The 258,300-nt window shown below is 44.3% G+C and overlaps 6 protein-coding genes and 2 long non-coding RNA genes across 32 annotated transcripts; 5 read left to right on the top strand and 3 right to left on the bottom strand.

Moving 5' to 3' along the window:
* Positions 1 to 4,632: 4,632 nt before the first annotated feature.
* Positions 4,633 to 18,312, bottom strand: CDNF (cerebral dopamine neurotrophic factor). Its single transcript, XM_053251384.1, has 4 exons — positions 18,053 to 18,312; positions 10,201 to 10,328; positions 9,615 to 9,756; positions 4,633 to 6,937 (listed from the first exon to the last, which is right to left on the bottom strand). The coding sequence occupies exons 1-4, from the start codon at positions 18,186 to 18,188 to the stop codon at positions 6,759 to 6,761; spliced, it is 585 nt and encodes a 194-aa protein (XP_053107359.1). The 5' UTR covers positions 18,189 to 18,312; the 3' UTR covers positions 4,633 to 6,758.
* Positions 18,313 to 18,349: 37 nt separating this feature from the next.
* On the top strand, positions 18,350 to 49,440 carry HSPA14 (heat shock protein family A (Hsp70) member 14). 2 transcript variants are annotated; one of them, XM_053251383.1, is made up of 14 exons: positions 18,350 to 18,596; positions 21,335 to 21,368; positions 21,497 to 21,579; positions 21,994 to 22,042; positions 23,048 to 23,141; positions 23,251 to 23,341; positions 24,314 to 24,418; positions 31,355 to 31,516; positions 32,570 to 32,725; positions 33,035 to 33,137; positions 41,515 to 41,730; positions 44,334 to 44,507; positions 46,587 to 46,657; positions 48,948 to 49,440. In XM_053251383.1, exons 2-14 carry the CDS (start codon positions 21,336 to 21,338, stop codon positions 49,024 to 49,026), a joined length of 1,416 nt encoding a protein of 471 aa, XP_053107358.1. In that variant the 5' UTR covers positions 18,350 to 18,596; position 21,335; the 3' UTR covers positions 49,027 to 49,440. The 2 variants fall into 2 exon arrangements, with proteins under 2 accessions (XP_053107358.1, XP_053107357.1); XM_053251382.1 differs by having other exon boundaries at positions 18,353 to 18,596; positions 21,335 to 21,415.
* A 3,285-nt stretch (positions 49,441 to 52,725) lies between these two features.
* On the bottom strand, positions 52,726 to 73,482 carry DCLRE1C (DNA cross-link repair 1C). 3 transcript variants are annotated; one of them, XM_053251378.1, is made up of 14 exons: positions 73,274 to 73,482; positions 72,062 to 72,113; positions 69,282 to 69,366; positions 68,662 to 68,721; positions 68,192 to 68,247; positions 67,202 to 67,303; positions 65,018 to 65,090; positions 63,680 to 63,820; positions 60,716 to 60,817; positions 57,887 to 58,023; positions 56,988 to 57,042; positions 55,990 to 56,078; positions 55,531 to 55,631; positions 52,726 to 53,980 (listed from the first exon to the last, which is right to left on the bottom strand). In XM_053251378.1, exons 1-14 carry the CDS (start codon positions 73,380 to 73,382, stop codon positions 52,989 to 52,991), a joined length of 2,154 nt encoding a protein of 717 aa, XP_053107353.1. In that variant the 5' UTR covers positions 73,383 to 73,482; the 3' UTR covers positions 52,726 to 52,988. The 3 variants fall into 3 exon arrangements, with proteins under 3 accessions (XP_053107353.1, XP_053107355.1, XP_053107356.1); XM_053251380.1 differs by lacking the exon at positions 67,202 to 67,303; XM_053251381.1 differs by lacking the exons at positions 72,062 to 72,113; positions 73,274 to 73,482 and adding an exon at positions 71,741 to 71,790.
* Positions 73,483 to 75,329: 1,847 nt separating this feature from the next.
* MEIG1 (meiosis/spermiogenesis associated 1) lies at positions 75,330 to 85,938 on the top strand. Of its 7 annotated transcripts, XM_053258354.1 has the most exons (5): positions 75,444 to 75,574; positions 77,017 to 77,143; positions 78,927 to 79,092; positions 79,509 to 79,558; positions 85,712 to 85,938. In XM_053258354.1, the coding sequence occupies exons 1-5, from the start codon at positions 75,559 to 75,561 to the stop codon at positions 85,740 to 85,742; spliced, it is 390 nt and encodes a 129-aa protein (XP_053114329.1). In that variant the 5' UTR covers positions 75,444 to 75,558; the 3' UTR covers positions 85,743 to 85,938. The 7 variants fall into 7 exon arrangements, with proteins under 7 accessions (XP_053114334.1, XP_053114333.1, XP_053114328.1 ...); XM_053258359.1 differs by lacking the exon at positions 79,509 to 79,558 and having other exon boundaries at positions 75,330 to 75,448; positions 77,017 to 77,081; XM_053258358.1 differs by lacking the exon at positions 79,509 to 79,558 and having other exon boundaries at positions 75,337 to 75,448; positions 77,017 to 77,103.
* A 5,629-nt stretch (positions 85,939 to 91,567) lies between these two features.
* Positions 91,568 to 96,603, top strand: LOC128325995 (uncharacterized). Its single transcript, XR_008307788.1, has 4 exons — positions 91,568 to 91,836; positions 92,905 to 93,041; positions 95,641 to 95,728; positions 95,831 to 96,603. It is a non-coding gene; the product is annotated as an uncharacterized LOC128325995 (long non-coding RNA).
* A 16,281-nt stretch (positions 96,604 to 112,884) lies between these two features.
* LOC128325683 (uncharacterized) lies at positions 112,885 to 120,374 on the top strand. Its single transcript, XR_008307559.1, has 2 exons — positions 112,885 to 112,957; positions 118,921 to 120,374. It is a non-coding gene; the product is annotated as an uncharacterized LOC128325683 (long non-coding RNA).
* Positions 120,375 to 143,350: 22,976 nt separating this feature from the next.
* On the top strand, positions 143,351 to 189,130 carry TMEM243 (transmembrane protein 243). 6 transcript variants are annotated; one of them, XM_053253805.1, is made up of 7 exons: positions 143,351 to 143,639; positions 146,711 to 147,006; positions 147,286 to 147,488; positions 149,382 to 149,719; positions 184,211 to 184,261; positions 186,553 to 186,600; positions 188,619 to 189,130. In XM_053253805.1, exons 4-7 carry the CDS (start codon positions 149,639 to 149,641, stop codon positions 188,739 to 188,741), a joined length of 303 nt encoding a protein of 100 aa, XP_053109780.1. In that variant the 5' UTR covers positions 143,351 to 143,639; positions 146,711 to 147,006; positions 147,286 to 147,488; positions 149,382 to 149,638; the 3' UTR covers positions 188,742 to 189,130. The 6 variants fall into 6 exon arrangements, with proteins under 6 accessions (XP_053109780.1, XP_053109773.1, XP_053109777.1 ...); XM_053253798.1 differs by having other exon boundaries at positions 143,354 to 143,639; positions 186,553 to 186,657; XM_053253802.1 differs by lacking the exon at positions 146,711 to 147,006 and adding an exon at positions 146,585 to 146,655 and having other exon boundaries at positions 143,354 to 143,639; positions 186,553 to 186,657.
* On the bottom strand, positions 165,362 to 255,953 carry DMTF1 (cyclin D binding myb like transcription factor 1). Of its 11 annotated transcripts, XM_053253787.1 has the most exons (20): positions 255,492 to 255,953; positions 237,001 to 237,117; positions 235,125 to 235,247; positions 229,855 to 229,949; positions 228,278 to 228,392; positions 227,042 to 227,118; positions 224,580 to 224,737; positions 222,121 to 222,153; positions 219,536 to 219,645; positions 217,802 to 218,030; positions 215,263 to 215,414; positions 207,371 to 207,586; positions 204,286 to 204,371; positions 197,704 to 197,862; positions 194,313 to 194,690; positions 191,322 to 191,466; positions 190,135 to 190,229; positions 175,669 to 175,845; positions 173,999 to 174,149; positions 165,362 to 165,685 (listed from the first exon to the last, which is right to left on the bottom strand). In XM_053253787.1, exons 1-18 carry the CDS (start codon positions 255,742 to 255,744, stop codon positions 175,813 to 175,815), a joined length of 2,574 nt encoding a protein of 857 aa, XP_053109762.1. In that variant the 5' UTR covers positions 255,745 to 255,953; the 3' UTR covers positions 165,362 to 165,685; positions 173,999 to 174,149; positions 175,669 to 175,812. The 11 variants fall into 11 exon arrangements, with proteins under 11 accessions (XP_053109762.1, XP_053109761.1, XP_053109763.1 ...); XM_053253786.1 differs by having other exon boundaries at positions 173,999 to 175,845; XM_053253788.1 differs by lacking the exon at positions 173,999 to 174,149.
* Positions 255,954 to 258,300: the final 2,347 nt, after the last annotated feature.

Raw genomic sequence — 258,300 nt, 5'->3', positions numbered from 1 at the left:
GCCTGGGTTAAGCAGCAGGCTCCATAAGCAGGCTTGCCGCCATGCAGCTCCCGTTGCTGCACGCAAGCAGCAGGAACCGTGGTGGGCTCCCTTAGCCTGGTTCCTGCTGCTTGTGAGAATAGCCTCTGTATTTCCATGTGTAGGAAAGCATGTCATATCCCAGCATGCGCGCGCGCACACACACACACACACGCACACACACACGCACACAAAATCATAATTGTTGGGACAGGCATTTTGCAAGATTTTAATAAAACCTTGTGATTCCTATATGAGAGACACTGCATAATTTTCCTGGAAGTCTCTAACACAGTTAATAACTAAACTCTTGCAACTGGGCATCCACAAAACCATTGTTAACTTCACTTTCATCTGATTGAGTTCCTATTAAGAGTTTTATTATCTTCTTGAAATCAACCAGGCAGCAAGTCTGCAGGTGTGCATGGGTTTGCTCATCTGGTTTCACTGCCTGCCTGATCACAAGCTGAAATTCCTGTATCAGTGCCCAAAAATGATGCTAACAGCTGTCTCATTTCTACATGCCTTTCTGGACTCTAACAAATGATGTTTAAATCTCCTTTTTTTGTCTCTCCTTAACCCTTCATGAAGTACGGCTTAATCATATTCTACTCTGAGCTATGGCAAGGGAATTTGTATTGTTTCATGTTCCCCATTTATCCCAACAACTGGAATTTCTAGGGGCAGCCTTTTGAAGGGTAATTTTTCTTATGAGTACTAGAGATATGTGGCAGTTTAATTATATGCTTATCTATATATTTAATTCTCTTGGGACATACGTGCCCAGGATTTGGCGGCGGAACTCTCACAATACGCTGCAAGCAGGGGCGTAGCTAGGGGAGAGGGGGCCCGTGTTCATCCCTCTCTCTGGCGGCCCCCCAGAGTGAGGGAGATAATGAAGAAAATAGGGAGGAATGGAGCTAGAGGGCCCTCAGGAGCTGGGGGCCCATGTTCTTTGAACCCTTTCGCTCAATTATAGCTACGCCGCTGGCTGCAAGAGTTCCGAAGTGAGGACTGAGGAGGAGAGGGGGAAGAAAGTGCCGGCGGTGGCTGGCTGGCCAGCGGGTGGAGGAGGGGGGAGAGAAAAGTGGCAGCGGGCGGGGGAGAGAAAGGCGGTGGTGGGCATTGGGCGGGGGGAAAGAAAGGCAGCGGCAGGCAGCAGGCAAGGGAAGAGAAAGGAAGCAGTGGGCGGGGGGAGAGAAAGGCAGCAGCGGTGGGCAGTGGGCAGGGGGAAAGAAAGGCAGCGGTGGTGGGCAGCAGGCAGGGGGAGAGAAAGAAGGTGGCGGGTAGCGGGCGGAGGAGAGAAAGGCAGCGGCAGGCAGGGGGCGGGGGAGAGAAAGGCAGCAGTGGGAAGCGGGCGGGAGGAGAGAAAGGTGGCGGGCAGCGGGTGGGGGAGAGAAAGGCAGCGGCGGGCAGTGGGCGGGGGAGAGAAAGGTGGCGGCGGGCAGCGGGCAGGGGGAGAGAAAGGCAGCAGCGGGCAGCAGGCGGGGGAGACAAAAGCCACGGCAGCAGCAGGCGGATGGGGCAAGGAAAAACAGTGGTGGTGGGGCCCTTCTTGGTTGCCCGCCGCGGCTCTGTGTGGGGGGAGGAACGGGAGGGGAGGAGGGCTGGAGAGCGCAGGCTGGAGAGGGCAAGGGAAGAGAGGAGAGACCGGGGCAGGGGGAGGGGGGGGACAGCCGGCCCCAAAGTGCCGCACAGATGCTCTGTGCGGGGTTGGCTAGTTCATTTATAAACAAGGTGAGCTTGGAGCAGGAGACAAGTACTAGTCTTTAAAGCAATATTAGCTTCCCAAAAAGCAAACAGGATGCACTTGGGGGATTGCCCCCCCAACCCCTACCAGAGGCTCCCACTTCCCAGACAGTTGCAAAACTCACTTGTTTCTCCTCTGCTAGCTTCATGCCAAGCCCAGACTTTGATTTTTAAAAAATGTATGTGTGTACATGTGTGTTGAAGGTAGCTTGTAAATATTGGGTTGCATTCTAAGAAAGTATGTCATTTCTGTTAAGCACTATTGAAATGGATGAGGCAAATTAGGTGTGACTAAATTAAATTTCATTAATTTCAATTGGAATTTCAATTCTTATTGAAACAAGTATCTAGCCATCAATGCCCACTAAGGACTCTTCCTTCATGCAACAAAAATCTAGAAAAAGGTCATAACAGTGGATGGCTTCATACAATTGCTGGTGCAGCATCCTCAAGATCTGGAAGTTGGACAGAGGATATCAGGAGAATGTCAGGTGGAGAACCTTGGGAAAGGGCTTGGGCGGATTCAGACATCACACGTGCTGTGAATGCTGTTGCGACCCAGCATTTACCATGTCATCATCAGCTTACTGCCATGTTAATGGTCATATGAAGCTGCCCAATCTGAATATACATTTGTTAGTTTATTTTTTTAAAAAAAAAACATGTTTGTTCTGCTTTTCAGTCAAGGGACTAACAAGATGGTTTCCAACAACAAAAGCTATTGTAACAACTTAGAAAAGAAAAAGAAAAGCCAAGTGAGCTTTTCTTGGGAGGGCTTCCACAATGTAGGTGCCAGAACCACAAAGTAGGTAAGAAGTGCTTACCTCTTGCACTTCTGCCTGCAAGGAAGCAAAAGGCAGGGTCTCAGATGCTGGTCTGAGTTCATGGGCATGTTCATATGGGTAGAAGCAGTCCTTCAGATATCAGACAGTTAGAGCTTTAAAGGTCAATATCAGCACTTCAAATTGTGCCTAGAAACTAATTAGCAATCAATTCAAATGGAACTGAACTGGAGTTATATGATACAGGCCAGTTAACAATCTGGCCACTGCATTTTGAATCAATCTGGTTTCAGAGGCAGACCCATGTTATATACTGCTTTTCAATAAATAATATAGAAATTTACAAGTAAAAGCATAAAACCATCACAACAATGTTAAAACAGCAATTAAAAAGAGCACCACAGTTGAAACATTAAAATGCCTAGGAGAATAATACTGTCTTTGCTGAAAGGACAGCAGTAAAGGCATCAGGCGAGCCCCTCTGGGAAGGAGTTCCAGAATGAAAAAGCTCTCTGGTCGTAATTCACCTCAGTTCAGATGGCAGAAGCATCTAGAAGAGAACTTCTGTCTTCTGAGCCTATCTCAGGTTGATGTGGGAGCAGCATTCTTTCAGGGGCATAATGTACTAAGATATGAACGATTATAACCATAAGGAGATGGGTGGTGTCTCATCTTCTTATGGGACACTACTATAAAGGTAACACACTTTTGCCAATGGGAGCTTCATACCTGAGGTTAATAGCAACTTCATTGGGGCGAACTGTGCCACAAGAGGAAAAGGTTAATTTCCCCTTCCCCAAGCAACAGTGTTCCTGACCCTCCCCCCTTCCCCCCACAGATGCTGTTTCAAGTTCTAGGGGTACTTCCAGTATCATATATGGTTTGATCCCAATTAATTTTAGCAGGACCTTTCCATATAAGGCTAGAAGGAGTACGCCCATCATTAGACAACTGTTATTGGAATTGTCTGTTGGGATGCTTCCTTAGGCTTAACTTTCATATTTATAAACAAACAGAGATTACAGGTTTCCAATAGTCTTTCCTCACCCTGTAAAAGTCTGCACCCCGAAACTTTCTAATACTCAGAGACTAGCAAAAATGCTGGCAGTACTGATGAAATTTTGTGGGCATCCACAGCCAAGTATTATTTTCTTGGCTGTGGCCTATTGTAATTAGTACACAGAAACTCTTTTTCTGTTGGTGTCCCTGGTTGCACAAAGCATATACACATCTCTCCATAGGGCCCATAAATTCACTCTGTATCCAACTTACAATGGCCCAGGATACTAGCACAGCGCAGGAGGCTGAACCGAGCCTTGTCCTCTTGACACAATCTCTCTTTATGGCTGAATTGCTCCTAACAGTAGTTAGTGTTTCACGGCTTCCTTCTTTACCACCAGTTTCACTGTAGGTGGACAATGGACTTTCTCTTCTCGTCATGTGACATGGGAAGGCATAAAGCACCTCTGGACTATTGCCAGCCACCATTGTGGCATGGCAGTCTGGGAGGCATGAGAAAAAGAAGATTAGCTCCTTATGACTGCTGCTGGGCATTGGCATCAGAAAGTGCAGTCTGTTACGGAACTGTGTTCCAAGCTACAGTATGCAAATATTTCTGTGATGATGATTAATAGGCTGTTAAGCCAAATGTGGAATCCAATAAACTGACTTGCTAACTAAACATTGTCTAAAGATAGCTTTCTTCTGTCCCACTTTTAAAAAACTGGAGCTGCTGGAATGAGAAGAGGATATGCTGGCATGTATGTGCATAGTGTTGCAGATGCCAAATCCAGATCCCCATCACTTCTGGTGCTTTTATTAAAGAAAGAGTCAGTCTGGTGTAGTTAACAGAGTGTTATAAGGAGATCTGAGTTCAGCTCCCATGCATGCCACCCTAGGTTCCTTGGATGGAGGGCAGGATACAAACATAGAGGTCAGATGTCATGTGGAACCAAGGTAACATCTTGGTTCCTTGTGTCCCTTCTTAGCCTCAGGAGCACATACTCCCCCCTCCTCTGCCCACGCAAGACTCAGTAGAATTCCAGTTCTGACTGTGGTTAGAAACAAAAATCAGCCATGACGCCTGAACCAACCAATCCTGATTTATTCTAACCAAATTCCTTTAAATAAACTGGAATATGAAGTTTGAAGTGGGTTACAGATCTCATTTTATTTCAAACACGTTAGCTAGAACAAACCAACATTTATTCAGACATTATGGCCAGTCTTAACACAGTTGGAGGTATAATACCAGATTGAATCAAATGAGGATCTGGCTCATCTGGAGTCCTCAGTAGTTTAATCCAATATATTAAATTAAACAATTGCTAGAGGGGAAAATCTTCGAAATGAATCCTCTGGATATCTGTGGCAAACACAGGCAGCGCAAAATATTTTGCTGTGTAAGGCAAAGGACAATATGATGTCCCCCCACCATCTGCAGAGGGGTGTTCAGTACTTTCCAGCCATGCTGCTGAGGCAGAGGCATGCAAACATTCTCAGACTACACCACCAAACCAAGCAGTGGCAGCAGAGGCGTTGCTAGCTTATGTTGAGTGGAAAGAAGCAGCACACCGCAGTGGGGCAAGGAGGAAAAAATGAACAGCATGCATGCCCCAGTGGAGTGAGGAAGGGCAGTGGCAGTGGGCGGCAGGGAGACCTGTAGAGTGTTGTCTGTGGTGTCAGGGCACTTGCCACCCTCTGCGCCCCTCCCTGTGTGCGTGCCTGAGGTGATCGCCTCATTCTGCCTCATGGTGAGGGTCCCCCTTGTAGCAGGTCCGTAGGTATGATGTGACTTCTGACCGCAATGTTTCATTGAAATAAGGACTGACTTGGGACCTGTTCTTATATTGTCATGAAGGAGAGTTAAAGCATTTTCAGACAACTGACTAAAAGTTCAGCATTTGAAAAACAAGATTGATCAGGATTTTAAATTCTTTTTAAAATGGTTCTATTGCATTTTCATTGTCTAGTTACTATTTTGAGAGGAAGTATATTAAAGGAGAGAGAGAAGTGAGCTAATTCACACATCATTCTTTTACATGGTAGTATCGCTGTAGGCTGAATTTAGAGAGGGGGGAGTGGAAATTATCAAATAGTGAGCTGATCTTCTTAATGCCATGCATACAGAGCACAGCTCATCATGTCCTACTGAGCTCTTATTTCAAGAAACTGGGGAGACTCTCATCACAAAATCAATTTACCTGGCCAAAAATCCATGTGGCAATTCTAGCACATAATCACCATGTTGCCATGTGGATCAAGTTTCAAGATGATTGGCTGACCTACAGAGCAAAGATGCATCGTGCAGTGAGAGAGCAGCTGGACAGAACTTCCCAACTAACTGCACCAGTGCAATGGGGAAGTGACAATTTTTGATGCCCTCCACTTCCCCATGAAGACCCCTGTACCCCCCGAAAATATGTCCCCGAGTGCTGCACAATCCTGTGGGACATATTTCCGGGTGGCACAGAGGCTTCCTGAGGAAAGGGAGGGCATCAAAAACTGTTGTTTCCCCAGTGCACCAGTGCAGTTCGTTGAGAAATTCTGTTAGGCTGCTGTCTCATTGCACTGGTGCATCCTTACTCTGTATGTCAGGCAGTGTCTGTAAAAAGTAATATCAGAAATGTTCATAAGTCACACTATTTAGGATTTGCTTAAAAGGCTGAAGCTGAGATTGTCCGCTTTAATAAGTTTCAAGTCTTTATGTTATTGAATCTGACTATATTATTAACCTACCAGCATGAACCTATGCAATTTACTTGTAAGGAAGCCTAAATGAGCTCAGCAAGGTTACTCCCAGTTATCTTATCAAACACAGTTCTGTAACACATCTGACAATATGGAGTCCTACCCTCAGAAGCCAAATTGTGTGTATATAAACATTTCATGAAATGGAATTTCTCAAAATTACTCAAATTTCATGAATATCACTTGAAATCCTTATTTTTGAGTCTGAATAATTATTTCTGTTCTTTTACGGTTTGGAAAATCTTATTGCTTTATCTGAAGGGTATCTTTCAGGCTAACACTTTTCATTTACTTAAGTACTGATTATAATTCCAAAGACTATGAACTTTGCTAGCATTCATAATAAATTCCTTAGGATTTTTCTTGCTTGTTACACCAGATCATTTCTTCATTGTTTGTGCTTAACAGATGCAACACCATGCGGTAATCAGGCATGAGCACTGGCCAGGTAACATTTCATCAAAGGTCAGCTCTAGAAGTTGTATCCATATGTTTGGGTGCGAGCTCCTTAATCAGGTTCACAAAGTCCGTTTTTTCAATGCATGCTCTGCACACTTCTCCCCAGCTATCCAGGATCTTCCTCAGCTCAGCCACTCTCATCTTGGAGAGATCTACTGATGTTAAATCAAGTTTTCTTTCTGTAAAAAGAAATCATCTGAGACATATGTTCTGTTTATTTCCTTATTTTACTCTGTGTTCACACTGTTATTCCAAAAAGCTCACACTTCCAAAAACATTGATTTCCTAATTAGCATGCTAGTCCATATTACAACAGTGGCCAGCTAGTTGCCACTGGAGTCTCATAAGGAAGACATGTTGATGATGGACAAGAGAGGCTTTTTAATGTGTTTTATTACAGCCCAGTTGGTTTTTAATTTTAATTGTGTACATCTTAATTGTTTCTATTCTACACTGTATTTTATTTACTTTGTGTTAAAATTTTATATTACTTTTATTGTTTTATTGTTGTGAGCTGCCCTGAGCAGTATTGTACTGGAGGGGCAGGATACAAGTATTTTAATAATATTAATGACAATGACGATAATAATAATAATAATAACAACAACAACAACAACAACGACAGCAACAACATTGACAATAAAATTCTGGCATCCCAGGTCCTTGGGAAGGACTCGATGTCTGGATAAAACAAACCAGTCAATAACACCTGTCTGACTGTGTAAAATAATAATAATAAACATCCACCATTGTATAACCGAAGCATGTGGCATACTGCATGGAGTATACATGGGAGTTACATTTAGCTGTTGATAGACTTATTCTCTATTAATTTGTCTGATCTATTTTAAGTCATCTAAACTAGGGACATAGAGACATAGGAAGCTGCCAAATACTGAATCAGACCATAGGTCTATGTAGCTCAGTATTGTCTACCCAGACTGGCAGCAGCTTCTCCAGGATTGCAGGCAGGAATCTCTCTCAGCCCTATCTTGGAGATAACAGAGAGGGAACATGGAACCTTCTGCTCTTCCCAGAGTGGCTCCATCCCCTAAGGCGAATATCTTACAGTGCTCACACATCAAGTCTCCCATTCATATGCAACCAAGGCAGACCCTGCTTAGTTAAGAGGACAAGTCATGCTTGCTACTACAAGACCAGCTCTCCTCTCCTAGTGGCCATGACCACATCTTGTGGCAGTGAATACCACAAGTAACCCACAACTTTACTGTATGAAGAAATGCTTCCTTTTTCCAGTCTTGATCCTACAGCAAATTAAAATTATTGGGTATTATGAGAGAGGGAGAAAGGTTCCTATATATCCACTCTTTCCACAGTGCTAATAAATTTATAGATTTCTATCATATTTTGCCCCCCAACAGTTATTTTGTTTTTTCTAAACAAAAAAGCTCCATACACTTCTGCCTATCTCTCATAAGGAAGCTGTTGCAAGTGGTTGAACATTTTAATCATCCTTTACAGTACCTCAGAGGGGTGACAAAAACTACACACAGTATTTTACAAGTAAATGCTTGATCTTATGAGAATCTTTACATTGACTTGAGCAGATTTCGATCACATCCTAAAAGTGTTTTGTCAGGGTTTTAGTTCTGAGGATGTGTCTGAGTAAATCTTGGTGCCACAAACTTGTACAACTCTATAATTTGAATTCTGCTAGAACCAGTAACAGAGAATGGAGGAGCACTTGGGCCAGATTCATATATTGCTTTTGCAGGGGATGTACACCTAGTGTTACATGTGCATTTGAACATGAAAAATGTGCACAACAATTGGGACCAACTTACATTTGTAAACACATCTACTCTATCATCAAGCATACACACTAATTAGAAAGCCAGGATTGGAGCTATGACCATATCAAGTGATACTTTCTGTGGCAAATACTGCTTAAATGTGTGGAAAGACCCCCTTTCGTAAGCTAACAACTTGGCCACTCTTTTTCTCTGACTTGGAAACTAAAAAGCCACCCCCCCCCCCAAAAAAGCGAAGAAAAAAAAAGAAAAGGGGGGGGGGAGAGACAGTTTCTATGGCCAGGCTAAATCTCTGAGATACTATATTAGTAGAGCTCACATCCTAAACCACTGAAGGCCCAGAAGTGATGACAGCACTGAGAAACTGGCCAGCAGCCATTCCATTTCCTGCATTAAAACTGCTTGCAAATATGCCAGGAGTGCCTGCCTGAGCTGATGATATAGGATGCCTTTTTCTCTTTTGGCTAATGGCTCATTCTGACACTAAACTTTAATTCTTTAATTTAATCCTTAAAAACACTAATTCTGGCAGTAGGAACTTATACCAAAGGGATGCAACCTGAGAAAGGAAAGTGAACTTCAGCCTACTTGATATGTTGTTAATCTCTTTAAGGATCCAGTAATTTAAAGAGAAGTAAAACGGCAATGCATATGGATCATCCAGCAAAAAGAAAATATATCATGGCTATTACTCCTTAAAGGCTGAAAAATTCCACTTTAAATTATAAACAACTTCATGCTTAAATATAAATAATTAAAAAGCAGCATGCATGCGCGCATACACACACACGCACACACACACACCAACTCTTCAAAAACATCAAATAAACTCTAAAAAAACTAAGTGTCTATAGAACTTCAGCTCATGGGAAATGATCCATTAACTATAAAAAAGGAACCATGGGTAGAAGTAACAAGTGGTCACAATTAACAGAGTGTGCACATTCACTGTTTTTAAATGAGTTGTAATCAGGCTGAATGAGCCAATGAGGTTTCTAGCTTATAACAGTGAACTGTGAATACCCTAGATTGCTATGCCCACCCCCATTTCCCTTGTTTATCCTGCATATGGATTTCACCATACCGTATTTGAGTTCACAGATCTGAATGTCTACTTTCTTCAGCTTCTCACAGATTTTAGGTACTGGTACATGAGCGCTCATTGGGCGGCTGACTTCACTAATTATTTTGGTAGCTGCATCGCTTGTGGCCCCGATGTAATAGCACTAAAGAAAATAGGGGGGACCATATTGTCAACACAAATTCAGTGGTTATTTAATTTGTACACCACCCCAAACTTTCATCTCTGGGCAGTTAACAATAACATAAAAGAAGTTAAAACATATAAAGAACTCTTAAAACAGTATACATCTAAAAATCAAAACAGATTAAAACTTAAAAATTTAAAAAGCTTAAAAGAGGGTTTTCAACTACTTTTTAAAAATTGTCAGAGATGGGGAGGATCGTATTTCAGAAGAGAGTGCATTCCACAGTCTCGGGGTAGCAATTGAGAAGACCCATCTCCGTGTGGCCACCAGCCAAGCTGGAGGCAACTGGTTAGGATCAGAGACATACTCCCAGCCAAAATTCTTACAGTTGAAGGCATTTTAACCCAAGTATTTGAAACATTGTTAAGGAGGACAGAAAGAAAGAGAGAAAGAAGGTCATACCAAGTGGTTTTCTTTTCCTTTTGTGTCCATGCAGCTCCTGACCAATTCATTCTCTATAGAAGCCATGGAGAAATCAGAATGTTTTTCTTTTAAAGAACTGTACAGATTTTCCAAAAAATGTTGACATACTGTAATAAGACAAAAAATTGAAAAGCTTATATATAAAATGTACAAAATGGACTAAAATTATAGGATTCATAATAGCAACATCAATATGACTATGGAGGATGGGGGATCTATTAGTGCTCTGTAAAAATAAACAGGCTAACCACACCATATAAGCTGTTTAAAAAACAGTGGAGGTCCTCCCTCCTACCCTTTTCCAGTACCTGACTCACCATCTTCTTATACATATAAGCCCCAGAAATGATCCCATCAATTAGTTCCCCATGTCTCTAGGAAGCTCACAGCTGTAAGCATCAACTTTGTAGCCTATGGAAAGAGAGGTACTCTTTCATATGGGGCACTCCTGCATTTATTATGGGGAGCCAGCTTAATGGATTGATGGCCAGTTATTTATTTATTTATTTATTTATTTATTTATTTATTGATTTATTTATTTAAAATTTCTTCTATATCACCTCCTGCAAAGACTGTAGGCAGAGAATGACAGCAATACCAATAACAATAAAAATGTGAAAAATAATAAAATTAAAATAAATAAAAGTAAAAAAAATAGTTACTCTTGGGTATCAATCACCTTTATGGGGGTCTTAGACCAGCATAAGAGTAGTAGAATAGGTGAGGTACAGGCAGGGGTACAATTAAGGATTCTTAATGGTCTTGTGGTAGCAAGCATGACTTGTCCCCTTAGCTAAGCAGGGTCTGCCCTGGTTGCATATGAATGGGAGACTAGAAGTGTGAGCACTGAAAGATATTCCCCTCAGGGGATGAAGCCGTTCTGGGAAGAGCATCTAGGTTCCAAGTTCCCTCCCTGGCTTCTCCAAGATAGGGCTGAGAGAGACTCCTGCCTTCAACCTTGGAGAAGCCACTGCCAGTCTGTGAAGACAATACTGAGCTAGATAGACCAATGGTCTGACTCAGTATATGGCAGCTTCCTATGTTCCTATGTACAATATAAAATATAAAACTACAGTTATGAAGCTAAAAAAGTATAGTGTAGTAATTAGGTGGAATTTTTTTAAATTAAAATATAAAATTTAAACTAGAACTGAGAAGTCTGCCTCCTAGTAAACAGTTGGCCAGAAGGGGTCTACATGTAAGGGTACTTAAAAATAATTAAGAGTGTTTAAAAGTGCATAAGAAAAATTAAAGTATGCAAATAAAAGGAAGTTAGAATAGCTTGTGTGAGAATTGAGGCTAAGACTGGATTTTGTAGGCTCAGCCCATGGTCTCTCTAGGAGGGAGCTGTCATGGCCCTGTGGATTCTACAAGCTGTCATCGCACAGTACTTTGCAGTATTGTGTGTGATGGTGGGGTCTTCATCCCAGAGGAGCAGTAAGGTATAGAATTTACTTGAGCGACCAAGGTACTTGAAGAGTACTGGCAGGATGAGGTTGGCGTGACTATCTCTGTAAAAGGGGCAGAAGAGGAGAACATGTGCTAGAGTTTCAACCTCCCCTGTGTCACAAGGACATTGTCTTTCCACAGGTGGAATCTTCCTGAACCTGTCTTCTAGAATAGCTGACAGGAGGGCAAGGCAACACGCCAAAGTGAAGGCCCTCCTGTGGGCTGGGATTTCCAGCAGTGACAGATAAACAGCAGGAGAAGGAAGGTGTCTCAGACTTTCTGATGCGGAGAAGTTTGGGACCCTGCCTTAGGTCTGTTTGGTATTCTATGTCCGTTATCCTTTGTTTAAGCACAGATTTGGCCTGGTCATATCCCATAGCTAGTAAAAGGGGAAGGGAGAATCCCAAGTTTGACAGTTTGGTCTGCTCTTTTCCAAGAGGATAGGAAGGAGTCCTGTAGAGTCGGGGGGGGGGATCCATGAGGAAGGAGGGCTAGTTTAACCCCGTAGGCCAGCTATGTCTAGCCTCCACCTTCATCATTCCTGTCTCTAGTCGCAGACTGGTATTTCAAACGCAATGTGGGACTTGGAGGGCAGCTCTTAAAAATTTGGATTGTACCAGTTCCAAAGGGGCAAAGCTATTAGGGGGACCCAATTGTGAGCCATGGAGTAGCTGTGCCAGTGACATGGCTTCAAATAATTTGAGCACCAAAGGCATGTAGTGGCCTCCTTTGGCCTGGAGAACACTCTTGGGTAGAATCTGGCCTCTGACCTTGACTTCTTGTGGCCACTGGAAAGAATTTAAAAGTGTTTAAAAACATATGAACTAAAATGTCTTGTACAGGTGCACAAGACATTTAGCTTTCAGTGCACTATGGAAGAGGCACTCCATTCTGTGATGCCCTGGCTCATAAATTGCCATGTAATATGGTGGTGAGGAAAGGGCTAAAAACACACTCAGATCCTTCTGCCCATAATGAATCACTTGTTAAATGTGTGAGGTGGGTCATGGTGCTTTACCTCCTAAATTTATGTGTGTTGAGCAACTGTTAAAGGCACAGAAGCATGGCCAGGGGGGAAAGAAGGTGGCTACCCTAATTGCAGTAAGCAAATGAAAAAACACAGTTTTGGTGACCTATCTTAACTTTGCTTACAGCCAGAGTAATTAGTGTTCTAGGGGTCTTCTAAGACTGGTATATAGTTCTTGCTGACACTGAGATGAAGGGATGACTGGTGAATGTATTGTGCAGAAAGAGTTAAAGGTATACAGTAGATGTGATTGGTAAAGCATTCAGTGACAGTGCCCCAGGGACAGAACAGGATTTTATTTGTGAAACTTAGTGCCCAATTGAAGCAGAGAGAGATTTTAAGATCAGCAACTTCAAAATTATATGCCTGAACATTATCTTATTTCTGATAATGTGCACATAATTGGGTTTATATTTAAAAATTGGTCTTTCATTTCTCCCTTAAAATTACATGTGAAAAAAAATAATTAGACCCTCCTCAATAATGATTCAGATATGGCCTGTGTAAAGCAATTGGAGAAGTTCCATTAGTCATGGTTCATATTAGGACACAGTTCTGGATAACTACACAGATTTGTTTTCTGCTAGAAAGTGTCAATGAAAGTGTCACCAGAGAGGTGAGTGCTTTTGTAATGGCAGCAGTAAAGCTTTGCAGGTAATTTACAAAAGCAATACAGTACACTGCAATTTATTTATTTCAATGTAGTATTGCAAAAGGTATTCAATAATACGAGTTTTCTTATTGTATAATGTTCTTCAGCATTATATCCATTTGTTCTGCTCTGAATAGAGGCCCTAGTTGGTTGGTATTGTCACTATAAGCAGTAATTCTCTCTCTCCTGTGGTGTTATGCAAAAATAACATCAACTTGCTAGGGCTGGATGTATCTGGTCTTATCTACATCAGAATCCATTGGCTTGTTGACCTCTGGTCATTCAGTCTAGTGACTAAATCTGTTTAACTACAATTGTTGAAGCTATGGATGTAGTATCTCAGCTTTCTGAATGTGTCTATTCAACTTTTAATCTCATCTTGCAAAACAGCCCCCCCACTCCATTTTTCCGTGTATCTTTATATCCATCACCTCACTGCTTTATGCATCTAACAAAGTGGGCTCTGGACCATGAAACATTGGGCCATAGTAAATTTGTTCATCTGTAAGGCACCATAGAAATCTGTGTTGGTTTTGCTACAACACACTAACAGACTTTGGGGACAGAAATTATGGTTTTTCCTCAGCTGGATTGGTCTTTTAAAATATATATAACTTTTGTTTTGCACAATCTGTCTTATGAGTCTTGTTTCTGTAATCAAAACCAGAAGCTCAATGGTTTGATAAAATCCAGGCCTATTCATGTGAAAATGAACTTTGCTGCTAGAACCACTGTGCAGCTAAACAACTCAAAATAAAATGTGTAATTCTGTGATGTCTTTATGCCACCTACTGGAGATTCTATAGTATTTCTGTCATTGTTGCTGGCACAGCAAAATGGATTACTGCATCACTGATCACTAGCCATGATTATCCATTTCACTCCATAAATATCCCACTGTTTATAGACTTCCCCTCTGTGTATCATGTCCTAATAAATGCTAGATACTAAACCTACCACACACACACACACAATCCAAAGTATTCTGCCTGAAATGTTTTTCTGCCCAGTTTACAGGAGAAGGTGTCTTTTCAGAGCACCACTTTGGAACTCTACCTCTGTGAGTTATATATACCTCACCTGGGAATTATTCACACATGGCTTCATGCTGCGGAGTAAATGTTGAGCGAAGCCACTTCGAAGTACAGGTGAAACTCGGAAAATTAGAATATCATGCAAAAGTCCATTAATTTCAGTAATGCAAATTAAAAGATGAAACTGATATATGAGACAGACGCATTACATGCAAAGCGAGATAAGTCAAGCCTTAATTTGTTATAATTGTGATGATCATGGCGTACAGCTCATGAAAACCCCAAATCCACAATCTCAGAAAATTAGAATATTACATGGAACCAAGAAGACAAGGATTGAAGAATAGAACAATATCGGACCTCTGAAAAGTATACAGTGTACTGTGCTTGATTGGCCAGCAAACTCGCCTGACCTGACCCCATAGAGAATCTATGGGGCATTGCCAAGAGAAGGATGAGAGACATGAGACCAAACAATGCAGAATTGCTGAAGGCCGCTAATGAAGCATCCTGGTCTTCCATAATACCTCATCAGTGCCACAGGCTGATAGCATCCATGCCACGCCGCATTGAGGCAGTAATTGCTGCAAAAGGGGCCCAAACCAAGTACTGAATACATAAGCATGCTTATACTTTTCAGAGGTCCAATATTGTTCTATTCTTCAATCCTTGTCTTCTTGGTTCCATGTAATATTCTAATTTTCTGAGATTGTGGATTTGGGGTTTTCATGAGCTGTACGCCATGATCATCACAATTATAACAAATTAAGGCTTGACTTATCTCGCTTTGCATGTAATGCGTCTGTCTCATATATCAGTTTCACCTTTTAATTTGCATTACTGAAATTAATGGACTTTTGCACGATATTCTAATTTTCCGAGTTTCACCTGTACACTCGTGGCATTGAGGGAAGCAGCCCCTCCCCTCTGTTCTCGATTTGCTTTTGATGCAAGTTCACGTTTTCCTTCATGTTTTCCTTCTAGCCAATGATGGGGGGGGGGGAGAGTACTGAAGAGCTACATTTGCATTTGTAAAGAGAGTGTCCTTATTATGCTAATGATTCTACATCAGTGGCTCTCTGTCAGTGCCTCTCTTGCTCCATAGCCACAGCATAGATGTGACTGAGTGGGGTTTCCAGACACATAATAGCAAAAACAACAGATATCACAAGCTGAGGTAAAGAAAAATAAAACAAATTGGGGAAAACCACAAGATTAGTCATGAACTGGGTTCATGAGCAAAAGGGGAATAGCCAATCAGGGATACAGAAAATTAGGGAACTGGGGTTTCAACCAAACAATGTACTAAAAACAATCTGTGATATGTATGGTTAGGAGTTCCAGTGAGGGAGGGGAAATGGTATAAAAGCTTAAAGACAATTGTAGTAAGGGTCCCAGTTCTCTGGAGGAAGTCAGTGTGCTCTTTTGAGGACTGATCACCTTCAGCTAGCTGGAAAAAGCAATTGTGCCATCTTTGGTATTTTCTGAGATTGTGGTGAGCACAATAAACTGTGCATATTGTTAACTGAATAGATTGCATCTATTTTTCCTGCGGGTTAAGTAGGACGGATAGCATTGGAGGACCCTGTCTATGGTTTGCTGAGACTCTGCTATGGTTGTGAGTCACAACCATAGACCATGCCGGAGAGAAAATCAGTAATCTTTTAAAATCTTAAAACTTAAGTTCTTAAATCCCTCTTTCCTCACCATACACAAAATCAGTTTGCAAGATGAGTTTGGGGAACAAGTGCAATCCTATAATCTTTGAATAGGGCACTTCGCAGAGATTTCTTGTGTTTTGTCCTGCTTTCATATTGTCCAAGACTTTCTTGCTCTGAAAGGATATGAAATATGTTTTGGGGAGTTGGGCAATATTAACAAGGGTATGGCCTTCCATGTCATTCAGCTGTGGCATGTTCTCCAACTACTACTTCCCAATTTGCTTTGGAAAGTAACATTCCTCCATTGTGCTTATCCACATACCCTCATACCCTGAAACATGGCCTGTTCTGCTGGCTTCTTTGGTGATGAATAAGGTTGACCTGAGGTGACCCAATGTTTCTTTTGGATGTACAGCACCTGTTTCTTATTCTTTTGTACATATATATTAGACATTACTGGTCTGGGGGTTGGGCATTTGGCAGTGTGTCTTGTGGAAAAACAAAGCACTGGGTTAGACATAAAACCAGAGTCTCACAAGAGAAATTCTTCTGGATGTGTAGGTGTGCAATTGAGGTAGCATAGTCCAGCGTTTATTTTGGGATGTGCAGAAACAGTTCCTTATTATTATATTCACCTATCATATATTACTGTATTGGAGGCAGTGTGTTTGTCAGTGTCCTGTGCAAAAATAAAGCATTGGGCCAGACAAAAATCTATTGTATCTTGGAAGAGTATCTTGGTTGTGTGAATGTGTGATTTGAGGCAGCCCGAAGCTTTTCTGGGGATGTACAGCACCAGTTCCTTATTCTTTTTTTCACTTATTAGAGTTTATAACCAGCTTCAGCATTGGAAGGACAATACGTAGGGAATTAGGAGGACCCAACTTCCACCAAGACTCGCACAAACCCATGGGAAAACATGTTGACACCAGAGGTGCTCTTACCCCTGGACTTCTGAGTGGAAGTCCAGGGCCTCCACAGCCCCTGGGGACCCCCAAATCCTCTTTAGTGTGTCCTGGGTGGTGTGATCGCACTGCATGGCCGGCCCACGCTGTGAGCGTGACTGTGACCTGCACTGGGCAAGCAAGCATGATCTCTGATTTAAAGACAGAGTGGGGAATGGGAAAAGAAATATGTAAGATGGGAATATGTGAAGTTGGGTATTGAAATGTTTCTGCTAAAGCATATTTGCATTGAAATGCCTGTTTTGTTTTATTTATTTATATAGCATATTTTATACCGCCCAAAACTTACGACTCTGGGTGGTTTACAACAAAATAAAAACAACATTAAAACATTAGTTAAAAACAAAAACAAGAAATTTAAAATATGACAATATAAAATTTTTTAAACAATATTCTAAAACATTAAAAACAATCAAAACAGTATCAGTTAAAAGCCTGGGTGAACAGGTGCGTCTTTAAAGACTTTTTAAAAATTGTCAGAGATGGGGAGGCTCTTATGTACTTGCATTCTTGTGAGTTCAGTTGCTGTTTGTGCCCTCAATAACCCACGTTAAAAACACTGTGTCATGGTGTGTAGGCCTGGGGATGATGCTTAACTTCCGGTGGTGGGGGCGCCAAAGGCCTTTAGATCCAGGCTCCACAATCGCCTAGGTGCACCTCTAACCACAACACGTTAAAAAAAAAAGCTCTATGTACGTAAAGGTACCTTCGAATTCTTAAAAGGTTTTTTTTAGTTTGTAAAAACTGCACACCCCCACAGCTGTTAGATTGATTGATTAGGCGCCGTCAAGTCGGTGTCGACGCTTAGCGACCACATAGCTAGATTAGTTAACTTGAGAAAATGTATAAATTGTACAGGCTGTGTAAGCCACTAAACCCCAAGCAAAACAAAGAAGGTCAAGCTGATGCAGCATTGAGGAAAACTGGCGATGATATCATGCCGGCATGCACCTAACAACACGCTGTTAATTGCGGTAATACAAGATATGCCGTTCCACGATGAGCAGCTGCAAACAGTGCAAATGCACAAGTGCATCCCTCACCTTCACAGTGAGCTTCTGTGCTCCTTGCAGGATTAAAGGCACAGACAACCCTGAGACCTAGACACAGCACAGTGAAGGATAGGGCAGCAAAGGCGCAAAGGCGCAGGTGACGACAAGGCCAAGGTCGCTCCACCATGCTTGCACAAATATCCGCAGCACGAGATGCTGCTCAGCTGACGCCACTTGCAAAAGAGACAGCCAATCAGGCTGCTCTCACAAAGCCACGCCCACTCTGCTCAGAGTTCTTTCCAGGTCGCCCCGGTTGCTGTGCTAGTTTTACGCCCCGCGAAAATTCTGTTTTGATTGGCTTGGTTCCCCCCAGCCCGCGAGTACGGAAGTAGGCGAGGAGGTGTGGCTGTTGATTGGCTGTTGCGGAGAAACGGATTGCATTGCGGTGCATTGTGGGGCGGACGGCGCCCGCTGACTAGTTCCCTCTGACCGGAAGGAGGTGATATACGCCGGGAGAAGCGTGCGAGACACGGTCTTTATGGCGGCCATAGGGATCCACCTGGGAAGCACATGCGCGTGCGCCGCCGTTTACAAGGTGCGGAAGGGACTGGCTTCACCTGTAGACCCAAAGGAGCCTGTCGGGGGTGGCTTCGGGGCTGCTCGGTGGTAACGGCCTGTAGAGTGAGGCAGTGCCCTCTAACGGGCTTAACTGAATTCATGCTGTGGAATAGCCAAAGCCCCTTTCCACTTAAAGCCTGCGTTACATGAGCAGCAGAATTAAGTGGAAATGCGTTGATAGAGCGTGGGCTGCAATTGCAGACAGTATTGCGGTCGGGTGGCTCTCTTTTTGATTGATACTCTATTTTTTTATTTTTAACTGCAAGAAGAATAGTACTAGGTTAGAACCTTTGTCTTTGATGTGCTAGTTTTCTGCTTGGAAAAGAGCCTTTTATGCAGGGGAGCATTAGTAAAATCACCACCACATGGAGTGGACCATCTTTTGTGCTACCTCATAACTCTACTGCCCCATTCTACTGCAGAATGTTTGGACCTAAACTTAGAACTGACTCTATAGTTTTAGAAGATCACTACTCACCCAACCCCATCTTCTTTTAAAATATAATTTGTATAGATGTCAGTTAAATACTAAAAACTATCAGTTCAGAGTTTTTCTTGCAAGCTAGGGTTTTCAGGCACAAACATAGCTTTAGCAAACCATATGACCCTTCTGTGGAGGGGGGAAACTGTTCTCTTAATAGTGTGACTATATTAGATACTATATTAGATAATGCTGGCCTTGGGCTGAAATAAACAAATACAGATACATACTATATTAGATATACCAGTTTAAACCTGTGAAATTGGAAAGTGGAGATTAACCCATAATTTATGTCCACTTCTTTTTTTTTTTTTTTAAGGGAAGCTAACATTACTTAGGGGAGCAAGTCTTGTTTTTCAAATCTTTGCTTTGTTTGAATATCCAGCTTCTTCATACTGCTTAGCAAAACTTGAAATTTCTTCAATTTATTAATCTTTTCTATTACTAAGCTTTTTATGTGAAGGTGGGGTGTGAACTTTGGCTTATGGTGTGGTGGGTTCTTGGACCATATGCAAAGTGTCCTAAGTTCTTTGGAAGGAGGGTGTCATAAAAATGTGATAAATATATGTTATAAAACCCATTTGGAAGAGGCTATGTTGGATTGGTGTTATTTGTATCCATTTTTCATTCATTCATTTATTCATTTATTCGATTTATGTACCACCCTTCCAAAAATGGCTCAGGGCGGTTTACACAGAGAAATAATAATAAAAAAAACTAGCTGACCTCACACAGAGCATCTGTGCAGTAGTGCACTTAGCCTTTGGGAGACTTTGCTTGGCCTTTCCTCCTGCCGCCCCAAATCCTGCTTGGCTGTGTGTGTTCTCCGCATGCGCTCACCTATTATTCCTGTTTGGCTTAGTCTTAGTCAATGCTTTTGCCCCTCACACTTCCTCGCTTGGGCCCCCCACCCCCTCCTTCCTCTCTGTGCTGCAGATAGTGGTTCTGCTTGGCCCCAGTGTGGGGCATCCCGACATGCTGGCAGCAGGACAGGCGGAAAGGAGGGCTGCCAACCACCCTCTTTGAGGTGCTCTCTGCCTCCTGGCACCTGTTCTCTGTGTTCCTCGCCTCGCTTATGCACACTCACCATTGGTCGCTGTAGAGAAGGTGCTGTCTTGTCCCGCCAGCCCTCTCACTTGGCCAAGCTCCGCCACCTCCTTCCATTGTCCAAGGTTCCAATCCTCCTCCTCTTTTGCCACCACCAGCTCCCACAGCAACCAAAGCCTCCCATCCTCCTCGCCACCACCAGCTCCCTCACTCGAGCCACTGCCTCCTGCCGCCCGCACGGCTCCACCACTCTCCCAAACTGCTTCCTCCCTTAGTCGGTCAAGCCTCTGTCGACGGCGGCAGCTCGCTCAGTCTCACACTGCCTCCTCTCACTGGCCAGCCAACCGCCTCCTTCTGGGCGTGTGGCTCCACCGGCTGTTCAAACTGCCCGCCTCCTTGCACAAGGCTGAGTCTGCTGGCTGGCCAACCACCTCCTGCCCCCCACGCAGCTCCATCTCCCAAACCACTTGCTGCCCACGTGTCTGGAACTCTCGCAAGAGGTCCACCACGTATGTTGTTTCCGATGGAATGGCACGTCTAAGAGAAATAAGTATATAGATAGATAAGATGGATCCCTGTCCTCAAGGGCTCACAATCTAAAAAAACCCCACAAGATAGACACCAGCAACAGTCACTGGAAGTACTGTGCTGGGGGTGGATAGGGCCAGTTACTCTCCCCCTGCAAAATAAAGAGAATCCCTACATTAAAAGGTGCCTCTTTGCCAAGTTAGCAGGGCTAAATTTATTTTTGCTGCATAGCTTGTTTTTTTTAAATCACTTTATCTTTTCACTTTATCAGAGAAAACGCTTTTCCTGATTTGTGTCTGATGATGTAACAGTATTTGATAAATTCAAGGCAGTATTTTTCTTATGATTTATTGGTTTGGGAATACTTAAACACTTATTTCTGTATGTTGGAGTAGAAGGATCACATTTGAAAGGTTGCCTTATTTTTCAGTGCTTAAGATCTACTTTGTGATTTCCTTGGCAAGGTGAAAAGAAGGCCTGTCTGCTTCTAATTGGGGAAATAGACTCCAGCCTCTGTAAGACAGAATGTATGATCCTGTGTTTCTTAACAAAATGTTAATGATTCTGAGGATTACAAGCTGTAATAAATAATGAACTTTCATTTCTTTACTAGTGAGTTCTCATGGTCATGATATTCAACTTTTCATCACTTCTTTTAGGATGGCCGTGCAGATGTTGTTGCCAACGATGCAGGTGACAGAGTTACTCCCGCTATTGTTGCATATTCAGAAAATGAAGAGGTATTGTAGAATTTTGAGAAAGAAAGGAGGGGGAGTGTTTGTGTTCCTCTTGTAATTATCTTAAAATTCTTTTTCTTTTAGATTGTTGGTCTGGCAGCAAAACAAAATAGAGTGAGAAATCTTTCAAACACAGTAGTGAAAGTGAAACAAATTCTTGGGAGAAGGTATGGAAACCAGGAACAGTGATTGAGTGGGTTTTTCTTACAAAACTGGGTTAATTCAAAACAAGCTGTTATTTCCAAATAAGACACTAAAGTAAACCTGAATAAAATCTTGCATCTTCAAGCGTAGTTAGTAACCAGCCATTCTTTGGACAGAACCGCTAAGCGTAATAGAAGTGTCTGGTATGCAAGTTAGATTATTATGGTGTGTATTTGGAAGGGGTAGATGATTTCATTATTAAAATAAAATTTAAAAAAACTGTTACTATGTTTAAATAAAGTTTTGAACAAATAAAGATTAAATCAGGGGCTGAAGCAGAAATGAGTTTTCATAAAATGTGACTCTCAGCAGATGAAAATGCAAATAAGCTAATCTGCAAAGTTCCTTAAGTACAACAGTGTTCCTTGTTTTGACAGCTCTGGTGATTCACAAGCTGAGAAGTACATTGCAGAAAGTAAATGTTCAGTGAGTAAGAGTCTACTTCATATTTTTCTTCTACCAACAGGATTCCTCCCCCAATATTTCTAGCATCCTCCCTTACAATATCACAGTTCACTCATTCGTACAGTTGTGCAGAAATGTATAATGCATGTGGGATGATGTCTGTGATAAAGATATGTTTTCGAGGTAAAAATGCTGTAGTCATGAGACCTGTTTTAAATATTGTACTACTTATTATTTATATACTACCTAAACACCCCTGTCTCCAACAAACAATTACAATAAAATTAAAACTTAAGTATTTTAAACTGACAGCTTTAAAACAAAATTAAAATCAAACAGATAATTACTTGTGGGATAAAAAGCTCATCAGTTATTTGTTATATATGTTTGAAGAAATATTGCTTGTGTTGGTAAATATCTGTAACTATTTGAACAAAGAAGAAAATACTATTGAAACAAATATCCCCCCCCCCAAGACTGATATGCAGTCCACAAACAAAATTTAAGACAGAACCTTTAAAATTGACACATCAATAAACCAATAGGAACATTAAAAAAACCAAAACTTCTCTTTCACCCCCGGAAGCTTGACGGAATAGAAATACTGTTGTTCCTTTCCTAAAACTGCATGATGGTAAGTCTCTTTAGGGTGGGCCACATTATAAAATGTCCTGTTTAGGTAACTTGCAGCTTTTACTTTACTGTGTCTTATTGACCTCAGGAGGTAGTCTGGACAGGGAGGAGTTCATAAAGAGGCTGTTCCCCAAGTATGATGGGGCCAGACTGTTGACAGCTGCAAAACTCTCAAGGCAATCTTTACTTTCACAAATTACATTGTTATGCTTCAGATCGATAATATAAAGTGACTTTCTTACACTACCACAACTATTGTTAAGGTAAATAGTTTGCTGGTACTCTTTGAACCAAATTATATAGAGATAGTATTGTTCTAACTAAACTTCTGTGACAAAATAAAAAATTCTTGATTTTAATTACTGGCTGAGATAGATTCATGTTTATTCTTAGCTAACTGAAAAGAATGGAAAACTTCATTATGAAATAGATGGCAAACTTATTTCCCCAGAAGACGTTGCAAAGTTGATCTTCAGTAAAATGAAAGGCAAGATACCCAAATTGTTCTTTTCTGTTTTTTTTTTTTTCCCAACTGAAAAAAGTGGCAGGTGTTTCTATACATGAATCTGTTCTTACTCATGCCTTTTTATGTGTAGAAACTGCTCAGTCTGCTTTGGGCTCGGATGTCAATGACACAGTTATTACAGTGCCATTTGACTTTGGAGAGAAACAGAAGAATGCTCTTGGGTAAGAATATAGTATTCTGATTTTTTAAAAATAAAACTTGTTTTGAAGGAATGTAAACTTTTAGAATCAGTAGGCTCAGGGTATTTGGCTTGGACCTGGAAGAGAGGAGGCGACAGGCTCCTACCACACTGCAGGTAATTCAGGGATGCTGTAGCACTTTCCTGTACTGAGTTGGGAGGCCTCTAAGGTCTTTTCCAACTCTAACATTCTATGATTCTGTTGTTTCTACCACTGTCCCAAGAGGACATTGGTGGAGAAGCCATAATAACATTTGACACACTGTGTGACGAGAAGACAGCCACCTCAGTGTTCACAGATAATTTTAAAAATGTTGTCTAATAGGCACCTTGATCTCTCAGTGGGAGGAACTCATTATCTTAGCCACTGGCCTCAGCTGCTCTTTTAAAAGCTGCTCTTAAAGGTGGATTTAACTTGTAGTTTGTTGCCCACATTCCTCTTCTCTTGCTGTAGTATTTGTTCTGCACTGTTGCACAGATCAGTTCAGAACCAATCATAAATAAGGCTCAGCCTCCCAAACCCTTTTTGGAGGCTTCGTTACCAACACAGTGGTCAGCAAGGTACAAGTATATGTGAAGTAAATGACAAATTCCCTGTAAAGGATTTGTTGAAACTTCTTGGGCTTCTGGTGAAAGTCACCCATCCATATCAATGTAAATATCTGTAGCCATTTGTTGCTACATAGTTCTTCATTACAGTGTTGATGAAGGAAGTGTGAGTTAGTGAGGGGGAGAGAGAGAGATTAAAATCAGCTGGTTGCTTAAGATATGTCTTGTGCTGGTGTAACTGATGATGGAAAAGGTAACTGTGCTAAGACAAGCAGATGGCTTACATTCTTCTCTACCAACATAAAAGAAGCACATTTTGTTTTGAACTGAGAAAAAACATTGGTGTATGAGGCAAAACTTTGGACAAACAATATACTAAACTGTAACAATCATGTTTTTATCTCAGAGAAGCTGCTGTGGCAGCTGGGCTTAATGTCCTTAGGCTAATTCATGAACCATCTGCAGCTCTGCTGGCTTATGGAATTGGGCAAGATTCACCCAGTGGAAAAAGGTAACAATGGAGGCTTGTTAATTATTGGTTGTCAGGTATTCTTAGTATTCAGTGGTGTGATATACAGTGTTGTATAGTGCTTTGCTAAGCAGGACATGTTGCTTACAACAATGTTCAGTGTAGCTTAATTTTGTACATTAAAAGTCCGGTCATGTGGTTTGGATTGAACAATAGATCGTGAAGAAGAAAAACGGAACTGCAGTTGTCATACTAGCAGTTGCTAATGTGAATGCACATCTACAGTAATAACCCATTTCTACTGGCCTTAGTGAAGCCACCCTGGAATTGGTTATTTTCCCTCAGAGGAGGGTTGTATCCACAAAGGATGCTGGGTTGTCTCGACCTCCTGCTCCTAGACAGGGCCAATCAAAGCTTCAGCTCACGACAGGAGGGAGGGGCAACCCCCTCAGACTCCAGTTCTTCTTCCTGTCTGCTCCGAGCAAGTGCCTTTTTCTGTGCTCTCTTCAGCTTTGCTGTTCCTTCAACCTCACCTATCTGGTCCTATTTCCTTGCCCTCTGCCTCCCTAGCCTTTGCACTCGGCTTAATTTCAGTGCCCGGCATTAGTAGTAGGGGTAGAAGAGGGGCATTAGGACTCATCGTTCCTCTGCCGCCGCCTCCTTGGCCTTTCTAATGGCGCTGGAGATGCAGTGCGCTGAGAGAGAGGCTTCTCCCTCTCTTTCAGAGGACTCTGTGGCGCACGCTGTGTGTCATGCCAAGTGGGCAGCAGCCTCTTCTCCCGCGCCCAAATCTCGTTCCACAAGGCTCAGAAGGCCCATAAAGCCTCCAAAGGTAAGAGGCGGGACAAGGATGGGCCGAAAGGGAACCGGTCAGCTGCCTGCCTTCCTTCGGGCGCCGGGGCCGATTTAGAGTGTCAGGCAGCTGTTCTAGTTGTTCCAGTTCTGCAGCGTGAGCCAGGGAGCCCGAGAGCTTCGTCCGGTGAGCTCCTCAGCGAGGGGGAAGGGCCCTTGGGGTGGGTGGGGTGCTCTCAACTCGGAGCTACCCACTAAGCGCGCGCGTTCGCTTTCTGCAGCGGCTGCCCCTCCATCCTCCTCAGATCCAGAGCCCGGCGAGGGGGACATTCACCCGGCTTTTGCGGCTCTATTGCGCCGCGTGGTGGCGGAGCAATTCGAGAAGCTGCCCTGGCCGCCGGTCCCCTTTCCTCTGCAGCCGACCCTTCCAGCTCCTCAGTTTCCCACCCAAAATTCCCCTGCCGCCATGCTGGGCACTTCTTCAGCAGCTTTGATCGCTGCTCCACTCGTCTCTGCTCTCCTCCCACCTGGGGCTAAGGGGCCTCCAGTTTTATCCCCCTGCTGTCCTTTGGCCCCCTCGGGTCCGATAGCCCCTCTGCCTCCTCCTTGGGAGCCAGTGTTTCCTTCCGATGTCTCTGATTCAGACCAGGAGGAGGGGGAGTTGTCCAGGGACGAGGATGCTGTTCCTGCTGTAACTCAGCAGGCACCCTGTCGCCTGTTTTCACAGGCTGACTTCCTGATTCTCCTTCACAAGGTTAAAAAGACCTTGCGACTGGGGCGGGGGGTTCCTCCTGTCACAGGGAGTTGAAGGGGATCTGGTGGTGCTCTCTTCCCTTAAGCCACCCGAGATCGCCATGCCTTGTCCTCAATTGTTCCTAGAGCTATTCCAGTCTGAATGGGACAAGCCCACAGAAGGGAAAAGTCCCTCTGCTGCAGTGAGACACATGTATAACTCTAGTAGCTCTCTCATGGAAAAGCTCAGGGTTCCTCCTGTGGATGCGGAGGTCGCTGCACTGTTGACGTGGGCCGTTCTCCCAAGGGAAGGTGAGGATGTGCTAAAGAATGGAGGATAAAAAATGCGATGCTGCCCTTTGCAGGTCCCTTGAGGCCACTGCTCTGTCCCTGAGGGCCTCCTCTGCTACGTCCCTTTTTGCTAGGGCAGCAGTCCTATGGGTCAAAGAGCTCACGCTTTTAGTGCCTCCCGAACTTACCAGTCTTAGACAGGGTCTGAACAAACTGGGGAAAACAGCCACCTTTATGGCTGATTCCTCCTTAGACGCGGCTCAGCTATCTGCTCGGGCCCTAGCTTCAAATGTTACTGTGCTACGCCATTTGTGGCTCAAAAATTGGAAAGTAGATCAAAAGTCTAGGTCCAACCTTGCCAATTCTCCATTCAAACGGGGGAACTTTTTGGTGAGATTTTGGACCCTATTTTGATAGAGACTACGGACAAGAAAAAGGCTATGCCTTCTTCATCTTCCTAGCATCGGGATCGTCGGTTTCCTTCATCTTCCTCCTCTAGCTTTAAGGGCTACAAATCCTCCTCTCGTCCTCGCCAGTACAGGCAGGACTGGTCCTCCTGGACTAAGGGTCAATCCTCCTTTCGAGATAATTCTTTCCAGAAGGTCCAGCAGCCCGGCCAGCCTTCCAAGCCCAGTTTCAAACGTAACCAAGCCCAATGATTGCACTCTGGAGCCCCATCTCCTACAGGTAGGGGGCAGGCTACAGCAGTTTGCACAGGTCAGGGCTCAGACCTGTGCAGACGCCTGGGTTCGACAGGCGGTAGCCCACAGCTACTCTTTGGGGTTCTCAGCCAGACCCCCGAATCGTTACCTTCCGTCGCCTCGTTCCCACAAAGACACCAAGCATCAACTGATGATGAGGGCCATTCGTCATCTGATATCCATACAAGCTGTCAAGCCTGTTCCTCTGGAGGAGCAAAGGCTGGGGGTCTACTCCATTTTATTCTTAGTCCCCAAAAAGAATGGGGAGTAGAGAGCAATATTGGACCTCAAGTTTGTGAACAAGTATCTCCGAAAAAGGGTGTTTCACATGGAAACTCTACGCTCGATCCTATTGGCCCTTCAGGAGGGGGATTTTCTAGCTTCAGTGGACCTCAAGGAGGCATATCTTCATGTGCCCATCCACGAGCTGGACAGATGCTTCCTAAGGTTCGCTCACCTGTCTCATCATTACCAATATTGGGCGCTCCCCTTCGGTCTTTCGACTGCGCCTCGGGTGTTTACCAAAATTATGGTGGCACTCGTGGTGCATTTGAGGACTAGGGGAGTCCATCTTTACCCTTTTCTGGACGACCTGTTGATCAGGTTGGCCTCCCTGTCCAGAGGCCAGCAGGATGTCCAGCTGACCTTCTCCGTGCTGGAGGCCCATGGGTTCATAGTGAATTGTTCCAAGGGTTCGCTTCTTCCTCAAACTGAAGTTCTTCACTTAGGAGCTCCGATCAACACGGTTCAGGGGACAGTTTGTCTAACCCAGGTATGCAGAAACTCTTTAGCGTCCCGCTGCCGCGCACTGATCTCCCGCCCCAGTTCCGATGTTCTGTCTCTGGCCCAATTGCAGGGTCAGATGGTGTCTACCCTGGGCATAGTGCTCTGGAGTTGCTTTCACTCTCGGCCACTCCAGTGGTTTCTCAAGTACCAGGATCAGGTGGTGCGCAGGTCCAGAATGTGCCTCAGCCTGTCACCTCAGGTAGTGTGGTCTCTACACTCGTGGACGTCACCTGCCACCAAGAAGGGGGTCAGGTTTCTTCCGGTGGAGTGTGTTAAAGTCACAATGGACGCCAGCCTCTTGGGCTGGGGGGGCCACTGTCAGCGTCGCATAGCTCAAGGTCGGTGGTCCGAGGCCAAGCGGGCCAATTCCATCAACTGGTTGGAGCTGCGTGCTCTCCCTCATAGAGTTTCTGCCAGAGGTTCACGGTCGCCATGTCTTGGTGCGCATGGACAGTGCTACAGCCAAGGCCCATGTCAACCGGCAGGGTGGTTCGAAATCCTGTGCCCTGATGCAAGAGGCCTCACTTCTGCTGATGTGGGCAGAGCAACATCTACTGTCCCTAGAGGCCAATCACGTAAACGGAGTGATGAACACAGTCGCGGACTGGCTAAGCCAGTCGCAGATAGACCCGGCGGAGTGGTCTCTGGATCCTCGAGCCTTCCTGCGGATCGTCTGGATGTTCGGTCGACCGGTCATGGACTTGTTTGCCGTTCCAGGCAACACCAAGTTGAGGCGATTCCTTTCCAGGTACCGCTCTCCCGGGGTGGAGGGAGTGGATGCCCTCACCTTCCCTTGGCCTCCCAGCCTGTTGTACGCATTGCCACCGTTTGCCATAATTCCGCAGACCGTTCGACGGGTCCGCCTGTTGATTGTTCTAGTGGCACTGCACTGGCCCCGCCGACCCTGGTTTTCGGACCTGGTGGAGTTGTCCAGCGAACCTCCACTTCCTCTGGGGCACGGCAGTCACCTTCTCAGCCAGGGTCCAGTTTTCCACCCGGAACCGGAATGGCTCAATCTCTTCGCGTGGAGATTGAGCGGGGCTCCTTAGCAGAGTGCAATTACTCTAGTTCGGTCCTGGATACCATTCTGGCCTCTTGTCGGCCTTCCACTGTGAGAATCTATCCATCTACCTGGAAGGCCTTCGCTCACTGGTGCAGCTTACAAGGGGTTTTGCTGCTGTCTGTGACAGTAGTCCATGTGTTGGGGTTTCTACAGAAAGGCCTGGATGAGGGGCTTTGCCCCAATACACTGCGCCGTCAGGTTTTTGCAATTTCTTCAGTTTTACAGTGGCAGGGGCCCTATTCCCTGCCTCAGCATCCCCACGTGCAAAGGTTTTTGAAAGGGGCTGCTGTCCTCAAACTGCCCACAGTCTATAGGTTCCCGACGTGGGACTTGAACCTATCAGAGTCCTTCTTCGTTTCGTTTAGGGATTGTTCATGGGGTAAGCAGGTTTCAACTTCCACTTTGTCACGCTGGATCTTCCAGTGCGTCAGGTTAGCTTACTCTACCTCAGCTTCCTCAGCCCCAGAGGAGATTACAGCCCACTCTACCAGGAGTGCGGCCTCCTCTTCTGACCTCTCCACCTTGGCTCCCTTGGTAGATATCTGTCGAACGGCTACGTGGGCCTCGCTTTCCACCTTCGTGAGGCATTACAAAATCCACGATTGGACTTCGGCAGACGCGGCCTTTGGGCAGAGAGTTTTGCAGCAGGTGGTCCCTTCTTCAGGCCGGATCTCACAGCTCCTTCCCAGTGGGTCATAGGGGCTATGGTAGGTCACAGCATCCTTTGCAGATACAACCCTCTGAGGGACAATGAATCGTTGGCACTTACCTGAAAGGTCATTTTCCTCAGAGGTATGGGTTGTATCCACACCCACCCGCTTGTTCGTCTGGTCTGTATATTCTTCTGTCCTGTTTTCCTGCACCCCGTCTGTCTCCCGTATTACTGTGGGGTGGTTTCTCTCCTAGGGTGGTTTGTCCTCCCTGAGGGCTGTTTCAGTTAGTCTGAGTGTTATATATGGAATGGAGCCTCTTGCAGAATTTACTGTTGTTGCTGTGGCACATTATCTGTTTGCTATTTCTTCTTGTTTCTTATCTTTTCTTGTTCTGGAGCACGTTTGCTCCAGAACTGGAGTCTGAGGGGGTTGCCCCTCCCTCCTGTCATGAGCCGAAGCTTTGATTGGCCCTGTCTAGGAGCTGGAGGTTGAGACAACCCAGCATCCTTTGCAGATACAACCCATACTTCTGAGGAAAATGACCTTTCAGGTAAGTGCCAACTATTCATTTCACAGCCTTGGGATTCACAGCTGTGGGCCTGGCAGAATGCAGGTGCACCTCTACTCCCTAGTTGTAGCAAACCCCCTCAGTACTGGGATCCAGAGACAACTGTGGTCTGTCAGACACTTCCCAGGTACACTATTTTGGTCAGGGAGTTATTGCAACAGACTTCTATAGTCAGGAGCTTTACACCTTGGGCAGCTTGTTCTCTGCTAGAAACATTTAGCTCAACTGCATACAACCAGAGAATAAACCATTTGAGACAAGTTGCTTCTGTCTTGAAGGCTGTTGAAATAGCGTTGATGTCGTTACAAGTTACAGAAGGAATCCCAGCTATGACTGATGTTTGCGGGTGTAGTGTCAGTTGTTAAAGCTGTAGTCTGCCAACGCCAACTCCTGTAAGTTTCTAGCTGCTGTACACACATAGAGAATTAGCCTGGGAAAATGCTTTGTCAAGTTTTCAATGTGATATAAAAGCATTTTGCTGATTAGGCATGTGCACGGACCGGTTCGGAGGCCATTCTAAAGGCCTCCAGACCGGTCCGGACACGGGGTGGTTTTGGTTCGGGTGCGGGGTTCCAAAAAGAATAGGGGGGGCTTTACTCACCCCCTCAAGAATTTTGACGTATTTATTCAAGTAAGCGGGCGGCATACCTCCCTGCCGCCCGCTTCATTCCCCCTCCTCCGGCGGCGTGCGGCTCGGCTTCCTCCTCGTGTTTCAATTGCAATCGGGCAATTGCATACACACCGCCTGTGTATGGGAAGGGAAGGGGCGCCAGGGGTCTTGGGGCTTTTCAGGGGGCGGCCGCCAGCCGAGACGGGGGGATTGAAGAGCCGGGCGGCAGGGACTGGGAGCTACCCTGCCGCCCGATTGCAATTGAAACACGAGGAGGAAGCCGAGACGCGCGCCGCCGGAGGAGGGGGAATGAAGCGGGCGGCAGGGAGGTATGCCGCCCGCTTACTTGAATAAATACGTCAAAATTCTTGAGGGGGTGAGTAAAGCCCCCGCTACTCTTTTGGAACCCCCCACCCAGTGCCGGACCGCAGCTCCACGGTTCCGTGCACACCCCTATTGCTGATGTGGAAGAATATTGAAGACAGTTGTTACTTGTGTCAGGGATCAAGTTAACAATTGCTAACAGTTCTCACACTCTTGCAAATTGAAAATTCTTTCACAGAGAACTTTGATTTTCTTAACTCAAAAATGCTAACCACATTTAATGGCAAAAATCTGAAACCTCAGACCTTAGCTAGTCTTGTATAGTTTATTTTAGCTAAAGCTGCTTTTATTGTCATGATTCTAAAAATCTGTTGTGAAGTGTTTTTTGCATTGATGAAAATGAAATTAAAGGTATATTGACTTTTGATTTGTGTATGTGGTTTTTTTGTACGTGAAAGCAATGTGTTGGTGTACAAACTTGGAGGATCATCCCTTTCTATCACAGTTATTGAAGTTAACAGCGGACTGTATCGTGTTCTTTCCACCAACACAGATGACAGCATAGGTGGTATCTGTTTCACAGAAGCCTTAGCACAACATTTAGCTTCTGAATTTCAGAGGTAAGAATTTCTCTAGGTTCTGAAATAGCACACATAGTGTTAGAACTCTTTAGTAAGGTTTGGATAGTGTTTTTCAGTGCCAGTTTCACATTATGGAAGGTTGTTAGCAATATGTAACTATGCATCTGATGTTTTGGAATAACATGATGTTGCTATTAGAGGTCAACAAACATATTTATTGACTTAAAGTTGTTGTTAGGGCAAGTTAAAAATCCCAGTGGTGTAAACCAGCCATTGACTGGTTGCCTGTCCTAAGTAAGAATTGCCTGCAGAGAACTTCAGAAATTGTACATATTAGTTTTTGCTTTCTCTCTCAGTCCCAGATGACTGACATAAGTGTGTGCAGGCAGGCTAGTCAATCATCTTGGGAGTCATGGACTTTTCTGGACTTGCAAAGTTAGAGCATGCTGTAGTGACGGTTCTTGTACAAACTTGTAATTCTTATTTGTGCACCATTACAAGTGGCATGAAAAAACTGGGGCACATTTTAGCCAAAACTAAGCACCTCTGTTGACTTCAACAGGAAAGAGTTAAGCAGATCACTATTCTGAAAGTAACTGAGATTTAAGATGCTTTGCTTTTTTGACTTTGTACTTCATGAATACATATTTAAGGAATCACTTCTCTTTCCAGTAAGCATACACTCCCAGAAAGGTTAAGGTTAGTACAGGGCTCAACAGTTGCTAGGCCCAGCTTGCAATGACTTCTGAGTCACGCAATGAAGGAGCAAGATGAGGAGGAGGAGAGAGCAACACTTACAAGTATGGCAGGAAATCACTCTTGCTCACCCAGATGGCATTGCTGGGTGCAAGCAGTGGGTCTGCCCTGCCATGGAGCAGAGGGGGAGCAGAGGGCAGTCTGACTCCTTTGGGCTGCCTCCTAGAGCCAAGAAAAAATTGTTCAGGCTTGGGTTACAATGATAGATAGATGAAAAGGAAATAGGTTCCTAACTCTATTTATTTGAATCAAATTATTAATTTATAATTAAATTATTACCATCCTTTGGATTAAGAATATTTTCTCTGCAGTTAATGAGACTTTTTAAAAACCTAGATCTTATAAATATGATGTGAGGGAAAACTCCAGGGCCATGATGAAGCTAATGAACAGTGCTGAAGTTGCAAAACATTCCTTATCAACACTGGGAAGTGCAAACTGCTTTGTTGACTCGTTGTATGATGGCTTGGATTTTGATTGCAATGTTTCCAGGTAAGCCTAGGTGTTGTGGGATCTCTGGATAGGTGATGGTTTTTGTTTGAGGAAGTATTTTAATTTCTGTGCATGCTTGTTGAAATGCATTCAGTTAAAACTAGGATAGTTTATTGAGATTTGTTGAATAACAAATCAGATCAGAGCTATCAAGGTCTTCTGCACCTACCTAGAGATAGTGCTATAGTATTGCAGGTCTCTCTTGAGCTGTAATGGTGAAATGAGGGCATACTGCCAATCTGTCCATCTAATGCTTCCCAACAAAAAAGTGAATATAAATGAACCTGTTCCTTTTTGTTTGTCTTTTAGGGCCAGATTTGAACTTATTTGCTCTGCACTTTTTAATAAATGCATAGAAGCCATTAAAAAACTCTTGCAGCAAGTTGGACTTAAAGCAGATGATATCAATAAGGTAATGAAACAAATCTGTCTTTTTATTTTGTCTGTTTCTATCATATTCTTGGCTTGCTCTTGAATAATGTTTTGGAAATAGGTTGAGCATGCTCACAAGAGTTTGCATAGCTTGCATCTTTAGTCTGAGTTGCAGATTGAAACCATATCACTAAGTAAACCTTTTTAAAAATTAGATATGATATACAAGCGTACATCTTTCTATATATATGAATAGCATAAGAATGTGTTCTGTAGTTGTAAATACAGGTGGCCCTTGTTATCCGTGGTCCCAGCACCCGCGGTTTCACATATTCATGGTCGGGCAATGTAGACCCGACTTTGTTACCTGTGGTACAGCAGTTTTACATATCTGCAGTTTTTGGCATGCAGTATTATTTGGTTGGGCTCTTTCTAACACGTGCTTGTGGATTGTGAGAGCAGTTTGGAAGAGGATTGGGGAGTACTTTGGTCTACATGTTTAGATGTTTTTGTGCTTCAAAAAGATATTTTAAAGAGCCTTTGGTGTCCTTAGGGAGGCATTGAGAGTCTTTAGGAGCCATTAATTTTGATGGCATTTATTTTTTAATTTAAAAATTCAAATCAGAAGTGTAATTTTAATCTTGGTAATTATAGTACTGTATAACTGTAGTTTAAAATTGCAATTAACATTTTAATTATCATTTGAAATTGGTTTTTAAGTACTATACAATAGCCGTTATTTAAAATTGGTTTTAAATACTGTACTGTATCCATTGAAAATCAATGTTAATTAACAGTGGGGTGGGGGTTAGGGGGGTTGGCACAATTACTGTACTGTAGATTAGTGTAAAAAAGTCCTTTCCTAGTCATAATGAACAAGCACACAGCAGAGTTCTGCTGAGGGGAGCGGGAAAAGGTCTCACAAAGTGTTTTCCCTGAGCGAGAAGGTGAAGCTGCTGGACGTGTTGGCTCATGGGGTCTGTGCAACATCTTTTTCTCACCATTATGGTATCAATGGGTCTACTGTCCGCTCCATCAAGAAAAATGAAACCTGTATCCGTGAGAGTGTGGTGTCCGGCACGTCTCAGTCTTAAGGTGGCATTCCAGCTACACGATCTCCACATGAAATGGAAAGGATGGATAGAAAAGGCCCTTGGCCTGGGGATAGAGGACCAAGCTCTGAGAAATGTGCCGCTGAGTAGACCAGTGATTCGTGAGAAAGTGATCAGAGGCATATCTAGGGAAAATAGTGCCTAGGGCAAGCACTGAAATTGTGCCCCTGTCCAAACATCTGACATCCATCTTTCAGATAACTTTACCATAATATCAGCTCAAAATTACAAGTCCAGACACTTTCAGGAGAAACGGGTTGTAAGCAACACACACATGAATACACAAATACAACCACACTTGTGGCACATATGTGTCAGTCGCCTTCCCAAGGAAACACAGCACATCCCTGTGCTGGGCATGCCTCCATAGAGCTAAGCAGTGAAAGCTCTCTTTAGCAAATGCTCTGCCACCTCAGCACACCTCACTACAGGTTGCTGCCTCCAAGAAATTCAGGGATAGGTTTTTTCTGTCCAAACAGCTTTTGCCTTAAAGTGAGATGGTTGCAATGGGAAATCCTAGGGGCCCAAAACAATCTGAAATTATCCAGCAGCTTACAGTAGGCTTGGATCCAGCAGCCTGATCAGGAAGAAAGTGAAAGTTGCAGCTAGCCACAGAACAGCAAAACAGTGTGATATTCAAATCAGGAAAATGGTGTAAGTGTGTGTGAGAGAGAATTTATAACAATAATCTACCCTGCACTACCGTCACCAATTTTCTGTCTCTGCCACACTGCAAAGGTTTAGTAAAAGATTGCCCCTGCCCCATCCCCTCAAGATCTGCCTGGCATGCAGAGGGGAAAAATATTACCAGCTAGAGGAAGCTGGCTTCCCTGCAAAGTAGCTACATGCTGAGAAAGGGGGTAGGCGCACCAAGGGCCAATGAAATAGATTAAAAAGAGACAAAGTGTTCAATATGGAGGCAGGCAACAGGCAGACTGGACAGTAAACTTTATGTCTAATTTATCAAAAGCACTAGTCAGAATCACAGCATGACTATTCAATGTGTCATTTAAAAACAATTGTGTTCAAATTAAAAAGGGAGTTGCATTGATTTTTTTAAGAAGACATTCTAAATTACAACTTTTTTTCGAAGGCAAGGAAACTTGAGCAAATCTGCTTGGGATGCACAGGCAATAAAAACCCGAGTACAACTCTACTAAGTTGAAGGAAATAATTTGTAGCACATTAACCACTTATTTCAAAAGACAAGCCATTTTTCAGTATGGTAAGACTGCACAACACAGGGATGGCAATACATTGCAAATGCAACATTTCTGGGTGTGAATTCTTACAGCATTTTTTTTTTAAAGCACTACACAAATTAAAGGCAGGCACTTTCCAAGTTTGAAATCCCACAAACCTTATAATCAGATTGCTTGACAAATATGCAGATAAAGATAGAGCTCTGTATAGAGAATTAAACAGCATGCGAATGAATATTTCCATTTTATCCCTTGCCTCGCCCCCCCCTTCAGTTTTGCCAGCTTACAAGGTATTAAACCAACATTGTCTTTTTAAGGGATGTTTTGTCCACTTTGGTGCCATTTATATCTGTTTTTTAAATGCTCGGTTCCATTGCCAACAACTTCTGACTCCCTAGATCAGGGAAAAACTAGACTTGAACAAAATTTCTTTTTTAAAAAAATTCTGTGAATTGGGGAGGGAGTGGGGAGCAGCATGGCATTGACGCCCCCCCCCCCAAGTGGCTCCTAGGGCATGTGCCCTGGCTGCTCCACCCTAGATTCGCCTATGTCTACAGGCAGTTTGTGGAAGATGGTCAAGCAGCAGGAAGATCTGAAGGCGCTGAATGTGGTTTCCAGGTGAGAGGGCTGGTTTGAACGATTCAAGCCTCCACAATGTCAAGCTGGCAGGGGGAGTAGCATAAGTGGACCACAAGTTGGCACAAAGATTTCTGGCAGAGTTCCAGCGGCTGATTGAATCCGGAGGATAAAGACCCAAGCAGGTCTTCAATGCTGATGAGAAGGCCTGTTCTGGAAGTAGATGCCATACTGCTCCTTGATCAGCAAAAAAGAAAGAACTTCTCTGGGTTTCAAGGCAGCCAAGGACCACCTCATTGCCACCTGGTATGCAGCAATGCTGCTAGGGACTGTGTGGTCAAGCCCATGCTCCTGCACAGAGTACGGAACCTTTGTGCCCTGAAAGGGAAGAATAAAAACTAGCTTCCTATCTTTTGTAGAGTCAACAGGAGAGCGTGGCTAACTGCAGTGCTTTTCTCTGACTGGGTCAACATGCTTTCTACATGAGGTGCAGAGATATCTGGCCTGCAAGAATGTGACCTTCAGAGTCCTGATGATCGATAATGTTCCTGGCCATCCTGAGATTCTACAGTTCACACACCCAAACCTGGAGATCGCCTTCCTGCCACCCAGCACCACTTCCTTGATTCAACCGATGGACCAAAGGCTGATCGTGATTTTCAAGTTGTCTTGAAAGTTGTCTACACTTGCCACACCTTCAGGAAGATGCAGGAACTTATGGAAGCTGATCCCTCTCTGTCAGTCAGTGATTGCTGAAGGAGCTATAGCATCGTAGACTGCATTGAGAACCTCATGGCATCCCTTGCAGAGATCAAATCCCACATATGAGATACAGTGTGGAAGAAGTTGTGGTCTGGAGCAGTCACCTCTTAATCTGCTGCAGCTGTCACTTCAGTAGCAGATCACTAACCTTGTATGCACTGTTGGTGGAGGAGGCTGTTGGCTAGGGTCCATCACCAGGTATATGACTCAGTATAAGGCAGCTTCCTATGTTCCTAAGACCTGGAAGACATTGAACTGTATGAGGTGGAGGAACTCCTCCAATCCCATCAGGAGGAGTTGACAGAGGAAGAATGGGAGGATATCAAGGCAGCTCCTGAGAGTGAGGAAGATATGCTCCCACCACAAAGGGGCTGAGATTTTGCAGCTGAGGACTTCCTTGGTGGACATATTCTTCAAACTTGATCCGCTGATCAAGGGGATCATCAAGGTCAAAAGGCAGCTGGAGGATGCTTTACAAACCTATAAGGACACTTATCAGGCTCTGCAGAGCAAGGGGAAGTTTGAAGCCTACTCTCTATATAAGAGGTGAAGACCCGAGAGCTTAGCGAACAGGGATAGCAAACAGGGCATTGGAATTTTGCGGGGGAGCCTAAAACTAGTCCCCTTGATCACAAGGAGCCCAGTGGAAAGAGAAGGTAAGTACTACTCCCTCCTCCATAGTCTTGAGAAAGGAAGTTTGATCAGTTAAATAGCTGATGAATAAACAACCTCTAAATACTGTAAATAGTCCACAAAACCAGTTATGAAGATAGAAAGCCAGCAGGAGAGGGGACAATTCCCAGTGTATTGCACAGAGTGTTGCATGTATGACTACTTGCTCCATGGGCAGGTCATGGGTATGTGCTTGGTGCAAGGAGCTCCTGGCTCTCATGGACCAAGTTTGTTCCCCTGAGACCAAGGTGGTGGATCAAGGGAAGCTCAGAGAAGCATGCAGACGAGATCTTCAGGGACGTGGTAGAGGCATCACACTCCAAGGCTGATAGCTCCTCTGCTATCGGGGAGAATGAAGGTCTCGGGGAAGGAGGACACCAGTCTGAGGAAGAGTGAAATGCTCTTTTAGAAGGGATCCCTTCCGTGGATGATGAGCCTATATCCTCTCATGAAGGGTATAGTCCTCTGGTGGGGGGCCTCCTTGTAGTGGGTGATTTAATCATTAGAGGTATAGAGAGATGAGTCTGTGACCCATGTATTGACGGCACGGTGACTTGCCTGCCTGGTGTGAAGGTTGCAAACTTCACATGTCATCAAGATAGTATGTTAGGCAGTGCGGGGGAGGAGCCAGTTGTTGTGCACGTTGGCACCAATGATGTGGGGAAATGTAGTTGTGAGGTCCTGGAAGCCAAATTTAGGCTGCTAGGTAGCATATTGAATTCCAGGACCCCCAAGGTAGCCCTCTCAGAAATGCTACCTGTTCCACATGAAGGTTCATTGACCGTTAGACTATGAGGGAGTGAAAGGGATTATTAAGGATGATATGAAGGTTGCAGAGAAGCTAAATGAGTTATTTGCGTCTGTCTTCACGGCAGAGGATACTGAACATATACCTGTGCCTGAACCGAGTTCAGGGACGGAGGCTAAAGTACTAAGTCAGATAGAGGTGATGAGATGATGTTCTAAACTGTCTGAAATAATTTAAAACTAGCAAATCACCAGGGCCAGATGGCATCCATCCAAGATTCCTTAAAGAACTCAAATGTGAAATTGCCTGCCTCCTTGCTAAAATATATAACTTATTCCTACAGTCAGGCTCTGTACCAGAGGTCTGGAAAGTAGCAAATGTAACACTGATTTTCAAAACTGGATCCAGGGGTGATCTGGGACATTACAGGCTGGTTAGCTTAATGTCCATTCCAGGCAAATTGATGGAAAGCATCCTCAAGGATAAAATTGTAAAGCACATAGAAGAACAGGCCCTGCTGGGGGAGAACCAGCAATGCTTCTGCAATGGTAAATTTTGCCTCAGAAGCCTTTTGGAGTTCTTTGAGAGTGTCAGTGGATATGTGGATAAAGGTGATCTGGTTGACACAGTATACCTGGACTTCCAAAAAAAGTTTGACAAAAGTTCCTCATCAAAGACACTTGAAAAAAACGTAGCAGTCGTGGGATAAGGGGACAAGTTCATGTGTGGATTGGTAATTGGTTGAAGGACAGGAAACAGAGGGTAGGTATAAATGGAGAGTTTTTTCACAATGGCAGGAAGTAAGAAATGGGGTCCCCCAGGGATCTGTACTCAGACGGGTGCTTTTTAACTTATTCATAAAGGATCTAGAAGTTGGGGTAAGCAGTGAAGTGGCCAAATTTGCAGATGACCCCAAACTATTTAGAGTAGTGAAATCCAAAACAGATTGTGAGGAGCTGCAAAAGAATTTCTCCAAACTGGATGAGTGGATGACAAAATGGCATATGTGGTTCAGTGATGGCAAGTATGCACATTGGGATGAAAACCCCCAACTTCACATATATGCTGATGGGAGCTGAGCTGTTGGTGAATGACCAGGAAGGGGATCTTGGGGTTGTGGTGGACAGCTCGTTGAAAGTGTCGGCTCAATGTGCGGCAGCTGTCGAAAAGGCCAGTTCCATGCTAGGGATCATTAGGAAGGTGATTGAAAATAAAAGTGCTAATATTATAATGCCCTTTTAATATTATATGCCCTCAACTCCTGCCTGTAGGCTTCCAGCAGCATCTGGTGGGTCACTGTGTGAATCAGGATGCTGGACTAGATGGGCCTTGGGCCTGATCCAGCAGGGCTGTTCTTATGGGAAGTGAAAGACCACCACCAGCTAGCTACACCCACCACCACAGCTGCAGAGTCGTCACCAGAAAGTGACACCTCCACTTTTCACAGATTAGAGGAGGAAGAGGATAATGACAGTGACAGTCCCGACAACAGGTATAGCTCTGCAGGTCCTGCTTCTGCTACCTGATCTGTGCTCCAAGCAAAAGACTGGACCTGGAGTTCTGCAAACACCAGCCGTGAAGTGAAGGAACTCCCCTCTGTGTGTTTACTTGAACTGGATTTAATTTTGTGCTGCCTCTGGCCAACCTACCAACGAATCAGGCCGGGGTTTGTGCTGCCAAGTGTTGGACTTCCAGTTTGGTATGGGGAAACTTGACGATTATGCATTGCTGGGATCCACTACTGGGGCACCTGGAGAGTGGCAGAGTTGAGGTGGCCAAGGTACAGTGCTGTGCTCCATCCTCATTTCTACTCCCCCCATTATTTCGGTGGTTTTTTGGTCATTTTCCAGGGCTCTCAAACCTAACCCCCAATTCCCATTGACTCAAGGTTTCATTATTCAGTTTAGTTATCTGTGGTTTTAGGCTGGAACAGAATCCCTGTGAATAACGAGGGCTACCTGTAATACATTAACACATGCTTAAGTGTAGTGAGCTGTTGGTTATGTATAACAGATTAAATCTCCAATCCCCTGGTTGTAGGGGAGCAACAGCAAGAGAGAGGGCATTCCCTCACCTTTTGCTTGTGGGCTTCTCAGGGGCATCTGGTGGGCAAAACAGGATGAAACAGTGAAACAGGATGCTGGACTGGATGGGCCTTGGGCCTGATCCAGCAGGGCTGTTCTTATGTCTTTGGTGAGTAAGAATTAATGCATCACATTGATGTGTCACAAATGAGTAAAATTTACATAACTATTTGTTTAAATATAGATTTTGCTTTAAACACTTAGTTGTACTACTTTAGTAGCATGGTGCTGAAAAGTGTTCCATAAATAAAGTTATGTGGTGGCTATTCTGCTATTCTGATGTATTTAGAGCTTCATTGTCAGGACAGAATGAAGACAGCTTGAAACCCAAGTCATTTGATATGTTAAGCAACAGTTCTTCAGTATGGAGTTCTAGGGGCTGCTCCCAGAATGGCTCTTATTCAGCCAGATCATTTTGAATTCAGAATTCTGTCAGTACAAGCGAACAACTAGTAGTATTCATGTCTGCTTTTCATTGTTGAGCTTTTCTGCTTAAGTAATACCAGTCTTTTGAACACTGTTGTGCCTATAATAAAACACCTTTTGTTTCTTGATGCTTCCAGTTAGTAGCAGCAAAGTTCAATGTGTAATATAGTCTGTAGCCCCAGAACAAGGGGGACTTATGCAAGGTTTTGGGAAAGAGTCTTATTATCTTTGTGCAATTCTCAGACGTGATTGTAAGCTGGCACCTTCATTAGAGCACTTGGAACACTGCATATCACCTTTGGATAAGCAGTACAGGAGAACCTTGATATTTGCAGGGGTTCTGTTCCAGGCTGCAGCTGTGGATATGGAAACCACGAATATCGAGTAATTGGGCCTATGGAATTGCGGGGGTTAGGTTTCTGGTCTGCAGCGGGGGTATTTGGGGGGAGGGGTGTCATACCGTGCTCTGCTGCTCCCCTTGAGTTTTTTCAGTGGGTTTTTTCTTTCTGGGGTGTGTGGGGTTTTTTTAATATAAGGACGGAAGCCATTTTGTGGCTCTGAAGAAAACGGCAGCCAGAAATGATCTCCACGGTCATTTCTGGCCACCTCGAACCCATGGATATGCAAGGTCGGCACACACACACGCTTATGCCAAGGTTGGGTGTCTTTTTCCAGACCGCGGATAATAAGGTCCACCTGTATTTCACAATGTTCTTACATAACAGAAAATATGTTTTCCACTCTATGTAAACTTTGTAAAAATAAAAGCACTATTCAATAAGTTTTAAATGTCTCTGTTTTGACATTGTCCTGTTAATGCTTTCATGCCCTCTAGGTAGTTCTCTGTGGTGGATCTGCTCGTATTCCAAAACTACAGCAGTTGATCAAAGACCTTTTCCCAACTGTTGAATTGCTGAACTCTATTCCTCCAGATGAGGTCATTCCCATTGGGGCTGCCACAGAAGCTGGGATACTTTTAGGAAGAGAGAATCTCTTTTTAGATGACGAGATGCTGTCTATTGAATGCTCTGCCAAAGATATCTTAGTCAAGGTAAGACAAAAAGTTTTTAGTACTTTTTGCTAAAGTGCAGTGACCCTTTTGCACTTTTGGGGTCATCACTGACCCTAAAGGCGCGTACACATACACATCACCTAGTATAAAAATCTCTAGGCAGTTTACAGAATTAAAACATAAAATAGAACACATTTAAAATTCATAAAAATATAAAAATTATAGACAAAAACTCGTTAAAATTTTAAAATACAATCTCAGTTGAACACCTGGGAAAACAGGTGCATCTTCAGGGTCCTCCTATAAGCAAACAGAGAAGGAGATGCTCTTATTTCAGCAGGGAGCGCCTTCCAAAGCCCTGGGGCAGTCACAGAAAAGGCCCGTTCCCAAGTTACCACCAAACGAGTTTGCGGCACCCGTAGTCGGACCTCTTCAGATGATCTTAATAGGCAACAGGGTTCACGACAGAGAAGGCACTCTCTTAAATACCCTGGACCTAAGCCGTTAAGGGCCTTATAGGTAATAACTAGTGCTTTGTCTTTCGTTCGGAAACCTATTGGCAGCCAGTGCAATTATTTTAGAATTGGTGTTATATGGTCCCTTCAAGTAAACCCAGAGACCAGTTTGGCTGCCGTATTCTGTACCAATGGTAGTTTCTGAACTACGTACAAAGGCAGCCCCACATAGAGTGCATTACAGTAGTCAAGCCTAGAGGTTACCAGCATGTGTACCACTGTTTTAAGGTCACTGATATCCAAGAATGGATGTATCTGGTGTATCAGCCAAAGCTGATAAAAAGCACTCCTGGCCACAGCCTCAACCTAAGACCAGGGAGAGTTGGGGATCCAGGAGCACTCCCAGACTACGAACCTGGTCTTTTAGGGGGAGTGTAACCCCATATTAAGAATATGCAGAGTGTTTTCCCTCTAATCTGTTGTTGTTCTTATTCTGGGTATCAATTACAATAAAGGAATCTCTTCTCTCTCTTTTTTTTTTTTGTAGTATTCAGTCCTCATCGTGTGTGTGTGGGTGTGTATTTTATTGCAGTGTTTCACTGAGAATGAATTGGGTTAACTTAGAGCAGGCTTGCTCAGCTTTGGCCCCCCAGCGGTTTTTGGACTTCAACTCCCATAATCCCCAGCCACAGTGTGGCCAGTAGCCAGCAATGATGGGAGCTGTAGGCCAACATTTACAGGAGGGTCAAAGTTGAGCAGACCTGACTTAGACCCTGATTCAAGTGAATGGAAGAGACAAAGCTCTGCGTATCCAAGGAATTGTGTGTGGGGGATGGGGGACTAAACTATCCAATGGAGTTTGCGCTTAGTTAACTGCTCTTAGTTAACACAATAGCTATTCTATGCTGATGCACAGTTAAGATAAGGTGTTAACAATTTAATATTCTTTATTCATATGCTCAGAATATATTCGGTTGAAAGAGAAAATGCTTGAGTTGAGGGTACTGTATCCTAGGAATGATGACTGACATTTAGACTAGGAGGCATGATTTTCAACTATCCTCCCCTGCTTCCCTCCCAGAATTCTGTCCCCAAGGGTCCTCCAAAACACCGGAAGCATAAGCAGTTGCAGAGGGAAGGGAGGATTGCCAAAAAGCATGCCCCTTCCTTCAAGTAATGGAAAATCCTAGTCTGTCAGTGCTGGCTTAGTCTGGATGTCAGCCAATAATCCCTTAGTTAGAACTGCATGTTTTTGACAAGGGCTCAGATTTAATGTAAAATACTTAGTGTAGTTTTTAGCTTACTTTCCTTAAGGAAGGTAAGCTTATGAGATCACTCAACATTGTATGTGTGTGTCCCTATCAACTTCACAATGCCTGGACCGATATGAACCAAATTTTGTACAATTGTAGGAACACCTCAACAGCCTATTTGGACGTCATCCACCCCAATTCAAGATGGTGGACACACAAACGTTTGAGGTGCAAGTGGGTAACTTTTGAACCACATAACCGAATTGAACCAAATTTGCTACTTCTGTAGGGACACATAGGGATGGCTCAATGGCATGATTTGTATCGATGGCATCCACCCTGATTCAATATAGTGGACTCGTGAATGGTTGAAGTACAAGTGGGCTAACTTGCGAGGATGGAAATTATCGATTAAGGTTATAGTGAAAGGAAAGTAGGCAGATTAGTTCTTACCAGAACAACTTGTTTAAAAAGCATGCTGAAATTGAGGTCTGGGTGACCCCCAACATCTAAACGTAGGATTAAATTAGTAATATGAATCATTATAGATGTTTGAACAATCTGGTCTCCTTTTGTGGTGTGGGGTGTGTGTGTGTGTGTGTGTGAACGCCCTCCCCCTGACTTCTTTTTTTTTTTTTTGCCTGTAGTTCCGATAAACAAGCTGTCTTAATAGTGTTATCTTCAGATTTGGGCTGCATTCAGACATAGTTTCTAATGAAACTTGATTTGGAAGATCAGGACTAAGTCGCATGCTCACATTTCCCCCGCATACACTTGACTTTGCCACTGTTTACCATCAAAATGAACTGGCAAACTGGCTTGAGCAAACCCCTCCCCATTCGGGATTACACACTATGGAAACTTGACATCTGAATTCAGCCTTGGAGTCATTTTTGCAAAGCCCTCTTGACTGCAAATCTCTCTTGTTTCTTAGGCAGTGGATGAGTCGGGGGCTGATAAATTCATGATGGTGTTTCCATCCGGAACTCCTTTACCAGCTCGAAGGCAGCATACTTTACAGGCCCCAGGAGGCAACTCCTCTGTCTGTCTTGAATTGTATGAAGCACTAGAAAAAAGTCCCATAAAAGAGGAAGACAAATTTGCACAGGTGAGTGATATCAGTAGGAGTGTGTTTTGTAAAAGCTGCACATCTTATTTGTATACTAAACAGGGTTTTAATACTTACCTTTTAATCATAATTCCTGTAGAATCTCCACAGTGCTCACAGGTAAATTCAGTTGCATGAGGAATTAAACTGAGTAGGCTTTTGATTTATGAAAGGACTGCTAAATTCCAAGAGCTGGTGTGGTATAGTGGCTAAGAGACTGAGTGGAAAATTGGAACTTCCCTGGCTTGAACCTCATCTCTGTCATGAGCACACTTAGGCAAGCCACACACACACACACCCCGGCACTTCTGTTTTCCAGCTGCAGTATAGAGGTAGTACTCATCTTACAGAACAGTTAAGGATTACATCAAGGTAATTCACATGAATTGCACACTCAAAAAGCACTATATAAATGTTTAGAAATACCCTTCTCGCTATAGGGAGAGGTAATGAGACATGAAGAGTTGGTGGTACCTTTTAAAGCTGATGTCAACATGATACTGCATGATTTACAAAGGTGTTTAAGGCAGAATCTACTGAGTGCAAAATGAACATAAGAGCAGCCCTGCTGAATCAGGCTCAAGGCCCATCTGGTCCGGCATCTTGTTTCACACAGTGGCCCACCAAATGGGAGAGAAAAAGAATGGACCAAATGCATATAGTGCTATATTGCTGTATACAGTAGAGACAAAAAAGTATTAATGATTATTTCTTACAAAGAGAACTTGTTATGAACAATCTGATCTATGGAAAATCTACACTTAGTGGCATGAGAGGGGTCTATATCTGAGAATGAACTGACAATCTACGGTACTCTTCCCATTGGCATGGGACAGGCCTGCACAACATAAGGCCCAGGGACCTGATCCAGCCCATGGAGACATTTTTGCTGGCTCCAGGGTGTGATGCCTGAGACAAGGTGTAAAATGCTGCCTTGCCCCAAGGCCCTGGTGGGGATCAGTCCCCTTTCAAAATTAACATTTTTAAGCTTTGAAAGTGTATGGGGGACAGGAAGGAGGAAAGGTTGCTAGCAGGTCCCTCTTCTCTCTTCATGCTGACGCAGACTTTGCAAGGAGTGTAAGGAGATGGACTGTTTGCAAAATATGCATGGGTTAGATCTTCTGTGGGTTGTCGGGATGGACAAGATGAAGCCAGCAAGGTGTACTGTTGGGGAGGTAGCATTGGATTGCAGCCTGAAAGCAACAGCAATTTAGAGAGAGGAGAGGATTTGGCATGCACTCTAGATGCCCCACTGACTCAGGATCTGAGGCCTATTTTCAGGCCATTATCCTTGGTTAAAAGTGTGGGTTCCTTGATTGGGGGGAGCTCCATGAATAACTAATAATTGCTTTCATTGATATTTTCAATAATTGATTTTAATAACTAATGCCCTGAAAATTTACCTTTGCCCCCACACACACCAAGACAAGGTTGGTTCTGGCCCACCAAGGCGTTTGAGTTGTGCACTCCTGGCATGGGGGCTGCTGACACACAGCTCCTTCCTGCATTGCCAGGGCAATGTGAGAAACTCCAGACCATCTTGGGGGGGCAGGGGGTAATATGCTGCAGCTACTCCCCCCCCCCCGCTCGCCCGCCCTTCATCAGCATAGCTGCTTGGAGCTAATGCTGGCAAGGGGAAGACTGAAACCTGGGCTCCTCCCGCATATCTTCATTGGTTGACATATCATACAGTGAGCTGCACGTGCAAGAGGCATGTGGGCTCACTACTTCTGGGTCAGCGAAGAGCTTGTTCATGCAATTTCTAAAGGGGGAGGCTACTATGTGCCTCTGATGTTGTGAGTTTGGGCTGCAGCACCGCTACTACCATGTTTCCCAATGGCGGCAGCAGCAATGATGCACAGTTTTGGAGGCACACAGCAGCCTCCATCTTCGGAAGCTGTGTGGACAAGCTCTTGGCTGAACTTTATATTTTAAATTTCATATATGACACTGCAGAACAAATTCTGTAAAGCAAAGTGATTTTAAATCTAACTTCTACGGTTTTGCCAGTGGTTTGGTTTGCTAAAAATTGATTAAATGCATACCAAAGAATGTATCAATTTTTGTTTGATTAAACAGATTGTACTCCAGGATTTAGATGTAAAGGAAGGTGGTCTGCATGACATACTAACTGTTCTCACAATGAAAAGGTACTGTTCATCGAAATACTACTATACTAGTTCTGCACAGTATCTACATACAAAACATGGATCTCAGAATGATACTTTTATATTCCAGCTTGTTGTTAATGTGCTAGGAAATAACTATTTATTGTTGTTGGGAGAATTCTCCCTTTTTAAACACTTGTTCCCCAAACATTTGAATATTCAGACACTCTAAATTGGAAAAACACTATTATTCAATCAGCTCTCGCATCAGTGTCCAGCATTCTCCTTGGGGCCTGGTTAATAAATGGTCTTGCCGTTCCAGTTACCCTTTCTGCATACGTCAGGACTTACGGCTGCAACTGTACTTAATGGTTTAGAGGTTTTTATACACTGCTTTTCAACAAAGTGCATTATTTTCTGGGCAATAGTGATGTTTTGGGGATTCCCCACAGCTGTAGCATGGCTGTGTCAGTGAAATCCCTGCAACTCCTTCCCTCAGAAAGTCACTGTTCATACATAGACAGAGAAGGATGGGTGGGAATTTAGCTGGATGGGTCCCTTCAATTTTGAAATAGAATGGTGGGTGCATCCAACATGGTGGGATAACTTCTCAAGACCTACTTCAGCCTCTGAGTTGGGAACCTTACATCTGTTTGCACATACAGTGAGGGAAATAAGTATTTGATCCCCTGCTGATTTTGTCCGTTTGCCCTCTGACACAGAAATGACCAGGCTATAATTGGAATGGTAGGTTTATTGTAGCTGTGAGAGACAGAATAACAACAAACAAACCCTCAAAAGCCCAGTGCCCAAAAGTCAGCGATGGATTTGCATTGTAGTGAGGGAAATAAGTATTCGATCCCCTATCAACCAGCAAGATTTCAGGCTCCCAGGTGTCTTTTCACTATATGCAGGTAACGAGCTTAGATGAGGAACACCCTCTGTAAGGGAGTGCTCCTAATCCCAGCTTGTTACAGTACCTGTATAAAAGACACCTGTCCATAGAAGCAAGCAATCACTCAGCTTCCAAACTCACCACCATGCCCAAGACCAAAGAGCTGTTGAAGGATGTCAGGGACAAGGTTGTAGACCTGCACAAGGCTGGACTGGGCTACAAGACTATCGCCAAGCAGCTTGGTGAGAAGGTGACTACAGTTGGTGTGATAACTCGCAAATGGAAGAAACACAAAATAACTGTCAATCTCCCTCGGTCTGGGGCTCCATGCAAGATCTCACCTCGTGGAATTGCAATGATCATGAGAATGGTGACAAAGCAGCCCAGAACTACACGGGGGGAACTTGTCAATGATCTCAAGGCAGCTGGAACCATAGTCACCAAGAAAACAATTGGTAACACACTACGCCGTGAAGGACTGAAATCTTGCAGTGCCCGCAAGGTCCCCCTGCTCAAGGCAGCACATGTACAGGCCTGTCTGCAGTTTGCCAATGCACATCTGAATGATCCAGAGGAGAACTGGGCAAAAGTGTTGTGGTCAGATGAGACCAAAATCGAGCTCTTTGGCATCAACTCAACTCGCCATGTGTGGAGGAGGAGGAATGCTGCCTATGAGCCCAAGAACACCATCCCCACCGTCAAACATAGAGGTGGACACATTATGCTTTGGGGGTGTTTTTCTGCTAAAGAGACAGGACACCTTCACCGCATTGAAGGGACGATGGACGGGACCATGTACCGTCAGATCTTGGGTGAGCACCTCCTTCCCTCAGCCAGGGCATTGAGAATGGGCCATGGATGGGTATTCCAGCATGACAGTGACCCAAAACACACAGCCAAGGCAACAAAGGAGTGGCTCAAGAAGCACATGAAGGTCCTGGAGTGGCCCAGCCAGTCTCCAGACCTTAATCCCATAGAAAATCTGTGGAGGGAGCTGAAGGTTCGGGTTGCCAAACATCAGCCTCGAAACCTTTCTGACTTGGAGAGGATCTGCAAAGAGGAGTGGGACAACATCCCTCCTGGGTTGTGTGCAAACCTGGTGGCCAACTACAAGAAACGCCTGACCTCTGTGATTGCCAACAAGGGTTTTGCCACCAAGTACTAAGACATCTTTTGTGAAGGGATCAAATACTTATTTCCCTCACTACAATGCAAATCCATCGCTGACTTTTGGGCACTGGGCTTTTGAGGGTTTGTTGTTATTCTGTCTCTCACAGCTACAATAAACCTACCATTCCAATTATAGCCTGGTCATTTCTGTGTCAGAGGGCAAACGGACAAAATCAGCAGGGGATCAAATACTTATTTCCCTCACTGTAGAATAGTGGTTATCCTTGTCTTTGAATGTTTATACTCTAACAAAATCTTTCTTTTTAGGGATGGATCCTTGCATGTTACATGTACAGATCAAGATACAGGAAAATGTGAAGTCATCACTATAGAAGTGGCATCATAGTCTTGAACTGGAAGACTTTTTGTGTGCTTTTGTTTCCCATAGCTGATACTTGGTTTTTTTTTAAGGGGGTTTTAAGTGGAAGATGCCATAACTTAGAGAATACAAAGTATTGGAACTGTGGAGTTTGCACATGTTTCTAAAAAAAAGGGAAAGGTCAGATCATCACAAGTAGTGGACAGCAGATGTGTAATCAGTAATGAGCTACAAAAAATTACAGCCATTTGTAGTTGCCCTACTTAACTCAGATTAAACTAACTATATTTGAGCTAAAGTAAAACAGGATTTGGCTGAAGAATCCTTAAGGCTGATTTTACTACATGCAAATAGTTCCAACTGGTTCATGAATAGAGGGCATTGAAGAGTATAACTTGTATATTAATGCAAATGTTAATAAAATTTAAGGTTTTGTATTGATGTACTCTGTGGTCATTTAAAAACACTCTTTTAAAGCTTTGATTATGCCAGGTAACTGGAGTTGCAGTAGGTTCCAACTTACATGTCTAGCTGACATCTAAATTTGGGAGACTACAGCAAGCAATTGACATCACAGATTCAGAAGTGGCAGCTGGCACAATGCAAAGTTGTTTGTTTGTTTGATTTCTATACAGCCCTTCCTAAAAAATGGCTCAGGGTGGTTTATACAGAGAAATAATAAATACATAAGATGAATCCCTATCCCCAAAGGGCTCACAATCTAAAAAACACAAGCTAGACACCAGCAGCAGTCACTGGAGCTACTGTGCTGGGTGTGGATAGGGCTAGTTACTCTTGCCCTACTAAATAAAGAGAATCACCATGTTAAAAGGTGCCTCTTTGCCAAGTTAGCAGGGGTAAGTTAGAATGTTAATTCATGTTCACTTTCTCACCCCTCTACTCTAAAAGTGTAATAAAAACAAATCTGTATAAACTATTACCAGTGCTGGCTTAAGTTGGTAAGCTGATTAGTGCTGCTCTTTCTTTAGTAATAAAAGCCAAGATTTTGACCTGAGGTAAGATTAAGAGTTTAAGCAAAGAAATTGGAGACAGATGGTAAATCACTGAAACTTTAAAGTACTGGTAGAAAAGGATGCGGTGAGTGGTAAGCAATTTAAGTGGTATCAACTTGGAAGTGTTAGGAAGACAAAAGAACTGATAAACAGTACGTGTAGATGCTAAAGCAGAGGTGGGTGAACTGGGCCCTCCAGCTGTTTTAACTAGAACTCCCATCACCCCCTACCACAAATTGTGGTGGGGTGATGGGAGTTGTCATTCAAAAGTAGTTGAAAGATCCAGTTTACCCACTCCTGTGCTAAAGCAATGATCCTCAAAAGGTTGGCGCTAAGACTTAACCTGTGAATTATAGAAGGCTTGTGGTTGTGACTGACTTAAGATGGTCGATAACATGAGCTACAGCATTGGGAAACAAAGGATTGTGTAGTCTAGCTGTATAGAGCATCTAAACAATGAACACTCACCTATACAGCAATTCAGTGAAAATACATAACTGAGGAGATAGTGGCTGAGCACCAGGAAAATGTGTTGGTAGTGCAGAGAGCTTTCCTGCTATCTGTGTGGGCATGGGGAGGGAGGACAGGCACAGAACACTTTCAAAAGGAAGGTCAATGAAAATGACTGCCCCAACCAGTGTTCCGTTTAATGGATTCCCAGATGGTGTGGACTGCAACTCCCAAGCAAAACCCATTGCAGCTGGGAATTCTGGGAGTTGCAGTCAACATCTGGAATTCCTGTTGGAACACTGCCCCCGACCTCAGGTGGTGCTGTATTGGGGAAGCCTTTTGCTGTATCATGGTTTCTTTAGTCAAAGCCACTTGTCCCAATTGTCAGTTGATGTGCTTCTAAGCTCACCCTCTGGCAAACTAAAGGTGGACACACCATTTCAACCACATGTGCTCCTGATGTGAGGTAAAACCTGTTTTGTGATATTGACTATAAAAAATGCCATTCTTATTCCAGGATATTTTGATTGCTTGCAGGGATGGCTAGATTGCTGTACATATGCCAGATAGCAATGCTACTGAAATTTAAACACTGAACAGCCATCACCTCTGCAGAATTGTTCATACTACCTTGCTATTTGCCTGAAATCTTCACTAAAGCAGCTCTCAGATTACAACTAAAGGCATGTTTGTCATTCCACTATATAGATACATCTTTTTGGGTCTTGTGACTCCCTTAATAGCTTTAGCCCTGGATTGCTGGCAGTTGAAACTCACTACCAGCTTTTTAGCCAACCTTTCAGTAGGTTTATGGGATCACTTGGCATTCTATTTGTTGTATCTCTCCCACACCACCCTCATCAACTTTGCAAAGCCTGGACCAGATCTGGACACCTCAACAGCAGTTTCGGATATCATTCACCCCAATTCAAGATGGTGCACACAGACATTTGAGGTGCAAGCAGGCTAACTTATGGACTGCCCAGCCAAATTAAATCAGATTGCTACAGCTGTAGGAACAAAGGGATGCCTCAGTGGCATAGTTTGTGATGTCATCCACTCCAATTCAAGATAAGTGAATATTTGAGGCATGTGGACTATAACCAATTTGAACCCAATTTGCTACAGATATAGGGACACAGGGATGGCTCAAAGGCATAGTTTAATGATGTTATCCACTCCATTTGAGGTGCAATAGGGAACTGTTCTGGACCAAATTTGGTCCATTTATAGGGACACTTCAAACACAGTTTGTGATATCATCAACCCCAATTCAAAATGACATTTGAGTGGGCTAACTTGTGAACTGCCTAACTGATCTGGACCAAATCTAGTTCAGTTGTAGGGATAGTGCAAGGAAAGTAGGCAGTTCTTACTAAAAACTTGTTTATTATAGATATAGTGGCTGACATGAGGAAAATTACTCAAAGGATTCCCAATGAAATTAAAAAGGACAAGGTAGGCAATGCATAACTTGCCATTTCAATAAAACTACTTCATAGTTTACCTGTCAACCAGTTTGTTACAAAACATTTTCACATGAACTTAATCTTTCTTAACATGCTATCATTCCTTCCATTTCCTCTCATACCTGTTTAGTGTGACCCTTTTGTCTGTGATAGTGTTAATCATCCTGAAACTTCCAAGCAGTATAAGATGCAAGTTCTCATTCTCTCTCTCTCTCTCTCTCACAAACACACACCAACATGCTAAACATGAAAACCACTCAACTAGAAAAGCCTGCATTCAATAAAGCTCTGGCTCCTCAGGATATAGTTAACCATGAGCATGTATAAGCAAATTAGCTGTAAGTCCACCCAGTCACTTTTTGCTTTCATCCACACTGCCTGTACTCTTCATATTTCATATGTGCTTTCTGTAAGGACTGTGGGCTATTGTTTGAGTCAAATATTTTAAGAATACTGAATACTGCAGAAATACTGTGCACCACTGTTCCCTCTAACAGGGATTTCCAGATGTTCACTACAACTCCCAGCATTTCCAGCTACAATGGCTTTTGGCTGGGGATTGTGGAAGTTGTCATCAACAACATCTAGGAATCCCTGTTAGAGGGAGTACTGCTGTAAACCCTTTAATATGTATAACCCCCTCCCTACCCCAAAGGTTTACTAAAACAACAAGATTTTCCCAACCACAATTTGGCAGGGAGTAGATGAACTACAAATCAAATAAATATACATATACGTGTGTGTGTGTGTGTGTGTGTGTGTGTGTTGAATGTATAAGAAGTCATATAGAAACATTCATAAAAATAATATTTATAATCCTTCATTAGAGACAAAAATAGCAAAACACCCAGTTCAACAAGATACAATTGCAATCTAAGGTTGAGAATGTAGAATCATGGCAGTAAGAGATTGACATTATATACAAAACGGAAGACACAATAAGCAAAAGTTAATAAGATGTTCCCAAGTCACTAACTGAACTTAAGTCAATAACCTGGATGCATGGTTCAAGAAGACTAGTGTCCACTAACAACAGAAGCAAAAGTTGATGTCCCAATCAGTATATCTTTTCCCCTGCTGCCAGCTTCTTGTACAAACTACACAGCTGCTCTGGTTTAGGGGTCTCCACCTCAGGGGTTGAAGAGATTTCAGAGTCGGAACTGCTCTGCGAGTCCACCTGGATTTCAGGATTGGATGTCCCAGACTGCTCTTCCAATTGGCACTTCTCATTGGTTGTATCAGCTTGCACACTGTGTGCTGGAGTACCTACTGCTGCTCCTGCTGCTTGGGCTTTGCACTCAAATTTAGGATTTGTACAAGATGCACTGCAGTCCAAAGGCTTGCAACACTGCATGTCAGTTTTGTTTCCCCCAGCAGGGAGACAAGCATAAAACACTGCTCTGTCTGTTCCCCTCTTCAAAGGGCTAAAATCAAGATTCCTGCGTTCTTGTGAAGAGATGAGCACAGTGTCGATCTGGCTGTCCCAGCCCTGACTACCTTGCTCAGATATGTGTGTTGACTGAGAAGAGTTAGGAGAGGAAATATGAGTAGAATCACTAAAATCTTCATCATCACTGTAAAGGTTTGGAGACTGAGGCTCTGCGGAATCTGTGGGGGCTGGACAGCTGTCCTGTTCAGAAGCATCTGTATCTTCCATAGGACGCTTAAAAAAAGTATCCCATATTGGCATATCTGGATTAGACTGCTGCTGATTCCTATTTTGCTTGCAAGTGGGCTCAGAGTGGATTGATCCTTCTGGATTCTGCAACACAGCAGTGGAGTCTGCACTATGGGAGATAACTTCCTCTAGAACCACCTCTTCCTCTGGTTCCTCCTCTTCCTCCTCATCTTCACCATTGGATTCCTCACACTCTATGAAGTCTACCTTCAAAGAGGTAGGCATGGAAGTTGCCTTATAGCTTGTTATTTTGTTATTGTTTTCTTGATGGACTTCAGGAAAAGATTTGTTCTCAGATGGTGTGATCTCTCTTGGAATCTTCCGTCGTATAGAAATCAATTCTGAATCAAAGAGATTATCACCACCACCACCTTTTGAGTCGAGAGAGAGAGAGAGAGCAAAATATAAGGAGAATATGACAAGCTATCTTACATGTGCATCAAAATTATATAATGCATCTTTGTCTGGACTGTACTACTTCAAACATCAAGTAGAGCAAAATCCCACCTTTGAATGCTCTCCTTGCACAAAGAAAGCAGAGCATTGGAGAATGAACTGGGTGAGCATTTAAACATACAATTCTCTAATTGAAGTCAGCTTTTAAACTTAAGAGACCTCTCACAGGACCATGAGACACATATCATCCGTTTGTCAAATCTTGGTCTGTGTCTGGACTGTACCACTTCAGACTGCAGGTGAAGGTTCACATGATGTAGTGCCCCTCCATCCAAAACGAATTCACTGTACAAAACAATTAGCACATCAGGGGGAAAGGCCAAGTTAGAATTCTCCTCCTTGATATATTACTGTTCCAGACAGAGATTTTTTTAAACTGAGGAGCATGCAATCATGCAAGAGTCCCCACTTGAAGCGGTACAGTCCACACTCAAGTTTATCACCTCAACTACTGTTTGTCAGATCTAGGCCTCAATCTGGCAGCCCAAGTGGACTTTCTTGAAAGTAATTCTCCTTGAAATCAGGATTAAGGAATTGTTTTTCAACATATTCCTAGCAGTCCCAGGTTAGTTTGGGGCAATTCCAGAATCAATTCCCTCAATGGCACTTTCTGAAGCTGATTTTAATGTGTAAGTAACAGCAGTACACCCACAGGCGGACACCAATTCAAACCAATTTTGCCTCCACTCAAGTGTGTTGCATCCAAGCTTGTGACAATAGTGTGGGAGTCTCTATGAAGTGTGTCCCAGCCCTATGAGAGGTATCATAATGTATAAGTGAGGTTATATAATTTCAATAGGATGCCCCCAGTTTATTACAGAGACAACAGTTCCAAATCACAGTACAGGAGAACCCCCTTATCTGTGGGGATTCTGTTGCGGGGGTGGGGGTGGGGGCTGGATAGTGAAACCATGGATAATGTGGCAATAGGAATTGGGGGTGGGTGGGGTTAGGTTCCTGAGGCAGTGAGGCAAAAGAGCAAAAATGGTGCAAAGTGCCAAAAATGGGATTAAAATGGACTGAAAGTGGGGGGAATGGGGGAGGTGCCCTACTGTGCATGGTGTGTCCCCAGCTGTCCAGCAATGCCCCCCAAAGTAAAAAACCACCACTTTTTTCTCAAAAAATAATTTTTAAAAAATTAAATTTCTTTTTCTCTCTGTCTCTCTCTGTCTCTCTTTTTTTTTTTTACAAAAAGGAGTCACAAAATGGCTCCTGTCCTCAAAATGGTGGGTGGTTAGGACCTCAGGGGTCATTTCCGCCCATCCCCAACTCATGGATATGCGAGTCTTAACCCTTTAAATGCCTGGTTTTTGTGTGTGTATACTTAGGTCAGGTGGCAAGTACCCAACTGCAGACAGGCAAAACTGCAGGTGCTGGGGCCACAGTTAATGAGGTTATCCTGTACTAGTTTCCTTTTGTGACCTCCATCTGGCCCCGTGAGAACAAACCAACCAACTTTTCCTACCAGTGTCTGTTATGTCCATGACTTTAGCTCTCTTCAGGGCTCCAAGTGGCATATACTGTGGCTTGTTGTTTTTGCTGTACAATCTGCATAATGGCTTTAAGCTGAAAAAAATAAGCAGTATATACTACATTTCTTCAACACTGCTGTAAACATATAGAACCCTGCTGAAAAGCCAAAGAGCAATCTCACGACACCTCATGACACCTAATTCTAAAAGTTTCAGCTGGGAACAAGGACAATTCATTTGGGCATATTATTTACACCCACCCACTAATAATTATAGTAAGATGAAAACATGCCTTGATAGAGGTTCTCCTAATAGCCGGTACCCATGATCAGGGAATATTTGGGAGGTCTAACAGATAAATAGTTTATGTAAGACCACTTTTTTTTAAAAATGCAGTTACCATTAATACATCAAAGGGGTCCAGGGGAAGAGACAAAAAGAAAGACACTTACATTCCCATAACTCTGTCTTCTGTTGCGCCCACTGGAATTACATTGGGATATACATTCACTGGACTAATATAACTTAAGAAATCCTGAATCTAGAAAAAGGGGGTGGAGGTAAGAATCAATCATTCAGCATTTAACATACTTCCTCTCATTACAATCGGCAACAGCCTTAAGACATAGCCTTTTTCATTGAGCAAATGACCACCCCCATTCCCCACGGTCTATGGAGTCACTTACACCATCACCTCATCCAGAGCTACTATTTGCACATGTAGCTTCTGTGCTCAAAGGATGATTCATTCATTTTGTAGAAGATCCCTGGCAGGCAGCAGAGCTCTATATAACATTCACATGCAACTTCCATAATCCCTTACAAGTTTGCCACGTTTTATCTGTCAGGTGGGGTAAAGTCAATAGGTTATTAGGGGACTTACTATAACTAGAGTTCTTTGGATGAAGGGCAAGTGTGATGGATGAAGTTCTCAATATCTGCACCTACAACTACAGTCCAAGAAGGCTGCATTACCCCATTCCATCCAGGACACCATCACTGCTGCCTTTTACTACAAGCATTAGCAAATGGAGGCAGCCACTCTGAGGACATTTGAAATTCACTGACATATATTGATGCTTTGCTCCATCTCTCATTTATTTCAAGCTGCAAATCTTCAGAACAGCAGCTAAGAGACTGACCTGTAGATCTCTGGTTCAAAATCTCATGTCTGCTATGGGAAGAAGCAGGATGCCTTTAGTATGCCCCCACGTGCTCAGCCTAAGTATATGGGGATAATAATACTGGCCTTACTGGCTTGCTGTATGGATTTACTGATATAATACACATAAAGAACTTTTAACACTTTATAGTGCTATTTAAATGCCAAGGATTATACTAGACTAGCCCAAAACTCCTGTGACCAGGTAGGATACAAATCAAAATAAGTACATCCACATGTCTACAGCAACAGTTCTGTATGTTATTAAATAAGTAGTCATCCACATACCTCACTGTAAGAAGAGTGAAATGAGAAGCAAGCTCTGTATGAACTCTCCCCTGTCCTAAACAGAAAATATAAAATGAATACAATTCTCTTGCTATTTACCAATATCCTAGGGTTCAAGTCACAGTTTATTTTAAGACCCCTGGTTAGAATAAACCAGGAACAGTCAGTTCAAATGTCATGACCAATCCTGGCTCATTTCTAATGACAATTAGAATTCTTCCAAGGCTTGCACACAATAGGCAGTGAGGAGTATGTGTGTGCATGCTCCTGACATTCTGAGACATTGCACGAAGCCAAGGTTTAATCTTGGCTATGTATGCCATCAGAACCAGCCCTGTGTGAATGGCAAAGACAGAGAAGCAGATCATATATAAAATTTACTGAGAGAACATTTGGCTGTTCTTTGAGAATGTGAAGTCTCCAAATGAATCTTAGTTCACCTATGGAATTCACAAGAGATGGTCACTAGCTTAAAACAGCTTTAAAAGCCTATTGGATACATTCACGGAGGATAGGTCTATCAGTACCTATTAGCCACATCCATGGTATAAGCTAGAAGGGACAGTCATCACCCTTCATGCCATATCTGTGACCTTCTAGAAGATCTGGCTGACCACACTTGAGACAGGATGCTAGTCTAATCCAGCTACGTCAGTCCTTTGTGTTCCGTACAGTACCACTTTCAAGGTGCTAAATACATGTTAAATAGCAGTAGTCCTAAAGTCTTTGCCAACTCTGGCGATGACATTTACCCAACCATACAATTCTGGTTTAAGAAATAAGCTTATTTATAAAAGATTCTAATGTTACAGTTCTAGCATGACAAAGCAAACTATGCAGAAGCTCAGAAAGGCAGTCATGAAGACAACCTTATTTTCAACTAAACATGAGCCACTCACCTCACTATTACGTTGGTTTTCCTTGTCCTTTCTCCAAACCACATTGTGGATGGCTTGACGCTAATTATGTGCAACTGCTTTCCATTCTGGGAAGTCATTCCACAGGGCAACCTCTTCCCTCGGAAAAGTTCATCATCCTAACGAACAGACAGTGTCAACTAAAACCCGAGCAGATCAAACACAAGCAGGATGCTTTCAAAAACGAAGTAATTTTAATTCTAGCTACAGTCTTGTCGACACAAGTTTGGCTTTTCATACAACTTCCTCTCTCTGCTGGAAGTTAATCCATTCAGCTCTTTGAAAACTGCCAATTTAGGGTAGTCAAAACAACAAGAGTTCCTATATTTGTCCTTAAACTTTATTTGCGTTTTTGTCACTCATATGGTTGTCACTGTGGGTCCAGAGAGTTAACATAAGAACAGCCCTGCTGGATCAGGCTCAAGGCCCATCTAGTCCAGCATCCTGTTTCGCACAGTGGCCCACCAGATGCCGCTGGAAGCCACAGGCAGGAGTTGAGGGCGTGCCCTCTCTCCTGCCATTACTCCCCTGCAACTGGTACTCAGAGGCACACCCTTGAGGCTGGAGGTGGCCCACAGCCCTCTGACTAGTAGCCATTGATAGACCTCTCCTCCATGAAGTCATCCAAACCCCTCTTAAAGCCATCCAGGTTGTTGGCCGTCACCACATCCTGTGGCAGAGAGTTCCACAAGTGGATCACGCGTTGTGTGAAAAAGTATTTCCGTTTGTTGGTCCTAGACCTCCTGGCAATCAATTTCATGGAGTGACCCCTGGTTCTAGTGTTGTGTGAGAGGGAAAAGAATCTCTCTCTCTCCACTTTCTCCACGCCATGCATGATTTTATAGACCTCTATCATGTCTCCCCGCAGTTGTCTTTTTTCTAAACTAAAAAGCCCCAGGTGTTGTAGTCTTGCCTCATAAGAAAGGTGCTCTAGGCCCCTGATCATCTTGGTTGCCCTCTTCTGTACCTTCTCCAGTTCAACAATGTCTTTAAGATGTGGTGACCAGAATTGTACACAGTACTCCAAGTGTGGTCGCACCATAGTTTTGTATAAGGGCATTATAATGTTAGCCGTTTTATTTTCAATCCCCTTCCTAATGATCCCTAGCATGGAATTTGCCTTCTTCACAGCTGCCGCACATTGAATAGACACTTTCAACGAGCTGTCAACCACAACCCCAAGATCCCTTTCCTGGTCCGTCACCGAGAGCATATACTTGAAGTTGGGGTTTTTCGTCCCAATGTGCATCACTTTACACTTGCTAACACTGAACCACATTTGCCATTTTGTCGCCCACTCCCCCAGTTTGGAGAGATCCTTTTGGAGCTGCTCACAATCCGTTTTGGATTTCACTACCCGGAAGAGTTTGGTATCATCTGCAAATTTGGCCACATCGCTGCTTACCCCTGCTTCTAGATCATTTATGAATAAATTAAAAAGCACCGGTCCCAGTACAGATCCCTGGGGTACCCCACTTCTTATTTCCCTCCATTGTGAAAACTCTCCATTTATACCTACCCTCTGTTTCCTGTCTTTCAACCAGTTAGCAATCCACACATGTACTTGTCCCTTTATTCCATGACAGCTAAGTTTCCTCAGGAGTCTTTGATGAGGAACTTTGTCAAAAGCTTTTTGGAAGTCCAGGTAGATTATGTCAACTGGATCACCTTTATCCACATACTTGTTGACACTCTCAAAGAAGTCCAAAAGGTTGGTGAGGCAAGATTTACCTTTGCGGAAGCCATGCTGGCTCACTCCCAGCAGGGCCTGTTCTTCTAGGTGCTTTACAATTTTATCCTTGAGGATGCTTTCCATCAATTTGCCTGGAACGGACTTTAGGCTAGACCTTCTGTCTTCATACTGTTTTAGTTGGCTCCTTACAGTATTTAGGGAGCTTATTGTCGGTTTATTAGATAGTTTATTAGGATAGGTCTCAGCTGTAATGGTCAGCTATTTAACTGTCCAAACAGCCTTTCCCAAGAATATGAGGGATACGAGGGAGGGATATGTACTTACATTCTCTTCTCCACCAGGCTCCTTGTGATCGCGGGGGCTTGTTCCAGGCTCCCCCGCACACTTCCCGCTAAACTCCTGCAAAACTCCTCTGTCCTGTTTGCTATCCCTGTCCGCTATGCTCTGTTCGCTATGCTCTCGGGCCTACACCTCATATGTAGAGTAGGCTTCCAACTGTCACACAGGATGTGAGTCAAAGGAAGGAATGTGGGGCCCCTCCCAGCCCTAGCTGACTCCACCCCCACCACTGAGTAAACACTGCCTTTAGGTAACCCTAAGAACTCCTAGCCCCGTGATATGTTCACCCTAACAAGTAACTCTAACAAGTAACACACACAGAGATAGAGAGACTAAGACCTACCCCTTAGAGAGAAACAGCCCCTGCTAAACTCCCCTCTTGGTTTGTTTGAAGTGGAAAAGGCTAGATGTTTAGAAGGGCTTGCTCAGCTTCTCAGCTGTGTCTGCTCTTCCCAGAGTTGCCTTCCAACTGTCACATTAAAAAGCCTTACAATTTGGCCACAGAGCAAGGGGCCATCCAAGGTTCCTCTCCATTGAAATCAATGAGACAAGTTAGTTATGACCAGCTTATTTAGAAGATAAGGAGACAACCACTATCAAAAGAGATTTTAAAATGGCTTACCACAGTTTGCTTATTGCTCATAGGTTGCTTAAGCCAAACCACTCTCTGTGTTCCTGAAGCCACACACTGCTTCAAAATGTCTGACACAGAGTCTAGTCCACAGAGGCTGCTACACTCAACACCAGAAGTAGTAACATGATTGATAAGAGATACTCACCCTTGGATGGCGACATGCATGAATCTGAGTGTGCCGATTTGAAGTGACGTGGTAGAGGATTTCTGGCATGTTTTTAAACATGTCCAATTTGTTCACGTGCACCTAAAGAATTAAATCAACTCTTATTAATGCCGTTTTAGTTTAATTCCAAAAGCAGTCAGTAGCCTTCTCTTTCTTCAGGAAGAATTTGCTCCTGGAGGATGCTGGCAAGACAAAAAAGTACTTGGGCAGATTCCAGTCAACAAGGAGTGGGATATGGAGATTAAAATGTTCCTTGTTGGTTAAAAAAAACAAGATTGCACTGTCTGGGGGAGGAAGAAACTCCTTCAGCACTCAGGGATTCCTCTGCAAATAACCAATACAGAGATTGTACACACCATAACAGAAAGGCCAATTCCATGCTTGGAATCAGTTGAAAGGGGTTTCACAAGATGTGTGACAGCCTGGGTGGTTTTAAAGGTTTAGATAAATTCATGGAGGACAGCTCTATCAATGGCTGAAGGCTATAGGCCAGCTCCAGCCTCAGAGGCAAGATGCCTCTAGATACCAGTTGCAAGGGAGTAGCCATGGGAGAGAAGGCATGCCCTTAGCTCTTGCCTGTGGGCATCTGGTGGGCCACTATGTGAGGCAGAATGTTGCTGGATGGGTTGAGGGCCTGCTCCAGCAGGGGTTTTCTTATGTTCTTAAACAAGGGGAAATGTTGAAAAGGAGGTCTCTAGTACAGTGTGTGTCAGGATATTAACAATTATTAATCTTCCATGGTTGGGCAAGGTAGTTGGGTGGGTGGTGGCCTCTCAGCTCCAGGCAGTTTTGGATGATGCAGAATATCTAGACCCATTTCAAACTGGTGTTTGTGTGGGCTATGGGGTTGAGACCAGTGTTATAATTTTTTTCATCTGTGCGCGGAATGAATTTTGTTCTGGGTGGCAGTATCAAGGCAGTGTGCGCGCACATGCATTCTTAGTGGGGCCTTCCTGATTAAACCTGAGTGAGATCTAAAATTCACTGAGTGGATGTCAAAATATGTGTGAGTGTGCAGATATGCACATGCCTTAGAAGGAACACTGGTTGAGACTGCCTTGGTCAGCCTGATGGATAATCTCCAACTGGCTATCGACAGAGGGCGTGTGACTCTGCCGATCCTTTTGGATCTCTCTGGCTTTCAATACCATCGACAATGGTATCCTTCTGGACTGTCTGAGGAAGGTGGGATTGGGTGGCACTGTTTTACAATGGTTCTGCTCCTATCTGTCTGGCAGATTCCAGATGGTGTCACTTGGAGACTGTTGTTCTGCTAAGCAATAACTGAAGTGCTGAGTTCCAAAAGGCTCCATACTGTCTCCAATGCTCTTCAACATCTACATGAAACCACTGGGAGAGATCATTAGGAGGTTTGGTGCTGGGTGTTATCAATATACTGATGACACCCAGATCTACTTCTCCATGCTGACCTCATCAGGAAATGGCGTATCTTCCCTAAATGCCTGCCTGGAGGCAATAATGAGCTGGATGAGGGATAACAAACTGAAGTTGAATCCAAATAAGATGGAGCTACTGACTGTGGGGGGTCAGGACCCAAGAGATGGTTTAGATCTGCCTGTTCTGGATGGGGTTACATTCCCCCTGAAAGATCAGGTATGTATGTGGAGCTGCCTTTGTACATAGTCTGGAAACTACAATTGGTACAGAATGCAGCAAGCAGATTGGTCTCTGGGACAACACAAAGGGACCATAACCCCACTGACTTTGAAAGAATTGCACTGGCTGCTGATATGTTTCTGGGTGAAATACAAAGTGCTGGTTCTTACTTGTAAAGCCCTTAACGGCTTAGGTCCAGGCTATTTAAGGGAGTGCCTCCTTTGTCATAAACCCTGCGGCCTGTTGCAATCCTCTGGAGAGGTTTGGTTACAGATGCCACGGGCTCCTTTGGTGGCGATCCATGATGAGGCTTTCTCTGTGGATGCCCCAGGGCTTTGGAATATGCTCCCTACTGAAATAAGAGCATCTCCTTCTCTGTTTTCAGGAAGAACCTCAAGACTCTTCTGTTTTTGCAGGCTTTTAATTAGAATTAATTTTAAAACTTGTTTCAATATCTATTTTATTCTATGTATTTTTATTATGTATTTTAATTTGTAACTTTTAAATATTTTAAATGTTGTACACCACCTAGAGATGCACACATCAGGCAGTATAGAAATATGATTGATTGATAAACAAAACAAACAAATAAATAAAATCCAGTTCCAATAATTTGCACAGTCCTTTAATTCCAAGCCAGGCAAAATAATGGTGTTGGTGTGTATGTGTGTGTGTGTATGTGTATATATATATATATATATATATATATATATATATATATATATACACACACACACACACACACACACACACATATATATATATATATATATATACACACACACATATATATATATATATACACACACACATACACACACACACACATATATATACACACACACACACTTTTTAAAAACACTAAAAAGTAAGACTGCAAAGTTTTCAGTTAGCAGCTGAAATAAGGGTTGGAGAGGGGAGGGGAAGTGAGTATGATGGTCAGAAGGCAATTCTCTCTGAGAGTGGCTAGCAATTCTGCTGGTTTGAGATCTCTCCTTGTTATTGCAGGGCTTGGGTTATATTTTTGAGCCATCTTACTTGTTGCTGCCTGCAGATTATTTGCACTGCTCTCCCCTGCCTCACATAATATAACTGGATGTCTTCATTGCTGTTCTTTATTTGTAAGATACATAATATGGATGATGTGCATTCATTTGTAGATGGTCTGTGATATAGTCAGATTTTATAGTCTGCCAGAAAGATGGCTCTCGGATCCCTTCAAACTGCATTATTTTAAGTCCATTGAATGGCCCTTTCCTAGATCAACTGATGGGTTGCAGCTGGCTCACATTCCAGTCAGAGAGAAGTTGTGGTGATCAGCCTTACCTTCATTCCAAGCTCCTCACTGAGATTTGTGAATAAATACTCATATCCATAAGCTGCTTTGCAGTTCAGCCATACCACATGATAAGGACTTAGAGTGATCCAGCTTCGTACTAACTCTAATATACCCTTCATACATTCTTCCTAGCACAGGAAAGAAAAGAAAGAGTGAAATTGTTCATTTAAACTTAAACGTCGTATGTGATGAGTTAACGCTGGATCAAAGTTGAATTTTCATTCAATTTAGTCTACAGCTGACCTACGATGTCTAAACCCAAGTAATCTAATAATCTGTGTAGGCACTGCTGAAAGCTGTGTGTGTCAAGAACCATCGCTCAGAAGGAGGCAACATGTTCCCAGCTAAACTCAAAATGACAAAGAATGGAAATCCTGAAACAAGCTATACTCATGGCTGTCATGTAGGGGACTTATCTATCTTGTGCACTCCCTTGCCCCCTAACCTCCTCCCTAAAGCACTTATCCAGAAAAATTGTTCTCTGCCAGGTTTGGCTGGAGGTAGTGATGAGTTGTACATTTATACAAATCTGCAACATGAGTTTTACACACGTTTATCTGAAGTGAAACCATTTTTAAATGCTTGTGAACATATGAAGCTCTGTAACACTACTGGCCCCTCTAGCCCAGTACTGTCTACTCTGACTGGCAGTGGCTCTCCAGGGTCTCAGACAGATGTAGCTCCTGACCCTGCTTCCAGAGATGCATTTTAGCTAGAGATGCCAGGTCTTGAGTCTAGGGCTTTCTGCATGCAAAGCATGTGCTCAATCACTGCCCTCTTTAAAAGTGAGGGTGGAAGTCAGTAAATCTCTGGCTGTTTTAAAGGACCACCAGTGAGAATGGAGTACATGCAAACTTCATAGGAATGAAACAAAATAAATTCCATTGCTAAATTGAGGGGTTGCTTTTTTGGATATGCAAATAACCCACTGCAGAGCAAATAGATTGGTGTCTGACTATACACTGTACACTATTCTAAGGGCTTAGAGCTTGTCTCCAATATATCTGGGAATCCAAGCCACTAGGTTTCAGAAATTTTTCAGATTAAACTGAATAAATGGATGCCAGGATTTCAAAACAGAACACTCACTGGCTAGCAGTGAGTAAAACCTATGCTGGGGGTGGCCCTATCCACCCCCAACATAATACCTCCATTGACTGTTGCCGGTGTCTATCTTATGTTTCTTTTTAGATTGCGAGCCCTTTGGGGACAGGGATCCATCTTATTTATTTATTATTTCTCTGAGCCATTTTTGGAAGGGTGGTATAGAAATCGAATGAATGAAGACATAATTTTATCTTTATTTTCACTTTACAGAGACTTACCCTGCTTGGTATCTGATAAAATTTGGGATCACAGAAAGTGGTATCTAAATATACACTCTGGATGTCTTTCACTCTGAAAGAGAGAAGTGCGATATTTCTATAGTATTTAGTACCACAATATCGCCTGTATGATACTCAGCAACAGATACAAGATTTCTGTCAAAATCTGAATGGTTACATTTACTTTCACAAAATGATAAATCCAAATGAAACAAGTACCCTTCATACCAAGTAAATCCAGAGTTCTGTAGAGCAACATGTGCACAGTAGACTTTGACAGTTTGGTTTTCATCAACTCCCATACTAAAACCCACAACTCTTTTCTTATGTTTTTGACAGAAATAATCAATCTTGCATGGATTAATTCACAAACTGGGTACACTTGAGCTCTGGGCACCTTTTATCCCTTGAGACATGAGCCATTTTCTGAGTGCCAAGTGCCTGAGTCCCTTTCTGCTTGCCTAGACATAAACACGATTGTGCCCGAAATGTCCTGCACTGACATGTGCACAGCATGCTCTCTAAGCCAGTGTTTCTAAACCACCGGTCCCTGGACCGCTGCCGGTCCCCGAAGGCTTGAGTGCCGGTCCCTGACTGGGAGTCAACTCCCCCCCAAACTGAAATCAAGGCATTCACTTCCTCAATTTTGCACATGGCACGGAAGAGGAAGAGTATCATGGAGGCATGGGACCCTTCTTGTGCCTTGCCTCCATGTGCTGCTGAGATCTTCCTACATCTATCTTATTCCCTATCTTTACAGCTTCAAACTGTATGCGGTGCGGGGGCATGGAGGAAAAAGTATGGCAGTGGGCACCACTTGAAGGGCTGCTGGTTCTTGCATGCTCATTATTTGCAGCCAAAGGTTGGTTGGTTGAAACCCAGCTGCCTGTTGTGGTCGAGGTGCCTTGAGAGGGAATGCTGTTTCCCTCTTGCATCAGTGGGGCTAGCTTGTATGTTGTTTTCATTGGCCCCATGTAGCTTTTGAATTTTTCTAATGGCCCAACATACCCTCTCCACTGAGTAATCAGAAGCACCTCCACCCCCACCCCGCACATACTGAAGACATACTGGAGACAAATTTGTTCACCCAGGCTTTTAGATTCAGGGGTTCTCAACCTTGGGTACCCAGACGCTGGTGGACTTCTACTCCCATAATCCCCAGCCATAATGGCCAAATGCCATTGTTGTTTGGGGTTATGGGAGTTTAACTGAGGGACCCAAGGTTAAGAACCCCTAATATTCCATGTTTGCAAAAGATTCCAAATTTAATTATTTTAATGCTTATATTATTTTCATTCTAAACTGCCCAGAGATGCATGTTTGGGGCAGTATAGAAGTCTGATAGATAGAGAGATAGATAGAGAGATAGATAGAGAGATAGATAGAGAGATAGATAGAGAGATAGATAGACTTGAAACCCCTTTACTAACTGCTGGTCCGGGAAACTGCGCATGAAGAATGTAGCGGTCCTTGAAACTCTGCACGAAGAATTTAGCGGTCCTTGACTCCAAAAAGTTTGAGAAACACTGCTCTAAGCCCTTGTATAAGGGCTAGGCAGCATGGACAGGGGCAGAAGCCAGGCAGATGGCAATTCCACAGTTTAGCAAAACATCAGAGGACAAGCAATTGACCTGCTCTTTGGCCTTCCTCCCCTATGGGTACTGGAGTACCAGAAGTAGGACCTTTTTGTGGGGCACCTTCCAATCACCCTGACTTGCAGCACCACCCTACAGCCAGAAGATAGGGTTGTCACAGAGGGAGGCAGCTGGAAGGGAAGGAAGGAGGCCTCTCTCCACCAGGAGTGCCAACCAGCCCCCCCACCCCATGATCCAACTGACTTAATCATGCCTAAAATAGACACATGGGGTGAGACAGCTATGGCTTTCCAGCAGTCCAGGGAGCTACCAAGCGAGTACAATTATCCCCACAACAGTGTGCCACACATACTGAGATAGGAGTTTTGAGCCCATTTCCACAATAATCCAAAGTGTTGGTGGCATCACTTCTCCACAGGCCACCTAAAGCCGCCCCAAGATTATTAATGCACTGCATATTTTAAACTATTACTCATGTAATGAGGATCAGAGGCTATCCTGTCCATAATGTGTTTGGTCATAATGTGATACCACAATATAATACCACAATATAAATGAAGGCACAGCATAAGGAATTATGATCAATCACCTGCTCCCTGAATGCAAAAGTTCCATTCTGGCCACCTCTCCTTTTGCAAGCCTGAAATCGCCAGTATACAACACAGTGCCATTTTCACCTTGGAACAGAAACCTGGAACGGAAACACATCCTGGCATGTTTCAGCAACTCACCCAGGGCTGACCCAACCCAAGGGGCAATACCTGGGGTGGCAGAATTCCAAGGGCTACAAGCTAATTAGAAATTGCTCGACACAACTCCACCTTCAGTTTCTGAGACAACAGGGCCCGAGATGTGCAAGCAACATATGCCCTTTCTAGAGGCTTTCCCAACTGCTGCCTCTTTTCTTTTCCTCCATCAAGTGAGCAAAGAAAGCAAGCTCATTTGTCTATAGGAAGAAGGGAAACTTGACTACAGTTAGGGCATTCCTTGGGAGGGGCTAGAGGACACAACAGAATCCCTCCCCTGATCCCTTTTTCTCGAGAGTGTGTGTTTGTCCCCCTAAGATGGCTCTCCCCAAATGCGGCAACTTTGTTCTGTTCCATACAAGCAAATGGAGGGGAAGCGTCTAGTCACTTGAGCAGAGAAAAGGGGCTTCAGATGAGCAAAACCCTCGAGGAGTAAATACAATGATCTCACTGCAATGCAATCAAACTGAGGGTGGAGAGGGAGATTAATTTTTCGCCTAGGGTGGCAAAATAGCTTGAGCTAGTTATTTTCACCTGGCTAATATTTTATCCGTTGAACTGTAACTTACTGAAGTCATGGCCCAGTTCAGGAACTTTTTAGGCCCTCTGTGAGAATGTACAGGCTGCCAGGTTGCATGGAGGCACTGGCTGTATGGACTGGTGCCTGTACAAGGAGGGTGGACAAAGGGATAATGAAGGAACCTTACTTGCGACTAAAGCCTTACACTATATTACAACATTAAGAAACAGAAGTGTTTCCCCCCCATATTTATAGCCTTGTCATGGCTATCGGCACTTGCCATTAGTCACATGAGAGGAAGAAAAATGCATACATGACTGATCCTGGGCAATGGCCAGCTGGCAGAAGTGTTACAACTATATCTTCTTTCTGAAGAGACAAGAGAGAAAAGAGACACATAATACATACTACTTAGTATTAGCTATGGACAACAGTTCTTGCCTGGATGCCATGAATATGAGGGCAAGAAGGCAGATGATGTAGCCATGTTTATGCAACACATCCAAAGATATTGACACAGAGAGTAGGATCACACCTTCTGGTCCCATTCCTGATCATCATGCATGCAAACATTTGAGCCTGTGAATAGATCCTGTTAGTGTACCACATGTAGGCTCTTTTCATGCAGGTCATAGATCCTCCACAAGATACCTTTAGTGTAACACTACAAAATCAGTGGGTGAATGCACACATTTTGAGATGCAGAGAAGTCACAGTACATCTCCTTTGTACCTAAGAGAATATTTTGAGTAAAAAAAAGTAATAGGCAACATACATAATTACCTCACCAGATGTTTCCTCAACCAGAGAAATCTGAGTTGGAGTTTCAACTTCAAGGGAAACCTATAGCAGGAAGACAAACCAAAACTATAGAAGTGCACTGTAAGAGATAGACCCCCCACAAATGTAGAGGATCCATCATACAGAGGATAGTTGCTTTTCTTGCATCTTATTAGCTAGAATTAGATCTTAAATGTGTGTCTGTGGGAGGTATGTCATTTATCTGTAAAAATCAACTATTAATAGGCACTTCTTGTAAAATGTGACCAGATGATACACAATCAAGCCTATTCTAAAAACCAAAGTTCTTACTGAGTCCCTCCTTCTCCAGCCATATTTCTCAATGTCCTTGCAGCCCAATCCTCAGTGCTGCAACAGTGAGATCTCTACAGAAATGACTGGAGCTGGTATCAAGACAGCAGCTTAAGGGTCACAGAAAATGAGGGTTGGACACTCCAAGAATATAACAGGCCTCACTTTCTTAGTAGACCTCACTTTCCAAGAGTATAATTCTTTTGCCTTTACACAGATTGCTAGTTACAACAATTTTAAGTTGCCAGAGCAATGTTTGTGCACAGTCCTTAAACTTGTAATAAAATACAAAGTGAGGAGGAGGGACTTACAATGTGATTTTCCCAAAACTTATATTTTGGACTAGTCAGTAGCAACTCTTTTGTCACAGGTGAACAGTACAGGCAAACCTTCAAGCTGTGGAGACAGAGGAAAGAAGAAGAGATCAATAGAGATCAACATGGCTTTAAAAAAAGCAAATCATGGCTGGTATCCAAAGAAGTGAATAACTTGTTCAGCACACCCAAGGGGACTTATTGAAAAAGCAGTCATTGCAACTCACAAACTGATTTTGAAACTATTGGGGCTTCCATGAATGGGGTGTGTGTGTGTAAATGGTTGTTCACACTGTTTTGCACATGTGATCACTATTTAAAGGGGTGGGGGTAATCCTACCAGACATGCTTAAAGTAACTTTCAGATCCCAGGCATTATCTGATGCATGACATGCCATCCCACACAAAGCAAAGCACCACTCTGAAGAAGCATACTCATGCTAGTAAGAGAACTCAGCTGCTACCCAAGCTGCTTATCTGCCAAGATTTGAATCCCAAGCAGCAATACTTTCCCTGTGAGTTATCTTTGGAATGCGAGGTTTGGGTGTGAGACAGAATTTACTACAGCTCCTAATGCATCTAAAAACCTGCATTACAGAAATATGCCTAAATAAATTTGTCTGCTGTTGCAGAAGGCTTAAAACCTAAATCTCATTTTAGAGGAGCATGTTTTTATGGATAAAACAGGGAAACAATGTGCAGGCAGTTTATGCTAGGTCATCTTATTCCTTCACTTATATAAGAACCTGCTCATCCCTGTCCTGACACTTTTTCCTTTGCGTGCTGCCCATGATGTCCTAAAGGGGTCTCAAAAATGCATAATTAAAGAAACACACCCAAACCTATAATTAAGACCTCATTCCCAGATCAAGCTGGAATTGGTGGGGGCAGGTGGGGGGATGAATTGAGGGAAAATTGAACTCTTCTTGTTCCCTGTTAGATAATTTAATTCCAACTGAATATTGTGTTATCTAGTTGTGAAATCAAGAACTGCTTAATGTGATATTTCTTGCCTAAGATAGAGATAAGATACAGTAATATATCAAGTACATGGTGCTTCAAGGATATACTTGATAACATTGTTAGAAGCTGACCCAAATACAGGTGGCCTTGTTATCTGTGGTTGGGTCATAGGGACCCCATTTATTTGCAGGACAAAATGTTCTTTTCGCCTATCCATGATTCTTGAGTTGCTGGAAATGACTTCTGAAGTCATTTCCTGCTGCTATTTTATAGTGCTGAGCCATTTTGTGGCTCTTTTCTGCAACAAAACAAAATGCCCCACCCTAAAAAAAAACCCAAATCAGAGCATTTGTAAGTTTGGGGGGCATTGCTGGAGAGCAAGGTACTGTTCTTATTTCTGCTATCCCTTGCTTTTTCTTGTGATTTTCAGCATACACCAGTGTGCTCAGGAACCTAACCCTCCCAATCCCCATGGGGTTGTCTCTTTATTTGTGGTTTAGTTATCCACATAAAAAGGCAGAAACGGAACCCACGCAAATGAAGAGAGCCTCCTGTACCTGCTTGTTTTTCACGTTTTATTATTGTGCGTGCCACACTGTAATTCTCTACAAAATTAAACTGATGCAGATTTCCTGCTTTTTTAGGGTAATGTGATGTTGTTATAGTCACTTTTGTTCAAGCTGATCAAAGATATGCATGTAAATACATTCTGTAAATTACAATGAGATTCACTGAGTGGTAGTATACAAATGTAATACATATGTATACAATTCATAATATAATTACATGTCATTATATTCAGTAGATTAATAGGCTGTCAGTTTTGGAGATGAACTTTGATCAAAGCAAAACTCTTGATTAATAAACAAAAGTTAGAAAACAAGGTGAGAGAGAAACAATATCTGTAGTACAATCCTCTCTCAAAATAAAAGACAACTAGCCAACCCGCACAGAGCATCTGTGCACTCTTTGGGGCTAGCTGTTCCCTTCTCCCTCCCGCCCCACTCTCCCTCCCTCCCGCCCCACACTCTTGCCCCCTCCTCTCCCTCCCCTCCCTCTCACCCTCCTGCTCATCTCTCCTGCCCTCCCTCCCCTCCCCCCTGCTCCTCTCTCCTGCCCTCACCCACGCTCTCTTGCCCTCCCCCCTCCCAATTGCCCCCCCCTGCATTTTTAAAAGCTCTACTTACCAGGCCGCCGCCACTCCTCCTCCCAGGCAGCGAACAGAAAAGTCCCGCCACCCGGTTCCCTCCCACCCCAGCCTCCCACGGGCTCCTGGCCTCAGTGGCTGGTCCTGGCACCACCTGGCCGAGAGCTGCCTCCGTGGCCTGGCCCGCCGCTGGAACAAGTGCCACCTTTGCGGCCAGGCCTGCCACACCAAGTGCCGCCTCCACAACCTGCCGGGCCCGCTGCCACTTGCCAATCTGCTTTTTGGGGCCAGCTGGCTCTTCCCCCACCTTCTGCCCCAGTATCAGAGCCCGCCACCGCCTCCTCACCGCCTCGGCCGGGCCAGGCCAGCCACCGCCTCACCCGGGCCAGGCCAGGCCCGCCGCCACTACCCGTCGCCAGGTCGGGCCCGCCACTGCCAGAGGCCCTGGCCCGCCGCCGGCCAAGTCTCCTCTCTCCTGGGTGCGCCAGCCAATCAAGCACCTCCGCAGCCCAGCCAATCAGCTGGGCTGCCAGGACTCACATTCCATGGCACACCCAGGAGAAATAAATATATAGATAGCAATATAGATATATAGATAGCAATTCCATACTAGACGAGATACTAGTTCCATTGCTTCTACTAAAAAAAGTTGATTAAAACATGTTACCTGCATGCCAATCTTCTTTTCAGAGAGGGAGCTCTCAGTCCTATCATGTGATCTAAATAGTAAATTTATAAATTCCATTAAATATCCATTATATTCTGAATGATCTGCAACACACTGATACCTGTCTGAAGCTCAGAGAAGTAATGTCAAATACAACAGTACTGTTTGATACAGACAGCTGTTGACATTTTTTTAAATGTTGATGTATACTCTTAAAAATCTGTACAATGCTTAGTTGATTAATAAGTTTCATAAACTAAAGCCTGACAGACTTGAAAATTATGGTTTTAATACAAGTACTCTTAAGAATGCAGATGGCAAAGACATCTTAAAACAGAAACTCCTTTCTCTCACACACAAACAGGAGGCAAAGCCTCTTGTAAGAGAATGCCTACTATGAGCCTACAACATATCTGTGGATCATCTAAAAGCAAATAAAGTATGGCTTTTACTTGCATACTTATAAGCAGATTTATATAAACAATTAATTTATCAATCAAACAATTAAACTGACCAAGATTTCTTTATTTGGTTGATGAGGCAATATTTTTTGTAGACCAGTCATTATGTGTGTTGGAATAAGCAAGCTTTCAAATTACCCAAATCTTATACTGTAGTACACAGCAGTGCAAAAGTACAGCAAACCTTATATAACTGGAGCCAACAAATTGCTCCTAAAGTTTGAGAGGTGCAATAAGTACTGGACTATTGACTCACTGTTTGTTAGCTTTAATAAGTATTAGGAGATATTCACAACCCCTACTAGCTAAGCAAAGAGGCACCTTTTAAAGCTGTGATCCTCTTATTCAGCCTGAGCACTTCATCCCTCCACTAGTTGTTGCTGGTGCCTTCTTTATGCTCCCTTTAGACTGCAAGACTTGGGGGGCAGGAAACCATCTCATTTGTGATTTATTTATCTTTCTATGTAATCCGCAATTATGTTTTCAATGGATACAGACTCTGTGCCTTTAAGAGGAGCAAAGGAGAAGCTTTTCGCGGCATAACAATCTAACGATGAGGAAAGCTGAGTTTCTGTTTGTTACACTCTGCACACTCTCAACAGACCCAGCTTTACCATCACACTTGCTAGCCTGGCAATGAGAGTGAAAAGGTTACAGGGTGAAAATGAGTTGGCGGGATTCAGCACCGCCTGGAAAGATGTAGGAAAGGCGATGAAACCTACATGGCAGGCGAAAACGAAGAATCTCTCACCTTTGTGGCAGTGGGACAGGAAGTAAGCCCGAGCTCTCAGATTATCCCGGTCGAATCGGTCTATGGAGAGATTTGGGTATTCCCGCATCCTGCCCGCGAAGCTGCTCATGGCGATTGGCGATGTATCAAGCAAAGGCTCCTTCCGCCAAGCTCCTTCCGTTGCGCTGCCTCATTGGCTGAGACGCGACCCAATCGACGATTCGCATCAGAGCACAGGGGTCTTGTCACGTGGCGCTCGGGAGGGGAGAGAGTACGTAGAGCTGTCGTGCTTAGTTGGGGGCGTTGCCTCCTTGCTGGGTGGAATGTCGCGTTTGTGCTTGGTGGATCTAGGGTGGGGGGACTGGGGGCCGAAGACGTAATTGCATTCCTGCCCGCTTATTCGACCCCACCATCTTAAAACTAAAGCAGGTTCCTGGATTGTGTCGCTGCAGCTCAGCACCGCACCCACTCATGAGTAGTCTGGAGGCTTGAACAAGGCTCCCAGCGCTGGGAGGCTCCCCCAAAGGCACCATGCACTCACGCGGTGCCTTATAGGACTTCTGGGGCCCAGGAGGCCCCCCCCAAACCCTGCCACTCCAACTGGCTCCGTGAGAGAGCTGGTAATCGTCTGGGTGGCTGATCGTCTGCAGGGAGAGTGGGTCAAACGGCATACACAGGACCTCCTTTCAGCCCCACACTCAGATCATGTGTAGAGCCTTATACTCTCTCTTTCTCCCCCCCCCCCCACCATTGGCTTGAAGGAGAACACAGAGGCATGCAATGTGAACACAAAGCACACAAAGAAAACCTAGGGCAGAGGCAGGGGCTGCTTCCCTCATGCCATGAATGCAGTTTGAAGTGGCTTCACTCAACATTTATCCTGAGAGCTGGAAGCTATGTGTGGGAAAGCTCCTGGACTATATAATACATTTTGGGGTGGTTGATTCCAAAAACCTTGGTTCTGAGAGGAGGTTTCCCTGTTTTACACACAACAGGCTTTACTACAAGTTTACTGGGAGGATTTACTGTGAACTTGAAGTCCCCCAAAACCAACACAAATTGTGGATTTTTTTACCCCATATAAATTGGGCTCCAATGTGCTATGAAAAACCTGAATTGTGTGTGAAGTTGTGAACTGGGAGTTATTCACAGTTGGCTTCAGGGTCAACGTTGAGCAAAGCCACTTCAAAGTACACTTGTGGCATTGAGGGAAGCAGCCCCCCTCTCTTGGTTTTCTTTTGAAACAAGTCCACCTGGCATCCTCCATGTTTTCCTTCTAGCCAATGGGGAGAGGGAGAGCTCCTGCAGAGATAGATCTGCATTTCTGAAAAGAGCATGCCTCTTATCATGCTAATGATTCTACATCAGTGGCTCCTCTCCCACTTGTGTTTTCAGAAAAAGTAGCTTAAAACCAGCATTTTTAAAACCCAGACATATGTCAAGATAAGCCCGGTTTGTGTGTGGAGTGGGTCCAAAAATCTCTAAGGGGCTTCGAGGTAAATTTGGCTGGTGTGTGAATGCACACACTCTCTTTTGAAGGAGATTGGCAGAAGCCCTGTGTGTAAAGCCTGAATCTGGTTGCCATGTTATTGCACCCCCTCCATTCCCGAGGAGTTGCCAGTTAAAGGGTTCATGTGAAAAAAGAGTTAGCAAAGAGCTTTTAAAGCGGCGAGTCTCTTCTATTTAGCAGGGGGAGAACAACTGTTCCAATCTAGCCCCAGCACAGCAGCCCTCCAGTGGCTAATACTGGGTTCTACACTGTGTTTCTTTTCACACCATCTCATTTACTTACTTTATTTTTCTATGTGAACCGCTTTGAGAACTTCGGTTGAAAAGCAGTATATAAATAGTAGTAATAGTACAGCCTAACCCAGGAATAAAGCGCACTCCTCCTAAAACTTTTGCTACTTCGCAAAAAAATTCTTGCCCACGCCCACCCGCCTCTGGGACCGTGGAGAGTGTATGTCGTATTTGTGCATGAGGAGTTTGCTACTGATTGGCCACTTTGGACAGCGCCCTCCCCGATGCATCTGTTGATTGGTCCGTTAACACAACGCCCCGCGCCGCGGCTCCTATTGGCTCGATTCACTCCGGGAGCCGGAACCCTAGCGGTTGCTAAGCAACTGCGTAACAGCTAAGAAGCGGGGGGGGCGTTGAATAGCCCGCGCGAGGTTGCACGCGGAGTGGCTGTTGAGGGTGAGTTTCGGTCCTCAGCGGGAATTGGGAGGAGAGTCGCCGTGGGGCTTGGTTTTTGACGGGAGAAGTGCTCTGTGAGGGTGGGCGTCGTGGCAGAGAGGAAGTTAGCGATGGTAGAAAAGAATGGTAACAATTCACACCCCTGCTTTCATTCCCTCAGAAGTAATTGTTAATCTTAATTAGGTGCCCGGTTGGCCCCGCCCCAGTCTCGTTCAGCCCCTTCCCAATTCCAAATCCCTCCCTACTACTGGTTTGACAGGGCCTCTAATCTAGCGGTGTTTTGTGTGGCGTTTAAAGCCCTTCAGTGAACTTTTGAAGTCTTGCCTCCTCAGTTATTGCTAAGCGCTCCCCCACACGCGGAACTATGCAGGTTTTTTAAAACAAAGAACAAGAAAAGACTGATGTAGAAACAGCAACAACCTTTTTGAATAAGGTGTAATTTGTTCTACTATATTAAAATTTAAAGCTTTCCTTTTGTTAGCGATGCACTGCGTTATTTCAGATGTGTACACACATCATTTGCTCTTGCATTGTGCTCCTTTTCCCATTGCTCTTATTTCGTGTCTCCAACTTCTGCATCACATGATCATGTATCATAGGTGTCTATATTGACAGTCACGACCACCCAGAGATTTTACAAAATGTGACGATGGAAAAAGGAACACTGATGAAAGGCCTTAATTATTACTTGTTACTTAAAACATTTTTAGTCATTTCAAAAATATTATTTAATGACAATGGAAATATTAATGGATTTTTTTCACATCTCATAAATGCAATTGCTGTGCAGATCTGTTTTGATTTTTAACCAGTTGTTTTTGTGTACTACTATTTCTGTGCCTAGTCCCATTCTAACAATGTAGTATTTGTTGTATCAATATGGGGATCTGCTTCTATGGCATATCTCTTCAAACTAAACTAGTTAAATATATTATTTTGATACGAGAGGCCTGGAAATAACATAAACATGCCCTTTCAAATTTAGTTGGTACATTTTCAAACATGCCTAGAAAACCTCTTAAACATCTGATTAATGCACTTCCACTTCAACTCACTCAAAAATGAGTGTTTCCCCAGCTTTAAAGTCTCCCTCCTCTTCCAGCTGCTGGTGCAAAAACATGACCTGAAATTCTGCATCTCTGTGTAATAATTATGCATATTGGTCCATAAATGTGCTTGCAGAACATCTTTCCACAGATGATATCAAAAGCACATTCAGCTGTAAATCTGCCTTCTTTGAACTCTCCATTAGATTTTAAAAACTGGATTCCTGCATATTTGACACTGCATTGAAATCATTCACATGTGCACACAAATGAACCAATAGTGATTCAAAGCCACTTTCAGTGGTGTGTGTGAAAGTGCTCTACAGCAGGGATTCTCAACATTGGGTCTCCAGATGTTATTGGACTTCAACTCCCATAATCCCCAGGCCTAGTGGTCTTTCACTGGGGATTATGGGAGCTGAAGTCCAATAACATCTGGGGACCCAACGTTGAGAATCCCTGCTCTAGAGTGCTTAGTTTAGTATTCTATTTTAGTTATTATTTCCATTGTGTTTTTTGCAGGAGTTCCTATGGAAAATCCATTTGTGTTCATGGATAATAATGATGTACCATGTACATCTGGAGAGGTACTTATGGCAGATGTGCCTGGTATGTCATTCAGTAGAGAAGACATTAGCTTTGAAGATACGTAAGTGGTGATATAATATAGGGTCTTCAAGTTAATATGCCATTGAAATTGAGCTGTACTATTCATTGACAGTTCTGTTCTTTCTTGGGGCAGGGCACAAACTAAAGAAATATTAATCCATCACAATCCAAAGCTTGGAGCAAATGATAGTGTTAAATAGCTTGTGTTCAAGCCAGAGTCTGTGTGACTATAGAAAACTGGGGGAGATCCTTTTGGTAGCTAGAGCACAGCGCTCTTGATGTCCAGCAAGAGAACCAGCGTTGTGTTATGGTTAGAGTGTTGGATTGGATCAGGGAGTAAGTAAGTAAAGTGTGCTCTCGAGTCGGTGTTGACTCTGGTGACCTCAGAGCCCTGTGGTTGTCTGGTAGAATACAGGAGGGGTTTACCATTGCCATCTCCCATGCAGTATGAGATTATGCCTTTCAGCATCTTCCTATATCGCTGCTGCCTGGGAAACATACCAGCGGAGATTCGAACAGGCAACCTCTGGCTTGCTAGTCAAGTCATTTCCCCACTGTGCCATTAGGTGGCTAGGGCCAGGGAGACCCAAATTCAAATCCCCATTCCTCCATGAAACTCACCGGGTGCCTCTGGGCCAATCACTTACTAGACAAATTAGACTTATTACACAAATTAGAGTTTCCCCTTCTCTGAAAGTTTTTAAGGACCTGAAAACATACCTGTTTAGTCAGGTCAGTGTTTTCTCTAATTTTTTTCATGTGTCTGGAATGAGTTTTGTTCTGGGTGGGAGTATCAAGGCAGTGTGTGCATACATCCATTCAGAATGGGGCCTTCCTGATTCGACCTGAGCAAGATCTAAAATTAATGGAGCGGACATAAAAAAACTTGTGAGTGCAGGCGAGTGTGTTCCTTAGAGGGAACACTGATGGGGTGGTATAGAAATGTACACCACTCTGGGCTTCTTGTAAGAAGTGTAGGATATAAATGTAAAAATAAAAGCCCCTCTTTGAAGCTTGGATTTTTGAGAGGGGAAATTGGGCTCTGAAGATGTGTGCTATAGTTGTCACCCAGCAATGAGCTTTTCAGCAGCAAAGGTGCAGCCCACTTTCACCAAAGAAAGGATTGTGAGGGGTTGGGGAAGCCCCTGTGAATTTTCACTGAAACCCACATGTTGATAATACTTGTTGGGTGTTTGCTACATATAATTTCATGCAGTTGACAGAATTGTGGGTTGTTGTATAAAATGGGTTGGATTTTATTTGAGTTTTACTCTAGAAATTTAAGGAAAATATTATTAGTGGATAGTATTTATGTGTTTTATTACAGTCTCTTTACTAGTAGTGTGCATGGTTTTGGTCCGGCGCCATTGGAATGACCTCCGGACCAGTCCGGAGGTTCGGATGGGTGGGGGAGTGTTACTTTAAGCGGGGTGGTGGTGGTAGTACTTCCCCCCCGCCCGCCGCCGCTCTTCCCCCTCCGGTGCTGTTCCTTTGAAAAATCTTCTTGGGGAGGCAGAGTTCCTCCCCGCCACCCCTGCCCCCGTCGTTGTTGCTTACGGTGCAAAAGAGACGAGCGCTAGCGGCGCGCATGCGCCCTGCGCGGTGCGCGTGCTCGTCTCTGACGCTGCCACGTGCGCGCCGCATACGTCATGTGCGCGCCGCATACGCCACCCCGCTTAAAGTAACAGTCCCCCCCCCCCGTGCTGGACGGGGGGGGACTCCGGACCATGCACACCCCTACTCTTTACATCAAATACAGTGATATCCTCATTTCAACACTCAGTTTTTGTACATATGATTTCCCCCCCAACACTTGTGTTTAGCAAAGTAACTGGTGACATCTCCGGAGCTGCAGCCAGCATTGACATAAAACCGAAATCCATACAACGTGCCAAAACATGGTCAGATGAAGTTGAGAATCTGTACAGATTTCAGCGAGCTGGATATAGGGATGAGATTGAATATAAGCAAGTGAAGCAGGTTGATATGGTAAGTCTTCGCAATGATTTAAGGTTTATGTATTTTAGTGGTAAATGCTCTATCTTTTTCAAGTAATAAGTGATACTTGCTGGGTGACTCTGGGCCAGTCACTTTTCTCTCAACCTAACCTAATTCACAAGGTTGCTGTGAGGAGAAACTTAAGTATGTCGTACACTGCTCTGGGCTCCTTGGAGGAAGAGCGGGATATAAAATGTAAAAAATAAAATAAAATAAATATAATAGGGAGAGAAAATACCAAATAACTTGTTCTTTCTTCTGTGGAGAACAGATGGGTACTTCTTCTCCTAGGTATATGTAGGAGGTATGTTTTTGTAAGATGCTGCTCAAGCTTTCTGAAACAGCCTAACAAGGACTGAGAGGATACCCCACTTATTTTTTTTTCAAATTCTCCACACATACCATAGGATTCACGGGAGGAGATGGATTTGTGGTATCCACAAAAAATGGCTGCCTTGTAAGTAAAACCAAAATTTGTTGACCGGTACTCAAGAGCCTTCAGCATTTCTCCACACGTTTTTTTCTAATTTGCAAACACTCCATACTTAAACATCCTGCCTTTTTCTTTTTAAAAAATCTTTTTGACATTATGATGGCAGTTAAATCTTGACAATCTAATAGCCATGTATTCCACAGGCTTAGCAAATAACACAGTCTCCAATTTTATTTTGTTTTCCAATTTATCTTATGTTCAGTGTTAAGTTCTATTATTTTGGAGTTAGCAGTGCCTGTTTTCTTAGGGTCAATGTACAAAATCACTTTCTTTTTCTTTTGAGTAATGCCGATAACGACCACCTTTCAGTTTAGGATACAATAGCTCATAAAGCTGCAATTCTGCACATTGGTTGTTTAGATCCCAGTGAAGTCAATGGGATTTAAGCAGCCTAACTATGTATAGGATTGCAGTCTAAACAAATACAAAATACCATTACTACTACTACTTTTGTTTCCCTTGTACAGTCAGTTGCAGATAAGAATCCTTACTATATTCACGTATGCATTAGAATAATAGTGAATATAGAATACTTATGAAAATCTGTTTTTCAAATGTTTAATCATCATTGCCACTATAAAGTTTATTAAAATATGTTAAGGGATAGTTAATCTAAACTGAGTAATCTTTAAAAGATGTAGTCATCTTAACTGGTTGGAACCTAGAAATCTGACCAGAAAAGTCTGGTCGGGTTTTTTCAAAAACATGCCAGAATAGATATTGAAAGTTGCACAAAGAATGATACTAGAGCTATATAGCTGATTTTTAAAACTGCACTTTCAACTTGAAAGAAAATTCCCTTCATTCAAAATAAGCAGATAGTGTTTTCACTCATTTATTGCTTACAGTGTCACTTCATAATGCCAATGTCCATTTGTAGGAAGCATGGAACTGCTCACTATTGCTAAGCAGCATGAAAAAACTCCCCTCTTTGAATCTGGCCTTTAACAAGACTGTATCAAGTAGCCATTGTGTTCCTTTGAATACACCAACCTTTCTCTGTTCCATTATTTGTTGGGAAACATTTTCATTGCTGAACCTTCATAGGTATAAATCAAAATCTCAAATATGCTCTTGTTTGTCTTCTCAGTAGCTTAAGAACTGTTCTCAGTCCCAAAACCCAAATGGTACGATAGCATTGCAGTGCCACATTCATTAACTGGCATAATAGGCCTCCCAACAGATATCAAAACTGAATGTGTGTTAATGAATTGTAAAGTTAGCTGTGGCCTGCTGGGCATGATTTCCTGGCACAGGATTCATGACCCACAATGAAGAATATCTTGTTTACTCTTGGGTTATAAGATCAGCTGATATACTGTTTCTAAAGCTATATAGAATCCAGATTCCAAGGCTGATATATACATACTGAAAATACTTCGCTGTCTCAGATGTTTTCTGGGAAGTGTTTGGTGATTTCAGGGAAACGTCTGTATACGGTAATTGTGTGATGGCAAAGCCTTTAAATTTGATGTTGGATTAGCAAGATCAGGTACATTTTTATTGTTCTAATATGTAAATCTCAATTATTCATATTATTTTCAAACTAATAGAAAGAGATTTGACACTTTTGATATCTACTCCATCATGCTCTTCTATGTTTTAAATGGTTTGCTCTCACCTATCCTATGATGCCTTACAAATTGGCAGATCTACCTTTTAACAAACATGAAGCTGCTTTTCAGAACATCAATGTTGCAGAAATTCACCACTTGCTTTCTAGACTCTGATCTTGTGAAGTCCATCAGCATTGCAAGTCCTCATACTGCCATGGGTTCCATGAAAGCTCTTTACCAATGCTTTGACCCAGTTTTTAAGATTCTTACAGTACTGATATCACAGGTCCCAAATCAACAGTGATGCATGTATACAGCTATAGTACTAAAACAAGTACTTAAAAATATTGACAAAGCTCACAGAGTTAACTTTGCTAACTTTGTCAGGAAAGATCAGCATAATAAGCTAATAACAGTGCATAAACAGTTATAAACATAAAAACAGTGCATAAATTGACTGCATTGTGCCCATTGTATTGTTACTGGTTTTTATTTTTAAACCAATTATTTTTAGGGGGACTTCTCCCTTGTGCTGTTTTTAGAACCTACTCTAAAAGGACAATCTAGTTCATACACAAACCTTAGTGGCGATAAGCTATGGAATTGCTATGATTTTATATACCATGCTGAAACTTTTACCAGTTCTGATTATTGTCTTGCCAGAGTATGAATTCCTCTTTTGACTATCATGCAGCCCAATTGTATGCATACACCTAGAGCGAGTATACTGTAATGTAGTGACTATGAAACTGAGCTATGATGTGGCAAGTCCCTGGTTTGAATCTCACCTGTGCCTTGAACAGAGGAGAGCTGGTCTTATGGTAGCAAGTATGACTTGTCCCCTTAGCTAAGCAGGGTCCACCCTGGTTGCATATGAAAGGGAGACTAGAAGTGTGAGCACTGCAAGATATTCCCCTCAGGGGATGAAGCCGCTCTGGGAAGAGCAGAAGGCTCCAAGTTCCCTCCCTGGCTTTTCCAAGATAGGGCTGAGAGAGATTCCTGCCTGCAACCTTGGAGAAGCCGCTTCCAGTCTGTGAAGACAATACTGAGCTAGATAAACCAATGGTCTGACTCAGAATATGGCAGTTTCCTATGTTCCTTGAACTCATTAGGTAGTCTCAGACAAGGCATTCCCTCTTAGCCCTTCATCTGCAATATGGAGATGATAATACTCGCCTTACAGGGTTGTTACAAGGATTACAAGATAGTACAGGTGAAGTGAATATTTAAAAGCACTGTGAAAATGTCGTATTATGATGATGCATGTTTTCTCAGAAATAAGTCCCACTGTATTCAGTTGTGCTTTCTCTTCAGTAACTGGGCATAGGACTGCAGTCTTAATCACTGACACTCCGATTCCAAATACATTGCTTTAAAAGGTTCCATTGTCCTGAATGATAGCTGACATCCAGCCATGACTAACTTGTCCTTTTTAATTTCAATGGACTTTCGAGCAGCAAAAGCTAGAATGGACTGTAAGGAAATGGTTATTAGGATGTTTTGAAACTGAGGTTATTTATAGATTTACTCTTTAAGGTTTAACAATGAAAATGTTTCCTCATCAGTGGTACATAGTGCCGTAAAGTAGCTGGGTTCACACACACTCTGGCACTTCATTCTGAAGAAACAATTCCTGTGAAGTTTGCTTTTCACAAATGAGCATTCCATACAGTTGAAGTCACCAAGGGTTCTGATGTTGCCAACATCCAATATTAAGCATTGTGAGATGGGCTCAGAACATCTCACAATTTGAGAGATTTGAAATAAGGGCTGTTCTATCTTATGCTGGTCTTGGACGTTAATAAAGATGTTTGAGATAAGGATTGAGATGGTTATTTGTCTTCCAGTTTCTGGCCCTTTCAGAATATGCTAACTTTCTGATTCTTTTCAACCATCATGAAGACTAGAGGTTTTTTGTGTGTTTGTTTTTGATTAACATTGGGGGTCTGGCAAGATTAAATGTGCCATAGCACTCGCTGGGCTGCATTATTGTTCCTTTGCTTTTGTTTAGAGCATATTTTGGCTGCATTCATAAAAGGAACTGAGCATGTTAAGCTTAGTTCTGAAAACACCCATTACTAAAGTAGATGAATGGTCCACAAGTCCTTTGGATGAGGGTCATAAGATTGGTTTGAAACAGTAAATTATTGTGGGATTGAAGATGGGCCTTGGTTCACTGAATTGGTTCTCAGTATCCTTTTAACCTTTATGAAATTCATTGGTATTGCAGAGGAAGGGACATAGAACTAGCAAAGTTTCATTTGTAAAGGAGGCACAAGTATGAAGAGGTAGTAAAGATTAAAAAAATAAGGAACATCAACCATTAAGGAGTGGCATGGACTTTTCTTTAACACATTAATATATATGAGAAACTGGGCCAGTTCAGACATCACTTGGAATCATTGTTAAATCTTGGTTCCACATGACATACCCAACATGTGACATGGATCATGTGGACAGCTTGTAGAAAGTGTCAACTCAATGTGCGGCAGCTGTGAAAAAGGCCAATTCCATGCTAGGGATCATTAGGAAGGATGTTGAAAATAAAACTGCTAATATTATAATGCCATTATACAAAACTATGATGCAGCCACCCTTGGGGTACTGTGCACAATTCTGGTCACCATACTTAAAGATGGACATTGTAGAACTGGAAAAGGTGCAGAAGAGGGCAACCAAGATGATCAGGGGCCTAGAGCACCTTCATTATGAGGCAAGGTTACATCAGCTGGGACTTTTTAGTTTAGAAAAAATACGACTGTGGGGAGATATGATAGAGGTCTATAAAATCATGCATGGTGTGGAGAAAGTGGATAGAGAGAAAAATTTCTCCGTCTCACATCACACTAAAACTAGGAGTCATCCCACGAAATTGACTGCCAAGAAATTTAGGACCAACAAAAGGAAATACTTTTTCACAGAACGCACAATCAACTTGTGGAATTCTCTGACACAAAATGTGGTGACAGCCAACAACCTGGATAGCTTTAAGAGGGGTTTGGATAATTTCGTGGAGGAGAGGTCTATTAACAGCTACTAGTCTGAGGGCTATAGGCCACCTCCAGCCTCGGAGGCAAGATGCCTCTGAATACTAGTTGCAGGGGAGTAACAGCAGAAGAGAGGGCATGCCTGTGGGCTTCCCGGTGGCACCTGATGGACCACTTTGTGAAACAGGATGTTGGACTAGATGGGCCTCGGGCCTGATGCAGCAGGGCTCTTCTTATGTTCTTATATGACCTTCATCTATTTGACCATGGTTCGTCATGATGTCTAAACTGGCCCATCTTTTAATCTAAAAGTTTTATCAAGTATGCAAAACATTTTAGTAAAAAGCATTATGGCCCCAATCCAACAGAGTTGTATGCAGCATATAGGGTTGAATCAGTATAATCCTGAAATGAAGCTGAAATGTTGCTGATTTGCTGTTTGGCAGGGAAGGAGGAGTTGGGAGACTAATGCAGTCCGCCCTTCCCTTGCCCAAACAGCTGATTGGTAGGATTGCAGGTTAATTTATTGTTATTGTTATCTTGTTTACACAGTCAGACAGGTGTTATTGACTGGTTTGTTTTATCCAGACATCGAGTCCTTCCCAAGGACCTGGGATGCCAGAATTTTATTGTCAATTGTTATAGATATCGTCGCGGAATATAGGCTGTTCCCAGTAAAGCTGCTTTTTGTAATTGGCTGATGGTGATTTCTGTGACCCCTATGGTGTTGAGGTGCTCTTCAAGATCTTTTGGAACTGCACCCAGGGCGCCAATTACCACTGGGATTATTTTGGTCTTTTTCTGCCACAGCCTTTCCATTTCAATTTGTAGATCTTTGTATTTGGTGATTTTTTCTATTTCTTTTTCTTCTATTCTGCTATCCCCTGGTATTGCTATGTCAATTATTTTGACTTGTTTTTCTTTCTTCTCGACTACAGTTATATCTGGTGTATTGTGTGGCAGATGTTTGTCTGTTTGTAGTCGGAAGTCCCATAATATTTTTACATCTTCATTTTCTTAAACTTTTTCAATTTTATGGTCCCACCAATTCTTGGCTACAGGTAGCTTGTATTTTTTGCAGATGTTCCAGTGTATCATCCCTGCTACCTTGTCATGCCTTTGTTTGTAGTCAGTCTGTGCGATCTTTTGACAACAGCTGATTAGGTGGTCCACGGTTTCATCTGCTTCTTTACAAAGGCGGCACTTGCTGTTTGTGGTGGATTTTTCGACTTTTGCTCTTATTGCATTTGTTCTTAGTGCCTGTTCTTGCGCAGCCAGTATTAAATTATTATTATTATTATTATTATTATTATTATTATTAATTTTAAGGGTTTGATTGCACAACTCTGGCTGTTGGATCAGACTGGGGAGTCACATAATCAGTGCCTGTTTATATGTATGTATGGGTCCTCCTCCAGGCACAAATATGTGTGCATAATGCCCCTAGCTGGATGGGGCATATTTGTACACACACATCTAGTAACACTTCTGCAAGAGACTATATGGATTACATTCACTCTGTGCCAACTATTTAAAATATCTTAGCACTTTCCCCCTTGTTATTCTGCCTATAGGTGGAAAGGTGGCCAGAAACTGGATTTGTGAAGAAACTTCAGAGAAGGGATAATACTTTCTATTATTATGATAAGGAAAGAGAATGTGAAGACAAAGAAGTTCATAAAGTTAGAGTTTATGCTTACTAATTTTTATTTCAGCCTACAGGTTTTTAAAAGTAAAATGGCTGAAATTATTGTTTGTAGTAAATGAAATGTCAGCCATTAAACAAGTTTTCTGAAATTAACTTGATCTGTTTTTAAATATGCCTCCACTCTTTTCTGCAAATAGAAAATAACAAGAATAGATCCTCAACAGAATGTTGCAGTCTATTCCTGATGTGTAAGTGTTACCTGAGCCTGTGGCTGAGCATGCTGAAAAAACATAAGAGCAATGAAGACAGGAGTGCCTTCTCTAACTTGGGTCTTATTTAATAATGCCCCCCGCCGGGTGTTTTCCCTGGGGGTGGGGGAACTGGTTTTGACTCTTTTGACCGACTGTTCTTCAAGTTGATACATTTCCTGCCCTCCCCACCTTGCCATAGAGTTCTATTACCTTCACTCACCTGCTTGCCTGTAACAGTTAACTGCCTGAGCTCATGAACATTCCCATTGACTAATATGGGGCAATTGGGTTGTTGTTGTTGTTGTTTTTTTTTTTGTCCCCTTGGGGTTTCCCTCTCTATCTGCTGGTCACTTCAGTCTGCTGGTATCTCCTACTTAATTGCAAGCACTCCAGTTTTCCTGCCATAAGAGCCCCAAATTTCAGCTCTTTCAGAGTGTGTGTATACACATGCACATGCACACACTATATATTTAAGAGAGAATGTAAAGGCAGTGCTGGAGAGCTGCAGAGATTCTAGCTGATTTTGGTAAGTGGAGCACACATTCATACTTGGGCTCATTACAGATATTATTAGTGCAGTGTGGTTGCAGTTTCCACTGTTCCACTGAGCAGATTAAGGAGGTACTACATAATTGAGTGTTTCCCCCTTCTGTTGCCAAGCATAGACTGCTGATTTTGGCATGATAAGAGAAAAGACACCTGCACCTCCACAGCAAATAAATAAATACATGTTTATTGTATGGAGGAAAAGAGAAAGGAACCCTGAAATTTTGGTTGGCAACTAATTACAGTGGCCAGTAATAAAAGAAAGTTCTGCTAAGGTGTTTTTTGCTAGTCACACTGCAGCAGAGGGGGTTAAATAGATCTTTGTGTATGCCTCATGCTTGTGAGAATATTGTGTGTGCAGATATGTAGAGGAGGTGCTTTGCACAGGCTATGATCGAAACCCCTTTGGGGGCTTGATTGAAAACCCTAACCTGTTTTACAAGGAGAATGGAACAGGGCAACTACTATATGTCATTGGCATAGAAACTGCTACAGCAAAACAATTTTAATGGCTGCAACATAAATATCTCAGCACTAGCAGGGGTCTGAGAATACAAAAACCAGGAAGTTTAGTTAACATGATTGGTTAATAAGATAAAGGGCTGTTCTCTGCTTTTCTGGAAACTAAAAGCAAGTACACAACTGCGTCATTTGCACTCATAACTAAGATCTGGTTTTCTTCTTCAACTCTAGCATTGTAGTATTAAATTGCTGGATGTATCAGATGTGGCATGCCCACAGAATACCCAAGTATCCTCATGATGATCCTCTGAATAAAAATAAAAGCTTTCTTCCATGCATATATAAAAGACTTTATGAATTATTGCCATTGTGTTCATGTGGAATCAGTGCCAAAAATCTCATCAGCCTTTTGAGGAAAGAATCACTTCATGAATTATGGCTTTGGTGCCAAATGTCCCATTGGCTCTTTGGAAAGAATGGTCTTTCTCCACAGATTTTGTACATGCAAAGTCCAATTGGCAAGAGCCTGAAGCAAAGTGCAAAGAAGGAAGTCAAATGCTTTTTGGGGAAAGTCCAAAGTGACATACTTTGCACACATAAGGTCCCAGTTTCAATACTTTATATCTACAGCTAGAAGAAACTCAGAAAGAGACTAAATTCTGTAGAGCTCTTGCCAGTTGGAACACACTACCTTGTTACTATAAAGCAGCTTTTTATGTTTATATGTAATCATATGAGGCAGATAAATAGTTCATTTACCATTGTGTTGTGAATGTCCCCAATGTCTCAGAAAAAACACTAATGAGGCATCAGAATACTTCAGTGCCTGCCTGACAATTACTTCAGTCAAGAGTTAAACTCATAGTTATAAACGGCGTAGGCCCTGGGAAATGCACACATGCAAGTAGAAGTGAGAGGAAGGGTGTGTCAGGAATGTTTTTCTCTATTCTATTCCTCCTCCTCAGCTATTCCTCTGCCTTAGCCCAGCTCCATCACAAACAGTCCTATTATTATATTATAGTTCAAGTTGTAAGAATTCTGCTGTGTACCCAGGAACAGAAAATGTGAGTGTGCCAGGGAGCCCTCCCCCACTCCCAGTGGTGGTCGGTGAGCCTTGGGACAGGTGGGGTGGTGGGAAAGGGAGCAGGGGACTTTGAAAATGGGGGACTCAGCATCAGCTGCAGGGCGGGCCTGGCACCTGACCCAACATTCCTGATCTTGCTGACGAGCCTATGTGCAATTTGGCATGTGACCTAGGAAACATCGGGGTGGGGGTAGGGCTGGCCCCCGCAATTCCACTGTCTTCCTCCGTCCTGATGGGTACAGTTACACTGGATTAGAAGTATAAACAGGGCTGTTCTGAGCATTGTTCTGAGCATTGACACAGGGCTGTTCTGAGCATAGACACAGAATCCTAATGGACCTTAGTAGCTGACTTTTCATGTCTCCATATAGGCTACGATCTTCCCATTAGTCATGCTAAAGCTTGAAGAGAGAAAGTTTGGAGTGTGGCTGCACCTTTTTAGTATGACATATTGTAGTTGTCTGTCACTCTCTCACCATGCAACCACGTCTCAAGTAGTGAACTGAAGGAAGTGGCTGACAGCAAGACGAATGAAGCACAAGTGTGTGTGTGTGAGAGAGAGAGAGAGAGAGAGAACACTAACAGCCTCCCCTACCCAGAAGCCCTCTATGTCTCAAAAAAATATGTCCCAGAGGGCTGTGCAACTCTCAGGGACATATTTTCAGATGGCCCAGAGTGCTTCCTGGAGAATGGGAGGTTTTTGAAATTTCTCCCCACCACTGAACCAGCAATAGAACTGAGATAACTGAACTTTCAGAAGCACTGGTGCTTCATCAGTAAGGATATCAGCCAGTGCAAACAGGAGTCAATGTGTGAAAAGGAGTCTATATGGTGTGTCTCTTCTAAGCACTTCAAAAACTGGTGGTGGCCAGCCAAAGTAGGCATGCTTGCCGCCAGAGGAGCTGCACTTTAAAAAAGATTGCTGGTGGGTCACAAGCTCACAGACAGTAGGAGCGGAATGAGGGGTGTGCCTGCCAATATGCCAACAAGACAGCATTCAGTGGGAGTAGCTGCCCAGGGCAATAAGGAGAACTAAAATTTGCTTCTAAAAACTAATAAAACCTGGAAATGGAGACTGGAAAGAGGCAGAATGATAAAACAAGAAAAGAGAAAATAAGCGGAGCCTTGAGGAATTCTCAACAGAACGTAAGGCTTTGTCTAGCACAGCGGTAAGAAGAAAACAGAGTACGAAAGCACTGACCACATCTCAGGACACGCGCACGAGGGTACCTGCCACTTGCACAGGGCAAGGCAACTGCCACATTCTTGTTTAGAGCTCGAGCATTTTCCAAAAGCTGCTCTGCAAAGCAGTGTGGCTACACAGAGAGCACAAAAAAGAACTCCCCAAGCTTGACAACAAAGTGTTTGGCCCTCAGTCACCTGTAATATTTTAATATTAAATGGCCCTATCCACATCCAACACAGTATCTCCAGTGACTCTTGCTGCTGGTGTCTATCTTATGTTTATTTTTAGATTGTGAGCTCTTTGGGGACAGGGATCCATCTTATTTATTTATTATTTTTCTGTGTTACGTTTCTGAGCCATTTTTGGAAGGACGGTATAGAAATCAAATGAATGAATGAATGAAATAATAATACGGAGATGGACAATTACCAAGTGGTAATAATACAATGTACACATAATTCTGTGTGTTTTTACTGTTTTAATGTGTATATGGTTTTTTAACTTTATGAAATCAATTTCTCTTATTTTTAAAATTTATTTTTAATAATTGTACCGCTATAATTGTTTAATAGATTTGTACTGTTTTAAAAATATGTCATAAACCACCTTGGGGTAGTTTTTAATGAAAGGCAGTATATAAATCTGACAACAACCAAACAAACAAATAACCATTTGATAGGCTGGTTGTTTGTAATATCCTAACAAGCAATGAGGAAAATGTTAGCACATAGCTGCACTCAGGGAAGATTGACAAGGTATTAGAGATGATTAACTGGAGCCCTGTTCCAACACTATTGTACCTGGTACCGTGTACTTGGGGGTACAGGGAAATGTGAGTCTGCCAGGGAGCCCTCCCCCACTCCCAGTGGTGGTCGGTGAGGTGGGAAAGGGAGCAGCGGACTTTGAAAATGGAGGACTCCTCACCAGCATCAGCAGCAGGGCAGGCCTGGCACCTGACTCAACATTCCGTACGCTCCGCCCTCCAGCTGGCCAATGGGCATGCACGGCCACACCCCTGGCTCTCCTTGAAGACAGAGACAAAGGAGAGCATCTGCCCATGATCTGGAATGCTGGCCACCAGGTTTTCCAAACCATGGATAGAAACTCCCCCAGGAGGTTTTACGGACAGGGCTTTATGCTGTGGGGTATCCGAGGAGTGAATCTACTTCGCAGCATTTCCGAGAAAATTTAATCCGGGGGATTAGGTGGAGCATTCACATAGCCCTCGGCTGCTCCCCTACGCACATCAAAGACAAGCATCGGAGTTTAGCAGAAACATCAGAGTTTTTTTCAAAAGCCGTTGGAAATAGAGGATTATTTTAAGTCGGACATACCTTGGGCTAAGCCAGAATTCGCAGCTTCCCTTGGGGTGGCGGGCGGGGGGTGGGGAGGAACAAAGCCCTGTCTGTCCTGGTCCCTGATAGCCCGCAGGAAGGTCAGGTTAAATCCAGCAAATATTTGGACTGGCACACTCCAATCAGGAGTGGATTTGGAAGGAAAGCCCTGTCTGTAAAACCTACAGGTACAGCAACGCATTTTCCGCTGCAGACAAATACTGGCCTTTGGAAGAGTGCACTATGGAGCAGGTTGGCACAGTGGGTGGGTGGGTGGGTGGGTGGGGGTAGCTGGTGGATACCTGTACCATTTGTACCTGGTTGCACTGGCTCTGTGTGCAGTAACGACTGAAGAGGGCTCATATCTTACACATGTAAGTTACACTTTGGTCAATGGCTATCTATATTAACCTTGTAGGAAATAAACCAGGAACAAATGAAAGATCTGCCACTTCTCAAATTTTTTTAGAAAATGAATGTTTACCTTTTAGTGTTCATAGCTTGCAAGATTCCCCTTTTAAAGCCTATGTGCTCACCCAGCCGTGTGTGTCCCTATCAACTTTGGAGTGCCTGGACCAATATGAAACAAATTGTGTGCAGTAAAGTTGTAGGGACACATAAGGACATCTCGCCGGCGTAGTTTGTGATATCAACCACCCCAATTCATGAAGGCGGATGCATAAACATTTGAGGTGCAAGTGGGCTGACTTGTAAACTGCCCCAGGTGGTATAACGATATGATAAGTAAATACAATATTTTTAAATTTGGGTTTTAAGCTTGTGGTTCTCGATGCTTTGGGGAAACTGCCTGCTTTCTCAGCAAGCCTCACTGGGTTTTTTCCCCCCAAACTCTTTGTTCTCTTTCTGGCATCACCCTCTGTGACATCACCAAACTGTCATAACTTAACTGTCAACTGCTCAGAAGTTTCTTGGGAGTCAGTTTCTGCTGTTTCTGAAGCAGCTTCAGTCCTTGAATGGGAGAGAGGATCTGGGAGAGGAGCTGCTTCCTCTCTTCTCTGCTTTCCTCTGCCAGGCTTAGCAGAAGGTTTGTTCTCCAGATGCAGTTTAAGGCTTCAAGGACCCCACCGGGCGGCTCTTCCTGGGCACCTTCAGCATCCTGCCAGGGGAGTCGTGGTCATCACGATGGAAGGGGCTTCTCTTCTGTGCTGTGGCCCACTTCATCAAGTGGTGAGTTTCAAGGGAGCCCTGCCCTCCCTCTGTTCCCTTTGGAGGAGGCGAAGGGGGTTTCTATAAAATCTGCTTTATCTGCTAGTAATTAGACCTCTGTTAACCGGGCCAAGAGGTGCCTTTTAACGTTGAGACTCTTCTGTTGGGCACATGGAGGGCAATTGTCCCCATTCAGTCCAGCACAGTGCCCCTTCCAGGGTCTCCCGTGTGTCAAAATCAGCTCTGCTGACTGGGCAAAGAGGTACTTTTGTGGGTAGCTCTCATAGTTAGTGGGGGGGGGGCAGTAAGCAATTGTCCCTGTTCTGCACCTTTGCTGTTGCTGGTGTTGTGTGGGTGTGTGGTATGCTTGTGAGTCCTTTAAAGGAAAAGTGTGCCGTCGAGTGGGTGTCTTTGTGGTTGTCTTTGGTAGAATACAGGAGGGGTTTACCATTGCCATCTCCCACGCAGTATGAGATGATGCCATTCAGCATCTTTCTATATCGATGCTGCCCAATCTAGGTGTTTCCCATAGTCTGGGAAACATACCAGCGGGGATTTGAACCGGCAACCTCTGGCTTGTTAGTCAAGTCATTTCCCCGCTGCACCATTAGGTGGCTACAGTGAGTCCTTTAGGGACAAGGAAATCTCTTCAGGCCTTCTTGTGGCACACAGTTTGGACTTCACCCCTGCCCACTGAGCAAAGCACCACTGTGTAAAGTGGTGACTCTCTTCTATTTAGCAGGATGGGGAGCAACTGTTCCCTCATCAACTCAGCCTAGCATCCTTCTGGGGCTACTGCTGGTCTCTCTGCTGTGCCACTGCATAGGCTGTTTCCCAATTCCCTTTGGGACAGGGGACTCTCTTCTCATTCCTTTGGCAATGTAAATCACGTGGAGAATCCTTTTGGTTGAAAATAGCAGATCACCGTTTGTAATATTTGTGGATCATGAGTGTGGCTGGGAAGAGTTACAGAGTCACGGAGTCCCTCCTCCCTGCTCATCTGCCAGCCTGCACATCACCCAGACCCGGGAACTGTGGGTTAACTGCTCACACAACTGGATGTATCTGTTCCCCCCCTTATATCCATAGAAAAAGAGGCACCAAAACAGGACCATGTCTGATTTGGGGGACAAGTGGTGTTTCCTTTGCTCTTTCTGGCGTAAGAAGGTCAAGCTGCGTAAAGATAAAGCAGGATCCGGCGAGGAAGCAGCGGACTTTGAAAGAAGGTGTAGTAGTCAAGAAGAGAAGAGGTGTATCCGGGGAGGGGAGGGGAGGGCTACAAGAAAAAGAGAACCTCACTGGGCAACAGAAGGGGAAAGGCGTAGCTGGGCTGTGGGGTGGATGACAAGAGAAGAAAGGCCTACTGGGCAGGAACAGTCGGTGAGGGCTCGGGAGCAACCCAGCCAAGGAGGGATCCTTACTTACAGCTTCCTCAGAAGGAGGGAGAACCCCTCCTTCCTCCTGCTGCAGCCTCCTGGCTTCCCTGATTGGCCAGAAAAGGTGCCAGTCAAGATATTCTGTCTTCTGATTGTTTGGGGGCTACCTGACTCGGCATCTTCTGCTTGAGCCTGTCTGACCAGGAGCTCCAGGCTGCACTTGGGCTGAGCAGACACTGGCACTTAACAGCTTGCAGGGAGGGCAGTTGGGCACCCATCCACCCAAAGATTAAAAGAAAAGGTTGTCAAAACAAATAAATCCAGGAGACACCTGGGGGAAAGAGGGCGCCTGGCAGGTTGGGCAACCACGGCCGACAAAGACAGAAATTGCCCAGGCACACAGCAGCAGACAGCAAGGCGCAGTTTGGGGCCACCAAAGGGGGGGGGGGTAATCTCAGTATCCCAGTTATCAAAGGCACCGAGGGCTGTTACAGGTCAGAAGGGGCAGGGGAAGCCACAAAGACGCCGAATTTAAACCCACAGCAGCACCCAGTTAAACCCACTACCACTAGGGCTGCTGGCACAATTTTAAAAATAGTAGAAAAATACGCAGTTGGCAAGGAAAATAAAAAGAGAGTAACCCAGACACTGGCACAGTCTCTCTGCCACCACTCTCTGCTCTGCTCTGCTCTGCTGCAGTCTTCCTCCTCCGATATCCTCTAAAAGCGCGTGGCTCTCTCTGTCGAGCAGCCCCTTCAATACACTTTGAAACTCCATCCTTTTGGCTCCCTCTCCCTCCCCCCAGCCAGTGGGGGCACAGTGGCCCCTGACCACACTTGATTTTGTATGATGCCAAGCCAACCAAGGGACAAGGAGATCACAAGCCAATTGGAAGGCGATGCCAGAAAACCAGTCAGCAAGGGGAAAACACTAAAACAGCCCTCCAAAATGGAGCCCACAATCGCCACTCGGAACAGCAAACCAGTTTGCCGCAAAACTGGTTGGTTCTGGGTTGATCTTGAAGAAGCGCCCTTTTTATAAGGTGCTCTGTGGCGAGAGTGAATGGCTTGAAATGCCCCTTTTTGCAGCGAACCTTTTCATTTTCATTTTTCATAAGAATTTTTATTAAGAAATAAACCAAAGAAGACAAAGACAAACATAAAGACAATATATAACCAATCATTTTTCATAATGAAAAACCTCATTTTTCCAATTAATTACATCAGTAAAGAAAAAAAATCTAGAACAAGATAAAGCAAAAGAAATCCAGACTCTTAAAATTGTAAAATCTAATCTGATCAGCTCCTTACATAAGCCGAGACTTCCGAAACTGAAAATTTTGTAGTCCCACACTTTCAAAAACCAATCGTTTAAGGAAGGGATTTCCAAAATACCCCAATTAGATGCATATATAATCCTAGCCGCGGTAATCATATATAAACACAATTCATTTGATTTGGCAGGAATATAAGGTTTTATCATACTTAAAAGAAAATTTTCTAGAAGAAAGGGAATCTTAACTTCTAAGATTTGTTCAGTTTTCAAATGAATTTGTTTCGAAAACTGTTGAGCTTTATCGCAACTCCACCACATATGGTAGAATGAACCTAAATGTGAATTACATTTCCAACATTTCTTAAAGAATAATCTATTTTATTAATAGTCAAAGGAGTTATATACCATCTGAAGAACATACCAATTTCCCCTTAGATTGGTACACAAAGTAAATTTCACATTCTTTTTCCATTGGTATTCCCGATCAGAGAGAGCGATCAATCTATTAAAGTTCTGCATCCACTTTATCATACACTCGTTTATCTGCTCAGTCTCCGTTTCATACCTCAGTAATAGTTTATAAATTCTGCCTAATGATCAGTGTTTCAGGTGACTAATTCTTCAAATTCAGTCAGCTCTCTAAGTTCCCCACCCTGTAACTGTAACTCTTTCCGAACTATTGAGCTGATCTGAGCTTGTTGGTACCAGGATGCTTGTTGAGTTGTTTGCCCAGAAGAAACTGATTTGTCCAGAGCTAAATATTGGGCCAAACTTTGTAAGGAGTATAGACTGCCTCCCCAAAAATTATACTTGGAAGAAAATTCTTCTTCATAAAATAAACATTCAGTATTGAGGCCAAAGGTGATAATCTTGGACTTAATCTTTTCTGATATTTATCCCAGACATAAAAAAAAGACTGTGTCAAATAGTATGTTGTTGTATCTCCAGATCTTTCCTCGAACCAGAAATCCATAAGTAATTATGCAATCCTCTAGTAAGACCAAGTTCCTCCATTCGAGTAAAACTTCCGTAAGGGGATAAAATCCAATTCGAAATCCAAGCCAAACTAGTACTAGCGTGATAATAAAGTTTCAAGTTAGGAACTCCAAGACCACCTCTTTCTTTGGAATCTTGAATCACCTTAAATCGAATCCTGGGTTTTTTATAATTCCAGATGAATGAATTGAGCTGACTCTGCCATGTATTCAACATCTTGTCGTCCATCTTTATAGGAATCATTTGAAAAAGAAAGTTCATCTTAGGTAATATGTTCATGTTTACTGCAGATTGTTTTCATGGATAGATAGTACCTAGATGTAATCAAATGCTTTCTCTGTTTTGTCATTTTCCTTCATGTATGCCAGAAGGACCAGGCTGGCCATATACTGCTTCCCTGCCCTGAGGAAAATCCCATTATCCATTTCAAAATGAAAAATGGCACCGTTAAATAGTACTAGTTCAGAAATAAGAATGGTCCATATACTAACTTTGGTATTTCAGGAGACAATGATAACAGGCTGGCATTTGAGGAAGACCTCCCTCCCTCCCTCCCCCCCCCCCCCGCTTCTGCAGCCAGCCTCGGGACTGTCCCGCACCCCCCTTCTGCAGCCAGAACAGGGACAGTGCCGCACCCCTTCTGCAGCCGGACCCAATTCAGTCCAGACCCTACTTCTGCAGCAGACCCCGGGACAGTCCCGTACCCCCCTTCTACAGCTGGCCCCGGGACCATCCCACACCACCCTTCAGCAGTCAGAACAGGGAGAGTGCCGCACCCCTTCCTCAGCCGGACCCAGTCCAGTCCCAAACCCCCTTCTGCAGCTGACCCCAGGACTATCCGGTACCCCCCTCCTGTATCCGGAACCTGGATCATCCAACACCCCCCTCCTGTAGCCAGAACCTGGACCGCCCCGCACTCTCCTTCTGCAGCCGGCCCCGGGACTGTCCCGTACCCCCCTTCTGCAGCCGGCCCCGGGACTGTCCCGTACCCCCCTTCTGCAGCCGGCCCCGGGACTGTCCCGTACCCCCCTTCTGCAGCCGGCCCCGGGACTGTCCCGCACCCCCCTTCTGCAGCCGGCCCCGGGACTGTCCCGCACCCCCCTTCTGCAGCCGGCCCCGGGACTGTCCCGCACCCCCCTTCTGCAGCCGGCCCCGGGACTGTCCCGCACCCCCCTTCTGCAGCCGGCCCCGGGACAGTCCCGTACCCCCCTTCTGCAGCCGGCCCCGGGACAGTCCCGCACCCCCCTTCTGCAGCCGGCCCCGGGACAGTCCCGCACCCCCCTTCTGCAGCCGGCCCCGGGACAGTCCCGCACCCCCCTTCTGCAGCCGGCCCCGGGACAGTCCCGTACCCCCCTTCTGCAGCCGGCCCCGGGACAGTCCCGTACCCCCCTTCTGCAGCCGGCCCCGGGACAGTCCCGCACCCCCCTTCTGCAGCCGGCTCCGGGACAGTCCCGCACCCCCCTTCTGCAGCCGGCCCCGGGGCAGTCGTGGCCCCTCTTCTGCAGCTGGCCCCAGTTCAGTCCTGCCCCACTCCCCTTCCTGTGATTTCCCTCAGGGTAGGGATTATAAGGCTGGCCGAGAAACGAGGAGAACTCCTGCAGAAGTTACTACAGCCAGTAAATGCAAGGGAACTGCAGATTCCCAGGAGTATGGGGCAGCTCTAGATGGAGCATCTCCAGTCGGTGACCCCAGAGTGGAAAACGCTGTTGAGATTAACGCTGTCTTACCCAAGGACTTGCCTCGTACCTGAACCAAGGCTAAAGTCTGTATCAATTACTGTTTTTGTATTTCTGTTTTTGAATTGTTCGGTTCCTTTCCCCGTATTTCCCAGTTTGGGTGCAAAGACTTGACAAACCCGATTTGGGAATAGATCCTCAGAAGCCTTGGATGTGGGTGTGTCTGGGGAGCAAAGTGGCTTTGCAGAAGCGATTGGCTACATCCCATTTAAAATTCTGTGGAGGGCTGGAGAAGACAAGAGCTGGACCAAGCCAGGATGCGTGGGGAGCTTGGGCGGAGAGTGTGGCAGTGGAGGTGTGGCAGCCCTACTGGACTCCATGGGACACTGGTGTACTGCCCTCCTCTGCTTCCATTTATATATAAGGTGGGAGGTTTTAAGTTGACGGTAAACCTTTTATTGGGAGCAACCAAGCCCCCGCAGACCCTTGCTAAGAAGGAATCCGTACAGCTTCCTCAGAAGAACCACAGACAGACATTTTCTCTGAGAAGAAGGGAGCTTGCTTCAACCCCTCCTTCCTCCTGCTGCAGCCTCCTGGTGCCCCCCCCCCAAGAAACCATCAAGCTATCCTGTCTGATTTGGGGGCTACCCAAGCACTGCCCACCCCCCTGAGGGAAAAGGTAAAATACAATAAGAACAGAACAGGCTGTGGCAATCAGCCTGGTAGTTGTTTCTCCTGGGGTGAGGGGGCGGGCAATGCTTAGGGGAGTTCCGAAACAATCAGACAGGACAGCTTGACTGGCAGCTATTCTGGCCAACCATGGAAGAGAAGCAGCTACAGCAGCAGAGCAGAGGGGCTAAGCAAGTTCCCTTCTCTTCAGAGAAAATGGCACTCTCGCTCTCTTCTGGTTAAGCTATACGTTTCCCTTCCTAACAAGAGGGTTAGTTTGCGGGGGGAAGGGGGGCACGCAGCCTCCATGCCCTTACTCAGCAGCCCCCAGTAAGCACAGCAGACAGCCAAAGCCAGGAGAAAAGGCACAGAGGAAGCCAAGGAGCTAGTGATGGCCCACCTGAGGCTCTCCAGCTGTTGCTGGACTACAATTCATATCATCCAGAGCTGCTGGTGGAGGGACTACAGCTCCCATCACCCCGTCACAAGAAATGATGGCCGGCTGGGGATGATAGAAGCTGTAGTCCAATCATCCCCAGCCACCATGTATTGTGGCAGGGGGTTATTGGAACTGTAGTGCCTACAACAGCAGTGGGGGTGATGGGAGTTGTAGTCCAACGACAGCTGGAGCGCCTCAGGTTGGCCACCCCTGCAATAATTAATATAGTCCACTGGTGCAGAACCCAATGTGTTTATGAAGAAAACCCAACACATTTTGGGCAGCAGCTCTTTGGCAGGGGGCTGGATAAAGACATCAACATGAAAACAAGGTAGTCGAAATGGAGGCTCACTGAGAAAATGACATTGAAGTCGTAGCAGGTCTGCCATTCTGAAGCTCACACTTGTTATCTTTTTCTTCTCTCTCTCCATCCTAGCAGCAAAGGAGCGCTTCCCGGAATCCCTCTTGGCATTGTTATCGAGGCAAGTGCTGAGGGCAACCTCAGCCAGGTCAATACACATCCACACTGTGACAAATCTCCGCTCCTGGGTGGATGGAATTGTGGGCCCTAGACAAGGCAGGAAGAGGTTGAGGAGAGCAACCCCGCACCAGATTCCCACTCCCTTTCTGGCTAGGTTCCCCAAAGCCTCAAGTCCATTCAAGGTGTTGGGAGGAGACCCCACCACCAAAGGATTCTTCTGTGTGGAAGGGAGGATAGTTCTCCATACAGAGGGTGTTTGCCATCACCTCTGAGGCAAAAATCACCCCCTTCTTAACAGATAGGCATGGTTGCACCACAAAGCTTCACCCTAGTAGTGGAAGCCACACCTTGGTTTACAGAACTCCTTTCAAACTAGTTTCTAAGGTTGTGGCCTGAGTTTGCAACCCTTTCCTCTGCCCCATCTCTTGATTCTGAGCCTGGGTGCAAGACCGCACTTTCTCCTAGCACTGCATGCAGTGTGGGGTGCTGGTTTTGCATCCATTCCCGGAAGAAACAAGCCTGGAAAACACAGCAGACCATGCTGTGACTGCATCCTCGGTAGGGATGTTCCTGAATCGGCACATCTGAACCGGGCAAATCGTATCGGTGCCTCTCTAACGAGGCGCCGAAATGATTTGAGCACATCCCTTATCCTTGGTCCGTAGGGCCATCCAGGGGGATGAGGGCATGCTAATAAAAGCAACCCCCAACCTCTGCTGGATTTCTGCAGGAACACCTTGGCATCCGCTCACCCCTCCGGGCAACAGTGTGGGATTAGCTGGCCGCCTTTTGGGGCCGAGTAGGAATTTTCCCCATCCGCCCAGATTGGCCTGGAGGTGGCTGGTTTTTTGCCTACTCTGCACTGTTGCACTGGAAGGGGTTTTTGATCTGGCCCATGTTAGGAGCGGTGCCTTTAAATAGAGTAGCCCCTTGGTCACCAGCACCACGATGGCAGGTCAGAGGAGGGGATACGCTGCTGCACCCTAGGGGTGGCAGCTGCACTGTGGCTTGGCTACACTGCAGCTCTCTGTTGAAACTAGGTTAATAAAGTTGCCGCCCTAGTTTTAACCCATTTCCTGTGTCGTGGCATTTATTGGGGGGTATGTGTGCAAAGGAACTTCACGACAGAACTCTTGCGAGATGTTCTCAAGTAGCCCTGAGTAGGCCCTCGAGAGCCACAAAGACAAGCTTTGCAAAGAGGCAGGATTCACAAATCCAAGAGAAGCAGTACTGCCCCTTCTGCCCTAGCAGCGCTCTGGCAGCCAGCCCTACCCTCCAAATCCTCCAGAGGGGAGGCTGGTTCACACACACACATAATCCATCCAGTGGCAAATCCCATCTTCAACTTGCAGCCTGGATACAGGCTGCAAGTTGAAGATGGGATTTTAAAATAATAACCATTTCAAGGAAACTCTCTGGGTGTGGAAACCTAGCGTGTTGGGGAGAAGGGTCTGACACAGGTGTGCAGAGGGACAGACTGAGGAGCAACTCATATTTTGTGTGTAGATATGGGTTGTTAGGTTTGGTGGCGGCAGGGGAGGGGTGCAGTAAAATTTGGGGGAAACTTCTCAATTGGCTGGGGTGATGTGCACCCTTTGTTCAATGTAACCCTTTCCCTAAATTGCTATCCTTCTATGTGTGGTGACCTTTCGGGGGGAAGATCACACAAATCACACACCTGCAGCTTGAAGTGACACAGTCCTGGGAAATGTAACTCCCTGGTTCTGCTGAATGTTTAAATGGGCAAATATTATCAGAAGACTTCAGTCTGTGAGCACTGCAGAAAGAAAGAATGTGGTGATTGCTAGTAGGAGCCCACATGAATGTGTCAAGAACAAGTCATGCCAAAGTAATCTCCCCTCCTTTTTCAATGGAGTTCCTAGTTTCATAGAGCATGGAGCTGCTGCAGCCATTGTTGTGTGTCTTGATTTCTACAAAGCGTTTGACACAGCCCCCACAATATCCTTTTTGAGTTCTGTGGAGGATGTGGCCAAAACCTCCATTTTGTTGTACGTGTGCTTGTTCTTCATTTTGATAGGTTTAAAATGGCTGCCCGGCTCCCACCTCGTGTTAGAGTTCCTTATACAAAAGGTTGAGCAGCCTTGGCCTTTTATCCATCTGAGGTTTGTTTTTTCTGTCTGGAGGTGTTCCTTCCGATCTGGTTTGTATTTGCCCTGATTGGCTGATCCAGAGGAGGTGGGCTAAATTTCGGGGATTAAAACGGGGAGGTTGGAACAGCTACAGCTAGGGAGCAGTAAGAGCAGGTGAATCACAAAAGCCCAATTCAGATGTTATGCTGTATGAGTGTACAGATGTGTGGTACAGATGTGACTGGGTTCCTGGATATGGTGAACCTGGATGCAGGCCCTTGGTACAGAAAGGAAGTGGGCCAGCATATAGGGCCACCATAGAACAGAGGATAATCACGGCATGCGCTTATCCCATTATCATTTTTCTCCTTGCTCTTAGGGTTATTGTTCTTAAAACACTGCACACGCTATTGTTTGAACTGGTCCACCCCCCACCCCACTTTCAAGTAAAAACTTCACCTTTGGCAATAAATGGTGGCAATAAATTCAGTTGGCAATAAATGGAAGTACTGTCATGAATGTGAGAACCGTATTGGGCTTTTGCACACGCTTAATATGCTGCTGTAATCATTGAAGCTGTGAACTAGTTCTCTGATTGGCCACTGATGCTGTGCTCTGTGATTGGACTAAACTACCTCTCGGTGTTGTTTTGCCTAATGATGTCAGTATTACCATATTAGCCTTGTAGCTTTCTTTTCGGGTGTGACTCCATTGAGAGAGCTCCCGACATGTCGTTAACAAATCAAGTTCTTCTCTGAATTTTCTCTGAAATTAAACTCTCTCAAATGGTATAAAGGCCTCCACTCATTAAGCAGATATCTAGTGGATTTCCCCCACTTCAGCACCCACATGGAAAGCCACTTCTGCAATTATTTGGAAAGCAGTTTCATATGCACTAAAAGAATCCATTCAGATGCCCTCAAAGAACTTTCTGGCTTCTTATGCCAGTTTCTTACCTAATACGTCCAGTCTTACAGTTTGCTGTTCCTTCCAGTGTTTTATGGCATCTCACTTTGGGAATGGGCCATAATGCTGTGCATACAGATCAGATCTGTATCTGATCTGATACCAATCAGATTAGGGAGAGAAAGGGAGTTTCCTTTCCACCCCTCCAAACAAACACAGAGAAGTCAGCAAAAGAGCAGACCAACAGCCAGCCTGCCCACTCTCTCATCAAAACCCTTGCTAACTTGGCAAAGAGGCACCTTTTAACGTGGTGATTCTCTTTATTTAGCAGGGGGAGAGTAACTGGCCCTACCTACCCCCAGCACAGTACCTCCAGTGACTGTTGCTGGTGTCGATCTGATGTTTCTTTTTAGATTGTGAGCCCTTTGGGGACAGGGATCCATCTTATTTATGTATTATTTCTCTATGCAAACCGCCCTGAGCCAGGGCGGTATAGAAATCGAATAAATAAATAAACAAACAAATAAATAAATATAATGGTGATTGGATTCTTCTGAGTAGTGTCTTATAGCTGCTTCCCTCATAAACACAAGGACCTTTTAAGTAGATGTAACTCAAGGTTTATTCAGCAACAACTCCATTTTCTCCTCCCCTTCCCCTCCCCTTTCCTCTTGACTCCTCCCACACACTCTCTACAGGACTCCCCTTGGGACAAATGTCCAAACAAACAAACTGACTGCAAAAGATTACTGAACAGAATACAACTCTCCCTGCACTGTGCATTGGTATCCCCTCTGTGCCATCTGCTGGGATATCCAACTGAATGTGGACCCGTTACTGAACGGATTCTGCTGTTCTGACTGGACACTTTCAGAGGTCCATGAACACCCGTGCAGACTTTCTTGCCTCCATCCCCAGCCTGGCTGCTCTTGGTGGCGATGCCACTAATGGATGGCGAGGCAGTGGTGGCAATGCATGGCTGGGGCCAACTTCCAGAGCAGGGGTGGGGGGCTGTGGGTCAGTAGCCTGTTCTCTTCACGTGAGTGGGAAGGGGGAGGGAAGGAGGTGTCTATCGCATGCGCAGAAGGCCACCACTGCGTGGGAGGGGGGTGTTCATCAACCTCATGCAGACCGAGCAAGTGTAGTGTGGAGACCAGCCCTTAATGCCATTTAAAAAGTAACAACTTTGCTTTGCCCATTAAAGCCTTAATATGGGCATTGTTTGCACAAGCAGCTGCCGGCCAGGAGATAACACCAAGGACGCACGGTATGGACAGTGCTGAAAGATTCATGGACGGGCTTGTGGGAGACAAGTCTGGCCATGCAAGCTGCACAGGATTACCAAGGAGCCACCCACTGGGTGGGTCATATCTGAACTTTTGGGGGATTATTATTTCTTATTTACACAGTCAGACATGTTACCTGGGAGGCCCAGTTACCACAAACCAAAACAAGGATGATTGAAGGAAGCAATAATCACCATTTATTGAAAAACCAGCGCTGGTGGCCCCTCCCTGAGCTTAACAGCTAGTCAGAGAGACGCGCGCAGCTGCCTGGGTCACAAGTTTTTATACTTTGGCATAACTACATAGCTGGGCATCAACATTCAGCCCCAAAGAACCAATTAGTTCATTGGTTAACATCATTGTCCGTCATATTACAAATATTATAATCATTGCTAGTTAGACAAGCATTCCCTAGTACAAAGAAACATTTCTACTGCCTATTGATAAGCGAAACTGTCTTCCTCAGATGGCCTTGAAGTGTTATTTTTTGCTGGCCCTTGCTTTTCAGGAGATACAAGGAAAGGGGGCTCTTCCCCCTCTAGCTTGTCAGCAAATTTATGGCTTTACAGCTCGCAATTTGGCAAGGCAACTTGCAGACTCTATTAACCATTTCTTGACCAGTGCACTTTCCCATTTCATGGCACTTTCCCATTTCATGAGAACAAAGTGATTACAAAGCAGCTTTCAGAAAAGGCATTTCCCCCTCATTCCACATTTCCCCCCTTAGAAGCCATTTTTATGGCTTCTCTTCTTGAGGTAACCTTGTATCCATAGCCATTATATGGGGGGCAGTTTCTTTTCTTACTATTCTCTCAACGGCCTCTCGTCCCAAAGAGATAAACAGGGGTAATAAACAAGGTATCAATAAACAACCAAAAAGCAATATCAGAACTCCTCCCGCCATGGTTTTCAAACCTCCAAAGTACCAATTTTCAAACCAATCGGGGGTGGCTAGGCCTTCCCAGTTCTGGACTGGAACATGAACTATTTTGCGCATCCGATCAGTGATTTCCTCTATGGCCTTCCCTTGGTCATTGATCTGGATACAACAATTAGACAGGTTGAATTTTCCACACACACCACCCTCCATTGCTAGCAGATAGTCAAGTGCTAGCCGATTTTGGTACACTGCTGTGCGGAGCTGAGTGTTAGTTTTGGCTAGGCAAGCACGGCTTGTTTGGCTAGTGTTCATAGACAAGCTCGGATGTCCATGTGCTTGAGAGCCTTGGCTCCCCCCTTATGGGCAATGTGGAATAATGTCGTATAATATCTGGCTGGCCTGTTAGCCTTCAGGCCTTCTTCAGATATTTGGCATCAAGTCTTTAACTATAGCACTCTGGGATGCAGGAGGATCAGGAACAAGAAACCTGCATCACGGCCTTTTCCTCGAACACAAGACTGGGCAGCCGATGGATGTTCCGTCATCATTGGACTGGACTGGGAATGCAAATGGTGAACCCCCTTCAGGAAGCAGCTGTTGCTGATGATAGTTAGCCCGGTCTGTCACACTGCCGGTTCTTCTGAAAGCTCCTCTCTCTCTCACTTGACCACTGCTTTGGTCTGTAACAGGAAGACATCCCTCTCGGGAGAGACAGTTCAAGGCAATCCTGCTTATGCTAGAAATAAAAGACAGATGCATGTATTACCAATTTCCCTCCCCTGGGTAGGGACAACATGCTGAAACTGAGTTCATGAGTAGCCCAATACAATAAATAAACCTGAGGCTATTTTCAATTTGATCTTTTGGCATTTTCTTTCCAATTTATGTTTTTGTTTTCCTGCTTGCCCTCTTTTCTCCCCCCGAAGTCCAAAACAGAAGATAATGTCCTCATTTACTTCACCTGATGAGCAATCCTGAGCAGGAGGCAAAAACAATGAAAATCAAAAAGAGAAAATAATAATGTTCACATCCATACCCCCCTTGTGGGTTTGTGACTATAAAGGCATTAAAATCTGACAGGTCAAACAGTCTTATCACTCGAGAGGCCACAACATAAACTCCAGTGCTCGAATATCCAGCTGTTCTCCCGAAAAGTCCAGAGCGTGTACTACATAAGTTTTTTTTCTTTTCACAACAATCCTTCGAAGCAGGCCAGGCCGTTTAAATAGCTGGCCCAGTGTCACCCAGCAGTGTGGTCGAATGAGGATTCAGACTCAGGTCTCCCTGGTCCTAGTCCAGCACTCTAACCACTAACCGTTGGCTGCCTACATACTTACAGACTTCTGTCAGGGAAATCAATCTCCATCCAGTGTATCTGACTTCATGATTCGTCAGTGACATCTGGCCTTTGGGATTTTCACTGCCCCCATCTAAGCCACGTGTGGGTAGTGTTCCAGCTCTCCGTCTTCAGCCTCATCACTAGCAAGCTTGGTAGGGCAACAATAGCCTCATAAAAACCTATAAAAGAAATAGTCCTTGCCCCAAACAAAAATACTACACCTTTAAAATCTCTTTTGCGAGGTCTAAAGTCTCATGAAACAAACAGGCTTCTTTAATTAAAAAAAAAAGCATTGTCCATAGTCTTGCAGAAAAGTGAAGCCTGTGATAAACACAATTTATTATCAAATCTCTAATCAGGAGCTGTGAAAACAGGGTGTGGGTTACAAAAACTTGATCCCTTTTAAAGCTGGGAGGTTTTCCAGGTAAAATGCAAACCGGTCCTTTGGAACTCTCTGCTACTTGGTATAAATAATCTGGAGTCCTAAAGTTCCCTGTGAAAGCAAAGCAGGGCTGACGGTGGGGCAAATTTATAAATTTTAAGCCTCAGACCCATTGATAATAGTTTACAGCAAAATCAATTAGCAGAAACATTTCATACATATTACAAAAATATAAAACAATAACTGCATTTGACTATCTGACTTAAAATCTCTTTTCCTTCTTACCCACAATGACAAGCTGCATGGCAGCTGGCCATGCAAGCTGCACAGGATTACCAAGGAGCCACCCACTGGGTGGGTCATATCTGAACTTTTGGGGGATTATTATTTCTTATTTACACAGTCAGACAGGTGTTATTGACTGGTTTGTTTTATCCAGACATCGAGTCCTTCCCAAGGACCTGGGATGCCAGAATTTTATTGTCAGTTGTTATAGATATCGTCGCAGAATATAGGCTGTTCCCAGTAAAGCTGCTTTTTGTAATTGGCTGATGGTGATTTCTGTGGCCCCTATGGTGTTGAGGTGCTCTTCAAGGTCTTTTGGAACTGCACCCAGGGCACCAATTACCACTGGGATTATTTTGGTCTTTTTCTGCCACAGCCTTTCCATTTCAATTTGTAGATCTTTGTATTTGGTGATTTTTTTCTATTTCTTTTTCTTCTATTCTGCTATCCCCTGGTATTGCTATGTCGATTATTTTGACTTGTTTTTCTTTCTTCTTGACTACAGTTATATCTGGTGTATTGTGTGGCAGATGTTTGTCTGTTTGTAGTCGGAAGTCCCATAATATTTTTACATCTTCATTTTCTTCAACTTTTTCAATTTTATGGTCCCACCAATTTTTGGCTACAGGTAGCTTGTATTTTTTGCAGATGTTCCAGTGTATCATCCCTGCTACTCTGTCATGCCTTTGTTTGTAGTCAGTCTGTGCGATCTTTGGACAACAGCCGATTAGGTGGTCCACGGTTTCATCTGCTTCTTTACAAAGGCGGCACTTGCTGTTTGTGGTGGATTTTCCGACTTTTGCTCTCATTGCATTTGTTCTTAGTGCCTGTTCTTGTGCAGCCAGTATTAAACCCTCTTTTTCTTTCTTCAAGTTGCCATTCTTAAGCCATTGCCAGGTCTTGGTGATGTCTGATTTTCCACTTATATTGTGCAAATATTGACCATGCAGTGGCTTATTTGTCCATTTTTCTGCTCGGTTCTTGACTTGTTCTTTCTTGTAGGCCTGCTTTGTTTTCATTGGTGTTGAATAGTTTCGCATTACTGACCATTTCAAGTGCATCTTCTTCACTGTCCTTGATATATTCTTCAAGGCCTCTTTTCTCCTCCTCTACTGTTTGATGGACTTGCAGCATTCCTCTTTCACCTGAGCTGCGAGGGAGGTATAGCCTATCGACATCACTGCGGGAGTGCAGAGCTTGATTGATGGTCATGATTTTCCTGGTCTTACGATCTAGCGTCTCTAGCTCTGCCTGGGTCCAGTCTATTATTCCTGCAGTGTATCTGATAATAGGTATAGCCCAGGTGTTTATGGCTTGTATGGTGTTCCCGCCATTGAGTTTGGACTTGAGGATTTTTCTAACTCTCCTGATGTATTCACTTCCAATTTTTCTTTTAACTTCAGTGTGTGCGATGTTATCAGCCTGGAGAATGCCCAAGTATTTGTAAGGTTCTTTCTCTTCCAGGTTCTTGATCTTGCTTCCATTCGGCAGTTCTATTCCTTCTGTTTTTCTTATTTTCCCTCTATTCATTATTAATGCAGCACACTTGTCTAGTCCAAACTCCATTGCTATATCGCTACTGAACATACGGACAGTGTTTAGCAGTGATTTGATTTCTGACTGGGACTTTCCATACAACTTCAGATCGTCCATGTACAGCAGATGGTTGATTTGACTTGATGTTTTAGATGTTTGGTATCCGAGGCCTGTTTTGTTGAGTATTTGTGAAAGTGGGGTCATGGCGATTACAAACAACAGAGGGGATAGTGAGTCCCCTTGGAAAATACCTCTTCTAATGCTAACCTGTCCAAGTGTCTCACCATTGATTGTTAACTGTGTACTCCACATGCTCATTGCTTTTTAAAAAAAATAAATATCTGAATGTTTTTGCTGACAGCAGTTGTTTCTAAACATTTTAGTATCCATGTGTGAGGCAATGAATCAAAGGCTTTCTTGTAGTCAATCCATGCAACACTTAGATTGATTTTTCTTCTCTTGCAATTTTCTAAAATCATTTTGTCAATCAGCAGCTGGTCTTTTGTGCCTCTGGTGTTCGGGCAATTTCCTTTCTGTTCAACTGGAAGCTGTTTGTTAGTTAATAAGTGTTGCATCACTTCATCTGCTATTATTCCAGTTAATAATTTGAACATGGTTGGCAGACAGGTTATCGGTCTATAATTACTTGGAACTGCACCTTTTGCTGGGTCTTTCATTATTATTATTATTATTATTATTATTATTATTATTATTATTATTATTTGATTTCTATACTACCCTTCCAAAAATGGCTCAGGGTGGTTTACACAGGGAAATAATAAATACGATGGCTCCCTGTCCCCAAAGGGCTCACAGTCTAAAAAGAAACATAAGACAGACACCAGCAACAGCCACCTGGTTCTGTTTTGGTGGGTTTTTTTTGGGGGGGGGCAGCCCCTCGTGCCCTTACTGACCAGCCACCACTGACTAAAGAAGTAGAATCAATGCCTAGAAAGTGTGAGCCAAAGAGCTAAAAGTTCATCACCTAAAAGCTGTAGAATGCATATGTTTTACATACAGCATAATGTTTTATGGAAAACATAATGTTTTATGTTTTTACCCCTCCGCCATCACCCCATACCACCCCCACTTTCAGGTGTTCATAAATAAATTTGTGGCCAGTGGGAGAGTAATGTAAAGCAACGGTTCCTTGAAGGCTGCCACTGAACAAACAGAGTCCCACCCCTCCAACACCACTTGACCATCTCTTCCTCCCAACTCTCCCCTGGTAGATGGATTCATATTGGCCAGGTTAACATTTGTTAAGTCTAGCAGACCAGAGTCAAATAGCGCATAGTGCATAGCACAAGCGCTGTGGGAAGCGGGAGGGATGTGGGAGGAAGCAGCCCGCATCGAAATACACCAGCACGGGTGCCCCATGATTTGTGCTAAAAGAGCTGCATCTCTTTTGATCTGCCAGTTCTGGATGGGGTCACACTTCCCCAGAAGGAACAGGTACGCAGCTCCTGGAGACAAACCTCTCCCTAGTGTCCCAGGTTGAGGCAGTGGCCAGAGGTGCCTTTTATCAGCTTCGGCTGATACGCCAGCTGCGTCCGTTTCTTGAGATAAATGACCTCAGAACAGTACTACATCTGCTGGTCACCTCCAGACTTGATTATTCCAATGTGCCCTATGTGGGGCTGCCTTTGTACATAGTCCGGAAACTGCAGTTGGTCCAGAATTGACCAGCCAGGTTGGTCTCTGGGTCATCTCGGAGCGACCATATCACCCCTATCTTAAAAGATCTACACTGGTTGCCGATAGGTTTCCGGGCAAAATACAAGGTTTTGGTTATAACCTATAAAGCCCTAGCAGCTTAGGCCCTGGGTATATTTAAGAGAAGGCCTTCTTCGCTATGAACCACACCGCCCATTGAGATCATCTGGAGAAGTTGGTCTGCAGTTGCCACCGGCTCGTCTAGTGGCTACTCAGGGACGGGCTTTCTCCATTGCTGCCCCGCAGTTTTGGAACACACTTCCTGCTGAAATAAGAGCCTCCCCATCTCTTACAACTTTTTAAAAGGCAGTCAAGACGCATTTGTTCACCCAGGCTTTTAATTAGATCTTGTTTTAATTGTGTTTTTAATAGCAATAGCAATAGCAATAGCAATAGCACTTACATTTCTATACCGCTCTATAGCCGGAGCTCTCTAAGCGGTTTACAATGATTTAGCATATTGCCCCCAACATTCTGGGTACTCAGTTGTAACATTTTAAATTTTAAATGGTTGTAATGTATTAACCTTTTTATTTGTTGTTTTTATTGTTTTGTTGTAAACCGCCCAGAGACTTGTGTTTTGGGCGGTATACAAATGTGATAGATAGATAGATAGATAGATAGATAGATAGATAGATAGATAGATAGATGTATTTTTGTTCATTTATTTATGAACATTCCTTTCTTGCCACGGAGAATCTTATCGGTTTTGTAGTTTTTAATAGATTATATAGATTTTATAGACATAGACTTACAGAGTCTAGTTTCACAGCTTCTATATGGCAACCGTTTAATTTTATGGCTCACAGTTTCTAGGCATAGATTCTACTTCTTTAGTCAGTGATGGCTGGTCAGTAAGGGCAGGAGGGGCTGTACCCTCCTTCCGCTCCGGGGAAAAAACAACAAGAAGGAAGCTAGTAAGAAATCAGATTTTCCAGCAGCCAGAGAAACCTTCAGAGCAGGACCCTTCCCCCGAGAAAGTACCGAAGCCTCTCCAAAACAGTGCCCCCAATCCCGTTACTCAAGAGGCGGTCCAGGATACCATGGTCGATGGTATCGAATGCTGCTGAGGGGTCCAGCAGAACCAACAGGTATGCACTCCCACTTTCAAGTTCCCGGCGTAGATCATCCACTAGAGCAACCAAGGCAGTTTCAGTCCCATATCCAGGATGGAAGCCAGATTGAAAAGGGTCTAGATAATCTGCATCTTCCAAAACCCTCTGCAGCTGGGATGCCACCACACGCTCTATCACCTTGCCAAAGAAGGGAAGGCTAGAAACCGGTTTATAGTTGTCTAAGTTGTAGGAATCAAGGGAGGGCTTTTTAAATAATGGTCTTACCATTGCCTCCTTGAGGCATGGTGGTAGCTTGCTCTCCCTTAATGTGGAATTGATTATAGCCTCCAACCAACTGCCTATACCCAAATAGGTTACAATAGTCTAGAATAACTGGGAGCAAACCTTCCTACCAGCCTATCATCCAACTGCTGTCTTGCTCAATTACTGGTCCCCGAGGTTGTGGACAAAGTGTTTAGTCAAGTTCAGCCAACCACCTGTATGTTTGACCCTTGCTCTTCATGATTTATTAAATCTAGTAAGGAGGGAATTTTTAGCTGGGTCCAGCCAGTTCTAAATGCCTCATTGAGAGAGGGAGTGGTCCCAGCTTCATTGCAGTAAGATATTATTTGACCAGGTGCTGGTTTTGACCTTTAAAGCCCTAAATGGTTTGGGCCCTGGATACCTCATATTTGGATACCAGAGAGACTTTCTGCTCCCATGGGTTTCTGCCTGCTCAGCGAGGTCATCAGCGGGGGCCCTGATCCACGTGCCAACAATGAGGGAGGCTCACCGGTCATGTACACAAGACAGGGCCTTCTCAGTCATTGCCCCCAGACTTTGGAATGCTCTTCCAGTGGGCCTCCACTTCCCAGTCTACATCGCAGTTCTTAGGAAGCAAGTAAAATCTTGGCTTTTTACCCAGGCTTTTAAATGAGTGTTTTGTTTGTATCTTATGCTTATATTGTACATGCTTTTAAAACTTTTAATTAGATTTGTAGTTTATATTCCATTTTAATTTTTATTGTGTAGTTTTTATGGTTTTATATTGTTTTTAAAATGTTTTGTAAACCACCTTGAGATTATTTTAATGAAGGCGGTATAAAACTTTAATAAATAAATGAATAAATAAAATAAAAAGTTGTACTTATGTTGACCTTAAAGGCCTCTAAGTTGAGTCAATAGGTTGCAATGTTGTGATTTAATACTTTTCATAGTTAATGTTTGGGATCTACATATTAGCGACTGCTATTCATTGGCTTTGTGCATGGATATTAAGTTGCTTGTCATGTGACAACAGATCCCATTCATTCATTCATTAGTAATGCTGAAGTACTTGGGGCTCAGCAGACACTACAATAAATGTGCCCACATCTGACTGATTCAGTATTATCACATGAATAGTGGAAAATCTAGCACTCTGAAGAAGTTATTAGCAGCTGTCATGATTACAGACCAATAACTTTCCTAAACCCTCAAATATGGGAGAAGCTGGTCTTCAAAATACCCACGTATTTCCACATTACATATGGAAAACTGAGACACAGTTATGCGTTTCCTATAACTTTCTACATTCAGGCATCCTTTCCAGATTGTTTTATCTGCTGATGAGAATAGGAGAGAAGCCAAAGTCAAGAAAGATAAAGACCTCAAGGAAGAACTTAATAGGGAATTTCAGAAAGCTGTTAGAAGAAACAAGGAGCAGTACTACAATGATATCTGTAAAGACCTTGAGGATGGAAATAGACACGGAAAAACAAGGGACGTTTTCCAAAAGATCTCTGAACTCAGAGGGAGGTTCCAATCTCAAATTGGTATGTTAAGGGATGTCAAAGGACAGATAGTAACTGAGATTAAACAGAGATGGAAGGAGTATACTGAAACAGTGTACAGCAGGAACGTCAACATCCAAGATACTCTAGAAAATAGTCCCTACTTGCAACAACCTCTATTATGGGAAGATGAAGTTAGATCAGCACTCCAGTCATCCCCAAGTTGGAAGGCTTCAGGAACGGATAGAATAGCTCCAGAAATATGGCAGGCAACAGAAGAAGAATCAGTCAAATTTGGAGAATGACACAGTGGCCAACAGATTGAAAGAGATTTTTACAAGATCCTCTAGAGTCAATTGATACATTATTGGAAATATTAGAATCATATGGGAATTTGGCAGGGTTCTATATAAATAAGGATAAGACAAAGGTACTAACTAAAAATATGAATAAAGAAGATATTGAAAGATTTGTTCTGAGATCTAGTTTTAATGTGGGGAAAAAGGTACTTCCACTTTTTTTCCAAAGGCTGCACCCTCCCCCCTGCTCCGGGGGGAAAACAACAAGAAGCAAGCTAGTAAAAAATCAGATTTTCCAGCAGCCAGAGAAACCTTCAGAGCAGAAAGCTTCCCCCAACCCCTCCTCCCTTGATTGTAACTTTTTGTTTTGGTCTTACTGGCTGGAACAGCTGGAACTCAAGCTGCTCCAGTGAATCTGCTTCCTAGGGGGCTCCTCTTGGCACTGCCCGCAGAACTAAAATAATGGGTTAAAAATGCACTTCCTGGTTTCTTCAGGGAGTATATTTTTAATACGCCTTTCTCCTTCTTCCTGGAGGCAGTACCAGGAGGAACCCCTAGGAATCAGATTGGCTGGAGCAACTTGAGTAGCAGCTGTTCCAGCCAGTAAGACCAAAAGAGGAAGTTGCAAGCAGGGGCGGATGGGCTGGAGGAAGCTCCCTGCTCCGGGGAATTCCTTGGCTGCTGGTAAGTCTGACCTTTTACTGGTTTGTTCGGGGTGGGGTGGGGTGTGTGCAATCCCTGCTTTCCCCCTTCAGTTCCTCTTTCTGCATTTTGTGTCTGCCTTTTGCCCTTTCTTTTCTGTTTTCTACCTTTCTCCCTCCTTTTTGCCCTAGCTTTTTTGCGTTCTACCTTCTCCCCACCCACCCACAAAATTTTTGTTTTCTACTTCTGCCAGGTTCTCCCCTCCCCTCCCTCCAACCCACTCTAATGCCTACCAGCTGCTATTGTCTTCAGTGTCAATAGTGGCGAATTTCACAGTTTGTCTCCTTTTATGTCTCCTTTTATGTTATGCTGGTTCAAGACCAGAATAAAGAGATTGGTGTATTGTTTCATTCAAAAATTCGGGTGCTACAGTTTGTGTGTATATCTGAACTATGGAAGGAGCTGGTCTTCAAAATACCCACATATTTCCACATTACATATGGAAAATTGAGAAACAGTTATGTGCTTCCTATAACTTTCTACATTTAGGCATCCTTTCCAGATTGATTTATCTGCTGATGAGCAGAAGATTGAGGCATGTAACTTTCTACATTCAGGCATATAGAAACCCAAGGGTTTCTGCCTGCAAAACGAGGTGATCAGAGGGCGCTCTGCTCCGTGTGCCGACAATGAGGGAGGCTTGCCTGTCATGTATATGGGGCAGGGCCTTCTCAGTCACTGCCCCCCAGACTTTGGAACGTCTGAGCAGGCAGTCCCTCAGGTATGCAGGGCCCAAATTGACCCTTGCTCTTCATGACATTAAATCTAGTAAGGAGGGACTTTTTAGCTGGGTCCAGCTTCTCCGTGGCAAGAAAGGAATGTTAGACTGAGATGATGACACTGGGAGAGGTTCTCTGACCATCCATCACTGCGGTGTCTTGTGAAAAAAAGACATCTATCTATCTATCTATCTATCTATCTATCTATCTATCTATCACATTTGTATACCGCCCAAAACACAAGTCTCTGGGCGGTTTACAACAAAACAATAAAAACAACAAATAAAAAGGTTAATACATTACAACCATTTAAAATTTAAAATGTTACAACTATTAAAAAAACACAATTAAAACAAGGTCTAATTAAAAGCCTGGGTGAACAAATGCGTCTTGACTGCCTTTTTAAAAGTTGTAAGAGATGGGGAGGCTCTTATTTCAGCAGGAAGTGTGTTCCAAAACTGCGGGGCAGCAATGGAGAAAGCCCGTCCCTGAGTAGCCACTAGACGAGCCGGTGGCAACTGCAGACCAACTTCTCCAGATGATCTCAATGGGCGGTGTGGTTCATAGCGAAGAAGGCCTTCTCTTAAATATACCCAGGGCCTAAGCTGCTAGGGCTTTATAGGTTATAACCAAAACCTTGTATTTTGCCCGGAAACCTATCGGCAACCAGTGTAGATCTTTTAAGATAGGGGTGATATGGTCGCTCCGAGATGACCCAGAGACCAACCTGGCTGGTCAATTCTGGACCAACTGCAGTTTCCGGACTATGTACAAAGGCAGCCCCACATAGGGCACATTGGAATAATCAAGTCTGGAGGTGACCAGCAGATGTAGTACTGTTCTGAGGTCATTTATCTCAAGAAACGGACGCAGCTGGCGTATCAGCCGAAGCTGATAAAAGGCACCTCTGGCCACTGCCTCAACCTGGGACACTAGGGAGAGGTTTGTCTCCAGGAGCTGCGTACCTGTTCCTTCTGGGGAAGTGTGACCCCATCCAGAACTGGCAGATCAAAAGAGATGCAGCTCTTTTAGCACAAATCATGGGGCACCCGTGCTGGTGTATTTCGATGCGGGCTGCTTCCTCCCACATCCCTCCCGCTTCCCACAGCGCTTGTGCTATGCACTATGCGCTATTTGACTCTGGTCTGCTAGACTTAACAAATGTTAACCTGGCCAATATGAATCCATCTACCAGGGGAGAGTTGGGAGGAAGAGATGGTCAAGTGGTGTTGGAGGGGTGGGACTCTGTTTGTTCAGTGGCAGCCTTCAAGGAACCGTTGCTTTACATTACTCTCCCACTGGCCACAAATTTATTTATGAACACCTGAAAGTGGGGGTGGTATGGGGTGATGGCGGAGGGGTAAAAACATAAAACATTATGTTTTCCATAAAACATTATGCTGTATGTAAAACATATGCATTCTACAGCTTTTAGGTGATGAACTTTTAGCTCTTTGGCTCACACTTTCTAGGCATTGATTCTACTTCTTTAGTCAGTGGTGGCTGGTCAGTAAGGGCACGAGGGGCTGCCCCCCCCCAAAAAAAACCCCACCAAAACAGAACCAGGTGGCTGTTGCTGGTGTCTGTCTTATGTTTCTTTTTAGACTGTGAGCCCTTTGGGGACAGGGAGCCATCTTATTTATTATTTCCCTGTGTAAACCACCCTGAGCCATTTTTGGAAGGGTAGTATAGAAATCAAATTAATATAATAATAATAATAATAATAATAATAATAATAATAATAATGAAAGACCCAGCAAAAGGTGCAGTTCCAAGTAATTATAGACCAATAACCTGTCTGCCAACCATGTTCAAATTATTAACTGGAATAATAGCAGATGAAGTGATGCAACACTTATTAACTAACAAACAGCTTCCAGTTGAACAGAAAGGAAATTGCCCGAACACCAGAGGCACAAAAGACCAGCTGCTGATTGACAAAATGATTTTAGAAAATTGCAAGAGAAGAAAAATCAATCTAAGTGTTGCATGGATTGACTACAAGAAAGCCTTTGATTCATTGCCTCACACATGGATACTAAAATGTTTAGAAACAACTGCTGTCAGCAAAAACATTCAGATATTTATTTTTTTAAAAAAGCAATGAGCATGTGGAGTACACAGTTAACAATCAATGGTGAGACACTTGGACAGGTTAGCATTAGAAGAGGCATTTTCCAAGGGGACTCACTATCCCCTCTGTTGTTTGTAATCGCCATGACCCCACTTTCACAAATACTCAACAAAACAGGCCTCGGATACCAAACATCTAAAACATCAAGTCAAATCAACCATCTGCTGTACATGGACGATCTGAAGTTGTATGGAAAGTCCCAGTCAGAAATCAAATCACTGCTAAACACTGTCCGTATGTTCAGTAGCGATATAGCAATGGAGTTTGGACTAGACAAGTGTGCTGCATTAATAATGAACAGAGGGAAAATAAGAAAAACAGAAGGAATAGAACTGCCGAATGGAAGCAAGATCAAGAACCTGGAAGAGAAAGAACCTTACAAATACTTGGGCATTCTCCAGGCTGATAACATCGCACACACTGAAGTTAAAAGAAAAATTGGAAGTGAATACATCAGGAGAGTTAGAAAAATCCTCAAGTCCAAACTCAATGGCGGGAACACCATACAAGCCATAAACACCTGGGCTATACCTATTATCAGATACACTGCAGGAATAATAGACTGGACCCAGGCAGAGCTAGAGACGCTAGATCGTAAGACCAGGAAAATCATGACCATCAATCAAGCTCTGCACTCCCGCAGTGATGTCGATAGGCTATACCTCCCTCGCAGCTCAGGTGAAAGAGGAATGCTGCAAGTCCATCAAACAGTAGAGGAGGAGAAAAGAGGCCTTGAAGAATATATCAAGGACAGTGAAGAAGATGCACTTGAAATGGTCAGTAATGCGAAACTATTCAACACCAATGAAAACAAAGCAGGCCTACAAGAAAGAACAAGTCAAGAACCGAGCAGAAAAATGGAAAAATAAGCCACTGCATGGTCAATATTTGCACAATATAAGTGGAAAATCAGACATCACCAAGACCTGGCAATGGCTTAAGAATGGCAACTTGAAGAAAGAAAAAGAGGGTTTAATACTGGCTGCACAAGAACAGGCACTAAGAACAAATGCAATGAGAGCAAAAGTCGGAAAATCCACCACAAACAGCAAGTGCCGCCTTTGTAAAGAAGCAGATGAAACCGTGGACCACCTAATCGGCTGTTGTCCAAAGATCGCACAGACTGACTACAAACAAAGGCATGACAGAGTAGCAGGGATGATACACTGGAACATCTGCAAAAAATACAAGCTACCTGTAGCCAAAAATTGGTGGGACCATAAAATTGAAAAAGTTGAAGAAAATGAAGATGTAAAAATATTATGGGACTTCCGACTACAAACAGACAAACATCTGCCACACAATACACCAGATATAACTGTAGTCAAGAAGAAAGAAAAACAAGTCAAAATAATCGACATAGCAATACCAGGGGATAGCAGAATAGAAGAAAAAGAAATAGAAAAAAATCACCAAATACAAAGATCTACAAATTGAAATTGAAAGGCTGTGGCAGAAAAAGACCAAAATAATCCCAGTGGTAATTGGCGCCCTGGGTGCAGTTCCAAAAGACCTTGAAGAGCACCTCAACACCATAGGGGCCACAGAAATCACCATCAGCCAATTACAAAAAGCAGCTTTACTGGGAACAGCCTATATTCTGCGACGATATCTATAACAACTGACAATAAAATTCTGGCATCCCAGGTCCTTGGGAAGGACTCGATGTCTGGATAAAACAAACCAGTCAATAACACCTGTCTGACTGTGTAAATAAGAAATAATAATCCCCCAAAAGTTCAGATATGACCCACCCAGTGGGTGGCTCCTTGGTAATCCTGTGCAGCTTGCATGGCCAGCTGCCATGCAGCTTGTCATTGTGGGTAAGAAGGAAAAGAGATTTTAAGTCAGATAGTCAAATGCAGTTATTGTTTTATATTTTTGTAATATGTATGAAATGTTTCTGCTAATTGATTTTGCTGTAAACTATTATCAATGGGTCTGAGGCTTAAAATTTATAAATTTGCCCCACCGTCAGCCCTGCTTTGCTTTCACAGGGAACTTTAGGACTCCAGATTATTTATACCAAGTAGCAGAGAGTTCCAAAGGACCGGTTTGCATTTTACCTGGAAAACCTCCCAGCTTTAAAAGGGATCAAGTTTTTGTAACCCACACCCTGTTTTCACAGCTCCTGATTAGAGATTTGATAATAAATTGTGTTTATCACAGGCTTCACTTTTCTGCAAGACTATGGACAATGCTTTTTTTTTTAATTAAAGAAGCCTGTTTGTTTCATGAGACTTTAGACCTCGCAAAAGAGATTTTAAAGGTATAGTATTTTTGTTTGGGGCAAGGACTATTTCTTTTATAGGTTTTTATGAGGCTATTGTTGCCCTACCAAGCTTGCTAGTGATGAGGCTGAAGACGGAGAGCTGGAACACTACCCACACGTGGCTTAGATGGGGGCAGTGAAAATCCCAAAGGCCAGATGTCACTGACGAATCATGAAGTCAGATACACTGGATGGAGATTGATTTCCCTGACAGAAGTCTGTAAGTATGTAGGCAGCCAACGGTTAGTGGTTAGAGTGCTGGACTAGGACCAGGGAGACCTGAGTCTGAATCCTCATTCGACCACACTGCTGGGTGACACTGGGCCAGCTATTTAAACGGCCTGGCCTGCTTCGAAGGATTGTTGTGAAAAGAAAAAAAACGTATGTAGTACACGCTCTGGACTTTTCGGGAGAACAGCTGGATATTCGAGCACTGGAGTTTATGTTGTGGCCTCTCGAGTGATAAGACTGTTTGACCTGTCAGATTTTAATGCCTTTATAGTCACAAACCCACAAGGGGGTATGGATGTGAACATTATTATTTTCTCTTTTTGATTTTCATTGTTTTTGCCTCCTGCTCAGGATTGCTCATCAGGTGAAGTAAATGAGGACATTATCTTCTGTTTTGGACTTCGGGGGGAGAAAAGAGGGCAAGCAGGAAAACAAAAACATAAATTGGAAAGAAAATGCCAAAAGATCAAATTGAAAATAGCCTCAGGTTTATTTATTGTATTGGGCTACTCATGAACTCAGTTTCAGCATGTTGTCCCTACCCAGGGGAGGGAAATTGGTAATACATGCATCTGTCTTTTATTTCTAGCATAAGCAGGATTGCCTTGAACTGTCTCTCCCGAGAGGGATGTCTTTCTGTTACAGACCAAAGCAGTGGTCAAGTGAGAGAGAGAGGAGCTTTCAGAAGAACCGGCAGTGTGACAGACCGGGCTAACTATCATCAGCAACAGCTGCTTCCTGAAGGGGGTTCACCATTTGCATTCCCAGTCCAGTCCAATGATGACGGAACATCCATCGGCTGCCCAGTCTTGTGTTCGAGGAAAAGGCCGTGATGCAGGTTTCTTGTTCCTGATCCTCCTGCATCCCAGAGTGCTATAGTTAAAGACTTGATGCCAAATATCTGAAGAAGGCCTGAAGGCTAACAGGCCAGCCAGATATTATACGACATTATTCCACATTGCCCATAAGGGGGGAGCCAAGGCTCTCAAGCACATGGACATCCGAGCTTGTCTATGAACACTAGCCAAACAAGCCGTGCTTGCCTAGCCGAAACTAACACTCAGCTCCGCACAGCAGTGTACCAAAATCGGCTAGCACTTGACTATCTGCTAGCAATGGAGGGTGGTGTGTGTGGAAAATTCAACCTGTCTAATTGTTGTATCCAGATCAATGACCAAGGGAAGGCCATAGAGGAAATCACTGATCGGATGCGCAAAATAGTTCATGTTCCAGTCCAGAACTGGGAAGGCCTAGCCACCCCCGATTGGTTTGAAAATTGGTTTGAAAATTGGTACTTTGGAGGTTTGAAAACCATGGCGGGAGGAGTTCTGATATTGCTTTTTGGTTGTTTATTGATACCTTGTTTATTACCCCTGTTTATCTCTTTGGGACGAGAGGCCGTTGAGAGAATAGTAAGAAAAGAAACTGCCCCCCATATAATGGCTATGGATACAAGGTTACCTCAAGAAGAGAAGCCATAAAAATGGCTTCTAAGGGGGGAAATGTGGAATGAGGGGGAAATGCCTTTTCTGAAAGCTGCTTTGTAATCACTTTGTTCTCATGAAATGGGAAAGTGCCATGAAATGGGAAAGTGCACTGGTCAAGAAATGGTTAATAGAGTCTGCAAGTTGCCTTGCCAAATTGTGAGCTGTAAAGCCATAAATTTGCTGACAAGCTAGAGGGGGAAGAGCCCCCTTTCCTTGTATCTCCTGAAAAGCAAGGGCCAGCAAAAAATAACACTTCAAGGCCATCTGAGGAAGACAGTTTCGCTTATCAATAGGCAGTAGAAATGTTTCTTTGTACTAGGGAATGCTTGTCTAACTAGCAATGATTATAATATTTGTAATATGACGGACAATGATGTTAACCAATGAACTAATTGGTTCTTTGGGGCTGAATGTTGATGCCCAGCTATGTAGTTATGCCAAAGTATAAAAACTTGTGACCCAGGCAGCTGCGCGCGTCTCTCTGACTAGCTGTTAAGCTCAGGGAGGGGCCACCAGCGCTGGTTTTTCAATAAATGGTGATTATTGCTTCCTTCAATCATCCTTGTTTTGGTTTGTGGTAACTGGGCCTCCCAGGTAACATGTCTGACTGTGTAAATAAGAAATAATAATCCCCCAAAAGTTCAGATATGACCCACCCAGTGGGTGGCTCCTTGGTAATCCTGTGCAGCTTGCATGGCCAGACTTGTCTCCCACAAGCCCGTCCATGAATCTTTCAGCACTGTCCATACCGTGCGTCCTTGGTGTTATCTCCTGGCCGGCAGCTGCTTGTGCAAACAATGCCCATATTAAGGCTTTAATGGGCAAAGCAAAGTTGTTACTTTTTAAATGGCATTAAGGGCTGGTCTCCACACTACACTTGCTCGGTCTGCATGAGGTTGATGAACACCCCCCTCCCACGCAGTGGTGGCCTTCTGCGCATGCGATAGACACCTCCTTCCCTCCCCCTTCCCACTCACGTGAAGAGAACAGGCTACTGACCCACAGCCCCCCACCCCTGCTCTGGAAGTTGGCCCCAGCCATGCATTGCCACCACTGCCTCGCCATCCATTAGTGGCATCGCCACCAAGAGCAGCCAGGCTGGGGATGGAGGCAAGAAAGTCTGCACGGGTGTTCATGGACCTCTGAAAGTGTCCAGTCAGAACAGCAGAATCCGTTCAGTAACGGGTCCACATTCAGTTGGATATCCCAGCAGATGGCACAGAGGGGATACCAATGCACAGTGCAGGGAGAGTTGTATTCTGTTCAGTAATCTTTTGCAGTCAGTTTGTTTGTTTGGACATTTGTCCCAAGGGGAGTCCTGTAGAGAGTGTGTGGGAGGAGTCAAGAGGAAAGGGGAGGGGAAGGGAAGGAGAAAATGGAGTTGTTGCTGAATAAACCTTGAGTTACATCTACTTAAAAGGTCCTTGTGTTTATGAGGGAAGCAGCTATAAGACACTACTCAGAAGAATCCAATCACCATTATATTTATTTATTTGTTTGTTTATTTATTCGATTTCTATACCGCCCTGGCTCAGGGCGGTTTGCATAGAGAAATAATACATAAATAAGATGGATCCCTGTCCCCAAAGGGCTCACAATCTAAAAAGAAACATCAGATCGACACCAGCAACAGTCACTGGAGGTACTGTGCTGGGGGTAGGTAGGGCCAGTTACTCTCCCCCTGCTAAATAAAGAGAATCACCACGTTAAAAGGTGCCTCTTTGCCAAGTTAGCAAGGGTTTTGATGAGAGAGTGGGCAGGCTGGCTGTTGGTCTGCTCTTTTGCTGACTTCTCTGTGTTTGTTTGGAGGGGTGGAAAGGAAACTCCCTTTCTCTCCCTAATCTGATTGGTATCAGATCAGATACAGATCTGATCTGTATGCACAGCATTATGGCCCATTCCCAAAGTGAGATGCCATAAAACACTGGAAGGAACAGCAAACTGTAAGACTGGACGTATTAGGTAAGAAACTGGCATAAGAAGCCAGAAAGTTCTTTGAGGGCATCTGAATGGATTCTTTTAGTGCATATGAAACTGCTTTCCAAATAATTGCAGAAGTGGCTTTCCATGTGGGTGCTGAAGTGGGGGAAATCCACTAGATATCTGCTTAATGAGTGGAGGCCTTTATACCATTTGAGAGAGTTTAATTTCAGAGAAAATTCAGAGAAGAACTTGATTTGTTAACGACATGTCGGGAGCTCTCTCAATGGAGTCACACCCGAAAAGAAAGCTACAAGGCTAATATGGTAATACTGACATCATTAGGCAAAACAACACCGAGAGGTAGTTTAGTCCAATCACAGAGCACAGCATCAGTGGCCAATCAGAGAACTAGTTCACAGCTTCATTGAATACAGCAGCATATTAAGCGTGTGCAAAAGCCCAATACGGTTCTCACATTCATGACAGTACTTCCATTTATTGCCAACTGAATTTATTGCCACCATTTATTGCCAAAGGTGAAGTTTTTACTTGAAAGTGGGGTGGGGGGTGGACCAGTTCAAACAATAGCGTGTGCAGTGTTTTAAGAACAATAACCCTAAGAGCAAGGAGAAAAATGATAATGGGATAAGCGCATGCCGTGATTATCCTCTGTTCTATGGTGGCCCTATATGCTGGCCCACTTCCTTTCTGTACCAAGGGCCTGCATCCAGGTTCACCATATCCAGGAACCCAGTCACATCTGTACCACACATCTGTACACTCATACAGCATAACATCTGAATTGGGCTTTTGTGATTCACCTGCTCTTACTGCTCCCTAGCTGTAGCTGTTCCAACCTCCCCGTTTTAATCCCCGAAATTTAGCCCACCTCCTCTGGATCAGCCAATCAGGGCAAATACAAACCAGATCGGAAGGAACACCTCCAGACAGAAAAAACAAACCTCAGATGGATAAAAGGCCAAGGCTGCTCAACCTTTTGTATAAGGAACTCTAACACGAGGTGGGAGCCGGGCAGCCATTTTAAACCTATCAAAATGAAGAACAAGCACACGTACAACAAAATGGAGGTTTTGGCCACATCCTCCACAGAACTCAAAAAGGATATTGTGGGGGCTGTGTCAAACGCTTTGTAGAAATCAAGACACACAACAATGGCTGCAGCAGCTCCATGCTCTATGAAACTAGGAACTCCATTGAAAAAGGAGGGGAGATTACTTTGGCATGACTTGTTCTTGACACATTCATGTGGGCTCCTACTAGCAATCACCAGATTCTTTCTTTCTGCAGTGCTCACAGACTGAAGTCTTCTGATAATATTTGCCCATTTAAACATTCAGCAGAACCAGGGAGTTACATTTCCCAGGACTGTGTCACTTCAAGCTGCAGGTGTGTGATTTGTGTGATCTTCCCCCCGAAAGGTCACCACACATAGAAGGATAGCAATTTAGGGAAAGGGTTACATTGAACAAAGGGTGCACATCACCCCAGCCAATTGAGAAGTTTCCCCCAAATTTTACTGCACCCCTCCCCTGCCGCCACCAAACCTAACAACCCATATCTACACACAAAATATGAGTTGCTCCTCAGTCTGTCCCTCTGCACACCTGTGTCAGACCCTTCTCCCCAACACGCTAGGTTTCCACACCCAGAGAGTTTCCTTGAAATGGTTATTATTTTAAAATCCCATCTTCAACTTGCAGCCTGTATCCAGGCTGCAAGTTGAAGATGGGATTTGCCACTGGATGGATTATGTGTGTGTGTGAACCAGCCTCCCCTCTGGAGGATTTGGAGGGTAGGGCTGGCTGCCAGAGCGCTGCTAGGGCAGAAGGGGCAGTACTGCTTCTCTTGGATTTGTGAATCCTGCCTCTTTGCAAAGCTTGTCTTTGTGGCTCTCGAGGGCCTACTCAGGGCTACTTGAGAACATCTCGCAAGAGTTCTGTCGTGAAGTTCCTTTGCACCCATACCCCCCAATAAATGCCACGACACAGGAAATGGGTTAAAACTAGGGCGGCAACTTTATTAACCTAGTTTCAACAGAGAGCTGCAGTGTAGCCAAGCCACAGTGCAGCTGCCACCCCTAGGGTGCAGCAGCGTATCCCCTCCTCTGACCTGCCATCGTGGTGCTGGTGACCAAGGGGCTACTCTATTTAAAGGCACCGCTCCTAACATGGGCCAGATCAAAAACCCCTTCCAGTGCAACAGTGCAGAGTAGGCAAAAAACCAGCCACCTCCAGGCCAATCTGGGCGGATGGGGAAAATTCCTACTCGGCCCCAAAAGGCGGCCAGCTAATCCCACACTGTTGCCCGGAGGGGTGAGCGGATGCCAAGGTGTTCCTGCAGAAATCCAGCAGAGGTTGGGGGTTGCTTTTATTAGCATGCCCTCATCCCCCTGGATGGCCCTACGGACCAAGGATAAGGGATGTGCTCAAATCATTTCGGCGCCTCGTTAGAGAGGCACCGATACGATTTGCCCGGTTCAGATGTGCCGATTCAGGAACATCCCTACCGAGGATGCAGTCACAGCATGGTCTGCTGTGTTTTCCAGGCTTGTTTCTTCCGGGAATGGATGCAAAACCAGCACCCCACACTGCATGCAGTGCTAGGAGAAAGTGCGGTCTTGCACCCAGGCTCAGAATCAAGAGATGGGGCAGAGGAAAGGGTTGCAAACTCAGGCCACAACCTTAGAAACTAGTTTGAAAGGAGTTCTGTAAACCAAGGTGTGGCTTCCACTACTAGGGTGAAGCTTTGTGGTGCAACCATGCCTATCTGTTAAGAAGGGGGTGATTTTTGCCTCAGAGGTGATGGCAAACACCCTCTGTATGGAGAACTATCCTCCCTTCCACACAGAAGAATCCTTTGGTGGTGGGGTCTCCTCCCAACACCTTGAATGGACTTGAGGCTTTGGGGAACCTAGCCAGAAAGGGAGTGGGAATCTGGTGCGGGGTTGCTCTCCTCAACCTCTTCCTGCCTTGTCTAGGGCCCACAATTCCATCCACCCAGGAGCGGAGATTTGTCACAGTGTGGATGTGTATTGACCTGGCTGAGGTTGCCCTCAGCACTTGCCTCGATAACAATGCCAAGAGGGATTCCGGGAAGCGCTCCTTTGCTGCTAGGATGGAGAGAGAGAAGAAAAAGATAACAAGTGTGAGCTTCAGAATGGCAGACCTGCTACGACTTCAATGTCATTTTCTCAGTGAGCCTCCATTTCGACTACCTTGTTTTCATGTTGATGTCTTTATCCAGCCCCCTGCCAAAGAGCTGCTGCCCAAAATGTGTTGGGTTTTCTTCATAAACACATTGGGTTCTGCACCAGTGGACTATATTAATTATTGCAGGGGTGGCCAACCTGAGGCGCTCCAGCTGTCGTTGGACTACAACTCCCATCACCCCCACTGCTGTTGTAGGCACTACAGTTCCAATAACCCCCTGCCACAATACATGGTGGCTGGGGATGATTGGACTACAGCTTCTATCATCCCCAGCCGGCCATCATTTCTTGTGACGGGGTGATGGGAGCTGTAGTCCCTCCACCAGCAGCTCTGGATGATATGAATTGTAGTCCAGCAACAGCTGGAGAGCCTCAGGTGGGCCATCACTAGCTCCTTGGCTTCCTCTGTGCCTTTTCTCCTGGCTTTGGCTGTCTGCTGTGCTTACTGGGGGCTGCTGAGTAAGGGCATGGAGGCTGCGTGCCCCCCTTCCCCCCGCAAACTAACCCTCTTGTTAGGAAGGGAAACGTATAGCTTAACCAGAAGAGAGCGAGAGTGCCATTTTCTCTGAAGAGAAGGGAACTTGCTTAGCCCCTCCGCTCTGCTGCTGTAGCTGCTTCTCTTCCATGGTTGGCCAGAATAGCTGCCAGTCAAGCTGTCCTGTCTGATTGTTTCGGAACTCCCCTAAGCATTGCCCGCCCCCTCACCCCAGGAGAAACAACTACCAGGCTGATTGCCACAGCCTGTTCTGTTCTTATTGTATTTTACCTTTTCCCTCAGGGGGGTGGGCAGTGCTTGGGTAGCCCCCAAATCAGACAGGATAGCTTGATGGTTTCTTTGTGGGGGGCACCAGGAGGCTGCAGCAGGAGGAAGGAGGGGTTGAAGCAAGCTCCCTTCTTCTCAGAGAAAATGTCTGTCTGTGGTTCTTCTGAGGAAGCTGTACGGATTCCTTCTTAGCAAGGGTCTGCGGGGGCTTGGTTGCTCCCAATAAAAGGTTTACCGTCAACTTAAAACCTCCCACCTTATATATAAATGGAAGCAGAGGAGGGCAGTACACCAGTGTCCCATGGAGTCCAGTAGGGCTGCCACACCTCCACTGCCACACTCTCCGCCCAAGCTCCCCACGCATCCTGGCTTGGTCCAGCTCTTGTCTTCTCCAGCCCTCCACAGAATTTTAAATGGGATGTAGCCAATCGCTTCTGCAAAGCCACTTTGCTCCCCAGACACACCCACATCCAAGGCTTCTGAGGATCTATTCCCAAATCGGGTTTGTCAAGTCTTTGCACCCAAACTGGGAAATACGGGGAAAGGAACCGAACAATTCAAAAACAGAAATACAAAAACAGTAATTGATACAGACTTTAGCCTTGGTTCAGGTACGAGGCAAGTCCTTGGGTAAGACAGCGTTAATCTCAACAGCGTTTTCCACTCTGGGGTCACCGACTGGAGATGCTCCATCTAGAGCTGCCCCATACTCCTGGGAATCTGCAGTTCCCTTGCATTTACTGGCTGTAGTAACTTCTGCAGGAGTTCTCCTCGTTTCTCTGCCAGCCTTATAATCCCTACCCTGAGGGAAATCACAGGAAGGGGAGTGGGGCAGGACTGAACTGGGGCCAGCTGCGGAAGAGGGGCCACGACTGCCCCGGGGCCGGCTGCAGAAGGGGGGTGCGGGACTGTCCCGGGGCCGGCTGCAGAAGGGGGGTGCGGGACTGTCCCGGGGCCGGCTGCAGAAGGGGGGTACGGGACTGTCCCGGGGCCGGCTGCAGAAGGGGGGTACGGGACTGTCCCGGGGCCGGCTGCAGAAGGGGGGTGCGGGACTGTCCCGGGGCCGGCTGCAGAAGGGGGGTGCGGGACTGTCCCGGGGCCGGCTGCAGAAGGGGGGTGCGGGACTGTCCCGGGGCCGGCTGCAGAAGGGGGGTGCGGGACTGTCCCGGGGCCGGCTGCAGAAGGGGGGTGCGGGACAGTCCCGGGGCCGGCTGCAGAAGGGGGGTGCGGGACAGTCCCGGGGCCGGCTGCAGAAGGGGGGTGCGGGACAGTCCCGGGGCCGGCTGCAGAAGGGGGGTACGGGACAGTCCCGGGGCCGGCTGCAGAAGGGGGGTGCGGGACAGTCCCGGGGCCGGCTGCAGAAGGGGGGTACGGGACAGTCCCGGGGCCGGCTGCAGAAGGGGGGTACGGGACAGTCCCGGGGCCGGCTGCAGAAGGAGAGTGCGGGGCGGTCCAGGTTCTGGCTACAGGAGGGGGGTGTTGGATGATCCAGGTTCCGGATACAGGAGGGGGGTCCCGGATAGTCCTGGGGTCAGCTGCAGAAGGGGGTTTGGGACTGGACTGGGTCCGGCTGAGGAAGGGGTGCGGCACTCTCCCTGTTCTGACTGCTGAAGGGTGGTGTGGGATGGTCCCAGGGCCAGCTGTAGAAGGGGGGTACGGGACTGTCCCGGGGTCTGCTGCAGAAGTAGGGTCTGGACTGAATTGGGTCCGGCTGCAGAAGGGGTGCGGCACTGTCCCTGTTCTGGCTGCAGAAGGGGGGTGCGGGACAGTCCCGAGGCTGGCTGCAGAAGCGGGGGGGGGGGGGGAGGGAGGGAGGTCTTCCTCAAATGCCAGCCTGTTATCATTGTCTCCTGAAATACCAAAGTTAGTATATGGACCATTCTTATTTCTGAACTAGTACTATTTAACGGTGCCATTTTTCATTTTGAAATGGATAATGGGATTTTCCTCAGGGCAGGGAAGCAGTACATGGCCAGCCTGGTCCTTCTGGCATACATGAAGGAAAATGACAAAACAGAGAAAGCATTTGATTACATCTAGGTACTATCTATCCATGAAAACAATCTGCAGTAAACATGAACATATTACCTAAGATGAACTTTCTTTTTCAAATGATTCCTATAAAGATGGACGACAAGATGTTGAATACATGGCAGAGTCAGCTCAATTCATTCATCTGGAATTATAAAAAACCCAGGATTCGATTTAAGGTGATTCAAGATTCCAAAGAAAGAGGTGGTCTTGGAGTTCCTAACTTGAAACTTTATTATCACGCTAGTACTAGTTTGGCTTGGATTTCGAATTGGATTTTATCCCCTTACGGAAGTTTTACTCGAATGGAGGAACTTGGTCTTACTAGAGGATTGCATAATTACTTATGGATTTCTGGTTCGAGGAAAGATCTGGAGATACAACAACATACTATTTGACACAGTCTTTTTTTTATGTCTGGGATAAATATCAGAAAAGATTAAGTCCAAGATTATCACCTTTGGCCTCAATACTGAATGTTTATTTTATGAAGAAGAATTTTCTTCCAAGTATAATTTTTGGGGAGGCAGTCTATACTCCTTACAAAGTTTGGCCCAATATTTAGCTCTGGACAAATCAGTTTCTTCTGGGCAAACAACTCAACAAGCATCCTGGTACCAACAAGCTCAGATCAGCTCAATAGTTCGGAAAGAGTTACAGTTACAGGGTGGGGAACTTAGAGAGCTGACTGAATTTGAAGAATTAGTCACCTGAAACACTGATCATTAGGCAGAATTTATAAGCTATTACTGAGGTATGAAACGGAGACTGAGCAGATAAACGAGTGTATGATAAAATGGATGCAGAACTTTAATAGATTGATCGCTCTCTCTGATCGGGAATACCAATGGAAAAAGAATGTGAAATTTACTTTGTGTACCAATCTAAGGGGAAATTGGTATGTTCTTCAGATGGTATATAACTCCTTTGACTATTAATAAAATAGATTATTCTTTAAGAAATGTTGGAAATGTAATTCACATTTAGGTTCATTCTACCATATGTGGTGGAGTTGCGATAAAGCTCAACAGTTTTCGAAACAAATTCATTTGAAAACTGAACAAATCTTAGAAGTTAAGATTCCCTTTCTTCCAGAAAATTTTCTTTTAAGTATGATAAAACCTTATATTCCTGCCAAATCAAATGAATTGTGTTTATATATGATTACCGCGGCTAGGATTATATATGCATCTAATTGGGGTATTTTGGAAATCCCTTCCTTAAACGATTGGTTTTTGAAAGTGTGGGACTACAAAATTTTCAATTTCGGAAGTCTCGGCTTATGTAAGGAGCTGATCAGATTAGATTTTACAATTTTAAGAGTCTGGATTTCTTTTGCTTTATCTTGTTCTAGATTTTTTTTCTTTACTGATGTAATTAATTGGAAAAATGAGGTTTTTCATTATGAAAAATGATTGGTTATATATTGTCTTTATGGTGGTTTGTCTTTGTCTTCTTTGGTTTATTTCTTAATAAAAATTCTTATGAAAAATGAAAATGAAAAGGTTCGCTGCAAAAAGGGGCATTTCAAGCCATTCACTCTCGCCACAGAGCACCTTATAAAAAGGGCGCTTCTTCAAGATCAACCCAGAACCAACCGGTTTTGCGGCAAACTGGTTTGCTGTTCCGAGTGGCGATTGTGGGCTCCATTTTGGAGGGCTGTTTTAGTGTTTTCCCCTTGCTGACTGGTTTTCTGGCATCGCCTTCCAATTGGCTTGTGATCTCCTTGTCCCTTGGTTGGCTTGGCATCATACAAAATCAAGTGTGGTCAGGGGCCACTGTGCCCCCACTGGCTGGGGGGAGGGAGAGGGAGCCAAAAGGATGGAGTTTCAAAGTGTATTGAAGGGGCTGCTCGACAGAGAGAGCCACGCGCTTTTAGAGGATATCGGAGGAGGAAGACTGCAGCAGAGCAGAGCAGAGCAGAGAGTGGTGGCAGAGAGACTGTGCCAGTGTCTGGGTTACTCTCTTTTTATTTTCCTTGCCAACTGCGTATTTTTCTACTATTTTTAAAATTGTGCCAGCAGCCCTAGTGGTAGTGGGTTTAACTGGGTGCTGCTGTGGGTTTAAATTCGGCGTCTTTGTGGCTTCCCCTGCCCCTTCTGACCTGTAACAGCCCTCGGTGCCTTTGATAACTGGGATGCTGAGATGCCCCCCCCCTTTGGTGGCCCCAAACTGCGCCTTGCTGTCTGCTGCTGTGTGCCTGGGCAATTTCTGTCTTTGTCGGCCGTGGTTGCCCAACTTGCCAGGCGCCCTCTTTCCCCCAGGTGTCTCCTGGATTTATTTGTTTTGACAACCTTTTCTTTTAATCTTTGGGTGGATGGGTGCCCAACTGCCCTCCCCGCAAGCTGTTAAGTGCCAGTGTCTGCTCAGCCCAAGTGCAGCCTGGAGCTCCTGGTCAGACAGGCTCAAGCAGAAGATGCCGAGTCAGGTAGCCCCCAAACAATCAGAAGACAGAATATCTTGACTGGCACCTTTTCTAGCCAATCAGGGAAGCCAGGAGGCTGCAGCAGGAGGAAGGAGGGGTTCTCCCTCCTTCTGAGGAAGCTGTAAGTAAGGATCCCTCCTTAGCAAGTGTCCGCGTTGGCTGGGTTGCTCCCGAGCCCTCACCGACTGTTCCTGCCCAGTAGGCCTTTCTTCTCTTGTCATCCACCCCACAGCCCAGCTACGCCTTTCCCCTTCTGTTGCCCAGTGAGGTTCTCTTTTTCTTGTAGCCCTCCCCTCCCCGGATACACCTCTTCTCTTCTTGACTACTACACCTTCTTTCAAAGTCCGCTGCTTCCTCGCCGGATCCTGCTTTATCTTTACGCAGCTTGACCTTCTTATGCCAGAAAGAGCAAAGGAAACACCACTTGTCCCCCCAATCAGACATGGTCCTGTTTTGGTGCCTCTTTTTCTATGGATATAAGGGGGGGGGGGGACAGATACATCCAGTTGTGTGAGCAGTTAACCCACAGTTCCCGGGTCTGGGTGATGTGCAGGCTGGCAGATGAGCAGGGAGGAGGGACTCCGTGACTCTGTAACTCTTCCCAGCCACACTCATGATCCACAAATATTACAAACGGTGATCTGCTATTTTCAACCAAAAGGATTCTCCACGTGATTTACATTGCCAAAGGAATGAGAAGAGAGTCCCCTGTCCCAAAGGGAATTGGGAAAAAGCCTATGCAGTGGCACAGCAGAGAGACCAGCAGTAGCCCCAGAAGGATGCTAGGCTGAGTTGATGAGGGAACAGTTGCTCCCCATCCTGCTAAATAGAAGAGAGTCACCACTTTACACAGTGGTGCTTTGCTCAGTGGGCAGTGGTGAAGTCCAAACTGTGTGCCACAAGAAGGCCTGAAGAGATTTCCTTGTCCCTAAAGGACTCACTGTAGCCACCTAATGGTGCAGCGGGGAAATGACTTGACTAACAAGCCAGAGGTTGCCAGTTCAAATCCCCGCTGGTATGTTTCCCAGACTATGGGAAACACCTAGATTGGGCAGCATCGATATAGAAAGATGCTGAATGGCATCATCTCATACTGCGCGGGAGATGGCAATGGTAAACCCCTCCTGTATTCTACCAAAGACAACCACAAAGACACCCACTCGACGGCACACTTTTCCTTTAAAGGACTCACAAGCATACCACACACCCACACAACACCAGCAACAGCAAAGGTGCAGAACAGGGACAATTGCTTACCGCCCCCCCCCCACTAACTATGAGAGCTACCCACAAAAGTACCTCTTTGCCCAGTCAGCAGAGCTGATTTTGACACAGGGGAGACCCTGGAAGGGGCACTGTGCTGGACTGAATGGGGACAATTGCCCTCCATGTGCCCAACAGAAGAGTCTCAACGTTAAAAGGCACCTCTTGGCCCGGTTAACAGAGGTCTAATTACTAGCAGATAAAGCAGATTTTATAGAAACCCCCTTCGCCTCCTCCAAAGGGAACAGAGGGAGGGCAGGGCTCCCTTGAAACTCACCACTTGATGAAGTGGGCCACAGCACAGAAGAGAAGCCCCTTCCATCGTGATGACCACGACTCCCCTGGCAGGATGCTGAAGGTGCCCAGGAAGAGCCGTCCGGTGGGGTCCTTGAAGCCTTAAACTGCATCTGGAGAACAAACCTTCTGCTAAGCCTGGCAGAGGAAAGCAGAGAAGAGAGGAAGCAGCTCCTCTCCCAGATCCTCTCTCCCATTCAAGGACTGAAACTGCTTCAGAAACAGCAGAAACTGACTCCCAAGAAACTTCTGAGAAGTTGACAGTTAAGTTATGACAGTTTGGTGATGTCACAGAGGGTGATGCCAGAAAGAGAACAAAGAGTTTGGGGGGGAAAAACCCAGTGAGGCTTGCTGAGAAAGCAGGCAGTTTCCCCAAAGCATCGAGAACCACAAGCTTAAAACCCAAATTTAAAAATATTGTATTTACTTATCATATCGTTATACCACCTGGGGCAGTTTACAAGTCAGCCCACTTGCACCTCAAATGTTTATGCATCCGCCTTCATGAATTGGGGTGGTTGATATCACAAACTACGCCGGCGAGATGTCCTTATGTGTCCCTACAACTTTACTGCACACAATTTGTTTCATATTGGTCCAGGCACTCCAAAGTTGATAGGGACACACACGGCTGGGTGAGCACATAGGCTTTAAAAGGGGAATCTTGCAAGCTATGAACACTAAAAGGTAAACATTCATTTTCTAAAAAAATTTGAGAAGTGGCAGATCTTTCATTTGTTCCTGGTTTATTTCCTACAAGGTTAATATAGATAGCCATTGACCAAAGTGTAACTTACATGTGTAAGATATGAGCCCTCTTCAGTCGTTACTGCACACAGAGCCAGTGCAACCAGGTACAAATGGTACAGGTATCCACCAGCTACCCCCACCCACCCACCCACCCACCCACTGTGCCAACCTGCTCCATAGTGCACTCTTCCAAAGGCCAGTATTTGTCTGCAGCGGAAAATGCGTTGCTGTACCTGTAGGTTTTACAGACAGGGCTTTCCTTCCAAATCCACTCCTGATTGGAGTGTGCCAGTCCAAATATTTGCTGGATTTAACCTGACCTTCCTGCGGGCTATCAGGGACCAGGACAGACAGGGCTTTGTTCCTCCCCACCCCCCGCCCGCCACCCCAAGGGAAGCTGCGAATTCTGGCTTAGCCCAAGGTATGTCCGACTTAAAATAATCCTCTATTTCCAACGGCTTTTGAAAAAAACTTTGATGTTTCTGCTAAACTCCGATGCTTGTCTTTGATGTGCGTAGGGGAGCAGCCGAGGGCTATGTGAATGCTCCACCTAATCCCCCGGATTAAATTTTCTCGGAAATGCTGCGAAGTAGATTCGCTCCTCGGATACCCCACAGCATAAAGCCCTGTCCGTAAAACCTCCTGGGGGAGTTTCTATCCATGGTTTGGAAAACCTGGTGGCCAGCATTCCAGATCATGGGCAGATGCTCTCCTTTGTCTCTGTCTTCAAGGAGAGCCAGGGGTGTGGCCGTGCATGCCCATTGGCCAGCTGGAGGGCGGAGCGTACGGAATGTTGAGTCAGGTGCCAGGCCTGCCCTGCTGCTGATGCTGGTGAGGAGTCCTCCATTTTCAAAGTCCGCTGCTCCCTTTCCCACCTCACCGACCACCACTGGGAGTGGGGGAGGGCTCCCTGGCAGACTCACATTTCCCTGTACCCCCAAGTACACGGTACCAGGTACAATAGTGTTGGAACAGGGCTCCAGTTAATCATCTCTAATACCTTGTCAATCTTCCCTGAGTGCAGCTATGTGCTAACATTTTCCTCATTGCTTGTTAGGATATTACAAACAACCAGCCTATCAAATGGTTATTTGTTTGTTTGGTTGTTTGTTGTCAGATTTATATGCCTTTCATTAAAAATCAGATTTATATGCCTTTCATTAAAAACTACCCCAAGGTGGTTTATGACATATTTAAAAAACAGTACAAATCTATTAAACAATTATAGCGGTACAATTATTAAAAATAAATTTTAAAAATAAGAGAAATTGATTTCATAAAGTTAAAAAACCATATACACATTAAAACAGTAAAAACACACAGAATTATGTGTACATTGTATTATTACCACTTGGTAATTGTCCATCTCCGTATTATTATTTCATTCATTCATTCATTTGATTTCTATACCGTCCTTCCAAAAATGGCTTAGAAACGTAACACAGAAAAATAATAAATAAATAAGATGGATCCCTGTCCCCAAAGAGCTCACAATCTAAAAATAAACATAAGATAGACACCAGCAGCAACAGTTACTGGAGATACTGTGTTGGATGTGGATAGGGCCATTTAATATTAAAATATTACAGGTGACTGAGGGCCAAACACTTTGTTGTCAAGCTTGGGGAGTTCTTTTTTGTGCTCTCTGTGTAGCCACACTGCTTTGCAGAGCAGCTTTTGGAAAATGCTCGAGCTCTAAACAAGAATGTGGCAGTTGCCTTGCCCTGTGCAAGTGGCGGGAACCCTAGTGTGTGTGTCCTGAGATGTGGTCAGTGCTTTCGTACTCCGTTTTCTTCTTACTGCTGTGCTAGACAAAGCCTTACGTTCTGTTGAGAATTCCTCAAGGCTCCGCTTATTTTCTCTTTTCTTGTTTTATCATTCTGCCTCTTTCCAGTCTCCATTTCCAGGTTTTATTAGTTTTTAGGAGCAAATTTTAGTTCTCCTTATTGCCCTGGGCAGCTACTCCCACTGAATGCTGTCTTGTTGGCATATTGGCAGGCACACCCCTCATTCCGCTCCTACTGTCTGTGAGCTTGTGACCCACCAGCAATCTTTTTTAAAGTGCAGCTCCTCTGGCGGCAAGCATGCCTACTTTGGCTGGCCACCACCAGTTTTTGAAGTGCTTAGAAGAGACACACCATATAGACTCCTTTTCACACATTGACTCCTGTTTGCACTGGCTGATATCCTTACTGATGAAGCACCAGTGCTTCTGAAAGTTCAGTTATCTCAGTTCTATTGCTGGTTCAGTGGTGGGGAGAAATTTCAAAAACCTCCCATTCTCCAGGAAGCACTCTGGGCCATCTGAAAATATGTCCCTGAGAGTTGCACAGCCCTCTGGGACATATTTTTTTGAGACATAGAGGGCTTCTGGGTAGGGGAGGGTGTTAGTGTTCTCTCTCTCTCTCTCTCTCTCTCTCTCTCTCTCTCACACACACACACACACACACACACACACACACACACACACACTTCATTCGTCTGGCTGTCAGCCACTTTCTTCAGTTCACTACTTAAGAAGTGGTTGCATGGTGAAAGAGTGACAAAGAACTACAATATGTCATACTAAAAAGGTGTAGCCACACTCCAAACTTTCTCTCTTCAAGCTTTAGTATGACTAATGGGAAGATCGTAGCCTATATGAAAACTCAGCTACTAAGGTCCATTAGGATTCTGTGTCAAACAATGCTCAGAACAGCCCTGTTTATACTTCTAATCCAGGGTAACTGTACCCATCAGGATGGAGGAAGACAGTGGAATTGCGGGGGCCAGCCCTGCCCCCACCCCGATGTTCCATTGATCACATGCATACAAATTGCATACAAATTACACATAGGCTTGTCAGCATGATCAGAGACACTGCTTTTTTAGAAGGTACCCAACTGCACACACAGTATGAATTGTACCCCAATTTGAATTTGCCATGAACTCACCAAATGGCTTCAGGAAACCCACTGTTTCAGCCTCAGCCTCTGTCTGCAATTGGAGAAAAGAATACTCAACCTACCTTGTTTCTGAGGGACAGGATCCAGACTAAGATAGTCATGACTAAGCACCATTGAAATAAATGAAACAAGCTAGTAATATGAGTTATAAGTCCCATTAGAACAAATTAAAAGTTCTAAGGTTGGAGAGGGCCTTGGGACATCATGGATCCCAATGGAATGTTGGGTCAAGTGCCAGGTCCGCCCTGCTGCTGATGCTGGTGATGAGTCCTCCATCTTCGAAGTCTGCTGCTCCCTTTCCCACCACCCCACCTGTCCCAAGGCTCCTTGACCACAACTGGGAGTGGGGGAGGGCTCCCTGGCACACTCACATTTTCTTGTACCCGGGTACACTTTACCTGGGTACACAGCAGAAAAGGAGGTTCTTACAACTTGGACTAGTGCTGAATGGCTGGAAGCTACTAGGAAGATTTTTTTAAAAAATATTGCTTCTTACTATCTGATTTAAATATTTTTATCAGACATGTACTTCATGTCTGGCTTTAATGAGGAAGGTAAGTGAATGATTTTCTCCTCCGTTTTCAGATTTCTCATTCAGGTTTCCCCCTCTCTTTTTAGATGATATTCACCATGAGATGTCTATTGTTACAAATTATGCTTCATTTACTGATCTATGTTAGCTCTGTAGCATATTTCTATATCATTTTATTCTGGGGATTTATTTGTTTGTTTGCTTGTTCATGGTAAACTGGCTGAAAGTATTTCATGAACATTGCAAATAAAGACTGACTAAGTAGCTTTGACAGAAAAATAGTGGTAGATCTTTCCGTTTATTAAAGCACTGAATAGCTACTTCACAGCTATTCTGTGAGTTCAGCCTCTCTTGACTGCAATGGGAGTACATTCAGAAGCTGGGAGCTCTCAATCATTTGTTTATTCATCATGTAGAGTGTTTGAGATAGGCAAGGCATAAGCCTTTCAAAGGTCAAATTGTAATAATTTTCTTTTCTGAGTTGTCATCCATTTAAATGCGAACAATAGATGTAGGGTTTTTGGTGAAAGAGGCTGATTGTGAATGATAAATAAATAAATAAATTACAGAGACAGCATCCAGACTAAATAAATTAGGCATTAGTTATTAATAACTCAAGTCATGTTAATTAACCTGGATGCTACCCATTAATAATAATGTTGCTTAAAGTTGATTAGGAAGCAAAAAGTGTGTGTGTGTGTGTGTGTGTGTGTGTGTGTGTGTGTGTGTGTGTGTAGTCTAATATTCCCTGGAATCGCTGAAAATCAGGAGCCCCGGACAATTAAAAAAAATTAAATTTAAGATTCTGCAGTGGGGATGGGTTCATTCCAGTCCTATGTGGTCTGCCCGTGGGTCTTAGATTTCAAAGCAAGAATGCATGCTCGGGATCTCTTAACAGTTGAGGCATGACTGATCCGAGTAGTGGTCTTTAGCAAGTGCCTTGTTGTCTACCAGCATTCTTTGTAAGAATCTCAGGACCCAGCAGCTGTTAGGTGATCCACCAGAAACTGACCATGGTCTACTGGAGGACTTGGTCTACCTTTGGCACACCTCTGTTCTACAGCACCGTTGGATATTTTCTACTTGTTTTTATCATGGATTACTGCAACTCTCTTTTTGGGGCATTGAGCATCTTATGAGAAAACATCAGGTCCCTATGTGTAGCGTACACGTGAACAAATAAGACATAAAAGGAATAGGGATGGAAGGAGGAAGATATAATGGGGGGAGTGTAAAATTGCAATATAATACTGTGATGAAACAGGGGTGACTCTATGCTTTCCTGGGATCTACCCTCAGTGGAGAGATTTCTCTGATCCCAAATCTAGTAGTCCTTCAAGGTAGGCTGCCACCAGCTGAAGACTGATCTAAAGTCACTGACCAGGCTTAGACACGGCTTCAAGAACCTAGAACTGTCTGGCTTGGGACTTAAAGGCACTGTACAGCCAGAGTCCACAGGACACAACCCAGCTCTACACAACAAGATTTTATTCTGAAAACAACTCAACAGTAGCAAATGACCTTACGAGGCACATGGGGAAGATTTTTGCAAGTAACCCTCCAGAACCTCTTAAATTAGACTGAAGCCACTTCTAAGTATATGAACTTTATTAAGAAACAAGGGATTGCACACAGAATAAGGACTTGGGGGAAAGTAAAGAAAGGCACACAGGAATTCAAAAGGAAATACAAAAAATATTTACTAACTGAGGAGCTCTGAGTTTTACCTCAGTCTATCAGTAGGCAGTTCCTTGGCTGAGAGAGTGTTAATCTCTACAGGTTCTCTTGTGGAACACCCATTTGTAGATGGAAAAGAGTGAACACTGGCCAGGCCTTTGTCCTTTAGCTTTAAAGCCATGAGGGAGGGGGTGAGCTGGCCAGGCCTTTGTCCTTTAGCTTTAAAGCCATGAGGGAGGGGGTGAGCTGGCCAGGCCTTTGTCCTTTAGCTTTAAAGCCATGAGGGAGGGGGTGAGCTTGGCTCAGGCGTCTGTGGGTCTCACACCTGTCCATAGTTCAAAGAGTATTCTAATTTCCTCCCCTCTGGTTGATGAGATGCAAAGTGGCCCTATCTCCTGTGTCTGATGAGATTAGGAAATTGGTGAACTCTCGCTTCAAGATGATGGAGGTCTGTGTTTGTCACAAATACTGAATAATGCACTTGTCCATTGTCGAATGATGTCAGGAGGCTGAAGAAAAAAGCTAAGTTTTAAAAGATGATAGTGTAACAGCACAATAAACATGAGAGTGTAAAGAATTCCAACAGTAAGGAAAGGCAAGAAGGAAAGGGTACAAATTACATGGTTGTTCTTCTAACAAGAGCTACTGTATGGGGCCCTGCACAGTTCCATGCTATCTCCAATTATTTTTAACAACTATATGAAACCGCTGGGATCAGGAGATTTGGTGCAGGGTGTTATCAAGATGCTGATGACACTCATATCTATTTCTCCATATCAACTTCATCAGGAAATGCCTTAACCTTCCTAAATGCCTGCCTGGAATAGGTAATAGACTGGATGCAGAGAACAAACTGGAGGTGAATCCAGGCAAAATGGGTGTGTATGTAGGTGGTCAGAACTTAGGAGGTGGTTTAGATCTGCCTGTTCTGGTTATACTCCCCCTTTAAGAACAAGTATGAAGTCTGGGAGTATTTTTGAAACTAAACCTCTCTCTGGTATCACGCCAGAAGTGCTTAATATCGACTCCAAAGGATACACCAGTTGCATCCATTTCTGGAGATAAACAACCTTGAACAGTGGCACACACGCTGGTAACATCCAGGCTTGACTACTGCAATGCGCTCTATTATTATTATTATTATTATTTATTTTATTTTTTTACATTTATATCCCGCTCTTCCTCCAAGGAGCCCAGAGTGGTGTACTACGTACCTGAGTTTCTCTTTCACAACAACCCTGTGAAGTAGGTTAGGCTGAGAGAGAAGTGAAGAAGTGATTCAGAGTCCTGTTTTCAAACTCTGTTTTTAAGGCGGTCATTTTAAACTCAAAGTCATCTTCTTTTGGGGTAAATATGGCAGACTTGTAGCCAGCCTCCAAATTGGGGGCGGGAGGGGGGGAATTGCAGAATTGCAGAAGTCAAAGGAGGCAGGTTATAAAATATTCAGTAAAAACAGTCAGTGAGGCTGGGGAGAAAAGAGAATTTTTTGGTGTGGCATGTACACACCATGCCACCAGCTGGCTATGGGCCTGAAGAATGGTAGTCAAGTCAAGTCAAGTTTATTTACGGTCCTAGACCAAACAATCCATACATGCAAAAGGCAAAACAAATTTCTAAGAAACTCTATAGGTTCTCATTATACTTCTTAAAAGCAAGAATGGTATATTCATACAACAGAAACATTTTTATCTTGCTTATTTGCCTGTTCATGCTCTCTCTCTCTCTTTACACACACACACACACACACACACACACAAACACACACACACTGAGGCGGGTCTCACGATCCGTGAGTCCCGCTTTCGCTGAAACTGCGGGAGACCGGGCTAACCCCGCTCTCCCCGCAGATGATCGGGCAGGGAGCCCTGGGCAGCTGGATCAGCCGCCCACACGATTGCTGGCTCCGTGACGGAGCTGGTGGGGGCTGGGAGGAGCGGGGGCCATGCAACCCCTGGAAGCCCCAGTATGCCCTGCACGAGCGCACAGGGCATACTGGGGAGACCCCCGGAGCCGGGAGGCAGCTTTTCACCTCCCGGTCGGGGATCTACTTGCGAGTAGTCGTGGCGCAGAGCCGCGGCTACTCACAAGCAGATTGCCCGGATTTGCTGAGCGCTTGCTCCGCAAACCTGGGCTAAGGGGCGGGCTACTTGAGCAGGTTAGCCACTCAAGAACCACCGGGTCCACCTGTGAGCCCAGTGGTTCTTATGATTAACAAAAATCGGGCTAGGCTCTCCTAGCCCAATTTTTGTTAGTTGTGAGAATAGCCCCACTTACTTTCCATTGAAACTGAGCCCCAGATTTTGCCCCAGGATTCAGGGGTAAACTGAACCCAGTTGCTAAGGAATGTTTGCAAGGGGTGGGAAGGGACAGAAAACAGGAGTATTATAGTTTTTGATGTTCTTTTTAATGAGGACAGGATTTGGAAAGGGTCCTTAAGCTCCTTTAATTGAAGATGCTTTTGGCTGTGTCCCAGGTTTGGAAGGGAAGAGGGAGTGCCATGAAACATCCCTCCTTCCTCTTCTCATTATTGGCTGGTTGATGCTCAGCAATATTTTCCTCATTGCTGAGCCTGTCAGTCTGTCTGAAGAGGGGTAGGCTAGACCTGAGTACTAGCCAACCAGTCAGGAGGAAGAGGGAAATGGGGATGCTGCCTGACATTCCTCTTCCTCCCCTCCACTTGTTCTCCAATCAGGAGCCAAGAGCATGCCAGTGAGTTTTGGAGGTGGGAGGGGGAGTGCAAAGAGCAAGCTGTTGCCCAATCAGTGGGTCCTTCTGGCCAGGTTCCCACGGATATTTGCCCCGCTGTTTAATCTTCCACTGAAAATTCACCCCCCTATCACTTATGGGGAAAGTAGGAGGAGCTCCTACTGTGTGTGGACAATGGTGTCATTGTCCACCATTGGCACCAGTAAATCTGTGTATGTGTGGGAGGGGGCGGGGGCCCAATGCACCATGGGGAACCCAGTGCAGGGCTTTGCTCCAGGGCCTGCGGCAACCTGGCACCAGCACTGCTGTTGCAGACACATGTACACTGTTGGAGTGTACATGTTGCAAATGCACATACACCTGTATATTTGTAAAGAAGCCACTTTTAACAAAGTCAACATAAGACTTCAGTGTTCTCTCTTCCAAAGAAACCTGAAGACAACGGAGAAGTGGGGATGCATGCGCGACATATACAGGATGTTGTGTAAAGAAGAGTAAGAGAAGAAGGGGAGAAGAAGTCATGGTGAGTTGTGTTGCAGAATTAAAAATGGAAATCAAATCCTTGGGAACAACCACATAATAATGATTTTTCAGAGTTCCAATAAGCATGCTGCTTCCAGTGGTGCCCCCCACAAAAAGGCATTTTTAAAAAATTGTGTATGCATGTACAAGGTTGGGAAACATTATAGGTGTGCTAGTGGCTACCAAGAGCAACAGGAATGGATACAAGCTGATTGGTGGTGGCAGATGAAAATCAGTTGGCCCACTGGAGTCTTGGCTAACTGAGCAAAGAAGCACCTTCTAAAAGTGGTGATTGTCTTTATTTAGCAGAGGGAAAGCAACTGGCCCTATCCATCCCCAGCACAGCATCCCTCCAGTGGCTGTTGCTGGTGTCCATCTTATATTTCTTTTTAAGATTGTGATCCCTTTGGGTGACAAGGAGCCATTATCTATCTATCTATCTATCTATCTATCTATCTATCTATCTATCTATCTATCTATCTATATCACTTTGGGAACTTTTGTTGAAAAACTGTGTATAAATATTCTTCATTCGTCATTGGCCAAACTGATTGACTCTCAGGCCACAGACTGGGGTGACAGAATTCATGATAGCACAGCATCTTGAATACAGAACAGGTTAATGTGGCACTGGATTATCTGATGTCATGATCATTATTTACTCATATGCTTGTTACACTGAATGTCCAAAATCTGGTAAATGCATCTATGCTTGTAAATTCATTAGCATATGTGAATGTCTGAAAACAAGAGATACATGGGGAATGTTGTCACTCAGCTAAATGCATCTATCACTATTGTAGATGTCTAATAAACATGAGGACATACTTATTTTGGGCATTCACAAATTTAACCAAGGATTATTAGCATACATATGAGATTGTCAACATATATTAAAATTTTGACATTCATTATATGCAATAGTTTGATATGCAGATTATAGTTGAGTAAGTCTATGGTTTTTGGCTTTTCCAGAGGAGAAGAAGCATATCTTGTACCTTGAGTAATACTGCCACTTACCCTCTTGAATTAAAAGTGTTCAGTGTCTATTTAATTTAATACTGAGAGACCCTCACAGAGATTATAACAAATGCTGTTTAAACACAGGAAAGGACAAAATGTTCTTTCTGCAGTGTTTCATCTGAATGATTTCAGGATTTCTGGAACCCTTTACCTGTTAGACTTCATTTCCAATCAGGTCAAACCTTTCTTTGCACAGCAGTTTGGTAAATGGATAATTAAGGAGGTGAGGGCTTTCCCCAGCAGACTTCAAAAATACCACTTAACTGAACAATCTTCTATGTGTACAAGAACAATAAAACCGGAGAGGTTAAGGACAAGGATACGAACTCATGAATTTCTCATCAATTGTACTTTGGACTGAAACAGAGTTTGGGTACAAAACAAGTTGCATGATTTTGAAAGGATTACTCATGCAGGGCTGTACAACTCCAATGCCTTGGTGGGCTGGAACCATCCACAACTTGACGTGCAAGGGCCGAGGTCAATTTTAGCTCTTTATTACATTAAAATTACAAACATTATTAGTTACTGGTGGTTGGATCTATTCCCTCTGTCAGTGGTCCCATAGTTATGACCAAGGACAGTGGCAAGAAAATAGGTCCTGTCCCTGCTCAGTCATTGGGGTCCCTGGAGTGCATGCCAGCCCCAAACAAATGCCAAGTCTCCTCCTCTCCCTAAATTGCCATTGCTTTTAGGCTGCAATCCTAGGCATGCTTACATGGGAGTAAGCCTCACTGGGTACAGCAACATATTTCTGAGAAAACATGCATAGGATGACGCTATTCCGGCTTCTGTGTTGCTGTAGGATACCTAGGGGCCAGTAAAATAGTTCCTGCAGGCCAAATTTGGCCCCCGGGTCTTATGTTGTGCAGGCCTGTCACTTGCCTCTTTCTCATATACCTGACTTTTTGTTACCTTTCCTTCAGGGGAGAAGAAATCTGTAATTCTGGACTGGTTTTGCATTTTGGTATTAGATCCTCAATTACAGGAACGGAACCTAATTGCTTATAGTCAACTCTAGTAAGCACCATTTCACGGTAACAAAAGCACCTCCTACAAAAAACAGTACAAAGTGAAAGTACAAAACAATTAGGTAAATGACACTAAAACCCCCCAGTGAAAGTCACTTAACGGAGGAGCTAAGACACACGGCTCTAGAGAGAGGTTGGCCCCTCAGAAGGAAGGGCAGGGAAATGTAGAATCCAGGGACAGAGTTGTAGTATGCAAGAACAAGGCAGTGGAGTTGAATCAGGCATATTAACAATTTAATGAAATAGATATTATGTACAGAGAGGCAAGTGCAGTCTGCTTTCAGTGCTCTTGCTGCTGGCTGTTTTTTTGGGGTGGTGGGGGTGGTTTAGCCCCACCTCTACTCCAGGACTGGAATACAAGTAACTAAAGCCCCTTTCAAAAGCTGGCCTGGATCTAGGAATGGATTAACCAAAAACACCACAGGAAACAACAAACAATTCTCAAGTCTTCTCCCTTCAAGAAAGCTGTTTCTACCTCTGGCCTAAGCTAACTTTGCCATCTCCCTCGGAATTCTGGGTGTTTTCTGGATTTTAAGCATGTTACCCGGCGCCTGGTTAGCCAATTAGCTCACCCAGATTCCCAGCTTTCATTTAAAAGAAAGAAAGAAATGGGGAGGGGGGAAGCTAAGTTCTAGGCCTTGTAGAAGTGGTGTTAAGGAACAAAACTTGTGGTCAGCATTCTGTTCAACTGCTGGACTTCGAGTAAGGTAGGTAAAGCACAAGAGGCTGGCTGGGAGAGGTTCACAATAAGTATTCTTCCTGAGGAATGTTGCCTTTGTTTTTTTGTCAGCAGGGATTTCTATAGGGCAGTTGAAAGAATAGCTTGATTTTGATATAAATCACTGCCTACCTGTGTATTGTAATGTTTAAAGTTTTTAGCTTTATAGTGCAATCAGTTCTGTGCATGCCTTGCCTTATTATAAGTAAGTACCATTAGTTTCAATAAGGTTTTCTCCCAAGTGGGAGAAAGATGATTGCAGCCTTAACTAAAAAGCTCCATGTATTTTTTGTTCTATTGCTGCTATTAATATCTCAAACTTAGTTTAGGTTTTTTCTCTATAGATATTATTTTGGTTTTGCATGTGTGTTTATTTTGCTTTAAGCCACCATGAATTCTCCCTGCCCCCTGCTCTTTTCCAGCTTATACTAGTATTCTAGTATAAATCAAAGGAATCATTTTGGTGTTACATTTGATGTACCTATCTCAAGTTGTGAATGGTGACCATGACAAGGCTCAAGCATGAAAGCCTTAATGCGTAGCACCAGTTTTGTAGGGTCAATTGCAGAATTTAGTGGTGATGAAAATGCACTCAGCACTGCTCCTCAGCATGAGCTTTGATATGTTATCTTCACTAATCTCATTTGGTATCTTCAGCTCCACCAATAAATAGCACATTTAAACCAATAAATAGCACATATATTCGATAAAAAGCATATTCAGATATTGGAAAATGGAGTGGGGTGGTAGTCTGCAGTTGGTGAGGAATCCATGGCAGCATGGCATACAGCTAATTGGACAAGGTTAAAAACTGAACTGGTATATTAGAAAGTGCTGGGATAGAAAGATTGGGTGTGTTTAATGCTCAGGTAAATGGTTAGATAAAGAGATTCTCCCCAACTCTTGCTGGTAGATACCCAGGGCAAATACAACTCAACTGGACAGTGCATCAGCTAATTTGCATAACATGCAAATTTGCAAGCTAATTTGCATAGCATGCAAATTAGGGTGCCTGGATTTTGAAAGATTGAATATGGTAACCCTAGTCTCAGCTCTAGGTAGCTCTCTGGCAGCTGGAGGAAGTGAAACACATTTAGTTGGTGGCAGCATCTTTCACTTAATGCTTAATCTTTCAGCATTAACAGTCTCCAGCCACATACCAAGAGCCCTTAGCCCAGGCCTCAGGGAGCATAACCGTTCTTATTTCCGCAGGGGAGAGCAGTAGATAGCTTCAGATTGGAGTTCAGGTGAGATACAGGTCCAGTGTCAAGGGTCACCATTGTTGGGCAGTGGCTAAGGGTCCATGAGTCATGACTCCCTGAAAGATCCACTACTTATCCCTGACAAAGGCTCTGTGCTACTCACAGCCTTTGTGTAGTGATGGTGGAGCAACCCAGGGGGGAGGGGAATTTACTATGGGCACCCTGAAACCTGGAGCCAGGCCAGCCCTGCCCCACTGTGCTCAATGGGGTTTACTCTTACATAAGTGTGAATTGGACAGCAATGTTAATTTGCTAAGCCCACTAGGCCTGAAGCCTCTGTATATTCTAAATGAAACAAAACTACTTGGGCATAAGTACCATTGAATCCTATGTAAACAATCATAAGACTGGACCTGTAAAACTTTATTGTGAAACTGGGAAATTATTAGATTTCACGAACAGGGGCATTTTCAATTCTAATACATCACTAAAGCATAATAGAAGCTTAGTGCAAATATTAGGGATGATGATGATGACCCAATGTTTTGGCTACCTGAAGTAGTATCTCCAATTTCACAGAGCCTAAGAGCCTAAGAGTATGTCCCAGGATCCTTTGCTGTGTCACAGAAGATTCTGGAGCACTGTCTCTATTCAAATATATGAAATATCAGGCTATGCTGGAAGTGGTGCAGTAGTCTGGGCATACACTGTTTCTAGCATAGCCAATGCCCTTTGAACTCTGCTGCCCTAGGGGCCTAGTTAACTGTGTGGTCAAGCCAGGGGTGCAGACAGAGGGAAAGTCTGAGGAGCAACTTGGCGGGGGGAGAGAAAAGGCACTTTTGGGTGGAGAGGGGAGAAAATGGAAGAGTTAGGTTTGGTAAGGGGAGATAATTGAAAGTGAGGGTGGAACGTCTCAAATATTTAGAGGGGATCTTCACCCCTGGTTAAGCCAGTCCTAGGCAGTGCTTTTGAGAAACTGCAGCCCATGGTCATGTGATCAGTTTTATACTAGCACAGATCAACTGGGTTCAGTGGCATGATGTCAATAACATATGTAAATAGATTCTAAGATTACAGACAAGTATGGGTAGTTCATTGAGACTTGATCCTATTGTATGTATGCTTATTTGGAATGGGAAATAAATCTTGCTCAGTTCAAAGGGGTTTACTCGGAAGTAGGACACAGCTGTATTTCCTAATAACTATGCTTAGGATTTCTATTGTAACTGTGCAGCACAATCCTATGCATATTTATTTGGATATAAGTCCCTTTGTATTCACTTGAACTTACTTCCAAGGAAGGATGCATAGAATTGTGCTGTTAATTAGTTAACCATAGGGTTTAACTCCCCCCCCCCCAAAAAAACCCCACCATCACACCACAGGCACCTATATGCATGTTTACTCAGATTCAGTCAAGTGTTACTGACTCCAATGAAGCTTATTCCCAGATAAGTGTACATAGGATAACTCTTTAGTACAGAGACAAAGGTTATCTCATGTACACTTATGTGAAAGTAAGTTTCATTGAAGTCAGTAACACTTGATGATTGTGGTGTCTAAACAATAAAACTGACCTAAACTAGCCAATAGGTCATTCAGGTATACTGTTCCTGAACTTAGAAGATCCATATAACTTTAGTGACCCCTTAAGTTAATCCTGAAAGCTGAGAAATCTTCCCTAGGCAATCAGTAAGGAAACGAAGTGAGGCTGTGGAAATTGTTTTTCCAGCTTCCACTGACACTGGTCGTTAAAACTGGAGTATTAAAACGACACTCAAGGCAATCTGTACAGTTGTTCCGGTAAGTTACAACCAAATGTACCGTATTCATTTTCTTACGAGAAATTTCCTTCCAGAAAATAAAGATGATGACGACTTTAAACCGAACACCTCCCCTCGCGCCCCCCCCCCCCACCGCCAAAGCTGTGGAAATAAACACAGATTTGCAGCAAGGTGCAGGTATTCTCTGGTTTGTGATTGGATAAACCAGGCCAATGAGCTCACGGGGGAAGGCAGAACTTGGATAGTCAAGGGAGGAGGGCTGATTTGCGACAGGGCCTGTGAGAGAGGAAGATTACAACCCGTGGAAAGGCAGAAACTTGCGGCAGCCGCGTTAAATTGGGTCTTGTTTCGTTTCGGATGCATCAACAAGGTAAGGAACGGCGATGGAGTATTGACACCGCCAGCGTTCTTTTCTTGGGATGTTGTTGTTATGGCTGCTTTGTGGACACATGTTCTTTCTCCAGTTTGGCTCTCAAAAGGAAGTAGGGTTTGTGCGTGGGATGTGGGGAGGGAAAACACCTGCAGGAGAGGAGGAGAAGGGGTAGGATTTGGGTTTTTACTGTAAGGGTCCGGTTTGATTGATTTAGTCCTTCAGAGTGTTGGGTGCTGAAATATCTCTTCCTTATCTCCCCTCCCCTTTTTCTTGAAGATACAGCCTTTAAAGAGAGAGATTTATTGGGAAGAAAGTGCTTTGGCTTCGATTGAGGCCGCCGCCGCTGCAGCAGTAGATATCTGGGCAGAGAGGGGTTATTATTGGACCGGCGGCTCACGCTGCTGCTTTCTGGGGGAAGAAGAAGAGCAGGAGGAGGAGGAGGACCCGAATTCCCTGTAGTCGATAGAAACTGGTGGAAGGTAGACGGAAGTTTCTGACCCTTTGATTTAAAATTCAGATACCTTTTTTAGAATCGGGGAGATCCCTAGCGTCTTACATATTTCCAGTGCCGAGTTCTAAGGAAATATAGTGTAAAATGAGGGGCGGGAGAAGGGGTGAATTATTTCCATGTGTTTAAAGGTGTGGAAGTAATGGCGAAAAATCTGCTATCTCTCGTTTGCATGATAGTCTGCCTCCCCTCTCTCCACGCTCCCCCCCCCCCGTAAATCCCTCTGAGTCTGGATTTAATCTTGGCATGGGTAAGAAGAGAAGTGAAGTCAGCAACCAGCAATTTTTATCTTAAGCCCCAGGCTTTTTGTTCTTTGGAGAAAGACTAACAGTCCATTTATTTATTGATTTATTTATATTTTTACATTTATAGCCCACTCTTCCTCCAAGGAGCCCAGAGCAGTGTACTACATACTTGAGTTTCTCTTTCACAACAACCCTGTGAAGTAGGTTAGGCTGAGAGAGAAGTGACTGGCCCAGAGTTACCCAGCTAGCATCATGGCTGAATAGATTTGAACTTGGGTCTCCCTGGTCCTAGTCCAGCACTCTAACCACTACACCATGCTGGCTCTGTTTCATCTATGTATAATTATTTGAGAGTAATTCCCACTGAATTAAACGGGCCTTGCTTCCAGTTAAAAGAGAAATCCAGTGTATGCTTGCTTGGGAGTAATTGCCATTGAATGTAGTGGGACATAATTCCAAGGAAATATGAATAGGGATGGTGGTGTGTGAGTGTGTAGTCTTGCAGCATGACTCTCTTGTCTCAAGTTCTGAACCAACCAGTCAGTCAGTCAATCAATCAGTCAGTCTTTATTGTGGTCTTTGACCAGCATTAAGTAGATGACATTAAAACAGCATTGAGGCAGCATTAAAACAGGCTATGCCCAGAACTGTGAGGCAGTAGAGAAGCTAAAAGTACACAGCTATACAGCTACTGTTAAGCTGTGGTAAGCTATCTTAGAACTACAGTTAAAACAGGTAAAATTAATGTTAAATGGATAGACTACATAAAAGCCTTAAGTGCTTAAAATCTACTCTGTCTGTGAAGGTTGAAATTTTACTTGGTCAGTAAAAACTATAAAGTGCTATGGAGTTAAAACTAAGACAGTATAATATGCTAAAAAAGGATAAACTGAGTAAACATGTGCTGTGTCGGGCCTGCTTGGTACTAGCTTTTGAGATTGGAGTAGGCCCAGAGACAAGATTTTAAAATGCCCCCCCTCCCCCAGCTCAGCTCAGCTCATCAAGTAAAGAAATGAGGCTGAATAGTATGGACGATGCAAGTCATTTAATGGTACTAGAGAAAGACATGCTGTTCTGGTAGCTCCAGATCTTAACACTCACATCAATTTTGGGCAGGTGCGTGGCTGGGGGAGTCAGTCATGTGATTTGCCTCTGGGGGCCCAACTGTCTCCCCTTGCCCTATTATAGTTATGCCCCTGGACGTAGGATTGCCCTGAGTGATCAGGGGTCCAGATGAAAAATGGAAAGATGAAGGTGATATGAATGTCTCTGTAGAATGGGAAGTGGAGGATGACATGCTCAGTTGTTTCAACTTGACGAGAATCACAGGGGCACAGGTGTTGGGAGAAGGGGAAAGTTCTGAACCTGAAAATAGCCCTCCTGGGCAGCTGTGTAACTTCCACACAGAAAAGTAGCAGCTGTTCAGTAGATTTAACAAAGAGAGGGAAGTTTTTCAGGGGCTGGAGAAAGATGGACAGATCTATACTGTATAATATAATTCTTGGAATTAACATCCCTCAATTCAACTCAAGGGCAAAATAAAGCTCTAATTGTCCATGACATTTGGGAGTATGCAAAAATGTCTAATAACTCTTCTCCCCCCCCCCCCCGCCCCTCAGTTTCTGGTCATGAGGAAGAAAGCAGAGTACTGGAAGGGACGCTTGGATCTCTGACTTTGAACCGCAATTTGCATGGAGCATCCAACGCTACAGGAGAGATGCATTTTCCATAAATAAATTCTTCCCTCCGCCTGACGCTCTGTCTGCATGTCCCATGGGCTACAGGCTGCTTTGAAACAAGGGATGGCTCTGTTCTGAGCGGATCCGCCTATGTTGGGAAAGAGTGATAAAAACTGAACTTGAGAAGAGTTGGGGAGATGATGGAGGACTTTACCACCAGGACCTATGGGACCAGAGGGCTGGACAACCGCCCTCTCTTTGGAGAGACTTCACCAAGGGTAAAATGGCTTGCTTGTCTAATGGGCCCTCTTGAAATGGGGTTTGTTTTTGCAGGGCAGGCTGAAGACAGCTTTCCTGCTCCAAGTGCCTGCATTGTGCAACTGGAAAGGTGTGCTTTGGGATCCCTTGCCGTGTTGCAAGGGGGGCTAGCTGCTCTACTCAAGCATCGCTGTTACCTCTCTGAAAGTTGCTCCCAGCAGCTTCTCAACATTTAAAGGGACTCTGGGATGCACCTCTCTGATCACATGTTGCTTCACTGATGCTCCTGAAGAAAAAATTGCTGCCTCAAGCCACTGTGTCTGTGATGCCATGTTAATTGAAAGAAGAAAAGATTGCTGGCTTTCATTGCATTGTCACCTCAGTGGCGGCTGGTGTCTGACACATGGAAAAGTCATCCTTCCAACTGAAGAGTGATTGTGTAATGGGTACACGCCTTGCACAACCATATGCCATTAGCACACGGTGTTAAAACACATGCTTACTTGTGAGCTTTTCTGATAAAGAGCGCTTTGTGCTTTGGCAATTTGGCAATGCATTGGCTGTGATAGCATTACTTTGGAATTCCCTTCTATTTTGTGGGATTATTTCAGGAGCCTTTCTCTTGAAAAGGTTAAATGTTTGTGAGGCTGTGTTGCCATTACTGGAAATTCTAAACTATTTTCAATACCTGGTGCTTTTGCATGACTTTCTGTACTTATCCAGTATTGACTGGAGAGTACAAGAATTCTTATTTTTCTGAATTTTGGGATATACAGTATATGTCTTCAGTAGCACAATTCATTCTTTGAAAGGACTCCTTTGATCTGTTGTAAGAGATGGAGTGTATAAATCAGTAATGGGCAGCAGCTTGAGTAGCTGAGTCACTTATAGGTAGGGGTGTGCACGGAACTGCGGTCCGGCACTGGGCTGGGGGATTCCTTTAAGAGCGGGGGGAGGGTTTACTTACCCCTCCCACTGCTTTCCCCCTCCGGCGCCCATAGTTCTTTTAATAATTGGGGCGGCAGGATACCTCCCTGCTGCCCCTTCTTATGTTTTGCTGCTGCTGCCGGCTATGCTGCAAAAGGCTTCAATAAGCCTGTAGCGTGCGCGCACATTGGAGGAGACGTGAAGGGCATGCGCTCTACAGGCTTATTGAAGCCTTTTGTAGCGTAGCGGCAGCAGCAGCAAAACATAAGAAGGGGCGGCAGGGAGGTATCCTGCCGGCCCATATTAAAAGAACTACGGGCGCTGGAGGGGGAAAGCGGCGGGAGGGGTAAGTAAACACTCCCCCCCGCTCTTAAAGGAACCCCCCAGCCCAATCACCCGAACCCTGAACCGCCCATGTCCGGACTGTTCCGAAGGCCTGTAGAATGGCCTCCGGAACGGTCTGGGCTCATCACTATTTATAGGCTCTTCCTAATTAATTGGGCTCTGTGGCACTTCTGTGGCAATTTTACCATAGATCTACCCACTTGCACAACCTGAAGACCCTACCGTGCTGATCAGTAGACAGAGCTTCATGAAGGTGGCAGAGCTAGGGTGCCAGATCCTGCAGGCTACACAAAAAACAAGCTTGGTACTAAAAATACTTAAAATAATAATGATTGGTTTAATGTTGGGCTTATGCACTGAATGCTGAGTAACAGCTAGTTCCAGTTACTGGCTTTGTAGATCATAAGGTAGGTTCTTAATTTGGTAGGCTCTTCTTGAGTTCCTGAATGTGTTCCTGAAAACTTTATATTGCATTTTCTGGTCTACGCACTGATAAAGGGAACATGAGCTTGGAGAGCAAGTAGTGGTGCTGGTTGTAATATAAAGACTGTATAGCATATGGCAGTATCTGCTTTGTTTAACTGGGGGTCAGAAGTTGGCATTAAAGGGCTATAATAAAATGGGGCTTTGATTCCCCCCCCCCCCCCCCGCCGCTACCCCTTCGAAAAACTGGAAATGGATGGTGGCTTTCTGAGCAAGACTTCTTTACTGGACAAGAAAGAAATGTGATGTTTTATACATATATCTGGGAAACTGTAGACTTCCTGCCAGATGTGAGTCCAGTGACTCTTCTCTCCCCCACACCCCGCATTTTAAAATTTTATTGGCTTTTACAATCCAACTACATTCATTTATTTGATTAAGTAAATATTGACTTCCTGCTTACCTGTCTTACGTTAACTATACATATTAAACCATTGCTATAATAATTCAAAACATACATATTCTACATTTCTACTCTATTTTACCCAACCTAGCCTGCTGTTATTACTATATTTCAAACCCTGCTGAAAGGTCCATATTAGAAAAATAGTTCTTTAAGTAAAGTAAAAATGGTTCCCAACCTTCTTTGAAACATTCCAAATTTTCATCCCTTAAGTGCTGTAAGTTTGCCATCTCAGCATATTCCAAAATTTTTATCAGCCAGTCTTCTTTTTGAGGGCATTTCATTCCATTTCTGCGCATATACTATTCTAGCCACTGTGGTTGCATACATTAAAAATGTTAAATTTCTTCTGGAAGACTCTCCTTGAGTTATTCCCAGCAGGAAGGATTCTGGCCTCTTAGCAAATGTCATTTAAAAAATTTTCTTCAGCTTATTATATATCATATCCCAAAAGGCCTTTGCCTTCCCACATGACCACCACATATGAAAAAAAGTTCCTTTACATTGTCCACATTTCCAACATTTGTTTGAAACATTTTTATACATTAATGCTAATCTTTTCGGTGTCAAATACCACCTATACATCGGGTCCAGTGACTCTTCTCAGTGCTACCAGTATGGCTTTTTTGTGTGTGGTTATACTAAAAATGTACAAAAGGAAAGAGAGTGAGAAGTCAGGGGCTCTTCCCTCAGTGGCCAGAATGTCTGGCTGACTAGTTAAAGTGAATGATCTTTCATTATACAAACTCTCTTTCTGGGGATTACACTTCACGTTGTTAGCTATTGCTGCTTGTTACATGGAAAGGATGGATACACAGAACTAGGTCAAAAAAAGATGCAGTTACATTTGAGGCTGTTGTGGTATATGTCTGACCTAATGGCATTTCTGTTGTCTTGCCTTTTATTTGGTGACCCTAGTTGACTGAAGTGCACCCCCTTCTTTTTTTTAACTTTGGCTTCTCCTGTATCCTATCAAAGACAACCACAGGGCTCTGTGTTCACTAGGAGTCAACACCAACTCATCATCGGCACACTTTACTTTTCTCCAAGGTTACAGGCAGGCATTCCTCTCAGCCCTATCTGGAGATGCCAGGGAGGGAATCTGGGACCTTCTGTTTTCAAGCATGCAGATGCTTTTCCATTGAGTGAAGGAATATATTACAGTGCTCACATGTTGTCTCCTATTGATATGCAAACCAGGGTGGACCTTGCTTAGTAAAGGGAACAAATCATGCTTGCTACCACAAGACATTCATTCATGAGGAATGAATGAAGCAATCTGAAGCTCCTGTGTGCATGAAAAGCACACACCCACAGAGCTGGCTACCTTTATGGTGTCTGCTGCTTCCTTCCAATCAGCCTTTGCTGGAGGAAGAAGATTCTGCTGTGTCTGTACATCAGGTGAACTGAATCACCCAGTTGTCCTGGATGCAGGCTCAGCAGAATGTCTTGCTCTTAGGGAAGGATGTCTCTTGTGTCTTGGTATGTCAACTGCTCTAGGTTTGCCTCCTCCCACTCTGGAGGCACACCTGGATCAATAACTCATGCAGAAACACAGAGGGTGAAGTACTGAGAGCAAATAGTTCTTACTCTTGATTGCACACTCAGGCTTTCCAGACATGAAAGGGAAGCTGCCTTTGGTTTTAATTGGGGGGGGGGGGAATGTGTGGTGCACAGGAGCAACTAGTTTGGGGAAGCAAAGGGGTGGCAAAAACATAATTGGGGAGCAAGGTTTTGCTATACATACTGAGGTAAAGGTGATGGATGGATGTTCACCTTATTAATAAAGCCTGCTTGACATTTTCAAACTTATTCAGAAAATGGGGCCAAATTCTTCTTAGAAAATACAGTCTTTTTGGATTAGGCCAAACTTTCCAGTTTGCTTTCCAGGCTATCTTTCTCTTCTTGTCCAAGTCCATGTGGCAGGAAAGACTGCATTGGGGAGAGAGGTCAGTGCTAGGCCAGCTGAAATCTGCAGGACAGAACCCTGCGCCCCCCTGCACATATGGTCTCACCAGCCCACTTTCTGGCCAGAAAGGAAGCTAAGGGGTTGGCCTGGAGATGGGAAAAATCTTGTACCTACCTGGCTGCACTGACTTCTTCTGCTGCTTGTTTTGGGGTAGAAGAGTGAATGAGCTTTAAAATGGAGGTTTAAAAATAAATAAATAATTCAAGCGCTATAATATCTGATTATATTGTCTGACCATTTGGTTATAAAGCTCCAGTCTGGTGGGTGGGGGGAACAGGAAACATTTTTGAGGGAGTACTGATTGCTCCTGAGTCATCTTAGGTGCCATAGAAATCTAGGAAACACACTCCCATGGCAGCACAGTTAAGACAAAAAGTGCTTACAAATAGTCCCTCCCTCAAACTATGAGACTTGCATTTCTGTTTCTTGTGTGTATTACTGTTATGTTTCCTGTCCCAAATGTTTCTGCAGTTGCTTAATTTTTTCTTTTGACAGCATGTTTATGTTCCCATTGCTAGTTACAATATCTGCTTTCCTCCTTCCACTTCATCCTTTGCATTGCAATATCAAGTTTTGATGGAATTTGAACGGAGGAAGGCCTTGAAGTGAATGCAAATTGCTGAGAGTTGGGAGAGACGCTGTTAAAGAGCTGTTCCTGTGTTTCAGTTAGTCCAAGGCTGTTTTATATATGATGGCTGCCTGTTGAGTCTACTTTTAACTTATTATATGGGATGGCTTCAGTTGTGGTAAACTTTTCCATACCACTGCAGTCAGAGGCGCTCTTACCCCCAAAGTCCAGGGCCTCTAGAGCTCCTGGGGCCCCCTCAAATCCTCTTTAGCCTTTCCCAGATGGTGTAGTTGCCCAGCTGAGCATTGATTGATTGAGTGCCATCAAGTCGGTGTTGACTTTTAGCGACTACTTAGATAGATTCTCTCCAGGATGATCTGTCTTCAACTTGACCTTTAAGGGGTCTCAGTGGTGCATTCACTGCTGTCGTAATCGAGTCCATCTACCTTGCTGCTGGTTGTCCTCTTCTTCTCTTTCCTTCCACTTTTCCCAGCATTATGGACTTCTCAAGGGAGCTGGATTTTTGCATAATGTGTCCGAAGTATAATAGTCTGAACCTGGTCACTTGTGCCTCAAGTGAAAATTCTGGATTGATTTGTTCTGTGATCCATTTGTTTGTTTTCCTGGCTGTCCATGGTATTCTCAAAAGCCTTCTCCAGCACCAAAGTTCAAAAGCATCAATACTCTTTCTATCTAGCTTCTTCAAAGTCCAGCTCTCGCATCCATAGTGTGTCACGGGACAAATCATTTTCCGAACGATTCTAATCTTTGTAGGTATAGACACGTCATGGCATCTAAATATCCTTTCCAAGGCCTTCATTGCAACCCTACCAAGTGCTAGTCTGCGGCGTATTCTTGACTGCTGGATCCTTTACTCTTAATGGTCAATTCTAAAAGGCAGAAGCTATCCACCACCTCAGTGTCTTCATTATCAATTCTGACCTGTTGTCATTAGTTTAGTCTTCTTGATACTTAGTTGTAGTCTCATTTTTTCATTGTGCTCCTTGACTTTCATTACTAGAGCTTGCAGATCATCTGCATTACCAGCTGAGCATGATGATGCTTAATTTGCAGGGGAGGGGCCCCCCTCAAAGGCCTTTAGATTCAGGCTCCAAAATTACCTAGGTGAACTTCTGACTGCAGTTCTTCACCATGTGGTGACAGCTGCCACAGGCAGTGATTGAAAAGTGGCCACAGTGTCAAATAACTTTAGAAATAGGCAGTGTCTTGGGACGGTATTTTGCCTATCCAATTTCCCACCCACCCCACTCCTACTGGTGGTGACCTGGGGATATAAGAAGTTAAGCTGGTGGGTGAAGAGTGGGCACTGCCCCAATGCCAGACAGAGATGGTGCAAATGAATGTTTCGCATTCAGATTGATGATCCTAGTGATATCCTGTAAAAACCTAGTGGATTGAGCCAGAGCTTGACCAATGATGATTCAAACTTGTTAAACTGGTCTAAATATCTCATGGAGGAAACTTGGAACCTTCTGCTCTTCCCTGAGTGGCTCTATCCCCTAAGGAACCTTACAGTTCTCACACATCAAGTCTCCCATTCATATGCAAACAGGGTGGACCCTGCTTAGCTGAGGGGACAAGTCATGCTTGCTACCACAAGACCAGCTCTCCTCTCAGTGTCATTATGCAGATGACTCCCAGCTCTGTCTATCGCTTGTCAGCAGATAACCAGGGAGGTGGTGGATGTTCTGAACTGGGGTTTGGAGACTGTTGTGGGCTGCATGGGGGCAAAAAGCTAAGACTTAATCAGAAGAGCTCCGGGTTGGCGAAACTGATTTTCCAAGGAGTAATATCCAACCAAGTAAAACTAGTCTTGGATGGGGTGAACTTGTCTCTGTCCCTGAAAGACAAAGTTGGTACCTTGCGGGCTGCTTCTGGACCAGACGCTGTCCTTGGAAGGACAGTTAGAGGCAGCGTGCAGACATGCTTTTTATCAGCTATGACTGGTATGCCAGCTGCGACCATACTTGGAGAAGTTGGACCTGACCTCCATCACTCATGTTTTTGCAGTAGTCCAAACTGGATGTCACCAAGTGCTCTGGGGGGCTGCTCTTGAAGATGGTTTGGAAGCTTTATCTGGTCCATAATGCTGTTGCAAGGCTGCTCATGGGCACAAACTGTTTCACAAGTATTACACCCATCCTGCAGCAGCTCTACTGGTTACCAGTCCACTTTTGGGCTAGATTCAACGTGCTGGTCTTGACTGTTAAAGCCCTACATGGTTTGGGGCTGGGGTACCTTTCAGATGGCATTTGTCATATGAACCTGCCAGGGCCCTCCGTTGTTCAGCATCTTAGGCCATGCTCATGTCCCTGCCACTAACAGAGATCTGGTTGATGGGGACTAGAGGCAGGGCCTTGTTTCACTTGTGACCCCTCAACTAAATGCCCTCCCCAAAATTTTGCCATGCTTGCTCCCTCAGCATTCTTAAGAAACAGCGTTAAGTCGCATCATTTTAGAGACGTTTTTCTTAATGCTATATCTGGTAGGTTTCTTAGTTTTTAGCTTTTTACTTATAACTTTTAATTAACCTTTTAAAAAATGTGACTTTTAAGATGTGGCTTCAATCTGGTCTTTTATTGCTGCTGCTACTACAACAAATATTTATATACTGCTTTTCAACAAAAGTTATGAATGTGGTTTACACAGAATAGAATATTTATTTCAGTCATTGGCCAGACAAAAATATAACACAATATATTAGTAACCTCCAGCAACCATGATTCTGCCAGTAAGGTAAAGTGTGGTGTCAAGTCAATTTGAACTCCTGGAGCCCACAGAGCCCTGTGGTTTCTTTGGTAGAATACAGGAGGGGTTTACCATTGCCTCCTCCCTCACAGCATGAGATGATGCCTTTCAGCATCTTCCTATATTGCTGCTGCCCAATATAGTACCAGCGGGGATTCGAACTGACAACCTTCTGCTTGTTAGTCAAGCATTTCCCTGCTGCGCCAGCTAGTACTTCCTTACAAAACCCTGTTTACAGTATAACAATATACAGTTCAACTGACACTCATGAGGCTCACATAGAAAAATAACGAATCAAAATAATTTATTAATTTCATCGTTACATTGTATTCTATTGATGTTGTGAGGTGTAATATTTTAAATAACTCATATCTGCAAACCAAACTCAGGCCCAACCATTAGTCTTGCTCCTCCCTCGATCCTTTAGCACATCCTCTTGCTTTATATATTTTTAAAATTTTAATATGTTCCATAAATATTAATAATTAATAATGAACATCTATTGGTCTCTATTTTAAAAAACAAACAAACTGGTTTGGGGATGGGTGCAGGGGGATAGGTTTCTTGGTGACCTGTATGGGCTGGGTGGAAGCCAGTGCGTGCAGTGCACGGTTTGCTTCTGCTTCAGACATTCAGAACTGTGTCTCATTGAGAGAGGCCCAGGAATAGGTATGTTTTGGGTCAAGCACAGCAATGGTGCTTCCAAGTGGTCCCAGGATCCTAAAACTGTTGTGCCTGTATTTACCATTAGAATAGACAGAATACTGCAGCATAGCTTCTGTAACCAGAACAATGCCTTTCTACTCCCCTTCTTGATGCATGCTCTCTCTCCTGCCCCTTAATTGTGATGAGTTTAGACTCTCTGTATTCTGCTTTATTGTTGTCTCAAAGTTTACAGATTACTTGATGTCCCATAAATCTGAGACTGGGCTGTTCTGCAGAATGTGGTACATAGGTTTGAATTAAAGTATCATAAATCCTGTCCTGTTTGGAATGTACTGTTTAGGCAACTGGAAAGAGTTTGGGGAGAGCAATGTTGCTGTTGTCTGGGAATGCTAAAGAAAAGCAACTTTCTGCATTGTCTGTCCTCTCAATCTTGTGGTAATTGAGGATCAACTTGTGTGTTTCTGAATTAGTTGTTGTCACAAATAACTCCGGAAGTGCTGTCTACATCAAGCAGAATATATTGTCACCCTCCCTTTGTACTTTGCTGATTAGCCCACCAGGCAGGCCTGCTCAATTTAGCCCCCCCCAGCAGGTTTTGGATTACAGCTCCCATAATCCCCAGCTACAGTAGCCAATAGCCAGGGATTATGGGAGTTGTAGGCCAACACCTGCAGCAGGGCCAAAGTTGAGTAGGCCTGAGTTAGAGCTATTCTTCTTTGTATCTGCCAAATCACTTCTATGAGTGGCTGTTAAGGCTGATTCTTGTGTGTTGCTTCTCACGTGCATATAGAGTTATTTTAGTACTGACAAGGATTTGTGGAAAATACCAAACTTTGGAGCTGCTTCTCTGGCTGGATCTACCTGTACAGCAGTGTGAGATGTTCCACTGTAGACTGCAAGTGGGGGGAGTACAATCTTTGAATGTTCTCCTATGTAAAAAAGGAAACTTTGCTAGTAGAAACCTAGCATAGTAAGGAGAAGAGGCTGTGTTGAGCCTCTGTCCCTGCTCTTCTGCTAATCTACTTGTGGGGTGTGTGTGTGTGATTGTGCATGCAAAAATGGTGTGCCCTCAGAATGAACTATACATAACTGCATATCGGGAAGCCTCGGTGATCTTTTTAAAAATGAAAATTGTGGTATCCTGAAGCAGTTTTCAGTTCAGGAATGGCATGATTGGCGGGGGCTGATCTGTTTCTGCTACAAATTATCCCCCCACTTGTCTGCCCCCCAGCCCTCCCATCTAATTGTGTGGGCCATAGATGTATTGTCAGAACTAGCGCTTTGTGTTTGTGGATAATAAGGTGGTCAAGATTGGCATTCTGGATATTACATCCCTATGATAAAAGTATAGTGCAGAATATTAGGGTGACTTCTTCCATATGTGGTGGTTATTTTTGTTTTGTTTTATAATATACCACCTGGCTCTAGGTGGTCACAGAGTCACGCTCCCTCTATCAATTCCTAATTGGAGATTATCCATCAGGCAAGGCAGTCTCCACCCCATAGCCCACCTGAAAATCAGTTTGAAATGGGTCTAGATAATCAGTTTCCTCCAAGACTGTCTGCAGCTGGGAGGCCACCAGCCTCTCTATTACCTTGCCCAGCCATGCAAGGTTGGAGACAGGCCTATAGTTGTTTAACGCTGAGAGATCCAATACAGGCTTATTCAGAAGAGGTCTGATTGCCTCCTTAAGGCAAGGAGGCATCCTGCCCTCCCTCAGAGAAGCACTTATAATATCGGCCAGACCATCTGTGACAGCCCCCCTGCCAGATAGCATAAGCCATGTCAGACAAGGGTGGTAGGCCTTACTGCTCCAAGCAGCTTGTCCACATTTTCGGGAGTCACAAACTGAAACTGATCCAGCCTAACAACATAAGAGGAGTTGCTGGACACTTCCACATTGGACACTGGATGCAGTAATTGTGGGGTTTGAGTCAGCCTGAATATGGGAGATTTTATCCAGAAAGAACCCGTTAAACATCACATTGGGTAATTAATAGTTCTAAATTCTGATTCAAGGGAGGAGGTGCATGTACTAGCCTTCTCACAACATAGATCTTCAAATTCACTCTATGTCATAATCTGTCAGATTCATGTTGAGTCTCTCTACCTGTGCTCCAATCTAGCTGCTTCAGCCCCCGTAATTCTTCTGTTTACCAAGGGGCAAATTTTGAAGCAGGTTGGAGAGGATGTTTAGGAGTGATCATGTATACTGGTCTGGTGAGTTTGCTGTTCTTCCAGCTCTCTACCAGGACATCAACAGGATCACTGGCAGGGCCAACACTAAATCCTTCCAAGGCTTCTTGGAATCCTATTGGATCTAGTAACCTTCTCGGGTAAACGGTCCTAATAGGTCCCTCACTCCTGTGGAGGGGGATGTGATCGTGAGTCCAACTTTAACCAGATGGTGGTCTGTACATGACAATCGGGAAATCACAGGAGTCTTCCCCCCGCCAATGGAAAACCACCCTGATCATAGTGAAGAGACCAGATCAATGTGCGTCAGTCTTGAAACAGCTTGGGGTAGGCCTATAGTTGTCATGGCTGCTATGAACTCCTGAGCCACCCTGGACAAACTGATTCAGAAGAGAACATTGAACCCCCTGCCCTGGCCCCCTGACCACCACAAGCTTGGGGGATTCCAATGCCAAGCCTGAAATCAAGTCAGCTTTGAAGCTGAATCTTTGTACAACCCTAACCCTGTGTGACTTAGAAAAGTTCATTGCAGCTGTGAAGTAATTTGAATTAGAATGCAGCCTTAAAAACAACCTGGGATGCTTTAAAACATGTGGGGTGCTCATTAATTGAGTATCCCGTACTCTCTGCCTTTCAAGACACACAGTTCTTTGAGTTGGAGAGACTGTGGCTCTCCATACAAGCCATTCTGAAAATTAAGCACATGCTTAAAGTTCAGAATCAATCATTCAGCTCAAAATATTAATTATAACGTGAAGCTCGGTAACTTATGCAACATTGAGAATTAAAAAAAATGTTTTTATGTTAAAAGCAATAAGGGTGTTTGCATTGTTTACTCTAGAAGCCAATAAATAGGGACTAGTTCTCAAAACACTGTCGTATTTTCCTTCCTTTGCCTGCACATAGTTGGTAAGGGGCTTTTTGTCATAACAATCTAGTGATACCAGTTATGTGTTATATAATTATGTATTATATAACAGGTATATAGATACCGGATCTAGTGATACCAGTTATGTGTTTGGCAGTATTGGCTTTCTCTGATTGTCATACTTATTTCAGTGACCTTTTAGTGAATGGAAAATGAATTCTAGGCCTCTTTGTTGTAGAGTTGTGTTCTAGTAATCTTATAACACTTTGCTACAGGAGCTCATGAGCTACTATCAACTGAGTCTCATGACATAATTATGACTGATTCATATAAAGTATTGTTTCTTCTTTGGAAAGCACTTCTGAGTAGGAGATTGTTGTGTACAGTGTGTGCATGTAGCAGTCCTTTACACATGTATCTTGCTGCATCATGTAAAATAACTAAGAGCTCTGATTGACTGCAGCACAAGGGCAAGCTGCAAAACTCACTATGGGATTGTCTAGTGATGGTCTATTCACAAGTTGCCCATTTTCCCCCTCCCAGAATGGAATTCTATGGGCATAAATATGATTTATGAAGCAACCCTTTGTCTTTGCATCAACAATGATAATTGGATTAGGGCTTTCTGTCAGATTTAAGATGCAAACATTCCTTCCCAGGTCAAAGCTGCAAATGAATTCCCCTCTGGAAATTTGACAGACTCCAGCAAGGCCTGCCTGTTTTTCCCCTGTCTGGAGACCATCAGTATGGGATCAGGCGCTGAGCATGTTCAAGACAAGACCGGATATTGAAGTTGTGGATCCTCCCACCCTCTGGAGGCTTCCCCAGTTCCGGTCTTGTCTGCTCAAGGCTTGGTCGCATACTAACTGCTCTGCATAGGATTTCTTCGCTTCTGTATTTTCCTCTCTGTGCAAGGTGGGAAGTAGACTGCTTAGTCTTTTGGTTACTTTACTAAATTACCAAAGCTGTTTTTTCTTAGTAATCCGGCTGATTGGGACTTTCACGTCAGCAAGCATGCATCTTATCAGGTCCCGGAGGCTTCTGTTTTTTCTTCTGAGACTCCATTTGGGACAGATTGTAAGCTACTGTGGTTTGAGGCACGATTCCATGTTCTCTCAGGAACCGCGGGGTGGCGCTGGACATAAACTCTTCTCCATTGTCTGTGCGCAGGGTCTTTAGCTTCCATCCAGATTTGTTGCTTGCCATGGCACGTAGTCCTCGAGCATCTGTGACGTCTCCTTTTTTCTTGCATGCTCCGGATTGACTCATAGCTCCTGTGTCTCAGATGTCTATGCCACAGTTGCTAGCAGTTTTCATGCAGGCACGACTTAGCGAGGTTCACTTCATTGGACTGGTATGCCTCAGTGTTGAACCAGGCTGGTCATTCTTTGGCTGTCTCTGATACAGGTTGCTTCTGCACACAGTGCAGGCCTTTGCATTCAGAGCCTACAAGGCAAACTTATCCGTTCTGGGTAACAACGCATTGTCCATTTCTAATATACAGCTCAAAGCCTCGTTTTTCTCTTGCTTGGATGTTGAAAGCAAGGAACCTGAGTTGTCAGGGATATACTAGACATCTCTCACAAAAAACTCATTAATTGATCCATCCTAGGAATTGCAACACAAAATTCCTTCGCCTCTCTTCCTTGCTTTAATTGTAGTATTATTGCCCAAATGAACAATCTCTTCGGGAATATCAAGCAATTCAGTATAGAAATCCAAATTTTTTGAGATGAACTGAGGACCCACTGTCTAATATGAATCTTCCATTTCCATGAAACAGTGAGGCGCTAAAATTCTTATTGGAATTTGCATGCTTAAAGTTCTTAGTTAAATTCCTCTCAGTAAGATCGACTCTGCTTGTCTGATTCCTGGGACAGCTCGCCACCTTGGAACCATATTGGCTACACAGAAAACATCTAATGGGCATTTGTCCCAGTTGCCCTCATTCCAGGAGCAGTCTCCCTGGTCATGTGAGCTCTCTATCTGGATTGAGTATCCTTGGCATAAAACTCTACAAGATCTCAGCCTTCCATGGGGAGCAGGCGGCCTTCGAACGAACTGTCCCTCAGCAAGTTGTCTAGCACACTTCCGCGACCCACCCAGGCATTGCTTACTGTTCATCCGGCTTTGGTATGGCCCTAGCTAAAGGATGGGCTCCGATTACGGTGGAAAAAGGATCATTGGGTCTTACCTGTGAAGGGTCCTTTTTCACTGTAATCGGAGCCCATCCGTCCCAACCCGCGGAAGCAAACTTAATATTGGAGGATAATAAGCATAGTTGGGGCCAACACTGAAACTATGATCACCGGGGCTAGTTCGTGTGTATATATGTGTACTATATAGAGGCGTTGGTGTGACAATGGTTAGTAAATATTAGTAGATATTACCGCTCACGCAGATGGGCAAGGGCTAATCTAATCCATTTCCAACCTTAGAAAAGCTCATTCCTTTTTTTGCTAAGCTAACCTCAAAACAGAGCTCTCTCTCTAGTAGTTTTTCACAGCATCCTTCAGCACGACAGACGGAACTGGGGATTAGCGATCAACCTAGCCTCCAGGAAAACTCTGCTGTGATAACTTCCTGTCGATTCTGATAGCATGAAGGAAATACCCTAGCTAAAGGATGGGCTCCGATTGCGGTGAAAAAGGACCCTTCACAGGTAAGACCCAATGTTCCTTTTGCAAATACTAGGTGGGAAGAATGCCAAGTTGTCAAACTGATTCAAGTTTTCAGTCTATTAAAAGGCTTCCAAGTGCTGCCGTTGCATGGAAATGCAGACTTTAATTTGCACAAAGAGCTGGAAAAAATAGGGCCTGGTATCTGCACTCGATTACAAAGGCCTGTTAACCAAATTCAGGATCGTGGGGATTGCTGAGCTTCCAAAATGGAGGGGTTTTGTGGAGCTGTGGCTCAGTTAGGTTGTCATGCTGGGGCTTCTGTATGGTGTCATTTTTTTAAACTACCATATGCAGAATATATACACTATGGCTGCAGCTTTTGCCACTGCAGAGTAAGTAACCACCTTATTGAACAGGTGGTTGTGCTGCTTGTACTAGTGTATGTGCTTAAAAAACCATTCTGCTGTGCATTCTCTGATAACAGCCAAATTATGGCCTGATATATCAACTTGATGATTGTGCTTAATTCTTCTTCTTGGTTGGCCGTAGGTTTATAGAAACAACTGTTTAGAGTGCTGATGCCCTACCCTTTCGCTATTTTAGAAAATAGTCCTTGAGAGCCCACCTAGCTCTGGAGATTGTACCAGGAACCTTTTGTGGCTTTTCAAACTTTTCTCAGCAGCTGTAAAGGTTAGAAGCTAGGCTTTACGTGAAAGCTGAGTGATGTTCGATTTCTAAATAGAGGTGCCAGGGCTGAACCAGGTGCCAGGGCCACTGAAGTCTTAACTGGTAGCCATGCTAGCTGTTTGAAAACCCTATTCCTTGCTTTATGTGGGAACAGGCTGAGGTTATTCAGTGGTGAAGGGAAATACACTCTGGGTTTGGAATGCAGGTTATGTCTCCAGTGACCTCCTAAAAGCAGTCAGTTGGCACCTCCTTCATGACACCAGAGCAGCCAATCCAATGGGACTTAGAGGGTCTGACTCCTCCATCAGCACATGTTGTAAATAGGTGTCTAGAACCTAGATGGAAGAAAGCAGCTGGACTTAAGTTTGGAGTGCCGGGGGGGGGGTGATGTCGACAGCAGGAGGGTTAAGCACCCCTCCTTTTGCTTGCCTTTTCTTTTCTGCAAATTGCTCCCCCCCCCACCCGATGGCTCACATCAGAGAAGGAATGTACATTTGTTTGGAAATTCAACTTCACATGGCTGATAGTATGTAGTTCCAGCTTAAAACTGCTGTTACCTAGACAAACTGTTTTTAAACTGTGCTCGATGAGCCCCTACATTTTGTTAGAGGCTGCTCAGTGAGGTTGCTGTAATGGCTGAGAAGCTGGTGTGAAAGACTGTTGCTTAAAATATGCAGCCACAAGGGATTGAGTGTGCTTTAAGGCACACTTGGTTCCCATGAGGTGATGGTGAGGCCTAGCAGATGTGGCCAGGGTTCTGTGTGAATGGACTATAGGTACAATGCATGGGGTTCCACAGCTGACACAGACCCCGCAGCAGACTACTCAGTGTAGAAACTGAGAGGAGAGGGGAGCTGGTCTTGTGGTAGCAAGCATGACTTGTCACCATAGCTAAGCAGGGTCTGCCCTGGTTGCATATGAATGGGAGACTTGATGTGAGCACTGCAAGATATTCCCCTTGTGGGATGAAGCTGCTCTGGGAAGAGCAGAAGGTTTCAAGTTCCCTCCCTGGCTTCTCCAAGATAGGGCTAAGAGAGATTCCTGCCTGTAACCTTGGAGAAGAAAAAAACTGGGGGAACACAGGTAATGGAGGCAAAAACTATATCACAAAACCCATGAACAAGGACAAAGGCAATGATAAGAGGCACAACGCAGGTAGTGACCGAATTAAACATGTAATAACAAATACCCACAGGCACCCATATTATGACAATAAATGAGTACAGTGATAAGGGCTAAACAAGCCCCACACGATAAAGAAGATTGAACTGGCAACAGTCACTGGGATGCTGGTCATAAATGATGATATATATGGTGCTGCTGTGCCGAAAGACAGTCCTCAAAAATGTGAAGTGCTGCACTCTGAACAAAAACCTTCGCCTGAAAGGCTAGGCACAGAATACTTGAAAGTAGAACTGGAATCTTGACAGACTTCCTAGGTTGTGGTCTGTTTCGTAAGTATCTTCATCAGAAGTATGGTAATCTGTACATCAATGATCATAATAATGAAGCCTCAATCACACAAAATACATGGTGAAAACATGAAATGAATACAAACACACCAACCTTAAATCTGGAAAAGCCTTGTCACTAAAAGTATCATCTCACCACCGTGCCTGCTCGGACATGCTATGCTCCTTAATGAATGATGCTTAAACTTAGAGTTAAATACTCTCCCCAACCATCAATCAATTATACGAGTGGGAATATTGGACCAGCTGTGCTGATTTTAATAACCCTTTCTTTGTAATTTAATTATTTAAAGGAAACAGGAGAAGTCACAATTAACATTTAACCCATTGGGTATACATGTATTGAACTTGTGAATAAAAAATGATTCTTTTTGAAGAAGGATCCTCTGCTTATCTTGTTTGTCGAAGGACCTTGGTGTAAATTTAAACAGCACAAAAAACTTGAAATCATCGGGTGAGTGAGATTTCTCAACAAAATGTGGCACAAGTGGGTCATCTAATATACTATGCTTGAGCCTAGATCTGTGTTCAAGAACACGGGTCTTAACAGGTCTTATAGTGCTCCCAATATTCCACAGATTACATGGACGCACTATGACATAAACAGTCCCTTTCGTCTTACAGTTAGCAAAAAATTTTAAGCTAACATGTTTCTTCAGACCCGGGTCCCAATATTCAGTGGTGGGAAGGCTGAACGAACAAGCTGCACAACTCCCACAGGGGTGGAAACCTTGTGCAGCCCTACTCACTGGTGGTCTCACTGTAAAGTCTGAGTGAGTCAAAAAATTTCTTAGACTCTTGGTTTTTCTAAAAGCCACCATAGGTTTTTTTTTTTTTTTTAACAACCAGGGATATCAGAAACAAGACGCCAATGTCTATAGATAATCTTTTTGATCTGATAAGATAATGGAGTGTAATCTATAGACCAGATCAAATGGTCCAGCTGTTTATTCGGGGCATCCTGCAATAACTCACTTCGTCTAGTGGTATCTGCTCTAATCTTTGCTCTATGTATAACTTCCTTCGGATATCCCCTATTAACCAATTGTGAGGATAGCAAATCAGCTTCCCTACGGTAATGTATAATATCTGTTGAATTTCTTTTGACCCATAAAAACTGGCCAAGGGGAAGGTTGTCTTTTAAATGTCCAGGGTGCCAAGAGTCATAGTGAAGAAATGTGTTCCTATCTATAGATTTCCTGTATAAAGAGAAACTCAACTTATGTTCTTTATTCACCCAAATATTGGTATCCATGAATGGAACCACGTGCTGGCTGGAATTACTGGTAAATTTGATATTGGTGTGAAGTTCATTGATCCACCCCAAAAACGACTGAAACAGTGTGGCATCAGTAAATATGATTAAGATGTCATCAATGAAACGCTCATACATAAAAATCTCAGAAAAAAAATTGATTAGTTGTCTCATTCCAAATGAATGCATCTTCCAAAGAGGACATGAACAAATTGGCCACACTGCGGGCTACAGAACTACCCATAGCAACACCCTTGATTTGGAAATAAAATTGGTCATCAAACCGAAAATGAAGCTGCTGCCAGTCTATGAAGACAATACTGAGCTAGATAGACCAATGGTCTGACTCAGTATATGGCAGTTTCCTATGTTCCTAAACTGTTGGTTGGAGCAAAAAACGTGATAACCGCTGATTTCGAGCTCTGGTTCTCAAATTAGGAAATTGGCCTCCAAAAGGAGGCCCAAGATAGCATTATTTTATTAAAAATAGCAGCATTTTACAATACACTGATTTACTCTATACAGATATCACATAGATACATCAGCAGGTACATCAAAATTTCCCTCCCTTCCCATTCCCAACCAGTGTTCCCTCTACCAGGGATTCCCAGATGTTGACTACAACTCCCAGAATCCCTAGCTATAACGGCTTTTGCTTGGGGATTTTGGGAGTTGTAGTCAACAACATCTGGGAATCCATGGTAGAGGGAACACAATTCCTAACAATCATGGTAATCCAAACTCTACACACCAAAAAATTCATAAGTAATTACAAAGAAAAACTACAAGATAGATGAGGAGTTTGATATATTTAGACCCACATACACATCTCAAAATACTTGGGTGATGTGGGGCCATGACATTCACTTCCTCCATTTCCACTGGTTGGACTATTGGTACCCAGGGGTCTTTTTTACTTTTCATATTCTGACAAGTCATTAATTTTACAGTACACAAACCATATGGAACTCTTCACGTCCATCTTTCCTCACTTTTCACACATTCATTGTTTGACAGTATGGCTGTGCTAATACCTCAGATTCTTATAAAATTCTACCAGTGGGCTTGTTTTTTCAGGTATTTTTTTGTTTCCATTCCTGCATCGTAATGAGGCTCTCTATCTTATTCACTTTATCCTGTGAGATCTTGAATATCGCTAATTTCTTCATAAAGAATTTAACTGAAGCTTTAGTTGGATGATCAACAGTTACATATTATACAAAATTATATACTTCTGAAGTACCGTAGCTCTTTAGAGTTTGTTACAGGTTTTAATTTTGTTTTGTTCTGCAACAATCATTCTAGCCCAAACTTTACTGGGCTTATTGCTTTGCTCAAAAATTTGTCAAGCAAAACTATGAGCATTCTCTAATGCTTTTGTTCGCAACACTTCCACCTGTGCTCTTAATGCATTTAGTTTAACCCAAACCTCTGGTCTTTATTTATGATCAAATTTTTATACTGCCTGATACATAACTCTCTAGGTGGTGAGTCTTTGCATTTTTCAAATGTTCCATTTCCTGTTTGTTTGTTTGTTCAATTAAATTTTTCTTCCTTGGATATTATTTAAATCTTTTCTTTTTCCAATAAAAATTCCTCTTAAGCTTTTAAAAACATCCCGTATATTTCCAGGTTTTACTCCCCTTTGGCAGTTAAGCCTAAAGAATTCTATTAATATCTTGATCTATTCCACAATCTCCTGATCCTGTAATAAATGAGTATTTAATCTCCACTGCTGTTCTTTCTCATCGCATAATTTCCAGATAAAGGCTACTGGGGCATGGTCTGTATATGTCATTGTTCCCATTTTTTAACTTCTATATTTAGGTATCTGGGTGCAAAATAGTAAAATAAGTGAATATAACCGTAGTCAATTCTGGCTGGTGATAAAGAAGGATTTGAAACATTGGTGGACTTGTTGTATTTCCATGATGGGTAGGACAACAGTTATAAAAGCGAACATCCTTTAATGTATTATTAAAAAGCACTGGAAGGGGACAAGACATATTTCTGGAGAGATGGTGCCTACTTATAGGCTACTGTAATAGTGTTCAGGACAACGATTCAATGCTTGAGAGGTTTTCACCACCGCCGCTGCTTCCCTTCCCGCGTCCGGGCCGGACCCGCAGCCACTGCCTCGGCTTTCCCCATGGCAGGGCCGGTCCTGCCGCTGCCTCTGCCCTCCCCGCAGCCCGCCTGGTCCCACAGCTGCCGCCTCCAGCCTTCACGTGGCCGGGCTGATCAACCAGCCAACATGGCGGCCGGCACCGGCGCCTGTGTCTCCCTAGGCTCTTCTGAGCATGCGCACCACGCATGCCCAGAACGGCCGAGGGAGACACGGGCGCACACGCCAGGGAAGACACGGACACATATGCCAGGGTTTTATTATATAGGATTGCTATAGATTTCTATACTCTATAATCCAACCATGCATCTAGCAGTATGCTATGGTTTCATGTAAAGCTCTACGTGGCTTGGGGCCAGGGTACCCGTTGGACTGCATTTGCCCACTCATCATATCGGGCCCTGCTCATGGCCCCGCCACTAATGGATCCGGTTGGCAGGGACTAGAGACAGGGCCTTTTCAGTTCTGGCCCCTTGGCTTTAGAACACCCACCTTGAAGAGCTTTGTCATGGTCCCTCACTCATTGGTTTTTTAAAAAACAACTAAAACCACATCTTTTAAAAGAGGCTTTTTAATGTTCCATCTTTGGTTATAACTGGTAGGTTCTTTAGTTGTTATAGTTCTTTAGTTGTTATAGTTCTCATTCGTTAGCTTTTAAAATAACTTTTAATTTGAAACTTATGATTGTGGTTTTAGCCTGGTCTTTAAACTTGTTTACTTAATTTGGCTATTTTTTTTTCATTTTACATAGTATCTATTTTATTGTTGTGAGCCTCCCCGAGCATTAGTGTACTAGAGAGTTGGGGGCATAAATATTTTAAAATAAATAAATGTTACCTTGTTCCTTCCAATTTTAGTCTATTAAAATAGACTAAAAGGTAAGTGGGGGGAGAAGATACGTGGGCTTGGATTTTGTCAGCCTGTTTGCCTTGGCCTTGGCCTGGGAATATACCACAGCCTCCCCACCTCTTCCATGCCAGCATGGACAGCTGAAGATCAGCTCTGCTTAGCCGCTGTTCTGCTGCTTGCTACTTTTATTCTTGAGTGCCTGACAATTTCCACCTGGAAATTTCCAGTGGGCACTAATTTTCATCTGCCCAAGCTTGGAGCTGCCTGTAAGAGGGGTGACTCTGTTTTGGGTTACTTATAAGGCTGGAGGGAGCATTGGCGGTAGGTAGCTGGCTGCTAAAGGGGGCCGGCCTTTGGTGCCAGGCATTCGGTGTGGGACTGAGGTCTGGGATGGAGGCTATATTAAGATGGGGTTGGAGGTCTGGGCTAAAGTTGGTTAGCCCTCCCTCTAGTGGGTTGTGCCAGGCATTTTGGGAAGGGTGGTACGGGGGATGCATCTGGCAGCTCTAGGGCAGCTATTACTGTTGTGGTGGGGAACAGAAGAATTGCCATTGGCAGAGCAGCTGGCTGTTACAGGGGAAGGGAAACTAGTAATTTAGTAACAGTTTCCAGTTCTGGCTACGCTGTCAGTTCTTAGGCTTCGGAGAGCAGTTCCAATTACCCACAGAACCTGGCCATGTTCCTCTGCAATGCCAGGTTGGTTCAGAATAAGACCAAAATCAGGGAGCTGAACTGGCTTGTATAACTGAGACCTGGATGGGGGAGGCTAGTGGCCCAGTTTGGGCCCAGCATCTCCCACTAGGCTACTCTGTTATGGAGCAGACTAGGGGAAGTAGGCTTGGGACAGAGTGGCTGTGGTCCATAAGAATACCATCTCCCTTACCAGGGCCCTGTGAGACAGGTGACGTATATTGAGTGTGTATTTTTGAGGCTGGGAACTAGGACTAGATTAGGGATTCTCATCGACTGTCTACCCTGCTGCCTAACTGACTCCCTAACTGACAGAAGGAGTTGGTCTCAGAGTTGGTGTTGGAGTCATCCACTACTAGTTCTGTGGGCTTGAATATCCACTTCAAGGCTGACTTGTCTGCTGCGGCTCAGGAGTTTATAGTGGCCATGACAACTATGGGCCTATCCCAGTTAGTTTCAGGACCAACTCAGGTTGCAGGTCACACACTCCATTTGGTCTTTTGTTCGGATCATGGGGGTGTTCTGTGGGTGGGGGATCCTGTGGTTTCCCCATTGTTGTGGATAGACCACCACCTGGTTAAGTTTGGTTTCACGGTCATAACCCAACCCTGCAGGGGTGGTGGACCTCTTAAGAATGTCCACCCGAGAAGGCTGCTGGATCCAGTAGGATTCCAAAAAGCCTTGGAGTGTTTCAGTGCTGGTGCTGCCAGTATCCTGTCGATGTTCTAGTGGGAACCTGGAATAAGGAGCTCACCAGGGCAGTAGACACGATCGATCCTAATCGTCCCTTCCGGCCTGCTTTAAATGTGGTCCCTTGGTATACAGAGGAGTTGTGGGGTCTTAAGCAGCAAGATAGGTGACTGGGATGCAAGCACCTGGCTCGAATTTGACAGGACATCTGTCAAAGTTAGGCATCTGTTAAAAGGTTGAGTAGATAGGCCTGCAGTAACAGGGGCCAAAAAATAATAATAATAATAAATAAAAATCAACGATAGCTAACTTTGTAGTGTGTGTGTGTGTGGGGGGGGGGGGCTTGGCACACTAGTGGCATGTCTTTAAGTGAATTTTGTATAATTTTCATCTAACTTGTGCAGTTTGTTTAAATGAATACATTGCTTTTTGCATAGACCAAAGCAATTTACAATAAATAATGCAAATACCAAATTTCTTTTGCAAATGTATGGTTGGAAACACTATGTGCACTTCTATGTTGATTCTCCTCTTCTTCTCTCTGTGACTCTGAGGACCACACTTGCTTGCATCTGAGTGACTCCAGAGATTCCAATCTTGTTAATATTTCAGAGAGTATTGCTCTTTGAAGACAGTTTCAGTGGCTGATTGGGAGTTGAGTAGAGTGAGAACAGTTGTGGAAGCTTCTGAGAAGTAGACAGGCTGGCCAATATATCCTTCAGGCACTGGATCAGAATTGGTTCTGATCTTAACAGTTACAAAAACTGCACAGGGACAGAGCATAGTGATAACTCAAGTCCTCATCCCAGACCACTGGTGTTCAAGCTTCCCAACATATATTGATTGTTTTCTTTGGTTGCACTTCTGTGTGGTGGATCCCTCCTATTAAGCTTTTGCTGTCTATGGCTTAGGCACAGGATATTTTGCTGTACATGTGCCACTTCTTCATCTTCCTCCAGCAAGGGAGAGGATGGGGCATCAAGGGAAGGGAAATAAATTGCTGCGATCTAGCAGCAAGTGCTGCCTGGAAATTAGCTCTGGAGGGCTTGCATGGGCTCTACAGAGCCTGGGCCCCAGCCCCTTTGCGTGTAATGTCTCATGGGCGGACCATGGGCCACCACTCCGCTGACTTACACCACTGGTTAAAAGTTGGGATGTGCCCAAAGTGCAATTCAAACACTTGGACGCGGCCCAGGGGAGCTTTAAGAAAGAGGAGAGCAGGTCCTTTACCTGCTCTCCACCACCCCATGCAGCTTCTTGCTGGGGTGGCACTTGGCCCAAGTATCTCCGCATGATGCCAGTATGCACATGCCATCTGTTGTGTTGCCTTGTTCAACCTTCTCTGGATGAGGATGTGTGAAGCTAGGATATGAGTCATTGCGGTGACCCAATCAATGGTGAATAGTTGCTGGACTGGAAGGGGGCATAAAATTCCCCAGCCTTCAAAAACTCCATCAAGCCAAATATAGATTCAAAATGTCTAACGTACCATCTTTGCACTTCTTCGAGTATCCACCTCAGATGTGCATCGCTTGAAACTTCATCAACTCGTGTTTTTGTTCTGGTCTTCGAGGCTTGTTTGTATCCAAATGTACTGTGTTTATCCTGTGAGAATTACCTTAATTATTTCATTTTGTGAGTTGTCTTTAATTGTTTTTATTCTGTGAAAGTGTTTGGGTTTTTTATTTTTATATTGTAATTTGGATTGTATACACTGCCTAGAGATGTATATAAATATGATAGATGTGCAAAGCAGAATGATTGTGCTGGGTGGAGCTAATGCACGTTTGAAGAGATCACAAAATGTCGTGATGCAAATAGCAGACAAAATTTTCCTCTGCTTCTGTGACTTGCCCCCAAACTATCTTGGCACATAGGCAAAGACTTTGTTGTATCTTCATGGTCTCTGAGACCTCCACTTGTGCACATGCTTCACTGCATTAGGCTGCTTGTTGGCTAATGCAGTCTTCCTTCTCAGATCTGTGTTAACTCGTGGCTCTGCTTGCTTTGTGTATTTTATGATCCAGCTTGTTTCCTTTTCCAGGGTGGGTAGGTAGCAATCCGGATGGTGTACCTCTTGACACTCCAAACCAGACTCTGCCCACCTTCCCTGTAGTGTGCCCTGCCAGGTGCATGTCAGCACCCTACTAGTGTTCCAATTTTCTTCATCTCTGTGTGGAATCACGACAGTGTGCGCACACATGCATTCAGAGTGAGACCTTCCTGATTAAATCTAAGCAGTATCTAAAATAAACTGAGCAGACTTTTTAACAAAACCCCTTGTGTGCATGTGAACATGTGCATACCTTAGAAGGAACACTGCTCCCCACCCTTACCCCTGTCTTTAAAGAAACGAGAGCATTGCCAAGCCCCTAGTGAGCTGCTAAATATTTCTGAGGATTGTGTTTGGCTTGGTGGGCCATGAGTCTAAGCTGGCAGACCTGGCTTAGGCTTTCTGTAAGAGCCAGAGTTCATACTTGCAAGCACCACTTGGAGTGGTGAAACTATAGGAGAACCATAGGAGTTCTGAAACTATTCATCTTGATCTTCCTGCAGGAGAGACCATTCCCTTGCTTGGAATGGATGAGTTAGCAAGAGGCAGGCAGCCTTCTGTTGGTGCGATGGGGACCGTGTTCAAACAGGTGCCATTTCAGGTTTTTGGGGAAGGTCACATTTTGGCAATACCCACAGAAACTGGAACCAAGAATACAATACCTGCTAACTGGGCAAAGAGGCACCTTTTTAACATGGTGATTCTCTTTATTTCGCAGGCGGAGAGTAACTGGCCCTATCCACCCCCAGCACAGTACCTCCAGTGACTGTTGCTGGTGTCTTATCTTACATTTCTTTTAGATTGTGAGCCATTCTGCAATAAAAAAGAGAAGCAGTAGTGAATTGAACTTTTGTTGTAGTGGCTTTCTTATAAAGATTTCAGCTATGCTAGCAAACCGGGCAACTTCCCCTCACTCGTCTGTGTTTGCAGATGGGGAAAGCAAACAGATTTTTTGCCTCTAGCATGCATACCTAGCACACAGGCCCATTTTAAGCCTCTTTCTCTGCCCTGGTCTAAACCGAGACTGTAAGCTCTTTGAGGCAGGAAGCTATCCCTTGCTTATTACTCAGTAAAGCACCACATATGCTAATGACCCGATGTGCAGAACAAATGCATATTTAACAATAGTGTGTCTGAACCAGTGAGCTGGACAGAGGACTGCATTATCCTGAGGAAGAACGGCATTTGGTCTGAAACGGGGAAGTGCAGCCAGGTGGCGTTGGTATGGAGCTGCTATTTTAGCACCTGTGCCCTCCAGAGGGGGGGGCGCTGTGTGCACACAGTCAATATGATTTGCTCAATTACTGTAGCAAATTGCCATGCTGGCGGGATGGTGCCCCTTGTTGTAAGCACCTTTGGGATACAAGTGCAACATCAGTCAACACCTCATTAAGGAGAGGAGAGCAGTTCTTGTGGTAGCAAGCAAGCATGGCTTGTCCCTGTAGGTAAGCAGGGTCTGCCCTGGTTGCATATGAATGGGAGACTTGATGTGTGAGCACTGTAAGATATTCCCCTCAGGGGATGGAGCTGCTCTGGGAAGAGCAGAAGGTTTCAGGTTCCCTCCCTGGCTTCTCCAAGATAGGGCTGAGAGAGATTCCTGCCTGCAACCTTGGAGAAGCTGCTGCCAGTCTGTGAAGACAATACTGAGCTAGATGGACCAGTGGTCTGACTCAGTATATGGCAGTTTCCTATGTTCCTATCAGTCCCAGCTTCTTCAGGCCCTTCTGTGGCAACTGCTGGCTAGTCTGAACAGAACTCTGAAAATGAGTTATCTGGCACCTTGAATGTGAATTGTTTTATTTTTGTGGCATGATCCTTCCTAGGCATGAAAAAGGTATCTTGACATGTGCAGTTTGAAGCCCTGCAAACATTCCTATCAGGCTTACCACATGTCACATCTAAAGTAAGACGTGACCTAAAGTAATGCTTTGCTTTAGGTCTGCTCAACTTTGCCTCCCAGCTGAGTTTAGACTACAACTCCCATAATCTCCAGCTACAGTGGTCAGTAGATGGGGATGATGGGATTTGTAGGCCAACATCTGCAGGAGGGCCAAAGCTGAGCAGGCCTGCTTTAAGATGTGCTGCTGAGTTCTGTGTAGCTGCCGCCTGTGCTACTCAGCACTATTGACTGCACTACAGTCAAGCCTCAGGGTTCTAATGAAAGCCTCCCTTGTACTTCTCCAAAGTGGTATACAAGTTGCTTTCTGTCGTTTCTGATATGAAATGCATGTTGATAACTTGTAAACAGCTTGTGCTCTTCCTCACTCACTGTGCCTCCACCATTGCCACAGTTCTCAGTTGATACATTTAGGGCAACATCACTGATGCTTACAGTTGAAGTGTATGAAAAGTTGCTAGTGGACAGATTCCTGATAGCTGTTTTGAGTTCTGGCCTCTGCTACATACAATATTGTCATTCTTGCTGTATTTAATTGTAAGAGAAGGAGCCATCTTCAACCCATAGACCACTTTTTCTTCAGGTGTCGGGCTGGGGCTGTGCATAGAATGGCTGCAGAAGGGCAAAGAAAGTATAGTTAGAGCTAATTCTCAATGGAAGGCTGCCAGATCTCATTTAATGCTATGACAACTGATCCTAATCCCATTCTGGGCCCGATTACAGCTGGGCAGGCCAGCTTGTGTCTTATTTGCATTATCTAGCTTGTTTTCCTCTAAAGCTTACTATTGCTAATTCCCTCACTAACTTAATATGCAGGCTGCTATTTAACACACTTCCTGGTATATGTTTTCCCTCTGCCGAGCTCTCTGTAGAAGGTTTAAAATACTTTGGTTTCAGGGTTTGTCACTGACTGGGGAAAGAAGTCTGGAACCAGCAGAACATTTGGGGAGGCAAAAAGCAGGTCTTGGTAGTATCCGTGTGCTATACCCATGTATAGTTTTTATGCTTGTATTTTATAGATTTTAAATTTGGTTTGACTTTTGTAAGCCGCCTTGAGATTGTTTTTAATGAAAGGCGGTATATAAATTCAACAATCAATCAATCAATCAATCCGGGTGCTAGGACCCAATGAAAGGGCCTTTTCGGTTGCTGCCCCACTTCTTTGGAACTCTCTTCCCCTTCAGATTTGTTTAGCCCCTTCCTTACTGATTTTCAAATCTCTATTGAAGACTTTTCTTTTTCAGCAGGCTTTTGCCCTGTAGTTTACTTATTTCTTTTTTGTTAGTTACTTTAGCTTTTTATTTTAGAATGTAATTTTTAATGTTGTCTTGTTTTGCATGTTTTTGTGCACCGCCCGGAGTCTGCAGAGTGGGCGGTATATTAAATGTTTCTAATAAAATAAAAATAAATAAATATCCTGTTCCAAGATAAAGCGTGCGGACAGCAAACACTACAGTTGTTCCTATTTACTAGGGACAATCCCAACTTTCCCCGGTACCCATTCCTGAAAAATAACTCTTTTTTGCCTTTAGGAAGAGCATCTCTTAAATGGCAATGCAAGTTGCTATTGTTACCATCTCTTCCACCCCAGTTCTTAAAAGTGAAACCTGAGGGGGAGAGGGCAGGTGCATTTTGTGTCTCGTGCTTGCACATTTATTTATTTATTTATTTATTTTTGCATTTATATACCGCCTTTCATTAAAAAGATAACCCCAAGGCGGTTTACAAAAGTTAAAAACATACAATAAAAACAATTAAAACATCATGTTAAAAGTACAAAAACATATACAAACAGGCATAAAAACAACACAACAAATACAACAAATAGAAACACAGAGAAGCCGCAGTAGAAAACAATCATGTAAAAGCCTGGGTAAAAAGCCAAGTCTTTAAAAGCTTTCTAAAAGCCACGATGGAGTCCGAGGAACGAATGGCCACTGGGAGAGCATTCCAGAGTCTGGGGGCAGAAACAGAGAAGGCCCTGTCCCGAGTGCACGACAACCGGGCCTCCCTCATTGTCGGCACCCAGAGCAGGGCCCCCTCAGATGTCCTCGTCCAGCGGGCAGCAACCCTTGGGAGCAGGCGGTCCCTCAAATACCCTGGGCCCAAACCGTTTAGGGCTTTAAAGGTCAAAACCAGCACCTTGAATTGGACCCGGAAATGAACCGGCAGCCAGTGCAGCTCTTTCAAAATGGGGGTGATATGTTCCCAACGGGCAGCTCTGGATAAAACCCTCGCTGCCGCGTTTTGCACTAGCTGCAGTTTCCGGATATTCTTCAAGGGCAGCCCCACGTAGAGCGCGTTACAGTAATCCAGCCGCGACGTGACTAAGGCGTGGGTAACCGTGGCCAGATCTGCCTTCTCGAGAAAGGGACGCAGCTGGCGCACCAGCCGAAGCCGTGCAAAGGCACCCCTGGCCACCGCCTCCACCTGAGCCTCCAAAAGCAGAGCCGGGTCCAGTAGTTCCCCCAAGCTGCGTACTTGCTCCTTCAAGGGGAGTGCAACCCCATCCAGAACCGGTAAAATCTCCTCATCCCGATTGGCTCTCCTACTGACCAACAGTACCTCCGTCTTATCCGGATTCAGTTTCAGTTTGTTAGCCCACATCCAACCCATCACGGCCTCCAACCCCCGATTCAGGACATCCACCGCCTCCCTAGGATCAGATGACAAGGAGAGATAGAGCTGAGTGTCATCCGCATATTGCTGACAACTCAGTCCAAATCTCCGGATGACCTCTCCCAGCGGCTTCATGTAGATGTTAAACAGCATGGGGGACAAGACCGATCCTTGCGGGACCCCACAGGCCAACGGCCATGGGGCCGAGCAGTAGTCCCCCAGCACCACCTTCTGAACCCTCCCCTCAAGAAAGGACCGGAACCACTGCAACGCAGTGCCTCCGATTCCCATACTCGAGAGGCGGCCCAGAAGGATACCATGCTCGATGGTATCGAACGCCGCCGAGAGGTCCAGCAGAACCAACAGGGACGCACTCCCCCTGTCTAGTTCCCGGCGTAGGTCATCCACTAGAGCGACCAAGGCAGTCTCAGTCCCATACCCGGGGCGGAAGCCAGATTGAAAAGGGTCCAGATAATCCGTATCATCCAAGACCCTCTGCAGCTGGGACGCCACCACACGCTCTATCACCTTGCCCAGAAAGGGGAGGTTAGACACAGGTCTATAGTTGTCCAGGTTGGAGGGATCAAGGGAGGGCTTTTTTAATAGAGGTCTTACCACCGCCTCCTTGAGGCACGATGGCATCCTGCCCTCCCTTAACGAAGCATTAATGATCACCTCCAGCCATCTACCTGTCCCCTCCCTGGCAGCTTTTATTAGCCATGAAGGGCAAGGGTCAAGAGCGCACGAAGTCGCCCGCACACTGCCCAGGATCTTGTCCACATCCTCAGGCCGCACCAACCGAAAAGAATCCAACACAACGGGACCAGATGGTACCAGAGGCACGTCTGCCAGAACTGCCAAAACTCTGGAGTCCAGGTCAGCACGGATGCAAGCGACTTTATCTGCAAAGCAACAGGCAAACCGATCACAAAGAGCCGTAGATGACTCCTCCCCCATTGTCCGGGGGGATGTGTGGAGCAATGTTTTCACCACACAAAACAGCTCTGTTTGCCTGCACTGAGCAGATGCAATGGAGGCGGAGAAAAAACATTTCTTCGCCGCCCCCACCGCCACGGCATAGTCCCTAAAATGGGCTCTAGCCCGTGTTCGATCGGATTCGTGACGACTCTTCCTCCAGCGTCGCTCCAGCCGTCGTCCGAGTTGCTTCATCGCCCTAAGCTCCGAGGAAAACCAAGGAGCAGAACGGGTTCCACCAAGCCGGAGAGGGCGCTTGGGGGCAACCGTGTCAACAGCCCTGGCCATCTCTCCATTCCAGAGATCAACCAAGGCCTCGACAGGGTCACCAGCTCTGGACACTGGAAACTCCCCGAGGGCTGTCTGAAATCCAAGCGGATCCATAAGCCTCCGGGGGCGGACCATCTTAATCGGCCCACCACCCCTGCAGAGGGCAGACGGAGCAGTCAAACTAAACCCCACCAGGTGATGATCTGTCCATGACAAGGGAGTGATCTCAAATTCCCCCACCTCCAGATCATTTATTTCCCGATCGGCAAAAACCAGATCCAGAGTGTGTCCCGCCACGTGGGTAGGGCCCGATACCAACTGAGACAGGCCCATGGTTGCCATGGAGGCCATGAAATCCTGAGCCGCACCCACTAAGGGGACCTCAGCGTGGACATTGAAGTCCCCCAAGACAATAAGCCTGGGGGAACCCAAGGCCACCTCCGAGACCACCCCCGCCAGCTCAGGTAGGGAGACTGAAGTGCAGCGGGGTGGTCGGTACACCAGCAGAATCCCCAGCCTATCTTGGAGGCCCACCCTCAAGGACAAACACTCGAAATTCTGAGATTGCCTGACCGGGCACCTGGAAACGGGGAGGGTCTCTCGAAAGATGACCGCAACGCCTCCTCCCCGACCCTCAAGGCGGGGCTGCTGCACGATCTGGAAACCTGGAGGACAAAGCTGAGAGAGACCAACCCCGCCCAGCGCATCCAACCAGGTCTCCGTCACGCATACCAGGTCAGCACGCTCATCCACAATCAAATCGTGGATGAGAGATGTTTTTGCGTTAACTGACCTGGCATTTAGCAGCAGCACCCTAATCCTCGAAGGAGTGTTCACAGAGCTCCCTAGGGTCAGAGGGTTGGGGGAAGGGCTGGAAAAAGGAACAGGCCTCAATTGCCTGGACCGTTTTCCCCTGTAACGGCCTGCCCAACTCCCACCGCCATACCTCCCTCTGCCCGCTACCCGTGATATTGCCGCCCCCACTCCAGACCCACTTTTTTGCTCTCCCAGACACATCTCCCCAGACTATTCCACCACGGCTACTTGGCTTAATTTAAAACCAAGACCAGACTCATACAGTCCCTGCTGACTTCTTGCTTGGTGGAAGATGGATCGTCAAGGCAGGAGGAAAAGGTCTTCAGGGCTCCAGGCAGCTCGCCCCACGGCTGAGAGCCACAAGGACGAGAGCCCTTGTGCTCTCGCCCTTTGGCTCACGCCCCTGGCCCAGCCCCAGCTTTAAAGCCACAGAGGCTGAGGGTAGATGGCACACACCTGGAGAAAGAGGTGGGGCAGAAGCCCAAACACAGTCACTGCCCTGCCAAGATGTTCCCTCTTCCCTTCCTCAGTCCCTGGCCCAGCCCCAGCTTTAAAGCCACAGAGGCTGAGGGTAGATGGCACACACCTGGAGAAAGAGGTGGGGCAGAAGCCCAAACACAGTCACTGCCCTGCCAAGATGTTCCCTCTTCCCTTCCTCAGTCCCTGGCCCAGCCCCAGCTTTAAAGCCACAGAGGCTGAGGGTAGATGGCACACACCTGGAGAAAGAGGTGGGGCAGAAGCCCAAACACAGTCACTGCCCTGCCAAGATGTTCCCTCTTCCCCCCACATGGATAAAGTTGTATGAGCACAAACTACACCAAGTGCACAACCTGACTTCACCCACTGCTGCTTGTGAGGTTGCTTTTAAGGAGTTTATAGCATATTGTAGAACTCCAGTTTTCTACTGAATCTGCAAACTTGTAAGAGCAAATGCACAAGTCAGTGCAGGGCAGGCTGTTGTAGAGCAAATTAATTCAGTGCATAATAAATGGAATTTTGAACTCAGGTAGTCATCCTTGGTGTGAAGATAGATGTGTTTTTACAAGTACTAAAGTGTCCCTCTTCTCACCTGGTGAAATGTAAAGGGAATGATGAGGCACACTTTATATAAATGAGATCATGCTTGCAACCCAGTTCATTCTTATTGTAAGTGCTGGAAGTGGTGGGATCTACTTCTGAGTTGGACAAGATGAGGATTTACATTGCTTAGACTTCACTAGAGGACCTTTACCCAGACTAGGTAGCTGCTAAAGCTTCTTATCTGAAATCAGCCACTTTTTGATTTCGCCCCCAAATCTTACACAAGTGTAAAATCTGTGATTCAGAAAAAGATGTTTTTTAAAAATGACAATGGAAGCTCCTAGATCCATAGTTTATTTGTACATGATAAAGGCCAACCCCATGCTCTGAATTACTATTCAGTGGGCTGCTGCCTATTCATAAGAACAACCCTGTTGGATCAGGCCCAAGGCCTATCTAGTCCAGCATGCTGTTTCACGCAGTGGCCCACCAGAAGCCTCTGGGTAGCCCACGGGCAAGAGCTGAGGGCATGCCCTCTCTCCTGCTGTTGCTCCCCTGCAGCTGGTATTTAGAGACATCTTACCTCTAAGGCTGTAGGTGGCCTGTAGCCATTGATAGATCTGTCCTCCATGAAGTCTTAAGTCCCTTTTTAAAGTCATCTAGGCTGGTGGCCATCACCACATCCCATGGCAGAGAATTACATAGACTATACTGGCACAATAGCTAGTATAGTTAAGCTGGAGCGTGTTTTCAGCATCTCACCATTATAAAACCTAAACTTTCTATTGCTTATAAAATCAAAACCATTTGTCTTATCTGTCTGGCAATCAGCAGGCAGACATTCAGTAGGTGACGAGACACCTCCCCTGCAAATTTGGTGAAGATCCATTGGGAAATGGCTTGGATAGAGCAGTTTAAAGTTTTTTCTCTTTTGAACAGGGGTTTTAAAGGGTTGGTGACATTTTTTCGCACTGAGAAAGTGCTATTTAAATGATTTTGTCTATTTGCATAGTTTTAGCCTTTAGACTGCATGCCAGAAAAGTGTATTTTGTATATCCCCCTGGGACCCAATTAATTTTACAATTGATCCACAAAGTTGGATTTTAAGAGGCAGAAAAATGGATTTTTTTTAGTGCAAGCAGTCTGTGCAATAGCAAGTTTGAGGTTACATTGCCGCCCACAATAAACATGGCAGCTGACTCGTTGTCCTGACCCTGCTGCCACCACTCCCGCCCCCCGGGCTCTGGTGCTATGTTCTCTCTAATTTTTTTTCATTTGTGTGCAGAATCAGTTTTGTTCTGAGAGGCAGTAAGACACTGTGTCTACACATGGGTTCAGAGTGGGATCTTGCTGATTCAACTTGAGCAGGATCTAAAATTAACTGAGCAGGCTCCGTGAAGGCCATCTGAGCCCTGAGGGTGGGGCAGCCGGCAGAGAATGCTGGGTGCCAAGACGTGGAGCGTGATGGAGTAGGTGAGGGTTTTTTGGGTGGGTGTGTCTGTGCTGGTGAGTGTGAGTGGCTACATCACATCACTGAATTGACTAATTCCATTTAATTGTGTGTTTTCAGGCAATTGGGGGTGGGGGAGTGTGACTTCATCTTAGTCAAAGGTTTTATAAAGTTTTTGGAGTTCAGCATCAGGAAGTTTTACTTTGTGGTTTGTGTAAGCTCTACCCTATAGTGTCTAATAATATTTTCCTTCTAAAAATGCCAGGAAATTCAGTAATCAAAAACCCCTTTGGTTTAAGAGGAGTGTTAAGATGCTCTACATTTCCCCTCATGCCTTTAAAGAATGGAAACTGCAAGTCAAGGTGCCTATCTTAACTTCCACCCCATATCAGTTGTAAGGACTTTGTACGGTCTGGTATATGATATGGGTTTAAAAACGAGTCTCCATGCACCCACACTTCGGCTTACTCTTTCAGCTGGACATTGGGCTGGGGAGGGATACATCCAGGCAGACATTTAGCAGGTGCAGTTCCTTAATCACTTCCTAGAGATGCCCCTGATGATTTTCTGTCTGATGCATCTCTGATCCTTTTAGGGCATGAGTAAAATGCAAAGTAGCTTAACCCATTTTACACCAAAGGTTTTTGGATTACTGATTATGCACTGTGTGAAAAAGTACTTCCTTTTGTCAGTCCAAAATTTCCTGGCCACCAGTTTCGTTAGATAACCCCCTGGTTCTAGTATTGTGTGAGAGAAATTTCTCTCTCTCCTCCATGCATAGTTTTACACCTCTCATGTCTCCCTGTAGTAGTCTGTCTTCCAAACTAAAAAGCCCCAGATTCTGTAGCCTTCCCTCATGAGGAAAGCGCTCCAGGCCCGATCATCTTGGCCTGATCATCATCTGTCTGCACCTTTTCCAGTTCTACAACATTCTCCTTAAGAAATGGCCAACAGTCACCATTGCTTGACTACTGAAAGTAATGGGATGTGCAGAGACTATTGTGAGGGAGAGGGAAGAAGCAGTGCAAACACTTAGTGGCCCTACTGAAGAGGTTTGGCTGCTTGAAATGCAAATGGAGATGCACAATTTGGGATGTGAACTCTGCAAACTAACTGGCATCTTAGATTGGTGGTAGTTTGTCGCAGGGCTTTAAGGGACTGCACTGTAGTACTTGCTTGAAACCTAACTGGGATTCAAATCCTCACAAGTGTACTCGTGACCCTAGTGGACCTGGCTGCCTGCTAATTGGACAAACAAAAAAAGTAACCACTTAAGAAGGTTCGCTGGTCAGAACAGATACTTGTGTCTGTTCTGCTGGAGTGAAAAGCAGTAGCGGGTTTGATTACTAGAGTTATTTGGCTTGACGATCTGCTGGAGATGGTAATTTGTTAACAGGATGTGACTTTAAGGAAGGGCTCAGTCAAATATGCATGTACATACAGTTGCTCAGGAATTGACAGCTGTATGTGAGAACTGCCTTAACTGAAAAACACTGAACTTAAGGCAGTATCAGGTGATATGCAACTTCTGTCTGTGGCTTTTGATCAGTGATGACTTGTTCACAAGTGCATGCCATCACTTACCATAGCAGTCATCAAGTGACAAGCAAGTAGGTGTGAACCAGTCCTCTGTTTATAAATCACTTCTGTTGTTTGTCTATCAAGTACATGTAGACTAAAATCTTAGATAAAAACTGTGTGCTGAATGTAATGTTTGCCATCCAGCATACTTCTTACCGGATGCCAGCGCATTTCTGCTTGCTGTATCTGTTAGAAATAGCAGAATATTAAGGCTAAATGTAATAGTGTTTTTCCCCTTGCTTTCAGGATAGAGTAATCAATTTAGCTGTTGGCAGTGTAACATCCTTGCTGCTGATAGTAAGTATTCAACTTTGTCCAACTAGCTTATGCCAAAAGCCAAATCTTGACTATCACGGCTTATTAGGATTGCTTTGCCAGTGAGGCCAATTTCCACCTAGTTGAGTATTGTGGTTTCAATAGCAGCCAGCTCTATAATTTCTGGGCACACACAGGGAGGGCAGAAAGGTAATGGCTTCATCCCAGCATCTGATATTCTGAGCCACACTGCCTCTGTAGTATATGAAAATTCCATTTGGCTATTGTGGGTGATAGCTCTCTGCAGACCTATCCTTCATGGGCCTGTCAAATATTTTTCTCTTTAACTTACTAACTTTAAAACAGTTAGTAACTTTCACCACATGTTGCAGAGTGAATTCTGTAAGTTAATGATCCACTGTATGAAGCAATTCCTTTTCAGGCCTGAATCTGCTGCCAGTTGTAGGAACATTGTTGAATTATATTTATATCCTGCCTGATCAGAAACTTCAAATCATTGTAAGAGTTGATTGACAGTGGAACAGTCTGCCATTTGGGGGTGGGTGGGCTCTCTGAGAGGCTTGAGAGAAGCTGGTCAGCCATGTAGCAGGGATGTAGGGGGGTGCAAGGGATATACTTGTCCCCCCTTTACAAGTAAAGGGGAATTCCCTAGATGCGGGCGGGGGCATGGCGAAAAGGGAATATTTACCTTTAGTTTCCTGCTGCTGCGGCTGCCTCTGCTGTCCCCACTGATGGGAAACTAAAGGTAAAGATTCCCCTTTCAGTGTCCCCCCTTCTTAGTCTAGGGAATCCCCCTTTACTTGTCAAGGGAAATCCTAGCCAGATTTCTCTTGACAAGTATACACCCCTCCCCAGTCGGCCAGTGAGCTGCTTCTTTGAACCAGGGGGTGGTGTGGTTCGAATGAGGACCAGCACTCCCCTTTGGGGGTGCACGGAGCAGCAAGTTGGATGAGGAGGCACCCAGGATGCCTTCTGACTCTAACATTCTGATTGTATGAAGCTGCCTTATACTGGCCCACCTACACTGACAGGCAGCAACTCTTTCCTGCTACCCGAAATCCTTTCAACTAGCATGAGCTGTGGCCCCTCATTGATCCTAAGTTCTAATACTTGTATCTGTCTACACTACTTTTACAAGTTTCTGTTATGTTTCCCAACATCTTGATTAGCCCTCTTTTTCACTAAATGAAATGCTGCAGCTGTTCCTCATTGGGAAGATATTCTAACTTCTTGTTGGTTGTAGTTGTTTGTTCTGTCTAGGAAGTTAGTTGATTAAGTACCATCTTTAACAATTCAAATTTGTCTCTAACTCCTGCTGTTGTGCCAACGCCAAAATTGTGTTGTTAGATATGCCTGCATACATGTTTAAATATACAAAGGTGTTGGTGGTTTTTTAAAAGTAGGAGTTAAGTTTCTAAGCTAATGCAGTTTAGCTCATTATGAGCTGTCCAAATCACCTGCCTTCTTGGTTAAGATTCTTCGTTCCAAATAAGACCCCTCAAAAAAAAAAGAAAAGAAAAAAGAAAAGAAAACACAGCCTGGCCAAAACACTTTCTTTCTTTTTTGCATGGGATAAACTGCTGCAGTCAAAACACATGGCATACATTTGATTTTTGAGAAACATAAAAATGAGCCAGATGGTCAAAGGCTGAATGCGGGTTGCATCCTTGAACCATCACTATTACATAGGCTTAATGTGTGGTAAGCTGCAGTACAGACATATCCTGACTCCAGCCTGCTGTTGGAAGGTCTTGCCTGAAAACTATTAAAGTTGTTGGATGGTATGGAGGTTAGCAACATGCAGTTTTCATCCAGCATGCCAGACTCTCCATCTGTTGATGGCCGGAGCAAAGAACAGAAACAAACTAAATCTTTTATTCTGTTTAGAGGCCCTTGACACAATACAGAAAGTTAAGCTTTTGAGGGCACATTTTACTTTACTTTAGGTATAACCCAGACTTCTAAATAATCAGTCACATGGTTGCCTGTGGAGAATAAGAATTGCCTCCAAAAAAGCAGCTACTGAAGTTTTATGAAAGTTAAAAACGTTAAATTTAAATGGAGGAGGTATATCCATAATAGCAGATTAAGAGGAACTTTAAAAAATTGTGGTCCTCTTAATCATAGCCAACTACTTGAAGTGAAGGTATCTGTAAAAACTTTACATGATGTTTGTCTGGCTTACTTCATTATGATCTTGAATCCACATTTGGTTACCACTGCAAGTAGATAATCTTCTGAAGCACATAAGAGATTCCATCTATGGTTTCTGTGTGAAAATAATGCCTATTTCCATGCTTTCTTTTCTGTAGGTCACTCTAATCAGTGCTTTTGTCTTTCCTCAACTACCTCCAAAACCGGTGAATATATTTTTTGCTTTCTGCATCTCCTTGTGTAGTGTTTCGGCTGGCATTCTTGTAAGTATCGCTACACTTCCTGTGCTAAGACTTGTTGTTGAACAGTTCTTGCTCAAATTTGGGGGAGAAACAATACTCAGAAAAACACTGGAAAGTAAGATGAATTCTGAAGGATTTAACACACAAGATGTTTAGTAGCCTGCATAGCTAACAAACATTATTTTAATGAGTGCATAAAATTTGCTTCAAATTTAGAATACTTGGAAGTGGTAGCTTCTTAATTACAGGATTTCCGGTCTTCTTCCCTGGGGTAGAATAACCAGAGTTCTACAAATGTTTACTTGTTGTGGAGAGAATATTGCAAAGATCTATAGGAGAGGCAGAACATTAAGGGACAAATCCCACTGGAAAGTTCTCCTGTGCACAGAGTCCCACTGAGATAGTAGGGACGCTGCAGTGAATTGATGCATGCCAAATAGTGAGAGGCACTGCTACTGAAATACATGAAATTCAAACCCAGGTTCCTGTCTATGCTCTGGAGCTTGTCTGAAAAAGTCACTCATTATAAGAAACATAAAATGTTTCTCATTGCCACAAGCCCAGGCTGAAAGATTATTCATGAATACCTGCACTGTTGCCTTTTCTCAAGCTACATGGGAGACTGCATATAGCTTACAAAGAATAAGCCAGGAACTTTTAGTTCAGAACATAATACAATTGGGGGGGGGGTGCATGCAGGTGTGGTCAAAAGCAAATACAGTGAGATGACTTCTTGATTAAGGAGGCTGGCTCTTTTTTACTCCCGTGTGAAGCTTTCCCCTTGCTCTGTGATCTTAAAAAAATGACTACTTATGGTAGTTTCCCAGGAATGGAAATGGACACCCTGGCCCCCCAGACTCAAATACTGCAGATTTAGGAAAAGAAACTTAAGTTACAAAAAGGTAAATGTGGGCCTATTTCTGGAAAGATCAAATATGTATGTCTAAAGGTTAGGGACAGGAGGATCATTTTCATGTTTTTAATGTATAAGTAATACAAGGTATTCTTAGTAAACTTTCTAAAGAGAAATCCTGCTTGTGTAGTTCTTTAATTTGGCTGCTGGTTTATTTGGTCTTTGCCAAATAAACCATGCCATCCTGTGGTTAAAAAGAGAAGGGAAAACCCATCCGTATTGTAATGCTTTAGACCAGAGAACCTCCCAGTGGTGAGTCTTCAGCCCATAGTCACATGAGGGAGGTTATCCCAGGGAAGCAATCCTTAAAAAGCAAGGAAAACTATCTAGTCCCACAAGTGTGTGTGCATAATCTGATTTTGGTTTGGCAGGGCCAGGGAATTAAGATGAGGTATAGAGAAGGAAAAATCCTACTTGGCGAATTCTGGAAACCTGGGCCTTCAAACTGTCTAGATCAGGTTTTCTTAACCTTGGGCCCCCAGATGTTGTTGGACTACAACTCCCAGAATCCCCAGACAAGGCCTTTGTGGCTGGGAATTCTGAGAGCTGCAGTCCAACAACATCTGGGGGCCCAAGGTTAAGAAACCCTGGTCTAGATTTTCCCTCACCAGCCAAAATGACCTCACCAGCCATATGCCAAAATGAGCATATGCAACCCTCTTAGTCACAACCATCTTTCAGGTGCAAGGATGGTAAAACATTGTGTCCTCTTTGGGGCAGGTAGAGGCACACCTCCCTGTTTCTCATAGAGAGTCTTCCTCCATATAGTGCAATTAAGGGCCCCTTCAGCTATTACTGCTGGAAGCATGGGTACTGCTTTCCCATGGCTGTTTCTCATGCTAGCACAGCCTGGTACCATCTGCAGGGTGGCTATAAAGCAATGTCCTTTCTCTATAATTGGAGGTCATTGACTTAGGGCTTCTTACTGTACTGTGGAAACATGGGGTGGCAGGGAGAAATTGGGGGAAGTAACTTCTGAACCACTATGGCAGCATTTGAAGGGGCCCTTAATAAACTTCAGTTTCTACTTACAATGCTAATCTAATGCAGGATTTTTCCCTTTCCTCAGATCTACTGGTATCGACAAGGAGACCTAGAGCCCAAATTTAGGAATCTAATTTACTACATCTTGTTTTCAATTATCATGTTATGTATATGTGCCAATCTCTACTTCCATGAAGTGGGTAAATGACTGTTACAGGACATACTTCAATGTGCATCAAGATGGTCTAAAGCCACCACCACAGGAAATGTTCTTACAAACATTTGGATCAAACTGATCCTAAAAGGAGATATCATCAGCTAAGGGTCAAACGGGTATTTGAGTTTTCAGATGTATACTTAATGGTCCTTCCTTCTGGTGGGGTGAAATATTGCCATATGTCATTTCTGCATTTTTGTGGGGGGAGAGCTACTAGTGCACTTAATGAACATTCCAATTATACACTTGTTTTTCAGAATGGCACGAGCTTTTCCCTTTTGGGGGAAAAATTGCATTTTTTACACTGTACAAAAACTGCAGCACTGCAAATGTCTGTACCACAGTATAAATAAAGGCATCCTACTGTTACAGAAAACAAATATGTTCTCATTTGTTTTTAAATTGAATACAGTTATTTCTGTTCCCTTCCTAAGCAACCATTGTTAATTATTTTTTCACATGAACAAAGCCACAGACAAACTGACTTCTGAGGAAGCTAATTACAGCAATAAATAACTTTTACATATATCTATCTATCTATCTATATCTCCTTGTATCTGGATTTGTCATCTTTCCCATCCCAGTTAGACTCTAAGCTCAGCTTAGTGTTTCTTTACATGTGAACAGGAACAGTCATTGCTAAGACCACTTGTAAAGGTATAATGTAAACAGCACTGTTGCCTGACCCCTACCACTGTGATACTGAATTCAGGTGTGGAGGTGGCTTTAGCTTTTGTAGCAGAGTAATATAGTTCTGAACAAGAGGTGGAAGGAGTGTCGGCACTAGCATCAATGTTAAGTTTATTGCATCCTAAGGGCTGTCAGGGGCTAACACATTTACCTTTCTTCTAAATTGGCTGTTGTGATGAAAGGATTAGAAGACTTAAAATTTCTAATTCCAGGGCTTAAAATTTCATCTTGTAATTCCAGGGCTACATCTATTGCCAGCAACAGATATATATTTTTTTAGTAACTGCCAAGATCACACTCTTAGAACTAGTAGTGTGTTATACTACTAAATACAACTGGAAAATAGACACTCTTTAATGCTACTCTCTGCTTTCGGTAGCTATTGACCTGAAAAAGGAATCCATCACACAATAAAAACAGTTTTCCTGTGTCCAAGCTCACACTTGTTGCTTCACTGTGTATCTAAATCCACTTTTCTCACTGTAAAAACCTGGTAACAGTCCCAAACAGCCTGCTAAAAAGCAAACATCTGGGGCTTGGACTGTGTAACCATTTTAAAGCATGATATCAGCATGCTTCTATGGCCAGCAAAAGCAGATTGAAGAAGCTCTCTCTGAGAATGCTTTGAACAGGTAGGTGTTGGGAGCTAGACAGCTGTTTTGTGATAGATGGGGCATATTTAGTGACAGCTCACTAAGTCTTCAACATCCTTGGAGCCTTCAGAATCAGGACTGTCCAAAGAGGAGCCAATAATATGAGAGTTCTCTCCATGGTGTTGCAATATAGGATCTGAAATGAGAGATACATCATTTTGGAAGAATTATAATTTCACAAGCAATTAATGTGTATGTTGCTTAAATATTTACATACTAGCCAAAAGCCTGTGTAAAAAGACAGGGAATGTTTTTGTGTCTTGCTTCTCTCAACTCTGGTTGTTAGTCTCCTTTCCTTCCCTCCATTTCATTTTTCTTTCATTTTGGAAGTCATCTTCCTCCTCTGCACTTATTTCTCTAGACTTCAGCTTCTCTGTTTTCCCCCTTTCCAGTATTCCTTTGGCTGTTGGTGACAGTTCATTTTTGTCTTTCTCTGCTGGTGTAGGTCACCCATCGTGGGTTATCCCCACCCACATGCTGCAGAAGGCAGAACTATGCAAAACAGCAGCAATTTTTAACCACTGTTTGGAGAGTTAGTGTTTGAGTGTTAGTCAGCAGATGTGGCTGGTCAATGTAAGGATTGTGTAAAGGAAACCAGGTAGCAACATGAAACACAAACATAAAAGTGGAATGTTGCTGCCTTTCCAGGGGCCTTGCCCTCCATTGAAAATGACACTCGAGCTTCTGAGTATGCTGTCTTCTGCAGAGGGATGGAGTGTGTGTTAGGTCTAATTTTTCTAAACTTAATGTTGTGGAAGGTGCAGGGAAGTATGAGTTGTATGGCACAAACTTAAAAGTTTTATATACATTTTTGCAGTACAATGGTTAAGTGCAACAGCTCTAGGTTAAGGAGTCTCACTTAGGATCTTACCTCAACCATTAACTCATTAACATTTAAACATCTTAAATAACCTCTTTGCTCGGGTTGGGTGAGATTTTACCTAACACAAGCAGATTGCCTAAAGCTTTGTTCAAGCCACCTGCAAGATGGCATCGCATACATTTCCAGAAAAGATCATTAACAGAATTCCATTACAGAAAGGAAGACTGATAAAATTATACAATTTGTACCTTAGGAAGGCTGAGCCAGGGAAAAGGTGTGACCAGGTATGTGTGTTTGAAGAGAGACAGAAACTGACTCAAACAGAAGAAATTAAGCATTTGCTTTACAAAGTGTTTTCTCTCTCTGTCCCACAGGACAGTTTTGTCAAGTAGTTTCATTAGTTACCTGATAGTGTTGTTAGCGGCAAGACTGATTCACTGTCTATATCATCGGATGTCTGGATGAAGCCATGAGGAGAAGGTACAATGAGGACAGTTTCATCCATGGCAGACTGTTCAACTTGTTCTTCTGTTGTTGGAGAACCAAGGTCCTGTGTGAAAACACAATTTTTCCTGCTGAATACTGAACTGTCCACACTAGTGAATAACATGCACTTAATCTCTTGCTCTAGCATGTGCAGAAAATGGGAATTTCTTTACAGCTGTATGTCTTGCTGACAAACTTCTGAAATACAAAGAAGCTATCTAAATGTAAGAGTGAGAGCTGACTGAGGAAGAAGCTTGAGATCTCTCTCTCTCTTTTTAATGCTTTTATTAGTATTACAAGTGGAAACAGAAAGGTTACATCTCTGAGACTCCAACAAGACCAAACAAGCTTACATACAGGGTCTTATTCTTCAAAACCAAAACGAAGGAAAAATACAATAGTGTTCATTGAATCTAGAGGGTCCTAAACTAGGCATCAGACATCAGTAGTAATCAATAAAGAATCTTGAACCCCACAAGGGGAAATTAGAAAAGGTCTGTCCCAGCATGACTGATCATCCCACTATCAAATGGTCTGAAGAGGAGAGAGCCAACCCAACTATGATGTATAAAATAGATATGATACAATTATTTCAAACAAAGGGCAAGACATTTCCAATACTCTGTGATTTGAGCATCACAGACACGGAAAATGATATTAGGTATTATTAAGATTCTGTATTCTATAGGGAGGGGAATATAAGTTTCTTTGCTCTACTTTTGTCCTACTTCTGAATTAAGACCTTTATAAGTAATAATAAACAAAATTTATTGAAACTTTCAATAAGTGGGATAACTGAGTCTTGTATGTTAAATAACTTATATTAAACTTAAGTTTAATAAAGTATGTTTTGTAATGTGTTATTCTCCAATACTCAACAAAAGGAAATTTCGTAAACAAATCATGGATCTTCTAGCCTTTTCCATCCCAGCAATGTTAAATGAGAGATAATGTATTATCTTATATGTTAAGCTGCTGGCTGAAACAATCTAAAATGATCAAAGGTCATCCATGGTTCTAGCCAAACTGAAAGTGAATTCAAAGAATTTTAAATTCCTTGTTCTATCCAACCGGATAACCAGTTTACAATAGGAACCACAGCAGCAGATTTCACCAGCAAGGTGCTGTACAGTTCTCTTCCACATGAGTTTCAATGTTATAAATAACAGGTACAGGAATCTAAATAAAAATTGGTCCTACTAATAAGAGCTCAAACACAGATAGGTAATTTTAGGTGTACCTCAGATATGTCTCAAATATATCCTAATATACATTATTAAGAACACTTCAGTACTGTTTATATTGTGATATCAATGCAATAAAGGGGAAAGATCTCTCAGGCAAGACAAATGTTAGTTCTATATGTCTCTGCGTTGAAATCACACTCTAAATTGCATCAATCCCTTCATACTGGCTCTCTCCTCCAAAAACCATTCGGCTACCTCCTAAAGAGTCCGTGGGAGATTCAAAGAAGCTTGAGATCTCTCATTGTGTGCGTTACCTCTTGATCTCTCCCTGAGTAGAATACCAGAGTTCAAGCAATGTCTCAAACAGATTCTTAAAGGGCTTTAGCTATTAGTAAACCAAGGGCCAAACTACATCAGATGATGGTGATCTGATCAGACTAGTCTGTCTAAATGTCTGCAAACAGCAACCACTTGCTTCATGAGTCAAATTAGGCATGCTCTGCTGATTTGACTTCTGAAGGGTTAATTATGTGAGGGGCATTGCATATAATTTAATAGAGAATAAATCACTGTGATAATTCAAGAAATACTGTGTATAAAATCAGACTATTAGACTGGACTGTAGTGAACTGCCTGGATTGACTGGCAATAATCATCTAGTGTTTCAGGCAAGGGTCTCTCTGCTTTCCAACACAAGACCTTTTAACCATAGATGACGGACTACTGAATTTGGAGGTCTTCTACATTTACTGAATTTATACCCCATTCTAAAAGGAGCATGGGGTGGCTTACCAATGTTTCTTAGGCAGTCTTTTCTATCTAGGCATTGCTCATAGCCAAGACAGGCCAAACTAGATGTGCACCAACTTGTGTTGGTAAGTGCCTCTTTAGAAAAAATGCCACAAAGGATGGGATTGTTATTGGGACCGTGAAGGTGGTGAGTAAACAAAACCCTTTCCCATGGTATCAAATCCCTTTCTCCAAGTGGTTATATGCCCCTACGTAGCTATTTCCAGCAAACAGTTACTTTGGGGTGTGTATGTGGATCTTTTGTAGGAAAACAATGGGATGGGAAGTGGCTAATCTCTCCCCTGTGTACCATGAACATCCCTTCATGGTGTGTGTGGTTTTTTGGGCGGGGGAGAAGAGCACTATAAAATTCAGCTGAAGTAATAACATGAAGGGAAGGACACAATGACACATGAAGCCAGTAATATTGCTTTCCTAACTAGGTCAGGCCTGCTCAACTTTGCCCCCCCCCCGATGTTTTTGGACTACAACTCCCATAAATCCCCCGCCACAGTGGCCAATAGCCAGGGATTACAGGAGTTGTAGACCAACATCTTAGAAGGGCAGATGTTGAACAGCCCTGCTCTCGGTGGTTTTTCATAGGATAAATTGCACAAGCAATATCTGTATGAACAGGCCAAAAGATGAGGATCATCGCTCATCCATATTCTCATCCTCTTCTGAACTTTTTAATCATACATTATGCAGCCGTATACCAGGGCACATTCAACAAGGGCCTGCAACCAATAACAGCTCTCTGCACTCATGGCTGAACTATCTTAGGTATATACCTAAATGTGTGTGAAGTGAGCCTTGCCATACTCTAAACGTAGCAGAAGTAACTCTAGAAGCTGCTGCTTCTTAACTTGCATTGAGCTCCTCCTACATGCCAGGCTCTTCTCATGCTGTCAGAAATAGTTATGCTTTTTCTTACCTCGGAAACATAAGTGCCAGTTAAGTCAGACTGACAATCCTCCTCACGTTTGAGGTCTGTATCCAAAATCTCTTCTTCAGGTCTTACCATGACTCTGTCTATGAGCTCAGTGCTATTTCTGCCACTAAATTTGGAGTCATCTTCACTGTAAGTGGATTGTTCATCAACAGCCAGCTTGGGTTGGTGGATGTCGTCTGTGAAAGCATCGGTTTCAAGAGACGTTGGAGGGTCCACCAGTTCCACTGGCTGAATGTCTGAATCAACGGTAAGTTCTGCCTGAGTTACGGAGGGAGAAATTTCTTCTGCGGCAACAGTGCGAATTATGACACTTGGTGCATGCACGGTAACATTGTCACTTGTGTTCAGCAAGTGCTCTGGCTGTGAGAAAGAGGCACAAAATGAATAAGTACCTAATAGGTGTGGAATGTTAAACACAAGAGTTTTTGCTACATCAGCAACTTGAGTGGAATTCTAGATGATTTGACATGAAAGAAAACAAGTGACATTTACAGATTCCACTTATGGCACAAAGTGGAATCCAGAAATCTAACTGGTGTAAGTTATTCACCATATTTTCTTCCCATAAACTATGAAAAGGGACAAATGCATGTCTTGCATTTTAGAACAGAAATAATAAAAAGAAATAGGAAAATCATCAGAGCTATAACCTAACAGGGTTTCTTCCACTGACGCTGTACACTACAGAGGACTGAACAATCAAAGGGGAATCCAAAGTGACTATATCAATATAATTAGATTTTGAGATTTATACAGTTTATAAATACAGACATCTTACACATCTAAGAACATAAAAATTAAAAACTATATATAAAAATAGGTTGTTAAATGTTGCCAGTAACCAAGTTCTATTTGAAAGTGGAAAGACAATCTTATGGTAATCACCAAAGGTGATCTCCAAAAATCTTGGGTCAGTCCAATACTCCTGTAGTCACCAAGGAGGACAGTATCAACAATTTAGGGGTAGCCTGATGCGTTTCAGCCAAATGACTGGTATTCCTCAGTGGCAATAGTTGGATACTTCCATTCTCCTTACAAAGAACCAGCAATTTCTAAAAACTACAAAACACAATACTACTTCTCACCAACCAATAAAATTAACGAATTATCTTAAATTACAAATATCAAAAGTCTTTCTTTATGAAAGTCAGTGTCTATCTTGAGGCAGGCTCCTAACCAGAAGGACTCTTCTTTTAGCAGCTTACACAGTACTTCCTAGTCTCTGTTTTTGGTAACAGTGGGGAAGCTACTTCTCCTAAGGGTTTAAATAATGCTACCCCACCTAAATCTCATTACAGCAATTAAGTAAACTGCCCTGAGCCATTCTTGGAAGGGCGGTATATACATCAAATAAATAAATACAAAAAAATTCCTCTTAAAATAATAGTTGGCTAACAACCCCGATTCAGAAAACACAGACACAGTGAAATCGCAACTGTGAGAGAATGAGGAGCTGAACTGGCATTTGGGTTGAGCCCTCTGAGACCTTGTTACCTTTCAGTTCCTTTTGATCTTCTTCCCTCGTATAACAGTTGAGGCCTCACTGTCTTTATACTCTATACTTAAATAAACTTGATATTTTGGGTTAAAATAATTTGCCTTCTATAGTAAGTTATAATCTCTTGGTTAACCTGATATTGAGGCTGTTCTCATGCAGAGCCTAACGCGGGCTGTGTACAGCCTAATCCTGGCAGTTCAGCACTGCCTAGCCCAGCTTTTAGCTGAGGTTTAAGGGAGCAAGCACTCCCTTACCCCTGACTACTTGCTTGCTTGTATGCGAGCACAGGCTGCTTCCAGACTGCACACAGAGAGACAGTACCTAGAACTCTGGTCTCTTGGAGGAATCCTCCTATGCAGCCTCCCGGCCTCTGTTGACCAGCACTGCTGGGAGCAGTATGCAGATTCATCCGTGTTCTTGGCAGTGCTGGTTGTGTGGGCAGACGGCTTGAGCGTCACTCAAGCTGTAAGCAGTAGTCTGGGGGAAGGTAGGTTGAACCCTGCCTTCCCCCCTGCCTGGCCCTGCGGGTGGACATGTGAACAGCCCCATTATGTTACTTAAATGTGGATAAAGATCTGTATATAGTGGTGTTTAAACAAATTGTGTCTCTTTCTGCGACTTGCATAAGTGTTTTCTGAATCAGGCATGTACCTCATGTCTCAGTTTCCCAACCATAATGGCTGGCCTCAAGGATTTAAGAGCATCTCTTTCTCTGTTTTCAGGAAGAACCTCAAGACTCTCCTGTTCTCTTAGACTTTTAATTAGAATTAATTTTAATAGTTTTAAAAAAACTTGTTTTAATAATTTTATTCTATTTTTATTGTCATGTATTTTAATTTGTGACTCTTAAATATTTTAAATTTTGTACACTGCCTAGAGATATATATATCAGGTGATATTAAAATATGATAGATAGATAGACAGACAGATAGATAGATAGATAGATTTAATATCTGTAGCTCTGGTAAATATGAGACAGTTAGGTGACTGTTAAAGACACAACATTATGTCGTCTTATAAGTTAAAAAGCGAGTGTATGTGCATTTAGTAACAGCAGTGTAGGAGAGACAGGTTAGAGCTGAGCAAAGGCTCTCTTATGAGAGAAGTGGGTAGTGGCTTGGGAAAGGCTACAGACAAAGGATCGACAGAGTATTTGGGAGCAGTCATGCCCCTGATGAGTGGAGGGCTGGGGACTGTATTGGTTTGGGTTGGCAAGGCTTCCTTCAGGTAGAGTCAGAGGAGAGGTAATGGATGTGGGGATAGGGGCCCCAATGTTCTCTCTAATTGTTTTCATCTGTCTGAGGAATGAGTTTTGTTCTGAGCGGCAGTATCAAGGCAGTGTGTGTGCACCTGCAGTCAGAATGATTCAGCCTGAGTGGGATCTAAAATTAACTGAGCGGACATCCAGAAATGTGTGAGTGCATGCACATGCGGACACCTTAGAGGGAACACTGAGGGGCACTTATGGTTCCCTGCTATGGTTGGGGGATATACACTCGTTTAAAGCTTTGTCAGACAGTGCTACAGTTTCAATGCTACTGAGCCTGTGTCCAAAATTTATAATCAAGTTAGATCAACAAGTCATGCTGGCATCATTTTATCTATTCACATTAGTTATTCTTTGTTGTTGTTGTTGTATTTGCAGAATTTAAAGATTTGACCTGCTATAAATCATTTCCTGCCACAACTAGTTAGTACAGAGACTTCTTACCAGAAAAAATGTATTGCAATAGTTCCAAAACGAAACAGCTTTGGAAATTTATCTATTAAGAACCGGTTGCAGCTACTTCAGCAGTCCAGCAATATAGCTCTGAAGCCCCACCTTCACCCTTGCCTTCCCTTGTATCTCTTGATTTCCCCTTTCAAGATACATACAGACAAGGCGTGGACTATGATCTGGTCTGGTGAGGCTGGCGCAGTGGCAGCTGTCAGGGTCACAGTTGGACTGGTGGTCAGTGTCAATGGCAGCCCCTGGCTTGAGCTTGTCTGGAGCAAGTAAGTGCCTGGAGTCCCAGTAGGCTGTAGGTGAAAAGACTAAAAAAAAAGTGGAAGGTAGTCAACAGAGGAAGCCAAATTACTGATGGGCTTCTCAGATATGCTCATTCTGAAGTCTAGCTAGAAGGAAACCAGATTCAAAAGCAACTCCTCCTCTAAATACAATGGCATTGAAATATTCTGTTAAAATCCGAATTTTTCATGGTCACTGCTACTCTATCTCAACCTCATCCTTTCTCCCTACACACTACCTCAGGCCATGCAATGTCAGGCCTCTCCGTTTTAAAATTTTTATTCTGCCCTTTGTCCAAGGAGCTCAGGAGGGCACACAAGGTTCCCTTTCCCCTCATTTTATCCTCACATCAACCATGAGTAGAAAAGATAGAGACCAGCCCTAGGTCACCCAGTGAGCCACACTGACTGTTACCAAAGGATTATGGCCATTAGAGAGGAGATCAGTGCCAGGGCTTGCCCACAGAGATACAGGGATTTGCTTTTCTCCTTTGCCCCAAGGCAAGATGTCTTGAAGGCTGCTCAGCCAGGGCCTAAGCCAACCTCCAATATCTTTGTTATCTTACGTGAAGCCTGAACTGGCTTTTGTGAAAGAGAAAAACATTTCGTAATGGCAATGGTATAAAGCCATTTCCAATCATGCCATGCAAATGCCATCTTGCATTGCCGTGCAAGAGCCAGCGTGGTGTAGTGGTTAGAGTGCTGGACTAGGACCGGGGAGACCAAAGTTCAAATCCCCATTCAGCCATGAAACTAGCTGGGTGACTCTGGGCCAGTCACTTCTCTCTCAGCCTAACCTACTTCACAGGGTTGTTGTGAGGAGAAACTTAAGTATGTAGTACACCGCTCTGGGCTCCTTGGAGGAAGAGCGGGATATAAAATGTAAATAAATAATGATAACAACAACAACAACAACGATATTGCTAATAAAATCCAGCCATCTCAGGTCCTTGGGAAGGACTCGATGTCTGGATAAAACAAACCAGTCAATAACACCTGTCTGACTGTGTAAACAAGAAATAATAATAATAATAATAATAATAATAATAATAATAATTAATAATAATAAATAAAGTCCAGAGGTCTGACCCACAACTATTGACGCTTCTTGGTGAATGGAATAAGTCTACTTATCTGCCATTTCCCCCTCATTAAAAGAAAGAATACTCCTTTACCTATAATCTCATTTTATTTATTTAGCATATTTATATACAACCGCAAATTTATGTCTTTGGACGGCTTACAATAAAAACAATTCAAATTAAAACAGCAAAACAGCAAAACAATTAAAAATTCAACACTATTAAAAACTATAAATCTAATTAAAAGCCTGGGTGAACAGACATGTCTTAACTGCCTTTTAAAAAGTTGTCAGAGATGGGGAGGCTCTTATTTCAGCAGGGAGCACATTCCAAAGCCTCGGGGCAGCAAGAGAGAAAGCCTGTCCCCGAGTAACCACCAGACAAGCCAATGGCAACTGCAGACAAACCTCTCCAAATGATCTCAATAGGAGTTGGGGCTGATGGCAAAGAAGATGTCTCTTAAATACCCACGCCCTAGGCTGTTTAGGGCTTTATAGGTTATAATCAGGACATTGTATAACCGTTTTTGCCCGGAAAGTTATTGGTTGCCAGTGTAGCTCTTTTCGTATAGGAGTAATATGGTCTCTCCGAGATGACCCAAAGACCAACCTGGCTGCCGCATTCTGGATCAACTGAAGTTTTCAGACTACATACAAAAGGCAGTCCCACACAGAGCACATTGCAATAGTCATATCTAGAGGTTACCAGCATATGTACCACTGTTCTGAGGTCATTTATCTCAAGAAACGGATGCAGCTGGTGTATCAGCCGAAGCTGATAGAAAGCACCTCTGGCCACTGCCTCAACCTGCGACACCAGGGAGAGGTTTGGATCCAGACACACTCCCAGATGGTGGACCTGTTCCTTCTGGGGAAGTGTGACCCCATCCAGGACCAGCAGATGAAAATTGTCTCCTGAGTTTGAACCGCACACTTAAATAAGTACCTCCGTCTTATCTAGATTCAGTCTCAGTTTGTTATCCTTCATCCAGGCCAGCACCATCTCCAGGCAGGCATTTAAGGAGGTTATGCCCTCTCCCGATGATGTTGACATGGAGAAATAGATTTGGGTGTCATCAGTATACTGATAACACCCTGCACCTAATCTTTTGATGATCTCCCCCAACTCGTTCATGTAGATGTTAAACAACATTGGAGACAATACGGAGACCTGAGGAACACCATATTAAAGTTCAGGTTTTGAAGAGCAACACTCTCCAAGGGAATCTGCCAGAGGTAGGAGTGGAACCACTAAGAAGCAGTGGTTCACATCCCCAACCAGAGGCGTAATTAGGGAAAATAGCGCCTAGGGCAAGCAGTGAAATTGCGCCCCCTGTTCAAACATCTGACACCCATCTTTCAGATAACTTTACTATAATATCAGCTCAAAAATACAAGTCAAGCTCGCTAACCTTTTAAAATTTCAAAAACTATTTAGCAGTGGATGTAGCCAGACCAAAAAATGCTGGAAAACTACAAATTTCAGTATGCTGGGGCTCATGAAATACCCAAATACTATGTGGAGGTGTACTTGGAAAACTAAACAGAAGTGCCTATCTAATTCTCTACTATGTACTGTAGCATCACTATTACATAAGTTTTAAAAATAAATGGAGAATTTGGCTTTCCCCAGATACTCTGAAAATAATTAAAGGATATGCAGAGTAAACTGTGTCACTGCTTGGAATATATTCTAGTATTTCAGAAAGACAGTACAAATGAGAGAAAGAGAGCAAGAAACTCCCAGTGGGCCTTAATACTAAGAATTTCACACTGATTCAAAGACAAACTCACCATTAATAGCCATATTATCAAGACATCACATTTAACTCACTTATCACAAGTTTTTGTTGTTGTTGTTTTCCTTCTTTTTCTTGTATTTATGCTGGCCTTGGGCCGAAATAAACAAATACATACATACATACACACACACACACACACACACACACACACACACCACAAGAAGCAAAGTAAGAACAAATGAATACAATCCTAGATCATAAGCTTCAGCTCAGTATTCACAAGCCCTGATTCTCTGTACATAGTGCCAAACTGAATACGTGTACAGTGACTTATATTATATTAAATTTAAAAAATATTTTTTACCTGTAGCCCCTTCGGGGCACTTCCTATAGCCCATGGGGGGGGGTCTGCAAAGGTTACCCCTCCCTCCACAGGCCTCACAGGGACCATTTGAGCATGTGCAGTGGCCATTTTTAAAAATAATTGTGTGTTTAAAAAAAAATGGCCACTGAAAACAAAATGGCCACCGCACATGCTCAAATGGCCTCTGCGAGGCCTGGCATGGCCTAGGGCCTCACAGAGGCCATTTGAGCATGCATGGTGGCCATTTTGTTTTTGGTGGCCATTTTTTATTTTTTATTTAATTTTAAGAAATTGCGCCCCCCCTTCAAGTGGCGCCCGGGGCACGTGCCCTGCCTGCCCTACCCTAAATATGCCCCTGACCCCAACCCCCTCAGACACTCCAGAAAGATACTATCATTGATAGTACTGAAAGCGACAAAGAGATCCTAAAGAATCAACAGAGTTGCACTCTCTCTGTCAGCCAGGGAGGTCATCCAGCAGGAGATCATCCATCAAGCCAACCAAGACTGATAGCCAGCCTAAAATCCAGTTTAAAATGATAAATAAGTTTCCAGTTTAATCCAGTTTAAAAGATAAGAAGTTTCCTCCAAGACTGCCTGGAGCCTGGAGGCTACCAGCCTCTCGATTACTTTGCCCAGCCACAGAAGGTTGGAGACAGGCCTATAGTTGCTCAACTCTGAGGGATCCAGTGCAGGCTTCTGCAGAAGAGATCTAATAATTGGCTCCCTGAGACAAGGAGGCATCCTGCCCTCCTTGAGAGAAGCATTTATAATATCTATCAGACCTTCTACAACAGCCTCCCTGCCAGATGGTATAAGCCATGTCGGACAAGGGTCCAGAGAACAAGTGGTAGGCCACACCATTCCAAGTACCTTATCCAAACTGAAACCAATCCAGCCTAACCACGTAAGAGGAGTTGCTGGACACTTCTGCATCAGACACTGCAGAAACTGTGGGATCTGAGGCCATAGCGGCCTGAATACGAGAGATTTCATCCAGAAAGAACTAATTAAAAACATAACAGCAGATAACTGATGGTTCCAAATTCTGATTCAAGGGAGAAGGGGCATGTACTAGCCATTTCACAACCCTGAACAACTCAGCTGGGAGTCAGCTTGTGGATGTAATACAAGCAGAAAATAATTGCTTCTTTGCTGCACATATCACCTCAGCATGGATCTTCATATGCGCTCTATATTGTAATCTTTCGGATTAGAGTTGGGTCTTTCTCCACTTGCACTACAGTCGTCTACCTTGTCAGTTCAGCCCCCATAGATCTTCCTTATACCAAGGGGCCAGTTCTGAAGCGGATCGGAGAGGAAACCTAGGAGTGTTCATGCCAACTGCCCTGGTGAGTTTGCTGTTCCAGTTCTCCACCTGGGCATCAACAGGATCACCAGCAGAGCCAACACTAAATCCTTCCAAGACTTCTTGGAATCCTATTGGACCCCAAAACTCGGGCAGACCATCCTAATAGTCCCCTCTTACCTGTACAGGTGGGATGTGATCATGAGTCCAACCTTAACCAGATGGTGGTCCGTCCATGACAATGAGGAAATTACAGAAGTCCCCACTCACGGAACACCACTCTGATTAGAGTGAAAGACCAAATCAAGCTTGTGACCAGCAATGTGCGTCAGTACCGAGACAGCTTGGGAGAGGCTAACAGTCATCATGGCCACTATGAATTCCTGAGCTGCCTTGGACAAATTGGTCCCAAAGTGAACATTAAAGTCTCCCACCACAAGCCTGGGGGACTCCAACACCAACTCCGAGACCAAGTCCGGCAGGTCAGTTAGGGACTCTATTGGGCAACGAGGTGATCGGTACACCAACAGAAGTCCCAGTCTATCCCTTGTCCCCAAACTTAAGTATACACATTCAGTATGGTCAGACACTTTGACAGGGATCCTGCTAAGAGATGTTATTCTTATAGACCATAGCCACTCTACCTCCCTGCCCACGTCCCCTTACCTGCTCCTCAACAGAGTACCCCAGAGGGAGAAGCTGGGACCAGACTGGGCCCCCAACCAATTCTCTGTGATACTTACCAGACTGGCCCTTTTTGCATACAAAACACCAAATAATTTTAAAATTCAGGTAAAATACATAAAGGCTAATTGGGACAAATACAAGATTAATTGGGACAAACGTAACCATTAAAGGCCTAAATGGTGTGAGCCGATTATTTTAGGAAACATCTCCTTTTCAGTCTCCCCATACAGAGGGATCCTGCTCCAACACCCTTTATCTATCTGAGATTAAGCAATTGAAGGCCAGAGTTAGGCCCCATCAAGAATGGCACCCTCACCCTGGAAATCTGCCCTCAAGAAAGGCCAATTCCATCCTCATTTTCCAAATGTTAAATCAAGATATTTTTATTTCAACAAGCACCAGGGAATGAGCCCCAGTTAGATTATTTTATTGTTATATCCCACTTTCCTACAAAAAGCAGTCAAAGTGGCTTATAAAATATAAAGGAAATACAGCTGAAATACAAATAGAACAAAAGAGAATTTTTAAAAAGAGAAGCCAATAAAAACAGGATAACAGTAAAAATATTAAAAGCAAAGTACAAAAACATAAGTTAATGTTAATAATTTAAAAGAGATCAAACTAGCAGATTTCCACTAAAGGAAGTTCCATAACTGCAGTGGTAGAACCACTGCTGAGAAGACCACATCTCTCATTTCCACCCACTTCATATCACAAATGCACAGGACAGAGAGCAGGGCCTCCAAGGTTGATCATAAGAGCCAGAAAGGTTCATAGAGGAGAAACTATTCTGGTCCTAAGCCATTTAGGTCTTTTGTTGAGCTGGTGGTACTTTATCTTTTGCTTTTATATACTTATCTTTTTAAAGAGGTTTAAAGCTTATGTTTCTTAGTTCCAGTTTTAATTGTAAATCTTGATATTGTGCTTTAGACTGAAGGTACAGTATTGCTATTTTCATGGTGTAAGCTTCCCTGAGGACCGAGTAGGTCACATGGTAGGATATAAATGAAAATAAAATTGATATTTCTGACACCCAAAGTGTGGATAATGTAAAACCATTCCAATATTTGTTAATATTGTTAAAGCTTCCATTTTCCTTAATGCTATAAGACCTGCTTACTGGACCTCACACTTTGTGTACACTTTATAGATCATGACGACACCCTGTAGATGCACACTTAATTTTTAAAAATTGCAGTAAGATCATTAACTGAAATAGGGCAAATCCATTATATGTGGCATTATCAGGCCCACTCTGCAGTACTTACTGGCAGAATCTCAAAGGTCTGTAGTGTTCCACTATTTAGTGTTATGGTCTCAGAATCAACAGAAGCAGCAGGGGAATCAGCAGAAGCTATGGGAGCAAGAGGAAAAACACATACATAAATAAGTATTGAGTGTATTTAACTGATAGACAGAACAGAACATTCAAGGATGCATGCTGCAGGGTGGTAACTCCCAAATGAAAGGAACAGGAAATTAGCAGTTTCTACATACAGAAGCCATGATTACAAAGATAATTTGTACGTGATTAGGGAGCAATACAGTTTTTACTGCTAGACATCTTGTAGTAGCAAGCATAAACTGTTTCCTTTGCTAAGCAGGGTCTGCCCTGGTTTGCATTTGGTGGGAGTCTTCATGTGAGCACTCTAAGATACTCCCCTCAGGGGATGGGGCCGGTCTGGGAAGAGGACCTGCAGAAAGTTCCAAGCTCCCTCCCTGGCATCTTCAAGACAGGCATGAGAGAGACCCCTGTCTGTAACCTTGGAGAAGTCGCTGCCAGTCTGGGTAGACTATACTGAACTAGATGGACCAATGGTCTGACTCAGTATAAGGCAGCTTCCTATGTTCCTATTAGAGAGGATGTAGCCGATAAAAGTACATATGATAACTGCATAGAGATTAATGAAAGGAAATTTAAAATACTCAGTGTTTAAATTCTTCATGAACAGACCAGATTTCCAGCAGCCTTCATTTTCTGGGGGAATCACCCTCAGCTGGTGTTAGTCATCACAAATATGTGGAGAAACATGTAGTGCTCAGATTCATATGAACTGTGATTTCTAACTGTTCACTAGATGAAACGATTTAAAACTGCCTTTCTATGGTGGCCACAAAATACAGTCCAGCAAAAGAGAAGTTAAAGCACAGAGGGGGCAGGAGATGAATTCCTCGTTTAAAAGGAATATAAGCTCCTGCTCCTGAACAGTTTTTGTTCATGCAAGCCAATAAATGTACCCTCCAACCCTTCCTAGTGGCTTGCCGTCCACTACAGAGAGAAGCGATTACCACAGCTCAGGAACAGAGGTAAATTCTGAAATATCCTCATGTGGCTCATTGAACACAAAGTTAACTAAACCCAAATCAATGGGATTCACTTCAGAGAAAATACATTTGGGGTATTAATTTGAAATATGCTGTTAATTTACATTCAAAACTCTAATATGAGGGATAAAGCTTCCCCTTCCAATTTGAAATGCACTTTGCACCCTATGTAACCCCCTCACCAAGTCCCACCCACAGTGCTGCCAATGTTGGGAACAGTACAGGAGTATATTTTCCTGACTGATTATATCACATTCTCAGTTCCTCTGAATTACTTAAAGCAGCATTTCCCAGCCAGGTAATTTATAGGGCCAGATCTGCTTAGCCTGAATAGTAGAGCTCCATTTTGTGCCTTCAGAGCATTCTGTGGGCAGGAGCACCTACCACAGCTTGCCTCTATGTAGGTGAACACACAACTTGTATGAGTACAGATTGTATGTACCCATAGCTAGAGATTGCTTATATGGCTGGCCTCTAGCAGAATTTGCTGCATTCTTGCAAATGAATTTATGTAGGTATGTACAACACTTTCCTCTATGGGCTGAAATGGTCAGTGTTCCAACCAAATGACTAGCAGCTTAGACAGAAACTAAAAGCATGCCATGTGACCACAATTGTTTGCGTCTTTTAATATATTGTATTTAGATGTGTTTTTTTCTGTGAGCATTACCCAAGTCTCTCACAAAATGGATATACAATATTCAATAAAGCAGATTTTAAAGCACCAAAGCAACCGTTTAGGTATAGTAGATCTACCTTATTGGAGAACTATTCATTCCAGCCAGTAAAAATGTCATAGGTAATTTCATTATCATATTAATTTTATTCTGCATGTGCTGGTATTTAGTCACCCTGAAGAAGACACTTTTTAAAATCCATTGGGAGGTGTATTCGTTTGCACCAATACATTCTCCTTCAGGCATCAGTCTGAAGTTCACCTCTGTTTTCTTTACTGGCCACTTTAAGTACTGCTCTCCTCCATTTAAGTACTGCTCTCCAGACCAGTGCAAAATGTGGGTGCGTGGAGCCTTATTGCTAAAGATAGAAAAACATGAAACTGTCTTTTCAGCTTATATGGTGTTGAAGTTAAGATGAGCACCTTAACTTGCAATGTCCATGCTTTTTAAAGCAAGTGTGTAAATTTAAAGCACTTCAACTCTCCTTAAATTGAAGGTTTAAGGATTTCTGGTGTGTGTGTCGTGAGCTTCAGCAACCCTGCCCCCTTCCCTCTTCATCCATTTGTGCCTTCTGAACTATGTCAGTGAAGACTGGTGGACCCTAAGGAACACAGTTTTGGGAGAAAACAGACAGGGAGGGGATGGCCAAAAACTGCACACACACCCTTGCATAAAAGAAAATCTAAACATGTCAGTGCTTGGTTATTTTGGGTGTCAGGTGTTGGCAGCAGCTGCATGCATTACCATGATCAGTAGCCATGGGACAGCAGCAACCTCACCACTACAATAATGTGTATAGAACGACATGGAGCTACCTTGTGTTCATATCTGAATTCTGGAGAATTGTTCAACCACTTACATTCTCATTGGTATAGCTAGTGGTATACATAGATCACCATTCATTGGACAGAAATCAGGGCTACTTGCAGCATGTGAATGTTGCTGCATACTTACCCCCCAGCTATCCTGGCAAAGGGATGCCTTTTAAAGAGGAAGCTCTCTCATATAAACAGCAGAGAGTAACTGTCCCTATTCTCCCCAACATAGCATCCCTCTCAGCTGCTGCTGTTAGTGTCTCCCTTGTGCTTCTTTTTAGATTGGGACAGGGTGCATCTTCTCATTCCGTTTGCACTGCAAACCAGGGGACTTTTTTTTGTTCAAAAGTGATATATACATATTGATGACGATGATGATAACAACAACAGCTGTGTGTATGCACATGTATGTTTGATATTTGTTTTTTGGAGTAGCTTACTAGTCAATGTATTGGCAATCCAATTGCCAAACCAAAAGGAATCTCCTTGATTCTACAGGGGGAGGGGCAAGAACCACATGAGTTTCAGCTACTTACACACATGGGTAATTTGGACTGGAATCTGCAAAGCTGTCATGGGGCTTGGAGAATTGCCTGAATTCTCATCCAAGCGAGCCACTCGAATCTGCACATGCTGAACTCCAGAACTGGAATGAGTGTTGGCCAAGCCAGGCAAAGATTTGTTTTCTGAAAGCTGGTGCCCTGGAGTGTTCTTTTGGCTTTCATGAAGCTGTTTCAGACCTTTTATAAGAACTAAAAAGAAAAAAAGAGACATGAAACATGTTCCTGGAAGTAAACAAAAAGAGGAGGAGGAGGGGAAGTATCTGGAATAAAATCTGTATGAATGTGATGAATCAATTACTCAGAGAACTTAAACCAAAATCAAACTTCTAAAAATATATATATATACAATTTATTCTCACCCCGCTCCCACAACCTCAGTAAACAGCATGGCATCATAGGGAAATTAGAGTGAAATAATCATAATCTCTATTATAATGCCCAAATTGCCTGAGAGTCTGTCCACCTCTTTCTTCTCAATGAATTCACTAACATAGGCAGGAAGATGCATTGTCAGAAAGCTGAAAAGGAGGGTAAAGGTAAAGTGTGCCATCAAGTCGATTTCAACTCCTGGCGCCCACAGAGCCCTGTAGTTCTCTGATGCCTGGAGCCGAGGACATCTCTCATTGGGTTATCCTTTCCACGTGCTCCCAGGCAAGACTAATGAAATTTAGTTAGCAGCCTTAAGAGCCCGGGACGGATAACCCCACCCAGTTCTTTTAGTCCTGCTGTGCTCCTAGGCAGAGATTGTTTGTATTGCTCTCTTTATCTTAAAGCTTAAAACCTTCTTAGCTATCTTTTCTGTATCTATCTACCTCTTTTTAGTCCGTGTTTCTACTCCAGTCTGTGTTACTGCTCTCGTTAATACAAAAATAAATAAATAAATAAAACACTTTCGTTCCGATCGTTCCTCGTCTCCCTCCTCTTTCTCTTCATCTTTTTTCTGGCTTAATCTGTTGCCCATGGAGCATCGGCAGGCTATTAGTCGAATATTGGTCCCTATGGGGAGGAAGACTTCAGGCTTTCCGTTTGCCACGAAAGAGCCAGGATCGCCTCCGCTGCCATTAGCAGCCACGCCCCTGATGACGGCACTAGAACAAGAGATACAAACGGGGCCAGGTCCCTCGCTTCTAGCCCGCGCAACCAGAAGCACAACCAGAGCGAGAGGAGAGCTTCAGCCAGGTAGCGTGGGCCAGACTTTGGTCTCGCTCCCACCTAGCCTGAGTGCTGCACTGCAAAGGAGCACCGCCGATACCACTGCGACCTCTAGCGGGTTTGCAAATGGCGGTTTACCACTTTCGGTGGGAAACCCGGGAATCGCCACTAGTCAAAGCTGAGCATCGACCACAGTTTACAAGGGGGGCAGATCCAGATCAAGAGAGGCATCTGCAGGACCAGTGAGATCCCTCCTTGTCGCAGCTAGCCAGGGCTTGTCTGTCCCGAGCCCTCAAAATGCCCCAGAGCTCCAAATAGTTCAGGATTTGCAGCCCATTCAGGAGGTGCAACCCATTCATCTCCCATCAGAGATGCCCACTAATTGGCAACAGTGGATAAAGGAGACCTTGTCTGTATCCCTTAAACAAGCTATAAAGCGAAAAAAGCCTAGGAAAAGGGGCAGGGATCGCTCACTCTCCCCCTCCTCTTCTGAGGAGTCTTCTTCCCAACCAACTAAGAAAGCAAGGCGTAAGAGAAAACATACAGGGGATGTTAGACCAGAAAATGTTCCACAGGATCAGATCCATGTAGTGGTCTTAGGAGGGGGTGGTCGTTCATCAGAAGGGTCTGGAGAGGAATCACCTGACATCACCCCTAATAACCCCTTGCTGCCTTTGCTCCCTAGGGAGCCTGTGGGTCCAGTCGTGCATACATCACCTATATTGGGTACAGAATCTATTCCACTTACAATACCTAATAACGTTCCTAATAACACTCCTCCACCCAATCCTCCCACACTCATACTGGTTACGGTTCCAACACCAGGTATTCCATCTACACCCATTCCGGTTGCAGTTCCTACACCTGCCCATTTTCCTTTAAACCCTCCTGACAAGGAGGAAGGCGAGTGGTCAGATGATCAGGATAATTCTGCATCCACTTTAACTCAGCGGTTATTCGCTCAGGAGGATTTTGGCCCCCTAGTGTCTAGGGCCATGAATGCCTTAGATTTACAAACTCCTGCTAATACGGAGTCTGCTCCACCTACCAAGGGTTCTCTGGTCTTTCCCATGCCCAGAGGTAAAGACCTCTTATTTCCTTTATCTGATCTTCTCGCAGATACGGTTAGAGAAGAATGGCTGCTACCCACATCTAATCAAAAATCTCTGGCAGTAGCCAACAGGTTCTATGCATTCCAGCAGGAGGCCATGGATATGTTTACGGTACCTCTGACAGATGCTCCAGTGGTCGCCCTATTAAATGGGGCTTTATTACCTAGAGACGGGGGAATCAGCCCTAAAAGACCAGAATGACAAGAAAATTGAGGCTGCATTTAAAAGGGCTAATGACGCCTCTTCTCTGTTATTCATTCATATATATATATATATATATATATATATATATATATATATATATATATATATAATTAGAGCCTCTGCTGCGGAGTCGATAATGTCTAGAGCATCTGTGGTATGCTGGATGATCTCATCCAGGAACCCCACTCTGACGTGTTTAGTTTAAGACATCAGTTGATAAAAATACAGAAGGCGCAAGCTTTCATTGCGGATGCTACCTTGGATGCAGTAAGATTTTCGTCTAGAGCTTCCACAGCCACAGTGGTAGGGCATCGCACCCTACGGTTAACATACTGGCCAGTATATGCTGCATCATGTTCAAATTTGGTGGCGGTTCCATTTGACGGGGTAAAGTTGTTTGGGGAGGAGGCACTAAAGGAGGTTTTGGTTGAGTCAAAAGACAAACACAAGACTATGCCTCTTCCTCGCACACCTCATAGACAAGAACGCCCACCCACTAGGAGGGCATTTCAGTTTCAGTATCAGCCCTTTCGTTTCTTTTGACCTTCCTTTCGAGGGAGGGATAGAGATACTAGATACCAGCGGCCCCAATGGAATAGACAGAGGGGCAGAAGGGCCTACAATCAGAACAGACAGGGCCTTAACACTCAGTCAAAGCCCCCAAAACAGCAATGATGCCCCATTGAGGGGGTTAGGAGGTCGGCTGTCAGCCTCCTTGCAAATATGGCAGCAAACAACAACAGATCGGTGGGTTCTCTCCACAATAGAGAGAGGTTACAGGATAGAACTATCAGCAAAACCTCCCAAAAGATTTCTACCCACCCCAAGGTCACGTTGGCGTGTCAAACACCTAGGCCTCCTAGATGCCATTCAGCACCTAATGGATACAGACGCAATAGAACTTGTCCCTATGCAACAACAGGGACAGGGGGTATACTCAACAATATTCACCATGCCCCAAAAGGACAAGACTCTCAGGGCTGTATTGGACCTAAAATTTCTGAACCAGTGGGTCCCGAAACGCAGGTTCCGGATAGAATCTCTTTGCACAAAAACGGAAGCGCTGCAGCATCTGGATCTGCTAGCCTCTATAGATCTAAAAGAGGCATACCTGCACATTCCGATTCATCCCGAAAGCCATCACCTGCTTCGTTTCAAATATTGCAGAGTGCACTATCAGTACAGGGCGCTCCCATTTGGATTGTCATCAGCCCCAAGAATCTTTACAAAAGTACTGGCACCCTTAATCGCACACCTAAGGCTGCAGGGAATTCGCATTTTCGCATTTTCTGTTATTTGGACGAGCTACTTTTGACATTTCCCTCCGAGATTGTGGCAATGAGGGATCTAAACATGACTATTTGCACTCTAGAACAACACGGATTTCTCATAAACAGAGAAAAAAGTCACCTCGTACCATCCTACAGAATCCAGCATCTAGGTGTTATAATAGACACACAAAAGGACTGGCTATACCTTCCAGAAGAACGTCACTTCTTCTACCTTGATGTAGAAGATCTATGGAGATCAGAGGGAGCCATGGTTCCTGAATGGCCATGTGATACATTTCTGGGAACCATGGCCTCCTGGGCCAGTAAGGGGCTATCACGATGACCTGTGCCTTGAGTAACTGGACCCTGCGCAGAAAGCGAGCCAGGAGAGGAACTGGAGGGAATGCATACAACAGCTCCCGAGACCATTCCGCTGACAGAGAGTCAGGTGGAACTCTCAGAGGTAATTCAGACCTGCCAGGCCAGACTGTTGGCCCTAGCCCGTTTTCTGGGCCTAATGGTAGCCACACTGGACTCAATACCGTGGGCCAGGCACCATCTGAGACCATTACAGTGGTTTCTCCTATGGTTCAGACAGCCCATCTACAACAAGATCAATATAGTCATCTTAGTACCGCAGGAGGTACTAATGTCCCTCCAGTGGTGGCTGTTAGACTCCAACATCAGACGGGGAAAGGAATTCCTCGAGCCAACTCGGATAATAGTGACAACCGACGCCAGCAAGACGGGATGGGAAGCCCATTCTCAACACCAAACAGCCCTGGGCTCCTGGACGATGGAAGAAGGCTTACACAACATCAATTGGCTGGAGTTACGTGCCGTGCGCCTGGCTCTGTTAGCGTTTTGGGACGTACTTTACAATAGGCATGTGTTGATCAGGACAGACAACACGACAGCAAGGCCCATATAAACCGACAGGGGGGAACCAGGTCACGCTCCCTCCAGAGGCAGTCCTGATCATGTCATGGGCGGAGGTCCATCTGGCATTGGTCATGGCTCATCATGTACAGGGGGACCTCAATTCCATTGCGGATTGGTTGAGTCGGGAACAGCTCCTGCCCAGCGAATGGACGTTCAACAGGAAGATATTTCTGAGGATCACTCGACGGTTCGGCTTCCCAGAGGTCGATCTATTCGCATCAACACTGAACAATCAGCTGCCCAGATTCTTCACACGATTTCCGTGACCACAGACAGAGGGTGTGGACTCTCTGTCAGCGGAATTGCCTCGGGAGCTGTTGTATGCATTCCCTCCAGTTCCTCTCCTGGCTCACTTTCTGCGCAGGGTCCAGTTACTCAAGGCACAGGTCATCATGATAGCCCCTTACTGGCCCAGGAGGCCATGGTTCCCAGAACTGTATCACATGGCCATTCAGGAACCATGGCTCCTTCCGGTCTCCACAGATCTTCTACATTAAGGTCCTGTCGAGCAACACGATCCAGGTTGGTTTCAGCTAGCCGCCTGGAGACTGAGCAAGTTAGGTTATTCCAGCAAGGTGGTGAGCACCATCCTAGCATCTACAAGAGACTCCACCAAGCGCATATATCAATATACATGGAGAGCATTCCTGAAATGGTCAATGAGCCATGCAATACCCCACAGAAGGGCAACTCTAAAAGATCTCCTAGCTTTCCTTCAGGATGGTTTGGATAAAAGTCTTAAGGCCAATACCTTGAAGAGACAGGCAGCATCCCTAGCGGGAGTCATAGAGGGTCTCTCTAAATCCAGTGTGATGAATCATCCTCATATTAAGAAATTTCTTAGAGGGGCAACACATTTATCTCCCATGGTGGTCCATCGATTTCCACCATGGAACCTACACATCGTCCTAAGAGCACTTTAGTCTACACCCTTTGAACCAATCAGATTAATCCCCTTAAGGGTACTGTCCTACAAAACTGCATTCTTGGTGACGATTACATTGGCAAGGAGATTATTGTTGCTCAACACTCTGTCTGCACACAAAGATTTATGCGTATTCTCCACAGATTCTGTCCGATTCCGAACCCATTTTTCAGACCAATGGTCTCATCAGCCTACCATCAGTCTCAGGACATTATATTACCATCTTTCTGTCCCAGACCAGTCCATCCAAGGGAAAAGGCCTGGCATAAGCTGGATGTTCGCAGATGCCTAAAAATGTATTCAAAACGTATGGAGGGATTTAGGAAGTTGGAGTCCCTCTTCGTTAGCTTCTTACCAGCTTCTATGGGATGCCAAATATATTCTCAGACACTTGCCAGATGGATACAGGCATGCATTTCACTTACTTACGAAACTCAACATTTGCCAGCTCCTGAGCATATTATGGCACATTCAACAAGAGCAGTGGCCACATCGGCTGCCTTTTCATTGAACACTCCAGTACATGAAATATGTAGAGCTGCAACTTGGAAGACACCATCAACCTTCACAAAACACTACAAGATCGATGTGTTTGCCTCAACCCAAGCGGCATTCGGCCGCAGGGTACTACAACAGGTGCTTCCCCCAGAGTAGGTAGGAACTCCCGCCCGGGGACTTGGCCTTAGCTTGGGTATGTCCCAATGAGAGATGTCCTCGGCTCCAGGCATCAGAGAACGGAGTATTGGTCTTCACTTACCGTGAAGGCTCCTTCTTGATGAGGACATCAAGCTGAGGACATCTCGGCCCTCCCTGGTGTTTTTCCGGCCTACTCCGTGGGAAAGCTATTTTTTAGAAGGATATCTGTCTTCCATCTGGGTTTTTTTGCCTAATATTTGTTTCTTATATATGTTATATGTTACTTGATTGTTGACAGTTATTTGACAGATATTTGTTTCTGTGCTACTTGGACTTCGGCCTAAAAGAACTGGGCGGGGATATAACCCAATGAGAGATGTCCTCGGCTCCAGCATCAAGAAGGAGCCTTCATGGTAAGTGAAGACCAATGCTCCGTTTTCTTTGGTAGAATACGGGAAGGGTTTACCATTACCTCATCCTGCGCAGTGTGAGATGATGCCTTTCAGCATCTTCCTATATCGCTGCTATCCAATATAGTACCTGCGGGGATTCAAACTGGCAACCATCTGCTTGTTAGTCAAGCATTTCCCTGCTGCGCCATTTAAGGTGAGGAAGGTCATATATTATGTCTGGGAAGCACAACATGTGCGCGCACATGCCCAATGTACCTATGTGCATTGGGTACTTCTCTTAACTTCTGGCCAAGGAGGAAACTGGGGTGGCAGGGAGGTATGCTGCCGCCCCAACGGGGACTTTTAAAACTGAACGCCGGCGGGGGAAATGTGGTAGGAAGGGCACCCTTCCCCGCTCTTAAAAGGTATGCCCCCCGCCTGTGAACTAGCGGAACCACCAGCCAATCGAACCAGTTTCGTGCACATCCCTACCACATCCTAGAACACTCTCTCTTCCTGGTTGTGTAATCACTGAATATAGCACTGATAGAATTGCTTCAAAATCTTTGTCTGTCTTCTCCACTGTAGTACAGCAGTTAGAGTGTCAGAATATGACTTGGGAGACCCAGGTTAAAATCTCTACTCAGTCACAAAATCTTGGGCCCGTCATTTTCTCTCAGTCCAATCTATTTTACAAGCTCATTGTAAGGATAAAATGGAGGATGGCCATGTATGCCACCCTGAATTTCTTGAAAGAATGGTGAGATACAAATCTAATTTGTAATTCAATAAATGTTCTGCTTTTAACTTGTGCTGCATGAAGTCATCTCATTTCTGTTCCAGAAAAGCTAAATTTTCAGTATGGGCTGCCACACACTCACAGAGGGCAGACACATGCCAAAATAGGCCATAAGAGGCCGGTGGGGCGAGGGGAGACCACCAGAGACCCCCCTCAAGGCCGCAGCAGCACCCACCAAGGCCCCTGAAGCCATTGGCAGTGGTAATTCTTCCTTTAAATTTTTTTTAAAAATCTATTTGGCACCCCCAAACTAGCCTGGGGAGTTTGGCTCAACCTTGAGCCAAACCGGGTCTGTTCAGTGCCAGTTCGAGGTTGAGCCGGCTCGCACATCCCTATCCCCTGAGGATTTCAATCACTACCTACTTAGGCACTGCTATATTTAAACAATGAAGATAAATTCCTGAATATGTAAAGTAACAGTATATATCTTACCAGGAAATGAAACCTCTTTGTGGTTTGCAATCTGTCTCTTGATTGTCCACCATTTACTGCGAAGCCATTGTGGTGAGCGTACACTGCTCCAGCCTTCAGCCAACAGATCCCAGTTTATATCATTTTCATCAGATACTTCTAGCTCTGCTATTCTGACAGGATTACATGGAAAAGAATCATGTGTCAGGCAAGCTAGTTTCTAGTGCAAAAAGAATGCTTCATGGTTTTTGCTTTCAACACATCTGGTATAACTACACAGTAACAAATGCACAACAGTCCTCAAAAAGTAATATGTGTTTTCAGAAATGATTCTCTAGTGATCACAGAAGCTACCATCCAACCCTCTTTGGCAGCTTGGTGCGAGCAGCTCTGCTTGCAAAGGGGAATTCTGCCTCTAAAAGGTGCTCTCTCACCACCCACCGAACCTCCGACCACCCTTAGAAGCTTTAGTATCGCTCTTTTCCCCTAAAGAGTGAACCGGAAGTGAACCCTGTCCTGAATGACAGGCTGATGACCTCCAGGGCTCAGCCAATTAGCACACCAAGTGGGTGGGACCTAGGGGACCATGAGGAGGAAGAGAAGGATTCCTTTGTTACAAGCTTTCAGGCTGGAGGTAAGAGAGGGACAGGAGGATAACTTAGTGAAGAGCAATGGAGTTTTTCTGCCTCATGGTCAAAAGCAAGCCTGGAGAATTCTCTCCTGGAAGGACTTCTACAGATCCCTGATAGTGATGTGCCCAGACCGGTCTGGAGGCCATTCTACAGGCCTCCGGACCAGTCTGGACATGGGGCAGTTCGGTTCGTAAGGATTGGGGTGGGGGGTTCCATTAAGGGCAGGGGAGGGTTTACTTATCCCTCCCGCGCTTTCCCAACTTTGGCGCCGTATTTACTTTAGAAATCGGGCGACAGGATACCTCCCTTCCCCACTTGGCTCCTTTCCAAAATCGGGCAGGTGGATGCCTCCCTGCCGCCCCCTCCCCCACTTGGCTCCTTTCCGAAATCAGGTGGCAGGATACCTCCCTGCCGCCTTCCCCGCTTGGCTGCTTTCCGAAATCGGGCGGCAGGATACCTTCCTGCCGCCCCTTTCCTTCTTAAAGCCATTTGCAGCCAAGCAGGGAAAGGGGCAGCAGGGAGGTATCCTGCCTCCCAATTTCTAAAGTAAATACGGCGCTGGAGTTGGGAAAGCACAGGAGGGGTAAGTAAACCCTCCCCCGCCCTTAATGGAACCCCCCATCCCAGTGCCAGACCGCAGCTCCGCGGTTCCATGCACACACCTAATCTCTGAGAGGCAGGATTGCAGGAAGCTTGACTCTTATTGGGTGAGTTTGCAAGGAAAAGGGAATTCAGCCTAGGGAAAGCTTGTTAGTCAGATTTTGCGTCAGAAATTTATGTCTTTCATGTGCATTATATATCCCTGATACTGTTCAATGATGGTTAATCTGTAAACTTTAAAAGATACTTTTGTGTTTTCTTACATCCATGTTCTTTGCAACTGGGTAACCACCATTTTTAAAGTGTGCCACCCCAATATCATCTGGGGTGCTTTTTGGAAATATTATTGTAACTAAGAGCTGAGAGAACCTCAGACTGAAGGAGTCTGTAGCATTTGAATAAAGCTTTTATTTTTCTTTTTGTTCCTTGCAATTTTAACAAGCCTCTTTGAGTGGATTTTTAACTCAGGAAGGTGGGGCTGGAAGGGTTTTTTCTCCCTCCGGTGCAAAACATGTCTTAGTTTGATCAGTCAGCAACCTACCAGTTTTCTCACCATGTGTAAGCTTGCATGTGAATTTTTTTTGTACTTTTCCAATAGTAAGAGAAGGAGACTTTCCCTGGAATTTCACCCAAGACCAGGGGGATTAAAGTCTATTGATATTTGGGTGTGGTGGCAGTGTATAAACTACTAGGAATACAGAATGGTAAGGGAAAAGCCTTTGTTCTAAAAGTATGGAGTGGCTGATTCAGCATTTTTCTTCCCCTCATGTGGGCTTGCTCTGAGACAAAGGCTTGGTAAATCCGCTACAGAAGCTTTTTAGAGGCAGGATTCCCCTTTACTTGTAAAGGAGAATTGTCACTGGATTCCTTTTTACAAGCAGAGACTCTCGAACCGGTCTGTACTGGACTCAGCCTGGTCTGGTTCGAACTCAGACCAGCCAACGTTTTTTGAGGCCAGTCTGGTTTGAAGTTGAACCGGTCTGGTTCAATTTGAACCCAGTTCGGCACACCCCTAGTGTGTTCCTAAAATTTTATTTTGATTTGATTTGATTTTAACATTTATATCCCGCTCTTCCTCCAAGGAGCCCAGAACGGTGTACTACATACTTCAGTTTCTTCTCACAACAACCCTGTGAAGTAGGTTAGGCTGAGAGAGAAGTGACTGGCCCAGAGTCACCCAGCTAGCATAATGGGTGAATGGGGATTTGCACTCAGGTCTTCCCGGTCCTAGTCCAGCACTCTAGCCACTACACCACACTGGCTCCTATATAAATATAGAATATAGAATATAAAAATATAGAAGTACTTCCGAGAAAGTCAGCACAAACCTAAGAATCAGGTTTATTTCATCTTCTTTAGTCCATTCAGTGCCTCCACTCTGTTTCCAGTTTAGGTAGTTGAGCCATTTGGAGCGGCACTGCTTTTCAGACCGCGTCCCAACCCGTTCTGCCACAGAAGCCCAAGATACACCTTGTGTGACAATGTCACCTGGCTCTGTGCTGGTTAATTCATGTACCACTTCTGCTAGTCTCTTTTCTTCTTCTTCTGTCCACTTTCCTGAAATTAAAAAAAATATATATTAGACATCAAAGCACTGAAGAAAAGAATAATTTCCCCAAGTTCAAGACAAAAGTTCCTACTTTTTTCCGCTCTACTTTTCTCTCAGCAGTTCTTCTACACCTCTACATGTGTAAGCTGCTCTGATCTGCTATATGGCCTCCTGGTCTGTCAAAAGCAGGTGCAGGAGCCAATTTAAAAGCCTGATACATGAACACACAGTTACTAACAAGTATTACACACTACATCGTGGTTAAAATATGTAATTTAGCTAATTTTACATAGAAGTATAGTTGCTGCATCATTCACTAGCATACTTTTCATAATGTTCTTTTAATATTATGAAAGTGGACAGTAAAAGCAGCTGATGAAATTCAGTACAAGTACCAAAATACATACACTGATAAATGTCATATTGACTATATCTGTTAGCCTTAAATTTAGGTTCAATTCTTCTTCTTCTTAGCTAAGTAAATCTCTGAAAATTTTATGTTATTTTATGTTGAAAAGTGGTATATAATAATAGGTAGCACTCGTCTTGTGCTAGCATATTGTTGTGCAAGAATAAGGGCAAGATTGTGAAGCCTGTTGGAGACCGAAATAAAGATGATGAGTGAATAAGGATATAGTACAAAGCAATTCACCTGTGTCAACTTGGAAAGTAGCACCTCTGCTTTTGGAAGTGGAAAGCTGCACTTATGCAAATGCAACTTAGTGGAACACCACAACTACAAAAAGTCCTTGCATGCATGCCACTGTAGAAGCTACCTAATAATTATTATTATTAATAATAATGATGACAACAACGATATCTTTGAGGCATGCTTGCTACTACCATGGTGTATCAAACACACAGGTGTTCCACATCATATAGGTAGTTTAGAACATGTGGGTACTTTGCACATGAATGTTGATGGACCTGATAGAAGACTGCATGCAGAAAGCACCTATGTCATTTGGACACCCCACATGATGCAGCACACCCATAGGTTAGTCCGTTGTTGTTTGCAACAATAATGCCACAATGGTAACATGTGAATTGTTTCTTTGCTAATACTCAAGAAAAATCTTGGAATTTGAATGGGTAGCTCCCTGTAAAACACCAAAACCCATACACTCTCAAGAAAATAAGGCAGACAGAGTATCAGGGATTATTACAAAGAGGAAAGAACATCAAGATATGGAGTGTGTGGAACCTGCCCTAGACACTACTGCCAGGAATCTCCAAAACCCATAGAGTCTTTTTCTGCCTTCCAGACCATCATAATGATGGACATTCCCTAGTGGCTTATAAGACGATGACAACTACACTATAAAAAGCTTTACAGTCTAAAACAAGGATTATTGTAAGTGATATATTTTTTAAAATGCTTCTGGAGATGCATGGTATGGACAATTAAGGATCCTTTCTGCAAGTCACCCTATGTACCACTGAAACAATTTACATTGGGAAAGTTAGCACAGGATTAACAAGATTTCCCTTTGCCAAGTTACAGTATTTGTACCCGTGTTGCAGGTGTCCTTCATCAGCCTGCATCGGTCTTTTACTGAAGAAGCACTTCTACCAAGGGCAGCTCCTATAGTCGCCCAGTCATTACCATGCTTTATCCTTAGCCTAGATGGAAAAAGGATATTAGCGTTGTGCACAATTATCATGTGAATCAGTCAACTACGCAGTGGCAAACATAAGTTTCTTTGTGGGTTAGAGAACAGTACAACCCCAGTATCACTTCAAAATTCTGCTCTGTATTAAGTGTCCTCAATGTAGCTTTTACCAATTTCACAGATGTGTGGTGAGATGTAGCTCATTAGAATTTAACACAGCTGGAGATTTTTAGAAGAAAGAGGCAAGAACAATCCCCTGTAAAATCCCACTGAATTTTTTCAAGCATAGAACAGAGAATCCTGCTAAAGCTTGATACAAATTCTACTGTTCACCTCCCCAGGAAGTCAGTACAGTACATAACTCTGGCAACTGTCAGTCATTCCTTTCCTACCTCTGTTTAGTAGTTTAAATGATTAAAGTAAAGTGAAATACTGTGTTCTGACAACACAAAGACAGATCTATCTACCAAAAATAGAGGAATTGTACATTTCCCGGCATTTCTTTACTCCCGGTCTCACTCCTGCCTTGATCATAATTTCCTCCCCACAAGAAAAGCCAATGAGATCACTTTCAAGCCTCTGAGTATGCCCTAGATGCTGCTGTCACACTGATGGGGTGTGGTCAAAATCAAAGGCCTGCATTACATTCCTTGCTTATTTTTATTTTATTTTATTTATTGGATTTTTTTAGCTGCTCTTCAAAAAGTCTAAGGTGACATCATATCAAAACCCAAACAAAACCCAAACAATAAAACAGAATAGCAGAAGGTGAAGCATCACTAAAAAAATCACTAAAACTCAGTGAGCAGGATCGATCCAGACTAAGTTAGTCACTATTAAACCTCATTGAAATGCATTCGCTGTTACTAACAAGTCCCATTAATTTCAGTGGGCATTAGTCATGAGTTAGTTTTATCTTCAGTGGACAGGATCCAGACTAGCTTAACACACATTCTTAAATGCTTGCACAAATAAAAATGTCTTTGCCTGATGCAGAAAAAACAATATTGTTGGTGCCAGTCAAGCAAAGGAGGGCATTCCAGATGCACTGTGCCACCACCAAAAAGGCCCTCTCCTTGGTTATTGGCCTCCTAACCTCAGAGGGTCTCTGATAAAGAGTGAAATGTCTGGGCAGATTCGTGTGGTATGAAAGTCTCTTTTTGCAAAAGAAAGTGAATTCCAACTATTACTCTAGTGCCCTTAAAAATAGTGGAACTTTTCTTTTACCGTAGTGGTAACACAATCAAGGATAAGAGATACCTTTTCAAAGGATACTAGGGCTATTATCCAACATTAACAGTCTGTGGTTACACTAGCAATTGGTCATACATCTGTGCTCACTATTCCATATCACTCTCAGGTTCCCATTAACCCATTCTGTGAGGACTGGAAGGGAAAGAACCAACCAATGGAGATGTAATGTGGAAATGCAAGGTCAGTGGAGCTGGCCAGGCCAAAAGTGTGGGGCAAAACACAGTGAAGTATGTCCTGAAGTCCTCAGTGATGGCTTAGAGCAGGCATCCCCAAACTGCGGCCCTCCAGATGTTGCTGAACTACAACTCCCAGCATCCCTAGACACAATTTTTTGTGGCTGAGTATGCTGGAAGTTGTAGTTCAGCAACATCTGGAGGGCCGCAGTTTGGGGATGCCTGGCTTAGAGGATGTAGAAATTGCTCCTCATTGCTGTTGCTGGATCAGTTCCAGGAGTTATCTATTTATCCCCAGGCAGAGCCTCCAAGATTTCATCACACCCAAGACTGAGCTCTGCTTCTCAACCAGCACAGTCCACTCTGTAGCACCTTTTCCAATAGTCACCACTGGCAGTTGGTGCTGCTGCTGGAGAAGGAAGAAGAACACTGCAGTACTCATGAGTGAACATCTATCACCCTTTTGGGACAGTCTAGAGACACCTTCACCATCACACTTGGGATGCCAGCTTTTTAAAAATGATTATTTTAAATACAATTTATGTTTACAATGCCATTTTGATTTCATTTGGTGTCTTTAATTTCTCCAAACCATCATTTTTTGGTGAGCTCTTTAACAGGACTATTGCATTTAGTGAGAGAAAGTGTGTGTGTGTGTGTGTGTGTGTGTAACCGTAAGCTGCTCTGAGCCCATGGTACAGAACAGGATATACATTAACTGCCTTGTGATAATTTTATGAAAGGTGGTTTATAAATTTAACAATCAAGCAATAAATACAATATATGATTAAAATAAATAAATTCCTATTATCTGTGTCCCCCACCCCCCATGCTGAGAGTGTGTGTGTGTGTGTGTGTGTGTGTGTGTGTGTGTGTGTGTAGCAGTTAGGATGATCAGAAACAAGTTTGAGAAAGGGGAGATAAATGGCTTCCTCAGAGACAAGAGTCAACCCATGGCATCCAACTGCCCTCCACATATTAAAACAACTTTCTAGAAAGATATATGAAGGCTCTCTTCAGCTGTTTACAAAAATTGATTACTGGATAATAAAACTTACTCCTTGAGCTTGTCAATTTCTTCAGGAGTGTACCTGTGAAACACATAAGCAGCACATTAACACACAAGCACAATTTATTTCAGTGTTTAGATTCACCCTAGGACTCTGTTGGTATGGAATATGATAACTTGCTAATATTATTCACGAAGGCAAGACAATACTTGTTTTGACTGAGAAATGGTCTTGTGCTAGTAAGCATGAATTGTCCCCTTTGCTAAGCCACATCTACCTTGGTTTACATTTGGCTGTGAGACTACACGAGTGCTGTAAGATATTCCTCTTAGGGGATAGGGCCATAGCTCAGTGGAAGCGCATCTGCATGCCTGCCTGCAGAAGGTCCCAGGTTCACTCCCTGGCATCAGCAGTAGGGGTATGCACGGATCGATTTTTTCATTTTGATTTGTACCCAAACTGAAACACCCACGATTTGTACCCAAATTGAAACACCCCCAATTTGTTTGGGGTACGAATCTGACCCCTCGAATCACCCCAGATTCAATTTGTAGCCAAATTTTCCAAATCAAAATTCGAATCTATTTGGATTTTTTAAAAAGGGTCCCGGGGCCAAAATAGTGGGGCAGGTAGTAGTGCCTAATGGGTGGAAGGTACCACCCAAATTTCAAAGAAATTGGGCAAAGGAGTGATTTTTAAAGAATGTTCAATTTTATGCATCTTTAAACTTCTTCCCATAGGGAATAATGGGGATTTCAGCAGCCTTAATTATATCTCCCCGGGGGGTGGGGGTGGCACCAGGGAGGCCCAGAGTGGGTGGTGGGTGGTAGTTCCCAATGGCTGCAAGGAAGCTACCACCTAGATTTCAAAGAAATTGGGCAAAGGGGTGATTTTTAAATGATTTTTTAAGTTGGCATGTCTTTGTGGCAGATTCAGGGCAGAAAGGAGGTTTCAGAGGCAGAAGAGTGGGTCAGGTGGTAGTGCCCCAATGGGTTCCTGCTACCATCCAGATTTCAAATAAATTGGTGAAAGGGGTGATTTTTAAAGAATTTCTGAAGTTTGTGTATCTTTAAGCTTTCCCCCCATAGGGAATAATGGGGATTTCAGCAGCCCCATAGCTCCAATTGGGGGGCACCAGGGTGGCTCAGAGCGCATGGTGGTGTAGTGCACATAGGGTGTCAACCATCCCCAAACCCACAAGCCCATGGGGCACTGGGCTTGCTACCAGAGAATCTACTCTCAGATCACCTCAGAAACAACAAAACCTCAACAAATAGTCATCATTCTTGTCAAGATCTTATGTTAAATCCAGCAAGACCATCAAGACCTTATGTTAAAGCATCTGCAAGTCACGTATGCAATGTTGCCACTAAAGGTGTATTGGTTTAGACCAGTAATATAACATATTGGCTGAATATGTTATAACTGAAGAAACGACCAACTATAATTTGCCTGGGTATTACAGAATGAGAAGTTGAGATTCCTCATCTTCAACCAAATGGCCCAGGTTTCACAACATGGGAGCCCTACAAACAGTGATCATTGTCTTGACCATCATGTGGAATCTCATGTGTGACCCTGAATGCTGTTTTACACACACACACACACACACACACACACACACACACACACACGTTGGTGTATCATGAAGACAGACTTAACACACATAGATATGTACTCAAGTACACATTAGATCAAATCAGGTCCTACATGCAGTAGTGATGATAAAGGCATATGCCTGGTTTCCATGTAGTTTCCTGGTTTCTATTTGTAGGTTCCACAAATAGAACCTACACATTGGGGGCCTGTGTGATTTTGCCTTAATCTCTATTGCAAGTGTGCTACAGTTTACAAATTACAATAGAGATTTGCCTTGATTTGGCAAATATCAACAGAGATGATCTCAAGCATGCCACAACAATTTACTAGTGCTGACAATTCCAAGTATTGTAATGATATCACAACTATAGCAAAGTATTTACTCAAAGAATTTATTACAGCCAGGTCATTTGACATTCTACCATCATATTCCAGGTTTCTGTCTCCCACCTAGATTCTTTGGATAATATAATGTTATTCTGAGTTAAAAGGAATATGAAGCCATTCACAACTCAAATACCAATGTTGGAAGATTTCATTTCTTGTGGTACACCATATGCTGCAGTGCCTCCTGAATGATGGGCCTAAATAAAAATTTCTGTCACATGTTCTGCCTTGTGTACAGGTTGTACTAGATTTGACATTATCTGCAGCATACAGTCTGACAAAAAGTCTATGTTATACACAGAGGAGCTCTTTTCACAGTAGCAGTAAAAACAAAAACACAAAAATCAGGCAGCAAAAACTTTATATAAAGATGCTGTTAACAGATTTCTTGGTTTAGTGTCCTACTATGTACTTAAGTTAATAATTTGTCATGTATTTTTCTGAAGGATGAGTGTCTAATTGCAGTGGCCTATGGTTAAATGCAATAAAAGTGACTTGACTTGATATGGAAGGTTTCATACTTGCCAACGTGGTTTCGGTCATCATACATGCGAAGCACTCTTCTATACACAGCAAAGAGAGGCCGGTTCAGACCCCATGCAATGGTCCTGTAGAAGTCTTTCCTTTCATCTTTTGACATCTCAAAGATTATTTCAGTGGCATCTTTTATTCCACGGGCCTAGTTACAACAATGTTTGGACAACAACGTAAGTTTCCCAAAGTCTATCAGTATAGAAAGAAACTTCATTATCAAGTTCTGCAAACGGTACCTCAAAATCTGTCAATGTTTAAAAATAAGAAAAGTAGTGTCATAGGCTGAAAATAACTAAATTGTTGATCAATATTTATTCCAATAAATCAAATATGGATATATATGCCCAATTTCTATTCAAACTTGAGACATAATGATGAGGTTTGTGTGTGTGTGTGTGTGTGTGTGTGTGTGTGTGTGTGTGTGTGTGTGTGTGTGTGCGTGTGTGAGAGAGAGATTGAGGACACATAACACACTGGACATAGGCAAAATGCATTTAAAATACTAAATTTGGGAACAAATTACCCATTTAAAAAGTAGTCTTTAACGTTAATACTAACAACTTAATTATTCCATGAACCAACACAAAAACAGGAATGGATAATCGTTACAATAATATTAATCATTTGGCTAAATGTATAACAGATAGGGCTCCATCCAAATCTGGGCCTCTTCTGTAGTAAGTCCTGTATCCAGAGGTTGATCTACTAGTTTCCTGTGTTTGGTTTCTTCACAGCTCAGAACATTGTTTTATTCTTTTCACGTCATATGGGAGGTCATATTCTCCATCATGATGGCACTGCAAATATTGGTACATAGGAACATAGGAAGCTGCCATATACTGAGTCAGACCACTGGTCTATCTAGCTCAGTATTGTCTTCACAGACTGGTAGTGGCTTCTTCAAGGTTGCAGGCAGGAATCTCTCTCAGCACTATCCTGGAAAAGCCAGGGAGGGAACTTGGAACCTTCTGCTCTTCCCAGAGCGGTTCCATCCTGAGGGGAATATCTTGCAGTGTTTCCCATTAATATGCAAGGAGGGCGGACCCTGCTTAGCTAAGGGGACAAGTCATGCTTGCTACCACAAGACCAGCTCTCCTAGGTAAGGAACCTCTGCTAACTTGGCAAAGAGGCACCTTTTAATGTGGTGATTCTCTTTATTTAGCAGGGGGAGAGTAACTGGCCCTATCCATCCCCAGCACAGTACCTCCAGTGACTGTTGCTGGTATCTATCTTAAGTTTCTTTTTAGATTGTGAGCTCTTTGGGGACAGGGTTCCATCTTATTTGTTTGTTATTTCTCTGTGTAAACCACCCTGAGTCATTTTTGGAAGGGCGGTATAGAAATAAAATTATTATTATTATTACTACTACTACTACTAATAATAATAATATAGTTAAGACAGGAACCCCATGCAGAATCATGGCCTTCATTTGTAGAAGATTACCTTCTCAGAAGAACATTAAGACGGCTGCACAGAAGTGCTTCCAGAAAAAGAACAGAGGTTGCCTGTAACCTTCCCTCCACATGTATTGCTCCATTTGCTGCCAGTGACTACTATATGCTCACCGATTCTGTATTAAACTGTACCAATTACAGAGCAGTTTTTTAAAGAATGTAAATAAGCAAATTAGAATTATGTGTGACAGTCTCTATTAAAATAATATTTTTGTGTATCAAAATAATTGCTTGATTTTTCCCCTAAAGTGTATTTTCAAAGGTTTAAAATTGGGCAAAGGGAATGCTATTTAGAGACTGAGGCTCTTCACATGATCACACTAACCCAGATTGGGGCAAGCAAGCCTGGGTTAGCAGTGTGTGTAAATGGTGCCCAAGTGTCCAAACCCAGGCTTGCCGAAACAAAGTATCCCTGCTTCTGTCCCTCAGTTTTAACTTAGGTTAGTAGACAGCAGGGTTCCCAGAACCTGGATCATGTGACCACTTTCCAGATAATGAGGTTCTGGTAGTTGGCCATGTTTTAAAGGTAGCCCTGCAGCTGGAGAGGCTGCGCTCTGTGTATGTGCTGCTCTGCATAGCTCTCTCTATGATCTCAGGCTTGTAATGGCTTGAATGGGACTTGGCTCGCCTCCTGCCCCCATGTGGCCAATCATAGAGCAGATGTGGTAATGAGGTTTGCTCTTCTCCTGGCCACACAATGCACTGTGGGAATGAACAGCGTGGCCAGTGTGAGAATCTCCTGATTCTCAGAGGCCTTTGTAGTGCTGAGCTCACACTCCAGTGCTTGTATGGGAGCTGGGGTTATAGAGCCAGGACAGGGTCTGCTTGTCTGTCTTGTCACTGCTTGAACTTGGGTTGGGCTTCCCACAAGCCCCAAATGGCCGTGTGTAGAGGCCCACTGTGTTAAGAAATTAAAATTAATGTATGTTCTAAAATGTATAACACAGAAGAGACTGGCTAGTTAAGTCAGCAGGATAATTAAACGTAACACAAACCTTTAAATAACGTTCAATGTTACTCATCAAAATATCAATTTCTTCTTTTGACCACATTCCCTGCTTCCATTTATGACCTTTAAAAGTGGAGAAAAAATTGTTACACAAACTTCACATCATTAATGGTCAATATTATGCGAGACAATGAGTAGGAAAGAAGTCAGGATTCTAATTTCTGTTACTAAACACAGCAAGATGGGTTACCAGTTCAGTTGGAGCTATTATACAGAAAAACCTCCCCCATTAATTTTCCAATCATGTATCAGATGGAGTGATCTTACAGATAAACCCTGACCACTGTTGTGGACACATACACAACAGCTTCAACCAGGGGCGTAGCAAGGCTGGAGTGGGCCCAGAGACAAGATTTTAAAATGCCCCCCCCAACACACACTGAAGCTCAGCTCATGAAGCAAAGAAATCTTAAATGAGGCTGAATAGTGGTAACAAAAAGCATAGTAATATCTATATCTATTATCTATATATCACACCTATGTGCCACAACAGAACATCATCCTAAATTATTTTTTAAAAGGATGTGTAAATTGTGGACAATGCTGCAAGTCATTTAATGGTACTAGAGAAAGACATGGTGTTCTGGTAGCTCCAGGTCTTAACACTCACATCAATTTTGGGGGATGAATACAACTGAAGAAAGCCCGGGCGGGTGCGTGGCTGGGGGAGTCAGTCATTTGACTTACCTCTGCGGACCCCCAAAGAGAGTGGGCCCCCAGACATCTGTCTCCCCTTGCCCTATTATAGTTACACCCCTGGCTTCAACAAGTTTACTGCCCCTTCTCCCCGCCCCCACCAAATTAGGCTTTAGCTAGTGCCCAAGAGTCAAACAAAAATGTGTTCCCATTCTTCTCAAACAACAATAAAATGGCAAAAAGGCAGGAAGAGCACAGTAATCAATGCAATATAAGCTTAAAAACCACCAAATCAAATTGCTAAATATTTGGAACATTAACCTGGAGCTAAAAACAAATTCAAATCAGTAGATGTGGTGGGGGTGGGGGTCAATGTTTCCCAAGAATGATTTTAACATATAATGATTTTAATGTATAATCATTATGTGAAATAACATGATGTATTCTTCAATTTTTGCAAGTTATATTGTATATGTTTGCAATGTCCTATTTTTAAACAAACCTATACAGTCTATACAATGCACAAATGGTTCATAATTCATTCACATACACAACAGAATAGCAGAGTGAGAGAGTGCGAACTCACCTTTGTTTGTTAGAGAATCCTTATCCTCTTTGGTTGTAAACCAGGCCTGACTAACTGCTGATACTTCTTCATTGCCTAGAGAAGAGATTTCATCCAGTTGTTCATTCTGGAGAATCTGAGAAATGAAAATCAAAGAGGTGGTCTCCAATATGACATTCATTCACAGTAAATGCTTACCACCCAGAGCCTTTGGATGGGGCGGTCTATAAATGTAATAAATAAATAAACAAGGATTAAGAACGCTGTTACCTCCCAATTATTCCACTGATTGTGTGAATCAGGATTTACCCTATGTGTTAAAACATGTTCATAACATGAAATACACATTATGCCAGAGATTGCAAGAAGATTAGATGATGTCATTTCCCCCTTTAATTTGTGCCATCTGAGAATGTTATGCTTTTGTAGAATAATATTATGCCATGGCCCTTGGATTAGCAATTATGTGCTTTGGTACCCAGGGCAAAAGTGAAAATGTTTGCAATATGGTCTAGGTTGTAACTAATTTTTTTACAAGATATATTGCCCTGCTGCTATCAAATATGCATTTGCCAAGCTGCTATCAATTTGCCAGTTTGCTATCAAATATGCATTTGCCAAGTTAAATTTGCCATTTAACTGAATTAAATGGGGACAGCTAAATACTCAAGAAGACTGTGTGCATGCTGCACAACAGATGGTGTTCTGGGTGACAATGGGGATGTGCACAAGTTGTTTGTGCAGGTGTGGGCGGGGCAGAAAGTGGTTTATTTATTGTTAAATTTATACCCCGCCTTTCATTAAGAAAATCCCAAGGCGGCTCTTAAGGTTCCCTTAAGGAGGTAAGCAGGTCTTACCTGCTCCACTGCCGCTCTGCCGCTTTTCCAGGAGTGGTGCTTGGTCCTACAAAGGCCGAGCACGGCTGCAGTGCTGTTCCCTGCCGCATTTGTGTGCCAACGCTGGGAGTGCAGGCCGCAAGGAACAGTGCCACAGCCATGCTTGGCCTTTGCTAGAGCGAGTGCTGCTCCCAGAAAAGCGGTGAGATGGCAGCAGAGCAGGTAAGAACCTGCTTACCTCCATCTTAAGGGAACTGCTTCCCTCCCCGCTGAACCGGTCTGGCGCTTCCCAAAGGAGGTGACGAACTAGCTCGTACACATCCCTAGCTAACATTACTGTGATGATCACATTAACTTCCTGTCCCAGGAGTTAGAGCAGCCACACGAATAGATAAAACAAACAATTTTTTTAAAAAAAAAACACAGCACATTGGCAGGAGGCTACAACAAACATTCTTAATTTCAAAAAATATTTTAAATATATTTATATTTACTAATAAAGCAAACATATCCCATCATTACTGAAGGGTGCCATCATTACTGAAGGCTGATGAACTCATTAACATCAGTTTTATTTTGTACATTTAATTTTTCACATTGCTTGCTGACTCTGGCATTTATTCGGAAGATGAGATACAAATACCATAAATAAATAAAATGCCACCTGAGAATCAGGGATTTCAAAAACAACATCACCAGAAGAAAGCGTACACAGAGGCATGATCAAAAACCACAGCGAACAGCTTTGAAGCTATATTGTACCTGGATCTGAGTAAGAGTGCCTTCATTAATCTCACTGTCAGCCACCTCTGTGGTAGCAGTCATGGTCACCTCAAAGCTCTGATCACTTTCTGAAACTTTAAACATGTAAAATTAGCACCGTGTTTTCATCTCTGTTGTGAGCATAACACACATCAAGATTGTATTCTATGTGCCTCACCACTTAACTTTTTAAAATATAATGCACCACGATAATACAATTATCAAAGTCTTAAATGGCTATTAAACCCTACCAGTTGCTGACATTTCTTGCCTACAAGAAAAAACATTAACAGAAGTTTTCATATATGTAAACTAAAGAAAAGTGTGCTGTCAAATTGATTTTGACTCCTGGCACCCACAGAGCCCTGTGGTTTTCTCTGGTAGAATACAGGAGGGGTTTACCATTGCCGCCTCCTGTGCAGTGTGAGATGGTGCCTCTCAGCATCTTCCTATATCACTGCTGCCTGATATAGTAGCAGCGGGGATTTGAACAGGCTTGTTAGTCGGGCATTTTCCCACTACGCCACTTAAGGTGGCTACCCACCCATAAATTTCCCAATGTACTGTATGCATTGCTAACTTTAAAAAGAAAAATAGAGAAAAGAAAATGAAGGGAAATCATCAGTCAATACTTTATTACAGTAATAGACCAGTACAAGAATAATACATACAGAAACCCAACAAAAACTATCAAGGTTGTAATACAATAGCTATACATCAGTATGAATAATCTAGATTGGGTTCTTAGTGAACTCCTGATTAATTTTATTGGCTATTAAACATAATTTAGCCACATTATAAGATATCAAGTCATTCTTGTAGGTTTAGAGATAGTCGACATAAAAAGTATCTGTGCAACCTGGATGGCAACTAATAAAAGGAGTTATATATTTATGCCAAATATTTCGATAAAATTGACAATAATTACTAGTGCACATAGGGTGCCAACCACCACTTGGGTTTCTAACCCATGGGGTACAGGGTTCTGTTGTTTCTGAGGTATTCTGAGTGTGGATTCTATGATAGCAAATTAGAGTGGATTCATGGTGTCTCATTGAAAATCTCATTTGCTACACCACCACTTGCTCTGGGCCACCCCAGCACCCCCCAAGTACACTTATGGGGCTGCTGAAAGCTCCATTATACCTTATGAGGAAAAACCTTAAAGACGCGTAAACTTCAACAATTCACCAAAAATCAGCCCTCTGCACAAATCCTTTGAAAAAATTCAGGTCGCTTCCTTGCCCCTACCTGGCACTACCACCAACCCCACACTGCTCTAGGCCACCCCTTTCCCCCTGACGTGAAGCGATACACCCTCCATTATACCTAATGGGGGAAAACCTTAAAGACGCGTAAACTTTCAACAATTCACCAAAAATCAGCCCTCTGCCCAAATCCTTTGAAAAAATTCAGGTAGCTTCCTTGTCCCTACCTGGCACAATCACCAACCACACACTGCTCTAGGCCACCCCTTTGCCCCCGACGTGAAGCTATGCATTTGCTGACACCTCTATGCTTCTTTATGGAGAAAAACCTTAAAGACGCGTAAACTTCAAAAATCACTTAAAAATCAGCCCTTTGACCAATTCCTTTCAAATAGTTCTGATAGCTTCCTTGCCCACCCTAGGAACTACCACCCACCACACTCCACTCTACGACACCCCTTTCCCCCCGACGTGAAGCTATACATTTGCTGCAATCCTAATTATTCTCTATGAGGAATTCAAAAATACTTTAACAATTCACCAATAATCAGAGGAATGTCCAATTGCCTTGGGGTTCTGTGAGTGGTAGGCACCCCGTCTGTCTACCACCCACCCCGCTTTTGTGCCCCTAGGTGCTCCAAAATAGGGGATATGGACTGGTTCGGGTCCCATTATACTCTGTGAGAAAAATAATTAAAAATATTTCAAATATTCATAAAAAATCATAGGGGTGTCTTATTGCTTCCAGGTTTGCATGGTTGTTGGCACCCATGGGTGCTCCACAATAAGGAATAATGGGCTGGTTGGAGTCCCATTATATCCTATGAGAAAAAAATAAAAATAATTTTCAAAAGTTCATAAAAAATCATAGAAGTGTCCGATTGCTTTGTGGTTTGGGTGACAGGTACCCCTGGGTGCCAGCTACCATCCTACCAATTTTTGGGTTTTTGAACCGGTTCAAATTTGAACCGAACCAGGGGGTGGTTCGAACAAAACCAAACCACCCCCTCCTGGTTCTAACCTGGTTCGAATTCGAACCGAACCGGGCGAACCAGTTTTGTGCACATCCCTACTGGCGGCAGCTTCCCCAGCTGCAGGAGTCTCTCTCAGCCTTATCTTGCAGATGCCAGCGAGGGAACTTGGAGCCTTCTGCAAGCAAGCGCTCTTTCCAGAGTGGCCCCATCCCTAAGGAGAATACCTTAAAGTGTTTACGCATTCTCCCATTCAAATGCAGACAAGGGTGGACCCTGTTAGCAAAGGGGATAATTCATATACATAAAATTATCAGTGTACAAATCTTGTAACTCACATGTGAATACAAAAAAACTGTTGCCAGTTTCTAATCTAACTCAGTAGCATACAACAGAAATTTATTTATTTTATTTTATCTATTTTACATTTTATATCCCGCTCTTTCTCCAAGGAGCCCAGAGCAGTGTACTACATACTTAGGTTTCTCCTCACAACAACCCTGTGAAGTAGGCTAGGCTGAGAGAGAAGTGACTGGCCCAGAGTCACCCAGCAAGTCTCACGGCTGAATGGAGATTTGAACTTAGGTCTCCCTGGTCCCTAGTCTAGCACTCTAACTACAACACCACACTGGCTCAATGCATATACTGTATAAAACAAATCCAAATCCTGCAGAGTAAGTCATCCATCTTACACTGATTCAGTCTTAATTATACATAGTTTGCAATATTGCATTTAGTAGATAGCAGATGTTTTACATGTTAAAATATTATTTAAGAGCATGCTGTAACTGTAACTTTTAATTAATCTGTTCTGTTCAATTTTGTATTCAACAAGCTGAATTAAACTCCTGAATTAAACTTCTTGTCAAGGTTTATTTTCCTGATCTTTTCTTCTTTTTTTGAAATACAAAATTTTACCAGCTAAAGAACTGGTATTATCATTTGTCTTAGGATACTAGCCTCTGATTAGTTCACACACTTACAAAGTGACTCAGAAGATGAAATTATTTGAAAGTCAAAAATCCCTGAAAATGTAGGGGTCCGTCAGCTCATCACTTTTCACCTCAGAAGAAGTATTCACATAACCAATAACAAAAATTGGCCCTCTGATGTACAGAGTTTACAGTCCCATACAGAAAAGCAATAATTTGTGAGCGGTGCATTACCGTGAATTAGGAATTCGAACAGAACCGGTTCGGAGGCTCTTTATGGGCCTCCAAACCAGTCTGAACAACCAGCAGTTCCACTGGCTCAAAGGCGGGGGGGGCATACCTTTAAGGGCTGGGGAGGGTGTCCTTAACCTTCCTGCTGCATTTCCCCCGCTGGCGCTCCATTTAAAACGTCTCCATCGGGGCAGCAGAGTACCTCCCTGCCGCCCCGGTGTCCTCCTCAGCCGGAAGTAGAAAGGAGAACGCAGTGCGTGCGCACGTCATGGTTGCTTGCGCACATGTCAGGCGGGCACGCGAGCAAGTGCAACGTGCGTGCACATGCATGCTGGGTACTTCCTTTTATTTCCGGCTGAGGACACTGGGGCAGCAGCGAGATACGCTGCCGCCCTGACTGAGACTTTTTAAATTGAGCGCTGGTGGGGGAAACACAAAAGGAGGGGCAAGGGCACCCTCCCCCACTCTTAAAGGTATGCCCCCTGCCTTTGAAACACCCCCTGCTGGTTCTGTGCACATCCCTACTGTGACTATGATGATGCAACTAATACTTTGATATACTATATTCATGTTCGTGTAAATAACGACTTTACCTGAAGACCACTTTCACAACTTCCACGGTCTAAAACACATTATGCAGAATAAATTAAGTTCTTCTGAAATCACTTCAATCCCTGCTAACTTGGCAAAGAGGCACCTTTTAACGTGGTGATTCTCTTTATTTAGCAGGGGGAGAGTAACTGGCCCTGTCCACCCGCAGCACAGTACCTCCAGTGACTGTTGCTGGTATCTATCTTGTGTTTCTTTCTAGATTGTGAGCCCTTCGGGGACAGGGTTCCATCTTGTTTGTTTGTTATTTCTCTGTGTAAACCACCCTGAGCCATTTTTTGGAAGGGTGGTATAGAAATCAAATGAATGAATGAATGAATCTATTTTCAAATGTGCTGTGACAGCAAGCAGGACCTGCCCTGTATGAGCTGATTTTCAACCTGTCTCTCTATTGAAATCCCATCAATATCTAAAGCTGAATGAAGAAATCACCCTTTCCCCCTCCCTCTCCTTCTCATACAGTTTTTCGTCACAGGCCATACTCTCCAAAGCAAGACCTCTCACTGTGGTCACACCTCCTCACCAGCTGTGTTCCCCTAAACTGCTTCCTTCTGACCAGGATCTGAAGTGTTTATAGGAATCTCTACAAGATACACATAACATGTGGAGCATGTGCCTCTTTACATTACATTCTCATGAAATTTCCAGAAAGTGTTCTAATCTGAAAGTTTTTGCTATCTTGCACCGACATCAGCAATGTGGTTAAACAAAACTAAACCCACTCACTTGCCGTATCCACCACCCCAATGACATGCCTGGAAAATATCCTTTGCTCTACCTCACCAGCATAGGCAATGTCTATATTCCTGCAAGTCCCTCTCTTATTTTACTTAGGATCAAATTCCTAGTACAGGTGGACCTCAATATCTGCGGGGGTTCTGTTCTGCGCCTGTACCACGGATATGGAAACGGCAAATCATTGATCCCTATGGGATTGTGGGCGTTAGGTTCCGGCCGATTGTCATGGCAGGGGGAGCCTCTTACCTGTATCTGCTGCTCCCCCTGTCGCACTGCACGCCTCAATTGGCCGAAAATCGTGGGCGGGGGGGTTGTTTTGCTTTTTTAAATGGAAACTATTTTGTGGCTCCTATTCGTAAAATGTTGCCCAGTAATGAACTCCGCGGTCATTTCCAGCTACCCCCAACCTGCCAATATGTGAAATTGACGTGTTTTTTCTTTTCCTCCCCTCGCCCTGCGTATGCCGAGGATGGGTGTCATTTTCCCGACTGCGGATATGCGAAACCACAGATAATGAATCCATGAGTAAGGCGGTACACCTGTATGCAATATTACCTTTCCACTGGCAGTGACCAACTTACTTGGAACTGCAACGACAGAAATGCATGGAGTGGTGTCATCAATACTCTGATCATCTTCAGAGGATAAGCAAAGCCTTTTGTGTGGTGGTTCAGTGCTATCTTCGGAGTCTATTTCATCTGCCTCTAAACACACGCACACAAAAACACACACACACAGAGAAAAAATGCTGTTGATGAAACTCATAAAAAAGCTTGCTCAGCATGTTTCTGTTGCTTAAGTACTTATTACTTAACACACATTAATTCAAGTACTTTCTATAATAATGCAACTGAAAACCCAACTGAATTTTTTTTTTACCAAGTCAAACCAATCAAGACCTTGCTGTCAGGAGCAAAGGCAGCCAGTATAAAATATTCCCAGCCTAATACCATGTAGATAGTTAAAACAGGCCCGTTCTAATGATTTATTCAGACATTTAAAACATAGGTCCTTAATGGAAAGAGCCACCACTATGTTTTATTAAGCAAATAAATAACAGTTTATAAATAACAGTTTATTTTTTCAAAAACATATTAGTTTATATAACTCCAGTGGATGGAATACAACATTTTATGAGTTATGGATAATTAAAATAAACAGTCTAGATCAGTGATGGAAGGTGGGCACTAGGGCTAGTGGGGCGGAGGAGAGCCCATTCGCCAAGGCAGGAGCTCCCCCCAGCCTTACACTTTCCTTCATGCTGGTGGGAGGAAAGCTCGCTGACATGGAGGAAAGCAGGGGCACAGGTTCGGTGCTCAACCTGGGTGCTGCACTAGGCTCAGTGCTGAACGAGGTCTGAACTGGTTTGGTACCATGGGGAGGGGAGTGGCAAGTGGGATCTTTTTTTTAAAAAGGGGGAGTAGGTCCTTACCTGCTCTCCGTCACTGCATACAGCTTACTGCTGTGGTGCCGCTTGTCCCAAGTACCCTTACACAGGACCAGCATGAACGTCTGCATAGGCACAGGTGCCATTTGCTTGGTCAGCAACACCATGCTGATCATGCAATTGGCTTCTGCACATGCGCAGACACCATGTGCATGCTGGCGCCGTGTGGGGGTACTTGGGACGAGCGCTACCACAGCAGGAAGATGCATGTGGTGGCGGAGAGCAGGTAAGGACCTGCTCTCCATTTTTTTAAAAAAAATCCCACTCACCCCTCCCTGCGGTGCCAAACCGGTTCGGACCTCATCCTAACTGGTTCTGCACCGAACCTATGCACAAACCTTGGTTCGTGTACATCCCTAAGCTGCACCAGTTTGGCCTCACCTTGTTGTTCTAGGTTGTGCTCTTTTGTGAACTGAGAGCACAACCTAGAACAGTCACAGCCCCGCTCCCAACCCCACATTGCTGAACAAGCTGGTTTTAAGGGCCCATCCTGCTTTGTTGGTAAACTACGAACTGAAATTACGTGGAGATAACATATAATCAAATAACAGCTGTCTCTACTAAAGGTAAAGTGTGCTGTCAAATCGATTTCGACTCCTGGTGCCCACAGAGCCCTGTGGTTTTCTTTGGTAGAATACAGGAGGGGTTTACTATTGCCTCCTCCCATGCAGTATGAGATGATACCTTTTAGCATCTTCCTATATCGCTGCTGCCTGATATAGTAGCAGCAGGAATTCGAACTGGCAACCTTCTGCTTATTAGTCAAGCATTTCTCCGCTGCGCTACTTAAGGTGACTTAAGTCTCTACTACTACCATGGATATTTCTATATCACTTTTCAACAAAGTTCTCAAAGTGGTTTACATAGGAATAAATGAATGAATGAATGAATGAATCAGATGATTCTCTATTCCCAAAGGGCTCACAGCTTTAAAAAAAAATAAGGTCAACACCAGCAACAGCCACTGGGGGAATCCTATACTTGGGTGGATAGGAACAATTGCTACATACCATCTTGAGGGCAGTGAAGAATAAGGTTCCCGTCAGTATCTTGAGTCAAAGTCACAGAATTAACGGTTTCTACTGTCACTGTGTCAGACTCTTCTTCAACTGTGCTCATACTCAAATCTAAAATGAGAACAAATCACAGATGAGCTATCTTCAGTTTTTATTTTGACTCTCTAACATATCTGCTGTCCCAGGATCAAGACAACCTTATGTTCTGCTAAAATGCTATCCACAGAAAAAACAACTCGTGTGTAAGACCACAACATTATAGCCAAATGTTCAGACCCAGATCCACATCACTCAACATGCTGGTGGTCTGCAATTGCCTGCTTGCACAGATAAGGCCACAAACCAGAGCTCAGCTTTAGGCACATGCAATTTACCTTGCAATGAAGGCTTTGGAAAGAATACTTAGATGCCGTGACGTGTCTATACCTACAAAGATTAGAATCATTCAGACAATGTTTTTTTTCCGTGACACACTATAGATGCAAAAGCTGGACTTTGAAGAAGCAAGATAGAAAAAGTATTGACACTTTTAAACTTTGGTGCTGGGAGGACTTTTGAGGATACCATGGGCAAACAAACAAATGAATCATTGAACAAATCAATCTAGAATTTTCATTCGAGGAACAAATGACCAGGCTCAAACTATCATACTCTGGACACATTATGCAAAAACCCAGCTTCCTTATGAAGTCCATAATGCTAGGAAAAGTTGAAGAAAAGAGAAGAGGACGACCACCAGCAAGGTGGATGGACTCGATTATGACAGCAATGAATGCACCACTGAGAGACCTTAAAGCCAAGCTGAAGACAGATCATCCTGGAGAGAATCTATCTATGTGGTTGCTAAGAGTTGACACTGACTTGATGGCACTTAATCAATCAATCAATGAACCAACCAGCCTTTGGAGATACCTTTGGAGGTCATATACCAAGATGCATGGCATGTGACCACATTTTATTTTTTATTATTATTATTATTTACATTTATATCCTGCTCTTCCTCCAAGGAGCCCAGAGCGGTGTACTACATACTTAGGTTTCTCCTCACAATAACCCTGTGAAGTAGGTTAGGCTGAGAGAGAAGTGACTGGCCCAGAGTCACCCAGCTAGTATCATGGTTGAATGGGGATTTGAACTCGGGTCTCCGCGGTCCTAGTCCAGCACTCTAACCACTACGCCACGCTGGCTCATACAAACATCATACGAACGCAACCTATGGCAGTCTGACTATGCGAGAGGGGAAAGAAAGGGAAAAGTGATGAGGAATAACGGCGAAAGGAAACACACCACCAAACACAAAGGGGCACATGTTTTTCCCCTGCCTGGTCACCAGGAGGTGATTCTTATTTGCCACAGGCAAAAAGCAAGTGGCAATTTACTAGCCTTGACTATTGACTAGGCACTTTCGCAAGTCTAATGCAGGACATATGAGTACAACATACTCACACAGAATAGGAAGCAGAGTAACTGCATAATCTTTGTGTTCTTAGTCCTCACATAAACCCCACCACAGGTCACTGAACACAATCACCTACCAGGCACCTTGAATATCAATGCTCAGCAATGCTAAAATAAACGAAACATGGCAATGGAGACAGCAAGGCACATGTCCTCCATTATATAAGGCACGCTGATCAAGTACTATGATCTCTACAGTTGTATCACCACTGAATGACAATTGGTGGTCTACTTTTATAGTTAGGAGAGTTGTCTAAAAGTGACATATTGATTGGCAGAGACCTCCAATTACTATGGATTCTGTGGATCATGGTTTCTTAGTTGCCACACACTCAATTTTCAGCACAGTTAAGATGTTCAACTATTGCTGAACATAGGAACATAGTGAATTGCCTTATACCAAGTTGGACTACAGGTCCATGTTGCTTAGTACTGTCTACCTTGACTGGCAGTGGCTCTGTAGAGCTTCAAGGAGGCATGTATCTCAGCCCTACCTGGAGATGTTGGTGATTGAACCTGGGACCTTCTGTAAGCTAAGCAGATGTTCTTCCACTGAGCTACAACCTCATCCTAATATAGGCTACCTCTGCCTTGCAAATGCATCCACAAAAGTTACTGTAACAGAATCTGGGCTACTAGGCCTCAAATGAACCAAAGTTACTGTTTAGGGTGAACTGATGATTTTTGGAATGTGTGATCAGGAGGGGCGTGGGGGAACAATGAACAACGGGATTACTGTACTCTGAAGAGCCTACATGCATAGTTGGGACCATAATGTGTCTTGTCTAGAAGAACCATGATTGGTCCTTCTAGGGGGGAGGATGCTCAGTTTACAAGAGCCTATGTATAACTAGATATTAACATAAAGATAAGAATCCTCTCTAATAAAATGCTTGGTGTCCGTCCGTGGACGGACACCAAGCGTGTGTCCGTGCCTCCCTGGCTTGTTCTGGGCATGCGCAGAGCGCATGCCCAGTTCGGCTGAGACAAAACCGGACACAGCCACCAGGCAGCCATCTTGGTGGCTTCACCCGGCTGCAGAAAGAACAGAACTGGCCGCCGCGAAGCTGCGGCCACAGGAATGACATAGACGGCACCGGGGAGACAGGGAGCAAACACCGGGGGCCAAGCAGAAGCCGTTCCGTAAAAGCCTTAAAGAGAAAATGCAGCCCCCGCCATTGCCGCCAAACTCCCACCCCCCCTCCCAACTTCCAAGACCACCTTACCCCGACCCTTCTCAGTTGGCCACAGAAAGACCTGAATTGAAGAGGGAGTGAGGAGCATGCAAGCAGTGCTCCTCTCAGAACAAAGAGTCTGCCCGGACTGGCGCTTTGGGCGGAAAGGACACAAGAGGCGTCCTTTCCGCCCAAAGCGCCAGTTCAGGAAGAGGCATTGCAGAGAGAGAAGCACTGCTTGCAAGCTTCTCTCTCCCTCTACAATTCAGGTCTTTCTGCGGCCAACTGAGAAGGGTCGGGGTAAGGTGGTCTCGGAAGTTGGGAGGGAGGGTGGGAGTTTGGCGGCGACGGCGGGGGCAGCATTTTTTAAAAAAGAGAGAGAAAACAGAAGGCAAAAAGGAGAGATACAAGGACAAGGGAGAGGGGAGAGGGGAGAAAAAAACCAGAGGGCATCAAAAACAAAGAGAAAATGAGAAACAAGCAAACAGAGAGAGAGAGAGAGACAGACAGACAGACAGACAAAATAGAAGAACCACACAGACAAACACACACACACACACACACACTTAAAAATGCATACAGAGAGGGAGAAAAGGCTAGCGCCCGTTATTATAATGGGCTTCAAAACACTAGTGAGTATATAATATACCACCACCATTTTGTGGGGGCTTCACCCCATCACCTGTGTGTGTTAGGTGAAGGCCTGGCCGTGATTCTCATTACGTAATAAAGTGCTTTGAATCTGACAGAAAGGGTGTTGGCCTCTACCTAGAAGGAACCTAGAGTGTAGTATTTCTGCTACATTATCAACACAGTTTTTTTTTTTTTTTAAACTAGCTCACCTGCCTGTGCATATCCATGATAGTCATTTTCTGATTGAAAAGAACAGGCTTTTGTAAAACTTGCCTGCCTGATCACTTGGATGTTTTACGCACAGCAGATTTTACCACAGGTTTACCAGGGGGTTTTACTGCGAACTTAAAGCTGTATCAAAAAACCGCTGAAACTAGTGGAGTTTTTTTACTCTGGAGAAAAATCAGGCTACACTTGGGTGCAGTGGAAAACCCAAATTGAACGTGTGGATGGCTCCCCGATAACTCGCAGGGACTTTGGGGAAAATCTGGCTGATATGTGTACTTGCATCCTCCATTCTGGAGGAGATGCGAGCTAAAAGCAAAAACCTCGTGGTAAAACAGCTGTGCGTAAAACTTCATGGAGACCATTTTTAATTGTTGCAAATAACCAGCTATTTACAAGCCTGGAGTAGTGACCAGCTTTTGTCTATAGTTCTCTTATCAGGACTATAGATTTAGACCAGAAGGGCAAACTTTAAGCTCGTGGAATCTATTATTCTTAAATTATTTTTACTACTACTACTACTACTACTATTGTTTATACAGTCAGACAGGTGTTATTGACTGGTTTGTTTTATCCAAACATTGAGTCCTTTCCAAGGACCTGGAATGGCTGAATTTTATTATCAATATTGTTGCTGTTATTATTATAGATATCATCACAGAATATATTATATTATATTATATTATATTATATTATATTATATTATATTATATTATCTACCATCACCACCAGGGCCAGATGCTAATTAGTGGCTCATGGAGGCAGACCTTTGAATTGAGAAACAGGTTATCTCTGAGCACATGCTAAGTAAGCCCAGAAATTTGTTTTCAGGACTAGAACTAAACTCACAGCCTTTTCACACAAAAACCTACTCTTGGTTTCCCCCAACCCAAAGCTTTCCCTATTTCAGCAGCTTTGTTGGGTGGCGGGGGTGGGAGGGGGAGCCCCACACCTTTCAGTTGTTGTTATTTATTTATTTATTTTAAAAAACATATATATCCCAAATTTAACAGAATTTTAATATTCTGTTAAAAATACACTCAAGGCAGCTCATAATTACAAAGTTTAAACAAAAAAAATTAAAAATGGAAATTAAGCAACTCTAAAAAGTAGTTGAAAGAGAAAAATGGCAACAGCAATTAACAAGGACTAATAACAATATGTACCACTTTTCAACAAATGTTGTCATAAAAAGCAAGGTACTACAGTTTGCTAAAAGACAAGCAGCAAGGTAGATAAATGAGCATTTTTGGCAAGAGCATTCTACAGTTGAGGAGCTGCAGCTGAAAAAGAAACACTGGTCTTACCATGAATGCTTATTTCTCCTCAGAGTAGTATGGAGATCATAAACTACAGGATTAATTTCCACCACTTGCTCCTAGCAGACAGGAACGTTTCAGGTAACAGAAAGTTTGGCCTTGCTCCCAGCAGGCAGTGGGAGCAGTATCCCCAGTTCCGTGACTGTCACATTCCATGGAGATCCATCGTACAGAAATGGTATAAAAGGAAGCAAGGTAACTTAGGCAGAAAAAAAGCAGTCACTTGAATTAGCAGAGGAAACAGGCGAGTGTTTCCCACCAGTGAACTGTCCGACTGATCCAAGGGTGGGCTGGATGACCTCTGCACACTGAGGAGAAGGAACCATTCACAGTAAGATCAATGTTTCTTTCTTCCTCAGAGTAGGAGGCCATCAGCTACAAAGGGACAATGCGGTAAAATGCAGGTGGAAGTGGATTAGACAGTGACCACTTGTTGGAGTACCATCCACCCAAACGCAACCTGTATGGAGGCAAAGGTGTTTATTTTATAGTGTTTGAAAGGCTAAATGGAAGACCAGGTAGCCACCTTGCATATCTCAGACAGTGAGGTCTGGGCAGAGAAGGCAGCGGTGGTAGAGGGGCTGCATGTTGAATGTGCAGTAATGGCCTGCGGAACTGGAAGGGATGAAGCCTGGTATGCTATGACAATGCATGCCCTTATCCAGCGTGCAAGAGTCACTTTTGTGACTTTGGACCCTAGGGAAGCACTATGGAAGGAAACAAAGAGTGCCTCTGACGTACGGAATTCCTTAGTTCTGCTAATATAAATGTGCAGAGCCCTGCACTCATCAAGCTTATGCCAGGGATGCTCCTTAGGGTGCTTTGGTCCAAAGCAAAAGGAGGGGAAAACTACCTCTTGCATGCGGTGAAAGGAGGAGTTGAATTTAGGAATGAAGGTAGGGCAGTTTTCAAGACCACGGAATCTGGATGGAAAATACAGAGCTCCTTCCAAACCGAGAGCACCCCCAGTTCTGAAACCCTGCAGGCAAATGTAATGGCAAACAAGAAAATGACCTTATAAGAGAGGAGCTTGAGTGGAATGGATGCCAGCAGCTCAAAGGTGCCCTGCATTAGAGAGTTACGGACCTTCTTAAGATTCTAGGAAGGGAACCAGTGGACTGGAGGCAGAGCTATGTCGGTGGCCCCATGTAAAAAAATGGGAAATGCGTGGGTGCAGTAGGAATCTGAGTTTACGCTCTGAGAACAGTGCAGAAGTCTGGAGAAAGGTCAAAACCTATGGAATAGATGCTGAAAGGGGGTCTACCACTTCTTCCACGTCCAGTGAAGGGAAGCAGCCCATATAGTCTGATAAATATGATTATTAAAAGGGCAACATGATGACAAAAACTGTATTCTCTACTGCCCTGGAATACAACTCTGTCTCTAAGATCATGCACTCAAACTAATGCATGGTGTTGTAAACAATCTGGGCCTGGGTGTAATAGGGGTCCCTGAGACAGCACGTCTGACCATTGAGGCAGGCACCATGGGGGAACGTTGGCGAGAGCCAGCAGATTGGTGAGCTCTTATTTCTGCCCTTCCTATGCACAACTTGCATAGAACTTTCTATGCACAACCTGCATAGAACTTTCTATGCACAACTTGCATCTACTCTATTTTATTCTTGGTGCCCAAGAGACATGAATCATAGTGTGTAATCCTGAACCTCAGGCGGCTCAACCACTTCATTCACAAGTGGAGGTTCCGCATGGAGGCCTTGAGGTCCATCAGGCCGTGCATGTTTGGTCACATGGGTTCATGGTCAATGAAACCAAGAGTTACCTAGCACCATCCCAGGCATTGCAGCATCTAGGGGCCTGCTTCATCACCATCATAGCAACTATCTCCCTGCCCCCAGACAGAAAGGAGAAGATTTGCATTTTAGTGCTCGTTGTATTGTTGCAGAGTTCTCAGGCAGAGCTCATGTCGCTGGCTCATGTGTTAGGCTCCACAATTGCATGCATAGAATGCGTGCCCTGGGCACAGTGACCCCTGTAGCGGTTCCTCCTACAATTTCAAAGCTAGATAGCAACTCACACCTACAGGACAATAGTCTTGATGCCCCAGGTGTGTCAGTCTCTACGGTCATCACCACGGATGCAAGTATAGTCTGCAGCAACAGGGTGGCACAAAGGCACTGGACACCCTCAGAACATCACAGCATAAATTAACTCAAGTTTCGAACCATCAGACTTGCTCAGATTCGCTTCTTGCCCCTGCTAACTTGGCAGGCACCCTTTTAACGTGGTGATTCTCTTTATTTAGCAGGGGGAGAGTAACTGGCCCTATCCACCCCCAGCATAGTACTTCCAGTAACTGTTGCTGGCGTCTATCTTACATTTCTTTTTAGATTGTGAGCCCTTTGGGGACAGGGATCCATCTTGTTTATTTATTATTTCTCTGTGTAAACCGCTTTTGAAACTTTGATTGAAAAGTGGTATATAAATATTTTTGTTGTTATGCAACAGGAGCATGTTTTGATTCTGACAGACAACAAAACTGCCAAATCTCATGTGAACTGGCAGGGAAGGACATAAGATCACAAGAACATAATAACAGCCCTGCTGGATCAGGCCTAAGGCCTATCTAGTCTAGCATCTTGTTTCACACAGTGGCCCACAGATGACCAGGTCCAGGTCTCTGATGGAGGAAGCCAATCATCTTTTACAATGGGCTAAACTTCACCTGGTCTCAATCAGGGCAGGGCACCTCAGCAGCTCTGCCAACACCCAGGCGAATTGGCTCAGTCACCAGATGGTGGACCCTGTGGACTGGACTCCTCCCCAGGTTGTCCCAAAGGATCAAGTATCTCCTGGGCACACCCCGGTCAATCCCTGAATCTGAGAGATCTTGAATCTGAAAGATCTCCAGTGGGCAGGGTGCATTGGCACACGGAGAGAAGCCTTGGTAAGGTCTATGGAGACCGGAAAGTCTTCTGGGGCTATGGCCTCCTTGATGGACCTCAAGGCCTCCATGCGGAACCTCCACTTGTGAATGAAGTGGTTGAGCCACCTGAGGTTCAGGATTACACACTATGATTCATGTCTCTTGGGCACCAAGAATAAAATAGAGTAGATATCTCTACATAATACTGTCGATGGCACTAGCTCTATTGCTTGGTTCTGAATCAGGAGACTACTTGCCTGATTCATAAGCCAATCTTTGACTGCATTTCTAGAGCCCTGAGAGACAATGAAATGGAGCACAGAAAGGCGGCTAGATCTAGGCAGTAGCCCTTTGTAAGTGTATCAAGTACCCAGATATCTTGAGTGGAAGTGGCCCACATTGAGATGAGGTGCTGCAACCTGCCTCCCACAGGAAGGCAGTAGTCCCTCTAATTCTCTTCATCTCTGTGCGGAATGAGTTTTGTTCTGGGCGGCAGTCTCAAAGCAGTGTGTGCGCATGTGAATTCAGAATGAGGCCTTCCTGATTCAACCTGAGCTGGATCTAAAATGAACTGAGTGGACATCAAAAAACTTGTGAGGCAACAGTGCAGGAAGGTTGTCAGTTCTGCCCTTGTTCTGGCTGGAGGAGTGTGGTGCTGTGGGCCTTTCAAAATCCTGTCCTATTTTTTGCTCCCCATTGGAGACAGCCGGATCGTTGAAAGGACCGGCTGTTCCTAAACCAACAGAACAGCTTGGAAGAATGAAATGAATGCTGGTTAGTGCGGAAAGACCTGCGTGTATCTCTGTGGCAGGAAGGCATGACAGAGGGCGTGGCTTTATTTCTTGTCCCGTGTCTAGACCAGAATGGACTCAAGAGATTCACTAAACAGCTTGCCCCTCATGAATGCCATGGAGGCCAAGTTAAACTTGGATTTAGCATCAACGTGGCAGTTCTTAAGCCATAAGGCTCTGTGAATAGCTACATTCACAGCTATTATTCTGGAGGCTGCCTGGATGGAGTCCAGGCTGGCATCTGCCATAAAGGCAGCAGCCTTTACCAGCTCGTTCTACCTGTGAGAGCAGGTCTTCTACCCAGAGCACAGAGGCCCTTGCAAAAATCGATGTGGAGGTTGCCACCCCCAGCACAGTACCTCCAGTGACTGTTGCTGGCATCTATCTTACGTTTCTTTTTCAATTGTGAGCCCTTTGGGGACTGGGAGCCATCTTTCTTTCTTATTTATTTATTTTATTTGTTGTTGTTGTTGCTCACAGGACTTATGGAGAAGGGTGTTATTCTTCTTGTCCTCAGGTGCTTTAAGATGTTTGTCTTTGTCTTTATTCATGTCCGCCCCGGATAAAAAGCCTGAGACAAGTGCATCAATGGGAGGGATGGAGAGTTCCATTGCTTCACCAGGCAGGCCATAGAAGTTTTTTTTAAAGGAACCAATCTGCTTAGTACAAGTTGGGCTAGCCCACTCTGCAAGCATAGTATTGTGAGGGGTGGCGGGGAGGGAACAACTAGTTGTTGGTGACTAGTGGCCAGGAAAACATCCTGTGACCACGAATGACTGGGGTGTAGTGTCCAATGACTCTGTAGGGGTACAGAAGCAGCATTCATTAATGCTTTAATTAATTAATGTTTTAATGTAAACCACCCTGACTCTTTTGGAAGGGTGGTATAAAAGTTTTAATAATAAATAAATAAATAAAATTACTCTCTTAGCCTTGGCCAACAGAACCTCATAGCATCCTGAGAAAAACAAACATGAAATAGGATTAACTGGCTGAGAAGACTGATCCTCAGAAAGCTCACCCTCCTCCTTATCCGTAGTGGTGTGGTTAGCCATGTACCCAGGCTCTGATTTCAAGACTGGAATCGTCACCAGTAACAGTGGTAGGGCAAAGAAGGTGCGACTGGGCAGCGTGGTGTGACAAGGGTGTCTGGTTTCTGGGGATTCTCCCTAGAACCTGAAGATGAGTGGTGGCTCCTTCTGTGCCTCAAGGTCTACCCAGTCTGTCAGGGCTGCAGTCAGAAGAAGAATCTGCCCCTTGTGTCAGGATACGGGCTTCACATCAGGCACACATCTGTGTCTTGTGTGCCTGATGTGGGGCATTGGGTTGGCAGCTAGGCATCTGGGCCCTCAATTCTTTAGCTACCAGCTCCTTGACGAACTGAGAGATCATGGGGTTATGTCCTCAACTCTCTCTACTCACTACCTCTTTAATTCAGGCACAGAGGTCCTGGGACATGTGCTGATCCCAGCTCAATGTACTCATTGGTGTCATCTATGCCATAGCCTGGAGAGATGCCGCCCAATCACCATTGTTGCAGCTCTGGCAGTGCTGTCAATGCTGGGGGCCACAACTGCACTTCCACAGTAACCCCCGCTGATGCTTGTGTTGCCTCGAAGGCCCAGCCAGCACCTTATCCTGCAGCTAGTTTGGCTGCTGCAGTAGATCATGCATTACCTCTTTGAGGCTGTGTGGTGCCTGTTTGGGTGGCTGGTGACCACATGGGACCTCACTGATACCATGCAAACACAGCACCAATGAAAGCTGGGTAGGACTGTAAGAAGACTTGGCAGAGCTGCACGTGCCAATATTGGTGGGGACTGGAGCTGTTGGCCCACTGTGCGGCTGGGTGAGAGGCCCTGGGGCTTCACCCCAGCTGCATGCTCCAAGGGGTGATGCTGACTGGATGAGCAGCGCCGCTGGCACGAGCAGCGGGGCTGGTGTGGTCTGTGAGAAGACCATGGGTGTAGTGGTGGGGAGCATCCTGGCTGGTTGCTCCAGCGGAGCGGCTGGTGGCATCAACGTCAGAGTGGCCGCAAGTGGCCCAATTGAGGGCTCTAGCAGTGTAGGCGAGTGTTCTACATGGGGAGGAAAGAGGCAGGCTGACCAACTGGAACAGCTAGCCAGGCCCACAGGGAAGTTGTACGGATGGGTCTGGACCAGTCATTGTAAAGGCCTCCGGATTGTCCGGACCAGTCCGGACCTGGCCGGTTCGGTTCGGGTGGAGGGGGTTTCTTTAAGGGAGGGGAGGGTTTACTTACCCCTCCCGCCGCTTTGCCCCCTCCAGGGCTCATATATATTGTAATAATTGGGGTGACAGGATACCGCCCTGCCGCCCCTTGTCCCTCTGAATGCCGCCTCCAGGACAGGGTGGGCGTGCGCGCGGCTCTGCGAAGGAAAGATCCCGAGGACTCACGTTTTAAAAGTTAACTACCGATGGCAATGGTAAACCCCAACGAGAAGCCGGCACAGCACCGAGCCAGCCTCCGGCGCCTCTCCGCTCGGCGGCTCCCCCATCCTGAGCCGCCACCAGCAGCCACTGCGAGGAGCTCCGCCAGAGAGGATGCGCCGACACGCCCAGCCCACCCTCACTTCCGGCTCCCAGGCGACTTCCCCCCACATGCAGTGTGGCCCGATGGGAGGAGGAGAAGCAGGCAGCCACCCTGTATGTGGGGGGAAGTCGCCTGGGAGCCGGAAGTGAGGGTTGGCTGGGCGCGTCGGCGCGTCCTCCCTGGCGGAGCTCCTCGCAGTGGCTGCTGGCAGCAGCTCAGGATGGGGGAGCCGCCGAGCAGAGCGGCGCCGGAGGCCGGCTCGGTGCTGTGCCGGCTTCTCGTTGGGGTTTACCACTGCCATCGGTAGTTAACTTTTAAAACGTGAGTCCTCAGGATCTTTCCTTCGCAGAGCCGCACGCACGCCCACCCCGTCCTGGAGGCGGCATTCAGAGGGACAAGGGGTGGCAGGGAGGTATCCTTCTGCCCCAATTATTACAATACAAGTAAATTTTAGCCCGTTGAATAACGGGCGCTAGGAAGAGAAGGGGCCCAAATTCGCCCTCCCAGCTGCCTGACTTCCCCTTCCCCGCACCCCCCCAAAGGAAAAAGGGGCTCCGCCGCCGCCGCCGCCGCCGCCGCCGAAAACCGCCCTCCCGCCCTCCCAGCTGCCCGAGCCCTCCTCACCTGGGTCAGCCCGCAACAGCTGGGCAAAGTGCAAGCATGTTTTTCAAAGGTAAAGAGAGGAGCTCGCGAACAGAGCTCCTCTCTGTGCTAAGCCTCTTCTCGAATTGGTGCTTGGGCGGTGAAGGACGTCCTTCGCCGCCCAAGCACCAGTTCGAGAAGAGGCTTAGCACAGAGAGGAGCTCTGTTCGCGAGCTCCTCTCTTTATCTTTGAAAAACATGCTTGCACTTCGCCTGGCTGTTGCGGGCTGACTCGGGTGAGGATGGCTCGGGCAGCTGGGAGGGTGGTTTTCGGCTGCGGCAGTGGCCGTGGAGGCCCTTATTCCTTTGGGGGGGGGGGTGCGGGGAAGGCGGGATCGGGCTCCTGGGAGGGCGGTTGGCGGCGGCCGCCGCGGTGGCATTTTCCTGGGCCATGTTGGCCCTTGTTCATGTGGGGGGGTGCGGGGAAGTCGGGCTCTAGTGCGGGGAAGTCGGGCCCCAAAGTCCCCCCCCCGCCCGGCTGTAGCGGCGACGGCAGGCCTCGGCGGCGGCTCCGCCACCACCTCGGCCAGCTTCCCCCGCCGCCTCTTTCCCCTCCACCTCTTTCCTATCTTCGCGGCGGCCGCTTCTGGCCCCGCCGTTTCCCTCGCCGCCTCTTCCCGGCTTCTTCTGGGCGGCCGTTTCTGGCCGCCCAAGATGTCCGCCGGGTCCTGGCAGTCGTGCCTCCCTGGCCTGTTCTGGGCATGCGCTTCGCACATGCCCAGAACCGCCAAGGGAGGCACGGACACCAAGCGTTTTATTATAGAGGATATATGAGCCCTGGAGGGGGCAAAGCGGCGGGAGGGGTAAGTAAACCCTCCCCGCCCTTAAAGAAACCCACCCCACAGTGCCGGACCACAGCTCTGCGGTTCCGTGCACACTCCTAGGAAGTTGCAGGTGACTGCAAAGTGGCCTGAACCGGGTCCCCCATTTCACCCTGTGTGTGAGCGGCAAGTGAGTTGCTGTAAGCTATTTGCAGCAAAATATGCTCACTTTGCCTTGGGCCCGCCTTGGACTGCCCCGCTTTTAGTTTTGGTTTGGCCCATGCCGCACTTTCATGCTTCAATATGGCAGCTACCACTTTCCCATTTTCATGCCCTGGTAACCCATGCTGAGGAGAGGCCGAAAGATGGCAGCACTTCCTGGAGGTCTTGGCCTTGGCATGGGCCCTACCTTGCTCTTCAGTACCAAGATCCTCAGAGAGGAAACCGGTCAAAGGCTCCCCCACCTGGGACAGATCCATAGAGGGTAAGGAAAGGGGGAGACAGAAGAAACCAAATAAAGCCCCCCCTTTTTTTAAAGGGGAAAAGGATAGGGAGAGTTCAGCTCATGATCATGAAAATAGCAATTGAAGACAAAGAGGAAGACTGACAGCTGGATGGCAAGGGAGGGTAATGGGAGTAGGAGTGCCAGCTGATGCATCTACCAGGAGCGTGACAGAGCCAGAACTGGAGCAGTGCCACTGCCTGCTGGTAGGAAGGCTAGACTTCCTGTTACCTGAAACTTTACCTGAAATCAGCTCCAGAAGGGGCTGGGAGAGGAGTCCCAGACTATTATGAGTGGAAACTCTAGCACTTCAGAGAGGAAAAGACCTTTATTTTTGTCAGATTAGTATACCGTCTTTCATTACAAAATTCCAAGGTGGTTTACTGTTTGTTTAAAACAATACAAATATATTAAATGCATAAAACTAATATTAAATTTCAATATTAAAACAGTACAAATCTATTCAAGTTGGCAGAAACCTGTGGGAGCAGGCAGTCCTTCAGATATCTGGGGCCCAAACTGTTAAGAGCTCTAAAGGTCAACCAGCACCTCGGACTGGATCCAGAAACAAACTGGCAGCCCATGCAACTCTTTCAGAATGAGCATAATATCATCCCAACAGGCAACTCCAGATAAAATCCTAGCTGCCGCATTTTGCATTAGCTTCAGTTTCTGAATATTCTTCAAAGGCAGACCCATGTAGAGCACATTACAGTAATCCAGTCATGATGTGACTAAAGCATGGGTAAGTGTGCCTTGATTTGCCTTCTCAAGAAAGGTTTGTAGCTGGCACACTAGCCAAAGGTGTGCAAAGGCACCCCTGGCCACCGCTGGTATGTTTCCCAGACTATGGGAAACACCTACATCGGGCAGCAGCGATATAGGAAGATACTGAAAGGCATCATCTCATATTGCACGGGAGGAGGCAATGGTAAACTGCTCCTGTGTTCTACCAAAGAAAACTACAGGCCTCTGTGGGCGCCAACTTTACAGCACACTTTACCTTTTTAAAAAATTGTGGTTCACTGCTTCCTTGAGGCATGATATCTTGCCCTGCCTTAATGAAGCATTGATTATAGTCTCCAACCATCTGTCTGTACCCACCCCAGCAGATTTTATTAGCCATAAAGGGCAAGACTCTAGAGCGCATGATGTTGCCCACACACTAGCCAGGATCTTTCCCACATCCTCAGGCTGTACTAACTGAAAAGAATCCAACACAAAAGGACTAGATGGTGCCCAAGACACATCTGCTTGAACTGCCAAAACCCTGAGTCCAAATTGGCATGGATGCAAGTGACTTTATCTGCAAAGTGCCATACAAACTGGTCACAACAGGCTGTAGATGATTCCCCCCCCATTATGCGTGGGATGTGTGAAGCAATAACTTTCCTATACGGAACAGCTCTACTGGCCTGCACTGAGCAGATGCAATGAAGGCGGAGAAAAAAACATTTATTTGCCAAGCCCACCACCACAGAGTAGTCCCTAAAATGGGCTCTAGCCTGTGTTCGGCTGGATTTATTATGACTCTTCCTCCAGCATTGTTCCAGTCATTGTCAGAGTTGTTTCATTGCTCTGAGCTCTTAGGAAAACCAAGGAACAGAATGGGCTCCACCAAGTTGGAGATGGCATTTAGGAGGGACCAAGTCAATAGCCCAGGCCACCTCCACATTTCAGAGATTCACCAGGGCCTCATCAGAGTTGCCAGCTCTGAACACTGAGAACTCCCCGAGGGCTGTCTGAAAACTGAGCACATCTATAAGCCTCTGTAAGTGGACTATTCTAGACTGAGCAGTCAAACTAAACCCCACCTGACAATGAACTGTTCATGACAAGTGAGTTACATTAAACTCCCCCACCTCCAGATCATTTATTCCCTGGTCAGCAAAAACCAGATCCAGAGTCTGTCCCACCACGTGTGTAGGGCCCAATACTAAATGAGATAAGACAAACACTTGAAATTCTGAGATTACCTAACCAAGCACCTGGAAAAGATGCTGCTGTTAATTTGGAAATTCAGTCTGACACTATTTCATTTCGGAACTGAATTCCAAAGGCAGGCAATTCATATTCATGGGAGGGAATGCAGTTTATGAAACTAGTTGTTTATTGCTGAGGTGCAATAAGCCGAGATGGCTGCTGGACCCAATAGGATTCCAAAAAAACCTTGGAGGATTTTAATGGTCCTGCCAGTGATTCTGTCGATATCATGGTGGGAACCTGGAATAGGGAAAACACCAGGGCTGTAGACACGATCACACTTAAGCATCCCTTCCAACCTGCTTTAAAAGTGGCCCCTTGGTATAAAGAGGAGTTGCGGGGTCTGAAAAAGCAAGGTAGGTGACTGGAGTGCAAGTGTTGGAAAACTCGGCTCAAAATCGACAGGACACAGCATACAGCCTATTTGAAGGTTTATACAGAAGCAGTGCATGTGGCAAAAAAACAATTCTGGTCTGCACGCATTGCTTCTGCAGGTTCATGTTCAGCAGAGCTGTCCTGGGTTGTGAGCAGTTTGATTCAGGCTCCATTTCAAACCAGTTCCCGGAGACTTTGTTCTGCTATGATGCCTTTAATGTGTTCTTTGTAGACAAAATCTCTTGTATTCGGGCTGACTTGTACTCCAGAGTCTATTAGGGTGGTGTATAGCAATCCCTCTTGCAGTATTAGATTGGATAAGTTTCAATCTGTGATGCCTGAGGACGTGGACAAGCTGCTTGGGGTGGTGCGGCCTACCACTTGTTCTCTGGATCCTTGCCTGATTTGGCTGTTATCTAGCAGGAAAATTGTTGGAGATGGCCTAGTTAATATCATTAACTCATCACTGAGGGAGGGTAGGATGTCTCCTTGTTTGTTTGTTTATTACATTTTATATCCCACTCTTCCTCCAAGGAGCGCAGAGCGGTGTACTACATACTTAGGTTTCTCCTCACAACAACCCTGTGAAGTAGGTTAGGCTGAGAGAGAAGTGACTGGCCCAGAGTCACCCAGCTAGTATCATGGCTGAATGGGGATATGAACTCAGGTATCCCCGGTCCTAGTCCAGCACTCTAACCACTACACCATGCTGGCTCTGTTTGAAGGAGGCAATGATTAGACCACTTAAGAAACCTTCACTAGTTCCCTCAGTGATGGATAGTTACAGGTCAGTCCCATCTCCCGTGGTAGGGCAAGGTGATTGAGAGAGTGGTGGCTAACCACCTCCAGGCAATTTTGGAGGAAACCAATTATCTAGACTCATTTCAAATTGGCTTTAGAGCAGGCTATGGGGCTGAGTCTGCCTTGGTTGGCATGATGGATGCCCTTTACCAGGGAATCAACAGAGGGAGTATGACTCTGTTGGTTCTTTTGGATCTCATGGCAGCGTTTGATACCATCTACCATGGTATCCTTCTGGATTGCCTAGGGAAGTTGGGGATAGGAGGCACTGCTTTGCAGTGGTTGTGCTCCTATCTCTCAGGCATATTCCAGATGGTGGAGCTTGGTGACGGCTGCTCTTCAAAATGCGAGCTATTATATGGAGTCCCTTAGGGCTCCATTCTGTCACCAATGCTTTTAAACATCTACAAGAAACCGCTGGGTGAGGTCATCAGGAGATTTGGTGCAGGGTGTTATCAGTATGCTGATGATACTTACATCTATTTCTCCTTATCATCATCATCATCATCATCATCAGGAAATGGCATTCACTCCCTAAATGCCTGCCTATAGGCAGTAATGGGCTAGATGATGGATAACAAATTGAAGCTGAATCCAAGCAAGATGCAGGTGCTCATTGTGGGGGATCAGAATTTGAGGGATGAGCTTACACTTCCCCAGAAGGAACAGGCATGCAGCTTGGGAGTACTCTTGGATCCAGTCCTCACCCCCCCCCCCAGTATCTCAGGTGGAGGCTATGGCCAGGAGCGCTTTCTATCAACTTTGGCTGATTTGACAGCTGCTTCTATTCCTTGATGAGAACAATCTCAAAACGGTGGTGCATCAGCTGGTAACCTCCAGGCTTGTCTATTGCAATGCACTCTATGTGGGGCTGCCTTTGTGTTTAGTTCGAAAACTTCAGTTAGTTCAAAATGCGGCAGCCAGACTGGTCTCTGGGGTAACCCGGAGAGACCATATTATGCCTGTTTTAAAACAGCTGCATTGGCTGCCGATATGTTTCCAGGCGAAATACAAAGTGCTGGTTATTACCTTTAAAACTCTGAACGGTTAACTTAGAGAGCAACTTCTTCGGTATGATCCCCATCGCTCATTGAGGTCATCTGGAGAGGTCCGTCTCCAGTTACCACGGGTACATCTGGTGGCGACTCAGAACCGGGCCTTCTCTGTAGCTGCTCCTGGCCTATGGAATGCACTCCCGGCAGATATCTGCAGTTTAGGCTTACTGGTGGCCTTTAAGAGAGCCCTAAAAACTTATTTGTTTGGCCTGGCCTGCCCAGGATTTTAAATTGTTTTGGGGTATTTTAATTGTTTTTATATTGTTTAAAGTAGTGTGTTTTAGATGGTGTTTGTTTTATGTCTTTTTAAACTTGTGCCTTTGGATGGGGCGGTCTATAAATATATAATAAATAAATAAGCAAGGAAGCAAAGCAAGCAAGGATGTGTATTTGGGGGTGCAGAACAGGCAAGCACTTTGGGGAGCAGAGTGCAGCATTACATTATTGCACCACTGTGAAGTGCTTCAGGGGTACAATACAAGGAAAGAAAGAATAATTGGCAATACAATTATTTGGCTCATATATATTCTGGCAGTTTAAGGGGTATTTCAGAGAGGTGTGACAGATGAGAAGGTGAGAGATGTCAGCATTGGAAGGGGTTGGTGAGTGGGAGACAAAGAGAGAGGCAGTGTAACATTTGCAGTGGGGATACAACAGAAGATGAGGAGGAGAAAGAATAATTGGCAGTATTACATTCTGACAGCTTATGGAGTAGGACTGTCAATTATGTTTCCGCCCTCCCCTTTATTCCTATCGCAACCCCCAGAAACATACATTGTCATTCCACATTGCAAATGTTGCACCGCATCTCCTCCTCTCTCTTTTTAATTAAACTGGCATCTCCCTCTCCCTCCACTCCTACTATACCCCTGCAATACCATAAGCAGTACAAGCATGCATTTTAAGGATGCAAGAGAAGAGGAAAGTGCTGGAGATGCTAGAATAACTGGAGAAAGGGATCGAGGAGGAGAAATGTAACACTGCACATGCAATACAGAAAAATAACATTGGGGCGGGGGGGAGGGGGCGTTATCCTCTGCCACTGGGACCCCATTCAAGGTCCAGCGCCATGGCCTGGCGGTCTGTCCCGACTTCGGAGGGCCGTTTGCGCGGTGGGCTGAGGGCAAAGAGTTGAGGAGCCCGACAGACGTCCGCCCTTCCTATGCTGCTGCCGCCGCCTCTCTCCCCTCCGCAGAGCAGGCCCTGCCATCCTCAGGGCCAAACAGCCTCCGCAAGAGAGGGAGCTGTAAGGGCGCTCCCAAGAGCTCCCCTCCGCCACCAACCAGGCCCGACCGCAGCCCAGCCAACCCTGGCGCGCACCACTTACTTCCTGTTTTGGGTCCGGGCACTTGAGAAACCAGGATGAAGGCTCCGAAGTACCAGGATGGAAGCGCCCGCCTGAGCGGCCGCAGCAGCAACGGAGGGAGGGAGGCAGGAGAGGGCGGGGAGAAAGAGAGAGAGGTGGAGGGAGGGAGGGAAGGAGCAGGGGGTGGCTCAAGGCGGGGAGGGAGGGAGGCAAGCAGGAAGCGAGCCCGCCCCCTTGGCTTCCGCCCAGGGAACTGCAGCCTTGGCTGCAACATAAATCACCCCAGAAGGGCACCGGAGAGTCCCCGCCGTCTCGCCCGTCGTTCGTCACTTAATGCCGCCTGCTCGCCTGTGAAGACAGGGAGAGGGGATTCTTCGTCTTCCACAAGACGGGAGACGTCCTCCCCTCTCACTACTGGGCAGGGTGACCACATGCCAAGAAGGGGCAGGGCTCCTCTGCTTTTAAAAATAGTCGGACTCGACAGTGTGGCATTCCAGGTGGTCCGTGGTCTAGTCATGCAGAAGGGAGGCAAGCCGAAAGCCATGAAATCCTTTACTCCGCAAAGGGATGCACTGATAAATCGAGCACCGAATGCCGCTTGGAAAGCACTGGTGTGTTTTTAGTAGTCATAGGAATGCCCCGAGTTCTCCAAATGGCTTAGAAGACGTGATAGGAAGGATAAATAAAACCAGTTGCTTCTACAGCAGTTCTCGAAGAAACAAGAGCCTTGTTGGCACCGTAGACATAACAGTGCTGTCCGAAGCAGGCTTTCTCCGAAGCAGTCCTGTTGAGCTCAGTGGGGCTTTACTACCTCGTAACTGTGCTTAGGATCGACACACTTGACTGGGAATAAATCCAATTGAATTTAGTGGGTAAACATGTGTAGGATCGGGCTCCAACAGATTTAGTGTGGCATAACTTTTGTGCACCAGATATCACTTTGTATCTATCACTAAAGGTAAAGTGGGCCGTCGAGTCAGTTTGACTCCTGGCAACCACAGAACCCTGTGGTTTTCTTTGGTAGAATACAGGAGGGGTTTACCATTGCCTCCTGCACACAGTGTGAGATGATGCCTTTCAGCACCTTCCTGTATCGCTGCTGCCCAATATAGAAACATACCAGCAGGGCAGCCTCTTGCTCACAAGGCATGTCATTTCCCCGCTGTGCCATCTATCACTAGGGATGTGCACAAACCTTTTATGGGACTCGGAACAGGTTCGAACACTGGGGTGGGTGTTTTGAAGGGGGTGTGTCTCACTTTAAGAGTAGGGGAGGATGCACTTGCCCCTCCCCCCACATCCCCCCCCCCCGCCAGCGCTCGGTGTCAGTAAAAACCTTCAGGGCGGCAGTGTACCTCCCTGCCGCCCCTTCCCCCTCTTTGGCCAGAAGTACCAGGCAGGCATGTGCATGTCAGACGTGCGTGTGCACAATCACGACATGTGTCTGGTTCTTCTGGCCACGTCCAGCCAAAGAGGGGGAAGGGGTGGCAGGGAGGTATACTGCCACCCCAAAGGCTTTTACTGACACCGAGTGCTGGTGGGGGAAGGGGTAAGGTGCATCCTCCCCGCCTTTAAATTGAGATGGCCCCCACCCCCTCGAGCCACCCCTGCCTAGTTCCGTACACATTCCATACACCAACCCTCTGGAATTTATCACTGGCCTCAGTACCAGATCTCCAAAAAGATGCTTTGTTAAAGCAGGAAACCATTGCGAGCTGGGCAGTGAGCCACCTTTTAAAGTGGTGGCTCTGACCTATATCGAGCAGCAGCAATACAGGAAAATGCTGAAAGGCAACATCTCATACTGCATGGGAGATGGCAATGGTAAACGCTGCCTGTATTCTACCAAAGAAAACCACATGACTGTGGTCCACACTGACTCGCCAGTGCTACTTTACATTACTTTTCTGGTAACATTTAGCAGAGGGAGAGCAACTGTCTATTAATTCCAATATAGTGCCCCTCCCAGTGGCTGTTTATAGTGTTGCCCTTGTGACTTTGGGACAGGGATGCATCTTTTCATTCTTTTTGTAATGTAAACCAACTTGTGAACTTCTTTTGGTTGAAAAGCACTATGTAAATTTTCTGAATAATAACAGATAAATGTGCATCTTACCTTTCTGTTTATGTTTTCAAAGTGGCTTGCAAATGTGCTTGAATGAAATTATTTACAGTCTCTGCTGTGAGAAGCTTTCATGTATAGATCTTTCACCCTAGAACAAAAGAACAGACTACCTCATGCTGGCAGGGAGATTTGATGCCTATTCAGGTTCAGGGTTTCTTGATTTCAGGGATGAGCAAAGAGCAAGAACACCTTGGAAGCATCTCCCCCAGACCAAATTCAGGAGTGAAGCAGATAGCTTTGGGGAGGTGATTTTCATCAGGATCATGGCATGAGGGGAAAGACTTAGAATTTAAATAATCCTTCTATGTGAGCCTTGGTCCTTTTCAGGCTCCTCTGCAGTTGTCATTTTAATGTAAAACAAAACAAAAATAAAGACAAAAGCTCTTGATTCTTTCAGTGTCACTTGTGGTTTGACCCTAAGAGAGTGAAGAAAACCTACAAATCAGAATGTTTCTGCTGTGGTTTCTTGTTTGGCCCTTACATGAAGATTGTAACTCTAGACTGATTAGCAAGTACTTCCTGTTGAATTCTGTTTCAGAATAAATATCCTTAGGATCACACGGAGCAATACCACAGGAAGCATTACAGCAAATTGGCATTACAGCAATCCTCACCACAGGATATTGACAAGATAATTTTAAATGCTTTTACATGCTGACTTTTTGTTTTTATTTAGACTGTTGTTTTTATTAGCACACATCCCAA

Source organism: Hemicordylus capensis, chromosome 5 (assembly GCF_027244095.1).
Source record: "Hemicordylus capensis ecotype Gifberg chromosome 5, rHemCap1.1.pri, whole genome shotgun sequence".
NCBI lineage: Eukaryota > Metazoa > Chordata > Lepidosauria > Squamata > Cordylidae > Hemicordylus > Hemicordylus capensis.
Note: the sequence above shows the minus strand (reverse complement) of the source record. Positions and strands in the feature narration are given on the sequence as shown.

Coding starts and splice junctions, on each gene's coding strand:
- HSPA14 (XM_053251382.1), top strand. CDS start 18,540: ATGGCGGCCATAGGGATCCACCTGGGAAGCACATGCGCGTGCGCCGCC. Junction 31,517..32,569: donor TTAGCTTCTGAATTTCAGAG/GTAAGAATTTCT, acceptor TTAAAAACCTAG/ATCTTATAAATATGATGTGA. Junction 41,731..44,333: donor CCAAAGATATCTTAGTCAAG/GTAAGACAAAAA, acceptor CTTGTTTCTTAG/GCAGTGGATGAGTCGGGGGC.
- CDNF (XM_053251384.1), bottom strand. CDS start 18,188: ATGGTGGAGCGACCTTGGCCTTGTCGTCACCTGCGCCTTTGCGCCTTT. Junction 10,329..18,052: donor CACAGAAGCTCACTGTGAAG/GTGAGGGATGCA, acceptor GTCTTATTACAG/TATGTCAACATTTTTTGGAA. Junction 9,757..10,200: donor AAGGAAAAGAAAACCACTTG/GTATGACCTTCT, acceptor TATTTTCTTTAG/TGCTATTACATCGGGGCCAC.
- DMTF1 (XM_053253786.1), bottom strand. CDS start 255,744: ATGTTGCAGCCAAGGCTGCAGTTCCCTGGGCGGAAGCCAAGGGGGCGG. Junction 235,248..237,000: donor TCTTCACTGCCCTCAAGATG/GTATGTAGCAAT, acceptor GCGTGTGTTTAG/AGGCAGATGAAATAGACTCC. Junction 218,031..219,535: donor GAAGGACACCTGCAACACGG/GTACAAATACTG, acceptor TTTTAATTTCAG/GAAAGTGGACAGAAGAAGAA.
- TMEM243 (XM_053253799.1), top strand. CDS start 149,639: ATGATGGAGGACTTTACCACCAGGACCTATGGGACCAGAGGGCTGGAC. Junction 149,720..184,210: donor TTGGAGAGACTTCACCAAGG/GTAAAATGGCTT, acceptor CCTTGCTTTCAG/GATAGAGTAATCAATTTAGC. Junction 186,658..188,618: donor GTGTTTCGGCTGGCATTCTT/GTAAGTATCGCT, acceptor CCCTTTCCTCAG/ATCTACTGGTATCGACAAGG.
- DCLRE1C (XM_053251378.1), bottom strand. CDS start 73,382: ATGAGCAGCTTCGCGGGCAGGATGCGGGAATACCCAAATCTCTCCATA. Junction 72,114..73,273: donor CCTGTCCCACTGCCACAAAG/GTGAGAGATTCT, acceptor TTTACTATTTAG/ATCACATGATAGGACTGAGA. Junction 53,981..55,530: donor CATGGACATAACAGACACTG/GTAGGAAAAGTT, acceptor TCGACTCAAAAG/GTGGTGGTGGTGATAATCTC.
- MEIG1 (XM_053258352.1), top strand. Junction 77,144..78,926: donor GACATTAGCTTTGAAGATAC/GTAAGTGGTGAT, acceptor ACTTGTGTTTAG/CAAAGTAACTGGTGACATCT. Junction 79,093..85,711: donor AAGTGAAGCAGGTTGATATG/GTAAGTCTTCGC, acceptor TTCTGCCTATAG/GTGGAAAGGTGGCCAGAAAC.